This window comes from Rattus norvegicus, chromosome 17 (assembly GCF_021556685.1).
Source record: "Rattus norvegicus strain SHRSP/BbbUtx chromosome 17, alternate assembly SHRSP_T2T, whole genome shotgun sequence".
NCBI classification, from domain to species: Eukaryota; Metazoa; Chordata; class Mammalia; order Rodentia; family Muridae; genus Rattus; species Rattus norvegicus.
This window is the reverse complement of record NC_141550.1, coordinates 82,059,992-82,348,349: the sequence shown is the minus strand read 5'-3', so window position 1 is coordinate 82,348,349 and position 288,358 is coordinate 82,059,992. Positions and strand designations below refer to the sequence as shown.

The 288,358-nt window shown below is 42.1% G+C and overlaps 3 protein-coding genes, 2 long non-coding RNA genes and 1 other non-coding gene across 34 annotated transcripts in view; 3 read left to right on the top strand and 3 right to left on the bottom strand.

The window, feature by feature from the left end:
* Positions 1 to 8,457, top strand: part of Mindy3 (MINDY lysine 48 deubiquitinase 3) — a 78,662-nt gene extending 70,205 nt beyond the window's left edge. For 11 of the 24 annotated variants that reach the window (XR_015640733.1, XR_015640730.1, XM_087590268.1 and 8 more), the window contains 3 exons: positions 291 to 378; positions 4,701 to 4,772; positions 7,508 to 8,457. Coding sequence is in view for 14 of the 24 variants with exons in the window: in XM_087590268.1 (XP_087446394.1) it covers positions 291 to 378; positions 4,701 to 4,772; positions 7,508 to 7,657 (310 nt within the window). In the remaining 10 variants the exon portion in view is untranslated. 24 annotated transcript variants of the gene reach the window in all.
* LOC103694135 (uncharacterized) overlaps positions 1 to 27,297 on the bottom strand; it is a 43,231-nt gene extending 15,934 nt beyond the window's left edge. For 4 of the 6 annotated variants that reach the window (XR_015641892.1, XR_015641889.1, XR_015641890.1 and 1 more), the window contains exons 1-3: positions 27,049 to 27,287; positions 25,743 to 25,803; positions 2,737 to 2,868 (exon numbers count right to left, since the gene is read on the bottom strand). Coding sequence is in view for 1 of the 6 variants with exons in the window: in XM_087591892.1 (XP_087448018.1) it covers positions 2,775 to 2,868; positions 5,766 to 5,825; positions 25,743 to 25,803; positions 27,049 to 27,295 (462 nt within the window). In the remaining 5 variants the exon portion in view is untranslated. Of the gene's footprint in view, positions 2,592 to 2,736; positions 2,869 to 5,765; positions 5,826 to 25,742; positions 25,804 to 27,048 lie in introns of all 6 variants that reach the window. The other 2 variants (XM_087591892.1, XR_015641891.1) reach the window with 2 other exon arrangements.
* A 6,725-nt stretch (positions 27,298 to 34,022) lies between these two features.
* On the top strand, positions 34,023 to 34,087 carry LOC120097971 (U7 small nuclear RNA). The gene has a single exon (XR_015642053.1). It is a non-coding gene; the product is annotated as a U7 small nuclear RNA (small nuclear RNA).
* Positions 34,088 to 52,289: 18,202 nt separating this feature from the next.
* Positions 52,290 to 248,739, top strand: Itga8 (integrin subunit alpha 8). The gene is given in 30 exon segments (NM_001173972.1): positions 52,290 to 52,643; positions 53,227 to 53,360; positions 83,069 to 83,169; positions 86,096 to 86,219; positions 92,441 to 92,502; positions 94,296 to 94,341; positions 96,337 to 96,462; positions 97,416 to 97,460; positions 100,176 to 100,219; positions 101,761 to 101,817; positions 104,557 to 104,609; positions 115,590 to 115,795; positions 117,940 to 118,131; positions 152,477 to 152,522; positions 155,027 to 155,134; positions 161,687 to 161,742; positions 162,503 to 162,657; positions 164,104 to 164,241; positions 164,749 to 164,816; positions 166,775 to 166,922; positions 173,132 to 173,224; positions 178,151 to 178,230; positions 186,928 to 187,008; positions 196,711 to 196,816; positions 201,965 to 202,123; positions 217,628 to 217,756; positions 224,230 to 224,343; positions 234,969 to 235,070; positions 244,251 to 244,373; positions 246,129 to 248,739. Coding segments are annotated over 30 exon segments (3,189 nt in total). The 5' UTR covers positions 52,290 to 52,437; the 3' UTR covers positions 246,216 to 248,739.
* LOC148000295 (uncharacterized) lies at positions 71,885 to 75,881 on the bottom strand. Its single transcript, XR_015641888.1, has 2 exons — positions 75,601 to 75,881; positions 71,885 to 72,890 (listed from the first exon to the last, which is right to left on the bottom strand). It is a non-coding gene; the product is annotated as an uncharacterized LOC148000295 (long non-coding RNA).
* On the bottom strand, positions 157,013 to 161,348 carry LOC120097958 (uncharacterized). Its single transcript, XR_015641887.1, has 2 exons — positions 161,045 to 161,348; positions 157,013 to 158,291 (listed from the first exon to the last, which is right to left on the bottom strand). It is a non-coding gene; the product is annotated as an uncharacterized LOC120097958 (long non-coding RNA).
* Positions 248,740 to 288,358: the final 39,619 nt, after the last annotated feature.

The following is a 288,358-nucleotide window of genomic DNA, read 5'->3' as shown; positions in this document are numbered from 1 at the left end:
TTTAAATTACTTTACCTAATAAGGAACAATATTCTAAAGTCATCGTCATAATTTAAATTTTAAATAGTAACAGATTACTCTGATTTAAAAATAGCCAAGTTTTGGCAAATTAAGTGTCATTCCTGCGTATTTGTCATTAAAGTTCTAAAAAGAATAGCTCTTAGGATTTTGGCATCCAAACGTGTGGTTCCAGAAATTTAATCATGAAAGAACAAAATAGTTTTATGGGGTTTTGTCTCCTATGGTGTTCAGTGTTTTTCTTTTCCTTTCTCTTTTTCTTCTCCCTATAGTATAAATCTCATGAAGAACAAATTGGATCCAGAAGGATTAGGAATCATATTGTTGGGTCCATTTCTTCAAGAATTTTTTCCTGACCAGGTAACATATTCAGCAGAGTATATTGACTCATTGTTCTGTTGAGATGACCATCTGTGAACAGGATTTTTCCTTAAAGTGTAAAGGACAAAACTATTACATAAAGGCCTTTCTGTGCAGAGGTCAGGAAGACATGTATGAGCCCATGTAGGACTCAGAAAGCCCATGTGTGTCAGTACACTGCTATCGTGCCTGGGGTGGGTGTCTGTATAGCCATGCACTGCTCTGACAGCATATGTGCCAGCACAGTGACACCATGCCCAGAGGGTATGTTTGTATTCCGAGACAGTGTTGCCGTGCTCTGACGTGGCACGTGCCAGTATGGTGATGAGTGTGTCGGCACAGTGGTACAATGCACAGAGAGAGAGAGAGAGAGAGAGAGAGAGAGAGAGAGAGAGAGAGAGAGAGTGTGTTGTTGATTTATCTACATACCCCTCTCATCGGGCGTATGCTGTACAGTGGGTCTGTGTCCTGGCACAACTGTGTGTCCTCAGAGTATGCATGTCGGTACAGTGATACATGTGTGGTTCGTGTGTTCATGGAGCCATGCGCTTCTTTAATTTAGGGCTTTATGCCACTACAGTGATAGAATTCTCTGAGGGTATCAATACGTTATACAGTACTCGGAGTTCTGATGGGTAGCAGAGAGCAGTATTAGATTAAAGAAGAAGGGCAGACCAGAAATGTATATAAGAGAGAGACATCACCCTGCTTCCTCCCACGCCTGTGCTCACACGCTCACACGCTCACACGCTCACACGCTCACACTCTCGGGACCTGCGTTCATCTTAGGACACTGCCAAAGAAGAGAGGGGCAGGGGCTCCTAGGAATGAGCCTGAGTTCCAGAAGAAAGGGGAGAGCAGAATGGCTTTGTTTGTAATGGCCCAGCACTGACTCCTCTTAGGATGACAGGTCTTCCACTGGCTTTGTTGCCTCAGTTAACCGGGCTCTGCTCTCACACCCTTGGTTGTGCCTGCGTTGGTGGCGAACCACTTTCACCACTTTCACGGCCTTTTTCTTTGGTCTGTGTGAAATTTGTTTTGCCACCGATTTTGCATAATAATCATGGTCATATCATATCAGCAATTCAAATTGTTCCAATAGAAATGCCAATTGTGTCCAACTATGTAGTTATTTAATTTTGATGAGCTTGCTAATTTGATATCTTGAGTACAAATCTGACTTGAACAGAGTAATCGGCGTTAGTGGCATTCAGTCTTACTTAGCAGTTAGTTCAGACTTGGAGACTTGGAGTTCCTGTTGGTTTATTATGAATAATGCAAGTGAGTGGTAAAATTCAGAAAGCAACCAGTATTCTAACCACATAGGAAATTGAACTTTTCAAACTTTGGCAAATTATTTAGGAACAAGACCAAACAAACTTTTTTATTCTGACACTGAACACGCACTGCTGGATTATAATATCCGTATATTAGCATTGGGCTTCCCTGAAAGTTCCTTTTTAGACTCTGACGTACTTTAGATGTATCAGTGGATGGTCAGTTAAGCATCGTAAAGGTTCTGAAGCAATATTTGAAGCTATGGATTTAATCCAAGAAAGCTGCTGACAGGAAGGACAATATTGGAAATATTGATTGTTAGTTTTAAATATGAAACATGTTTGTGTTAGGTTGAAAACTGCTTGTGCAGTGTAAGGCAGTTACGAGTTCTGTCGGCCATATGTGTGTGCTAATTACAAGTTGATGATTATATTAGTATGACTTATTAGCTCACGGAATTGGTAGTTTTATATTTTGTTAATTCTTTGAGGATTCACACAATGTGTGTGATCATATCCACCCCAGGGCTTCACCATAACTCCTCCCACATCACCCAATGGTGTGTCCCTTTTCGTTTTATTTAGTAACCCATGGACTCCAAAAAGGGTTACTGTCTTTGTGGCAATGTTCCTTGAGGTGGTAGAAGAATGTTCTAGATCCCTCTAGTCCACAGGAAATGGACTTTCCTTTCTGGTTGGTTGTGCTGTGTCCTGAGTCCATCTTACTACTTGCTTACTTCCCTGTTATTCTGAGCAGAGTCTCCATCAGAGCCTGGATTTTCTCATTGCCCCTGTGGAACCCATTTTCTCTCCTTGGACAACACATGTGATCTTGCTGTCTTTTTCCTTTGGAGCAGCATGGTCTCAAATGTCGTGTGTAAGACAGAGTTAGAAATGCAGAACCCTCACGTCTCTCCATGCACAGTGAATCGAGAGCTGCAGAGACAGCCCAGCAAGTTGTAACACCTCGAGATGACTCTGATGGAGCTCCACCTTAGCACAGCTGCCTCCCTCTCAGGAGACTTACCCATTGCTCCCTGTTCCCACCCTGTGGGAACTCAGACCCCTGTGTCACACCTACCTTCCACATGAGCCACACCACTGCTGGCCGATCTGTACTCAGTGCACTCCAGCACTGTTCCTCACGATGGCTGCTGCCGTCCTCAGCCGGCCTCCTACTTGACAGAGCAGCTCAGCAAATGTGTTCAGGTAGCTACGAGTAAGTGGAGTCAATTACAAAGACAGGTTAGAATGGAAACAAGGAAAACACTTAAGTCAGTCAGCTTTACTCATGCTTAGCTAACTACAGTGGAAGGGCATTGCAGTGTTAGGAGAGAGAAGCCACGCAGGGCAGCTGGTTTACAGTGAGAACAGCAGAAGCAGCTCTCTTCATTAAGCATATCCTAAATGCCTTATAAATAGAGTGCAGTTATCCCCTCACTTTTGATAATGAAGATCAGAAAATTTGTGAAATGGTTTGATGTCACTCAACTGGTACCTGGCTGACCCAAGAGCCCATGATAGATCTAACTACCCCAGAGGGAAAGTGCTTCCTGCAGTTGCATTGCCTTTGTGCTGTGTCCACAGGTCCCCAACTAAGAGTTATTCCCTAGAGAACAGAAATAGTATTCAAGGAAGGAAAATGTTTAATTGTTAAGTTAAAATAAACTGTCAAAATCAAGAATCCCATCACTGTCATCTAAGTAATCACAGTGATCATGTGAACGATTAAGAAAACAGTCACCTAATTGAGAGCTTAGATTTTAGTTAGGAAGTGTTACAAGCGAAAATGAAATGTAAAATGTTGTGGTCTGCATTGTTTGGAGGTCCTTCCTTGCTCTTAGCATGAGAGAGAGAGAGAGAGAGAGAGAGAGAGAGAGAGAGAGAGAGAGAGAGAGAGAGAGAGGAAGAAGAAGAAGGAGGAGGAGGAGGGGGAAGAGAAGGAGGAGGAGAGAGAAAGGGAGGAGGAGGAGGAAGAGGAGGGGGAAAGAGAAGGAGGGGGAAGAGAAGGAGGAGGAGGAAAAAGACAGAGAGAGAGAGAAGGAGGAGGAGGAAGAGAAGGAGAAGGAGGGTGAAGAGAAGGAGGAGGGGGAAGAGAAGGAGGAGGGGGGAAGAGGAGGAGGAGGAAAAAGACAGAGAGAGAGAGAAGAAGAAGAAGAAGAACAAGAAGAAGGAGGAGGAGGAGGAAGAGAAGGAGGGGGAAGAGAAGGAGAAGGAGGGGGAAGAGAAGAAGAAGGAGGGGGAAGAGGAGGAGGAGGAGGAGGAGGAGAGAGAGAGAGAGAGAGAGAGAGAGAGAGAGAGAGAGAGAGAGAGAGAGAGAACGAACATCCCCCAAAGGGAAGGCATAGCTCACAGGTACTGAAAAGTTGAGCTTGGGGAGGGGAGCTGCCCCCAGAGCCTCAAGCCTGAGTTTCCAGCAGCTCACCTCCCACCAAGTAGGAAAGAAGCATGGAGGGATTCTGGCCCTGCTTGGTCCACACCCACCCTTCCTTATGTCAGGAGTGGCCAGGAAAATGAGTCGCACAGCAGGAAATGGTCTACAGGCAATCAACCAGGAGCAGGACACTTGAGTGGGAATGAAGTCTTGTTAGGCATGATTCGTTTTGATTCTGTGAAATGATATTTTTTAATGGAAGCTTCTGATTCAATACTATGGGCCAAATTGAAGGCATTGGTGAATGTGTATTTGTGGTTTAAATAGAGGTGGTGTCGCTTTGTTCTACATTGAGGAGCAAATGTTGTGCAGAGATGTATTATGGGTGATATTTGCTAGGCACTTGTCCTTTTTTTTAATGTAATACAGACATCTACTTAAGAGACTTGAGCAAGTGCAGAAGCTTATGCTGCTCAGGGCTTCCCTGCTTCCACAGGCAGCTGCTTCTTTTCTCAGCTTTTCTGGCAGCTAACTCTATACACGTTGTCCTTATCAACTGATTCCAATAACAATAAAGTAATAGATTTTCATCTTTATATCCATTGCTCATTAGAAATTGCTTTATAAAAAGATATAACTGAAAAGTTTTAATAGTCCTTTATTTATAATAGGGCTCCAGTGGTCCAGAATCTTTTACTGTCTACCACTACAATGGATTGAAGCAGTCAAATTATAATGAAAAGGTATGAGAATTCACATAGTAATTTGTCTTCAGCTGGGTTGGTGAACTGTATGCAGGGGTGACTGTCTCTGAGTCCCCTGCATTTGCTACTTCAAGACGCTGTTCCAGGAGTCTCCCTGAGGTGACACGTGTCTAAGACCTGGCTGTATTCAATTCTACCAAGATGTAACCTGCCTGCAAGCTCTATGTGGGTCTATGGAGTATTCATTTCACTGTGACAAAATAGCTGTTTACTCTGTATACAATGTTACTCTGGACTGTGCATTTATTTCCAAGTCAGCAGTTCTGCATAATCCATAGAAGGTTGTTATTCATCCATTTAAATGCAGAAGTAGATAACACTGACTTGTTTTGTTTTGTTTTTGTTTATTTATCAAAATGGCGGTATTGAGTATTTACCCTCTGAGGTCAGTGTTGTCTATATGGCTGCTTTGCAGAGGGCCCTCAGCCCAGGTAAGCAGCTTGTCCAGGGCCAGAAAATGGCAGAGCTGGGACTGAAACTTGTGGAATGGAGGCCAGAGCCTGTGCTTTTAGCCACTTCTCTTTGTACCTCTCCTTGCTAAGTCAAAGACAAGGCACACAGATGCCTTGTGTCTGACTATACAAGCCTCATTCAAGGCAAAAATTTTGTCTGAGCACTTCACTCTTTTGAATGAAATGTCAGTTTTTGTGTTCTTGTGGCAAGTCTCTTGTCTTTACATTTATTCTGGGAAAAGCCATGGTCGGAATAGCCAATATTGGAAGAGTTTCATCTTGCCAATTTGATCTCATGTTGTTTGGAGGATGGCTACAGAAACTAGATCATGATAGATACATTACTTTAGTAAAACCAAACTAAAAGGCTAAATTTTACTTTTATTTTCATAACAATATATAAATCAAAACCTTTCATATTCCCAAAAATCTTTTCATGAGTTTATTGCTATCTATAATAGAGTGTAATCAGTACAAGCCCCCGGGTGCTGTTTCTTATCGTGTATTAATGAGTGCTCACCTGGTTGTTGAAGTTTGCCTAGCTTCGTCATCACGAAATAGTAATTCACTGCCACAGTCCCTGCAAGGTAGTCAAATATTATCCATATTTTACAGATGAGGCCTCTGAGACAGGGAGATTAAGTGACTCACCCAGAGTCACCCAGCAAGTCATTGACAGAGCAGGGATTGGAACTGAGTTCCTGATTCCCAATCCTGTCCTTGGTCTGCTTGGCCACGCTACCTCTATATAGTAAGTCTTCAAATCATGCTTGTGACAAGCGTCTGACATACTAACACAAGATCAGAAATCAAGACATATGGAGTATTAACATGACATACTATGTAACAACCGTAAAAGCAACGCATGCATGTCATTTATACAACAGTGTAAGGTCCTGAAGTTATGCAAGGGCTAGAAGCAGGGCTGAGAGCTCAGTCAAGTACCATTCAAGATACCAGACTTAAAAACCAGGAGAATGCTAGTCGAGGCTGCAGCCGGTAGGCAAGGCAGCACACACTGTGGAGACCACAGAGTAGATCACACTGCTCTGCAGAGGGCTCCCTGCTCTGATGCTGTGAGCAGCTGGAGAAACAGGTCCTGCCCTGACTTACATTCCTTTTAGACAACAATTTAGAGAGTAGCACTTTTGTTCTGTGGTTGGAAAATGTGAGTTATAATTTTAATATAAAAATGTATTTTACCTTAATGCCTTTAGACTTCCCTAAAAATGTAAAATTTATAAACCAAATTATATGACCTAGTAATAAAACCTTTACCTATGTCAGCTGTGTTCTTGAGGGAACTCTTGCTGAAGGCCGAGAAGCTTGTTTCTTTTGGCTCCTTGGTCACATAGCTCATGGCTATTATGTTAGAGCGTAATTGCAATCATGTGTATCAAACACTGAGTGAATAACTACACTTCCTCTGGAAGAAGGCAGTCCTATAGCCACCCCTTTTAATCACATAGTTAATACAAAGTTAACATGAAGTTATGTGTTTCATATACACATTGTGTCCTTCATAGTGAGTTAGGGTTCTACTGCTATGTCAAATAATTTCAAGTATTTTCTTAAAAAAAAAAATAAGCAAAATAATGCTTTCTGGTGTCTTCCCGACAAATTATATCAAATATGATTATTGCCACAGGTAGTTTACCCTGTCACCCTTCCATGACTCCTGTATCTGTCCTCACATCTTTTGTGATTTTTTTTTTCTCCATGATTTTCATACGGTGTAAAATATACTCAAGAACTGCATTTCAAAAACCATTCCGTCCAGAGACAGCGGATCCCATTAACATGCGTGTACGTCCTCTTCACCCAAGTGCACCTCAGAGTGCAGAGCTCTGCTCTGTTGAGTAGCAGGAGCAACCGATTGCCTTGGTAGCCCAGCCAGAGGAGCTAGAGCATGCTGTGTGGACAGTGGGGGGAGACACATCCTGTGGTTCATCATCTAAAGAACTATCTTTCATCGTAAAGTGTGCTTATGATTCACCTGGTTTCTTTGTATTTTTTTTTTGTCTTGATCTGGAATTCTCAAGTTTACCAGCTAACTAATGCTTAAAATTTGTGCCACCATCTCATTCACAAATTTACTTTGCAGATGCTATAGTTGGGCATAATTCTTATCAAAACAGTTAGATGTAAAGCTCCACATAACTTTCCGAGGCCTTAGGAACAGACTTGCCTGGGAAGCTGTCTGTACCCACGCGAGAATTTGCCAGGGACATTAACTGACCTTCTGGCTTTTCCTCTCAACAGGTAATGTATGTGGAAGGGACTGCAGTGGTTATGGGTTTTGAAGACCCCATGCTACAGACAGACGACACTCCTATTAAACGCTGTCTGCAAACCAAATGGCCGTACATTGAGTTACTGTGGACCACAGACCGCTCTCCTTCACTCAACTGAGTTGCCCGAGTATTAGTAAGGAAGATTGTCAAACCCGGTGTTGAAAGGGGGATTCATGACTGGCTACATGAAGCTAAACGCTGGTATTGTTGATTAACTGTAAATAACAATTAAAAACACATTTTCAGTGTTTAAGATATGTTTAAATTATTTGTTCTAAAGCTTTATGTTAAAGGTTATCCTATTTTAATCCTTTCTGTGAAATTTACTAACAAAATTAAGCTTTAATTAAAGTTCATCTCTTCTGCAGTCAGGTAATTGGTCGTTACCAGATTATAAACACAATATTATAGCATTTTTATAATGACATCAGTCACAAAAACCTGCCTGGAGTATCATTCCATTCATTTCATTTTACTGTAGTATTTTTAGCAGCCTCCATACCAAAATGCAAAGGTTAATTTTTGTTAATTTTGTTTTTCATTGCTTAAATCTGTTTTTCCATCACAAATACTAATAAATCACAAATTATTGGCCCTGATCCTTTGGTAACAAATTTGACACTAGCATGTTTACAAACAAATAAGAAAGGATAATATGTGGGAGCTTCTTTGTGTTCACAGGTGCACAGGGATGTGGTTTTACAGTGATGGGGGAAGAATGTGTTGGCTGGGTGGTCTTACACTGTCGCTGTGACTGTACCGCTCAATACACTTCTCCACCTTCATTCCTACAAGCCAGCTCTCTTGTATGTTTATAAGCGTGGTAATGCATGAAAACATCTGCTGTTACATTAGCATATTGCATTATTTATTATGGCCCCAGTTAATACCATAAATAAAGACTTTTCTTTAACTACATCCTTACACTTTTACATTAGTGGCTCATGACCAGCACATGCTTGTAATGACCTCTGCCTTCAACTCTGCAAACACTGTGTTCCTCCTGGGTCTTACTGCTGCTGCATGAAATGGTACAGCATAATACTCCAGATGACTTTTACCGTTGGTACTCAACACTTTAAATGAGGGCTGAGGGTGTAGCTCAGTAGGTAAGGTGCCTGTCACACATGAGGCCCTGTGTTCCTATAAAACAGTATAGCTATAAAATCATAACATCAGGCATGGGATTGCACACCTGTAACCTCAGCACTTCAGACATGGAAGGAAAGATCAGGAGCTCTGGGTGAGATCGGCCGGCCTCGGGATACATGAAACCCGAGCTTTAGAAAGAAACCACATAGTGCAGAGAGGCGGCTCCATCTGGAAGCTCGGCTGAGGTGCTTCAGAGCCCTGGCTGGAAGCGTCTGGAGGGTAGAGGTGCTGGTGCAGTGACAGCTGGGTCTGCGCCCTCAGGAGGAAATCGCAGTTTTCAATAAATACAGACAAGAAGAACGTTTGTAATTGGAAACCGAAAGGGACTATCAGAAAGTAAAGCAATAAAATGGGCAAGGATTGAATCTGAACCCTATTGCACACCCCACATGAAAGTTAACCTTATGTAACCACAAGTCTACTTCTCCAAACTAAAGCTCTTAAAGAAAGTCACAGAAGAAGTCATAGGGATAAACCTTAGTGACCCTGGATTTGGTAAAAATGAAAAGGTTTAACAGTCATTAAAATTTAAAATGTATCCAGAACCACCATCAAGCCAGTTAAAAGGTGGTCCATAGAGTGAGGGAAGTCTGTAAATCATAACTCAATTTTTATAGCATCCATAGAGAACTTGTAACTTGGGTGTTTTCAAATGGGTAGATGATTTGAAGAGATATTCTGTCAAAGATGGTGTTCAGATGGCCGATAAACATGTAACAATCTCACCTAAAGTAGGTATTGAAGGAATACATATCAAAACCAAGATACACTCAAAACTCACTTAGTAAGCTAAATCAGAAACCCGGACAACAGCAACACTTGACAAAGATGCAAAGACAGAAACCCCCATAGACTCCTAGGGATAGAAATCTCAAAGCCACCTTAGAGAATGAACAGTTTTTGTCATTTCTCAAAAGTCTAAATGCTGAGACAGCATATGACCCAGGAACCCCCTCGGTATGTCCCCAAAAGAAATAATGAAAATGTATTCACCAGGATTGGGGACTGGATGACTGCTAATTGATATAGGGCTGATTTAGATGGTGACAAGATGTCCTAAAATTAGATTGTGGCCAGCCATAAAACACTGAGCTATGAGGCTAAGCAGAAAAGGCAATGAAATCAGATAGATATTGCAGAAGAGGGCAAATCCATCGGCTTTCCTTAAAAAAATAGAATTATAAAAGTTGACTGATTTTTTTTAAAAAATGAGAAACACACAATAAAAGAGGGAACATAAATGCTATGTTCTATTACTCATTAAAGGGAAATTACAAGTTATCCTCTGCAAAAAATTTCTTTAAATTAAATGCTTAACTGTTTAAAAATGCAAAATAACAGAATTGACAGCAGAAACCCTATGTTGGCTATAGAAGGTTAATAAGTAATTAAGCACATTTGTTATATATATTCACATGTGAATATATACATATATGTAAACACTTTATCTAGTGCAAATAAAGAATACATGCTGATCAAAAGAAAGGGGCAGCCAAGTTAAAAAGTTATGCAGAGATGTTAGTCAGCCTTGAACTAAATTCCGTTGAACTATGGAAGTCGAAGCCTTGAGAACAGTTAACATTACCCATGCTGACTACTGGCTAGTTTTATGTCAATTTGGCACAAGCTAGAGGCATCAGAGAGGAGGGAGCCTCCCAAGATACAATCCACATGAAGCTCAAGAAGGACAACCAAAGTGTGATGCTTCAGTCCTTCTTAAAAAGGGGAATAAAAATATTCATAGGAGGAGATATGGAGACAAAGTTTGGAGCAGAGACGGAAGGAAATGCTATCCAGAGACTGCTCAACCTGGGGATCCAGCCCGTATACATACAGCCACCAAACCTAGACAATATTGATGAAGCCAAGAAGTGCATGCTGACAGGAACCTGATATAGCTGTCTCCTGAGAGGCTTTGCCAGAGCCTGACAAATTCAGAGGCCAATGGTTGCAGCCAACCATTGAACTAAGAACAGGGTCCCCATTGGAGAAGTTAAAGAAAGGATTGAAGGAGCCGAAGGTGTTTGCAACCCCATAAGAACAATAATACCAACCAACCAGAGCTCCAGGGACTAAGCCACCACCCAAAGAGTACACATGGACAGACCCATGGCTCCAGCTGCATATGTAGCAGAGGATGGCCTTGTTGAGCACCAATGGAAGGAGAAGCCCTTGGTCCTGCCAAGGCTGGACCCCTTAGTGTAGGGGAATGTTATGGTAGAGAGGCAAGGAGAGCTAGGTGGGTTGGTGGGTAAACACCCTCATAGAAGAGGGAGAGGGGATGGGATGGGGGTTATGGATGGGAAACCAGGAAAGGGGATAACATTTGAAATGTATATAAAAAATATCCAATTAAAAATTATTTTAAAAAAAAGAAAATGTCTCTATAAGATCATGCTGTAGACAAACCTGTAGGTCATTTTCTTAGTGATTGATGTAGGAGGGCCCAGTCTGTTTGGGTAATGCCTCCTGTGCTTGTGGTTGGTCCTGGGTTCGATAAAACAGCAAGCTGAGCAAGCCACAAGGAGCAAGCCAGTAAGCAGTACCCCTCCATGTCCTCTGCATCAATGCCTGCCTTCGGTTTCTGCCGTCACTGCTTTTGTTGATGAACTGATATATGGACCTGTGAGTATATAAACCCTTCCCTCCCAAAGTTGCTTCTGGGCATGGTATTTTATCACAGCAATAGTAACCTGAACTAAGACACTGTCCAAAACACAAGGACTCCACAGTTGAGTACAATAAAGACAGGACTTGTCTCACCTCTGACTGCTTGATCCCCATGAGCAATCGACTTACCATAAGCCTCCTTTATATGTAAAGTGGTTGAAAATAGCATCCCACCCAGGCCCAAGAATTGATGGAACTTGCTGTACAGACTAGGTAAGTACCAAAAGAAGCCTTCTAGTGCTCATTAGAGGATGTCTGTCCCCTGCTTGCTCCTCCTCATGGGCAAGCATGGAGCTCCATATGTATGCATCCAGCCACACACCAGTCACATCAGCTCAGAGTCCAGTAAGTAATGTAAAGTTTTATTTGAATAGATAGATAGATGATAGATAGATAGATAGGTAGGTAGATAGATAGATAGTTAGATGATACATAGATAGATGATAGATAGATAGATAGATAGATAGATAGATAGATGATTGATAGATAGATGATAGATAGATAGATAGATAGATAGATAGATAGATAGATAGACAGACAGACAGACAGATAGATAGAGATAGAGATAGATATAGAAATTTGCCTCAGTATAAGATAAATGGGGTTTTCCCTACACTTAAAATTCCCACTGAAGAATCTCGCCCTGTCAGGGCGGGTTTGCACCCTGCAGTAGTGTTTTCCTTCCTGCCAATGCCCTTCTTGTCTTGGTTACACTAAACTGATGTTACAAATTTAAACTACTGATTAAGGCTAAACATATTTTGAGTGGCAAAGCAAATATGAGTGATTTCCAGCCACCTCGTGAAATTAATTTTCCCTATAAATACACATACAGTTTTAATGAGGGAAACACACTGTGTGAAAACCACTGCGCTCTGGGGAATCTACCGCTTCTTACACGGTCCCGTTCACATTGTGTTGTCCCACATAACTGAGTCCCCAGATTGTCACCATCGCATGGCTTAGAGTCAGGCTCTGAATCCACTGAGAGGGTAGGACCCTCAAGGAGGCCACCATTCATCACCCACATATCCTGGGACTATACACTTGTTTTCTGACCTGTTCTCTCCACCTGTAAAGATGAATTATTCAGGCTCAAAGTAAATACTCAGTTAAGAATCACCTTGCCTGGCAATCAATAACAATATTCTCACCAAACAAAGTATTTCTCACTGAAACTGTGACATGGTGGGGAGGGTGACTTTTGTAAGAGGTCATATGCATATGTACTATGAAGGTAGACAACAATGTAATATTGACAATAGTCAAGTCTAGAAGTGGGCTTTGACCTCACTGACTTAATCACTGGTCAGTTTGGAGCTCATCAGAGGCGAAGCCAGATCTTACTTGCATCTATAGTTCGGGTAGTTTATGGGACAGAACTGGGGGTGTGTTGAACTGAACACACACACACACACACACACACACACACACACACACTACAGCAGAGTTATATCTGACAAATAACCCATTTGTCGGCCATCATAATCATCAACCTCTTCTCAAGGTAAATTATGTAAGTCGGGTTTTCTTTTAAATGCTAGGGTTCTGAGAGTCTCCTTTGTCTACAAGGAAGGTAGTACCTAGTGTAACCCCTGAATAAGCTGAATGTGAGAAGAGGTGTCACAATGAGTCTCAGCTGATTAGCATCTCGTGTTGAGTGTGACAAAGAGACATTGGTGACATATAAGGCAAGGCTGGTTGCAAGATCCAAGAAGAGCTAGGAAAGAAGGCTCTGAGTACAGGGCTAGCATCTCACTCCTAACCCTGCATCCAGCTACCAGAGACCGCAGCTTTAGGGATGGGGTAAAGTTTTGTACTGTAGCAGCCATGCGTGCATAGTGCAGGAGGGTAGGTAATGGCAGTAGGGAGCTTGAATAGCATAAGCCTGTCTGCCTCCACTAAACTATTTAAAACAGGCATCACAACCAAGACAAGAATAGCATTATTTGGGGGGCAGGGTATGTGGACAAAACCAGACATCACCAAAGAGAGAGAATAAAATGGGAGCCTTCCAATCAGCCAGCAGGAGAATAGGATAATCCAGGAAGAGATGGGTGGCACTTAGATGACCTGTGCTTTTGCTATACAGGGGAGAAAGCACCTGCTACCAAGGCCAATGTGTCATATGTTTGCGTGCAAGTGCATGTGTGCGTGCACACATATACACACATCCCACAGCAGAGATTCTGATACCAGCCTAGCCTTAAAGGGATCCTTGACTAGACCAACCAACAGCTCATGATATTCAAGGACAGGACAGGAGGGTACCACCCTTCCTACATTCAGGACCCTGCTACCTGTCTGCAAATATTCCAGCAAGTTCAGCTCTGCTTCGCAAGCTATTGTCCCACCATCTCATGTCTCTTCTGCTTGTATAGGAAGATCATAAGAGCAGGCTGTAGATATACCTAAATCATGGTGCTTGCCTGGCAAACATAGGCCCTGGAATTTACACACCAGAATCTGAAGTCACATATTTCTGACCTAGGATTGGTAACAAACCCCAAAGCACTCAAAATTTCCCGCTGCAGCTAGCCTCCTTGAAGTTCTTCTGAAGGTCACTGTGGGATTTTGAACCTCAGGCCCTTTGTATCTGCTTTGCCAGATAGTCTATCTCACTCCCTGCTACGATTTGGATGTGGCTTTTCCTTGTACATTGAAAGCTTGTTTCTAAGCATGGTGATTGGGGGATGGAGGGGCCCTTAAAAACATGTGACCTAGGTTGGGGATTTAGCTCAGTGGTAGAGCGCTTGCCTAGGAAGCGCAAGGCCCTGGGTTTGGTCCCCAGCTCCGGAAAAAAAAAAAAAAAAAAAACATGTGACCTAGTAGAAGGTGATGGACATCTTGGGTCTGTCACTCTCGAAAGAACTTAAGGTAGTGCTTACGACATCTTGGTGACTTTGGTGTTATCCTACAGCAAGCCTGGCCCTCTACACCCTGGTTCTCTGCCATGCTATTGTGGTGCCTGATGCCTGAAGCCACATTGTCTGGACCAGGTACAAGCTATTAATAGTTCCATGCTTTCAAACTCCCAGAACTGTGAATCATTTCATTCACATTCAAGAGTCCCTTCAGAAAGTTCCAGTTAACCCCACTCGTATAGCTAGTAGTGGATCCTGGCTGCTGTTTGGACATCCAGCTGAGGTACAATTATCGATTCTTCTCGGTGTGGCCCAAAGGATAAGAGTTAGGTAGCCTCCACCTGTATGTCATGGTGGCATGGACTCATTTGCTGATGTTAGACATGTTGGCCAAGCTCTGAGTTGACACCAAAAGTTGAGCACCAAGAAGCGCAGACCCCTGGGCCAGCCAAGGTTATAACCACCTCATGAAGTACTTGTACCACGTACAAACTTGGCATCCCAAACCGCAAACAAATCAACCTTTCTAAGTATGAATTAATCACTTCAACAGCCTGTGCAGAATGATTGATAAATGGAAATGACAATTTCTTAATTTTTTGTGAGAAATACAGTAGATCAGAACTCAGTACCGTAAGTGGGCATACCACATCATCATGAAAGCTGGAGTGGACATAGAAAGCCAAATGCAGGCTGCTCTATCAGCAAACAGAAAGCAGGAGGCTTCTCAGAACATTTACAGCAAAGCAATAAGACCTGATGTCATTCTCCATGTCAGAGAATACCCCCTTTCAGTCATGGAATAGCCCACTAGAGGCAATTTCATGAACCTAGCACAATACTAGATAGTTAAGACTAGATGGCGTCTTTTGATCAATTCATGGGTGTGATGCCAATGGGTATTAACAAATCAAGGGTCTTCCTTTATTGCTGTCCATTTTATTATTTTATTTTATTTTTGAGATAGACTCACTAAACAGGAAGCTCACCGATTCATGTACATTGATTGGCCAGTGACCTACAAGGATCTGCCTTTCTCTGCCTCCTAGAACTAGGATTAGAGACACACACTGCTATGCCTGGCTGGAGGACTGGGGATCTGAACCTGAGTCCCCATGCTTGCAGAACAAGCACTTTACTCAGTCATGCATGTCCCCAGGCCCCTAAATCTCTTCTTAAAGATACTTCATATGAACTGAGTGGGATGCACACTTAAAGAGACCAAACCGGGTCGACTGCAGAGAGTTCAGGGTAACCCAGCACTGGGGTGGGGTAGGAGTCTTCACAAAGGTCTGTGCAATTATTCTTTCAGAATTAAATACCACCAAGTTACCAAGGACATATTTTTCACTAGTTTAAATTTGTGGCTTCAAGGATACTGGGTTTTAGCAGCAAAATATTTACATAATACATGTTAATTACCCAAAATAACTAATGACATGTCCCTCTTGATGCCTCCTAGAATATGCTATAGAGAGTGATGCTTTTGTTTTTCTTTTTGTATGTCTCTAAATCTTAGAAGAAGTGTGGCCTAAGTAGGGGAAAATACAATACAAACTGATGCCTGTTACCATATGACATAATATTAAGAAATGAGGAAGCCATAACTAGAGAAGGAGGAAAGGAATGGCTGAAGCACATGGAGGAGAGCTTCTAAGGACTTGGCTGGATGCGGTGTTAGACACGCACAAAGGAAGTGAGACGGTCCCAACGTTTTACTTCAGAGGGCTGGAAAAGGAGCTCGAGAAAGACAATAATCTAGAATGAAAAGGGAGGAATGATCTAGAATGAAATGGAAGGACATGCACAGTTCTAAAATATATAACTAACCAGAGTATTTAAGTTCTTCTTAGGTGGCAGGCACTGCACTGAGCCTTGTGGACCCCATGGCAAATAAGGCCTCGAGGACGTTATACTCTGTTCAGAAGAGAGAAGTGCAGTCATAGAGACAATGACAGGCAAATACTATTTCAGAAGAAAATTAAGACACTGGTACAGAATGAATGGAGCCAACAGGGTGGCTGATCAACATATTACCTTGATGAGGGTAAGTATCAAAGAAGCCCCTGAGACCAGAGCAATAAGAATGAGGTATCTTAGGGCTCAGCAATTAAGGATACTTGCTGATAAGCATGAAAACCTGAGGTCAAGCCCCAGTGCTCCTTAGTAGGAAGAGAGAACTGACTCCCACAAGTCATTCTATGACCTCCACATACTCATTGTGGCATGGGCATCCCCCCTTAGGCACACACACACACACACACACACACACGCAAATAAATACATGAAAATTTACAAAGAAAATTATTAAGACTGAGCTAGCTTAGATGGTATCTTGTGAGAAGGTATTGCAGGTGTTAAAAAAACAAGTGGAAAGGCCCTGAGGTGAGATTTAATAGGTTTGAAAGCTAGAATGAAATACATGGGGACAGGGGTTCATTTGGGGGATTATGGGGAGATCAGTTTACAACCGTGATGGCAAGTCCGTGCTTTATTCTTATACAGATAGCATGCCATCAGAGGATGTTCTGTAAGAATTTGTTAGGGTCTGATGATGAAAAACCACAGTAATTTCTCCATGGGATCTGAACCGTTAAATAGCAGAGAGGCAGTGAAAGAAAATCAGGGGGTTCTCTTTGCAAGTTGTGAATGAGGAGTGGATACCAGCAGCAGAGGCATCGAGAACCATCCATCTCATGGGTTTGCTTCAGTGGAAAAGACCACAGCACCAATTTATAGATTCAAGTAGTAATCTTAGGAAGAGAATAACCATGAGGACGGGAACCTGGCAAGTCCAAAGAGAAAATTAAGAGATACTGAGAGAAGTGAACCTGACACACCCAAGAAACAGCTAGCCTTTCTTTTTTTTTTTTTTTTTTTCCGGAGCTGGGGACCGAACCCAGGGCCTTGCGCTTCCTAGGTAAGCGCTCTACCACTGAGCTAAATCCCCAGCCCCCAGCTAGCCTTTCAAGATAGGAATCCTCCCTAATCAACCGAAGGGTTAAGGGTTCATTGCGGTGCTTGGTTTGAATAAGAAATTCTACTATGGCCTCAGGTATTTGAACACGTGGTCCCCATCTGGTGGCCCTGTTTGAGGAAGTAGTATGGTCCTCTTAGAGGGAAAACATCACTAGAGACATGTTTTGAGAATATCCCGAGCCCACTTCCGATCACTTTCTCCTTTTCCTGTTTCGACCCCACTTCCGGTTTACTCTCCCCTTCCGGTTTCTCATGAAATGTGATCTCCAGACTTGAGCAGCCTGCCATCATGCCCACTACACCATCGTGGACTTTCCCTCTGGAACTTTAAGCCCACACAACCCCTTCCTGCTATAAATTGCCCGGATCGTGTGTTTTATCACAGCCACAGAAACCTAACGATATACAAACATTCTAAGTTCGAGATTATTTTTTTTTCCATGCTAAAATGGTGGTCAGAATATTCACGCACTCTTTTGAAAAGCTAACCATGGAACGGAAATAGCAGGTTGTTTAGCAATTAGCAAGCCGAAGCAGAGCCAGAGGGACTTTTCAGAGAGAAACAGTTGGCATGGGAGAGACTCTGTATACAGACAGACACCATGTGTCAGAGAGCTTCTAACAACAAACTTTGTGGGTTTATCTAAGCTGAGGCCCAAGAGAGTTTCTAAAAACTAAGAGGGCATCCCAAGGACCTCTGGGATAAGGATGGGGAAAATTAACTTCTAGAAATTCCTGGAAAACACTGAAAACTGAACCAATTAACAAGGAGAGAATACTCTTTAGCATTTAGCACCGAAGCCTGCAGACCCGCCTCCGTGAGTTCATCCTCTGCCTCCTTGCTCTACATTCTTCACACTTGGAGTTTTGTTTGTTGTTGCTGCTGTTGTTGTTTTTTGTTGTTTTTTTCATGAGGTTCCACCAAACACTATTAGAGTGGATGAAATCCAGACCTCTGACACCACCAATTGCACCAGGGTGTGGAGCACAGAAGCCCATAGTTAACACTGATAGAACCGCAAATGTCACAACCATTTCAGAGGACAGAATCTTCCTTTTCAAGCTAAATCTGGAATGACCACATGATCCAGTAATCACAACTCTTAGCACTACTATGTGTCTTCAGATAACCCACAGAGGATGGTTTTAAGCAGGTTCACTTGTGATTATCAAAACCTGAATGCAACCATGATGCCTTCAAGAGACAAGTGCATGAACCGATATGTCCAGACAGTGACTATTCCGCTGTTTAAAAAATCAGTTAAGGGGCTGGAGAAATGGCTCTGCAGTCAAAGGGCTGTAGCCTCAGCTCTCAGGGGGCGGGCAGAGCAGTGTTGCTGAGATTTGCTGGCCTCCGGCTGAATAAGAGTGAATCTCCCATACAGGGAAAGATCCTGGCTCAAAGTAACAAATAAAACAGTTATAGAGCAGGACTTCCAATGCCTTTTGGGGGCCTCCGTGTATACATAGGCACATTACATCCCCAAACACACACACACATACTTACATACTCTACACACATAGACATGCACACACACATGTGCAAACTGAAAGGAAATAAGTAAAATGAATTAGCGATCAAGCCATGAAAAGGTAAGGCGGAAACCTCAGTGAATGTCATCAAGAGAAAGAAGCCAGACAATGTGATTCCAAGTACACGACAGTTTCGAAAAGACAAAAACTGTGGAGACAGAAAATATCAGTGGCTGTCAGGGTTGGGAGACAGGAGTGCTGAATGAGTTGACAGGAGATATTTGAGGCACGGTGAAAATTATTCTGTATGAGACTACTATGGTTCACAGGTACGCACATTCATATAAAGTCTGTGCCACCACGAATGTGTGTCCAAATGTAACATGGCCTCTGGTGAGCAGGCATCACACAGACTCTTTAGTCATAATGTATGTGCTGTAGTGTCCAGGAGCGTCTTCAGTTGGAGAGGCTGCTTTAATCTCACACTCTCCAGCAATCATCATTGTCTCAGAAACAAACCAGCGGCCCCATCCTCACTGGTCCATCCCCTATCTTATCAGCTCCACTTTAGTCCCCTGGGGTTTATTCTTAATATAGAGGTTAAAGATTCTATTCAAACATAGGTCACTCATTATCCTCACAAAGCTCTCTATCTCTCAGTCAGGGTAAAAGAACACCCTTACTTGGTCAAAATGACCCCACACCATACCTGTGTCACCCACTCCTTGCCCCCTCTTGTCAGTTTCGGTCATTGACTCACACAGAAAGTTAAAAAAAAAATACCAATCACCCTCAATGATCAGGCTATCACCTACAAAGTCCTTCAGGGTTTCCACGCAGATTTTCTGTGTAATGGCCACCTCTCTCTTCTAGAAGGTGGGCCTCACGAGACAGGGCATATTACTGTGAGTTCTCAATACCTGTTATCTGCCGCTGAAGCATTTGAAGTTTAGCCAACAAGTTAGAAATGCACTCATAGCCTCCTGAATGTGAAGGTGATGGTGGAAAAGAAGGGGGAATTTGAGACAAAGAGGCTGCTGGCATTTTTCCTAGTCCCCTTTTGCCACAAAGCAAATGGCACCTGCCACCGTTTTACTGATTAAGGAAGTTCCTGGCCCTTCTGATTACTGTGCGCTGCGTGACCAACCTGACGTGGACTCCGTATCTTTGATTTATATTTGACTTTTTAAGCTCACTTGTTTAATGCAATCTTTATGAACCAAATTAAGTTGTAGCATGCACGGAGCTGATTATAAAACCCAGCACAGCCTGAGTCGAGCAAGGCTTTGTCTTTCAGTGGGCTATTTTGGGTGCCGCTGCTTGCTTGTTCATGGAGACCCAGCATCTGAAAGGAGAAACATAAACCCTGCGCTTTCAAGTACTTGGTGGCAAAACTATAGCCGTGTCTATCAGAGCTCCATAAACTCTTCAGACGACAGTCACCAGCTTACATCCAAAGCAAGCTGCAAACAGACTTTTAGTAAGACATCAGATTGCTACCACGAAGATGTGAGCAGCAAAACGAGAGCCCATTTGTCTTTCATCACGGTGCTTTAGTAAAAATAAGAAATGGTTTAAGCTACATTTCCTGAGAAGATTAACCACCTAAAGGCTTTTGTGCAGTATCACTAAACAAGATAAAAATAGGTACTATTGCGGTAAAGCGGTACCACTGATATATTTTCATCTTTAACTACTAGACATAATTTCAAAAAATTCATGGAATATTCCATTAAATGGTGCCAGCAGAATCCCAGATTTTAAGATGCCTTTCGAATGGCAGTGATCTCATTTCTATAATCTTGCCATCTTCCTTCAAACTTCAGCATTTATCCAGGAAACAGAAAGAGCTGCTGGGGGTGGGGGTGGGGGTGGGGTGGGGCTGGGGGGCGTGCTCAGGCCCTACAACATAAAAAACAACGAAGGTTTGGCTTCTGTGTTGGGTGTAACAACAGGCAGAAGGGTGAAGGCTAAAGCAGTCTGCTACTGCTATTAAAAGCATCACAGGGTTGAATCCCATTGTAGTTTCACATGTGTTGCTATGGGAACGGGAAAACAATAACACAGACACCTCGCTCCACACTGAAGCTCACCAGTCATGTGGAGGAAGCCACGTCTGCCTACACCAGTATCTATAGGACCACCTTGGCTCTTCCATTACCTAAATGGGTACTAAAATTAATTAGCACTCCGTCTGTCCATCCTGTCCACATTCTACATCCCAACAATGAGTGTTGTGTGGTACAGTTCCAGAAACAGAAAGCAAAAGGAAAGGATGGGGTCTAGGTACGGGACCACACACAAGTTTACGCATGTGTATACAGTTGTGTCTATTCTCATGGATTCCACAAGTAAAGTAGAAGGATGATTTGCTTTTCCATTGTATCCATAGGAAAAAATATATCATTAGGTCCCTACCTTACACCCCGTACCAAAATGGATGCCAAGTGGACACACACACAATAAGGGTACTGCTAAAAGTTCCAAGATACTTTTCATATGGCCTTAGGAGGGGGAGTGGATTTCCAAACGTTACATAAGTAGGGAAATTATGGAACTGCTGTATAAAAACTTTCATAATTACTTATATATAAAAAAAATCACAAAAATTTAAAAGGAAATGACAAACTAGGAAAAAATACATGACAGTGTTCTACATCTTGATCCAAAGCCAGCCAGAAAGATACTGGCTTCCAGGCAGCTAGGAGGAGGATCTCAATGCCCACCCCCAGTGACACACTTCCTCCAACAAGGCCACAACTACTTTAACAAGACCACACTTAACGTTGTCACTCCCTGGGCCTAGCATATTCAAACCACCACAGGTGGCTAGTGAAGATTTTACATCTGGACTCAGACTGGAAAATAGAGTTTAGCATAACTCGGAATTCATTATTCCAAGACCCACTATAAGCCTAGCCTTCCTCTTGAAAGAAAAGGGTCAATGATAGTGGATGTAAAGAGGTGTCAGCCCTCACTTTCAGCCCTTAGTAGGAGTGATTATATTGACTGCTGTTGGGGACATGATAACTCACTAGGTAAGGAAGCTGTTCTCTAAGCACGAAGACCTGAATCCCACTCCTCACCCCGGTGTGACTGCATGTGCCTATAACCCCAGCATTGATAAATAGACAGGCAGACCCTGAGAACTTGCTGACCAACTGGCCAGCCTAACCAAAAGGCTGAGGTTTCAATGAGAGTCCCTGTCTCAAGGCAACACAGTGGAGAGTGACTGAAGAAGACAGCTGTCTTGCTCTAGGCTCCTTGTGTGTATGAATAGGCATGCACGTATGTGTAGATCATGCACACAAAAGCCACACATGCAAAAACATGAAAATATGGGGGGTGGATGACTGAAAGTATTCCTATGCAGGTACACAGGGGTCCATTTATGCAAACCAACACTCAGTTTACTCAGGACTGTCCAATGTGCAAGTAAAGCTCAGTATCTCAGGAAACGTCCTTGTTGAGGTCTTGTCTTTTACTGTGCATTGTAAAGCTCAGGACGGCCCCCAAGACCTGGAGTGTGAGTGTAGACTTATGACCCTGCCCCCATGTCGTTAAAGACGCCAACATCCAATAGCTGGGCAGTAGAGACACAGGTGAAGTTCGAATACATAAAAAATAACTCAGAATTATCGATAGAAAAACAGATTCTAACAACATAGAAAATAGTATCTGCCCTTCTTGTGCTGCTCTTTAAGGCTTATTATAAATAGAGAGCCGGGCTGGAGAGATGGCTCAGTGGTTAAGAGCACTGACTGCTCTTCCAGAGGTCCTGAGTTCAAATCCCAGCAACCACATGGTGGCTCACAACCATCTGTAAAATGAGATCCGATGCCCTCTTCTAGTGTATCTGAAGACAGCTATAGTGTACTTATATATAATAAATGAATAAATAAATCTTTTAAAAAATAAAATAAATAGAGAGCCTCTGTGTGTCTTTTATCCAGGAAGCAAATGGTCAAAGGCAGGGTAGGAACCCTGGGTCGGGATTAAAAATTACTACAACATGCCCTAACCTAGGAAGGCTGGAACATTTATTTTGTCAGTTGAATGCACACATCCATAGTAACAAATTTGCAGTAATGAGTTCTGGAAAGGAAAATTCTAGATTCCCATATTTTCTTTCTTTATTCTTGTTTGTCTATTCTAAATATTCCACAAATAGACACATCCCTTTCATGAGAACACATTTACTCCACTTCAAATTCCTTAAATACATATAGGTCTAGAATATTGTTCTATATGGAAGATTTCCCAAAATACAGACAGAGTCAACTATACAATGAGGAAATCTTCTGGCTCTCGGACACGGTGGTAAAAGTTGCCATATGTTTAAAAATGCTCTCTGGGTTTGTTCTCTAGGATTTGACTGTCATTCTGGGAAATTCAGGTGGTTTAATAAAAGGTACATTATACAGTTATATTGTCGTGTGAAATTTTTAGTGCTCTCAAGAAAAACCGAAGGCTGTCTGTGTATCTGGTTCACTTAGTAACTACATTCACGGTGTCATGGTATCAAGCTGTGACTTAGGCCTTTAGACTTTGTCCACTGGTTGTCAAGACCATGTGCTAAAGTCGGCAACAAAATGTGAATTTATTGAACTAAGTCTTTCTTTTTCCATCTGTTAGGGAAGCATTCAAGTTCTGTAACGTCTATCCAATCACTTCAGCAGTGGGGAATTACTCCTTAATCGTGTTTATTTTTTTTCCTTCTAATGATTTTTTTAAAGTCTTTTTTTCATACTTGTATATAATGAATTTTGGTTATGGTCACTCTCTGTCAAATTTTAACTTTAATTTACTTACTATTTGAGTAGTCCTAACTTAAACGTATACATAGAAGGAGTGAGTGGGGTGTGTGTGTGTGTGTGTGTGTGTGTGTGTGTGAGAGAGAGAGAGAGAGAGAGAAAATATGTGTGTATGTCTCTGTGTGTGTGTGTGTGAGAGAGAGAGAGACAGAGAGACAGAGAGAGAGACAGAGAGAAAGACAGAAAACAAAATGAATTATTTTATGGTTCTTTCAATATCCAGGTCTCACGGGGGCTGCCAGCTGCATGGATCACAGATGTGACAGAAGAGAACAAATGCTGAGGGCAGCCTCCCTTGTGACTAGGAAAAGCTTTTCCATCCGTACAAAGGTCCGCCAGTGCCAGCCGGATCCTCCCCAAGTCTGTTTTCTGGGCTGGCAAGCTGTTAACCGCTTCACTGAGGTCTTCCCCATTATTGGATTTTTGAATGCTTCCACACGGGGCTGAGTTGTACAGAGGAAAACATACTTTTTCCAGATACCCAAAGACTGTGGCAGCTTCTCAAATCCTGCATCTTAGAGCCCCTCTCCCACCCCACCAATAAACACACAAAGAATCTCTTGCCCACAGAGAGAGGAGAGAGAAGAGAGAGGGGGGAGGAGGAGAGAGGAGGAGGGAAGGAGGGAGGAGGAGGGGAGGGGGAGGGGGAGAGGGAGAGGAAAGTGGGAGAAAGCACAGGGCCTCATGAGAACTCAGATGTTCAGTGCTACCCTGAAATGCAGACGTTCTGATTTAAAGAGCTCACCTATACTGGAACAAAACAGTGTTGTAGCTACTTTCAAAGGCATCTTAATGGAGGATCCTGTTCTGCACTTTATACATTATCGCCCCAGCCTTAGAGGATCGCCTGCCTTTATCACTGTTAGGGTTTCATTAGGGAGCCCAACTCACACACTAGGGATTGCTTTATTGCTGTAAAACCTCCTTGGTGCCTTTGCCAGAGACAAAGGGCTTCTTCAGCAATTGCAGCAAATCAAAAGCAAATTGAGCTTAGGGCTTGGCTGCTTTCAAAAACAAAACAAAAGCCAGCGGCACCCCCAGAGAATACCCTCTCCCCTTTCCTCTAGAGTGTCTCTCAGGTTGCCCTCCCTCCTCACTCCTTATTCAATGTCCCCGTTCCTCCACCCTACCCTCACATCTGCAAACTGAAAGACAATGCCATACGTAGGTACACCGTAGGTACACGTTTCAAAGAATTCAAGGTAAGCTTACTTTCCATCTCTTTGCCCGATTCTAGAATCGAGTTGAAATGTTTATGGAATATCGCCATACAGAAGATACAATCTCATAGCCCCAGGGCTGTACCAGAAAGAACACCATGTGCATTCTTGAAGCTACTCAGAGACAAAGTTGTTCTACCATATAGTGGTGCTGAGGGCGGTGGGGTTGCGGGGTAGAGGGGTGATGGGTGGTGGTGGGTGGGGAGTGAGAGCTGGCGGCGGGGGTGGGGGGCATCTGAAAGGAAATCACCAGACACTACAGTCAGGCTAACTTAGAAACCCAAGGTTAGGTCACTCTTAAGCCAGTGAACATGGGTAGCTGACCTGCTGTTAAAAGGACATTATCAACACTGAAATTTCGTTAACTCAGAACTAGCTTCTACACGCCTAGACCTCCCCGAGGGTCCAAAGTGACATGGATGGATATTCTTTGGAGGCTTCGAGTTACTTCATCTTTCTTCCCTCCTTCTTTTCAGTCTGTGATGTAAGCCTAGGAGTTTACTTTCCACCAAGTCTTGCCGCTATTAGACCTTAGGGCCTCCTGCCATGAGCTCTTTCTTACCTTTCTGACACCTCCTATGTCACTTTACTCTGATGTTATTCACACCCCACACTCACCCTTCACATGCAATCACAGGCCCTAACGTTAGATGTATTCATTGTTTTCATCAAATCAGGGAATCCTGTTTATTTAAGATAGGGTCTCATACATCCTAAGGTAGTTTGGAAAGCACTGTGTAACTGAGGATATTCTTCAATTTCTAATCCTCCTGCCTCTACCTTCCTAGTGATGGGATCATGTGTATGCATGCAACCCTGTCACTCTGTGGATATGCGGCTGGGGACTGAACCTGGGCTTCATGCATGCTAGGCAAGTGCTTAACAAACTGAGCTGCACCACCCCCCCCCAGTACCAAAACAGAGATCTGCACATCAAATGGCCTTCACTTCCAGCTACAGGAGCAGCAGAAACCCCGCCCCCTTCTCCCTGCCCTCCCACTAACCACGCCTCCCTCATGTCTGTCACTTACCTTGAAGTGAGTGGATGGTGATACTGCCTGCTTTCATTCTGTGCCACATGGAGGGTTATGGCTGCACAAAAGGAGAGCTACTTTTAGCTCAAACTACAGCAGGAAGTGATGGCTTCCACCAAACAACTGTGCAGAATTAGCAAGCTGCCTAAGAGATCCTCACTGCCTGTCAGAAAATAAAACCTGCAGAGAACATTGAAATACAGCTAAAATGAACACTGATTGACAGCAGCTAACTAGATCGTGCAAAACATTCTGAGAGAAGGAAAGTCTTTGCTAGAAATCTCCTGAAAAAAGATTCATCCCTTAAAGAAAGGACTGGAGACAATCACATAAGCAAAGACTGTAGTGGACTTTTGGGCTGAGCTATTCAGGGAAAACCCATCAGATGAGGCAAAATGAAACCCAGGACCTGGAAAATGAAGGTTCTAGACAAGTGTCCCACTTACTTTGGTAAAAATATGAGAGCGCACGGATACTCTGAGGAAATAAAGTACATACTCGACAATATTAACTTCTAGGCAAAAATGTCATAAATTAAGTAATAATAGGACAGTTAAGAAAGAACTCAGAGCAAGTGCTCATAGCTTAGAGGAACCAACGGGAGAAATCCCAGCAACAGTAATTATCATTCTGTAGATTCTTTTCATACATGACAAAATCCAAAAACAAAAAACAAACAAACAAAAAAAGCAACCAAGTTTTGAGTCAGGTTTTCCAACAGAATTTTGCTGAATATTTGGAACCTAATCCTTTACCAAAATGATCGATGGGGACTTGGGTGTTCGGTCTGAGTTATGATGCTCTACAAATAAAGTTGGAAAGATATTCTGGGATGTTACTTGATCACTAGAGACCCACAAGTCATCACCACTAGGAGAAATTTCAATCAGATCCCTATAGAATGGTCAGTTAGAAATCCACTCAATATTCATGGCTAGGACCAGAGAAAGGGGGAAAAGAAATGGACAGAAGATATTTTGAAAAGAGGTCACTCGTCAAAAGAACCCAAAGAAATGAAAGGCTTAGTAGGGGGTCAGGCATATAACCCTGGTAATTAAAGCAGCTTCTACTGGAAGGAATTTTACTCTTGGGTGCAAGGGTATGGATTATAAAAGGGGCTCCCTGAACTCAGACACCACCTCCTACCAGGTCAGACTGTTTTCCCCCCCAGGGACGGAAGGTTGGCAACTTCTAGACTTATTCGAGCCAGATCCTAATATTCCCTAGAACATTTTCTAACCACGTACTTCCTAGTGGCTAACATTGATGCCATGGGGTTCTCAGAACCTTTTGCAAAACATACTCAGGGGTGGAGAAGGAGGAGAAGAGTCTTGAAGTTTTCGAAGGAGCATTCGTAAGATATTGGGCTGTGAAGACTTGGAAGGTAGCCTCTCTTGTATCCTTGCGATGTCTGAAGCTGTAACCTTCTGGCAGCCGGCATGAGTGAACAGCACATCAGGTCTGGAGGCAAGCCCAGACTCACAACTGTATTCCTTCCCGGACCATGTCTGCAGCCTGGTAGGGCCCAACGCTAAGTTACTGAACTCCATATATGTATACGGTGACAACCTCCTTAATCCCAGCCAGCTGTTATGGTAACAGCGGTGCCAGGGATGGCAGAGGACCAGCAGAAACAGAACACTGATTAATACCAAAGGGAGGGTTCTGGCCAGGAAATGACGGTGACTCACCACAACTGAATTCTGGTGAATACATAGAGCATTTGCCATGGTTTTTTTTTTTTTTCTTTTCTTTTCTTTTTTTTTTCAAGAGGTGTTACTCTGAAGTTACCATCTGAGTGTGAACGGATGCAGCCCACATGGCTAACAGTGAGTTCAGTAGGCAGGGAACATGTGGGAACAGACTTGGAAGGTTAAGAGCAGCCTATTTGCTCTGACATCAGTCATCTGGGAAGTTGGAACTACCGCCTCCTGTGTCTGCTGAGCTAGAAGACCCAGGGGTGGAAGGGTTGCTGCAAAAGAACTTTTAACATGCTGAAAGTGGAAAGTGACCCATGTTGAAAATGACAAAGGCATTGTCAATGGTGTAAACCTCTGTCCCAGAACAGTTTTCCAGCACTGAGATGCAAAATGGAGGTTGAATTCTAATATGCTATAATTGGTTCCAGAGTAGAAGCATTGCGCGACAAATGGTGGTTTTCTAGAGCTAGGGCATCTGGAGGTGGGGTCTAGTTAATATTTAGGGTATTGATGAAAGCAGAAGACAGTGAAGCCGTTCCTTACACAGGCATTAGCAGGAAATGAATGTACCCTTCCCCACGATGCAAATATGCAAAGGCCTCAAACTATGTTTAAGGTTCTGTTCTTTAGGAAGTGCACGGAAGAGCTGAGAAGATAGCTTGGTGGGTAAGAGTACTTCTTCTCTAAACACAAAGACCTGGGTTTGAATCTCCAGCACCTATGTAAAAAGCCATGCATGTCTATAAATGACTATAATCCTAAACCTGGAGGATGGACAGCCAGCTTAGCCAAACCCATGAGCATCTCATTCAGTGAGACAGCCAGTCTCTAGGCAACCAAGCAAGGAGAAATTGAAAAAGATACAAGCCGTCATGCTCTGGCCTCTAAATGCTTATAAATGGGCACCCATATCCATACCTTCACACTCATGTACCACACACACACACATGTGCTGCACACCTACCACTGCCGCCCCCACATACAAATGGGAAATAAATAGATACAAGGGCAAATTTAGTCTGTGATCAAATATTTTCCAAAGAATTTGAACGAGACTTTGGGATGAGAATTCATAGCCAGAGTGAGATGTTTACAGTTGCAGACTGATTGCCATGCAAGTCTGATGACCTGAATTCAACCCCCAGTGCCCAAAAGTTGTCCTCTGCACTCCACAAGCAAGGCTGAGACATGAGCATGCCATACACATGTTCATGTGCATCATGAATGCACATACAATGATACTAATACATCAAATGTAAAATGTATAACAGTGATCCCCTGTTCTGGTCAGATAATATGCGCATTCTGGAGCATCCGTTCCAAGCTCACGTTCTGATGATCATTACTGCTCTTTTGAAGGTTCTGGGGGCATTAGGAGGTGAGGCTCCTACAAGCCAAGGGACGAGACAGAGGTTGGTAGAGCAAGACATTCAACATCCTCCTCTGTCCTCTGCACACATGTACAGAAGCAGGCACACCTGTACACACATGTGCACTCATACACTACACACAAACGCCCATAAAAAGTCTCTTTAAAAAAAAACTCACTCTGATGCCATATTTACTTTGAAGTGGAAGGACTTTTGCAATGGAAAGATTCCTATTTGTTTTCCCCCAAAATAACATGAAATAGCTTCTGGAAAAACCCTCAGTCAGAACGTGGATCTCATCCACCTTTATGACTTTCACAGACGCAGACACGGAGGGGAGACAGTCTGTCTTGTGGGAGAATTTGGCAAAAGATCTCATCGTGACTTAATCTGGTGTAGCTCAGGTTACAACTGCTGTAGGAAACTGATTCCACACAGTTAATAAAGCCTGCCTTGGTTGCAACCAACCAACATTGATGCTACCACTGAATGGGCTCCTTTAAGGGGCCCTTCCACATCCTGAAGACTCTGAAGTCAGGAATCTCACATGTCTTTCACTGAACAGACCATCTTTTTCCAGAACTTGAAGACTTGAGGCAATTAGACCAGATGTAGGTGTAACCATTAGACCCCACACATGCCCCGTTCAGCACCTTACAAGATCTGGAGGGCAGGGAATTCAGCTTGTCCTCTGCTGAGTCCTCAGTGCTCATTGTTTATCCACTTAAACTCAGTAAACACTTAATGACCAACTAAAGAAAAGCCACTGCAATCTTCCCCAAACATTCATACATCCTCATAGTGATTGAAAAAAATAGGAACCGTGGGCAGCTATAGAAAAAGTAGAATATTGGATTTGTATGTATGTGATCCACAGAATATAATAACTATGATTGGTTGCAAAGACCTAAGAAGAGAGGGGGAGGGTATGGAGAAGAAAAGAATTACGAGCTGTAGAAACAAAGAATATTGGATTGGTTTTTGGAGTGAGTTTATTTATAAAATGGTCAGCGTCTTTGTAAGTCTGATTGTCCATCCATCAAATGGGTCTGGAGAATCCTATAAATACCTAGCACCCACGTAAGGCAGGCAGATGTGGCAGAATACTCATTCCACCAGACCCTTTGCTTCTTAGCCAAGTGAGAGAGGGCCTGGGAGGGGAGGGGGCCACAGGACTAGATTTTAACTATTTGAGGATAAACATTGTGTTGGCACATTACTGGATATCATCAGAGCATGCTTAGAGGATGCCTACAAGTGCCGATGTTCTCCATTTGTTGTGGCTTGAATGTGACCTGTCCCTTATAGACTCACATATTTGAGCACTTCATCCTCAGGGATTAGCACTGTTTAGAAAGGTGCTTGAGCCTTTGAACATAATAGTTCTCACAACAACACAAAGTCACTACAACGCCATTCTCTCTTGCTGAGTAGAGACAGACGGGTGGGGGGAACTGGAGTTTTCTAGAATGAGAGAGTAGCAAGAAGGCAAGGAGTACAATGGGGTATCAGAGAGAGTTAAAGGGGGATTCCAAGGAGTGCTGGGGATACTGACAAAGGGGGACACATCTGGAAAGAACCTCGAGAACAGCATCCTCAACCTGAGTCATGACCCTTTGGGGTTGACTGACCCTTACACAGGGGTCATCTAAGACCGTGGGAAAACAGAGTCATTTACTTTACAATCCATTAACAGTAGCAAACTTACAGTCAGGAAGTAGCAATGAGAACAAGTTCAGGCTTAGGGTCACCACAACATGAAGTAACACGTCAAAGCATGGCAGCAAGAAGTTGAGAACCGCTGCTCTCAGGTAGGTGGAGGACGTGCAGGCACTGTACATGAAGCTAGGGCTAGCGGCACACCTGCAGTCAGGAGGCCTAAGGCAGGGTGATCTTGTATTTCAGAGCAGCATGCATTCCGTAGTAAGAACTTGTCTCAAGAAGCGGGGAGGCGCAGAACACAACTAGACTAACACTGTGTGTTTATCTTGCTGCGTGTAACAGATTGCCCACCCCTAATTGATAAATCTATAACATAATCCCTATCCCCAAGGCTCAGGAAAAATCATGTTGCCAGGGGACAGATAGTATCTTCTATATATGACAAGAAAACTGAATCCATAAAACCTCAAAAATATGGCCCCCTAAATAAATCCTGAACACCACCACCACCAGTTGCCATGCCAATCTGAGTGAAAGAATCCCTCAAGCCCCACCATACATAAGGAACTATAGGTAATTAATGGCTGCTACAACAGCATGGGTCAACATTCTTCATGGACAAGGCAAATGAAATGTTATTTAATCCAAAGTGAAGTCATCCCCAAAACAAATAAACATAGGAGCAAAAAGACTTAATAGGCTGTAATGTATATACACACATATATGCACATATGTGTATATATAAATAAATAGCATTTTATATTCAATATAAATTTATAAATGTACACACACATATATAAAACAATAATTAAAGAAGAAGAGGTTATTAGTTGGAGAGGGATTAGAAGAAACAAGGGAGTTATAGATAGAACACTGGAAATGTTATAAATACAGTACTAACATATAAAATTCCCAAAAACTTTTAACTAAAAGAAATCTCTACCTCTTCTAAAAAAACCACCTGTCACTCCATAAGTATAATATATATTAATATATTATAACATTAATATGTGACTAGTGATATGTACAGTAGAGCAGTGAATCATGGGCTCTTTAAAATATCTTTTATTACATTTATTTATTGAGTGTGTACCATGGTGCACATGTGGACAACTTGTGGGACAGTTCTTTCCTTCCACCAACTGAGGGAGCTAGGGTCCTCAGGCTTGGCAGCGAGTGCCTCTCCTGCTGAGCCATCTCCCTGGATCTTGAGCCTTACAGAGCCATGAAAGCTCCGAGTGGGTGATAAAAGCTACAGCCCTTCTCTGAAGAAACATGTATTTTTACTCTTTCATTTTAAAATTTGGGTTTTGTTCATAAACATAAAATATGTTAAAAAGTACTTTCTGAAATATGAACTTAATTAAAAGTCACAATAAATAAAAATTATTTCTTATCAAATGTCAAGAAAAAGTCAAATTTCCTTTGGCTCAACTGAGAAAATGAAATTATAGCTGTGATTTGTCTGTCTGAGTGATACAATTATATGACATTTCAAACCTACTCCTTTAGATATAATTCTTTGGTTTTGTTTTTTAGGGGTGGGGATTGAACCCAGGGCCTCACACACAGCCAACCTCTTCTCCATTTTGACTTTCCTTTTTACATAACCATGACTGTACACAATTCTATCGGGATTCTAGGGCTCGCAGCAGCAGGAGCTCCCTGTGCTTTGAGATGAAATTAATGTAGTCTCAGGTAAAGTGTGCATCTTTGAAGTTGTCCTTAACAATGACAAGAATTACCTAAACAAACATGATCAGAAGCCAGTCCTTTAGACATTGCGTACACAGGAAAATGAACCTTCTTTCAACTCACCAGTGTTCTGTTCCCCTCTTTTCTAGTATCTTCCATACCCACGTTCTTCTTTTTCCCCATCTTTATTAAATTGGGTATTTCTTATTTACATCATACCCACATTCTTATCTCTCCCCAGCCATCAAAGACCTCTGCCACCCAATCCTACTGCTGCCATGCCATAGGGCAGCAAATAAAGTCAAACCATTTCCATCAAAGAACCTGCATGCATGACCATTGGCTCCATGCCGTTCTCCATCACCACAGCAGTTGCATTGGATCCTGTCATAAATGTGAACCACATACCCTGTACACATAACTTCTCCTGTGCCTGTGATGCTATACACACAGAAAGCCCTCAATTCACTGTCACTTTCTAAAATAACAGAATCCAGATCCTGCCGATTCTGGCATGGCCTTGGTAGAGACAGAATGACAATGCTCCTGCTCTGGGGCAGGGCCAAGAGACATGGGCCTCCATAAGTGTTGATGGCTGCTGTGGACGTAAGACTTGTCTGTATAATAATGTACATATTTTTACATTCCTCCCTTGGAGGAATGTCCTCCCTGTTAACATTAATGACTCCATGATAGTCAGAGATAGCATGAATCCAAGGAGTGAAGGTGTGGTAATGTGGGCAGAATGGTAAATGCTGGGACCTTCAAGACAGCCCCTGAGGCTGTAGGAAAGAACTCTAAAAACATGAGCACAAAATATATTCACAGGACCAACAGGCTGACTCTGTGACAGGCTTCAAATTATCAATTCAGGAGACTAGGCCTAGATCTCTGTTTCCCAGAACTGGGCAAATCCAGGCAAGTCGGTTATTGTAAACCACCCGTACCCCCACCCCATTGGGGGCACAGCCAATCAGAAGCTGCCCTGCCACCTGGCCTTAGGCAAGGACAACGAGTCTGCAACAGTCTGGAATTTCACAGAGCCTAGCCAATCCCAAGACCCACACACCTATGAAGATTGAGCCAACCAATTAAGATAAAGGTCACCTACCCCTCCCTGGAACGTGCTTTTAATTGGGCCTTTGAGTTCACCTGGGTATCTCCTTCTTGGTATATGGTAGACCCCTGTATGCTGAACTTCTGCAGGATAAACACTCTTTGCTCTTGCATACTCTATGAGTCTAGGATATCATTCTTTAGCAAATCATGGACCCTTACAATATAATTTCTGAACTATGCAAAAAATATAAGGATACCATATGAATTGCATGAGGGGCTTCACAAATCTAAATGAACAAAGGCATTAATGAGCCAGATATAAAGACAGGCAGATTCCTGCGCTCAAGGTCAGCCTGGGACAGGTAGCAGTTAGGTACAGGCCTGGTTGGAATGGTTCCAGGGTTGGGAACCATTCAGCTATCTTATTGTCTGTACTTAGGCTTGCCGTGTTTTCCTTAAAGTTCAGGGACTGCTGATTTGTGGGATAGTCAAGAAGGAACCTGGAATAAATAACCGGATTGGTATGTAAATAAAAAGATAGGATTTTTTTGGTCTATATGAGATGAGTTAGCTGAAAGCTATAGCAGTTGTTTTTAATTTTTTTGCTAGAGAGCTAAGCTGTCTGGATATCTCTGGAGAGTGAACACAAGTTCTTCAAGAGTTTTTCCTAAGAAGATTTCTGCAGAAAATCCATAGAGATTGAACACAGCTTTTTTTTTTTTTAAGAATTGTTCATAATTCTTTTAGACTCTTTTCTAAAAGGATGTCAAAAATCCCAACAATTATTTAGAGAGTGAACACAGCTCTTTTAGAATTTTTTTTTTCTGGCTTTCTAATTTTGATTGAGAAAACCCAAGAATTACTTGTTACAATTTTTTCCAACAAGATTCCTGATTTGGTTGGAAGAAACAAAAAATTTTTTACAGCAGCTTTTCTGACTTTGGTCAGAAAACCCATGAGCTATCCAGAGAACTTTTAGAATTTTTATTAGCATAGAGGACTGTCTCAACCAGAGAGAGCTGCCTGGAGCAGAAAGCTAGCTCTCTCAACCAGAGTTTTCAGAGTAGCAAGAAAAAGCTATCTAGAACAGAGCAGAGTACACACACACACACACACACACACACACACACACACACACACACACACACACAGAGAGAGAGAGAGAGAGAGAGAGAGAGAGAGAGAGAGAGAGAGCAGTCTGAAGAGCTGTCTCAACCAGACTATAGAGCCAAGAGCTATAGCCGTCTAGGGAGCTCAAGTAGAGCATAAGTCACCATCTTGGACCCAGGATTTGCCATTTGTTTTTCCTGCTCTCAAATGCTCCTTCTCTCAGCAACCCTCTCCAAACTGAGGCTGGTCCTTGGCAAGATCCGGATATCATTCATCCTGAAGAGGACACTGTATGGCTTATGCCAACCCACATTTCAACAGTCACAGACAGTGGTTAATGTTAGAAGAAACAGAAATGGGTAGCAAAGGCTCTGTTTCAACTGTTGCCAAGCCAACCTTGATTTCCTTAATTATTTTTTCCTAATAGCAGAGCAGAAAGCTGGCCTGTTAACTATGTCCTCGGGGCCTTGGTGGGTCCACAAAGTTACAGGAAAGCTAAAAACATAATACTCTAGATTAGATTAGAAAGCTGTTCCTGATCAGATCATTTGGTCAAACTTAGCTGGTGACATACCAACTTCTTCTTGATTGCCATTGGCCTTCTAACCTACAGAGAACATTAGACAAGACTTGGAAAGAATGTCCTGGCTATGCACACAGCCATTGAGGGCAACTTCCCACACATTTTCAAGCCCTAAGCCATCACCATCATCCTCCCTCTTAACTACTGGCCATGAGGAGTGAAGCTGTGCTTTTAAAACTATGGAGGAGGGCGCATTAAGTCTAGTGCACTCACCCCAAAGTCTTCCCACTCATATTATGATAATCTAATAGTCTCCCTTGGTCCTGCTAAAAGCACAAATCTCCACCACAGTGAGCTGTCCACATTCGCCACAGCAAGCCTCCACAGCATGGTTATTTGGCAAAAACAGGAGTGTTTTTAGCAACAAAATCCAAGACAATTGTGAGCTACGGTCTGAAACCAGCATAGCATAGGGCAATTAAGTGCACATCTGTTGTATCTGGCTCCCAGCTACACACACTCCACCGCCTTCACACAGAAGCAGTGCATCACTACTTTTTTTTTTCTCCATAAATTAGAGGCCCAAATTTGTTTGTGAATAACCCCTGGTTATCTGTTTAAACCTCTAGATTTAAAAAAATGTTCAGAGGATCTGACTACGTATCTCAGGTTAGCCACAAGCTCCCAATCTTCCTGACTTAGCTCCCTGAATGCCGGGACCAAGGGTGCATGCCAGAGCACTGAGTCTAAAATGGTTTTTAAACTTTCTTGTGAACTTTATTTTTAAAACTACATCTAAACACTTAGTGTTTCTATGCCTAAAAATAACAAATTATTTGAAACAGACTTAAATGAAACTCCAACTCAAAGGGACGTATACAAGGTAGTGTAACTCTTCTATCAGAAATGCCTAGAGGGGAGTGACACTGGTTGCTCTCCATTTTATGAAAACCCTGATGCCACCTCTCTGTGATGTCACCTCTCTGTGGAGCCATCTCTCTGAGGTTTGCTCATGTCACCTCTCTGGTGGCTGCTGCCAGCAGCTGGTCCAACATCCTTCCTCTTTCCCAGCCAGGAAGAGAGAAAGCTTCACTTTCCACCGTGGTTAGCTGAGCCTGGACCAATCAGGTGACTGATTGTCAGGCATTGACTGGTTATGCCTGAGATGCAAACTATATCCCTGTTGATTATTGTTCCTGGAAGGGTGGGCAGCACAAACTGGCTTATGCCAGTCAGAGCCTGTCCATGGTGAGTCTATTCCACTGGACAGTACTAAAGGAATGAGTATCAGGAGATGAGCTTCTCTACAAACTAGGAAAGACTGTTGAATGCTGGAAGGCAAACACCTGGTAAATATCAACTACGCCTTCTCCCTCTACAAACAGCCATCCCTCTTAGAACTATAATGACCCATTATAAATGTCTTTAAAGCATCACATGGTTTCTAGAGACCAACTGCAAAGATAGAAATGAGATGGTATTTCTCCAAAGAGCAATCCGATTGCTGTTACAGTAACTAGAAGCTGATATTGTGAGAGCTGAGTTCTTGAATTCCTGCTCTCTCTCTCTACCACTGAACACTTTCCTGGCCCTGGGTGTCAGTACAGGAAGAAAACAAGAGTATCTACGTCATAGGGACTGTGTTAAATCATACAAGGGAAGAGCTCTTGCAAATCAATAAGTACCTATCATTGTTACCCCACCACTGGGAGACCTCTCCATGATGGACAGAGGAACTTTTTCTGTTTCTGAGACCTCAGTGCCTCTCCTGTCCTCCTAGACAGCTAGTGAACTCTTGCGAGGAGTGAGTGCATCTGCTTCCCTATCACTGCCTCACTCCAGAACCAGCTTCAAGGGAAGGAAAGAGTTAAGGAGCCAGGGGCCAGCACAGCTGAAGCAAGGGCCTTGGTCCAGAGCCCTTGCTGAAGATCTAGGAATGGGGTTTGGGCAATTACTCTGAGTGCTACTGGAAGAGTACAGCTGACAGGGACTGAGGAAAGAGAGGTAGAAGCGTTACTTAAAGACCACATCAGGGCACTTGGCTTCCTTTGTTCTGTTTTTTGTTTTGTGTTTGAGCCTGACAGGCAAAGGGCCAAGATGGGTCATCTGGTTTAGTCCCATCATCTTAAAATAAAAAACCTGGAAATTTCCCCGTGGGAAAAGAAAACAGAGAACTCAAAGGAAAAAAGACAATAGAGGGTTTAATCCAAAACATCTACAAGCAGATGTGTTGGTGGATTTTTCAGATTCTCTATGAAGGGTTCAGTTTCTACTGACTACTGATGGAGAGGCAGGTACTAGTTCCTGTGGAAAGACTTCAACTCGGGACTATGTGTGCATGTGTGTAGGGCAGAGCATAGACCCTCCTGCTCCGTACGGATGAGCAGGCCCTCCCAAAGATTTCTTTGACCTCTAGGCTTCTGCCTGCATATGACAGAATACTGGTCACAAGAATGCATCCTGCTGGATGATGAGGAGTAGGGGCAAAGCAAACCAACAATTAAAAAAGCAACCACACAAAATCCCAAACACTGTTTCAGTCTAAGGTTATCAAAATTCTTATTGGACTCTGCAGAAGATAAGGTAAAAAGGAGTGATAAAAAATGTTTTACATTTTGTTGTAAACATTTCTCATGAGTACAGCTTCAGATTTATAGAAAATTTCCAACATACACATACACACACACACACACATGCATGCACACGCACATACACATACACACACACACATGCATGCACACGCACCTACACATACACACACATGCACCTTCTGTATCCTTGGGTTCTATATCTATAATTTCATTAAACTGTGGACAAAAAAATATTCTAAAAATTAAACTTGTGTTAGGTGTGGTGGCACACATATGCAATCTATTCTAACACTTGGGGAATTGAGGCAGGAAGATTGTGGTATTCACATTGTTTTTAGTTAAGCATCATGGATAATCTACAGAGTATTTGAAGTACACAGGAATAGGTCATATGCAAATGCAATGGCAATTTATATGAGGAACTTGAGCATCCACAGATTTTGGTACCTGCAGTAGGATATTCTGCAACCAATTTTCCACAGATAATGAGAAAAAATTGTCTACGTAACATGTACATATACTTTGCAACTAGTATGACCTGTTAAAACCTTATACTACTATGCCAGGTGGGGTGGTGGTACATGCCTTTAATCCCAGCGTTCAGGAGCCGATGGCAGGTAAATCTTTGAGTTCAAGACCAATGTGGTCTACAGAGTGAGTTCCAGGACAGCCAGAGCTACATGGAAAAACCTGTCTCAGAAAACCTTACCCTACTATGATGTGCTTGTTATCATTGTTAATATTGGCTAACATTGTTAACTCAGTGTTATGATTCCCAAAATTGATGCCTTACTAAAATGTCTTCAGTTCTTTTTCTGTCTGAGGATCCCATCTAGGTACTGACTAAAGGAGATGATGTTGAGTCACTATGTCTCCTCTGCCTCTACTAGGCTGTGACAGCTTTCAGACTTGGTAAGGACACTTCTGAAAAAAAAAATGCACTTTTCAGGACGTCTCTTATTAATTTGTGTCCCTGATGTTCCTTTCCATTAGACTAGGGCTATATGTTTGTGGAGGAAAACTATAGAAAGATAAAGGGTCCACCCTCATTATGTCACACCAAGGGACAATAGCCACACAACCAAACATGGATGACTTAAGCTTCATCATGTTTACCTGTTTATATGCCTCACACGAAGTTACATTGGGGGATTCAGCCATTAAGCCTACTTTTAGCTATGCTTGTCCTCTGACCTACATACAGTGCTGTTGCACATGTACATCCTCTCCCACACACATCCCCCCCCACACAAACACACACATACATACACACATACACACACAGCAAGTAAAGTAAACACAAGCTTTTGAAAGTCACTTGGATATTCTTTATTTGAAAGGTGAAGAGTTGGGGTTGGGGATTTAGCTCAGTGGTAGAGCGCTTGCCTAGCAAGCACAAGGCCCTGGGTTTGGTCCCCAGCTCCAAAAAAAACAAAAAAAAAACCCAAAAAAACAAAAACAAACAAACAAAAAACAAAAAAAAAAAAAAGAAGGGGGAAGAGTTAACTCCATCTCCTCTGTGGGAACTGTTTGATGTTACCATGCTTGCTTCAAAAGAGAGCACAACACGATAGCTCCACAATTCTAAAGACCCTTTTCTGTGGTGTGGGAATCAGTTTCTTCTCTCCACTCACCTGTTTGTTCAATATTCATCTACTGACTGGGTGGTACTGGGATTGAGCCCAGAATCTCATGCTCGCTAGACAAGTGGACTACCACTAAGCTACATCTTAATGGCTCAGTGACCCTGGATCATAAGACACTTTATTTTATGTTTTGAGTTATACTTCACTATGCAAAAACTATCCAGTAGATTAGCAAAACTAGAAAAAGGACAGCAAGCTGACCACTCTCTAAATAAAACAGCCCTATGTCTTAGAGAGATGATAGATAAAATCTTAGAACTTGGTGGTCCAATATGGTAGCAGGTTACTCACACTCAGAGAGGTCATCAGTTGGGAGATCAGTTGGAAGATATTGATCTAAGTCACGTACTATTAAAAAGATGGAATGAGCTTGTGCTAGCCTTCCAATGCTGTGACAAAACGTCTGAGAAGAGAGAAGGAGTCATTTGAGCTCACGGCTTCAGTCCATGCTCTACTGGCTCCGTTGTGATTAGACCATGGCGTGCCAGAAGCAACCACAGCCAAAAACATGGTGGTGGGAAGCTGCTCCCCTCACAGAGACTATGAGGTAGAGTACCAGAAGGCTCCAGAGACAAGATGTATCCCCTCAAAGGCGTGCCCCAATGACCAGCATCTTCCAGACCAAGCTGATTACTGGCTGAGTCATCCATGAGCTCCATTGATGAAATCAGCATGGTTGTGATCCAATTCCCTCCAGAACATTACTAGTTGAGAATCAAGTCTTCAATTTGTTTTCCCAAATAATTAGGAAAACATTATATTATAATCCAGTCTTAGTAGATGAGAATTCATTTTAAACCATGAAAGGTACTAAGCCATAGATTCAGAAAGTTCCTTATATCACAAAGTATAAGTTAAATCACAACGATAGCCATCATATTAAAGCCACCAGAAACCAAAGGCGAAGAGAAACGTGAGAAGCAGACATGTTTGAAAATGGCTTATCACGTTTAGAAGAGTAGTAAGGAAACCGAGTGGGGATTTTGGGGCAGAAGCCAATGAAAATTCAAAGGCACTAAATGGTCTTCAGATGAAAACATAAATTAGATTAAGTCAGTCAACCCTAAATTTGATATATAATGAAAAACATCTTCCATAAATAACAGTAAAATAAGGTTGTTTTCAGACAAATCAAGTATCAACTGTGAAAAATGCCACTAGCAGGTCCTAATGAGTGAACTTCCGACAGAGTGGAAATAATTGCAAAGAGATAAACGGACATCTTGTAAATTGTGACGGTCAACAAAACGGTAAGTGGTCAGTGATATTAAGTAGGTATTGTTTGCATAAGGAATAATAACAATGTCTATGGCTAATTTTTTTAGAAGTAAAATATGATAACAGCATAAAAGTCAGAAGGGGAAAAATCATATGCTACAAATAGGGTTTATAGTTTTCTAAGGGCTCTAAAATTTCCTAGGAAGGGGCAATTAATTAATAGAAGATGTTAATATGAAGAGGGGGTAGAGGTAAATGAATTTGTAATAAATCATGAAATTATAATAAATGAATTATGAATAATGAATGAACATTAAATAAAAATACTGTGTAAGTTTAAAGGAAGATAAGATATCAGAGCAAGAGGAATATGGAATGAGTAGGGGAAATATGAGAGAATCTTCAAACTCCAATCTACAACATTAAATGTGAATTCATTAAATGCTCAAATTAAAAGACTCAGACTACAACACATAAAGCATCACAACCCGCCTGTGTGCTAGCTCGAGTAGTCACGCCCAAGGGGAAAGGACTGAAGAGCAACAGCAAACCAGCAATAGCCTACGTTCTGGGGATTCCCTGCCTAGGAATATGCCCAACCAAATGCCTCCAGAACAATACAAAGAGACATGGGCGTAAGTGATCACAGAAATATATGTATAAAAATTCAAATGTATCAACAAGGGAATGAACAAATAAACCAGATTCTACTTATACAATGGAGTACCACACGCCAATGCAAATATTGAATACATTTTATACAAATAACAACAGAGACGGGCTACAAGCATGTTAGTCAAAATAAGCTGGTACAAACAATATCACATATCACATATGAATGCACTGCTATACACTTTAAAACAATACAATAATAAGCTATGCTTTTTAAAGGAATATACATATATATACACATACATATACATATGCATACACACACATAGATAGATGATATAGATATAGATATAGATATAGATATAGATATAGATATAGATATAGATATAGATATAGATATAGATATAGATATAGATATAGATATAGATGATATAGATATAGATGATATAGATATAGATATAGATATAGATATAGATATAGATATAGATATAGATATAGATATAGATATAGATATAGATATAGATATAGATATAGATATAGATATAGATATAGATATAGATATAGATATAGATATAGATATAGATATAGATATAGATATAGATATAGATCTGATGCCGCAGAGGCCAGAAAAGGGCATCAGATATACATATCTGATATGGTTATTGTGAGCAGAATCTGTCTGGGTCCTTTGCAGGAGCAGCTAATGCTCTTAACTGCTAATCCATCTCTTCAGAACCCTAAGATATGCTTTTTAAATTTGCATTACAGTTTTGAGGACAGAGGCAGTGATTGGAAGCGACCGGAGGAGCTCTGGAGGATCTGGTATTATTTTCTTCCCTTCAGTGGTAATGCTGTTCTGCTTTGTGATTATTACACATTGTAATTACATTTTATGAATTTTTGTTATATTTCCAATTTTAACTTCAATAAATCTTCAAGTCAGGCATGCTGGTAAGAGCCTGTAATCACAATGTTTGCAGGAGTGGAGGTAGCAGGATCATTATTTGCAATAATGAGATTCTATCTCAAAAGTCAATGCTGGGGATGTTGCCCAGTGCTAGAACACTTGCCCGACATATGCAGAGCTCCGGCTTTTATCCCCAGAACTGGAGGTAACTCCTCCTGGCCATGTTTCCCTATGTACCTGCCAGTCAGTCACATAGTCCTCTTGGCGTTTGCTTTGTGTCTATCATGTCTCCCTGTCCCTGATTCGAGTCATCATTCCAACTCTGTTGTTTTACATTTCCCACAGAGACTAATCTAAATATGCAGTAACTGCTACCCAGCTGTCCTTCATTCACCAGATAGACTAACGTTTCTGAAACATCTTTGTGCCATGTTGTAAGCGAAGGTGTCTGAGGGTACCTGGAAGAGAATGGGGGACACCAAGACAAGAGTCTGATCAAGGCGACAACTTTATTTTTCCCCAAGGCTGAATTTATACCATAACATGGGTAACAGAGGGAGGGGGGAAGTAAGAAACATTTACACAGGCCAAGGACACAATATTCGTGTGGTCAGGGAGTAGGCTGATGTTGACAGGTTGTCAGAAAGGTCACAGGTTTGTCATATCTATTAGTCAGCAGGATGTCTTTATCATATTATTATTTTTCTTGACCACCAGATTTGTATTAGTCTTCTGCAGCTGACTGGGGATTTTCCATGAACCTAGTCATACTTAATTTAAACATCAACAATGGAGGGCTTCAAGGGCATCCTCCCAACACCATGTCCTTGTCCTTGCAGGGCTCCAAGAACAGACCTGACAGGGGCAGCAAGGGGATGAAGAAAAGACAATATGTAGACACACAGAAAAGCTTGGATTGAATGTTTTTGTTTTTTTGTTTTTTTTTTTCTCATCCCAATGGCGAATCCTCAGCACCCTAGGATCTTAGTGAAGGGAGAGTTGGGATTATGGTGTACAGCTCAACAAGGAGACAAGGCTACTGCATATGAAATAAACAGGAGGCAAGGTTATCTGATCTTGGTAGAAGCAACCTCTTGGGAGGCAGGGGGAGCTTCCAATATCCAGGAGGAGAAAGCTGTTGTGGACATTTTTTCGTATACGTTATCAGTATATGCACAGGGACCAGAGGGAGGCTTTGCCATTCACCTGTTTGTCACCTTGTAGGTGGAGGGGAGACTTGGCCACTTCCTATGGGTCTGAGGCTGTGGTTCTCGACATGGCCTTGCCCATGTCAAACAATATATGTTTACCCAGGACTTCATTTACCCACGGCTTCCTTCACTTCCCTCACCATTTATCAAGGTCTCAACATAATTCTTTAAGGACCCTATACCCTTCCTTTATTGCTTTTATGAGAGAGTTTAACCAATGAGACTCAACGAAGACAGCAGAACACAGTTTTGCTCAAGAAGGGAACAATTTATAGGGTAATTTCAACTAACTCGGGGTTCTCAGTGACGCATATGAGAATGAAACACAAAGCTAATGTTGTTACATACACAGTCCACAATCAGCTAGAGGTGTAAGCAACTGATGAATGACGTTGTTTTCCATGGAGTTCGGATGTAAGTTTAGACGTTTAGTTCATACCGTCTTCGCTAGTTCACGTGATTTACCATTAACGTGGTCATTTTGCAAGTAGGGAAACTGGGGAAAGGAGAAGCAATTACTTAGGCTCCTACAGGTGGGGACACGGGGCTCTAGATTCCCAAGTCTAGATTCAGAACTGTAGAGAAAATCTTTTGTACTAAGTAGAAGCATCACCTGTCAATAAAAAGCCCATGGCCAATGAGCCGGGGCAGGATTAGAAGGTGGGACATCCGGCAAAGAGAGGTTGGACACTAGAAACTTTTCAGTCATGAAAGATTCACCCAGAATGCTGATGGAGATAGACCCATGAACCTGAGGAGGGCTAACTAAGCATGACTTAGACTAGTTCAAATGGGATAACTGAGTTATGACCTGGTGGAAATGAGCCAAAGTTATTGGCCTAGACATTTATGCATATGGTTTTTAAACCAGTGATGAGACTGACTGTAAGATTAGGGACTGACGAGAGACATTTACTAACTATGCTCCAATTTTTCATTACATGGGTTTGTGTATTGCCTGTGGGTTAAGGAGTTCATACACATGCCACAGTACTCATGTTAGAGGGCAGTGTGTGAGATGCACCTCTCTCCTTCCTTCTGCAAGGGACCCTTTACCACTCATTGACCCATCTTGATATTTTAGGAGTCTATCATTTCTCAAGAGTGTGAGGAAAACGAGAAAGAATACACAGTGGTTGGGCCCTTACCACATGATTGATAAAAAGAATTAGCCTTTGGAACTCCCAGGATTGCCACTGGTCCCTTGGCTTGGCCCAAGAGCATAAACAGATCAGTTTTCAGGGATTTTAACGAGAGTCACTCCAACATCTACTCTGAACAAATCTTTCTTGCAAGCCAGTTAAAAATCAGGTTAACTTTAATCCATTTGACACAATTCTTTTCCTTCCAGGAATATTATCTTGATTCCTTTATGTTGGGATTTTGACTTTCATCTGCTGGTTTTAATTTAACTTGTATTTCTAGTCTTCTGTGCATGTACCCAGAGGCCTTTGGGGGGGGGACACATAATTTTAAATAAGTTAGAACATTAAAACCGGAGAGATCATTTTAAGTCAATTTGTCCCATGTTAGGAAAGATAAGTAGAAGGCAAGAAACTCACTTCCAACATGTTCAAGCCGTTCTTTCAAAGACCGCTAATGCTGAAAGCCAGGCCCTCCCCACATAAAGGACTGTATCTCATCTCGAGCCATGATTCACAATAAATTCATTCTTCCTTAAGTTGCTTTGCCCAGCATTTTGTCACAGCAGTGGGAAGAGTAACTAGAGCAGCCTACATGTCTGTAGTCTTCCCTAATGAAAAGTATCTCAGGAATGCTCTCCTCAACGGAGGAGAACATGTGTCTCCAGTCAGAGCATTTTCAGATACCACCCATCAGCTTTTCTCCTGGCACCCATCCATTTAATTATATTCTCCTCTTCACTCTTCCTTCTTTTCATCTATGTCTTAAATAGATCCCAAGTTCTATATGAACTGTCATTATCTCTTGATATCTGTGGGTTAGGTCCAGAGCCCTTGTGTATACAGAAATCCAGGAATGCTCAAACCTCTTATAAAATGACGTAAGACATATATAATCTACGCTCCTCCTCCTGCGTACCTAAATCACTTCTAGATCACTTAGAATAATAACACAACACAATGTCAGGCTGGTAAACAGCTGTTTACTCCAAGGGGAGTATTAGGACAAAAGAAAGAAAAAATCTGTTAATGTTTAGCTCAGGCTCCACTTTGGATATTTTCCTCCATGGGTAGTTTAAGGCCACGAGAGTAAGACCTGTAGACATGGTGGATAGCTGTGTTTCTCTTCAATTACAGCTCCACACTGGCACAGTGCCCGGGATGGAATTAAGGAGCTCGAGAGGGGCCTAGATGCTGAATGCTTGGCAGGAAATCTGACTTAAATTAGCCATTATTACAAAAATACTAATCAATTGTTTTACATTCACGTCCTTCCCAGACTTCCTGCCTGCCTCTATCCCGTCTTCTTATTTTTTTTAACCCTAATTATGAACACTAATGGTGAACAAGCTGCAGCAAGGAGATAAAACTCCTAATGCGTACAGGAGGGATCACCGGGATTATTTTGAAACTTAAATTATTAACACCTCATGTCTATTTTCAAGGGTTATTGAAACTGTGAGATCTCACAAGAAAGACTTACTCTTCGTGGAAAAACCCAAACACCTCAATGGGTTCACAGAGGACACCAGAGACCAGGCCAGGACACCCCTGAGATCGAAACACAGCATTCCTCCCTGAGGTCCCAGCACAGTCAGAGCAGCATACCAGACACTTCAGGCTCCAATTCGCCTTGCGATTGGAAGGCTTTCTTGCCTATTTGTAGGAGGTTTTCGGTGTCCTACTGACATAAACCTCCCAAGGCTGGGACAGCATCTTTGTTACATCCATGGTTGTTGCTGTTGACTATTCTGCACCTCGTGTTCGATAGGCAAGCCCTCTAGTACTGTCCTAAACCACCAGCCTCATTTTATTATATATGTTGAGTCTGGTGACTGAAGAGTTTAATTCCCCCACTCCACTCCCCAGGGCTCCTATTTAAGTCCAGAGCAAAGGGGAAATGCAGGAATATATTCAAGGGTCCCTCTAACAGTCTCTCAATGTCCTTAATGTGCTAGGGTTTGGAACCGCACTTAAAAATGAAAGGTCTGTTGTTTTCCCAAATCCTGCACACCAGGATTAGAAAGTAGATACCCAAGTTGTGCCTGAGGGGCTGGGGGGCTGGGGGGCTGGGGGTGCAGGCCTTAATCACTGCCTCTGTGTGTGTGTGTGTGTGTGTGTGTGTGTGCCCGTGTGCACACACACAATTTCCATTTGGTTCATTGAGCAGATAGTAAAAGGCATACCCCACCCACCAGACCTGTGGAGTTAATTCAGAATTCTGGAGCAAACAGGGTTTTCTTTGAAATCTGTCGGTCACCATTCAAGAACCCAGTTGTAGGTTGGAATTCCCTCAGGGGCTAGGATCTCAGGAAGATTTGTGACAAATCTGAAAGCTCAGAGAAATACATCTTTTCCTCAACTACTGAGCCAGTCGAGGAAGAATTGCCTTGGGAATCTTTGTTCTTGAAGCGCAGCTGTTTGGAAAGGCATGTTCTGAAAGGATCTCGTTGACTAGTGGAAATTTTCCTCAGATGAACCCAGCTCTTGGCTGTGCTTGGGCTTCTGCCAACCTGAGGCCACTGCTCCAGCACTTGTAACTTAGAGGTGGTTAATAAAAGCACGAAGGAAAATCATAAAAGGGAATGACAAACAAAGTCATCAAAAGCAGGGGGGAATGATTTGACTAAGATGAAATTCACTCTTCAGAGACCAGAATAGAAAATTTGCAGACATAAACTGATGTCAGCCAGAGACACTAGGATTTAACTTAAGTTTAATCAACCAGTTCCTATTAGTAATTTCCTTTACTGTTGTGGGAAAACTGAAAAAAAAATAAAGAAGTTGAGCAAAAGTAAAGTCTGTAATTGCTGTAACTGCCCAGACTAAAAGAAAGGTCAGAAAACCAAATTTCCTCCATGCCATTTACCTTTAAAGTCCATCGTGGGCCTGAAAAGGTATTTCAGTTGGGAAGGCATGTACTGACAAGGCTTATCTCCTGAGTTCAATCCCTAGAACCCACTTGGGGAAAGGAGAGACTGAGTCCCACAGGCTGCTCTCCAATTTACACACACACACACACACACACACACACACACACACACACACACCACACACGCTCACTGGGTAAATAACTTTAACAGTTTAAAAGTTTAAAAGCTGAAGGGTCACTTAAGAGCACACTGTTTTCACACTGGCTTGTTTCATAAATGGTTTAGTGAATGAATGTAATAGTGTCAGAACTCCCAGGCATCTTGATGTTAACACTTGACTACATTCCATCATATAAAGAAACAGACTCAAACGCAATCAGACATCATAATTGATCCTTAAGTTACATACATATTTATATATTTGGCTATAAAGTTGGCACTCGCTGGATAAATGTTACAGCCTCTCTATTTTTAAGCATTTTGTACACGGCTGCACATCCAAGGTCATTTTCCTTTCTGGCACTGTTGTTTATTTTTGGAACATTTGAGCCAAATCTGTTCTGTCTTTGACCTTTTGGTTCTTTTCTTTTTAGGGAAACAACTATGTATACCTTTCTTGGTATTAAACATACACATACACTCACATGCTTGATAAACAGTTCCCAGACTTGCTTTTCGGACCAATAACTCGGTGCCCCGAGAGCTTTAAAATGTCAAACTTCTCACTGAGCACAAGACCTGTCACTGTCCATGAGTGCCTTTGACGGGACCCAAGACTTTCCTGATTGCTGTGGTTCCCAAGTGCCAGAAGGGTACAATGTTCAATACAATCTTCAAGATCCCCCCCCCCCTTTCTGAGGGGGGAAGGGCCTCAGAAAGGTCAAAGAGCCCTCATCCCCCTCTGTTACAGATAATGAGGTACCATCAAGCTTACCTGGAAAAGAGCATGGTTGTCTTTTGCCCCACAAACAGCTCTCATCGCTTTGCTCAAAAGGTCAGTCGCAAACAGCTTATGCCCGGAGGAAGGCAATTTCTCATGCTTATCATAGCTGTAAGAGTGTTATTTTTCTTTTGTGTTTTCTTTTGGCTTTGAGATAATTAATTGAGATAATTACATCGTCGCCCCCTTCTCTTTCCTGCCTCTAAACCCTCCCATGTCTCCCTCCCCAATCTTTCCAATTCACAGCATTTCCCCAGTGATTGTTGCTGCATGCATTTGTGTGCATGTACACATACACATTTTGATTTACACATACATTTGCACACACCCACATATGTAGGAATCTAAATGTAACCTTTTCAGTTAACATAATGCTGCCTATATATACGTTTTCAGGGCTGATCGTTTGGTATCAGCCAACTGATTGCTGTGCTCTTCCCTGAGAGAAATTTTCCCTTCCACTCTCAGCTCTCCTTGGCTGCCTGTAGCTTTCTCGGTAGGACTGAAGCCTCGTGGTCTTTCTCTCACTCACTGCGGAATGTCTGCGGCTGATCTTGTTCTGTTCATGTTCGCCTGTCCCATTAGTGAGACTTCAAGGACATAGCTTCTGCCGTAACTCACAAGCACAGCCCCATAGCTAGAACCTCAGGCTCTTACAACCTTTCAGTCCCCTCTTCTGAAATGATCCTTGAACCTTAGGTGTAGACGTTGTTTTGCGGATGGATCCATCAGGACTGCTTCACGACTCTGCATTGTTTTCTGTAATGGTCTCCATCCGCTGCAGAGAAGTTTCCTTGCTAAGGAGTGAGGACTACATTTATCTGTGGATATGAGGACAAATATTTAGAGTGTCATTGTGGATTATGCTGGTATAGTAAAGAGGTGGTTCTCCTCCGAGATCCATGACTTGACCAGCCCTGGGTCATTGGCTAGGTTCCCAGTACCAGGCATGATTCTCCTCTTACTGAGTAGGTCTCAGGTCTAATTAGAAAGCTGTTGGTTACTGCCAAGGTCTGGGTGCTACCATTGCACTTTGGGGTTAGGGGGTCATGTTAGTCACTGTTGTGGTTCATAGGCGTCATAGCTGGGTAGTGCTGTTGGTTGGTTCCCTCCTTTTTAAACTTGCATGGTGTCTTCTGGTCCATGAAAGCTGGTTCTTAGGGAGGAGGTTTCAGATTGGTTTCAGATCAGGGTCCTGTGGGCCCTGCGTCTGAAGCACACAGTGTCCTCAATAATAGAAACTCATCGTCAACCTCTAGAAGTCAAACAAGGGCAGTACCAATAGTCTGTCATGAGGAGATCTCTTAGACAACCCTGACCAATGACTTCTTTCATACCTGGTGTTGGGGTTTTTATTAGGTCAAATCACATTATTCTCTTGTTTGTGAGCAAATATTGTGCTTTCGGGAACCTTAATTGGGGTTCTCAGCTGTTATGTGGGGATGATAGTACTAAGAATATAACTTATATAAGCAAGAGGCAAGTCTATTTTAAAAGAGAGGAGCAAAACTTCATCTGTGTATGTAGCAACAGGAAATGAGACTGGGGAGATGGCTCGCCTGGTGGGCACCGTGCCAGCCGTGGATGAATGAAGACATGAGCTTGAGTTCTTAGGACCCATGTGAAACCTGGATGTGGCAAGACATGCCTGTAATCCCATCACTGAGGAAGCAGAGACGGGAATATCCCTGGGGTTTGTTGGCCATGCAGTCCAGCCAGGCTGAATTCGTGAGCTTCCGGTTCAGTGATCTCCTATCTGAAAACATAAGGAGAGTGATTGAGGAAGAAGGAAGAAACCAACAGCTACTTCTGGACCACACACACACACACACACACACACACACACACACACACACACACACCACACACACACAGACACAATACACACACATGCACCCACACATACATATACACATACCTGCATATACACAAGTTTATATGCACAAACAAACAAACAAACAAACACACACACACACACACACACACACACACACACACAAATGTTTTCAGTACCTAGGTATGTTGAACAAGAAGAAAAGCTGAGATATATTCCAGAGAAATAAGCAAGTGGGTACATTAGGGATGCCCTGGCAATGAGTTGGTCACCATATAACAGCGTTTATCATGCTACTTCTGTGCAGAAAATCTGTCCTTAACCAAGTACACACCTAGGGCCATGCTGTCACTTTCTATCCTCTTAGACATTCAACATAAAACTAAGACTTCCCTGCAGTATAGCATTCAAAATTGCAGTACCCTGGTGTCAGGAAATTCATACCTTGTAGTTAATCCCCAGCCTTAGTGACCATGAGAGCTCTGAGGAGTTCCATGTGTGTACTGTGTGTGAATTGCTCTTGTGAGCTCATGTGGGGAGTCTTTACTCTTAGGAATATCTCAACCAAAGGAGCAAGCTTGGTGTCCAACATAAATTGACTTTAGGATAGAGAAGGAAAAACAGTCAACTGGTCTACCATTTACTCATAAGCTCTTATGTCTAGGATTGGGCAATACAATTAGGAAATGATGATGTGGTGATTTGACAGGAAGCTTTGTGACAACTTGCTTATTTTGATTTTTTAAAATAGGGACAAGTAGAAACACAAAATTTAAATTATTTGACAAAGTGGGTTATGAAGGAAAACAGATGAGAAAAAAATTTTTCCCCAGTAGGCTGAGATTTTTGTCTAGTCTACCCACGTTTGAATCAACCTACTGATGACTCCTCCAGTTGTAGGGAATGGTACTAATTTATCTTATTCATCCACTCCCCACATTCTTTTCTCCCAAGTAGGTAACTTAAGACTCAGCTTGAACCCTTCCTGTCTTGCACCCTCCCCTAATCTTGGCCTTTCCCTTAAATTTTATGGCTTTTCTCTCCTTCTGCTCTGTTAACCAGGTTGGGGCTTCTTCCTCATCCATCTCTGTTTTCTTTCCATTCAAATAACTGCCCATGGAACATCTGAATCTCTGTTGCCTACCATATTTCTGCTCTGGTTCTTTTTGCCTGGTCTCAGGATCCATCCAACCCTATTTCAGACTACTCCCTAGTTACTCCTTTTCGCCACGATCTTGTGCATGGTCGTCTAATACTAGGTGGTTAGTGTCTTCAGTGTTTCCCTCGTCTGCACCCAGGGCGTCCACATCTAAGTCTCTTATTCAAAGTCTCACCCACATCTGCATTTGTTTCCAACTCTCCTGAAATTACCCAGAAATTGCTTGCCTGCCCCCTCCATATATATATATATGTATATATATACATATATATATATATGATTTGTTTGATTGATTTTCTGTTCTGTTTGTTTAAGAAAGTATTCTCAGGCTAGCCCTGAACTTATTAGGTTAGCCCAGGCTGTCCTCAAACACAAGATCCTCTTACTAAAGCCCTACCACCACCACCACCCACCCCCAAATAAAACAAAACAGTGTTGGAATTTCAGGCATGTGTCACTGCATCCCACACTTCTTTCCCTATCCTTAAACTCTGGGCGACCTCAACATCATGCTGTTTTATCACCAACCTATGTCCTGAAAGTTTTTATGAACTCTATGAAAAGTTCATTTATGTTTATGAATATATATATTTTGAAAAGCCATTTATATGCATTTCTTGTCTACTCCCTTCACCTTCTGGTTCCTCGAAAAATCAACAATTAGTACTCATGGGGTGGAGTGCCTGATATTTCATACTCCTCCACCCCCTCCCCCAAACCCTGCTTTTGGAAACTGTGAAGTTCTTTGTCACAACCTCACAAGACAGAGATTTACTACCAAGTCATACAACGGGCCCTCCGGAGATGCCTTTGAGAAAGTCTGGAGAAAACCTACAGGATTTCTTTATTAGTATGTCAGCGGAATAGGAGAGGAAGAGGGTTGTTACATTTCAATCTCAAATCCCATTCAGAGAGGAAGAAACTCATTGACCCTACAAACCCCTCAAGGGTAGAGGTGACACCCAGATAATCACTCTTTTCTGGAGATGGGTTCCTCTTTTGCCTCCTGGTATCCGAGCGGCGCAATTGTGAGAAAGCAGTAAATTCCCGTCCCCTATGGAACACCGCCTCTCCAAAATAATGGCTTGAGGTGACACCCATGAAATTTAGATAGTTCTTAAACTTGCTGTGGAAATCCAGCAGGCGTCATGCCCCTGCCTGGTCCTGGACCGCAAGCTCCAGCCTGCAGCCTGAGAATTAGCCGCTAGAGGGCGCCAAGAGCGCGCCGGCCCCGGCCGGGAGCTGGAGAGGGTCGAGCGCGGGATCCACTGTTCCAAGTCCAGAGCGGTGGGGTTGGCGGGCCGCACAGGAGAGGACTGTCACTGTGGACTCACCGAGCTCACTGACCCGGGACACCGGCCTCTGGGGAACATCAGGGCTCCTCCTCCTCTGGCTCCACGGCTCCCGATCCTGGGTGAGCAGCGTTTGGGGCAGAGGACGATGTCTGCGAGAACCCACCGGGGTCCCCCGGAGAACTGGGCACCTCCGTTCGCTTGTCTCTGTTGCGTCTCGGCCGTGCTGGGGATGCTGTGGTCCCCCGTGTCTCTGGCGTTCAACTTGGACGTAGACAAGCTCACGGTGTACAGTGGCCCCGAGGGCAGCTACTTCGGCTACTCGCTGGACTTCTACATACCTGATGCGCGCACGTAAGTGGTTGGGTTGGGTTGGTGGCGCGCTCTGGGGTCCTGTCTCTGTCCCTCAGTGGTTTCCGCAACCAGGAGGAAAGGATGTCTAGATTTCAGCCAACTGCCCACTCCCGATCAGATTCTGATCTCTGCCTGCCATCAGCATCTTTACTCCTGGCTTACGCTAGATAGATGTGCCGGGTGAACCCGGACTAGGAGATTCTCCGTTGGTGTATAGTAAGTTCGGATTCATTATACAAAGAAGAGAGAGTGGGGCGGAACAGACTTGGGTCAGTTTTAAAAAGAAGGACCACAACGCAGTCTGTTCTTATCGAATCTCATAGTGCCTTAGGTTGCAGGCAGTTGGGAATCTGTCTTTCCCACCACTGTCTCCACCTAGATAGGCAGAACCATTAGCAGCCTTTTCCAAAACCAGGTTTCTGGTGATCACAGGCTTCCAAAGAGGAAATCAAGTTTGGCAGTCTTTCCATAGTAAATCTGTTTGCGCCTGCCGCTCCTGCAGCAGACCGGTGGGCATGCTTCTACAGACTGGGCGCGCAGGTAGACGACCCATGAGGAGTGACTTTCTCCAATCTCTTTGCAGAGCCAGTGTCTTGGTGGGGGCGCCCAAAGCCAACACTAGCCAGCCGGATATCGTAGAAGGGGGAGCTGTCTACTACTGTCCCTGGCCTGCAGAGAGGTCTGCACAGTGCAAGCAGATACCCTTTGACACCACCAGTAAGTGATGTTATTTTGTAATATGGTCCCTGGTTAAGAACCAGAGCCATTCCCCATGGCAACACTGCTTTTGTCCTCCGAATGTAAATTTGAATGTTTGGATGCATCTGGTAACTTCCGTTTCCCTACTGTTTCCCACTAGGGGGAGTGGGTGCTTGGGACCAGAAGAAAGTTACAACCTGCGGGGCAAGGGGGCACACTCTTTTAATCCTACTTGGTTGGCCGAGGCAGGCTGATCTCTTTGAGTTCAAGGCCGGCCAGAGTTACAACTTTACCTTCACCGTAGAGAATCGGGTTGTTTCCCAAGCGCAGACCTGGAAAAAACACTCGCTTTGGCGTATTTGTCATTCTCTAGTTCCCAAATCCGGAGGTGAGACTTGTCCTGCAGACTGTAACCTGGGTGCCTGCCATTCTAATTCTTTACAGAAAGAATTTTCTTTCAAAATATTGGACATTAGATGCAAAATACTATAGGCAGAGTGTGGATGGATTGCATTCATTTCCAAAATCCCCAGACAGATGTTTCTTATTTAATTAAAGGGAAAATACATTTTAAACAATTCAGTCTGGTTGTGTTTCGTCTGCTATTTTTTCTTTGGATCCTGAGAAAATAATTTAAAAGCGGTGTTTTGAAAACATCATCACTCGGTGTTTTAGCTTGTACCACCCAAATGTTAGTATTCAAATAATATATATTATCAGAGAATAAATACCTTCCTTTCAAAGATGCAAATATGTTAGGTCAAATGACAGGGTGTGATGGGCAGTGGATTAAAATACCTTGTACATGGCATAACTACTTTATGACATCATTCTTGCTTTCCCTGTGGTCCTGTGGTTATCTAGATGTTCTGCATCTAGAATTTATATAAATGTTCATTTTCACAGAATTTTTTAAAAAAATTATTGGGTGATATGTACTCATGACTTTAACCTTTATCATTTCTGTTGAGGGGGAAGATAATTTCAGGACTGTCAATATGGAAATTATTTTAAAGAAAAAATATGCAATCTTTACTTTGAATTATGACCCAATTAGAAAAATGTTTCATACGAGCATTTTTGAAATTATATTTCCATGTGCATCTGTGGTTACAATATCTTGTTTAAGATTTCAGTAAACAGTTCAGTTATTTGAAAACAGATTTATAAGCCTTTATCTTTTTTTTACATTCAAATTTAGCAGCTGGAAATTTAACATCTTTTGTGAACAAAATCGTGCAGTTTTAGATCCTTACTGACTTCTAGTTTCAGAATAAAGTTCTGGGGCTGGGGAGATGGCTCAGTTGGTAAAGTGCTTGCTGGACAAACATGAGGGCCTGAGCTCCAATCCACAGCTCTGTCAAAGCTAGAAATACTGGGGTGTGCCTGTGACCTCAGCACTTGGGTGAGTGGTGGACAAGAGTATTTAAGGCACTTTCTAGTCAGCTGATCTTGGCTAAAACACGGTGATCACCAGGTTCTGTGAGAGGCCTTGCTTCAAACAATAAGGCAAGAGTGAATGGAGAGAATATAGCCTCAAACTCTGGCTTCCACACAAGCTACTTGGGCAAGAACATCTGCACACACGTGTGCACACATGCATATGCCATACACATAGGTACACACAAAGACTTTATCTAAGGTTTAATCATATAAGCACAAATCATTACCATTTTAATTACCTGAGCCAAATAATTCTTGTAAGATTTATTTGTATTTATCTCTGTGTGCACCCGCCTGTGTTTGTTACATGTGTATGGTGCCCATGGAGGCAGAAGAATGTGTTGGATCACATGATGTAGGGGCTGGGAACTGAACTACTATCCTCTGGAAGAATAGCATGCTCTCCTAAGTACTTAGCCATCTCTTCAGCCACTAATCTGTATTTTTAAAAAGTAATTTAAACCCAACCCTTGAAACAGAAAGATACAATGTATTATACTATTTGAATTTGTATGCAAGAGGGGAAGCATTAAATGTTAGGATAGTTTTTTTTCCGTGAAGTAGCAATGACTAGTGATACAAATGAATTTAAGAAGTTTATAGCACATTTTAGAGTGCATGAAATCGGGATGCAGTTAGCATTTTCTTTTCATTTGCTAAAAGGAGAACTGGTACAAGTCCAGATCTTCATCTTTTTGCCCAGATGAATGTCTTTTTAAGTGATATTTTCAGTTGATGTCATGATTCAATAGATAAAAGTCATAGAATCTAGATATCAAACTGACTTTTAAATTGGCTTCTCCAGCCAAAACTTTCCATTTAAATTACAGTAGTTAAATTACAGTAGTTAATATTTTCCAACATTTGTTCTAAAGCAATTGTTTGGGGCTTTGAATTCACTTTCCTTTAGCAAACTAATGCTGAAAGATTGGGTTCAGATTTCCAGAATGGTCCACAGGAATGCACTTAACCCATATTGTAGTTGAACTCATATTTGCAACAGAACAGAAAGGGACAAGCTAGGGCAATTTTGGCAATTACCTAAGTAGAAAAATACTATCAAGAAAAGACCTTTTTTTTTTACTTAGATGGTGAAGAGAACTGGCTTCTTTGCAGAACATAACAGGGTGCCTCAGCACTCAGGCATGGGAGTTATGTTTTATAAATGTATACAGGATTTCTGATTTGTGTGTGTGTGTGTGTGTGTGTGTGTGTGTGTCTGTCTGTCTCTCTCTCTCTCTGTGTCTGTGTGTGTCTGTGTGTCTGTGTCTGTGTGTGTGTGTGTGTGTGTACTTGTACAAGTGCATATGCACGTGCGTTTGTATATGTCTGGAGACCAGAAGCTGACTCTGGGTGACTTCTTCAATCTCTCCCCACCTCCACATATTTGAGTTATTATCTTTCACTGAACCCTGAGCCCCAAGATTTGACTCTCCTCCCTGGCCAGGGAGCCTCGAGGAGCCTCCTCTCAGGCCTCCATACTCATGCAGGAAGCACTTTCTTGACCAAGCCATCGATCAGCCTCAGCTCTAAGAACACTGTGGTTTTTCTTTCAAAGGCAGTGAGGTACGAAAAGGCTGCACAGAGTTCCAGAGACACGAAGGGTTCAGGCTGGAATTAATACTTCAGTCAGAGACGTGAAGGGTCCAGGCTGGAATGAATACTTCAATGACCTAGAAAAGTGCAATCTCACTGAAAAAGAAGATAGAAATCTCTGGGAGAGAAAACAATCCCCATGTCAGCCGAGAAGGGGTACTGTGAGTTCAGAAACAGTTTTTCCCCCTATAGAAAATATGGGGGAGAAGGGGGTGTGAACCAGAGAAGCCTGGAGCCCCGGTGTAGGCTCCTGAGTAGACGCTGATGCTCACACCTAATCTGTCCAGTTGTTTTGTTCACGTGGCCCAGGAGAGAATAAACAGTAGCTGTAACTTGAGGCAAAGCGACGAAGGCAAAGCTGGGACGGCAGGAGCGGACGGGGCTGCTTCCTACTTGAGCCTTGTCTTTGTGACACGCTCGACATTGGCAATGAGCATCGCCAACTCTGGGTCTCGTGGTCTGCATTGTAGACGCATAAATGTGGCCGATCACTACGGCAGAGTAGCTCCTCTGTGTTCATGCTCGTCATTCCTAATCTCTCACACAAAATGACTATGTAAACACATATTCCGCGAGTCAAGAAACCAACCCTAAAGGTATGGCCAAGACCATACGATGCAGACACGGGCTGCTTTCTGAATTCCTCCCAGAAAAGGGAGAGAGCTGGTCTTCTTGGAGTAGCAGTTCAGGATCTGGACTGGGTCTATAGAGCCAGAGAGTCGCTGGGCACCTTCTCTCTGTTTACTCTGCCCCGGCCGCCATCACCTGCTCACCACAGTCGGATCTGCAAATTCCAATGTCAAGGGGCTAAACTAAGAAGCGATTTTGGCAAGAGGCTTGGAGAAACCAGATGCGGCTTGTTTTTGGTGGAAATTATGGGTTGTAATGGCCCTAGTTTATTTAAGTTCCTACCGACTCTGTGTTTAAGGTCCCCAATGTGTTACTGCCCGAGTTTTCCTAGAAAAAGGGAGACAATGGCTTTTCTTGAGAAAGTAGGGGCTATGACTTAGGGACAGATGGCGTTCATGGAACAGTGAATAGTGTCAGGCCTGTGTGTATACTATGTTATATACTTTCTGGTATTCCTCTGTAACACTAACCACCATCTATGTCTTTCACTGTGGGCTTTTCTCGTTGAATCTCAAGGCAAGATATTGAGAAAACCTGAGTTTGTTTTTTTTTTTTCCCCCTCAAGGACGTTGTTTCAATAGGTCCCAGCCCTGGGGTGTCTACCATTCAGTGTTTTCCTGGTGTAACCCACTAACTGTCCTTGGTTAGATACTGAAGGAACCCACGAAACTTAGTTTCAGAACCTACCTTAAAGACTAACCGCCCTCTTTTACAAGTTACCTGCTTAACTCTTTTTGTGAGCTGATCATCGTCTCATTTTTACTTTATCAATCAACTTGGATTTCATTTCTTACTATACGGTGCAATAAATACAAAACTAGAGGAAATTTCCAACAGCCCAGGACTTCAAACGCACGAATACCATCGAATTCTGGTCCTTTCAAGTCCAGAAAGAGGGGGTTTTAAAAGAAGCATATGGCTGTGGGGGAGGTGCAAAGAGGAGATAATTTCCCTGCTCTGTACAAAATCAAGTCATTCCAAAGAAGGACTCCTCTCCCCCCCCCCCCGTTCTACCTCCCCCATTTCAATGGGATGGAATCCCTCTATTTGCTGAATCGATTTCTCCCCCCTTTCTCTCTGCACCGTGCCCCTGTCACACACAACTCAAAACCTCACATCTGCCTCGTGCATGTGAAGCTACTCGTCCCATTTCTTCCTTTTTCCTCCACTTTCTCCAGCGATGCGTGGATGCCATCAAGGTCGGTAGACTAGAATCCTTCTGGTCAAGGATGGGTGAATGTGATCGATGTTTTCAGCTATGGCTCACAAGACGGTAAATGGTGGAGTGCTGCACCCAAAAACCATCCAGGAAATATTTGACGGTTTCGGATTCCCGAGGGACAAACTTGGAGAGGAAAACGAATGGCATGTGCTGGTAACAATAGGATGATCACTACAGCAGTTAAGACACAGGAAGTCGAACGGGGTCCACTCATAGTTAGAGACCCATGTGAACCGGAAACAGGAAGAGGTGGGAGGTGCTGCCCGGAGAAGCCAACTGAGAAAGACTGCTAGAGTGTGCCTTACTGTAGTATCTTTGTGGGAAGGAAAGAGGGTGGGGCAGAAAATGTTAAGTAATCTGGCTAGGGCCTTTCAAAATCCCAGAATGACGAGATTTTTGCTGGGAGTGAGTTGGAAAATGGAATGCCTTGTTTTGGGGCAGCTGGCTCCCTTCCTGTGGCCTTAACCTACAGAGTGAGCAGTTCTCAGCATCTGGCTGCCTTATACCAGGACTGGCTTGTTTTGTGATAGTGTGGGCTGTGCCAGTTTCCTTATGTGGGACGTAGGAAACTTGTCAGTGACAGAGCCTTGCTTTTCCTGCCTCCCCCCCCCCCACTTCCACCTCCCCAGTGGTGAGGAGATCATGTTTTGTTCAGGAACAAAGAGAAAGGAAGATACAAGTCAGAACTACTCAAGCAAATGATGGAAGGAAGACCTTGAATGTGACAAGGCTCCGGAGGAGTGGAAGGCTGTACTCCAGGGAGCTCAGTTGAAAGGAAGAAGACGGAGGAGACACCCAGGAATGCCCTTCTCCTTTGAAGGGTCCACCATGGAGCCAAGAGCCCTGGAGCACATGTAATCTGGGCCCGGTGGAAGGCTGAGGTCAGAATGTGGACAATTTAAGGCCTCTGTGGGCTATACAGAGTAAGTCCAATTCCAGCTTGGACATCTGAGTGAGACCCAGCTTCAAAATGAAAAGACAAGGGAGGTGGATAGGACTTAGTGACAGAATGATCGCCCAGCGTGTAGAAAGCCCTAGGATCAATCACCAATCCCTAGCTCAGCAAATGGATAAGGATAAGGATGAAGAGGATGGGGATTTGGAATGTATGTGATTGGCAGAGGGATTTCTTAACATGGATGAGGCCCTGAGTTTGATTTCTATAGCCGAATGAAAGATAAATAATAACGTTTTACTACTCATAAATAAATACAATATATAGAAATATTCATATATGTATGTATATATATATGTATGTGTACACACATGTGGAAAGCACTATGTATACAAATGCATATGCACAAATAGCACTAGCCATATGCTAATTTTGTCTGACCCAGGATCATTCAGTTCACCCTCTACTTTTCCCATGAAAATTCCCTGATGGCTGGCCTCACAGAGACACCAGCCCAGCATTCCTAAAGGAATCTCCATTGGCTCAGACTTCCCCACAACAAAACAACTAGGCCCTGATAGGAGAAAGGAGGAGGCATCGGACCCCACAGTGCTTAGCAACCAAGGGAGAGGGAGGAAGCAATTAGAAAGAGGAAGCCCTTGAAACTCCAACTAGAAATAGGAAACAGACCCGCTCCACGGCTAGTTGGGTAGCATGAACGCCAGGCGCCTGCTGCTTAATCTGCAAAATTCTTTCAAGAAGCTGGAAGTCTGTGTGAGGGGACAGGCTTCCAGGTTCTTGGCAAGAATACTCCAGGCAACAGACGCAGTGTTCTGTGAGAAAAATTGGAAATAGTCTTGAAATTCTCCCGAAAGAAGAAAATCACACTTTGACATTTAAGCAGACTGGCTGAGGTGTGCACTTGTGACAGCCCTGGGTATCGAGTCCTGCATCCATGATGAGGACAAGAGAAACATGGCTGATACAACAAACAGGTTTAGTACATTTAGTGAAAACGCCTAATCTTTCAAAATTCAATTTCAGCAGCGTGCTTACCAAAAACATGTGTAGTTGCACACAAGGTATATCTGCACAAGGAGTCCTAAAATAGATTAGAAGTGACGTCAGTCGTAGGCCATGTTATAAGGAGATTTGAGATAGCCCAGCAAATGGCGATTCACTGATAAGTGGTTTATACTCAAAACAGTCTACGTCCTACACCAGTTCTGCGCTGTTATGGAATGCAGATGGGTAGAGCTTGGGTGAATGTCACAGACAGTCCGGGGGGAGTGCAGCTCAATCTTGGCCATGTGGAAAGGCCAGAACTGGGATCTCAGAATCAAGTAGCAGCACCCCAGAGGTCTGTCAAGATGAGAAACATTTCAAGATCCACAAACATTGCCCAAAGTGATCCCTGGCCCTTTGGATTATTTTTGTAATGCATTTTTGCAAAACTGGGCCTCTCTCGAAATGCCCATTGAGCACTCCGAAGGGGCTGAGTCAAGCTTACGGAGACAGCAGGGGGCGATTGGGGCAACCTGGTGGGACTTTCTGCATCCTGGTTATTGTGGTGCATATTTGACTAAATGTAATTGCCCCAATCCATAGAAGAACACAAGAGTAAACTCTCCTGTGATTTGTATAACAGCAAGATCTTTAAGTGAAAAGAAAAAAAGAGCCTGTTTGGAGAATACAAGAAAGCTATATATTCAATACCATCGAATTTGTTTCTATAACCGTTGCTTTGAACACACGGGCATTAAGATTCTTTAGGCTATGGCAACTTCTGATCTAATAAAACCAGAATCCGTGAGAACACAGATTTTGGATGATGGGTGCACACCATTTCTCCTGCCTGAGACTGAGGATGTAGAACCATCTTTAATGGTAAAGAGCCATCATTGAGTAAGGTTGAGTACGAATTCATCCGTTCAACAAGATGTCCTAACCTGCAATCGCAGGGCTTGTGGAACCTGAGTCCCAGTGGCACCTCCCAGATGGCACCATTATAAACCAGGCTCTTGCCACGCTGCTTAACTAACACCTTCCCCCTGCAGTGCACTGCCGCTTTTTCCTCTGCACGCAAGCACGCAAGCACGCACGCACGCACGCATGCACGCACTCTCCAATTCACTTTGGGCTGTTCTGTGGCCTCTTCCTTAACCACCTAGAATAACTTGTTTTTCAGAAATGATTTTCTTTTGTTGTTGTTGTTTGGTTTGTTTGTTTTTGTCTTGTTTTGTTTTTGTTGTGGTGGTGGTTGTTTTATTCTTTAATCCTTTGGTACAGTCCAGTTATCCCCATCTCGGTCTACTCTCTGTTCTCTTCCCATTCCTCCCTGCCTCCCCGCTCCCCGCTCCCCGCCCGCCCCTGCCCCATCCCTACCCCTGTCTCCAAGAGGATGTCCCCACCCCACACCCCACACCCCAACCCCGCCACACCTGCCCACTCTCTGAGGCCTCAAGTCTCTCCAGGGTTAGGTGCATCATTTCTCCGTGAGGCCAGATCAGGCAGTCCTCTGCTGTTATGTGTCAGGGACCTCGTGCCAGCTAGTATATGCTGCCTGGTTGGTGGTTCAGTGTCTGGGAGCTCTAGGGAGAGGGGACAGAGAGAGGAAAGGGGGAACATGATTGAGTATTGGGGGCAGACAGGAGAGAAGCCCCGAGGGCCAGCAGAAAGAATGGAAACAGGCAACATCGGGAGGTAGGAGGTGGGGGGACTCTCCGGAATGTATCAGAGACCTGGGAGCTGAGGGACTCTCAGGACTCAAAGGGAGAGACCTTAGATGAATGTCCTACAGTGGGGAGAGGGAACTTGTAGAGTCCACCTCCGGGGGGGGGTGGGGGTGGGACAAAAAACAGGGCATCAAGTGGAGGGATGGGGTCGCCATCCCACAGTCAAAAACTCTGACTCTGAATTGTTCCTGTCTAAAAGAACTGCAGGGACAAAAGTGGAGAAGAGACTGAGGGAAAGGAGGTCCAGAGACAGGGCCAAATTGTGATCCAGCTCACGGGGAGACTCACAGGCCTGGCACTATTACTGACGCTATGTGTGCTTACAGACAGGAGCCTAGCATGGCTGTCCTCCCAGAAATTATTTTCTGATCAAAAAGTTACTTCCTTCATCTCCTGCTGACACTTCCCAACAGAATTTGTTTCTAGAATTCTAAGATCACCACACATCCTTTTAAGGAAGAAAGATAATAACAACAATAATAATCTCAACCGCCTAAATACGATAGTAAACCAAGTCAATGCCGTAAATCACATAAATATGATAAATTCACAAAATTGAAGTCTAAAAGGAGCAACATGAACATGGGAAGTTACCTTTGTCTTTAACGTTAACTTTAAACATTCAAACCCGGGTATATAACTTTTGAAGAGTACCGGAAGGAGAGGGCAGCGGATGGCTGCCTGCTAAATACGGTTCTGGGTTCAAGAGAGATCTCAGTTGGTAAAAAGCTTGCCGGCTTGCAGACCCAAGTTTGAGCCCTGTGACCCTCGTCCTAAGTTTAGTTCAGTGAAGAATAGTTGTAGTACGGTGCTGGGGAAGCCAGAGGAGGTCAATACCACGTGTTATTTCGCAAATGCCCCTCCCACTTTTTTGAGACAGGGATTCTCATTGGACCGTAACTCACCCAGCCTGCTAAGATGGCTGGCTAGCAAGCCCCATGATCCTCTTGTTTCTGTTTTGCCAGTACTGAGACAACAAGTGCATACCATCTTGCCCGGCTTTTTAAAACATAGATCCCAGGGCTAGACCTCAGGTTCTTGTTCTATACCATCTCTCCAACCCTGTCATAATATCGTTTTCCTTAAAATCATCTTTTATTTCCAACAGATATTTACTTATTATGGCATCATCTAAAGGGAAAATAGAGTTTTAAATAAAACTTAGTGACATTATACAGGCAGACCTTCTAGACTCTAGCATATGGTCTCAAGGAGAGCGTTGGCCTTGCCTCCGTAGGGAGTGCAAGGGAAAGCAGGGACAAGGCGAGAGGCAGAGAGAGAAGTGTATGAGAATGTGCACGAGCATTTACTTCAAATGGAGTCAATCCTCGGCGTTCTATCACTACCACGGAAGAGCATACTCCAGGGGCTTTAAACAGCTCACACTGATTGCCATAGAGCTCTGAAAGTCCGAAAGTCCAAGTCTAAAATTGGTCTCCCTGAGCTAAAGTCAAGATCTTGGCAGAGCCACGTTCTTTCTGGAAGCGCTTGGGAAAAGCTGTTTCCTTGACTTTCCCAGGCTGTAGCCTGCCTCTGTGCTCTGGCTGGTGGCCCTGCCCATTTTTAAAGCTCCTGGTGTTGGCCACATGCTTCTGTATGGCTCTCCTCTGGGCTTCCTTTTCTGCTTTGCAGAACTCATGATGTTACATTGGGCTACGTTCATCAGCAGGAGACCCTGCCCGTCTAAAGGTCAGGTGACTAGCATCTGTATTATACTTCAGACACAGTTCTCCTTTATTATTATTTACTTATCACTCAGTTATAAGTTTGTAGACATGTGATGGTTTTTATTTTTGCCTAAGAAATTTTATTTTTTGCTTAAGAAAGGGCCTAAGTTCTGTGAAGCTTATGAAGAAGAAGTATTTTAGAGTGTTGTCCAGGTTAAAATCCGGAGGCGAATGAATGAGGGCAACAAAAAAGGCTTGTGCCTAGAGAATAGGGGAAGAGTAGAAAGTTAGACCAGAGAGGCTTTGGAAGCGAGGTTGGGTCATGATCTTGAAGGCCTATGGCCTCTGATTGTATTTATGCATATATACACACACGCATGCTCTCAGGAGCCTGTGTGCAGACACAGGTACACAATTTTTAAAAAGAAATAGGTCTAAAAAAGAAATGAATAAACGCATCTTACAAAGGTTGGTAATTGGGTGCAATCAGCCTTTTAACTATGGCCATTGGAGACACTGTGATGGAAGGCAAAGGTCAAAGGTTTCATGAGAGCCATTGAAACATCATGGGAAACATGGCTTCCCAGAGACCTCCACACCCTCTGGTTCATACCATTCCTACTCCCTCTTCCACAGTCACTCCTGAGCCAATCACTGGGTTAAACAAACAGTATGTGGAGTTGGGAGGAAGATTTGGTGGGCAGGAGATCTGGGAGGAGGTGCACAGGAGTGGATTTGAACAGAGTACATCGTATACATGTCTGAACTTAAATCCTCAGACTTAAAAACAATACCTCATGGGTAACCACCCAGTTACCCAAGGAGCTGAGATCTGTAGACATTTTAGGTTTCACAAATACAAAAAGGTCCAAAGGACATCTCATCATCTCCTGAGGAAATGTGGATGTTTTTAAGTACACGCACAATGCACACAAACCAAGTCAACATTGCGCTAACCCAATTTCATGGAGTCAAACGAACAATGCATACAGTGAAACCTTCTAAAGTCTTTCTAAAAGCCTGGGGCCATTTAGATACAGTCCTCACCCCTGGAAAGACACCCAAAACAATGCCTCAGCAGGTCTGCATGCATTGGTTCTGCCGGACATGACGCAGCCATCCCGTGTGCAGTCAACCATTCTAATGTCTTTTCTAGAGCTTGACTCTCCTTCCTGCTTCTTCCACTTCAGAGGGAATTGTGGTTTGGAGAGATTGGGGGTTTCGACATTTGGTGTTGTAATCTTTCAGGATTATGGTTTCAGAAATTTTTATATTCAAGGCACTACAAACCTTACAGACTTTTGTCTTTCAGAATCTAAACACTTAACATTATCTCATGGGATTGTGCCTGTTAAGATTCTGAGCAGCACTAAATTATATGGTACTTTAATAGCCAGGGCTGAGATTTGGCTTTTTATAATAAAAGAAATGCACAAGCAACAGGGGACTTTTTGAGTAGGAAGTAAGATCGTTTGAATTATGATTTTTTTTTAAGGATACATTGAGCTTTTGGATGAAGAATATGTTATCCAGAACGGAACAGAATGCAAGCCAAAACAGAAGCCAGGGGGACAAGGCAAGGGCAGCTCACAGCCGTCCAGGGGTAGAAATACAGCTTGACGTGAATAGGAATGGGGAGGGGGGCAGCGAGAGATGGATGGAACCGGATTTCACATCTAAGTTGAAAGGATCTCGTTCTGGATCAGATGAACAGTGTGAAAAAGGAGGAAGAGTTTGACCTTAGTTCCCAGAGTAAACTGACTTGAGAGTGGACACTGGGAAAGGAGCATGCCTTGGAGGAAATAGCAGGAGTTGAATCCAGATATGTGAAATTTGAGATGCTTATTAGACCTCCAAATGGATGTCAAATGGGCTGTTGGATAAATAGACCCAGGCCTTGTGCAAGATGCCAGGGATTTTAAATTTGGAAGTGGTGTGGAGATGATATTTAAGACAATGGCTGACTTAGGGGGGCATGTGTGGACCAAGCGTAGAGCGGCGAAGTGAGTAAATAGAAAAGAGGGGACCTCGAGGTTGAAACTGAGACCCAGAGCAAATCAACCTCTAGAGAAGGATGGGGGGCAAAGGGGAGTATGTAAAGTACAGGAAGCCCCGTGAGTCAAGATGTCAGCAAAATGTGGTGAGGAATGAAAGGATTTGTTTTGGTAACTGAAGGTTGCGCGTTTGGTTTTAAAAAGCAGTTTCAAGGGAATATGTCAAAACAGACTGGAAACAGATGATGAGAGAGAGCAAATGTGCAAAGCTATATGTGGAACCCAGAAATTTTAATAATCCAGTAGCTACCATAGTGTGGCTGCAATATGACGGAAATTAACCAGAGGGGATGGAAGGAAGCAATGTTGACAGAAGGAGAGAGTGATGAGCATAAGTGGGAATGGATGGGGCTCTAAAATAAACAGGGGGTCTAGCCTTGGAGAATCATGAAGGGAAGAGTGTTCATCATTAGTCCTGGGTGGAACAGTGGGAGAGGCAAAGAGCTGTGAGTAGCTGATGCCTTATGGGATGCAGAAAGGAAGTGACCTTTTTTACCTCACATTGTCTTCAGATTTTATCAGTGAATCAAAAAGCAAAGCCATCAGATGAGAATGAGGAGGCAGAGAAGACTTGGAGGAGAGGGAAAGGTAGATACCATGAACACAGAACATACCGAGTATTGAAGTAACAGAGTGCCCATGAACCATTCTCAACCATTTTTGTATGCATTTCTTGAGTGAATGTACCTTTGTCTCCACTCACCTCATAGCATGGCTGTACCTGGAGGGGTAGAATTTAAAAAAAATCTCCCAGAAGATAACTCCATCTTGGAGGTTAATCTTCCAAAGTATAAACTGCAGACAAAGAAGTCCTGGATTCTGTGGTGCCTGTTTGAACAACGTCAGGAAGAATTATTTTTTTTAAAACTCATACGAGGTGGGGGAAGGTGCCTTCTACGCAACTCTGGCAACCTGAGGTGAAGTGAACCCCTGGAACCCATAAAAAAGTGGAAGGAGAGAATCAACTCCAGAAAACTGTCCTCTGGTCTCTGGTTAACAGGGTTGCCTCATACCCATGTGCACAGGCACACGCAAGCGAGATCTATGTAAAACCATGTAATTGAATGAGCTCTTTCCTTAGACAAATGGTTGGGGTCATTTTTAGTTCATCATCTTCTATCAACTAAGATAGAATTCTGAATAATATTCAACCAAGCAACAGGATGGTAGCTAAAATATACTCTCATATGCTACCAAGAGAAACTAGTTTACACAGCCCTTTTTCTGAAAACCAGTCAGATACTGTATTTAAAGCATACCTTTGAGGTCATATTGAAGACCTTTTCGTCACCTAGTGGTCTTCCTGAGATCCCTTTTCATTAATTATGCAAATAAATGATCAGGTACTAAATAAAAACATGCTGTGCCTTTGAGAAATAGTACTGATATTTGAAGTTCTTAGGGTTTTAAAGCTGGACCTACACCTGAGGCACATGATCAAGAATTCCATGAGAGGAAGAGAATTCTAGAAGAAAGGGAAAAATCTAGAAGAGGGGTTTGATAAAGAATGAATATTTAAAAATCAAGGAGCTAAACTAAAGTCACACTGGTTGGAAATAACAGAATGATCCTTGGCAAGATGGCAGGCTCTTCATGGCTAGATTTCAGTGGAGAAACACCTCTGCCACTGAGGGGAAAGAATGGATTTGTAGGGGGCAAGCTGGAGCAAGAGCAGCCATGTTAGCAACAGAAGCTGAAGAGTACAGCAGCTGCCATGAGGGATGGTGCCTGAGGTAGAAAGAGAGGCAAGAGATTAAGAAAACCAACCAGCAGAAAGTGATGGTGGAATGGACTATGAGGTTGATGATTGTCCATGATGTAGTCTGGGCTCCTGACTTGGTTAACAGGGTTGCCTCATATTACAGAAAATTAATGGATAAAACAGATATGACAGTCTGTCCGTGCAATGTTTAAGTCCTAAGAAAACCAGTGCATTGAAGTTTTGTAAGTCAAGGAAAGCTTACATCATAGGAAAGGACATAGAGAGACAGCTGAAGGGTAGTGTGTGTGTGTGTGTGTGTGTGTGTGTGTGTGTGTGTGTGTGTGTGAGAGAGAGAGTGCAAGTGTGTGTGTGTGAGTGTGTGAGTGTGTGAGCGTGTGTGTGTGAATGTGTGAGTGTGTGTGAATGTGCATGACTGTGTATGTGAGTGTGTGTATGAGTATGTGTGAGTGTGTGAGTGTGTGGGTGTGTTGTGAGTGTGTGAGTGTGTATGAGTGTGCATGTGAGTGTGTGTGTGTCTCTGTGAGTATGTTTGAGTGTGTGAGTGTGTGTGTTCATATACATGTGCATAGGTAAGAGAGAAAACCGACCTAGTCAATGTGACTATAGCAGAGTGATTTGTAGAAGTCAAGGTTAAATTGATGTTTTTTTTTCACTGCAGACCGACCACAGACAAGTCTGCCTCTCAGCCTATGCGCCACACTTGGGAGTTGCTTTTGTCCTTGTTTCTAAGACGACCTACAGGTGGCTTATGATTTCTCCTGGGGAGCTCATGGCTTTGCTTCTTTATTTCTAATTTCTTGCTTCCCTAGCTGTACCATATAAGTCAGCAGAATCCCCGCCCTCCAAAATTTGCTCACACTGTCTCAACAAAAGTCCATATGTATTTGCAGAACAAACTTTACATAAAATTTGAGTTAAGTCACATATGAAAAACATTTCAAATATTATTATATAATGTAGAAAACTCATTCATTTTTATTGCTAAACAAAACTCTAAATAGCGCTGTTTGGCTACTATAGTTATTCAAAACAAGAAGCTGGGAATGTGTTCTCTATTCTTTGGGAGATGACTTAGATATGGAAATAATTATAGAAAAATTATGTTCTTATCCAGGGCAGGAAAATATATAATAGGAATTATTGTAATATAATCTTTACTATTGCTTTCCCAAACCCATACATATGAAAATTATTATTTAAACTCTAAAAGCACAAATTTGTCTCATTTCAGCATCTTAATATTTGGTTATGTACGGAGGAGAACACTGAAATTGTGGTTTTTGACAGATGAATTTAAAAGTTTCATAATTTTCAGAATGGAATAATTTATTTTTCTGTTCTTAAATTGTGAATGGCTGAATGAGTTTACCATGTGGAGCAGAAAGTACATCCAGAAAACGGGAGTGCAATGCCCTTTCAGCTGCTTGACATTAAGTAACTTACTTTCAGCTTTTTAAGTTAACACTTTATTATTTGTTAAATTCACATCATGCACCTATCCCACTCATTTCCCCATCCCTTCATACCCACCCTCCACCCTTGCAATCTCTTCCCCCAAAGAAAAAAAATCTCACTGCAGAAGCAGTAATCTGTCATGGTCTGTCCCTCAGTGTACCCTTTGTTCCCACACCTCTTTGCTTTCAAGTGTTCATTGCAATGAGTTGTTGGTCTGGTTTGCAGCCTCTGGCTCCTACTGCATTATCAATACTGGATCCTCACTGGGACTCCTCTCAGATATCCTGTCATTACCCTGTGTCTTGGAGACCCTGCAGCTTGGGATGTATAGGACTGGCCCCTTCACAAATTCCAGCAGTTCATAGATAGGGTAGATGTTGGGGTGGACCAACTTAAAGGCCTGGATCTAGGCCTCAGTGGCAGCTGAACTGGCCATGCCACCAGCTCTCCCACACCTATACTACCAGGGTGAGGCTCACCAGCTCTGCCCAGGCTAGCTTACCCAATGAGGCAGCCAGCAGGGGACAGGGGCAGCTCTCCTGCTCTCAAGCCTTCAGGCAGCTCATCCAAGCCCACTCCGGCAGGGCCAGCTCTATTGTGCTGGCAAGGTACAGGGCTCACTCTCCTGAGTGCTGCAGCTGGTGAGGGGCAGGGCTAGCTCTCCAGCTTTCATGACCTCAAGGCCAGCTCTCCTGCCTGCGGTAGGTGGCAAGGTGTAAGGAAGGGATATGAAGTTACTAAGAAAGAAAGAAAGGAAGAAAGAAAGATGGAGAAGAGGAGAGAGGAAGGAAGGAAGGAAGGAAGGAAGGAAGGAAGGAAGGAAGGAAGGAAGGAAGGAAGGAAGGAAACAAAACAAACCTCATGGTCCATCCTTGTCACAAAAGAACCAAGAAAGTATCTCTCTTGTCATTGCTATATCTTTAAGATGACAAACTGTCTTTTAACCAGGTATAAAGCATTTCCCCAGGTCTTGTATTATCCCCAGAATACGGGATAATCCCATCAGCAAATAACAGAGAAAATACTTCAAGCTGTTGTTAACAACATTGCTTAGTCCCTATTATTAAGATCCACAGAGAAGGAAGCTTCTTGCAAAACACTTCATTGTCTCAAGTTTTTAAAATAACCTACAAACTTTCAACCTAAAAAGAGAATTTACAACCTTGTATATTCATTGGCATAGAACTCAGAGGCTTGTGCATACCTGGAAAGCACTCTAACGAGGAAATCCATAACCAGCCCTTTTGTTGTTTGTCGTTTTGGGACAGGGTCTCACTAATTACCCCAGGTTAGCCTCAAACCTGTAATGTGCCTGCCTTTGTCACCCAAATGTGAGGACTGCAGGCATGAGCCATCCTATCGTCCACTTACAAACAGGTTTTAAGAAAATTACTTAGAGAAGTTGGAAATAAGAAAGGAGTGTGTGTGTGTGTGTGTGTGTGTGTGTGTGTCTGTGTGTCTGTGTATATGTGTGTGTGTGCATGTGTGTGTGAGTGTGTCTGTGTGTGTCTGTGTATATGTGCGTGTGTGCGTGTGTGCATGTGTGTGTATGTGTGTGTATGTGTGTATATGTGTGTGTGTCTGTGTATATGTGTGTGCATGTGTGTGTGCGTGTGTGTGTCTGTGTATATGTGTGTGTGCGTGTGTGTGTGTCTGTGCCTGTGTGTGCATGTGTGTGTGTCTGTGTCTGTGTATATGAGCGTGTGTGCGTGTGTATGTGTGTGTCTGTGTGTGTGTCTGTGTATATGTGTGTGTGCATGTGTGTGTGTGTGTGTGTGTGTGTGTGTGTGTGTGTGTACTTCAGTGGGGAACAGGAGAGAGCTACCAGACTAGAAAGGAAGCCTCACACGTGGAGATCAGACAGAACCTGTGTCCTCTGATGTCAAGAACAGGGCGAGGGGACTCAATCTGTTAGGCAAAAGTAAACATTTCATTCACACTCCATGTGCATTTGCACATTCATGTACATATCTCCTGACATACGGTATACATATATGAGGTAAGTCACCAATTTCAGTTAGCAAATTACCCGGTCAGAATAAAACATCTCTTGAACATCTGAGGCAGAAAGGAGCCAGTGAAATTTATTTAAACACTGGATCTCTCAACAGCCAAGAATGGAGCCCCAGGGAGTTCTTCAACATGGGGAAATTGAGAGTAATTCATTTGGAACTTTAATTTTCTTTGACATAAAACCCAACCCATACTCTTTTCTTGAGTTTGTTTCTTTTAGATAAGGGATCATCGGACACCCTCATTTTATCTTGAGCTTTGCGTATGACTCTTCTTTATTCTCACAAGCATAGCTTCAACCTAAAGGCAACTTTTACAGCACATTTGATGATGACCAAGATTTAAACGTTTAAAGATTTCTTTCCCTCTTTTCTTGATCAAAACTGTCTGGACAGCTCCCACAACAGCTTGAAGAAAGTCCCTGAGGCGACAGGCTTGGAAGTGATGGCCGAAGGCTAGAGCCAGATTTACTGTTTCTTCCAGAATGAGGTCGAGAGTTTTATAAATAGTTTTCCAAAATTGTTCCGTCTGCCAATGCGTTTGGTCACACCTGTGTGGTCTTAGCCTTTCCTGCCCTCCTCTGGTGATCTAGCCTCATATCGTCAATTCTTCTCATTTTACTAAACAAGTTAGAGAACTCTGCTCTTACTCATGTGTGCGCCACCTTCTACAGCACCACATCCCACACCTGCTCTGAAACACGCATTCCCCCAAATAAAAAGACCTAAAGCTGGCCGGCTTGCCACCCACTGGATCTGTACCCGGACTGCCCAGATATACCAGCTTAAAGGGGATCACGCACAGCCCGGAAAGCAGAGTGGGCCAAACACTGCTGCTTGCTGACAGAAATCTGTATTTCTCAGGTTGGCTCTGTGTCTTTTTGGGGTATCTTCAGGTTTGTCTACACCCCCAGATTATAGAAAATATTAAAAGGAAATGTAAAGTGTGAATCTCCCTCCCTCCCTCCCTCCCCCCTCCCTCCCTCCCTCCTTCCCTCCTTCCTTCCTTTCCTTTCTGACACGCATGGACTTACTTTTTCAACAACAATAAAATCATGTTGAAGAATTTATCCTTGTAAACTTCTGAATAAATGCATCAAAACTGGACCATTCATTCAATGAACATTTATGGACAACTTACAGGGTGCTGTGAATTATTTAAGAAGTGGAAACAGTAGAGAAGAGACAGGCTGTCTTTATGCGTAGAATTAATGTATATTATGAAGGGAAAGCCAACACGTGTGAAGAATATCATACTGTTATCTCAGACAAGGGTCGGTAATATTAAAAAAGTTACAAAGGATGACAAGATAGTCAGAGTTGGGTGACTTAAGGACAGTGTGTCTTGGGGAGGTGGGTGTTTTAACTTCCACCGAGCAACGAAGAGGAGAGTGCTCTCAGGCTGGGATAGTACAATGGGTAGAACATTGTAGACAACAGGAAGAGCAATGGCAGTAGGGAATTCTTGAAGGCTGGGTATGTTCACAGGGCAGATCATCACTGTGTCTACCTCTTAACAAAATCCACAAACTGATGGTGTTTGAGGCCTCAGGGAATCTATGTTGCCCCCTAGGATATGTAATAAGTGTTTTGTTTGTTTGTTTTCTCCTCGTCCTCGTCGTCGTCGTCCTCCTCCTCCTTCTCCTCCTCCTTTTCTTCTTCCAGAGATAAAATAACCATCATTGAGCAAATCGAGATTAAATGTTCAATAAGTGGTCGTCATGGTTTAAATGTGCAGTGTGTCCCACGGACTCTTGTGTCTAACACTGCTTCCCGGTAGGACACAGATAAGGAAGGTTGTAGAAGTTTTAGGGCACAGGGGTCGCAGGCAGAGGTTGGCTGCTGGGGGGGGGTAGGCTCTCAAAGTATAACCCAGCCCTAGTCCAGTCTCATGCAATCTGCTTCTTCACTGATTGGATGGGACTAGCCAGGCCACATGACAAGCCAAGTCACGTGACTTGGGCCAGGGCCCCTCCTGTTGACATGGCTTCTTCACTGGACACTGAACGGAAATCGGTGTCTCTTCCATTCGGTGGCTTCTGTCAGTTATTTGGTCACAGTTGAACGCAAAGGACGTAATCCAACGGTGTTGGGTCACATGGCTCTACCTGCTGAACTAAGTACACAGTGTGTAAGGGCGTGAGGAGCAACGAATTCTGCATGGACAGTAAGCGCCATAAAATCAAATGACAGAAAAAAAAAGAGAGGAGATATTCACAACATATAAAACGAAAGAGTCAATACTCCAAGCGAATGATTGATCATACAATAAGTAGAGTCAACATGCAAACAAGAAGATAAGCAAAGGATATAAATGAGAAATTAATAGGGAGGAAGGAATGGTCTACAAACATAAAAAGGTGACCAAAGATACTATTATTGAAGGAGCGTAACAACACACAGCAACAGCTACAGCAGCAGCTACAACAACAACAGCAACAACAATGGCAAACGGAGATGCCGTTTCCCAGCCAAGTGGCTGGGAAAACCTTAACTGTCCTGAATAATAGATTCCCCATCCTGCCCCCGGCTCTGCTGGTATAGCTGGAAATTACAGCTAACTTTAATATCTGATGAACTGGATTTTATAAGAATGCTCAGATCCCACATATTTGGTAATATCAAAACAAAAAAAATTAAATATTCGTGTGCATGTGAGATGGATACCTAAAACATACGTGACTATCTAATGGGATATATAATACTACATAAGGATTATGTGGGAATGAATTAGATTTATCTGTTGGCCAGTCTATCCACCTGTCCAACAATGCACCCATCTATGTGTCTATATACCTGTGCGTCTGTCTATCCAGCTAGCCCTTCAAGCTGTCTCTTGCAGACTTGTTAAATGTGAAACCTAAAGATTACAGAATGCTGTTTATCGAATTAAAAATATTCTATCGAATGTTAGCAAACTACAACTAGACTGTTGTTGTTGTTGTTGTTGTTATTCTTAAACAACCTGTAAGCTATGTGTACTTTTAAATTTTAACTGGCTAACAATTTAATGAATAGTTCATTACACATAAAAATTCTATGGAATTTCAGTTTCTGTGCCCATACATAAAATTCTTTGAGACTCAGCCGAGCCCAGGTTCCTATGTACTAGCTGTGGTTTGATTTCACTATACGTGTAGGCCTGGGCAGTTGTAACAGACTGTGGAAGACAGCAGAACCTGAAACACTTGTTATCTGACCCTTGACAGACGCTGAGCCTGAGTATATATTGTTCATGAAATTATTTGTGTGCTCATGTGCATGCCTGCATGTGTGAGTGCACACAGAGGCCAGAGCTCAGTGTCAGCTGTCTCCTTTGTTTGTTCTTTGTCTTACGTTTTTGAGAGAGGATCTCATGGAACTTGGAGCGCACCAGTGTGGCTAAACTAGCTAGCTCAAGGATGCTCCTATTTCTCTCTCCTCAGTTCTTGGGATTACACAGGCGTGTGCCACCTCATATGGCTTTTGTGTGGGTAATGGGGACCAAATTCAGTTCATTATACCTGCAGGCTAGCATTTTGACTGAGCTCTATTCTTAGCTCCAGTACTATTTTACACACACACACACACACACACACACACACACACACACGCACCCTTCATGATTCAGCCAACACACCTAGAGGAGGAAGATAGGATGGTAGAAAATGAACTGTAATGTTTATGAATGTGAGAAATCTGGGATACTTTCAATTCTGCCCTGTGTGAACACCAGTGTCTCTGTGCTTTTCTATATTAACTTTGTCCTTCTCTAGAACTGAAAAATCCCTTCAGGTACATATCTACATTTTATCTAAATCCTTCTATTGGTGAACAGTTAGTTAGGTTAGTTCTGTAACTTAGCTGTTGTGAATCACGCTGCAGAAATGTACACATATTTTTGTGATGTGTTGGCCTGTAGTCCTTTGGGTGAATACCCAAGAGTGGTACAAACTTGGTCATACCAGTTTATCGATATGTTCTGTACAATACTGTTGTATTCTCCCTTCTTGGAGGACCCCCCCAATACTGTTTTAATGGTGACTGAATTAGTTTATATGCAGTGTATAAGAATTCCATTTGCATAGGGGTTTCTATTGAATTTCTGTCTTTTGTATCTTGGTTTCGGAGTTCTGTATATTTTAATTGTATCGTTGCTTCTCTGGAGAAAAAGGTCATATGGAATTTTACTTGTTTATTAACCTTGTGAAGGTCTCCTGTCACTTGGGAAACTTTAAATTGCATACGGTTACTTCATAAGTGTTTCCCAAGTTCGGACATTGTTTCACCTGTCTTTTGTAACCTGTTAGAGGGTTATTAAGATAGAGTGGTCTTTTTCCGGTCTGTGCAGTGCAGAATGCTCTGGGTTCCTGTCATTAACACAGTTAGGGTTTGGGTTTGGATCTGGGCAGGAAAATAGAGTGCCCTTTGCCGGTGGTCATCAGGGAAGAACTTACTACAGCATCTGAGAGCCTGTGAACCCCGGGAAGAAAGCAGCATCCATGGATCAAGGCAGCCAGGAGTGTGCCAACCACAGACATGGCTGTCAGGAGGACCTATAGGAGCTGCTAAACCGGCCAAGCATCATCTGCCCCTCCTGAATCCCACGAGTCTGCCTCCAGCTGCACCAGACAGTGACAGGCTCCCCGGCTTCCTCCTGGCCAAATCTCCTGTGAGTTGCTTGTTCATCCTGAATTTTGCTCATAAGAAAATCCTAGAAATGTGTCTTTTCACTAGGGTGTGCTGGTCTCCAGCTCCATCCATTTCCCTTCAAAGGACACGATTTCACTCTCCAAGTAATAAAACTCTCATCGTGTAAAAGGGCCACCTTATGTCTATCCACTCACCAGCTGGTGGTCATTCAGCCTTCCTTATCTTGGCTACTGTGAATGACACAGTTATAGACAGGGGTGTCTAAGGATCTCTGTGAAACGCTGACTTAGAATCCTTTGGGTAAATAGCCGGGAGTGGTGTTGTATCGCTGGATCCTGAGGCAGCTGATTTCCACCGTGGTCGCATCCTTTCATACGCCCACCAAGAACGTAAGTGGGCTTCTGAGTTCTTCTCGGCATTTGCCACTTGTTCTCACGGCAGCCATGCTGGCTGGTGTGACGTGAAATTTCAGCGCAGTTTTACTTTGCCTTTCCCACCCAGTTAAAGACATAGAGTTATTTTTCAAATGCTCACCGTTCACCTTGTCTTTTGAGAGCCGTCTGTTTATTGATCAACTTCATTTTTTCCTCGTGAAACAGAATTTCTATTTGTTTGCTTTTATGTTATTTGTTTAACTGTATTCTTATTGTACATGTGCGTGATGTGCATGTACGGGCACACGAGTGGACGGAAGACGACAACTTTATGCAGGAAGTTCTCTCGTTCTACCTTCACGTGGATCTAATGGGCTCAACCCGATGTGACCTGTACCCTTCCCACTGAGCCACCTGACCAGCCCCAAACAGAACCTTAAAAATAAAATATAAAATGTAAGATCAAATGAAATATCAAAGTTGGACAAGCCAAGCCAACAGAAAAAGAGAACTGTAAGAGAAGGCACAAGAAACAGAGACCTGCTTGTTAACGGATTTGGGAGCCCCATAAAAGTACTAAACTGAAACCTGTAATAGGTATGCAGAGGACCTGGTGTTGACCTGTGTAGACCCTGAGGTTGCCGCTTCAGTCTTTGTGAGTTCACATGAGCTTGGCTAAGTTGTTTCAGAAGGCCCTGTTCTCCTAGTGTTCTCTGTCTCTTCTGTCTCCCCGACTCCTTCTGCAGGTTTTCCTGAACTTTGAGGGAAGGGATTTGATGGAGAAATCTCCATTAGAGCTGTGTTCCAATCCAAGATCTCTTTGTCTGCATAATGTCTGGCCATTAGGTATCTTTATTTGTTCCCATCTGCTGAGGAGAAAACTTCTCTGATGTTGGCTGAGCAAGGCACTGATCTATGAGTATAGCAGAATGTCATTAGGAGTCATTTAATCATTACTTTTTAAAAAAATCAACAGCATCTGCTTTTATTCTAGGTCTTGGACTCGCTTGACTCTGGTTCTCTGTCACCCCAGCAGTGTCAGGCATGGGTCACATCTCTCGGAGTGGGCCTTAAGTCAAATCTGACCTCCATCGATTACGCTCACAAGATTCATGCCGCCATTGCCCTAGTGTATTTTGCAGGCTGGACTGATTGGAGATCAAAGGTTTTGTGGTTTGGTTGGTGTTTAATTTTCTCTTTAGGCAGCCTGTGGAGTACCATGCCGTGTCATAGACACTGGAAGACGGGATGAAGGGTCTATGTGAGCAGCATCTCTACCTCCCCATGATAAATGAGTCGTGTGGGTGTTGTCTTCTGCAATGGGGCCTTACCGCCAGTTTGTAGACCCAAACAGAACTTTACGAAGATGACTTGTGTACATTCAGAGTCCATGAAAGAATAACACACCCACATCCTAACAGATGATCAGAGGGAACTGAGACCGATGTAAATGGAATCTTCTCTGTTACACGACTTGGGTTGGAAATGGAATCAACAAAACTCATTCATTGGCATTTTTCAACCAGAAAAAGATGGTTTCCCCCAAATAACCATACTTTCCTCTCTGGGTAAAGTTATCATCCAGCTCAACCTATAGTAGCAAAAAACCAAAACCAAACCAAATCAAAACAAAACAAAACAATAATAAAAAAACACAAACAAATAACTTAGTAGCCACCCAGACAGACTTAGGCCACTCCGTCTCACAAAACCAAGTAATTTTCCTCATAATTTACTTCTTTCCTTACAGAAGCCTGTGTTTCTTAAGCCCTGTGAGGATCTCTTTTAACTATGGATGTTCCTGACCCTTTTACTAGTTAGAAGTTTCAAAGCCACTCCAGTACTTTCTCCCCGGGCTTAATCAAAGCCACACTGACAACCTGGTGAGGTGTCACGCATTTTCTCCCCAAGCCCCACAAATCACTAACATAGCCTCGTATGCGTCGGTGTCCAGGAGGCCCTTTCCAATTCCCAGATGTAGGTTGGACTTTCTGAGTTTCTAATTAGATGCTTTAAAAAAAAAGGTTATGAACATTTGATCAGATTGCTAGAAGATTCTGCTTCACGTGACTTCCCATTTATAAATATCCTCCATGCCATCTCTTTGGTGTGACTGTGGTGACTTTGACCACCTGAAAAGCAGCCTCAAACAGAAGGACTCACACCAGTTGGGCGGATCAGCTAACATCACCCAGTTGGTGGAAGCAAGATCCCTCGGCTGTGAGTTTTTGGTCGCCCATGCTGCCTAGACATAAATGGCGTGTTTATAAATTCCATTCCAGCCTTTCAGCTGCAAGATGACCTAATTCTTTGCCAGTTGTGTGCATTTGGGGTGAAAACTTCCAGAACTCGTCTTTTAAAACACACTCCGGAAACATCAAAGTGAAGATTTTTGAAAAGGAAATTCATGATTGGCCACTAACATGTCGAGGTGTAAATTTTAGATTCAGATCGAATATATTATTTTTTTTTAAAAAGTGTCCATAGTCACAAGTAAACTCAGCCAGAGTCTTAATTAGGTGTTTATTTTGGCCTTACCTAGTAGGGCTTAGAGTTTCATTTTATAATGTATTTATTTGAGAGATGAGGAAGAAAAATAAAATCTGTACGAGAGGAAACACATGCAGGTAAGATGGCTCAGGTCAAATCTCCTTAAGAAAACCTCAGCCTTTACTCAACCTTTAGAGCACCTTGTTGGGGCGGGGCAGGTGAAATCATGTGGCAAGCTGGTCTATGAACCGGGAGAAGGGAAGATCTCTGTGTGTGATTGGGACCTAAAGTGCGTTATACTTGGGCTAAGTTTCTCCCTATCTTACCTCCATCTGGTGGAGATATGCACAAGGGAGTGGAAAGCCTTACTGACAGGTTCTCCTCAGTACTACTACGGACACACCTTACCCAGCTCTAAGCCAACCTCTGAGCATCCTTCATGCTGGCTTCTGATGCACTCTGAGAAACTTGCTGTTCATCTGGCCAGAGAGAAGATGTTTTTTCTTTTCTAAAGGTTTCTTTTTATTATGCAATGTATGTGTGTTTCTCTGTGTGTATAGATACCTCCCATGTGCACGGGGGTCCTGAAGATAACCTCGGATTCCTTGAAACTGAAGTTATAGGCAGTTGGTTATGAGTGGCCCAAGTGCGTGCTGGGAAGTGGTGTCTTGTCCTCTGAATGGGTAGCACTCTTTATGGCTGGGCAATCGCTATAGTCTTTAGGGAGAACTGTGCATGTTTTACAACAGAAAATGACTCAGCTTTCTTCAAAGCAATGACAGTGATCTGGTGGTCAGGAATTACTGATATGTACATTCAGGTTGCCCAGAGCCCACAGAATATAGAAGATGGAGTTCTCTCTGCAATACGAAATATAAGGGAAACTTTCCTTTAAGTTGGGAGAGAGCATCTACACATTTTCATTTTGTACACATACAATGAAGGCCACTCCCATGAAAGCTATTTTTCTTTTCAGAGCAGGGGATCATGCATGCTAGGCAAGCACTCTACAACTGAGCCATATTCCCAGCCTGAAAACCGTAGCTTAGACTTAAAGAGATGTTCCCACAGTGTATTAAAATTAGGTTTCAAATATATTTAAATCGGCAAGTAAATATATATATATATATATATGCTATAGAGTATCTAAGTCAAACTATTTAATGTATCTATCACTGTATTAGTTTTCTGTTCGTTACTGTGATAAAATACTATAACCATGAACAACTTTGAGAAAAAAAAGGACTTTGGCTCATGCTTTCAGATGACCAGAGCCTATCATGATGGGGTATGTGTGAGAACAGAAGCTGTAAGTTGATGGGCTGGGTTGCATCTACACATAGGGAACAGATGGAAAGAAATAGGGTGAAGCTATACATCTTCAAAGCCTTCCCTCAGTGACTTTCCTTCTCTAGCAAGGCTGTGCCTCCTACAGATCCTATAACTACCCCAAACAGCGCCACCAACTGGACTGCGTGCTCAAATACAGGAGCCTAGGAGGGACATTTCTCATTCAAAACCACAACAATCAACTATAATCGTTAACATTTTTTCCTGTCCAAATAGCATTCAAAATCTATTCTCTTAGAGTTTTCTTTATATAATAAATTATTAAAAAACCATTGGCTACATACTGAATGATGAATCTTCAGAATTCACCCATATTGTTGCAAAGGATAGAATTCCCTTACTTTATCAGGTCAAATAATCTATCATGTTTTTTGAATTATTCTTTAATCTCCCTTTACAGTCCAACTGCTACCCACTCCCTGTCCTTCCCCCAACTGCTCCCCATTCCATACCTCCTTCCCCATCTCCAAGAAGATGACCCCACCCTCTCACTCCCACCCTACCAGATCTCCCCACACCCTCATATCAGCTCATGTATGCTGCCTGGTTGGTGGCTCAGTGTTTGAGAGATCTGGGTGGGGGGTCCAGGCTAGCTGAGACTACTGGTCTTCTTATGGGGTTGCCCTCCTCCTCAGCTTCTTCCAGCTTTTCCCTAATTCAACCGCAGGGATCCTCAGTTTCTGTCCATTGCTTGGTTGTGTGTAAGTATCTGCACCTGTCTCTTTCAGCTGCTTGTTGGGCTCTCAGAGGGTTTTTGACCCACATTTTTTTAACTCATTCATCTGATGGAGCACACTAAGGAAGACTCCATATCTTGGCTGTTGTGAGCAATTCCACATTGAGCAGAGTATGAATATCTGGTCAATATACTGACCCCATTTTCTTCTATATAGACACTGGAGGGGTGCAGATGAATCAGTTCTACTTTCAATCTTTGAAAGAACTTACCTATTGATTTCCAGGGCAGGTGAACCTATACCCAGCTGCTGTAAAGGTTCCTTTCTCACATTCACACCAGAAGTTGCTTTAGTCTTTTTAGTAATAATGTCTTTCCTCTTCCTGAGCTGAGTCAATATCTCACCATGGTTCGAGTTCTCATTCCCCTGATGATTAGTGTACTGAACACATTTTTGTTTACCTGTTTGCTACCTTTATGATGTCTTTGTCTGAGAAATGCTTGTTCGAGTCCTTTGTTCAGTTTTTAACTGGCATTATCACTGTCTTGCTGTCGGGTTGTTTGAGATATTAACTTATCAGATGTGTGGTTTGCAAATACTTTCTTCCACACCATAGGTCATGTCTTCATTCCATGTTGACACAATCCCATGGTCTATTTTTGCTTTGTTGCTTGGACTTGCAGAGATCATGTTCAAAAAAAAAAAATCTTTGCTGAGACCAATGCCATAAAGTTCTCTCTTAACATTCTTTTAGTAGTTTCCAGGTATAATTCATTTCGAGTGGGTTCTGTATGTGAGTGTGTAGGAGATAAGGGTCCAATTTTGTTCTTCTGCCTGTGGTCACCTAATGGTCCCAACCATTTATTGAAACACTATTATCTATTCTCTGTCGTATAGGCTTAACATTTTTGTTGAAGATCAGCTAGATAAACTGAAAATGTGTGAGTTTGTCTCTGTGTTCTCTACCTGGGCCCATTGGCCCATGCGTCCATCTTTAAAGCCAGTGTGATGGTATTTTGATTTTTATACTTATGCCAACGTATTATATGTTAAAGTCAAGTAGCTCCAATGTTTCCAGGTTTGTTCATTTTGTTTATGGTTGTTTTGGCTATGTGGGGTCTTTTCAACTCAGTATGAAATTTTCTTTCTGTAAAGAATATCATTTGGATTTTTAGAGGGATTGTATTAAGTCTGCAATTACATTATCATGGACACCGAACAACAGGATTTCTTCCAACCCAGGAACATGGGCTATTTTTTCCCCCTGATTTGTGTCTTTGTCAGTTTCTTTTGTGGGTTTGAGGTACTAATGTACTAAACAAATTTGGTAAAAACTTATTATAAAATTGTTGATACTATGTTTAACTGTGTTCTTTAATTTATCCACAGCTCATTGTTAATATATAATAATCCTACTGATGTTTTGGGGGATGTCAAAAGTATCCTATATAGTCTAAGCTAGTTTTGACCATTATATGCAGCATAAGCTGCCTCAAATTCACAATCCTAATGCTTCAGCTGATTTGGGGACTGGATGTGCCACCATAGTTAGTTCTGGTTTCCTTCCTTCCTTCCTTCCTTCCTTCCTTCCTTCCTTCCTTCCTCCCTTCCTTCCTTCCTTCCTTCCCTCCTTCCCTACTTCCTCCCTCCCTTTTTTTCATGTGTGCATGTGTGTGCGTGTGCGTGTGCATGTGTTTCTGATAATGTGTGTGTGTTTCTGGTACCATAACCCAGGCCTTTACATATTCAGAACAAGCACTCCATCGTTTAGCTATGTCTCTAGCTCTCTCATTTGTGTTTATTAATTTTGTATCCTGAAACTTCATCAAAAATTTATTTCTCATGTTTTGGGCTTTGGGAAGTTTGTTTTGTTTTGGAGCATTTAGGGTTTTCCACATATAAAAGCACATTACCTGCACAGAGAATTCTTTTCCTTCCTTTCTGGTTTCAATGCTGATTCTTTCTTTTTCTTGTCTTGTGTAACTCTGCCCATTTCTAACTTTATGTTGCAGATATGTGGACAGGGCAGGGGTTTTGGGGATGGACCAGCGGTTAAAAGCACTTGCTGCTTTTCAGAAGATCCAGGTTCAGTTTCCAGCACCCATGGGGAAGCTCATCACTGCCCATAACTCCAGTTCTAGGGGCTTTGTGGACACTGTTCCCATGTGTACATACTCACATGTGTATACTCTTCACATGTGTACATGCTCACATGTGTACACTCTTCACATGTGTACATGCTCACAAGCAAGCAGACACACAGACACATAAATAGATGAAAGAAGAGGGTATTCTTTCTCATTTCTGATCCTAGATGTAAGATTTTAACTTTTCACCCAGGAGTATGATACTAACTACAGGTGTGTGATATGTGGCCTCTCTGGGTTCTTCCTGCCATCCCTAATTTACTGAGGATTTTTAGCATGAAGGAATGCTGAACATTGGCAATGCTTTGTCTACACCTCTGAAATGATGGCATGGGTTTCTTTCTTGTGGGGTCTGTGTTTGGCTTTAAAATCAGGGTAATTCTGACCCTTGGAAATATTTTCTCCTCAACTTTTTAGAAAAGTTGAAGACAGATTGGCATTCATTTTTCTGATGTATATTTTTATTGCTGTGTATTTTATTATTCTGTATTTATTGTATTTATTAATATATCTATGTATTTTTACATGTTTACTACTATACTTTTATTAATATATATTTATTAGTCTATATTTTAATTGGCCACCATACTTCATAAACTGTTCATAATTTATCATTCTTGTCAGACAACAGGAAAATCAGAGTTAATGGAACCAAAGAGCCTATAGAATTTAAATCAAACCAATGGTTTGGAGCCACAGTGAGAGCTCACAAAGGAAAAGTTGTGGTGAGTATGAATGGGTCAGGGAACTGCTTGCCTTGTGCTTCACACAGTTTAGTGCCTGGTTGACACAAATGCCTCTTGTATTTGGGTACATTGGTAGACTTACTGGCAGCTCAAAGCAATGTGGTACGTAAAACCAGAGACTCAGTGATGGAAAGTTAAGACTATTTTTTTTTTGGTTCTTTTTTTCGGAGCTGGGGACTGAACCCAGGGCCTTGCGCTTCCTAGGTAAGCGCTCTACCACTGAGCTAAATCCCCAGCCCCAAGACTATTTTTAAAATGCTCTCAAAGGTATAGGAAATGAAACCTTTCCCCCTCTAAAATTTCAGATATTTTCAAACACTTTAAAAATTACTAGGAAAGATGGAAAATTAAAAGCTACATTTTACAGGGGTAGACACTTTATTGCTTAAGACCAATTTAAAAGGCTATTTGAAATTGAACCAGAGAAAAACCAGAAAGTCAAGGGAAAACACTCTAGGGTTGTTTAAATGTTTGTGCGTGGTGGTAACTAGTTTAGAACAGTGGAAAAGTTTCTCTTTATAGGAAGAGCTTTAAAAACTACCAGATGATCGCTACTTCTGAATTCGTTAATGATTTTCAAAGTAAGCAATCCCACTTTTTTGTTTTGTTTTGTTTTGTTGGTTTTTGAGATACGCTTTCTTTGTGTAGCCTCGGCTGTCCTGGTACGAGCTCTGTAGACAAGGCTAGCTTTGAACTCACAGAGATCGACCTGGCTCTGCCTCTGCCTCGGCCTCTGCTGGGATTAAAGGCTTGAACCACCACTGCCCAGCAAGCGACCCTGCTTTTAGGCTTGGATCACTCCGCTTGCAAAGGCTCTAACTTTGCTCTCATTCTCTTACTGCTGTAAATGATTATCTGTGCCCCATCTATGGAGAAATGAATGATTTTAATAGATCTGGAGGGTTGGGTTTTTTTTTTGTTTTGGCTTGTTTTTAGTTTGTAGAAGGACTCAATGCATGTATTAAACATGAGCCATGAAAGAGGAGATAAAGCCGATTGTTTTTCTAGTCCTAATTCTGCCACAGGTTCTTCATGGTAGTTACGTGGCTAAAAATGCATTTAGTAGCCAAAGTGTGAAACCCAGTGTGACGCTCCACAGGTCTAACCATTCACCGAGATGCATACTGGGTCAGATAAAGTTTTGCGTGTAGTGTTTATTTTGTTTGCAAGATTTTTTTTAATAATGAAGTATATAAAATAGATCAACTGAAAAGATGAAGAAACCAGAGTGTGCCGTGAGTGAAGCATACTTTTCTTATTATAGTTGAAATTAACTTTTGCTGGTAAAACTCCTGATATTAAGGAAGCTAATTTGAAGGAAGTTCTCTCATTTCACCAATGTATTCCCTGAACTGGCATCACAAGGCACAGTGTAACAAGCTATGTTTTTGATTTCACCAAAGTCCTAAAACTAGAACTGTAAGCCATCTAATAAGTATCCAATATGACAAATTGCATAACATTAAATCCTAGATGCAAGAGCTCAGTCATAATAACCTGTTTTCTGTTCTCTAGATGCCACGCATATGATTTCATTCATTTATTAATGAGATTTCTCATGGAAAGCTCCATGTTTAGTATGGCTAGCCCTTAAATGAATTCTAAGCAAGGCTTTAATGTGACCAAATGTTTGTGTAGTGTGCATAGTTCTCAAAGTTACTGCTCTACAGTTTACCTGGAAATAATCATGGGATGTTTTGCTTATAGCCTGCAGGGTATATTGCCAATTTAAAATTGAGCATGTATCTATGGGATGACTAGAGGAGTCCATCTCCATCATGAAGCTTATCTGGAGTTGGTCAGGATGAATTTCTCTAAAGCAAGCAGTCAGAGAATCGGGCTGTTTCCCCTTGGGTCACAATACCTTAGAAATGTGTGTCTGTCATTAGCATTTGTCCTTCGAATCCTTGCTGGTCCTCAATGCTTTTGGACCTCCCGTTTTGTTTTGTTTTGTTTTGTTTTTTTAAATGAACAAAAACCAATACATTAAAACTAGTTAAAAATATGATAATGAGGTAGCCTGCCTACATAGCAGATATTGATTAAAAGTTCATAAGATAAAACTTTAGTAATAAGCTAAGTCAGTCTACAGAGCAGAGATTTATAAACCCGCATGAGTCCATTGATTCGAAAGCCATTTTGGAAAATTAACAAGGAGACAAAAGAAGATGGGCTCCAACCTCATAGGTAGCAACGAATAGCCTAGTAAGAGCACCAGTGGAAGGGGAAGCCCTTGGTCCTGCCAAGACTGAACCCCCAGTGAACGTGATTGTTGGGGGAGGGCAGTAATGGGGGAAGGATGGGGAGGGGAAGCCCATATACAAGGGGAGGGGAAGGGCTAGGGGGATGTTGGCCCGGAAACCGGGAAGGAGACTAACAATCGAAATGTAAATAAGAAATACTCAAGTTAATAGAGATTAAAAACAAAAGAAGAGATGAGTTATTTGAAGACAGCATTAATGCATCCACTGCTTGAATGTTATTTGCTGTTAGATAGTCCCCTTTTAAAAAAAGAAATTAATAGAAAATGTGAGTTCTTGACTTTTTAAAAAATAATTTTCTTTTGCCAGTTCTCGTTTTATTTAATTCAAAACTGTACTGTGAGATCAGATCATCTCTTATATATAGTTTTTTTTTTTTACAACTTTTAAAATGAGTCTATATTAAAAATTGGCTTTGGAAGTTTGTCTCTGGCTGCCGTGACGCTCACAAGCATGCTGAAGGTCCATTAGTTCATGCATCATTTAACATAATTACCTATAACTTTAGGTATACTTGTCAAATTCAGACAAGATTGGGAATATTCAGAGTGGTGTGGCCATAGACTACTAGTCAAAAATTCAAATCAAGCTGTTGTCTGAGAAACCTAAATCAAAACTGTATTTCTTGCCTTTGGTATCCACAGGCTTGTGCCCCTTTATATCACTGGAGAACTCTGAAGCCTAATCCAGCAAAGGACCCGGTTGGCACATGCTATGTAGCAATTCAGAACTTCAGTGCTTACGCTGAGCACTCACCCTGTCGGAACAGTAAGTTGTTTAGATTCCTTCAAAGTCAAGTTGAGCTTGAAAGCCTTGAAGCTTAAAAGCTGCGACAGAAGATACTCAAGATCAGAATTCTATAGATCTATTCATTTGTTTGTTTGTTTGTTATTTTTATAAGCAACTAAGACACTATGGCTAAAGCGACTTACAGAAGAAAAGATTTTATTGGGGCTTACAGTTTCAGAGGGTGAGTCCACGAGCATCATGATGGGGAACATGGCAGCAGTCAGGAAGGCATGGTGCTGGTACAGTAGCTGAGAGCTTACAACTGATCCTCAAGTAGGAGGCAGAAAGAATAAGAACTCTAACTAGAATGCTTTTGTTTTGAAACTTCAAAGCCCAGCACCATGACACATTTTCCCAATAAGGACACACCTCCTAATCCTTCCCAAACAGTTTCATTAACCGGGGACCAAGCACTCAAATATATAAGCCTATAGAAACCATTCTCATTCAAGCCACCACGATTTTCTTTTAAAAGTTTTTATTTTGCATGTATATATACACATACATGCCACAGCATAGTGCAGAAGTCAGACAATAAAGAGTTGGTTCTCTCCTTCACACCCACTATGAGTCTTAGGGATGAAGCTTGGGTCATCAGCTGTGTCAACAAGTACCCATATGTGAGCTATGTTGCTGGTTCTTCTGTATATAAAAGTCAGTTTTTAGATAGCCTTTGGTAGAATTAATCTTTTGGATCCTTGAGTTTGGCTCTCAACTAACAGTTTCTGTTGAAAATCCATACTCTGTCCCACAAGATGTTGTCTGGCCACCCTACTTATTTATGGAAGCAAGGGTGATTGGACTGAACATATTTCTAATACCAACATTGCGTTATCAATTGTTGCTTTGTTTGGAAGACGTGTCCTTGCTGTCTGCAAGCCGCACTTTCTGATTAAAATGTTGACTCCCCTTCATTCTCAAATATCATCTAGCAGTCCTGGGTTCTCCCAGAACAGCATTCTTTCTGTGCCTCTTATTCTGGGTTTGAACTAGCTGTGTAGACCAAGCTGACTTTAAATTGTTGATCTTCCTGCATCAGCCTCCGAATTGTTGAGTGCAAGCATACTCCACCACACAAAGTAGCCTTTAAAGCAAATGAGTGTAGTCCTATGAGTGCTGACATCCAATTTGGGAAATTCAATTACTAATTAATTATCCCCTGTAAATTCCTTTGTAAACCTATCCATTTTTCTACGTTTTTGGTAGATCACTGGGAGATGTACATAAACAACAAAAGAACTTTACATCCTTCTTCTTCCTCTTCTTCTTCCTCTTCTTCTTCTTCTTCCTCTTCCCCTTCCCCTTCCCCTTCCCCTTCCCCTTCCCCTTCCCCTTCTTCCTCTTCCTCTTCCTCTTCCTCTTCCTCTTCCTCTTCCTCTTCCTCTTCCTCTTCTTCTTCTTCTTCTTCTTCTTCTTCTTCTTCTTCTTCTTCTTCTTCTTCTTCTTCTTCCTCCTCCTCCTAATGGGAATACAATGTGGATAGATGTCACTACAGGGAAAATTAGAGTAACTTATTTTAGATATTAACTTTTTTTAAAAAAAGACTCCACCTGAAGCTATTACAGATTGTCCACAAAACTAAAAATAAAATTTCCCTCTTCTATACACTTATTTCTTTTTAGATTCTAGATTAAATTGGGGGGAAGATAGTAAGTAAGCAGATATCAGGATAAAACAGTGAAGATAAAGAGCAGATCAGGGACTTTAAAGGGACAATAATAAAGAAGCCACTGGGATATACAGCTCCAAACCAAACTTGGACTTTTTAAACCCAAGTGGTTTAAAATCATGAGGATTTTGGCAGGAAACAAAGTTTGATTTCCTAGGTGGGAGCTAGAGAAATAGTCCTGAGGTTAAGGACTTTATTTAACATCTTTAAAACTTAAGAATTTACGCTGAGGAGAATGGGACTCAGTTATTCAGTCAACACACGTGTTTACTGAACACATTGACACCAACTGAGGTGGAAACTTCTAGGTCTTTGGGAAGTTATGTCAGACGATGGTTTGCTGGGGCACACAGGTGATAGGGTGTCTTGCTGAGGTAAACACGTGAAAGGCTGTTTTCCTGGAGAAGACACAGGTGAAAGGATGTTTGGAGATAGCAAACATGTGAAAGGACCAGTGATGAGGGGGTATAAATGTGAACCACAGACGGCGGGGAGGAGCACCGAGGGTTGGTTTGGTTTGCTCCACCTTGCTCTTCTTCCCTAAAGACATGCATGTAATTGGTTTGACTCACATAGCATTGTTGAGCACAACTTGTGGTAAAGCTGCCGTCTTAGTTAAGGTTTTACTGCTGTGAGCAGACACCGAGACCAAGGCTAGTCTTATAAAGGGCAACATTTCATTGGGGCTGGCTTACAGGTTCAGAGTTTCAGTCCATTATCATCAAGGTGGGAGCATGGCAGCATCCAGACAGGCATGGTGCAGGCTGAGCTGAGAGTTCTACATCTTCATCCGAAGGCTGCAAGTGGAAGACTGTGGTTTCCAGGCAGCCAAGACTAGGGTATTAAAGACCATACCCACGGTAACAGACCTACTCCATCAAGACCATACCTACTCCAACAAGGCCACACCCACTCCGACAAGGCCACGCCCACTCCAACAAGGCCACACCTACTCCAGTTAGTGCCTCTCCCTGGGACAATCAGATACAAACCATCACAGCTGACACGGAGAGAAACTCACCCAAGAACTGCTCTTGGGGTTCCTGTGGCAGCTTGCTGCTTCCACAGCCTCCCCTCAGGCCAGTTGGCGAGCCTGGCAGTTTCGCTAGGATTGAACTACAGCTGCCTGCTGAAAGGATTGGACTGTGGCTGTTGGTTCATGCTTGGTTTGTGCCTGGTGTCTGCCTGCCTAGAGGACCGGTCTTCAGCTGCTGAATCGTATTTGGTGTTTGCTACAGGACTGAACTTCTGACAAAGAAGATTCAGCTCACCTTTAAGAGGACTTAAGGAACTTAAGGAACTTAAGGAACTATTGCTGAACAGATCCTCTTTCCCTGTACCCTGATAACTTTTCTCTTCCACCACCTCGGCTGGATGGTGGGCTAGAGAGTTTGAACCCTTATTTAAAAGTAGGTTGCAAAACATGCATGCCTACAACGAAGTAGGGAGTGAGTGTGCCAAGAGACTACAGAAAGCAAACTGTCCAAAGGGTGGACATTCTTGTGGAAGAGAGGGGGAGCAAACCAAAAATAAACTCACAACACAATGTCAAGTAGTAAAATGTTACATAAATAAATAATCGTGTATATATTCAATGGCGTTACCCAAATCTGGAGGGACGGAAAAAACGGAAAATTTTCAGGAAGGGTGAGGGGAAGAGTTTGCTAGCAGGTGACATTTGCAGTGGGAAACAAAGGAATTTCCAACAGTAGCACCTGGGAAGAGTCCATAAGTCACACATGCCCATTGACTCTGAAACCTTAGAATCTTCTGGCAGCTGTAACGTTCGCTTATGAAGCCTGTCACCACACCTTATCACGCCTTCATGTGTTATATCCTTGTGACCTGAATGCCTGGGTAAGACGCTGACCCCAGACTCTCAACCTACGAGGTGCCTGTTTCAGCATGAGCTTGGACCATTTTTTAAACACTATAAATTATAGTGGCTAAGAATTTTGAGCTCTGTGGGCACATTATCATGCCTGTTTTGGTTTTTTTTTTTTTTTTAACTCTCCATTTTCCCAGGTAGAAATGTGTGGCGCCAGTGTGCAATGGAGCTATGTGGAACAGAGGAGTAGTTCTCTAGGAGCTGTTTGGCTGCGGAACGTACCTACCCTTTTCATCTACTCAGTTAGTTCCTACTTCCTCCTCTTCAAGCCACCCAAAGAGCTGGCTTCCTGTCAGGGCTGAGAAGCCACTAGCACAAAGCCTGCTTGTTCCCGAGCATATGGTCAATACCGTGGAACAGGAACAGCAGCAATATCGTTTTCAAACGAGATCCGAAAGAAGCGTCTTGTGTTACTTGTATGGCACAGTCGTGGAGGCACCACGGACAATGTGGGCGGTAGCCTGCTCATTCCTCTGAATGACACGCCTTCTGTTCCTACTGCCATTCAAGATTCAGGCGAGGGCAGTTCTCACAGCCCTTCAGTTACCTTAGCAGTTAACCGTTGGCAATGAATGGAGATGAGCGGTGCACATCCCTAGATCCCTAAGTTTACAGTGGGAAATAACGTTAGAGACCCTGCGAGGAAGAAAACCTCCTTAGGGACTCATAAATTATATTTCAACGAGAAAAAGAGAAGCGGACTTGCAGAGCAAAGAACCCATACTCTTCTCTAACTGCCGCTCAAAACAAACATTGGAACTTGATTATTTTCTCAATGACTTTGTTTTCAGTTAGAGGTCCCTGCCCCCCAGTGTCCTGTTTTAAAGTAAAGAATTGTCAGGTTTCTTCCCTTCTGCATAATGTGCAATATTAAAAATAAAGAACCTATTTCAAAAGTGCATCTTTGAGAAGGTTTGTGTGCTTACACATCATTTCTTAAATGTAATCAAACGCAATCCACCCACGTGGGTTCAAATAGACTACATCATACATTCATGTACAGAACTGAATGTGCATACATTCTACACCACTGGATTTCTAGAAAATTAGGACCCCCATAAACTGAGGTTGTATAGATGAGATTGAAAAACATGAGTTTTTCATGAACTGTATAAAACTGGTAATCAGTCCTGACTTACAGTTGTAAATGAAAGAACGAATTTGGTGGGAGACATTGTTTGTGGTTGGTAAAGAATCTTTAACATAAGAGGAGTAAGATCTGGTGTAGTGATGTACATCTGTAATCCCAAGACCGGGAGGTAGAGGCAGGAAGATTGGGAGTTCAAGGCCACTGTTGGCTACATGGTGGGGACAATCTGGGCTGCACAACATCCCCTCTCAGCCAGCAAACACAAGCAAACGGGGACCAAGGGGATGCTGGCACAGAATTGATAAGGAGAAGCGAAAACTAGGAACTGGATGGAAGAAAGGAAAGGGTCACGGTTTTGTAAAGTTAGAAGGACCAGATCCACTTTAGAGCTGTTCTGAAACAGAAGTGTGCCTAGCCTATCAGAATTTCCTGCAGCGATGTTTGCTCCTTTCCCGCCATTTCACTGAGGCATTGCTAGAATGATATCCTCAGTGAGAGAAATGTAATTGTTAACATGTTCTCATCTAACTACGTAATAACTGAGACCCCCACACACACTTAACTACATTTTGACTATAATCCAAGTATGTTGGAAGGCGTAGGGCCTCTTTGAAAGTACAGGTTATAGTGGGTAAATGTGTGATCTTGATGTCCTAAAGACTTCAATACCGATATCCTTGGAGTCTCTATGCTCACTACAAAGCCTATAGTTTATATAAATGTGTGAAAGACCTTGCTGGCTCTCCAGTTAGTAGAGCAAGTGGAATACAAAATGAACTACTCCTGGCGGGTTTGACTTCTGCCGACATTAGTATTGCAATGTCTCTGCGAGATCACTAGAATCAGAAATACAATTTTCAAATGAACATAATCTAAGATTATGTTCCTATTAAAGAGCTGGAGATTTGCTCAGGTGGCAGAGTACTTACCCAGCAGTCATGAAGCCCTGGGTTTGGTCCCAGCGCTGCAGCCACTGGCTGAAGTAGTTGACATTTGTCATTCCGGCACTCTGGAGGTAGAGGTGGGAGATTCAGAAGTACAAGCTCATCTTCGGCAACATAAAGAGTTGGAGGCTAGCCTGGGCTACATGAAAACTGAAAAAGAGGTCTTTACCAGTCTTGTCTGCAGAAAGCATGCACTGGGTTATCCTTTCAAGTTGTCACTGTAGAAATGGCAGAGTAGACACTGCTGTCACGTGAGCATTTGGGGACATCATCAGAAAATGGAGGTTTTTATCTTGGGGGTTGAATAGGAGTATACACCCCAACATAAACCCATCCTTTGCTGTGTTCCCCAACTGTAGAATGGCTTGTGTAGTCTGTGTTCAATACACCTAATATCATAAACTTCGAAAGGTCATCTATGCGGTATTCGGGATGTGAAACTATACGAAACTGTACTCAATGTTGCCTGGGATTCGTTTTAGAAAATAAAACACCAATTGCTCTGTTTAATTCAGTGTTATATGGGGAGACAATGGAATAGTCACCTGTATTGCTTATTAAAATATTTCTCAGAAATGGCATAGCAAGTATATGCTTTGATCTTTCCAGGCAACGTTGATCCTGAAGGCCAAGGTTACTGCCAAGCCGGCTTCAGTCTAGACTTCTATAAGGTGAGTCTATGGCTTCAGTCTAGACTTCTATAAAGTGAGTCTTATGGTTTCAGTCTAGACTTCTATAAGGTGAGTCTTATGGCTTTAGTCCAGACTTCTATAAGGTGAGTCTTATGGCTTTAGTCTAGACTTCTATAAGGTGAGTCTTACAGCTTCAGTCTAGACTTCTATAAGGTGAGTCTTATGGCTTTAGTCTAGACTTCTATAAGGTGAGTCTTACAGCTTCAGTCTAGACTTCTATAAGGTGAGTCTTATGGCTTTAGTCTAGACTTCTATAAGGTGAGTCTATGGCTTTAGTCTAGACTTCTATAAGGTGAGTCTTACAGCTTTAGTCTAGACTTCTATAAGGTGAGTCTATGGCTTTAGTCTAGACTTCTATAAGGTGAGTCTTATGGCTTTAGTCCAGACTTCTATAAGGTGAGTCTTATGGCTTTAGTCCAGACTTCTATAAGGTGAGTCTTACAGCTTTAGTCTAGACTTCTATAAGATGAGTCTTATGGCTTTAGTCTAGACTTCTATAAGGTGATTCTTATGGTCTCAGCATCTGGTATGGGACCAGTTTTTGTGTCATGGTTGCCACTGTTTTACCCTCTGTCTTTCATCCCAATCCCCAATCCCTAAACAACAATAACCAGAGAAGCTTTGGGATCATACATGTCTGGCAACTATTCTTTGAGATTTTTTTGTTTTTGTTTGCCTGTTCACTGTTTCTATTTAAATGTATGCACACAGTAATAGCATGGAGAAACACAGGAGATTGTGACACTCCTTCCCACCCAGCATTAACCGTTCTCGAATACAAATCGCAAAAGGTCATTCATAAGGATCACAAGAGTCTGTCACTATATCTCCCCTTATCGCTCAGCCCTAATTGGTGGCTTTGATCTAATTTTCATATTCTAATGTATATGGCCCCCCAGAAAACAAAGAGCATTAACACACTTATGAGGGGAAAGGATTCTTCTATGCCTTTGAAATTAGTGTGGGGAAACTTTTTAAGCCTGTGTTCTGTTTTACTATTGGTTCACTGCAGTTCACTAGATCACTTACGTTGATATTTTCCCTGCAAGTTACTGGTTGAAGCCAGAGACTAGGGCTGCTTGCATTCGCTAAGCTAGAATTTTTGCTTTCCTTTTTGAAAGAGAAGGATTACATTTTTTTAAAAAATGATTTTCTACCTCTTTATTTGCTCATTGGAGAGAAGTGTCTTTTATAGTGTGGGGAGGCTGAGAAGACAGCTTTGGGGACTCAGTTCTCTCCTACCTCTTGAGTTGCAAGAATCAAATTCAGCTTGTTAGGCATGATGGCAAACGCCTTTACCCACTGAGCCATTTGGCTGGCAATAGATATATTTTTAAAGGCGACACTATTGTTGCCTTGAAAATAATTGAAGTGAACTTATTTTTTTTTTTTTGTTGCCAAGATTTTCAAAGGATCATGCCTGTTAAGCTGCAAACTTGGTGCCTTACTCAGTTTCAGCATGCCCCCTTCCTTGAATTTATATGTTCTTAAGGGACCAGGTCAGCCCTTACCCTGAATTTATATGTTCTCAAGGGAGCCAGGTCAAAGTGCTAGAGTCAAATTAAAATTGTTTAACATAACACACTGAGTAACTAGAAGGGAATAAAAAGGAAAGAAAACGACCTTCAGGCCTCTGATATAAGGACCTCCTTAAGGAAGTGTAGTTTTATGAGAAACCAGTTGTTGGAGCAAGGCTCGTTAGCAGTGACTCAGCAGCCTTTAAAACAATTGGCTTCTTGTCCACATGTTCCCTTGATGCTTCTGTTTTGCAGAATGGAGACCTTATAGTGGGAGGACCTGGAAGCTTTTACTGGCAAGGTATGTTCCATATAAGAGGAAAGATGGGTTTGTTGTTACTAACACAGACAAGCAGACACAGCACTAACCTCCCTTACCTCCTGCTCCCCCCATCCCGTAGCTCACACTTTCTTGGCTGAAGCATTGTGGTGATTTGCACTTTGTTGTGCAAAGGGTGTGTCTAAAGCATTCTTTTGTCTTCTACTCATGCCTCTATCAAGAACTTATTGAAGTTATATGAGCCTTTGTATGAGATGCAGAAGACACTGTACTGAGCACACAGACTTGTTGGGTCTGAGAACAGAGGCCTGTTGGGGCTATGCTAACACTTGCTGGCTTAGTCCCTTGAGTTAGGGTCTTTCATTGAACTGATCTAGCAAGTCACCTGACCCAGTCTCCATTCATGGGGCATACATGCATACATGTAGATATGCAGTACTACCCAATATGTATATATAAATATTTCTTTTTAAAAAGCCATTGGGAAAGATCCAGAAAGATGGATATATGACTGATTTGTAAATGAAATTCCTATTGAAGTTTACCGACATAGGTAACTAAAGACATTAAATAATAATATTTCCTTCTCTTAAAATTAGTTCACAAACTGAAAAAATATGTCTCATGCCAGAGATAAATGTACACTCAACATTATTTTTATGTATATAAGTATTTTCTTCTAATCTTGTAATTAATTCCTTCATTTAAAGTAGAAAAATATCTTAAGAGATTAATAATCATTTAAGCACAAAGAAAAATTTACCTGATGCAGAATTTAAAATCTTACAGAGGCTCAATATCTCCATAAACCCAGCTAATGGGAACTAGCAACAGTCAGGACATGGGAGAAAGGGAGGGGGAACACTTAGCTAAAAGTCAGAGAAAACTGGCAAATTCTACAGATTTTCTTCATAGAGCATCTCTTTCTCTCTCATTGACCTGATCTAGCAGGTCTTGCTCTCTTCTTCTTCTTCTTCTTCTTCTTCTTCTTCTTCTTCTTCTTCTTCTTCTTCTTCTTCTTCTTCTTCTTCTTCTTCTTCTTCTTCTTCTTCTCCTTCTCCTCCTCCTCCTCCTCCTCCTCCTCCTCCTCCTCCTTCTTCTTCTTCTTCTTCTTCTTCTTCTTCTTCTTCTCTCTCTCTCTCTCTCTCTCTCTCTCTCTCTCTCTCTCTCTCTCTCTCTCTCTCTCAGTTTAGATCTCATTGGCATAACTGCCTCCTACTGTCATATTTCCATGGTTTCTCTAAATAGTTTTTCAATAAATATAAAAAGACTCAAAGATTTATTAGATCCTTCCCTCAACTGGGCTGTGAACTTTAAAATCTGTCAAGTAAGCAAGTTCCACATATATTTGCAAAAGCAATAGAACCCCTCACTGGAACGCAAAGGAAATCTTGGTCATGTAGCAAAACAATGTGACCTTTAGGAATACCATTAACTTCTTTAAGTGTGTGTGTGTGTGTGTGTGTGTGTGTGTGTGTGTGTGTGTGTGTGTTACTGTTTGATGTTACAGCTCCTTATGACTGAAACATTATACTTTTGTTGTTGTTCTTTGTTTGTTTTGGAGACAAACTCTGAATCACTGGAATTAGAGGCTCGTGTCTCCTTGCTCCCTGCTCAGTTTCATGTTGAGATCTGGATTGAACCTGGAACTTCATGAATGCTATGTAGGCAGTCTATGAAATGAAGACCATTCCCAATGTAGACTACAAATTTAAACATAAATTTCACTTGCAGCCATCTTTAGTTCTTCCTATTTTTATCACTTGAAGGCAGAGAAGGGACATAACATTGACAGTCCAGAAGGAATGGATAAAACACTGCCATTCATCCTTGGCCTTCTACTGGAATGGAAAGTTCTAGCCAGTTCTAACTAACCTCTGTCATTCTGGGGGGGGGGGCAGGTAGGGAGCGAGTCTTTGAGAGCATTCAAGAGTGTGTGGTGTGGTGCCAGGTTTGCTGAGCAAGAGCCTGACCCTTGCGTTCACTCAGTTGGTCTATTCATTTGTTCCATGGCAGGTCAGGTGATCACGGTCAGTGTAGCAGACATCATTGCAAATTACTCATTCAAAGACATTCTTCGAAAACTGGCAGCAGAAAAGCAGACAGATGTGGCTCCAGCTTCCTATGATGATAGCTACCTTGGTAAGAACCATCGCTCCAGTATAGGTAGTTTCTCAGAAGGCAAGCAAATTAAATGTACATGCAGTATTTTGTTGTTGTTGTTGTTGTTGTCCTGATTTATTTGGTGTTATCTGACATCTTTTGGAAGCTTTCTTTCTTATTATTTTGAGTAGACCCTTACATTGTCTTTCTTACCACAACTTGCTTTTTCATGCATAACATATATGATTCTAGCTGCTATGTATAGGCTCTTTGACATTCTCCTATGGTGCATCACTGGTAGAAGACATTTGTATCAGCAGGGCTCATGCTATGGGGCAACATGACAGCAGACACGCCTGGTTTCAACAATGAAGAATAATCTCTTTAAATGCAAGATAGTTCTCGAATACTATCGTGTGCAAACCATACATCATCATTTTAATATTAATGTCTCCCACACTTGGGTGTCCAAGTGATATTTCATTGCTTTATGCATTGAAAAATTAAATTATGGTTATGTTTCGTCATTGAAGATGGAACTTTGTGTTGGAGCTCAATGACGTCCGTGAGCCATTATCCTGAAAGGAATTAAGAGTAGCTCATCGTGATAATCAATAGCAAATCCAGAACACAAAAGATGACTTCTAGAAATCATGCTTCATGGTGAAGAGTTTGCAGCTTTTAAAATGCAACAGCCACCACCTCCACCTATAGGAGCTATGAATTGGTACTCTGAAGGCTGCTCTGAAAATCTGACCTCTTTGGGCCATATGTCTATTGAACATCAGTGTGGAAGGTCTTTAATTTTGGGAATTTGTCTGAAACTGTTTACACTGGTGTGGTTATTTTTCCTCTCAGAGAACCTTTAACTTTTAAAAATGTTAGTAAAGTTTCCTGAACAACATTGTATCATGATGGCACTATCACTTTTTCTAGATACAATTCATTTCTTACAAAATGCAATTTGTTCTTTTCTTTCCTCTTTAATATAGGATATTCAGTTGCTGCTGGAGAATTCACTGGGGACTCTCTGCAAGGTCAGAGACATCTTTGAACTTAAGTCATTTTAAAAGCTTAGGGAATGATGAATGACATATAAGTCTTATTATAAATTATTGATTTTTGCTACACTAAGATTTATGGAGATGAAATGCGCATATCTATGTGAATATATTTTATAGGAAATATATACACATTCACACAGCATTTTATTTCAAAGAATTTCATAAGAATCAGTTTCACAGCCTGGTCTACATTGTGGATTCTTGGGTAGCCAAGGCTACACAGAGAAACCCTGTCTCAAACAAACAACAAAAAATAACAAACTAACCAACCCCCCCAAAAAAGAATCAATTCCTATCCCTACAAAAATCTAATTAAGCAATTAAAAATGAGGAAAGTCTCATTGTAAATGAAAACCACAGAGATGATTAAATGGCTTAGACAATAGCTACACTTGCATAATAGGTCAGAGTGAAAAATCAAGATTTTCTACTCTAATTTATAGCATTGCCTATCACAGGTGTCCTCCTCCACCTAATGTGACCCCAACATGTCAACATTGTTCCCCTTTCTTCATTAGACATGCCCAATTCAAAAGAACAGAATAAACTACTCTCATAGACAGTTTTCTTCATTGTTTATCCTGTTTCTAAACCTCTAGTCCTGAATCTGTCTTCCCACATACTTATTTTTTAATATTATTTATTTAATAAATATGACTACACTGTAGCTGTCTTCGGACACACCAGAAGAGGGCAACAGATTCTATTACAGATGGTTGTGAGCTACCATGTAGTTACTGGGAATTGAACTCAGAACCTCTGGAAGGGCAGTCAGTGCTCTTAACCAGTGAGCCATTTCTCCAGTCCAGTACTTAACTTTTTAGGCCAGTTTTTAACTGCCATGTCCTCAACTCCTTATTTAGCATTATCCTTCTATAAATGCCTGCACCATCTCATTTTCCTGCTCTTCTAAGGTTGTTGCCACCCATTCATTGATTTGTTATAGACTTTTTATGTACCTACTCTGTGCCAGGATCTGTTAAGTACTGTGAATACAGAAGTAAACAAATTTTTCCTTAATCTCAGAGTGCACTATATCCACTCTGACAAACACAAAGCATCTGCTGTCGTTTAGGGTTCTATTGCTGTGAAGAGATACCATGACCACAGCAACTCTTAAAAGGAAAATACTTCATGGAGGCTGGCTTACAGTTCAGAGGTTTAATCCATTATCACCAGGGGTAACATGACAGCGTGCAGGCATACCAGAAACTTTCACTGGACTTCAAAAATATCTAGAATAGGCATTCAGACTTTGTATGAGTTGAGGATTTGTAAAATATAGGCACTGTCAAACAGTTCATTAGAACATCGAGAAAATATGGCCACCCATGTTCATTATTAATAGTACACGTTGGGAGCTGTGTGAAAGAGAACGTGAGGACCTAGAGATGATTCAGTGAGCAAAAACCTACTACACAAGAGTAAAGACCTGAGTTCTGGTCCTCAGCACCTATGTAAAACCGTGGTGCAGCAGCAAGGACCTGGAGGCAGAAATAGGACTCCTTGAGGCTCAATAGCTAAAGTCTAAGTTGAATGGTAAGCTCTGAGATCAGTAAGATCAAAAACTAAGTGGAAAAGGATACACACATAAATAAATAAATAAATAAATAAATAAATAAATAAATAAATAAATAAATACAAACAAGACAAGACAAAAAAGAATGAGGAGGAGAAAAATAATTTTATGAACTCTAGATGTGGATTCTTAATATGGAAACCTTGGCCTGTGCTGATTGGTCCACAGATGACCCTCATAACTGAACCTCCAAGGAGTACCTTTGTGGTGGTATAAAAGATGTGTCCAGAGCAGACGTTAGCGAAGCATCAGTGAAAGGTTTATCTTTAAATCACATGCAGACCTGCAAAGACAGGAGGATGCTCCAAGGGCAGAGGTGATGCTGTCTAGTATGCAAATTGCAACAGCTCAGAGTGTGACTTTTGCTTGTTCGTTTTCTATCATCTGCAAAGAATCATCAGGCAGAATGCAACTGCAAACCCTGATTTCCAGCTTGTAACACTCTGCATCGCCTTTTACAAGGTGCCATCTTTAACCTCTGCATCGCCTTTTACAAGGCGCCATCTTTAACCTCTGCATCGCTATTTGCAAGGCGCCATCTTTAACCTCTGCATCGCCTTTTACAAGGCGCCATCTTTAACCTCTGCATCGCCATTTTCAAGGTGCCATCTTTAACCTCTGCATCGCCTTTTACAAGGCGCCATCTTTAACCTCTGCATCGCCGTTTGCAAGGCGCCATCCTTACCCTCTGCGTTATTCTTTTACAAGGCACCATCATCTTTAGCTCTTGGTTGCTAAATAACTTTAAATATACTGGAAACTGAAGAGATGGCTCAGTTGGTAAAGTACAACTCATGGAAGTGTGAGGACCTGAGTTCTATCCTCAGGACCTATCTTAAATAGACACTGTGGTGGCATGCACTTGTAATTCCAGGGCTGGGAAGGCAGAAGCAGGCAGATCTTTGTGGCTCACTGGCCAACCAAGAGAGCTGAGATAATTTCATAAGCACTAAATCCCAGTGAGACTGCCTCAAAAGTCCAAGGTGAACGTCTCCTGACGAAAAAACACGTACTCCAAGCACATGAGCACACACACACACACACACACACGCACACGCACACGCACACGCACACGTTGCCTCCATCTAAATGAATCTTCTTATCCCTAGAATTGGTTGCTGGAATTCCAAGAGGAGCACAGAACTTTGGATATGTGAGTATCAAGATACATTCTAGACATCACTGTTCTATGTTCTATGTGCACTGTGCTCTATGTCTCCCATGTAACTTTAGGCCATTTTAAATGTCCTTTACTAATTATTTCCTGCTACGGTAGTGGGCTGTTTTCCTACTCAACCCGAAAGAGAACAAATGCAAGCCTGTTAATGGCATGGCTTCTGGGAGTCCATGGGAATCGAAACTGTGAGGTTAGCAAATTGCTTTTGCAAAGTCTTAATTATTAAACACACATTCAAAGTTCTATCAAGACTTGTATTTCCTCCTTCCCAAAGGCACATGCCACTGGATTTAGAGGATACCTAAAAGATAAGCTTATCTCCAGGCCCCTGATTCATTTCTCTGCTAAGGTACTTTACAACAAGTTCTCATTCCAAAATGTCAGGTTAAGGCAGATACTATTTAATCCCACTATAACTCGTTACTAAGTTAAAAAAAGACATTCACAAAGAGATGACACGAAAGGGCTTACAGGTGGAGGGAGAGAGCTCAGTCAGTTAAGTGCTTACTGTGCAAGTACAAGAACATAAATTTGGCTCTCAGACTTTGTGTGGAAAAAGTCAGACATGGGGTTCCAAATATTAAGGAGGGAGAGACAGATTGACCCCTAAAACTTGCTGCCTAGTCTGCTTAGCTCAACTGGCAAGCCTCCAGCCAAAGAAAGACCTGGTCTTAAAGAAGTAGGTAGAGGGGGGTTGGGGATTTAGCTCAGTGGTAGAGTGCTTGCCTAGCAAGCGCAAGGCCCTAGGTTCGGTCCCCAGCTCCAAAAGAAAGAAAAGAAAAGAAAAGAAAAGAAAAGAAAAGAAAAGAAAAGAAAAGAAAAGAAAAGAAAAGAAAAAAGAAGTAGGTAGAGGTTTCCTGAGGAATGACAGGTGATGTTGACCTCTGGCTTCCATATGAGCATGGACACATGTCCAACTGCACCCTCACGAGCATATCCATGTAGCCACATGCGTATTTAAGATGTGCATGATGTTGATACTTTCCTACCACTCAAGAGGCTGGAGTTCAGAAGAATCCAGAGTGTGAAGTCAACCCATACTACACAGGAAGTTCCAGGTCAACTTAAGATGTATGAATCCCTGTCTGAAAAAGTAAAGTAAAATAAAATATAATCTAGACAATGTATACAATTTCAGGTTTGTATTTGGCTAAAGAGAGTTAAAGGAGACTTTTTTCTACATGGATAGGATTTTAAAAGCTTATTTTCCAATAAGCCATTTATCAGCCTCCCAATAGCATAAGCACACAGTTCTGTTTATAACAACAATCATGATCAGACAAAATAACTGGCCAACATGCCAACTGCTCTCCGTATCTTTGGATTTAATTATTCCCCTTCTAGGGCCATCAGCATGTTCTTTGTTTAAAACGTTTAACTGCCTCTTTCTAAGATCATGCTTGGGGGCTAACCAACTATTATATGTTGTAAGACTCTTAAACGATTTTTAATTGCTATCATTTAACATTGTCTGATTCTGTTGAATGATACATTGTCTCTCACTTCTGCAATTTCAGGTCTCCATCATTAACTCCACAGATATGACCTTCATTCAGAATTTTACTGGTGAGCAGGTAAAGACTTTTCCGTTGTTGTTATCTTGATACAGTCTCAGTCAAACTCTCCTGGAACTCACTGTGTAGTCCAGGTTGGTCTTGAACTCATGACAGTCTTCCTGCCTCACTCTCCCCGGTACTGAGATTACAGATTTGCACTGTTATACTCAGCCTAAGGGACAGACATTTAAATACAAAACAACCAATGTTCATATCATGCATTGATCCCTTTGTTCAGGAAGTAATGAACACTGGGTACAATGGCATACTTAATCAATCCCAGCCCACAAGCTGCTGTGTGTGGAAGAAGCAGAATGAGACAGTTAATTCTACTTCAGATGGCGATCAATGATTCGAAGAAAATACAGCAGAAGTATATAATATGGGGGAGGTCATGCAAAGGCTGACAGCCTCCCAGCAGAAGTGTGTAACACAAAGCCAGTGGCAGAGGAAGTATAGGTTTTCACACCGGAACTAGCTGGACAAGTCGGAGGCTCCTGAAGGCTGCCACACCTACAAGCGAGCAAGGAATAGTTCAGAATTGAGGGTAAATGTGTAGCACCTCCTGTGAGTGCTAGTCTAGAACTCTCTGGTTTTAAGGGTTTTCTTTTTGCCACACTCATGTGTAAAATCAAGTGCACACCATGAAGCTGACACTAACAACCTTCATTAAGTCCCCTCCCCCCATTTGTGGTGCTGAGGATGAAATGCAGGCCCTTGCACACATTAGCTATGTGCTCTACCCTGAGCTAACCCCTAGCCCTTATTGGTTTTGATAGTCTCTCACTATGGTATTTTGACCTGGTGAAATTTTTCACTTTTTTTTTCAAGCAATGAAAGTAATCCTGCCCTCCAGGAAAACAATGTCCAGAGAACCAGTTAGCAAGATTTTTGAAGGAACAGAAAGAACCTTTCATATCTTGTGCAAAAACTTGAGTTTGAGCCCAGGTACCCATTTGCTGTGAAATTTTCAACAAGGAATTTCGTACCTCTCTGGGTACTTGGTTGCGTGGTAGGGATAAATGAGGCTGGGGTGACAGAGAAGGTAGATGAGTTGGGAAGGTTTGACTAGCTCTCCGGAGGGATTTTGTGTCATAATGGAGTCTACCCTGACCCATACATTGTTCAGGAATTGCAAGAAGGAGAGTGTAGCTTATCTTAGCTACTTTGTGGGTTCTTCTTTTTCCCATCCATTACACACCCCCAATATCAGCCCCTATCACTAAATAGGTGAGAAAGAAGAGAGAGAAATCTGAATCTAATTTCATTCTTCTTGTTCTCTGATCATAAGTACTAATAATCTGCAACCAGCCTGAATAACCAACAACCACTCAACTTACCTATAGGGCTCTAGCATGTACACATCCTCTGTAAAGTTCTAGAATTCCAGGCATCAAACAATTGCAGAAACTATCTGCAGCTGGCAAAACCGTGTCTCCAGCAAATCACAGTCGATTGCTACAAAGCGACTCCATATCCCCACACCCAGGGTTAAAATGAAAGCACATTCTTACAATGTATCTGAGTTTTCTAAAGAAACCAACATTCCGAAAGTGTTGGAAAGAGCTCAAAATAGACTGGAGTTTGCTTTCCGAGGAACACAGTTTCTACTGGACTATACTTTGATTGAATCAGTGGATGATTGGAGGTTAAGTCAGCTAAAATGTCAGACTGAAGACTTAAGAAACAAAGGTGGAGCTAGGGTCTTTGGGAAGGTGCGTGAGATGCAGACTGGAGTACCTGATTTGCAGTACCTATTGGGGAGGAGCAGGTACAATGGTTAATGCCTGAACCCCAGAGCTTTGGGAGCCAGAGAAAAGGAAATGTTGCCAAGAATTACTTCCTGAATTTATCCAAGATTAGTAAAATCCAGATTCAGTAAGAGTCTCATCTCAAAAATTTATGGTAAGGAAAAAGTGAGGAAGATGCTGATCTTTGGCCTCATACACATGTACACATGCATGTGTCTGTACATACCTGTGAACATGTAAACACAGAGAGAGAGGGGGGGGGAGGGAGGGAGGGAGGGAGGGAGGGAGGGAGGGAAAGAGAGAACAACATGGTTAAGACAAAATGATGACCCAAACTGAAACAAATTATGGACCTATTTTAAAACAGTTCTGAGGGAAAACTGTGGGAGATTATTGTATAGTATTTACACTCACTGAAAAGACTCAGAAGTCTTATTAAATATGATCTCACTGTAATTTGATGAGTTGTGGATCTCCCTAAAATTAAAATCATATTGTGATTTAATAACACAGAAACCAAACTAGATAGCACAAGTCCTACTTTACTTTTCTGTCACTGTGCTAATGAGTGCCATCTGTTCTTTGAGGATACCATGTGGAATCTCAGAGTGCAACAGTGTAGCATCTGAAAACGCCCTGAATGTCCTCCACATGTGGTGGATCTGAGTTGATTCTGTGGGGTTTCAAGATGGCTGAACTGAGTATGCTAAAGCACTAGATGTCACAGAGAGACTACAAGTAGCAAAGAGCCTCTTAATAGTTTTGTCCACCAACTGAATGGACCTAATGTATTCAGAGGATATAGCAGCAGATGTCAGGATTATTATGGAAGGAATTATTCATTATGTCAGAGGTTAGACTAAATGACTTGAACACTTGGAACTAGGTCTTGGGTCTGTGAATTCAAATGCAAAAATGTACCACAGTGAGAGTCATTTCTCATGAATAATTAAGAGGTGACTATAAACTTGGCTTCCTGAACACAAAATCTATTATTGTATTGCAGATGGCATCTTATTTCGGATATACTGTTGTGGTATCAGATGTTAACAATGATGGGTAAGTTTATAAGAACTTCCTCCCTTGTCGAATGTTATGTCCATCCATAAAAGATGTTATATATTTCCTTCAGAGACCACATCCTTTTGTACTTCCTGAACAAGATAGAGGCTCTCTTGTTTTAACTTTTGGTTCAGGACAAGAGGATGCATGTAATAAAGAATTCTGTCATCTTATTTTATGTCTTGCTGAGAGTTTCCACATCTGCCACTTCTAAAAAGAGGACAATTTTGTTTGGTTTTGCTCTGATATTATTCAAGAAATAGTCATTTGCCATTCAAACACCACAGCCAATGAGGAGCTTGCTAATCTAATTTCTCTTTGTGTCTAGAGGTCCTCCCTCTGTGTGATACAATTATAAAATGTTTTAAACATTTATAATTTTTTCCTTCTTCCATTGCTTTAGCCAACCTATCTGTAGAATCCATAAAGAACATGAAAAATTAAATTATTTCAAATCCTGGCAGTAAATTACAGTTGAGTTTGAACTAAACTCCACTACTGAATTGTGGTTGTATGGAAGTTATTGTATCCAAAGTAAATGATTATACACAACCTTTGTTTTATCAAGACACTTGAGAGATAGTTTGGTAAAAAGAAAACATTAGCCAAGTGTGGTGGTGAGTGTGTGTCTGAAACAAGCCTTTCTGAGACTGCAATGGGGCATTTTCCAAGTATATAGTAGAGCGTATAGGACAGAGCAGAGTGTATAGCAAGAGAAGGAAGGGGGTTGGGGATTTAGCTCAGTGGTAGAGCGCTTGCCTAGCAAGTGCAAGGCCCTGGGTTCGGTCCTCAGCTCAAAGAGAAAGAGAGAGAGAGAGAGAGAGAGAGAGAGAGAGAGAGAGAGAGAGAAGAGAAGAGAAGAGAAGAGAAGAGAAGAGAAGAGAAGAGAAGAGAAGAGAAGAGAAGAGAAGAGAGAAGGAAGGGCCAAAGGAGAAGGAGGAGGAGGTTGAGAAGGAGGGAGAGAAGGATAAGGATGTGGAGAAGGAGAATGTGGAAGAGGAGGAGGAAGTGGAGGAGGAGGAGGAGGAAGTGGAAGAGGAGAGGAAGTGGAAGAGGAGGAAGTTGAGGAGAAGAGGAAGAAGTTGAGGAGGAAGAGGAGGAGGAAGTTGAGTAGGAGGAGGAAGTTAAGGAGGAGGAAGTTGAGGAAGAGGAGGAGGAAGAAGAGGAGGAAGAAGAGGAGGAAGTTGAGGAAGAGGAGGAAGTTGAGGAAGAGGAGGAAGTTGAGGAGGAGGAGGAAGTTGAGGAGGAGGAGAAGGAGAGAAAAGTCTGTAAGTTGAGATGCACTGGTCATGCATTTAACAAATGCCGTTGGAGGATCTCCTATGGAAGGTATTATTCTCAGGCACCTACAGCACTATATAATGTGAGTAAGGCAGATGGGGCTCTGCCCTCACAGAGATTACATGATTTTGTACAAAGCAAGTATCTGAAGTCCTTACTATATTTTATGGTCAAAGCCAATCATCTTCCATAGATCATCAATAGGTTATTTCTCTCTCACACTTACAAAACTGGAAGTATATTTATCATGGTGTGGCATACAAATAGAAATAAATTACTTCTTTGTGTCCATTCTGGAAAATGCTTTTACTATTCTTTTGTTGAATGTACGTTTTTGTTTTGTTTTTTGTCTACTGTGGATTGGTTGAGTGCTGTACTACTGCGTAATTTATGTTAGAGCTTGGAGGTGGGAGTTATCGCCCCAAATTAATAAGTCAATGAAGAGGATATCAGATGGTGGTAAGTTCTATGAGGAAAAAAAGCTGGGAAGAAAGAAGATTTATTCAGTAGAAAAGTGAATAAATAAACTATGGTAAATCTAGAGAGTAAGAATTTACTCAGCATTAAAATATGTGAGCTGTCCAAAAAAAAAAAAAAAAAGCACACACACACGTGTAAACCCTAAATGCCTATTACTACATTACTAAGGAGGAGGAGGAAGAGGAGGAGGAGGAAGAGGAGGGAAAAAGAAGAGGAGGAAGAGGAGGAAGAGGGAGGGAGGGAGAGAGAGAAGGGGAAGGAGAGGAAGGAGAGGGAGAAAGGGAAGAATAAAATCTGTGTCTATGGAAAATTCTGGAAAAGATATATACTATATATTTCAATGGCTATTTGAGAAAACTGTGCAAATGGGAAAAGCATCAGTACTTGCCCAAGATTCTAGGAGGGAGGGATGAATGGGTAGGGCTCAGAGGATTTATCAGCCAACATAACCATTGTGAGAAACAGTCTTTGCATATTTGCTAAATCTCATAAAGCAGCAGGAGTGAGATCCAGGTAAACGAGGCACTGGGAAAATCATTTCTGAATACTGGTTTAATGTTTAATAAATGCTCTTCTGTGATAGGAGATATGACAGTAGGAGAAACTACCCGTGAGAGGGCAACACAGGCCTCTCTGTATTTTGTCCAAATTTACTTTGAATCTAAAAACCGATCTCTAAAATGAATTCTGCTGACTAATTTGTAGAGAAAAACAGAGATGTATCGGGAGAGATGCTATTTTAAAATGAGAAAGGTCTGTGTGAGAAAATAACAGCAAAATAGGGCCATAGCTGTAAGCAGAAGGGAGTTCCTCACCAACCAGCAAGAGAACAAATTCCCAGAGGTGGGAGGTTTCTGGAATATTCTAGAAACAGCAATGGCGTTTAAAGAGTGATGAGAACTTGGACTGCAAAATGTGTAGACTCCACTGCATTTAATAGACATGGCCCTACAACATTGCAGGGAGGCTAAAAGGAATCTGCCTCCCAGGCAGGCATTATCCTATGGACTACAGGGGATTCAGAAGGAGACCATTCTCTCTGGTGCACTGTCTGCCTGGTTATTCCCCAGAGGAGGCGGGACAATGGCGTGCAGGCTGAAGCACGTGAATACTGGATATTGTTTGAAGGACTTGCTGAGTGCTGACTTCATCCTGCAAGCTGCTCATTTTGAATGAAATAATGGCATTCAGCTCCAATTGTCTTAGCTGCAGAGAGAAAGATAACTTTAGGACCACTGGTGACGATTCCCAATCTGATGGACTATAATTATTATGGTGCCCTCTTAGAACTTCAGGAAGAAGGTAAGCTAAAGAAAAACACAAAGCCCAGACATGGCATGGCATCCAGATTCGATGAACCCACTCTATGGTGAAATCAATGCCACAGAGAGCGGTCAGATGTGCAGAACCGTATTTCTTTCTGGGACAGGCATCTGACCTCCACCGAACTTGAGTACTGAGTGACACTCCATTAGGCCCGCCCTTTCTCCAAGAGCCTTCCTTTAGGCCACTCCCATTTCTAATCCTGTGACTTTTCCCAGAGTTCAAGACTTGCTTCGAAAGACTCTCTTTCCTGGCAACATCCTCATTTACATGACAGAAATATTTAGGGTATACATTTTGCCCTGCAAAACAGAAAATGCTGTGAGAAAAGGCTTCTTTGGTTTCTTGCTGATCAAAATAACTTGTTAACAACAAACTGTTCGACTAGAAGATCTGCCCTTTGCTGCGGTTTTCAAATTTGCTGTGTGTAGTAGTTCTTTTTAAACTTAATTATTTTTTGAAATTAATAATTTTTTCTATGAAATAATGGATTCATGAACCCCCTACTTTCTTCCAGATAAATAGCCCACAGATTTTCAGTGTCCTGATAATATTAAATTACTTGACTATGATGATATTCAATGTCCTATAATAAATAAAATGTATTCTGGAAGCAAAGGGGATTGATCGAAGGCAGATCCATGATAGAGCTGGACAACTCATGTGAAATCAAGATCATGGTGGTAGTTTATAGTGTATTCAGAGAGCTAAGAAAATCACTTAGCTCTCTAAGTGATGATGGCTCGTGTTTAGAAGGGCTTCACCCATCTAACACACACACACACACACACACACACACACAAACACACACACACACACTGTCTTTGTCTCTCTGCATGTGTCTTTATTTGTGTGTGTCTCTCTCTGTATCTCTGTCTTCTGTCTCTGTCTTTGTCTATCTCTCTGTCTTTGTCTCTCTGTCCTCTGTGTCTGTTTCTCTATCTTGATCTCTCTATCTTTCTGTCTCTCTGTCTTTCTCTCTCTCTCTTTCTGTCCCTGTCTCTGTCTTTCTCTCTCTTTGGGATGATCAAGACTTTTTCCACACCAAAAGATTATTAAGTGCTGTGTGTGAGACAGCGAATGAAGATTATTTGACAGTGTGCATGTTTATCTGGTGTGTAACAGAATCGAGGTCCTTACCAAAATCCAAACACCAAGAAAGAAAACATGGTGATATTAAGCAAAATGACAAAATAAGGTGATGGTTGCTGTTGATTTTACATAAGCATTTATACATGTATGTATTTATTTATATATGTATGTATATATTTTTTGAGACAGATTTTGCCATCTAACGTTCCTTGGCTAACCTTGAAATCATGATCTTCCTATCTCAGGCTCCCTATTTTGGGCTTACAAACACCACATCTTAATATTTTTATTTGGAAAAAAAATCTACCGGTATTACAAATGGATTCCAAACATTTGGACCACGCAATTGTGCACACGCTGGTTCGTATGGGATATGATCAAGTCTGTCACGGTTTTGAAACGATGGTATATACAGACTGAGAGTAAAACAGAATTAACCTCGGTGTTTGTTTCCTGATGCAGTTTTTGCTAGGGACTTATCTATGTAAACTTCTCAGGGGTTTTTGAAACAGCAAATGGAAACAGTAATTTTTGTCATATTTCTAGACAAGAGACTCTGTTTTAATTTTTCATCATAGTGCTTGAACCACGTAGCATTGTTTAGAGAAGCTTTTCGAAAGAAGTAGCTTTCAGCAGCTAAAATTTAAGCTAGATTCAGGCCAGATATTTTTATTCATGTAGGAGACGTTGTTATAAATAAATTAGGTAGAAAGTCAGGAAAAATAAAACATAGCCTGGTTATGAGTTGGATTTGGTTCACTAATGAAGCTGGCTAAATCACCTTGGCTAGTATGTGTCATAAACCAGTCAGGTTGCCTAGCTGTCGCCTCTGCAGCCCACTGTTCTGGAGTACGTCAGCAAGTGAAACCATTAGCATGCAAATTTTACTCCCGGATAAAATGATGGAGCTCCTCTATTAAATTAATTTATTAATATTACCATGCTTCTCCAGGAGTTATGCTCTAATCCTTTACGTTTGCTGTTCTCATTGGCGGGTCCCCTCCCACGATCACAGGTAGCAACTGTTTTCCTGTTCCGCGTGTCCTGTGAAGGGTGAGGCACTGGCCATTATATCAGGTCATCAGAGCAGATTTATGCATAAATTGGAGAGAGAAATGAAACCTATATGAGATGTTTGGATCATACTTAAGCGTATGGCCTTCCAGGCAAAATGAAGTTGATGTGTGCATCCTACTCCATGAAACGCCTTTCCAGGAAAAGTTAAATCTCACCCCCATCCCCACCAAAGGAAATAGGTTTAGTGAAAACTCATCTTGAACATGCTTTCTTCATCGTTGCCTTATAAATTAAACCATTTGAACATATGTAAACATCTTTATATACATAGTCTTCAGCCTATCATACACCATTACTGATCAAACTGTCAACAGAAGTTACCCGTGCTAATAAATACTTTTCAAATTTAAACTTGAATTGGGCACTCACACAGAAAAGGGATTTATTCAGCTATGATGATATACTTCTCTAATTACAACATTTTGGAGTCTGGGGCAGGAGGATCCCAAGTTCAAGGTCAGTGTTGGCTATCTGGCAAGACCCTGCCTTTAAAAGCACACATAGTTTACTGCAAATAGTCCTGATGACCAAAGGCGTTTGCCAGTTGGGGATGTATCTCAGCTGATAGAGAGTCGGGCTAGTGCGCAGGAAGCTCTGGGTTGGAGTGCCACATAAAACCAGGTTTGATGGCATATCCCTATAATAGCACTTGGGAAGTGGAAGTAGAAAGATTAGACGTTCAAGGTCATCTTGGCTATATAGCAAAATCAAGGCCACTCTAGACTCTCAGAAAGAAATACAATTGCATCATACCCAGTGTATACACACACACACACACACACACACAGACACTCTCACACACACACAGACACACACACACACACACACACACACACCATAAACTTTTCCCTCCTTGGTATATATAATATATTTTCTTGGTTTTCTATATTATATTCTATTTTATTTAATTGACTTCATAATCCTCTAAAAGATTTTAAAGTACCAGCCTAAACAATCATATGAATTGTAGGTATAAGATAATATTTAGAGCAACCAAAAACTAGTCTGTGAAGCACGTCGTGACAACCGAATCTGAGCTGTTTTTTGTCTCTTAATTCTATGAGGGCATAAGTATAAATATTTAAGGTATTTAGGAGACTTATGACTTAAACATCTAAGGAAATATATCTCCAAGAAGATAAATCAAGGCTGCCACATTACTTTGGAGTTCAAACATTCCGTGAGTGTTCTGGTCTCTCACCGTCATAGGGCAAATAATTTCCCACTCCTAGGATCCTTTCTTGTGTGCTAGGAGAAAACATATTGAGCCAATTGTGTCAGCCCTTGTTATAGTCACTCCTTCATGAACCAGTCAGATGGTTTCCTTCCTTCTCTGTGGGACGAGAAGTTGTTCTGGTTAGTCTCTGCAATGGAGAACTGGTGACTTCGTGTGACTTACTTTGAGGCTGCTAGGCAGCCTCACTCACAGACAGTTAATAAATGCTCCTTTATGTTTGACGGGACAGTAGCAGAAATAAAGCCAGCCAGGGCACTCTGGTACAAGACCAAGGGCTTGAAATATGGATCCCTGCTCTCCTCTCCATATGGGGCACAAGAAGGCAAAAAGTAGGGTGTTTTTTATTTATTTTTGACATGTATTTTGGAGCATTTTAAGTTGGGTGTGGGTCTGTAATTCCAGCACTCGGGAGGCTAAGCCAGAAGATTGTTGTGTTTCAGGTCAACTTAGGCTACATAGTTAGACCCTGCCGAAAAGAAGAAAGAATGAAAGAGGTAAAGGAGAGAGGTGGGAAGATGGAAGGAAGTAAGTTGGGAGGGAGAGAGAGAAAAAAATCACACTTAGAAATACTTCTTAGGCTTTGAAATCTAAAACAAAAGTAAAAGTCCATCCTAAACTCCGTCCCTCAGCCCCTACAACCTCCCCACACTGCAAGCAGCTGCAAGGGCCTCCTGGTCGTTTTCAGATGTTGCGTCTACTACTGTGCGTGACCTGCTCTAAAAGTATTTCTAGACTCCAACCATTCCCTTCTACTTGTCTGTGGCCCCTGCAGAGTGAGGAAGAAGGAAACATGAACTTTGCTCATTGGACATGAATTTTTTTCTATTTACAATGGTATAATGTTAAAATATTGGGTATTCTCACACACAGCCCAAGCCCTTTTTAATACTTCTACCATGTGTTAAATGCTACTACTGTATGGGGAGTGTCAGCGCAGGCGAGAGGGAACACGGAGAGATGTTTTCAATGGTATTCGGTGACCTGGTCAATTATCGCCCACATGTAACAAATGCAGCTATTCCCCATGCTGTACCTGCTTACGGCGGTGTTCGGTCTACATCACTATTATTCCAAGATTCCCACCCTTCTCATTCCACCTGGATTCACCTTACTTCTTCAAGGACCTTTCTTTGCCACTAGTTTTAATCTATGTCCTTCTTAGGTTTATAGGAGAGATGATCAGGAAGTGCAACATTGCCACGCTCTTCCTGGACCCTCCTCCTCCCCCTGCCCTTAAAGTCTTGCATCAGTGTGGTGCAGGTTTTACATAGGAGGGAGCTATTGACAGCAAGAGTCCACTCTGTCTTAATAAGGCTCTGTGGTTCTTGCCATGTGGTGTCTATATGTATCCATCAACACAGTGTCACCAGCAGACTGCAGTACAGTGTCTTACAAATTCTAGGTATCTTCCTCCTTACCCTCTCCTCTCCCCTTCCCTATCCCTGACATCCCATTCTTCCGGGTTCCCACCGGTTTGCCTTTTCCTGTATGTCATCACGTAGTTGGAATTATGCAGCATCTGCCTTTTCAGATTGGTTTTTTTTTTTTCAGTCATTAATGTGTGCCATTTCCTCTGTGTCTTCCCATGCCTTTGTGCTGATTTCTATTCACTATTGAAGAACAAACAGTCCACTGAGGACACGGTTTTTAAAGGCCCCTTGGAAGTCTCCAAGTTTTAGCAGTTATACTGCAAATGTCTCCATGCAGCTTTTCATGGGAGCTTCAGTTCCAACCCCACTTGGGACACTAAAGGGTGTACACGTGTGAGTTCACACATGTGTTAGCGTATGTGCAGCTTCGTAAGGACATGATAGGCTGCTCTAGAGTGGCTGTGTTGATGTCCACATTGCTTCATCCACACCAATGTAATGGCATTTGGAGTTTAGCTGATTTACAGTAGGACCTCAGTATTTAATTTTTCAGTTCCAATGACGTGTGATGTTGGATGTCTTCCCAAATGTTTGCATCTTCAAAAGTATCTAATTCAGATCTTTTGCCTGATTTTAGTTGATTGTGGCTTAGAGTGCTTATTATATATTACATAAATATGATGTAATTATAAAATAATCTATGGTATTCTAAACATTACATATAATAATACAACAATATATGACATTGATATATATGATTATTGTTCAAGTTTTAAGTTCTAAGAATTACTTCTCTTTCCAATTAAATGTGCTACAATGCTCAGATCATAGAGTTCTCCAGACCACTCAGTGCTCTCTGACTCCCTACTCTTAGGTACCTGCCTTGGCTCACAGAACAGTGAGCTTACTTCTAGATCCACCAGCAGATTCCCACATGTGATCAGTGCTATCCCTACATCCCTTCCAAGCTCCGGTCTTCCTCTGTCTGCAATCTCAGCACTGATATAGATCCTAATTTTATTTCTTCAAGCTGCCTTGTTTGCATTTACATGAGTGATAAGCTGAAATTATACTGTTTCCAAGTTTTGACTTGACCCACAATCCAAAACTGGATTCTTTAGATTAATAACATCACTCTTAAACCTAGCAGGTATATACAATATATTTTTCTTTTTTTATTATATCTTTATTATTCAAAACAAATTTAAATTTAAATATATTTTGATTATATCTCTCCCCTCTGCCAAGTCCTTCCAGATTTTCTGCCCTTCCCTACCCACCCAATTTTAAGTTCTTTCTTAGAGAAAACAAAATCTAATACAATAAAACCCTCCAAAATAAAAAGCAAAAGAAAAAAAGAACACTAAACTTTAACCAAATAAAAGCATACACACACTCAAACACACACACACACACACACACACACACACACACACACACACACACAGCTCTTTATATGTTAATGAACTATCTGAGGCCTGTTTTGGAGTGCTTATACCCAGGGTCAGTCTATTGGAGAAAACTGATTTTTCCTCTGCCAGCAAGTATAAGCAATTCTGTTGTTAACCTTTACCCTAGTAGCTAGCTTTTCATTTATTTGGTCATTCATTCAAAAAATACAACAAAGAATAAAATATAATAAGATGCCACAAAAACTATCACATCAAAGTTGGACAAAACAGACCATCTGAAGAAAAAGAGCCCCAAGTAGAATGTAAATTCCAAAATCAGGAATAGCTTGGAACAATGGAATCAGTTTAGTGTGTCATTCCTACTACTTAGAGCTTCTGGAAACATGTTGCCTGTACAGCTGAGCATGGTGGCACACATCCATAACTTCAGCATTTTGGGAGGCTGAGATTAACAGATCATGAGTTAAAGGCCAGCTTGGGCTACATAGGAGATCCTGACAGAAAAGAAAATATAAAAGGAAAGGAGAGAGAACAAGGTGGGGTAAGGAAGAGAGAGATAAAGTGGAAATGGAAGGGAACAGTAAAGAGAAGGGAGTAGAGAGAAAGAATAAAGTACCTGGCTCCTTACTTTATAAAAGTATATTATAAATATGTCATATATTAATGTATTGTGTGTATCAATAATAACATCAAAGCATTGATTTTATAACACAATTAATATACAGTATTAATGTTCTTGCTGTATTAATAGTCCAGTGTTAGTAGTAGCATCATGGCAATGTATAATTAAAATATAGGATCGAAAGCACCTGGGAATTAGAGAACTTGGCAAGCTTCAGCATTAGTGTGCATAGAGTAAGAGTCAAAGGTGACCGTGAACTCGCACACTACTGTGTCTGCCAACAGACGCTCATCTCCAGACAGACTTGAGCACTGGCTGTTAGTAGAGGTCAGTAGAGGTCAAAGTATGTATTTTTGTTACTAGGAACTTTCTTAAAACTTCGGAAAATTAAAATCAAATACTTTAGAAGTCTCCTGACAAAACAGAAAATTTCCTATCCTGTCCACTCTGTGGTATCTACTTCTGTGATGAGGACACCTCCAGTGACTTTGGGTTTTTATCCTTATGGTAGTCACAGCTCATCTCTAAATCTAAGTCTTAAAAATATGTTATTAGACTCTTGCTATGACGTACACAGGATGACTGCATACTTCATCAGGAATAAGAATTTGCTTTCCAGCCAGCATTAATTACTTCTCTGGCCTCTCTTATTTAAACAGAGGACAGACAGGACAAAAATTATTTGAAATCTTATTATTGCAAGAAGTCGGGGTCAGCTCAATAAATTACGCACAAACTCTCAAGTCCTCAATGAAACAGAACGTGCTCAGGTTTGATGTGTTTTCCACGTGTGACTCAAGTTTCTGGAAATGCATTAAAAAGACAGAAAGGACAAAATGTCTGTGGTTTCTTAGACATTTCTTGCATAGTTGGAAAGTTCAACATGGTGACTTAACAAGTTTTATTTTCTTCAGCATTCTGCTTTGTAGACACAATAAAGCTATGAAAGAAATCTGATGATTGTAAAATGACCCTCAGAAAAGGAAACAGAGCAACGGAAACATCCTCATCTGGTGGATTACAAATACTCCAGAGAACCTTGAATGCCAGTTCTTGACTGTCCCCTCTCTCCGTTCCCTGCAGCATGGATGACATATTGGTCGGGGCACCTCTCTTTATGGAGCGAGAATTTGAAAGTAACCCTAGAGAAGTGGGGCAGGTCTACCTGTACCTACAAGTGAGTGCCCTCCTCTTCCAAGACCCACAGGTCCTTACGGGCACAGAGACTTTTGGAAGATTCGGTAGTTCTGTGGCCCACTTGGGGGACCTGAACCAAGATGGATACAATGGTGAGTTAGAGCAGTGTGTGGGACTCGCTTGCCCCTCAGTGCCATGCTACCATTGCAAGAAGGAAGCTATGACATTTAAAAGGTTCTTAGTAGTGGGGGCCCAGTTATTATTGTTGACTCAATAAATTCTGAAAAATCTCAAGGCAAATTTAAGTTTGTAAGTTTTGATTAATTAAGATACTGCATGGAGATTTTCTCCTGCAATCTCTCATTGGTGACGTGAGAGCTGTAAAAATTTTCATATGAATAGATTGGAGATGTTTACATGTTGCTATGGTAGCAAGCACGTAGTTTTGCATGTTTATACTGGCCCATTCTTGGTCCATAAATGTCATTTTAAAGGTCCTTTCCATGTTTGCAAGATGATCCTTATTTGGGGCATGTGGTTCTTTAAGTAAGCAATCCATACATGCTTCCTAGACACGGACTCAGAGAATACTGCATGCTCACATCGAAATTCGCATACATCTTGGGGACGTGTGAGTGACGAACCAAAGCACAATGTGTTTGTCATTCGAAGAGGAAGCTGTAAGAGGGATTTTGCTGGATTTAACTAGCATAGGGAGGATTCCCATCAGATGGATATTCACACGCACCAGTACCAAGTGTTTCAGACTCAAAATTTCTTTTGAAATAAAAGTCTCAGCAGCTAGTCGTTGTTAGAGTCCTATAAACCGCTATACACGCTTGGTTCAAGAACACGAGTCAGCAGTGGGCCGTCTGCCTAGCGTGAGCGAGGCTCTTGACGCAAGCCCTAGAATAGAAGAAGAGAACCAAGCTCGTGTTAGAGGCTATGTTCTGAGAGAATGAAAAACACAGTCCCCGAGAAATAACCTGACTTGTTGCTGTCTAAAACAATCATCCCAGAGAATTCATATTGTCAAGTTATGCATTACCTTTCTCGTCCTATTTTCTGGTTGTTTTCCCCCTTGAACCAGTTCTGACATTATTTAAAGCTAAGAGAAGAATCTCTGGGCTTTGGTGTTTGGGAGTACAAGAAAAATGTCGCCAAGCTAACTGGGCTTAAACTTGGGGGCAGCTGGAAAGTCAAGGACTTAGAGTGAAGAAAGCGCTCCTTGCTACCACTACTGAACTCATTTTCTTCTGAGTTGCTAGATTATATATCTTGGGCAAGCCAGTAGACATGAATTCATAATTTTCCTCACTATCGTATAATTCTCAAAGACAAACGACTCCCGATTCATTCAGTATTGTCCGAATAGCAACCTGCCGTGAGACATTTCACCAGCAAAAGAGACTCCCCCTCCTTTGGTAAACTCCTATGTTGCCATTGGTGACTTTTCAAACTACAAAAGTCTCTATTTAGTATTCAGGACAATCCTGATAATTCATGTGACAGAAGATAGTTGTTTTATTGGAGGGAAAGCTGGCTCTCTCTGGGTTTCCTAATACTTTTAATTATAAAATGGGCTTTCTCTTGCTGATTAGATTAGGAAACAATTAAATAAGCAGTTCATAGGGATGGAGCTTTGGATTGTATTTTTTGAAAGAAGGAACTCTTACAACAGTACGTTTCTTGGCCCACCAGCCTCCATATGTTAATATGGCAGGGCCTAGCTATGCCTCTCATCATTGAGGTCCCATGTAGATAGTCCTCTGACTTCTCTGGCTCCCAACTTGGCTATGCTGCTTCCACCTCTGGATCTTTATAAGTCAGCTACTTCTCCTGAAAGGGGAGCAGAGCTCTTCCTTTAAGTTGCCTCATGCTTGATTCCTTTGTGACCTCAGATTTCAGTTTCAAGTGACAACTTGTCTGACTACCTAGTCTAAAATGATGTTCCATTGTGCCAGTATTTAAAAAAAAAACATTTAGTACACCATTTCTTGCTTTCAATATTTCCTTAATTGTGTCTCTATTCAAAGTCCCCCCCAACCACAAACTTTCCAAACACCAGGGTCTTCGAGTGTCTCATTGGCTTTGCCAGTGAGTACCTTGTACACTCACAGCACACACTCATCGCGACCACAAACACATGACATTCTTCTGTGTTGCTACTGCACTCTAGAAACCTCTGGGATATAGAACGAGCCATTTGGGCCTTGTGGCATTGCCTTTAGATTGTACTAAATCTTTCTTAAAATTTCCCTCTTTCTTTTCAAATCTGATTTTGTGTCCTCTGTAGATATTGCCATCGGTGTGCCCTTTGCAGGCAAGGATCAAAGAGGTAAAGTCCTCATTTACAACGGAAACGCCAGAGGCTTGCACAGCAAGCCTTCCCAAGTTCTGCAAGGAATATGGGGGTCACAGACCATCCCTTCTGGATTCGGCTTTTCTCTAAGAGGAGACGCAGACATAGACAAGAATGATTACCCAGGTAAGGTTCTCTGTCTTTTCCCACATGAGTACTTGTTTCCTGGCAATGGTCCCTTCTCTGGAAAACACATTATGCAAAGGCATTTCTCTCATAAAAGATGAAGGTCAAATTTAACATGGCACAGGCTTTCTTTGGTATGATTCCAGAGTGACTTTCACAAGTATTTAAGGCAAAACAAACAGTTCCTTTATAGTCAAGAGACATGGTTAGAAAGGCAAGATGGCTTTCAAAGCTGCCTTGGACATAAAGCTTATCAACTATGCAACCCAAGTTTTCATTGAAAACCCAAAGTCATGTGGTCTCCACTGACATTCAGCTGGCTTTAGACACTTGTCTAAAGTAATTTAGTTTAACCTGTTATTCCTTTTTAAGCTCAGAGTTACTATTAGAGTATAACCTCAATTTTTTTGTTGTAAGTTGTATGTTTTCAGACTGTATTTTCCAACCATATTCCTGGCCGTTCCAAAGACAGTGTGACTATTTTAAAGTAGAAAAAGAAAGAAATGGTTCATGATCGGAAACATGAGCTCTTCTTGATTGGCATTTTCATAGTGAGAGTGTGTGGTGACCTACACAGCTTAAATAGATACTTTACATTTTGCAGATGCCATGTAAAAGTATGGGTTCGTCCTAAATGATTAACTTGGTAATCAGAACATTTAGTGGAGAGCATTGGACTTTTTGGTTTCGTGATTCATTGGTCACTTTTATGCTGGTTTTTTAAAAGATGGCTTTAATAAATCTTAGAAACCATGAATACTTGAATACTGGATGGACAACTGTATTTATTAAAGCCTGACACTTTCACCATTCTTTCCCCGAATTGGGAATTTTCCATCTAGAGGTGGATCTCCGGTTTGGGGGAGTGGTTCAGTAGGCTGATGCACAAGACTACATCCGTAATTTCCCTCGTCTGGCTTTTGTTTTCTCTTCTGTAATTAGGCAAAACAAGATAACACAACATATTATCATAAATTTCCCAGAAACTTTCCACAGCAGGACTATGCCGTGTGTTAATTGCTGTAGCAATGCCCAAAAGCCTTTGTTAAGTCTGTACTCTTAAGCTATACAATACTAATGCATGATGGTCAATACTTTGATGGGGAGAAGGGTCTACTACATAACGTGTTCTAGTTTTGATTAATTAAAAATTCTACATCCTTCATGTTGTTACTGTTCCAAGTATGTCAAGGTGATTAATGAAATCCAACTCATGTGTTGGGATTTCAGTTTGTTTAGAGAGTTATGGTCATTCATTATGTCTGTCATAAAACATCCTTTCCCCACTGGTAATGACAGGGAACTCGACGGTCAGAATGGCTGTGCTTTCTACAGGGCAGAGAAGCAGAGGATGTGTCAATCTAACAGCCACTGCACCACTTCCTGTGAAGGCTGAACAAGGGCCAAATGAGGATAAAACAGAAACAACTGTCCATCAGATTGTGTTCCTTCCCAATGAGCAGGACATGGAAGGAGAATTAGAATAAGCAGGGGGTCTTCCCTGTGTCTCTTCACAAGTTCTCAAAGTGCAGTATGGCTGGTCTTCACGTTCTACCTGGGACGAGTTGTTAGGTAATAGGATTTAGACTCAGGTTTTGAAACTTAGCAGACATGCCAGGTACTTACTGGGCCTGCTCATAAAAGCTGAAGAGATGGCGTCCCTTGGACACTTTGATTTGTCAATGCTGGAAGATGCTAAGGGATTTGAGTTTTGAACCTAGCACTCTATTTTCCAAACCACGCTTCAGAGTCTTTGTTGGCAAAAATGTTTTATCTAAGCCCCTGTATTTCCTTTCTCCTGACAAGGATATCAAGTTAAGCAGCGGCTCTTTTCTTACAGATCATTTTTGTGTTGTTGCTACCAATGTAAGGTATGAATGTTCTGCAGGCTACAGGCTCATCGGAAGAACTGAGAGAGGAAGGCTCATCAGTTTAAAGGCACTGGCCTACAATTATTGGAAATTATCTGAGTAGTCAAAATGACATTTTTACAAAGTTTCATTTCATTTAAAATGCACTCTCACAGTATAAAGTGTGTTGTAAACTTTGTAAGTATTTGTAAGAGGTTAAAGGATTATCTCAAGTTACCTCCTGACCTCTATATGTATGCTGTCCCACACACACATGGGCATACAGGTGCGCACGCACGCACACACACAAATAAATAAATTATTTTTAAATGAAAGCAATCTCAAGACAACACAAAGGAGGAGCTCACCAGACCCTGGAACTATTGCCATCTTCCCTCCCTTCACTCTCCTCTGCTTTCTCTTCTTCCTTCTCTGCTTGGTCCTGTCCTCTTTCCTCCCCTCTCTTCCCTTCTGTCCTCTCCTCCACTTTCTTCCTTTCATCTCCCCTCCCCCATAGCCTCTTTCCCTCCTCTCATTCCCCTAACTTCCCTCTTCTCTCCTCCCCTTTATTCACCTCTCCCTCCCCCTCTAGTTTCTCCTCCCCTCTCCTGTCCATTCTCCCCCTCTTTTTCACCTCATGCTCATTCTCCCTCCTCTTACTCTATATTCCTTCCCATCTTCTTCCCTTCTCACCACCTCCTCTCTCCTACCCTTCTCACCCAGCCTTTTCTCCTCCCCCTTTTCCTTGTTCCCCTCTCTCTCTCCAGACCAGATTTCTCTGTACACAGGATGAGCTGTTTCTGCTCCCAACCCCACAGATGACATTTCACTTGAATCCACTTGAGGTCTGAGACTCATCTTAGTCTAAAGTCCCCTGGAAAGAACTTGGATAGACTCTGACACAAAGGGTGGCATTGCCCAAAACAGACAAGAGTTGACTTGTAGACTATGCAGGCATCCGGGAAACACTCAGTATGGCAACCCTATCAAGCCAACAAAACAAAAATGACTGCAAAGAATAAGAATGGCAATAAGAAATGAGAACCACAATCTAAAGGAAAATAGTACTTGAAATGAAATATTGGTTTTAAATGTCTCAGCCGTCTTATTGTGTTGGCTGTTTTAGTTTAGAGGCTTAGAAGAAAGATAAGATGCTTCATTCTGTCAAATGGTAATGCTCTGCTCTGTTATGGACTACACACTGCACTGTGGCCAGACAAGTCGCTGCCTTTTCCAATTTTAAAGTTATAGGCAAAGCTTACAGCAAAGGACAGGGATGATGTCATAGGTGAAGTAAAGCTCATTGTCACGTGGTGGCTGCTTCTCACTGTCTATAAAGGACCTCTAAGTTGACCCATATGAAGGCTGAGTATCAGACAACCATGCAGGGGAGGCAGGGAGGAAAGCTATGTTGAGATCATACGACCTCCTGTAACAACTCAGAGGCATCCAGAGTCAGTGACAAACCACAGGGCAACAGGCAGACAGAAAAGCTGGAGGCAGACTGAGAAGCCATTTTGCATATCCTCTGTTGTGATAGGAAAAGGACACACTGTGTGTTTCTCACTAGCTTCAGCGTGGGAACTGGATAGATGGGGAGCTGTATGCTATAGTTCAGTGGAAGATGAGAGTGATCGTGACCTTGGTTGTGATGGGATGGTCATGAGGATGTAGAGAGATGAAGAACATCTTTGTAGGTGAGTAACTGTTGTATGCACAGCGAAGGAGGGGGTGGGTTTTTAAATGACACCCATTTTACAGACTTTTTACAGACTTTTTTTTTTACTCCCATTTTACATCTAGCTACATGGTGGGGCCACTCCAAATTCATTCAAACAGAAAACAGTGAGGAGGAGTTCCAGACCTATGGCGGAGGTGATGATTTGTAAACATTGTAAACTTGGCCTTCTGGTGACAATGTGGAGTAGGGGTAGGGTGCAGTGTGTTTAGAGCATGGGGCTTCTCCAGGGTGCAGCAGACCCAGAGGACATGGGTACTGAAGCAGTGCCTGTGTAAAGTGCCAGTCTGAGGGATGATGCAAACACAGTAGGATTCCACAACCTGTAAATTACCATCTGGAGCCCCTGCTGAAGACTGTGAGAACCTTCTTAGCCTATGAGCATCTACTGCTCAGGTCCACCACATAAGATGTTCAAGAAATGATAGCCTTTATGCTGGACTGATATCCATTTTGTATTTTGACAGTCTCTCTCTGTCTCTGTCTCTGTCTGTCTCTGTCTGTCTCTATCTGTCTCTGTCTCTCTCTCTCTCTCTCTGTCTCTCTCTCTCTTTCTATCTCTCTGTCTCTCTTTGTTTTCTTCCCCTCCCCCCATATTGTGGCGATGGTAGCAGTGGATGTGACGTGTGTGTGTGTGTGTGTGTTTGTGTGTGTGTGTGTGTGTGTGTGTGTGTGTGTGTCTGTGTGTGTCTGCTCACATGGAGGCCAGAATAAGATACCAGGAATCTCCTGTATCACTCTCTACCTTATTGTCTTGAGACAGGATCTTTCAGTGAATGAGAAGCTCCCTGCTTTCCCTAGGGTGTAGCTCTCAGGATCCATCTCACCCCACCCCACAGTGCTGAGGTTATGGGTGTATACACAGACATGCCCAGCTTTTTTCTAATGTTTCATATAGGTGTTGGGAATTTGAACTCATATCTTCATGCTGGCAAAGCAAACACTTCTACCTACTAAGCCATCTCCCCAGCTTCCTTATCTTGACTTTCTTTAGGAAAGCCATCAAATGGAAAAGTAGCCAAATTCACAAAATACTTACATATCTTGAAAATGCAGCTTTTTAAAATAGAAGAGAATAAAATATACTCACAAAAAATTTAAAGTGTTGTTGAACAATACACTTGTGAACTTAAAAAGTATATAGTTTATGAGAGAAACAGCATTAGTCTTTAGACATTTTATAATCATTTGGTCTTAATTATGTGCATTGCCAGAAGAGAATGCCCAGGCTCTGTCGTTTCATAAACAGGCACCTCCAATTCCCTGATTACTTCCAGAACATGAGCTGGTTCCAAAGTCAAAACTGATAGACATGACACACATACCGGTTTCACCCCGTCGAGGAGGAAGTGAGGGCAGACTCATCTAGCAGGGAATTCCTCCACTCGGTAAGGCCAAAGGCACACTTGAGTATTCACACACAGACACCTTCTTCATGGTTCCAATCTAAGCCAGTCAGAAACAAGACCTCAAGCCTCTATTTCCTCAACCCAGTTACCTACAGAATTTATGAAGCCAAAAAAATACAAAGACAGATTTAAAAGTCTAGGTTTGGACCAGACTAAGTCCTAGAAGTTGTTACCTATAGGAAAACAAAACTGGCGTTTACTAACACTGATAGCAACTGAAATTACAGAATGGGTTGTAATGGGTTTAATTTTCTGCTTATTAAAATGCACACTGCCTCTCATTGCAAGATCAATAGGTTTATCTCTATAACTCTGTTGGCTTCAATCTTCCTTACTGCCTGCTACACAACCTTTCCTTCTGGTCAGTCTATTATTAACCTCCCTGTGGCGTGTTGTGTCAATTCATAAGTAGCAACAAGAATTCTAATTTTCTTAATACAACCTGGCTGCTGTCGACAGAGAAAGGGTAGGGTCAATTGCCCCAAATGTGCTCAAATTCACCAAGTTCAATATGTCATGTATTTGAGCAGGGACACTTTGTCTCCCCATCTTTGGAAGGAGAGAGGTCGGCATTGAGCAAACATGGGGTCGATTGCATTATTAATATTTTGCAATTATAAGCATGAGTGTACATACATGCACGTGTTGGGGGAACAGGGGCATGTGTGTGCCAGTGCAAGTGACCATATATTCATAGAAGCCAGAGGAGACCATTGAGTGACCGTCTCTATCACTCTCTGCCCTATTCCCTTGAGGCAGGGTCTTTTACTGAATCAGGAGTTAGATTGGCAGCCAACATGAATGGATAATCCTGTCTCTCTACCCTTCCCACCTAGCACTGAGATTCCAAGGCCGCAGAGCCATTCCCATTTTGCAACTGTATCTACTGATTCTTAAGAGTCCCAAGCATGCTAGACACTGCCGAAGATAAATATAGACTATATTCATTTGGATATTATTCTTGAATTCTTCTTATAGAGCTACATAAGCATATATATGAAGGTCTACTTTTATTCGCTCATGTCTATGTAGAGCAGAAGTATGTACAGTAAGACTGGATGACATTACCACCGACGGCCTGACGCTCAAGGAGCCATTTGACTTCTGTGAGCTTCTGCTTTCTTGGAGCATTTGCGTTGTTGTGTGTATTTGGACTTCTAAGTTGGAAAAAGATACTTACAACATAGTGTGGATATCTTAAGATAGGAATTGAATCCGCTTGTTATGGTGAGAGTCAAAACTGCTTTATCAAGCTGTTTGGTGATAGAAGGTCCCGAGAAATGGCATTCTACTAGGCTGAAGACAGGCTGCCCAGGTTTGAAAACTTGACCTCCCTAATTTCTAGCGTGTTAAGAGTGAGAAAATGTCTCAACCTTAGTTTCCTCGCCTGTAAAATTGGACAAGAATGTGTAGACGTGGGGTTGGGGATTTAGCTCAGTGGTAGAGCACTTGCCTAGCAAGCACAAGGCCCTGGGTTCGGTCCCCAGCTCTGAAAAAAAGAAAAGAAAAAAAAAAGAATGTGTAGACATAAAAATTAAAGGAAGTAGGATGGGGACGATGCTTCAGTGTCAGGAGAGCTCACTGTACACGTGTGAGGAGCTGAGTTCAAGTCGTCTACACCAGGGCTGGGTGTGTCCCCTCATGCACATGTAGCTCTGTGGCTAGAGGGGTGACAGAATTGGAGGGCGGGTTAGCTGCCAGCATAGCTGTGGGTTCAGTGAGAGACTGGATCTCAAGAGTCTAAGTTGCAGAATGGTGGATACCCACTGTCCTTGTCTGGTCTGTGAGCACACTTCTTTGTATGTGCATCCAACACACAAACAGGCAAAGTTGTATGTTACAAACTGAGATCACATGAAATCAAATCAACTGAGATCATACATACCACTTAAGGGATGGCAACTCTCCACTTTACTTTTCAAAGTGTATGTTTTTGAGGTCCATTTTTTTTCCTTGCGTGCTAACATACATTCTCTTCTTTTGCTTGAAGAAACAAACTTCCCCAGCATAACCTATAGAGGTACGTCTGCTGCCTTTATCCCCAATAGGGTACGAGTTAGGTTGTAGTCACTGTGAGCCCTCTGCTTAGGAAGATCTCAGCAGAAAGTTTACCTATAGCCTGTGGATTGTTGTCACCTGAGATGATACATTCCACTCCTCAGTGCCACTGCTGGCTGGCAGATGAGGTATTGGGGACTCCCCCCACGGGTGTCTGTGCTTTGCTGGCTTCCAGAGACGGGCAATGCACATATTTCCCAGTCCCTTAGTCATTCGAATATGAAATTATAATCCAAAGAGACCTCAATTTCTACAGGAGGACAATAGAAATTGAAAGAAACTTCTAAATTGTGTAAATGAAAGGCAGACTGATCTGTGGGGAGATGAGAAGGTCTGATGTAACACAGAGGAGTGGGAGAGGGTAAGAAAACGTGAGCATGAAAGATAACTCAGATATTCATACAGGATAGCGGAGACTTCATTTCAAAACTATAGACGCTAATTTATAAAGATAATGTGAAAGGTTTTCACTCTCCCATTTATGGTATCCAAATCACATGTCTTAGATGTCGTATGTGTAAAACATGTTGTCACTGGCACACATAAATAGGAGCCGCAGACATTTTCGTTTGAGAGCCAAAATGGAGAAGTGTTTAACTTTCTCCATGAGTCCTCACTGGAAGCTGAAGGCTGACCGGAGGATTCTGTGTACATTAATTGAGTGAAAACATGCCAGAGAAGAAACAGCTGTGATAGCCGGGAATCCTAAAATCCAATGATCTTGTCTAATCCTGTTAACCAGGACTGCATAGCAACTCAGCCTGCCAAACACACAGCCCAGGCACCGGAGCATGGAGGAGGAGGAGAGGGCGGGCTCTGCTGAGGAACACAAATCTCACAAGCAATGAAAACCGGAGAAAACGTGGGCTGAGGGCCAAGGCTATCATTGTCTTGTTCAGGCTCCTAATATACAGTGATTATATCATGAAGCCATTTCAGACAATTACACTCAATGAAATAAAATGACCCATCTGTTTTAGTGAGTGCTAGGGGAGAGCAGGAGAGGGAGGGGAGGAAGGAGAGAGAGAGAGAGAGAGAGAGAGAGAGAGAGAGAGAGAGACAGAGAGAGACAGAGAGAGACAGAGAGAGACAGAGAGAGACAGAGAGAGACAGAGAGAGACAGAGAGAGAGACAGAGAGAGACAGAGAGAGACAGAGAGAGACAGAGAAAGACAGAGAGAAAACCAGAAAGATAGAGACAGAGACAGAGAGAGAAACAGAGAGATAGAGACAGAGACAGAGAGAGAAACAGAGAGACAGAGAGAGAAAGAGACAGAGGCAGAGAGAGAGAAAGAGACAGAGACAGACACACAGAGAGAGAAACAGAGACAGACAGGCAGGCAGACAGACAGACAGAGGAAAAACAGAGAGACAGCAACAGAGAGAGAAAGAGACTGAGTCAGAGAGTCAGACAGACACAGAGAGACAGATAGAGAGAGACAGAGACAGACAGACAGACAGAGACACAGAGAGAAAAACAGAGAGACAGAGAGAAAGACACACACACACACACACACACACACACACACAGAGAGAGAGAGAGAGAGAGAGAGAGAGAGAGAGAGCACAATGCAGTAAGCTAGGCCAATCTCTACTTGAGGGGAAATAAAAGGGAGATTTGATCCAAAGGGAATAATGTGTTTCCTCTAAGCTTGAAGCCATTGATTTGAAGTTTATTTGAACTGCATTCAGATCTTGTAGTGGAAGTTTTGTTCACTTCTCATAGTGCGTCCAAAAGATAGAAGCAAAGCAAATAGGACATTCTTCCTGAGGCAGCTACTCATGAAGTCATTGTAACACATTAGAAATTACAATGTCGCTCTACTCATGAAGTCATTGTAACACATTAGAAATTACAATGTCGCTCGCTGTTCTTGGAAACATGCCCATGAGTTTAACTAGAATTGATTTAGTTCAACTGAACAAGATCTTGAGTTTGAGTCAAGCCAAAAGGGATACAGAGGTAACAGCCTTCAGTTTCTAAGCTCTGTTACCCACTGGGGCTTAGCAGCTGGGCACCTCCGAGCTATGCGTTCACTGTCTAGAAGTAAAAGGGATGCGAGTTGCTACTCCAAAGGTCTGACCCACAGCATCTTTGCCTATAACTCAGAACTAGACACACCACCCCCAGATTCTTCCATAACATTCTGCAGACCCCTAAGGATTTGTCTTAATAATAAAAAGATTTGGCAAAATTATAAAATAAAACAGTTTGGGGAATTTTAGATTCCCAGGAAAGTTATGAAGATACTCACCGTCATGGTACTTTTACTTGGAGTCCCCTACGAGCAGCATCCTGTGTAACTGTAGTTCAACAGCCATCAACATGTACATCTGTTAGAGACTTAACAGCACTGAAGTGTTTTAGTTCTTACCTCCTATTGTCCCACTCCGCATCCATCAAGGATCCAGCACTGACTTTTGTCACGTTCTCTTACCTCAACTGCTGACGCTCCCTTGGCCTTTCATTTACTGTCACAACCTGGACGAATTGAAGAGCGTTGACCAGGCATTTTTGAAGAGCATCAAACTTAGCTTTGTCTCGGTGTTTAATGAGAATTAGACTGAGCTCATGTATTTGACAAGAGTAGCACCCAGTGGTCCTAGACCCTTCTGGGTGCATCTGATCCAGGGAGTGTGGTCTGCTGTCTTCTCAAACTTACTGTACTTGCATGAGGGGCTGTCTTCAGGTTTCCCAACTAGAAACTTGTTTGTTTTCTCTTGCAGTATTTGAAAAAAAAATACTATTACACTATGGAAATTTCTGTCTCCTAGGTTTTTTTCACTAATCTTAGCATCCATAAGTGAGCCTTGCCTACAGATGATTACTGACAAACTGTGATATATCTAAATTCATTCTATATCTAAATCTATTCACTATAACTCTAATATAGGAAATATACAATCATTTATTTATATATATTTATTTACTTATTAATACTAATATGGAATCATAGACAATTAGTTAATTTTGTGTCATATCCCATCCTATCTCACTAATGTTGTTGAATATGTCCCACATTAAGTGACTGGGAAAATCTTCTCATAGGTTTTACTGACATTTAGTTATTGATAATCTTTTTATAAGTATTTCCATACCCTAAAACATCTCACAACACTCCAGGATTCTGTGGGGTTTTTGCTGTTGTAGTTGTTGTTTGGTTTTGTTTGTTTTGTTTTATTTTTGCAGACCTCAAGGTCAGTCTTTCTTTAGGAAGCCGTGATTCTTTCCTTTTATTTTTCCTTAGAAGTGATATTTGGCACTCAAGATCTGGACACCAAGTGTTCACACAGCTACTAGAATGCCAAAGATAAACCTGGTAATGTGCTGACTTAAATAGGCTGCCTCACGTATATCATCTGTCTACTATGATCCCTTCCCACATACTCTGTGTCTACTCCAGACCATCAACATTAAAATCAGCGAATTTCATATTTTATCACATAGCTAAACTTGAAATATATATTTACCTTATTCACTATTCACAGATACTTAGGCAAAATAAGCACTGCTCAGTTAATTTCTTGAACAGCCACTAATTTTCTTTATTCTTTTTTTCTCTCTCTCTTTAAAATTTTTTACTATATAGTTCTTCACTTATATTTCAAAGGTTATTCCCCTTCCCAGTTTTCTGTCCATAAGCCGCCATTCCCTTCCCCCGTCCCCCATATGGGTATTCCCCCTATACATCCCCCTTATTGCCCTCCCCCATATTCCCCTGCACTGGGGGTCCAACCTTGGCAAGACCAAGGGCTTTCCCTTCCACTGGTGCCCAACAAGGCTATTCTCTGCTACATATGCAGTTGGGTCAGTCCAGGTATAGTCTTTCGGTAGTGGTTTAGTCCCTGGAAGCTCTGGTTGGTTGGCATTGTTGTTCATATGGGATTGCAAGCTCCTTCAACTCTTTCAATCCTTCCTCTAATTCCCCCCAAGGGGGTCCTGTTCTCAGTTCGGTGGTTTGCTGCTAGCATTGACCTCTGTATTGGACATGCTCTGGATGTGTCTCTCAGGAGCGTCCCTTTGTGCATGCATTTTCTTAGCTTCATAAATCTTCTCTAGTTTTGGTGGCTGTACATATATGGGCCATATGTGTGTCAGGCTTTCTCCACCTCCTCACCAGCACCTGCTTTCAACTGAGTTTTTGATCTTAGCCATTCTGACTGGTGTGAGGTGGAATCTCAGGGTTGTTTTGATTTGCATTTACCTGATGACTAAGGATGTTGAACATTTCCTTAGGTGCTTTTTGGCCATTCGATAGTCCTCAGCTGAGAATGTTTTGTTTAGCTCAGCTCTGTACCCCATTTTTTAATAGGGTGATTTGGCTCTCTGGAGTCTAACTTCTTGAGTTCTTTGTATATTTTGAATATTAGCCCTCTATCAGATATAGGATTGGTAAAGATCTTTTCCCAATCTGTTGGTTGCCGTTTTGTCCTGATGACAGTGTCTTTTGCTTTACAAAAGCTTTGCAGTTTTATGAGGTCCCATTTGTCGATTCTTGATCTTAGAGCATAAGAGATTGATGTTTTGTTCAGGAAATTTTCCCCAGTGCCCATATGTTCAAGACTCTTTCCCACTTTTTCTTCTATTAGTTTGAGTGTATCTGGTTTGTTGTGGAGGTCCTTGATCTACTTGGACTTAAGCTTTGTACATGGTGATAAGAATGGATCAATTTGCATTCTTCTACATGCTGACCTCCAGTTGAACCAGCACCATTTGTTGAAAATGCTACCTTTCTTCCATTGGATGGTTTTAGCTCCTTTGTCAAAGATCAAGTGACCATAGGTGTGTGGGTTCATTTCTGGGTCTTTAATTCTGTTCCACTGATCTACCTGCCTGTCTCTGTACCAATACTATACAGTTTTATGACTATTAATCTGTAATACTGCTTGAGGTCAGGAATGGTGATTCCCCCAGAAGTTCTTTTACTGTTGAGTATAGTTTTTGCTATCCTGGATTTTTTGTTATTCCAAATGAATTTGCAAATTGCTCTTTCTACCTCTATAAAGAATTGAGTAGGAATTTTGATGGGGATTGCATTGAATCTGTAGATTGCTTCTGGCAAATGGCCATCTTTACTATATTAATCCTGCCAATCCATGAGCATGGAAGATCTTTCCATCTTCTGAGATCTTCCTCAATTTCTTTCTTCAGAGAATTGAAGTTCTTGTCATACAGATCTTTCACTTGCTTGGTTAAAGTCACACCAAGGTACTTTATATTATTTGGGTCTATTATGAAGGGTGTCGTTTCCCTAATTTCTTTCTCGGCTTGTTTCTCTTTTGTGTAGAGGAAGGCTACTGATTTATTTGAGTTAATTTTATACCCAGCCACTTTGCTGAAGTTGTTTATCAGCTTTAGTAGTTCTCTGGTGGAACTTTTTGGATCACTTAAATATACTATCATATCATCTGCAAATAGTGATATTTTGATTTCTTCCCTTCCAATTTGTATCCCTTTGACCTCCTTTCATTGTCTGATTGCTCTGGCTAGGATTTCAAGTAGTATATTGAATAAGTAAAGAGAGAGTGGGCAACCTTGTCTAGTTTCTGATTTTAGTGGGATTGCTTCAAGTTTCTCTCCATTTAGTTTGGTGTTAGCTACTGGTTTGCTGTATATGGCTTTTACTATGTTTAGATATGGGCCTTGAATTCCTGGTCTTTCCAGGACTTTTATCATAAAGGGGTGTTGAATCTTGTCAAATGCTTTCTCAGCATCTAAGGAAATGACCATGTGGTTCTTATCTTTGAGTTTGTTTATATAGTGGATTATATTGATGGATTTTTGTATATTAAACCATCCATGCATTCCTGGGATGAAACCTATCTGATCATGATGGATGATCGTTTGATGTGTTCTTGGATTCCGTTTGCAAGAAATTTATTATTTTTGCATCAATATTCATAAGGGAAATTGGTCTGAAGTTCTCTTTCTTTGTTGGGTCTTTGTGTGGTTTTGGTATAAGAGTAATTGTGGCTTCATAGAAGGAATTTGGTAGATATCCATCTGTTTTAATTTTGTGGAATAGTTTGGACAGTATGAGGTCTTCTGTGAAGGTCTGATAGAATTCTGCACTGAACCCATCTGGACCTGGGCTCTTTTTGGTTGAGAGACTTTTAATAACTGCTTCTATTTCTTTAGGAGTTATGGGTTGTTTAGATGATTTATTTGTTCCTGATTTAACTTTGGTACCTGGTATCTGTCTAGAACATTGTCTATTTCCTCCAGATTTTCCAGTTTTGAAGAATATAGGCTTTTGTGGTAGGATATGATGATTTTTTTTTAATTTCTTCAGATTCTGTTGTTATGTCTCCCTTTTCATTTCTGATTTTGTTAATTTGGACACACTCTCTGTGTCCTCTGGTTAGTCTGGCTAAGGGTTTATCTATCTTGTTGATTTCCTCAAAGAACCAGCTTTTGGTTCTGTTGATTCTTTCTATGGTCCTTTTTGTTTCTACTTGGTTGATTTCAGCTCTGAGTTTGATTATTTCCTGCCTTCTACTCCTCCTGGGTGTATTTGCTTCTTTTTGTTCTAGAGCTTTTAGGTGTGCTGTCAAGCTGCTGACATATGCTCTCTCCTGTTTCTTTCTGCAGGCACTCAGAGCTATGAGTTTTCCTCTTAGTACCGCTTTCATAGTGTCCCATAAGTTTGCGAATGTTGTATCTTCATTTTCATTTAATTCTAAGAAGTCTTTAATTTCTTTCTTTATTTCTTCCTTGACCAAGTTGTCATTAGTAGGGCTTTGTTCAACTTCCATGTATATGTGGGCTTTCTGTCATGATTGTTGTTATTGAAGACCAGTCTTAATGCATGGTGATCTGATAGGATGCATGGGATTATTTCTATCTCCTGTATCTGAGGAGGCCTGTTTTGTGAGCAATTATATGGTCAATTTTGGTGAAGGTTCCATGAGGTGCTGAGAAGAAGGTATATCCTTTTGTTTTAGTATGGAATGTTCTATAAATATCTGTTAAATCCAATTGGTTCATAACTTCTGTTAGTCTGCCTATGTCTCTACTTAATTTCTGTTTCCATGATCTGTCCTGTGATGAGAGTGGGGTGTTGAAATCTCCTAATATTATCATGTGAGGTGCAATGTGTGCTTTGAGCTTTAGTAAGGTTTCTTTTATGAATGTAGGTGCCCTTGCATTTGGAGCATAGATATTTAGGATTGAGAGTTCATCTTGGTGGATTTTTCCTTTGATGAATATGAAGTGTCCTTCCTTACCTTTTTTAATGACTCTTGGTTGAAAGTCAATTTTATTTGATATTAGAATGGCAACTCCAGCTTGTTTCTTCAGGCCATTTGCTTGGAAAATTTTTTCCAGCCTTTCACTCTGAGGTAGTGTCTTTGTCTCTGAGTTGTGTTTCCTGCATGTAGCAAAATGCTGGGTCCTCTTTATGTATCCAGTCTGTTAGTCTATGTCTTTTTATTGGGGAATTGAGTCCATTGATGACAGAATGATATTGATCATGTGACATTGAAGAGATCATGTTTTAAGGAGTACAATTATTCAATTATTCAGCAAATGTATACAAAGTGCCTTCCACAGCCTAGCACTGTTCTACCTGAAGAGGATACAGCACTGAATTAAATAATGATTCAGCTCTTTGGGCCTCAGTTCCAATCCTGAAGGTGACAATGGCTGCAATGGGACTTTGACAATTGATATTACTAAGGTCCTCAGTTTCTTCATTAGTGAAGGAGACATAGTACCCAATCTGGGGTTAAGTTAGGTAATATGCATAAAGTAGCTACATCTTTACTAATATCAGTCCTAAATGAAATAGTGTCAGTGTGTAAATATAATCTGTGCCTTTAGGGAATACTGCAATCACAGAGCCAATGCGTCTAATAGTTGGCTTCGCTACAAGGCAGAATAGTGGACAACTTTTAAGAAGGTTGAATATGGGGGGATTTTATGGAGGGCATCAGGGTAGAAAGCTCAGTCATGAGAACTTGTTATATAGCCATAAGGACCTAAATTCGATTTTCTAGAGCACTCATCAAAAGGGCCTGCATGGTGGCATTTGTCTGCAATCTCAGCAGTGGTGATGTGAAAAAAGATAGATGCCTGGGACTCCATATCAACCAGCTTAGCCTCATTGACTAGACCCAAGCCATGAGAGACAAACTAAGGTGGACAACTGCTAAAGGATACTGAGATTGCATAGTCATCTGTCTCCACATGCGAGAACACACACACACACACACACACACACACACACACACACACACACACTCAAACCACTGCTAAGATGATCAAAAACTCTCTGGGAGAATTAAGTTGAACCAGGTCCCAAGATGTAGGTGATCACCAACAGTTATATGAAGAAGCAGCCCCAAAGAACCCAGCGGTGCATGCCAAGGGTTCTAACCATGACAACAACAATGAAGATGACCCTCTGGTGTGGACAGATTAAAAGAGTAAACAGAAGGAGAAGACTCAGTTGACACTCCAACAGAGGGTCATATGCCTTCAATATGTTATGACCACCATGTGACAAACACAATTTCCTACTTCTGAGAAGCCTTCATTATATCAAGGTTAGAGTGTTTGAAAACTAATTCTCTGACTGAGTGATATTCTAGTGAGGATGAAGAACCCACACATTTCTAGGTCTGAAAGGCACAGATTTTTTTAAAGGCTCTTGGCATACATAATGAACGTTAACTGTTTCTTTTAACCTAATAAAAACATTAGCTAATTTGTCATTGTTAGCGTACATAGGAAAAAAATGTAAAGACATACCATTCTGTGTTGTCAAATCGTGCTAAGAAAGAAACTTGATAAAAGCAAAAGGAAGTACTCTCTTCTTTTTACTTTTAGAGCAGTTTAGCCCAAATTGATCGGAGCATGGATGGAGGGAAGGAAAGTTTAGAGAGATTGGGGATATATGTTTCAAAGGCCTTGAATAATGTGTTAAATATTTGATACTGTGTTAGGAAAGTAATGAGAAATACTTGATACTTGAAAATAGCCTCAGTCTTTATAGTAAACAGAATAAAATGTTTATATATCTGGGTTCCATAACTTCAACCTTCAAGTACACTCTTACATTTGCAGGTGTGTTTGCAAATGTTTTGCAACTATTTTCCAAGAGCAAAATAAATAGATAAACAAACAAGCAAGCAAGCCCATATTTGTAACACGTACCAATTTCCACCCTGTAAATTTTTTCTACCATGATTGATTTCGAACTTTAGCAACTCTCAGGCGACAAGAATTATACAATTGCCCTAGATACAGCTGAAATGAACCCTACATAACTTACTTCTCTGGTCCAGCCACTTATAAATATTCTAACTTCCCATTTTTGTGACATCTTGTTAAGACTATCTAGGCTCTCCTTTTTCAGGAGGTAGTGTAGAAGCCACTGTGTGTATTTCTCAATAGATATCACAGTTATATTCTTATTAAGATGTGCGTATATCAAGCCTGGAATAGTGACTCAGTCCAAAAGGTGTTTGCTCTGCAAGCATGAGGACCTGAGTTTGATTTCCCCAGAACCCATATAAAACAAAACCAAACAAAAAACAGGCACAGTGGTACACATCTCTAATTCCAGCACTGGGTAGGCAGAAACAGGATGACTCCTGGGACTTACTGGTTTAACTCCAGATTGCAGTGAGAGGCTCCTTCCCAACAACCAAGGAGGAGGCTCCTTGGAACAGGAGCTGTGGTTGTCTTTATCTACACTGCCTCTTGTTTGCCCCTGAGCCACACTGAAATAGTGTGCCTTCCATCCAAAGCTAACTAATCATACTAATCATAGAACTAACCATAACTTCCTCACACCCGAGTCTGCCACTAAGTTAAAAATATCATAACTACTTTGTAAGCAATTTAATCCAAAGTCTATTTTAAAATGTATTTAAATAACACCCAACTTGGAAATAGTAAAACTGTGGCATTTGCCATGTCCAGTGAAAGAAATCAAGTTGTATGGCTATTACGCTTCTGCATAAGGTGGCGTCTAGCCCTTTAAATTTGAACTAATTTCCTTCTAAGGATCATAGTGCATAGTGGCTTTTTCTCTGAAAGCCATGGTATCATTAGGCACAATGTGATGTGATTTACAGCTGATCTTGCTTGTAAAGACATAAATTCCTCATGCCATGCCACAGCTTTCTTGAAGCAGGTCAGGGGCAAGAGTGGCATGCACAAAAGCTAGAATAACCGTAAGCATGACCATGCCTAGGGTCACATGCTATTTCTGTCCTCTTGTTCTCTATTCTTTCTATAAGTAATTAAAGTTATTTATATGCAAGTGAATACTACCATAGTGCCTTTATTTTTATGTACCCTTTCTGTTTCAAAATCTTTGCACACCCTGGTCATTTTCCCATATTTGCACTCTCCACTTAGAAACTCGGGCCAAATGTCACTTCCTCAGGAAGCTGTCCTTAACTGTTGAAATGCCCTGGAAACACACATCTCAGATGAAAGCTATATCAGCATACTAGTATTTGATAAATATCCTTCTTAAAACCAAGGGATGAATAATGTTTTGGTTACTTTGGAGTCTGGGTGCTCAAACCATTGGCAGATACAAAAGAAACCAGGTAGAGACTAGGTGAATGCGTGACTCACTGTCAGAATGAATTCTCTGAATGCGTGAACTAAGGCACCAATAACTTACAGACACACATCTCTCTACCTATGATCCCCTGGCCCCATCGCTCTTTAACTCACCACTGGTTTCTACCTCTGCTGGAACATAGGAAGCCATTTTATCTCTGTGTAGAATGAGCATGGGAATATAAGCAAACATGAAGATGAACTTTGGTACTTCTCTCCTGGGGGGTTCCTCTTAAAACGGAAGTTCATTTTCAGCAGCTTTGGCCTTTCCTCCTAGCTTTAGCCCAACCAGACATGTTGGTATTTGTTATTCAAGCTACTGTAGCAGCTGTGTTAAGTTTTTAGCATCTATGATAAAATACAAAATAACTTAAAGTAAAATACAGTTGTTTGGCGCGCTCTCTCCCCCCCCTCCCTCCCTCCCCCTCTCTCTCTCTCTCTCTCTCTCTCTCTCTCTCTCTCTCTCTCTCTCTCTCTCTCTCGGAATTTTTTGTCCGTCATGGTGGGAGAGAGGGAAGAGTGGCTCACATCATACCAGATTAGGCAAGAAGCAGAGCAGGACAGTGGCAGGTAGGGCCCTGGGAAGATGTAGCCCCCAAGGACACTTGGGGAATGCTTGGAATTTAAAGCCACAGGGGATCTACTCCTCCCACCCAGCCCCTCCTTCCACAGTGCCACTTCCTCTCAATCTCTGTTCCAATTTTGAATCCATCAGTTAATCAAATGCTGATAAAGTCAGAGTCCAGTCATCTCTGGGAGTGATCTCACAGACATACACAGAAGTGTGCTTTACAGGAGACCAGCGCTTCTCACCCCATTCAAGGTCAGGACTGACCCATCACATTGGTGATATGAAGAGTAGCACGCATGAAGCCAGGAGCCCACCATCATGAAACTGACACCGTCTTGGAATATGTTAACCTCAGCTTAGCTAACCTTAAAAAAACATTATCTAGACCAATCCTCACCGTTCAAGATTGTTCCGAAGACAGTTTGAAAACTCTAATAAGATTCTTATGACTAGTCATTTCTCAACTCCTCCAGTCAAGTGAAGTGACAAGACAACGGTCCTCAGTTTCAAGGCAAAGGTTTGAGCTCTTGGCTTCAGATTCAGTCCTGTGTTCTAGAATGATGCCTCAGATAATCACAGTATAGAGCTTCTTACCAGAGGGTCCGTGTGTGTGTGTGTGTGTGTGTGTGTGTGTGTGTGTGTGTGTGTGTGTGTGTCTGTGTGTTTCTATGAGAATGTGTGCATGTTTGCATGAGAATGTGTTTGTATGTGTGTGTGTTAATGTGTGAGTGTGTGTATATGAGTGTGTGAGTGTGTGTATGTGAGTATATGTTCATAAGAGAATTGTGTGAGTGTATATGTGTGTGTGTTTGTATGAGAATGTGTGTTTGTATGTGTATGTTAGTGTATGAGTGTGTAAGTGTATGAGTGTGAGGAGTGTGTATGTGTGTGCATGTGAATGTGTGACTGTGTGTGAGTGTATGTAAATGTTTATATGAGAATGTTTGTGTGCTTATATGTGTGTGAGAGTGTAAGTATCTGAGTGTGTATGTGAGAGTGTGTATATAAGTGTGTGTTTGTATGAGAATGTATGTGTGTTTGTATGAGAATGTTTGTGTGCTTGTATGTGAGTGTGTGAGTGAGTACATATAAGTATGTGAGTGTGTGTATGTGAGTGTATGTGTATATATTTGTATGAGAATATATGTGTGCTTATATATATGTGTATGAGTACTTGTATGTAAGTGTGTGTGTATGTGTATGTAAGTGTGTGTGTGTATGTGAGTGTATGTGTGTATGTTTGTATGAAAATATGTGTGTGCTTGTATGTAAGCGTGTGAGTATGTGAGTATATGTGAATGTGTGTATGTATGTGTGTTTGTATAAGAATGTGTATGTGCCTGTGTGTAAGTGTGTGAGTGTGTGTATGTGAGTGTGTGTGTGTGCTTATACATACATGTGGAGGCTAGAGTTTGACACTGATATATTGTTTCTTCATTCTCATTTATTTTTAAGACCGAGCGATGCAGCTGGGCTGCTCTGTACATGTTACCCGCTTGGGTTTTCACACTGGTGCTGGGGATTTGAACTCAGGTCCTCATAGTTGTGTAGCAAGCAATTTGCTGAGCTCACCCTCACCTTGAAATGGCCCATTTGAAAAATAAAAAACTAGTAAAGTCTTCTTGAGCCCTTTCTATTTGGAGTGTTAATGGGATGTTTTTCCGTGTGATATTAATATTTTATTGATAGTTTCTTATGATGTTAGGGATCATTATCTAAAGCTATTACTTAGCCTAAGAGGTTTTTACAAGAGAGCAAATGAACAGAAAGGCTGTGATCTGGCCAGGCCTTAGATGGAATCAGGAAGCGGGTGGAGCTCTTTGGGGATGCTCAGAGCCTCTCTGCATCCTCTTTTGTCTATTCATGGAAGCTGCAGGATGTCCACTGTTTGCCTTCCCGCAAACCTGTTAAAGAAGGATGGGCAAATATCATTGCTATCGGGTTAGGGGCGATTAGGAGAGCCAAGATCCATCTAGAAATTTTACTGCCATGGGTCCTGGTCTATGCGGTTTATTGTCTCCCTTTTGCTGGGGACGGAAGCAAGGCCATATGTGTACTGAGCAAGCACTCCACTCTGTGCCTTGTCAGCGCTTGACCTCAGTGTTCACCAAGCCCCTTCCTGCGTGGAGACTGGCCTAGTGCCTGAAGCCTAGCAGCACCTGTGTGCGACAAAGCATGGCTTGTGCTCCATGTTCAGGAAGATGCTGAGGAATGAGATGGTGTGTGGAGCACAGAGCCGCTGGTATAAACGCCCGTCTCCTCTACTCCTCTTCAATCTGTGATTCAGATCTTTACAACAGCCCTCCCAGACCTGGAAAACAGAACAACAAAACAAGAACAAAACCCATGCATTTCCTCCTACTCTTGTGAACAAGAAGTCCAAAACCAAGATGGTTGTGGGGTTGGCTCCTTCCACAGCTCTAGTCTCCGTTTGTGCTGAATTCAAGTGCTCTCATGGTGGAGGGTGCATATCCTGTCCTCTCTCACAATATGAGGCCTATGGGATTAGAAGCCACCACATGATAGCATTTTAAATTAACACTCCTAAGGAAGAATTTTTACATCATGAGATCTGTTTATATTTTAATGAAAGATTTAGATATGTATAGAATGTATTAGCATTTTATTCTCCCCATCACCCATTTCTACCACCCTCCCACTCCTTCTGAACCCCTTCTCCTCCACCCAGAGCACCCATCTACTTTCACGTCTTTTGAAAAAGTACACACTTCAGCGCATGATACGTAGAAAGCATATAAAACCACATCATGTTTTAATCATAGGAGATTTGCCTCTGGTAGGATATGAGAGGACTGGGAGCTTGTGGTTTTTCTGGGGACTGTGAACACATTTCCTATAAACTGACAAAGGACCCTAGTCCTGAAGAAGAAGACTTTTCCCCAGAATGTTTGCAGCTGCTGGACAGCGTGCATGTACACACACACACACGCAGGCAGGCGCGCGCACACACACACACACACACACACACACACACACACACACAGAGCATGGTCCCTGACAAGGATCCAGTGAGATGACTTGAACAGTGACACCGAAAGCAGGAGGTGGGGGAGGGGTGGTCCTTGCAACCACAGGATGCTAATAATGTGTAGAAAACTATTTTCATAAGGCACACTCATTGTTTGATATTCTTTTTTTTGTGGGATTTTTTTTTAAAAAAAAAAGGGAAAATAAACCCTTTGTAAATCCCAATGCTGAAACCTAATACTATGTTCAGGCTCATAAAGTTTTTCTTCAGAGTTCATTTGGAAGCATTTCAGACAGATTGCTAGCATTATTGCCTTCTGGGATAAAATCGTGCATCACCCCCCCCAAACATTTCTTCCTCAACTCATAACCTTTTTCTCAGTAATATTTTGCATGTTGTGATAAAATAGCAAGAGAGGCAGACTCCATCTATTTTTAGATTAACACAGTTGCCAAACTTAAGGAGACTCCCCTAATGCCGGCTTCCCACAGGCATGAGCTGTGTTTTTGCTGTCCCCCAAATGACAATTTCTCTATTGCCAGGTTGTACACACTGCCACTTTTAACCCCAGCACTCCCTAACAGGTGTCTAGTCTTAGAATCTCTCTTAGTGTCCTCACTATGTAGAGGAACAGATCATAATGGGCCCCCAGAAATGAAGTTTACTTGACTGCTTATTTTGGTCTTTACATACTTTAGGAAGAGGCCTAGAGGAAGTGGATCCTGGGACAGTGATAGGCAGGCCCTAGAAGAAAGTCTATGCTGTATAGGCCACAGCACTCTCCAAACAGGGATCAAGACTTAGTAGGTTGAGTCACAAAGGTGTGGATACATGTACTGGTTGGAAAAGCCAGGCTGAATCGCATGCAAACGTGCACACACACACACACACACACACACACACACACACATCTACTTCTGAAGGAAAAAGGGTACAGTATAAGGCTAGGAGGGGCTTGGGTTAAATAACACTTATCCGACCCCAACAAATTCTACTCCTCGGGTTTCTTTCTTATTTCGGGCCCTTCCAAAGCTCCATCAGATATGAGTGAATGGAGATTTGTCCAAGGGCATGAAGAAGTCAGCGGCAAGGTAAAACAGGATTTGGAATACCTAGTTCTTCACCTTCCAAATCCAGCAATGTGCCACCCGACAGACAGCACTGCATTTAAAACAGGGCTCCAAAGGTTTTAGAGGGAACTCAAGGAGAGACCGCGTGCAAGTCAAAATTGCCCTAAATGTAAATGACCAATCGTATACCTGTGTAACCACGGATATACACCTATTTCCTGTGATTCTCCAAAGTCTGGAAACATCTCTGCAGTCTCACAGTCAGACCCGACCATCTTGCTGTGGGCTGTGTGACATTAACTGGGCAACTTGAGAGTTGGAGGTAAGAGGATCTGGAATTCAAGGTCATCCTTGGCTACATGGGAAGTTCAAGGTTAGCCTCGGCTATATGGACCCATCTGGAAAACAAACAGCAGCGACCTTCCAAGAAAAATATAAGTTTATGCTCTCATAAACCAGGCACGGGAACTCATGGAGCTCCCTTACCCTGCTCCCCGCCCCATCTCTCGTCCTTCTAAAGGAAAAGGCTAAAAACAGTGTCTCATTCTTCCCCTCCTTGGCAGTCCTTGGATGACTAGCGAAGTCATCTGCCTTCCCGTGTATTTGTTGACCATAAATGTTTTATGTGAATTCTCCCCTTATAGTTTTTCATGAGTTTGTTCATGGTTGTATCAACCCATATGAGTATTTCTTTTAACAGATCAGGCATAAATAATAACTAGCAGTTCTCTTTTTACTAGGTGTCAAACACTCTGGTACCCATTGAAAAATGCTAACCTTTGATCAGGCCAACATGGTAGCCATGATTCCCTGCTGCTTCTGTTCTTTCAAACACACTCGGGTATATTTGCTTAATATTATAATTGGAGAATTCCAACATGATTTCTTTATGTTTCTCTATATTTAAGATGCCCCCTCTTGAGTTGTGTTAATCTTTTCTGACAACTACTACCTACTATCTTAGGGTATATGTTTGTTTTTTTAATTTATTGTATGGGAGATGAGTGTGTCTATTCAGAGGCCAGCATGGGATGTTGGGAATACTGTTATTGATCTCTGGCTTATTGCCTTCAGACAATGTTTCTCACTGTATCAGAAACTCACTGTTTCTGCTAGGCTAGGCGCCTGCTTTTGCCCCCAAATACTGGAGCTAAAGGCACAAGCAAGTCATAATTGGCTTTTTAGATGGGTGCTTGGATTTGAACCCATGTCCCCATGCTCTTACTCACTGAACTCCCTCTCTCCAGGTTTCTTTGGATGGTCTTATAACAACTCTCATTCTCCAGAAGAACTCTAAATTAGTAAATCTTGTACATGTATGTGTGCAAGTGTGATATACACAGGCATGCACACATATGCTCACCTGTGTGTGCACATCTGGCAGCCAGAGATGGACAATGTGTGTTTCCCTGTATCACTGTCCACCTTAGTTTTACTACAGAGTCTCTCACTGAACTTAGAGCACAGGCATACAGCTAGCCCACCTGCATCAGCCACCCTCAGGAATGTCCTCCCCAGCCCTGACACTATAGACACATCCCACAGCTGGATTTTACACGGGTGCTGAGAATCTGACTCTCAAGCTTGCACAACAAACACTTCGCCTACTGAGCCATTCCCCAGCCCAGAAAATCTTATGGAGTTCCAAATAAAAAGGAACCGTCAAAAGGCCTTTGTTGTAGTGCTCTTCAGATTAGGGTGTTTCTCAGGACAATGAGACAAGGAGAAGCTTCCAGAAGTGGGGTTATTCACAGGCAAGAAAGGCTGCCTGAGCTTAGAGGGTAGAGATACATGGGTGACAGAGATTGCTCCAGGAAATGACCCTGAGTGAAGTTGCGGTTTTGTTGTTCTTGTAGTCTTGATTTTTTTGTTTGCCAATATCATGCGGTTTTCATTATGATAGTTCCACAGTCCAGCTTGAAATCAGAGATGGTGATGCCTCTATAAATTCTTTTTATTTATATTATTTTGTTTATTTATTCACTTTACGTCCTGATCGCAGCCTCCCCTGCCTCCTCTCCTCCCAGTCCCATCCCCTCCTACCCTTTCCTCTTCTCCTCAGAGAAGGGGAAGCCCCTCTTTGGTACCACCCTACCCTGGGACATCCAGGTGCAGCAGGACTAAACACACTGATGAAGAATTAGTGGAGCACTGTCACCTCTCTGTTGATTCTGAGCCCTCCTTCTCGGAAGTCTCCCCTCCTCACTGCCCACTCCCCACCTGACCAACCTTAAGCACACCCTCCAAAGGAAGTCAGCCTTTGGAACAAACTTTCAGCTCTAAGATTTCCTTCCTTGTGAAGGCAGACTGTGTAGCCCAGGTGCTCTCTTGACAACTTGGGTGTTTTTCTTCCTCCTTATTAAAGTTAAACCAAAAACCTATTTAAATTATTATAAAAATATTTTAAATTTAAAATGGGGGGAGATGGATGGCTAATCTCTGAGGTCAAGGACAGCCCGCTCTACAGAGTGAGTGACAGGACAGCTGGGCCTGCACAGAGAAACCCTGTCTTGAAAAATCACAAACCAACAAGGTAGTTAATATGCTCAATTCGGCCGCACATATACTGAAAATGACAGTTAGGGGACTGTAGTGTAGAACACGATAAATGTTGCTCATCCCTAGTGACCTCACCTATTACTGGGTTACTTTTTCTGGACAACTGACCCTGCCTTTATGCTAATGTCTCCTTTCTGTTTCCTTAAGAAAACCCATCCTGCCTCAAAAGGAAAACAGATTCTGCATTTCAGGCCAGCGGGGTCTTGACAAAAGCCTGAAGCATTTGGAGAGCGTTTTCTGATTGCACGGAAAGAAGGATCTTAGTTTCCAGTAACTTCTTCCAGAAAAACAAGACAAAACAAAGACAGCTAATGTGTATACGCAGAGGAGGGCAACGCTTTTCACTTGGTTTCGGATTTGATTTTGAGGCATTTCTTACAAAACCGAGAGCTCACCTCGCAGTGTATAGGACCTGTTATCTATAAGGGGGTTGTGTAGAAGGTTCACACGGTTATGGAGGCACAGAACAGCAGCAAAATTATGCTGTGTCCAGATTACCAGCCTACACAGAGTGGCTGACAAGATGGTTCAGAGGGCAGAGGAGGTTGCAAACAAGCTCAGTGGTAGCAGTCAGACCCCTGAGGGCAAACTTCCAACTCAGAATTGTTTAGTAAGCATGGCTTCTGGATGTGCATAGATATTTGCGCATGCACATATACAATACATATATATTGTATATATATATACAAGAATATATTAATATGTGTATAAAGGATATATAGATATGTAAATGGATACACAAACATCCATCCTACATTGTGCAACACATTGCGAGGCAGAGGGATAAAGAGAGAAGCCGTGTGCTACTCATCAAAACCAGTCCTATCTTTTAGAAAGACAGATTACTTAGAACCGAGACCAGTGAACCAATTCTCCTCCCTTCGAGAGATCTAGCCAACGTGACATCTTTTCCAGCAGGCGTAAAACCAGGTGGGGGTCTCAAAAGACAAGCACACTTGTGTGGTAGGTAACTGTTGGACTCCGAATAACTGGCCACACTCTCACGAAGGAAAAAAAAATGTGGCCTATTTTCCTGTTAATTTAATTTTTCCAGAACTGGAAAAACTCCCTCCATGAAACACAGGAATTACAGAGTTGAGAAGGAAGGCTCTCATCTTTGTCGTCGGTAGGAGTCTGTCTCTGGGATTATTGACTCTAATGACAGTCTGGTGGGATGGAGCCTCCACATCGCTGTCTAGGCTCTGGACGCGGTGTGCACATGTGTACACTTCTTCCAGTGCCTCTAAGGTGCAAATACATGGCAGGACCCCCACTCTGGCTCCTACTAACCTGTTGGGATAAGCATGGTAATTCTTCATGCTGCTCGCCCTGAGAATATGGTCTTGGCCATATTTACTCTTTTATTTAGCAGGAAGTTGTAGGCCTCAATTTTGTATCTGGCCCCATGCCCAGTACCACAGATGTGAAGATTTGTTTCCTTTTCCATTTATTTTAACCCACACTGTTGCATGAAGTCTTTGCCTAGGCAAACACAAAGACTTCTGCCTTCTGAGGGCTTATAATTTCATGTTCTTTCACTTTTCTTTTAAAATCACTTAATCTCTCCCTCTCTCTTTGGTGTGTGTGTGTGTGTGTGTGTGTGTGTGTGTGTGTGTGTGTTATAATGGTACATACATGGCACAAGTGTATAGTATACATGGCACAAGTTCATACATGATGATGAAAAGGCTAGGAAAGGACATTGGGTAAATTTCTCTGCTTGTCTTAGTCAGGGTTTCTATTTTTGCACAAAACATCATGACCAAGAAGCAAGTTGGGGAGGAAAGGGTTTATTCAGCTCACACTTCCACATTGCTGTTCATCACCAAAGGAAGTCAAGACTGGAACTCAAGCAGGTCAGGAAACAGGAGCTGATGCAGAGGCCGTGGAGGGATGTTACTTACTGGCTTGCTCCCCCTGGCTTGCTCAGTTTGCTTTCTTATAGAACCCAAGACCACCAGCCCAGGAATGGCACCACCCACAATGGGCTGGGCCCTCCCACCCTTTATCACTGGTTGAGAAAATGCCTTACAGCTGGGTCTCATGGAGGCGTCTCCTCAAGGGAGGCTTCTTTCTCTGTGGTAACTCCAACTCGTGTCAAGTTGACACACAAAACCAACCAGTACAACTGACCCCTTGTCAACTTGACACACAAACACATCCACCCTTACTTTAAGCCTCAACCCTTACTTTCTTTTTCATCCCCAAATCTAAATAATTTTAAAAGTCTCACAGTCTTTACAAATTCTTACATATTAAAATTTCAATCCCTTCAAATATCTAATCTCTTCGAAAGTCTTTTTACAATTCAAAGTCTCTTAACTATGGGCTCCACTAAAATTTTTACTTCAAGAGGGAAAAATAATCAGGGCAAAGTCACAATCAAAAATAAAATCAAACTCTAACTGTCCAATGTCTGGGATCCGCTCACCATCTTCTGGGCTCCTCCAAGGGCTTGGGTCACTTCTCCAGCTTTGTAGCACACACCTTGTCTTCTAGGCTCTGGCTGCCTATACTCCACTGCTGGTGCTGTTCTTGGTGGTCATCTTATAGTACAGTGTCTCCACTGGACTGCACTTTCACAAATAGCCTTGCATAGGCTCCTGTCGTGGTGCTAAGCCTCAACTTCTCTGTATGATTCCTCCAGTCCTGGCCTTTCAACTGCCATTGAGGCTGCACCTTCACCAATGGCCTCTCCTGGCCTCTCACTGTGCCAAACATCAGCTGCTACCCCTTCACGTTTCAAAACCAGTACCCACATAGGTGACTTATACATTACCAAGTCTGGCTGCCAACAGGAAGTACAATTGTGACGGCCTCTGGAACACAGCTTCTCTGTGCTCTTGAAAAACTCTTCCCAGAAGATTTCACTTCAATGATGCTGGTCTCTTCTTAATCATCACTAATTTATTAGCTCCAGCTGACCAGCATCAGTAGTCCCAGTAATGCAAAGGTTTCACATTAGTAGTTCTGATATCTTGTTAATCACAGCTGAGTGGTCAGCCCCAGCTAACCAAAATCACAGAATCTCCATAATCAAAATAGCAATGGCCCTGATAAGTCTTTAATCTTCCCTTTGAAAATTCACAAGAAAAGCCTCATCTTCTGCACTGTTCTCAACATTATCTTCCAAGCTCCCACAGAACATCCCACAGAGATCATAACATCCCAATGGCTCTTCTAGCTCAAAGTTTCAAAGTCCTTCCACAGTCCTCCCAAAAAGATGGTCAGGCTGTCACAGGAATACCCTTTTGCTATCAATTTGTCTTAGTCAGGGTTTCTATTCCTGCACAAAACATCATGACCAAGAAGCAAATTAGGCAGGAAAGGGTTTACTCGGCTTACACTTCTACATTGCTGTTCAATACCAAGGGAAGTAAGGACAGAAGCTCACACTGGGCAGGAGCTTGGGGACAGGAGCTAATGCAGAGGACATGGAGGGGTACTGCGTACTGGCTTGCTTCCCCTGGCTTGCTCAGCTTGCTTTCTTATGGAACCCAGGACCACCAGCCCAGGGATGGCACCACCCACAAGGGGCCCTCCCACCCTTGATCACTAATTGAGAAAATGCCTTACAGCTGGATCTCATGGAGGCATTTCCTCAAGGGAAGCTCCTTTCTCTGTGATAACTCTAGCTTGTGTCAAGTTGACACACAAAACCAGCCAGTACACTGCTGCTCTCCACCTTATGGCCTTGGAAGAAGGTCTCACACGAAGTCGAAAGCTCATAATTTGTGCTAGGGTAGCAGGCACTGAGCTCTTGGGATTCTCCTGTCTCTGTCCCCCAGTGCAGGGGTTACAGGTATGCACAGCAATGTGTGCTGTTTACCTGGGTGCTGGGAGTCAACATCAGGTCTCCGTGCTTGAGGAGCAAGCACTCTTACCCATTGAAACCCTTCAAATGAACGTTAAGATTTAATCTCTTTTTAGCTAAAGGTACGATATTTGGATACAAATGTTTTACTTTACCCAGTCCTAAGAACAAAGCCCATGGTCCTCTTGAGACTGTAACAGAGCTGTCCATCCCATCATGTCAACAGATAACATTCAAGTGAGGCTACCCATGTTATACCCATCTCTGGTTTGGGGGCCTGTGAGTACACAGAAGAGTTCATATTCTGGGGACAATAAAAAATAAAATGCACAAGTATCCCCAAGGACAAACATGTAACAAAGAATACACGTGAAAACAATCAGAGAAACTAAAATTCTGATACAAGTCATTAAGCAGAGTTTTTGAACTGCAAGATTTAGGAACATAGACATCTGGCTGCAAGGACTTAAGGCAGAAACTGGGTAAACTGCAGCCCTCTTCTCTGGGTTCTCTAATTCCATAAACACAACTCTCTTTAGATGCCTTGTGCTTGATTTACTCAAACAATCGAGTGTACACTGCCTCCTCTGAGTCAAGTCCCGAGTCTCCTATTCCAGACTCCACATTAACAAAACAGAAAGGGTTTGTCTGAGGTTTTGCTCTAGATGTTTGAGCCCACTACGGAAGAAAAAATATTCAATGAGAATTATTGTATCTTAGGTTGAATGGTGGTCCCCAAACAGACAATAACCCAGGGACTAGGAAACACATTGTGTATTGGAGATATGGATAGAGAACAGACGAAGGGAGACTCAGAAAGGAGGGATGTGATGAGGATCTTCACAAATCTGGATGCCACTGTGGGCAGATATGGCTTCTTCCGGCTGGGGACATGAGCAGACAGGGAGAGACACCCCTCCAAGTGACTCAACTCAGACACACTGTTGCCTAGTTCTAGCTCCCAGCCCTAAATGGTTGATGTTATTCCCAGGAGTCACCCTGGTGGTGGAGGGGAAGCCAGGTAGAAAAAGAACTGACCAGACACCATGGTGCTCCGTTGTGCTGAGTCGTTTAGCTCTGACTCAGCAAATGGCCGAGCTTCCCCTTTTTCCTCCGTAAACTTACTTATCCTTCTCTTTCACCAGACTCAACCACAATGTGCTTCATTCTGGAGCCCTTACTCCCCACAAGGCCACGCTCTGTACACTCTGTAGATTTAGCCAGTGTCGTTTGTCGTTTCTAATGTATTTCCACCAAGAGTTGCTGTAAATTAGATAGAGACAAACAGGCTGGGAGCAAATCACTGAGACAGTGGCTGCCCCTGGAAGAGTCCAGGGTTTCCCTATTGCTGGCACTCAGACCCACCCTGACCTGCTTGTGTGACATCAGTGCGTTATAATCTAGTCCTCCTAACATTCAGTTTATTGCTGATAAACTTTTGAGTTTCCTCTCTGAAAAGAATCACTGGAAAGAATTTTTTGATAGAACATTGGGTTTGTGTGCTATTATTACTATAGTTACTGAAGAACACAAGGATAATATTTCAGTTATTTAACAGGTTTTGAACTACTTTACTGAAGGGGAACCCATTAAGCGTACTCTGGGAAGAGGGAGGGTGCTATCTGACTGATACTCAGAATGTCACATTTGCAGACAAAGATCCTTGCTCCCTGGGTTGTACTCTGTAAGAGAGATAAGGCAGTGTATGTAATGGGCCAGACTTTCCGTCCCTCTGCAGCTTGTAATTTTTTTTTCCCCTTTGCCTTTTCTTGGGTCATCTGTCTTGAATCTAGAGGATGGCAAAAGAATGCCATGGTGAATTCTCAAGCATGTCTGACACACTGTCCTATGGGCGGAAGGCATTTGGAAGCCACCTTTTCAGATGTCATACTGTCATTACAATGAGGTGCCACTGCCTTTGCAAGTGTCCATGAGCAGTCTGAGCTCCTCCCATGTTTATACGGCTGTCACTCTGCAGTGGGCACTCGGGAACATTCCATCTGCTGCTTCAGACTTTTAGCTGTGTGCAGATAAAGCTGAGCCAGGTCTCTCGAGAAATGCTCCGGGACCAGAAGTGTTTAGGATTCCGTTCATTTTCTTTGCTGCTTGGGACACATTTGCATACACATTTGCATACGTAGTCAGAGATCTCAGAGATGGGAGCCAAGCATAAAGGCAAAACCTGTTTACATTTTACACATACCCTATGCACGCAGCCTGGAGGTAATTTTATACAAAATTTTTTTTATTATTAACTTGAGTATTTCTTATATACATTTCGAGTGTTATTCCCTTTCCCGGTTTCCGGGCAAACATCCCTCTCCCCCCTCCCCTTCTTTATGGGTGTTCCCCTCCCCATCCTCCCCCCATTGCCGCCCTCCCCCCATAGTCTAGTTCACTGGGGGTTCAGTCTTAGCAGGACCCGGGGCTTCCCCTTCCACTGGTGCTCTTACTAGGATATTCATTGCTAACTATGGGGTCAGAGTCCAGGGTCAGTCCATGCATAGTCTTTAGGTAGTGGCTTAGTCCCTGGAAGCTCTGGTTGCTTGGCATTGTTGTACATATGGGGTCTCGAGCCCCTTCAAGCTCTTCCAGTTCTTTCTCTGATTCCTTCAACGGGGGTCCTATTCTCAGTTCAGTGGTTTGCTGCTGGCATTCGCCTCTGTATTTGCTGTATTCTGGCTGTGTCTCTCAGGAGTGATCTACATCCGGCTCCTGTCGGTCTGCACTTCTTTGCTTCATCCATCTTGTCTAATTGGGTGGCTGTATATGTATGGGCCACATGTGGGGCAGGCTCTGAATGGGTGTTCCTTCAGTCTCTGTTTTAATCTTTGCCTCTCTCTTCCCTGCCAAGGGTATTCTTGTTCCCCTTTTAGAGAAGGAGTGAAGCATTCACATTTTGATCATCCGTCTTGAGTTTCATTTGTTCTAGGCATCTAGGGTAATTCAAGCATTTGGGCTAATAGCCACTTATCAATGAGTGCATACCATGTGTGTTTTTCTGTGATTGGGTTACCTCACTCAGGATGATATTTTCCAGTTCCAACCATTTGCCTACGAATTTCATAAAGTCATTGTTTTTGATAGCTGAGTAATATTCCATTGTGTAGATGTACCACATTTTCTGTATCCATTCCTCTGTTGAAGGGCATCTGGGTTCTTTCCAGCTTCTGGCTATTATAAATAAGGCTGCGACGAACATAGTGGAGCACGTGTCTTTTTTATATGTTGGGGCATCTTTTGGGTATATGCCCAAGAGAGGTATAGCTGGATCCTCAGGCAGTTCAATGTCCAATTTTCTGGGGAACCTCCAGACTGATTTCCAGAATGATTGTACCAGTCTGCAATCCCACCAACAATGGAGGAGTGTTCCTCTTTCTCCGCATCCTCGCCAGCATCTGCTGTCACCTGAGTTTTTGATCTTAGCCATTCTCACTGGTGTGAGGTGAAATCTCAGGGTTGTTTTGATTTGCATTTCCCTTATGACTAAAGATGTTGAACATTTCTTTAGGTGTTTCTCAGCCATTCAGCATTCCTCAGCTGTGAATTCTTTGTTTAGCTCTGAACCCCATTTTTTAATAGGGTTATTTGTCTCCCTGCGGTCTAACTTCTTGAGTTCTTTGTATATTTTGGATATAAGGCCTCTATCTGTTGTAGGATTGGTAAAGATCTTTTCCCAATCTGTTGGTTGCTGTTTTGTCCTAACCACAGTGTCCTTTGCCTTACAGAAGCTTTGCAGTTTTATGAGATCCCATTTGTCGAGTCTTGATCTTAGAGCATAAGCCATTGGTGTTTTGTTCAGGAAATTTTTTCCAGTGCCCATGTGTTCGAGATGCTGCCCTAGTTTTTCTTCTATTAGTTTGAGTGTATCTGGTTTGGTGTGGAGGTCCTTGATCCACTTGGACTTAAGCTTTGTACAGGGTGATAAGCATGGATCGATCTGCATTCTTCTACATGTTGACCTCCAGTTGAACCAGCACCATTTGCTGAAAATGCTATCTTTTTTCCATTGGATGGTTTTGGCTCCTTTGTCAAAAATCAAGTGCCCATAGGTGTGTGGGTTCATTTCTGGGTCTTCAATTCTATTCCATTGGTCTATCTGTCTGTCTCTGTACCAATACCATGCAGTTTTTATCACTATTGCTCTGTAATACTGCTTGAGTTCAGGGATAGTGATTCCCCCTGAAGTCCTTTTATTGTTGAAGATAGTTTTAGCTATCCTGGGTTTTTTGTTATTCAAGATGAATTTGCAAATTGTTCTGTCTAACTCTTTGAAGAATTGGATTGGTATTTTGATGGGGATTGCATTGAATCTGTAGATCGCTTTTGGTAAAATGGCCATTTTTACTATATTAATCCTGCCAATCCATGAGCATGGGAGATCTTTCCATCTTCTGAGGTTGTCTTCAATTTCTTTCTTCAGAGTCTTGAAGTTCTTATTGTACAAATCTTTTACTTGCTTGGTTAAAGTCACACCAAGGTACTTTATATTATTTGGGTCTATTATGAAGGGTGTCGTTTCCCTAATTTCTTTCTCTTTTGTGTAGAGGAAGGCTACTGATTTATTTGAGTTAATTTTATACCCAGCCACTTTGCTGAAGTTGTTTATCAGCTTTAGTAGTTCTCTGGTGGAACTTTTTGGATCACTTAAATATACTATCATATCATCTGCAAATAGTGATATTTTGACTTCTTCTTTTCTCATCTGTATCCCCTTGACCTCCTTTTGTTGTCTGATTGCTCTGGCTAGAACTTCCAGAACTATATTGAATAAGTAGGGAGAGAGTGGGCAGCCTTGTCTAGTCCCTGATTTTAGTGGGATTGCTTCAAGTTTCTCTCCATTTAGTTTAATGTTAGCAACTGGTTTGCTGTATATGGCTTTTACTATGTTTAGGTATGGGCCTTGAATTCCTATTCTTTCCAGGACTTTTATCATGAAGGGGTTATACAAAATTTTTAATAATTTTGTGTGTGAAACAAGGTTTTCTGGTATGGAATTTTCCACTTGTAGCCTAATTCCTTGCTAAAAGCTTCAGATTGGGAGGGCATTTCTTTTTTTTTTTTTTTTTTGATGTTCCCTTCTTTTTTTTTTTTTTTTTTTATTAACTTGAGTATTTCTTATATACATTTCGAGTGTTATTCCCTTTCCCGGTTTCCGGGCAAACATCCCCCTCCCCCCTCCCCTTCCTTATGGGTGTTCCCCTCCCAACCCTCCCCCCATTGCCGCCCTCCCCCCATAGACTAGTTCACTGTGGGTTCAGTCTTAGCAGGACCCAGGGCTTCCCCTTCCACTGGTGCTCTTACTAGGATATTCATTGCTACCTATGGGGTCAGAGTCCAGGGTCAGTCCATGTATAGTCTTTAGGTAGTGGCTTAGTCCCTGGAAGCTCTGGTTGCTTGGCATTGTTGTACTTTTGGGGTCTCGAGCCCCTTCAAGCTCTTCCAGTTCTTTCTCTGATTCCTTCAATAGGGGACCTATTCTCAGTTCAGTGGTTTGCTGCTGGCATTCGCCTCTATATTTGCTGTATTCTGGCTGTGTCTCTCAGGAGCGATCTACATCCGGCTCCTGTCGGTCTGCACTTCTTTGCTTCATCCATCTTGTCTAATTGGGTGGCTGGGAGGGCATTTCTGATCCGGGCTTTCAGGTTCATTGATTACTTCTGTAAAACTTATGCATGGATTTTGATTTTGCTTTTTTTTTTTCAGATTTACTTGTCGGGGCATTTGGAGAAGGGAAAGTGGCCGTGTACAGGTACGTGACTGCCGGTCCGTAAATGTTCTGCATTACCTGTGTTTCCCTTACACTAAAGATGTTGCCCTAAAGATGTTAAAGACCCATCCCATCTGTTTATTCTGGAGATGGGACCCATGCCCCTTTAAAACTCTGTGTGCAGTTTTCCCTCTCTTTTTAACCTTTCTCTCATTTCTATATACGTTTATCCTCATACTTTTTGTGTGAAACTCTAGCCCCTATCAATATAACTGACATTAAGTAAGGCATTAAGCTCACCCAAACAGAAAATGACCCATGTTTTAGGTGGATCCGAAGTCGGACACTCTATGGTTTGGGGATCATTGATGTCCACAATTGTAGGACAGAATCACGACAGGCGGAATGTGACTGCTCACACTCACTCCTACACCTGAGTGTGGACAAGAAGTAGGGGAAAAGAACACACCAGGAGTCAGTCATCCCCTCCCAAGCAAGACCTGCTGCAGGACCAATGCAACAGCACCCATGCAGCCGTACCACTAATGCAACACCAATGCAGCAAACCTGGATTCAGAATGTGACCCTTCCACATACTGTTTGATTTCGGGGAAAGCTCCTATAGCCTTCGGAGCCTCTGGTTCTCATCTGTAAGCTGGACTATCAAATCAATATTTATCTCATGAGATTACTTCTGTCAAAAGACTCAGTGAGGATCTGAATGTAAATTATACTAAGTAATAACTGGTTAGGTAGTTGGGGTTTCTTAAAAGATTTACTATGAGCCCAAGAAACTAGGTTAGGATTTCAAGGCAAGGTCGTGCATGTATGCATGGACACAGACCTGCGTGTGCAGGTGTTTTAGGCATAGGATGCTAATGTAGTAAATTTCCAGAGAGATCCTAAGGTTAGCTCTCCTCAAATCAGTAAGCTTCTGCTCCTCAACCCCAGTATAAAAACGCATCATGGATGGATTTGGGCCAGCCATTCTCACTAAGGTTATGGAGAACCAGAGAGCTGAAACCCCTAGCAGCTCTCAGTAGGAGGCTCAGCTTTTTTATGGCCATGAACTGACTTCACCAGAACCCTGGCTCTGTCTGCACTCCCAATCAACCACGGCTCTGGACCAATCCTACATTTCCAATGGTCTGCTCCAGCCTGTTGCTGGCACAAGGACTTCAGTGCCTGTGGATCCTTGCAGAAATAGAAATCCTGTCACAGGCAACTCTGCTCACAAACACCCCAACGCCCACACCAGAATGTTCTCCATCCTGTCCCTCACTGTTCTTGAAAGGATTATCACCCCTACCTTCCTCCACTCACTCAGAGGTGACTGCCATTGCAAACCTTGAGCATGCCTGACACCATTTTATCATCTTATGTTTACAGATGATACAAATTTGAAAATAATACTCCACAGATAACATCTAGACGCTTTTTAAAAAAACAATTCCGGTAGTCTCCATGTTATCATCACAAAAATGCATGAATTAGTGGCTTGTACAGCACTTTGCCCTTAAACATGGCCATCCCTTCTGTCTGTCAGAGGAAACCTATTCACCATGCCACCAAGTATATACTAAACTCTGGAAACTTTGGCTCTTGGCTAGTATCTCTTATACTTAAGCTTCAAAGCTGCTTCACTCTCCTGCTCTCTGATTGACTTTCTTGTCTTGTTACCCTCTCCTCAGATCTATTAGAATTACCTGGAGAATGTGTGTAAGATTCCAGCCTTGGCCCTTACCCATGGAGGTTCGAGTTCCACTGACCCACGATATTGTCTGGGCATAGTGTTTGCTAGAAAGTTCCTGAGTAATTACACTGTGCAGACAGGATTGAGAACCACTGCTCTGGGAAAAGAACAGAACGGTTCTATAATCCTACTTTCATGTGTTCAGCTAAATCTGCAAAGCCTAGCTATAAAATTACCGATCAATTTGAAAAATTATCTATGAGCCAACAATTTTAAAAACCCCCAAGTACTTTTTATGAGTCACTGTGCCTTGGGGTTAGACAGCTGGCTCAGTGGTGAAGAGAGCTTACGGTCTCACAGAAGACCTGAGTTTGGGTTCCATCTCCCACATGGTGTGGCTCACAATTACCAGTAACTCCATCTCTGGGACTCTTGATGCTCTCTTTGGCTTCCCAAGTAACCATCATGTGTGCACACACAATACATATAAATAAAAGGAAAACAGATCTTTGAAGAAAATAGATGTCTCCCAGGTCATGAACTTCAAGAAAACAGTAGTATAGTTTAGTAGCATATGCATGTCATATTATCACAAGATAGTGAGTCTGCTGGATAAAGAAAGGAAGCCAATGAATGTGTGCTTGTTAGGCCTCCAGCACTCTTTTCAAGACTTCTCTACTCTCAGGTAGTTTAGAGATCAGTGGTTGGGTGCCCATTTGTTCATGACATGAGCAGGATTCATTGGTCAAGGCTGGGTATGTTGACGGTGGCTTCTAGAGGAAGAGTTCCTTTCATCAGAAAGGATCCCTCTGTGACTTGTGACTTCCATTCATCCCTGGCTTTCTCCCTACAGAGCAAGGCCAGTTGTAACAGTGGATGCCCAGCTTCTGCTGCACCCAATGATTATCAACCTTGAAAATAAAACTTGCCAGATTCCAGAATTCCCGACTCCTGTGGCCTGGTAAGTTAGCTCATTGCTACTCACATTCTAACATGGGTTCAAATTGCCTAGGGTCTTATTTTTAAAAAAATACAGATATGGGTGCAGAAAGTCTGAGGTAGGGCCTGAGATCATGCACACTGTGGATCTAGAAAAATCTTCGAGAGGATGTTGAGATTTCTGAACTACAGACCAAGACTGAGTGACAAAGAGTCAGTGTTGCCAGAGGAACATCATGTGCTGCTAAGCTCTGACTTACACAGGGCCAGCGCTCTAACCTACAGGCTCTGAGGTTAAAAAAAAAAAAAAAGACCCAAACATTTTGGAAAAAAGTCAAACTTTTCCATGGCACTCTGAATGTTCTCTAAACCCAGAACACATCAAAATACCTTGACTCTTACTTTTGCATGCTAAATCTGTTGTGTCTCTCTTTAAAAAAAAAAGAAAAATAAACTAGTCGAGATTACTTAGTTTCAGCACAACTAGATAGAAGTTCAGCGTTATAAAAAAGGAGATTTTTATACCCTGAGATGTTCTTGTGGCCATATTACGAAGGACAGTAGGAAAACATGGTGGACCCAGCTTTTGATCCAGCTTGTCACTTGAAATGACAGAACGGAACTGGGTTATAGCCCATCCCGTGAAAAAAATACCAGCTTGTTTGTTAATGTGGGGTTCTCCAGGCCTCAGAAGACGATATACCATGGAACCAGGGCATTTCCTCTGGAAAATCAGCAGAGATTTTGAGATTTTTGAGATTGACCCTCATTTGCCCTGTGAATGTTCAGAAAGCATCTTCAGTTCTTGAAAATATTAGAATACAGAAGAAGCCAGTGCTGACGAGGAGAAGCTATTTTCGGCCCACCCTAGCATGTTGCTGAAGGCCTTAGGACAGGAGTTCCTATGGGAGTCAAAGCTGTGGGAGATGAAGGATTAAAAGTTCCAGGATCCTGAGGAATTCTTTGGAAAACATCCTGTCATGGGGAACCCCTGGTGTGGGAAGGCAGGGCCTCTTCTTTAACTGCCTATGAAAGTGGTTGGGAAATGCCCCGAGCACATTTTAAAACGGTTTTAAACCATAAAGTAGTATAATGAAACCCGATCTGAGAAAACACAGGAGAAAGCCAGCATTTCCCTAACGCCTGGCATGATTAAATGAACACCACATAGACTCAGAGTGCTACTTGGCTGGAAACATCAAGACTAACGTTCTCCAAGGAGCTCTTGTTCACACCTCCAAAACCCTGGGTTTCCACACTGCGTTCTTTTAAGAATAATGGCAACACTCCAGTATAGAACGTGTTTATTTTGAAATAAAGGACCTTTTTCCCTAAGAGTTTTAGTTTTATTGATTAAAGAAAATGAGGGGAGAGAGGGGGGGGATTGGAGTCTCTTTCAAAAGATATAGGACTATTCACTTCTGTTCAGGAAAAAAAATACATTTTTTTCAGTCTTTGAAATTTTTCATATGTATATAAAATGCATCATGGTCACCCCACCCCTCACTCCACCCTACCGCCCCTCCCAGGACCCTCAGCACGTCTCCCTCACAACTTCTTGTACTTTTCTTGTAGTTGTTTGTTTATTCACTTAGCACACTCACTCCTGCATGTGTGTTGATACATGCAGGAACACAGATGGTCACTTAGTAGGGCACTGGGAACCCAGCAGTGTTAACAGTACTGAGGACCAGCCACCCTCATCTTCAGCAGCTGTCAGCTGCCAGTAGCCTCTGCCAATGCCTTTCCTTTGGCAGCTATTTTCTTGTTCCCTGAAGTCACAGCACTACGATAAAATGGAACTTGTTCTGCGAACAAATTATACTGCTGTTATTTAATTCTATCACACTACTTCTATTTAATTTGATTGTATCCTCTTCTGAAAAACACTTAATTTTCCTTTTTTGTTTGTTTGTTTTTAATTGGATATTTATTGGGTATTTTATTTATTTACATTTCAAATGTTATCCCCTTTTCTGGTTTCCTCTCTGGAAACTCCTGGTCTCCTCCCTCCCCCTGCTTCTATGAGGGTGCTCCCCAGCCACCCACCTACTTCCACCTTACTGCACTAGCATTCCCCTATACTGGGACATCGACCTTCACAGGACCAAGGGCCTCTCCTCTCGTTGATGTTCAACAAGGCCATCTGCTATATATGCAGCTCGAGCCATGTGCCCCTCCATATGTACTCTGGTTGGTAGTTTAATCCCTGGGGGCTCTGGGGGATCGGGTTGGTTGATATTGTTGTTCTTTGTGAGTTGCAAACTCCTTCAGCTCCTTCAGTAATTTCTATAACTCCTCCATTGGGGACCCCATGCTCAGTCCAATGGTTGGCTGCAAGCTTCTGCCTCTGTATTTGCCAGACTCTGGTTGAGCCTTTCAGAAGACAGCTATATCTGGTTCCTGTTAGCAAGCACTTCTTGGCATCTGCAATCTTGTCTGGGCTTGGTGTCTGCATATGGTATAGATCCCCAGGTGGGGCAGTCGTGGGATGGCCTTTCCTTCAGCCTCTTCTCCACACTTTGTCTCTGTATTCCCTCCCTTGAGTATTTTGTTCCCTCTTCTAAGAAGGACTGAAGCAAACACACTTTGGTCTTCCTTCTTCTTGAGCTTCATATAGTCTGTGGGTTGTATCTCGTTATTCTGAGCTTTTAGGCTAATATCCACTTATCAGTGACTGGATATCATGTGTCTTCTTTTTTAACTGGGTTACCTCACTCAGGATGGTATTTCCTAATTCCATCCATTTGCGTTCATGAAGTCATTGTTTTTAATAGCAAGTGCATGCCTTTCCTTGTGTTTTGGAATAGTCAGACATAAAGTTAGGGGTTGAGGGAGTATCTCAGTGGTAGACTATACTCAGAACCCAAAACCAACCAACCAGACAGAAGCTAGGAGGCAAACAGCTGCCGTGTGTAGCATGCTTTGAGGATATAGAATGTTTCATGGATCGTTTACCCAAAGTGTTTCAAAGGCATCTTTGCTGTGACACTGGCCTGATCAAACATCAGCGTATACTGTAGTGAACTCTTTTGCAAACTCCAGTCACAAATCATTCCTCACTTCCTTCCATGTGTCTTCCTGTGTCATTCAGTCAGCTGTCTGGGTTTGGGCTTTGTTGTTCTTATTGTTGGGTTTCTTTTGTTGTTGTTGTTTTTTAATATCTGCTGTTGATGTTACTTAGAAAAAAGGAAATGAAATTCAGCATAATAAATATTAAGATAATTGGTTGCAAATGAGAAAACTACTAATATTTTTCTATTTTGCAAACATAAAACAAACTAGCTACTTCTCCAATCTGAAAAAGAAAAGAGAGACTTTTTTCAGATATAAATGACATCACGTAAAATCTTTCATCATTAGAGTTGGATTGGTAATAATTGGGCCAGTGAGACGGTTCACCTTGTAAAGGCTCTTGCCACACGTGCCTTGGGACATGAGTTCAGTCCCCAGGACCCTGGCAAAGGTGAAAGGAAAACCAGCTCTACGGAACTGTCCTCTGACCGCCACAGGATCTCCATAGCATGTGTGCTCCCCAACACACATGTCAAGGACATATATGCATGATAATAAATACATAATTTAAAATTAGTGATTGCTCGCCTTGTGATTTCATTGTTCTATTGTCCATGCATGTGGTGTTTGTACGGTGTATGTATTGATATATGCGTGCACATGGGCATGTGGGTGTGAGAGCCACAAATTGACATCAGCTGTCTTCCTTAACCCACCTCCATCTTGGTTTTGAGACAGGGTTTCCAGCTGAGCCTCCGTCTCATGGATTAGGCTACCCTGGCCAGCCGTGAGCTCTAGAGCAGTGGTTCTCAACCTTCCTAATGCTGTGACCTGACCCTTTAATATGTTAAGCCCTTCATGTTTAATACGTTTACCCTTCATGTATGACCTTAGCCATAAAATTATTTTCATTGCTACTTTGTAACTGTAATTTTACTGTTGTTATCCTCATAATGTAAATAGCTAATATGTGCAACATCTGATGCAACCCCTGAGAAAGGGCCATTCACAAGGTGTCTCCATCCACATGTGGAAATCCACTGCCCTGGAGTCTCCTGCCTCTGCACCTCTTCCTCACTGCCCACCCCAGCACTGGATGGCTACTGTTGGCCCAGATGCTGATGATGTAAATACAGACCCTTATGTTTCTACAGCAAGCACTGGGCCAACAGAGCATCTCCACCATCTGGCTTTGTGTTTTGAAGCCCCATTTTGCATTTATCCCGTTTTCCTTACTGTATAGAACCACAAACAGACTTACACCACCGGCGCATTTTCCACCGGTTCCTGGCAGACGAATAGCGTGGGGATCACGTTGTGGACTTCCTGCCTTCCGTGTACACCAGCACGACTGCAGATAACTTTATTTACATAGACTCAGTGAGAATGCTCAGTTGATTCCATGTGGGAATTCGGGGCTTTGTTTTATTTTATTTTTCAATTAAAAATAATCAGACTACTGGGCTTGGCTGAATTTAAACATGAAATCATAGCTTAAAATTACATTTTGAATTAAGTCACATGTCACACATTTGCCTGGCACAAGTCACAATTATCTATGGACCTGATTCTTTGGGATCAAACTCATGATAAGTCTTTAGACATTGATAATAAATATTTCTCTATATTTGGAATGAATCTGCTCATCCACCAATATAGAATTTTGAAATTAGAGTTTAGAACAGAATTGTGGAAAAACTGCCACTCAGGAAAGATATGTCAGTTAAAGCCATGTTTAACCTTCTGGGTTCAGCTTGGAATGCTACTGTAAATAATTCAGCAGGCTGTCGCAGTTATAGTAAATTTGGATGAAAAGAGTTAAAGTCATCCAATCGTTAATGAGATTGACTGACAGGAGGATGAAGAAAGAAATATCGGTGTGCTTGACATAATTCATAAACTGAGAATAAAGCCTTCAGTTGACAGCATTTACCAAATCCCTCCTTACCAAAGCAACATCCATATTTATAGTTCTAACTTACTCCTTTGTGAAAGCTATATTGCTTCACCTTGTATAAAACAATTAACGTCTCTAAACCTGTTTTAATTTTATATATCGATAAGTTCATCATAAATGTGACATTTCTTAGGCAAAGCTTTGTCTATTTTGAGGACTAGTGCATCAGTCAGATATTGGTCAGTGCACCATGGTAACACATGCCAAGTGCTTATGGAAAAACTGAATATTGGAAGGCCAATATTCAGAAAATTTAAAGATACATCTACCCACCGACCTTCCTTGAATAATTCTAATTGAACAAGAAATGGGTCGGAGTCTGTGATTTCTCTGGGGAAGTGGTATAAACACTTGTAATAGCACAAACATCTCAGGAAACTTTTGACTAAATAGTGTGTGGCAAATTACTTACCCTGAAGGGAGGCATTGACTCAGGTCACAGAGATAGATGAATCCCAGATGTGACACATTTCTCTTACGTTTGATACAGGAAGCTCACATCCAACTAAAGTGTGATTGGAGAGTCTTTGCTGTTTTGAATCCCATAGAAATACTCAAATCACACTAGAATTTTTAGTAAAACCTTTTAGGGCTGCCATTCAATCATCCGTCTCTTACACCTTTACTCTCTTGGCAATGTGCACAGGCCCTGTCTGCAGCCATGACTGTTAGGCTATTATTAGACTCTTAGACTAGGAAGGAGGTGAGGATATTTGGTAAACTCAGGCAGAGACAAGTAGAGGTTTCTCATTCAGTCTATGGCCACAGACCAGGGCAAGTTCCGGTCATGGGACAATCACGCCTACCACAAACATTTCTTGTGTGGAAGGAAGCGCATGCTGAAGGTAAATTACAAAACGCCTTCCAGGCAGTTGTCACTGTCTTTTTACCCACATCGCTGTGCGCAGCTAGCTGGAATCAGCTGTTTTAACTTTTTCCCCCTCTCTCCTTTCCTCTCACCTTCATTATTATCTCACTTCTTGCACGGTACCGAGTTCTAGTCTCCTCCCAGCAGAGGGATGGATTGATGTGAAAACAAGCATGCTGCTCCATGTTTAAGATTAAATGCACACACCTCGCCATGACTTCAAAGCTCCATCATGCACTCATCAAACAAACCAGCCAACTGCCCATCTTTCTGGGGGCTGACTACATTGAAAATCTCCCAGTGCTCAAGCGGAGCCATGCTTTTCCACAGCCTTTCCACCAGGGTGTTGCCCATTTCTTTATTCCATGGCACAAAGAGTATATTCGCACGTAGTCACTGCATAAAGACATCGGGGGTATCAATTAATCAATTGATTCAATCTCTAGTAATATTTTCAAGTATTTGCCTTCCTAAGCAAAGCTACCTGTGTCAATTGTATTAGTATTTGCACTGAGCTGGTGTGTGTGTGTGTGTGTGTGTGTGTGTGTGTGTGTGTGTACTCACTCGTGTACTCACACATGCATATGTGTGTACATGTATGCACATGTGTAGGTGTATGTAATTAAGAGTATGAAGGGAAGCCATGTGTTCATTCTATCTGGAAGGATGGGAAGGAAGTTCTCAAATTCAAAACTTTACTAACCAATGAATTACTGACTACTGTCTTCCCACAGCTTTTCTTTAAGAGTCTGTGCATCTATAGCAGGCCAGAGCATTTCAAATACAGTAGGTGAGAATATTTTCATTTTATGCTATCCTATGCAAAGTAAACATGACACAGACAATAGAACACTAAAGAGCCCTTTATGAAAGCTCAGGTTTTTATTGTATATTTAAAAGCTATTGAATTGATACTGTTATAATAATGGGCATCCGCTATCAAAAACATAATTGTTGGAAAAGTGGCATGCTGTAGTCTTTGCATAAGTGGAGAGAGACCGGTTGTGCATTCTTTCTGAACAAGCACGAGGGCCAGAATTGAGGTCTTCAGTGCTGTATAAAAGCCAAGTGTGACAGATGCCTCTATGATTCCAGTACTGGAGAGGTAGAGACAGGCCCTTCCCAGATCTCCCTGGCTAGGTACCCTAGCCAAACTGGTAAGCCTCAATGAAAGACCCTGTCTCAAAAAATAAGTGGGTGGAGGAAGCAAGTAAGACAGCCAGTGTCACCCTCTGGCTTCCACGTGCACCATACTCACAAACAACACACACACACACACACACACACACACACACACACACACACACACCTGCATGCATAAACACATGACCAAGTGCTCTCACATACACCACACATGCATGCAAAGTCACAAAATATTAGATACTGGGATGATTTTTTAATACATCAGCTTATGTGTGGTCCAACTAGGAAAAGAAATAGTTTTCCTCAATAACCATCTTGAAATGACCCCCTTCCCCCCGTCAGTACAGCATTTACTCAATGCTTCTCCCAACACGGTTTTGTTCACTCTCTGTCTGTCTGTCCTTTAGCCCTGATGGCCGAGGTGCAGTTAGATTTCCTGAAGCAAAAAGGAGCCATCAAACGGACCCTCTTCCTCCACAACCACCAGTCCCACCTCATCTTCCCCTTCGTGATGAGGCAGCAAAAATCCCTCCACTGCCAGGATTTTATGGTTTACCTTCGAGTAAGTTCTCTGAAAATCCCCTCTGGTATTTATCTCGTTCAAGTTCCAACCGTTTCTATCTGGTTAGCCGTCATGCTTGCCGTAGACACCCACATCCGGCTGTTCTCACTTTTGTGGGAGGAGACGCTAGCTTACAGCAGGATGTGTTCTGACTGACCCTGGCTTCAAACAGCCCAGTGATTTGTTACTCATAATTTCTAAGGCTTCTCATTTGTTTTGGACAAAATGCTGCTCATAACATCTGACTCAGGTGGTCTTCACTTTTAACTGCCTCCCCTCCCTCATACATAAAAGTTCAACACAATTTATTTCATTTTTTTTGTCCTATGTGGGTACATCCTGTTAGGTTTTTATCAGGATACACTTAGAGCTGGCTTGGGGAAACATTTAGACAACCAAGATTTCATTACAAATAACATGTGAGTGTGCTTATAATGGTGATAAGGTTTTACAAATCCCCATGAAATTTAAAAATCAAATTATCTGGAACCCAATTGTCATCCACCATCCCGCTGCCAGCTGTTAGAAACTAGTCAATAGCCCCATTTATTCTCTTCTCCTCAAGGCTTAGTTAACAAGGAGAATCCTAGTGAGGACTAAAGGTTCACAACTACACTTTAGAATAACAACCCAGGTCCATGGTACCCCTCCCCCAACCTAGTAGGACCTTGGTTAGCACAACTGAAAGCCAGGATACTGGTTGCACCCTTAATGCTTAGTACTTAGTGCTTAGTGCTTGGTCCTCTGTTCAAGGAAACTTCAAATGCGCTGAAGGTATCTTGATCGTGAAACAACTTAAAGAAATAGCAAAGGGGGAGAGAAAAGTAAGATATTTTCTTCCTCTGAGCCCAAGAGAACCTTTTGGCAGGTTCATCAAAACAAAAACTCCTAGGTGATGATGTTCTCTGGCACTCATGGTATGAGAGTATAGTGTTTTACTCAGCGACTTGATGGATTCTGTGCCAGGTGTTACAGGTCTGGGGTGCCTGAAGATCCCCTCTAGACCAGTGGTTCTCGACCAGGGTCCTAATGTTGCGACCCTTTGATACAGTTCCTCATGTAACCCTAGACCATAAAATTACTTTGTTTGCTACTTCTTAACTGTAATTTTGCTACTGTCATGAACCATAATGTAAATGTCTAATATGCTGGATATCTGATAGGCAACCCCTGTGAAATGGTCGTCCCACCCGCTCAAGTTATTGCAGCCCACGGGCTGAGGCTGCTCTAGAGTATCCCAGGGTAGCCATGGCTCTAGGTGATTTCCTCACGGGACTTGTGTATGCCGGCTACTGCAAACCACATACATGAGTGCCCAATTCATCCTGTTGTGCTGAACATTGTCATTCACTAACACTGACAGGAGTCCAGGGTGGCCTCCTGCTTGACATAGACTAACACCCGGCAGTCATTTCACGGGCCCGAGTTGGTGATTATTTTTCCTAGGATGAAACTGAATTCCGAGATAAACTGTCTCCAATCAACGTTAGCCTGAACTACAGTTTGGATGATTCCACCTTTGAAGATGGCCTGGAAGTGAAGCCGATTTTGAACCACTACAGGGAGAATGTCGTTACTGAGCAGGTTAGTCTCTGAGGCAAGAGACTGAAGGCTTTTTTCATTGCCATTCTCTGGAGAGAGTTGTTTCAATGATCTGAAGATGAAAGTCAGACCCTTCTATTTCCTTCTGTACACCAAGGTATATAGCATTAGGGACACCTAATGTATATAGCATTAGGGACATGATGCTAACATGTTTCCTTATGGTGCTCTTGGAAACCTTTCTCCCCTTAGCAGTTAAGATTTACTTTGTTCAAATGTAGTAGTACTGGAAACAATATAACCAACAGTCCTCACAGTAGAGTCAGTTAGCAACATCTAAAGACATTTCAGAACAAACTGGAAATGGGTTACAAAATATAAGCTCTGTCAACATGTCCCTTCATGTCCCAGCAGAGGGGGTTGTATAGACTTACGTGAAGTGGCACAAAAGCTTAAGTTTAGTTGAGGGAATCCTTCACGATCTTCATGAGGAAGGATATAAGTTGAACTTTCTCAGCTGTTTTCTGATGCTTCCCTCGCTCAACACAGGCTCACATCCTGGTGGACTGTGGAGAAGACAACCTCTGTGTTCCTGACTTGAGGCTGTCAGCTAGACCGTAAGTTTAAATAAATAAATGTGTGCACCGCACCTGGTGGTCTCTGGGCGTTTACTCAAAGCTTCTTTTGAGAACGTATATGCTTCTAAGAAATAGAGGAGGGAAAGTGGTTCATGAAATTCTTTAGCGTGGCCACACTTGGGATTTGCCTCTGATCTGGTCAGTTCTCTGTCACTGGTGTCAAGTGACACACAGCCTGAGATCTTGCCTGGGCCATTTCATCTTTCAGCAAGCATCAGAGGGGGAAAAGTGTTTTTGTTGAAAGTAGACTCCTGTGTGGTGTGGCTCTGGTTCTGTTTACTTACCTCAGTCAAGTGAGAAAGGGTTCAGTCCACACCTTAACCAAACGTGTTTTTGTAGCACCCCATGACTCAAAGGCCTCCTTAAAACTGTCAAAACAAAATTAATTTCAATTTACTGGTGGTGGGGAGACTTAAAAGACACACCAGGAGGTCAAGCAGAAGGTGTCAGAAAGTCAAATGAGAATCAAAGGGCTCCACAGGCACCAGTAAAGGCGAGCCTTGACTGGCGCTGGTAACTGCACTGCTGTGTGTGGAGAGAAATGAGTTGGGGCTGAGACATCACTGGGTGGAAAAGCAGGGCGGTGCTCCTCTCACCCAGGAACTCCTGAACTGCCAGTGTTTGGGATCTGCTTGCTAATCTCTCAAGGGGACTTGCCCCAGCGTTCATAATTTAATAAGTGTCAAAAGCAGTAGCTTTGAGGTGGGGTAAAAGCAAAAGAGACATTTCTAAACACTGGTTTCATTGGGAGTTCAAAGTGAACTAAATTTCCTTAAAATACTTCAAAACCCCTCCCTCGGCCACTTGAGATCCTGTTTCGCCTGCCTGTTTCTCCCTCTTAGCATCTGTGTTGCCTGGTGTCCTCCCTCTGTCACTGTCTAAAGGGGTTCTCTTTCTCTCCCTACAGCTTGCTCTCCTGCTAATGTGTGTTCTCAGTGATATGAAGGAGCTGGGGACCCTTTATTCTGGTTCCGAAGTCAAATGTTAAGTTTGCAGGAGTTTGGGTAGCCTACCATTCTGTGCGTTGATGGCTTCATATTGGTCATGGTGGGGGGGAAGAGCACGACACTGGAACCCAAAATTGATATGTATCCATTTTATTTATCTTTCTTTTTTAGAACAAAATGTTAAATGGCTGTTTACACACCATGGGACATTATCCCACCTTCCCTATTCAGAAATTGTTCTCCTAAATCTCCCAATAGGCTTTTCAGGACCTTCCTTTTCAGTCCTAGCCTTACATTTACCAGTTTCTCTCTCTTTCTCTCTTTTTTTCCTGCTAAATCATTTCTTTTCTTGGTTGGTTAGTTGATTGGTTGGTTGGTTAGTTGGTTGGTTGGTTGGTTAGTTGGTTGGTTGGTTGGTTGGTTGGTTGGTTGGTTGGTTAGTTGGTTGGTTAGTTGGTTGCTTGGTTGGTTGGTTGGTTGCTTGCTTGCTTGCTTGCTTGGATGGTTGGTTAGTTGGTTGGTTGGTTGGTTGGTTGGTTGGTTGGTTAGTTGGTTGGTTGGTTGGTTGATTAGTTGTTTGGTTGGTTGGTTGCTTGATTGGTTGGTTGGTTAGTTGATTAGTTGGTTGGTTGCTTGGTTGCTTGGTTTTGAGACAGACTCTTGCTATGTAGTTCAGTAGTCCAGGATGGTCTCAAACTTCTAATTCTCCCACCCAGTCTCCTGAGTGCCTAGATTTTCAGGTTTTTCTCTCTCTCTCTCTTTTCTGCTAAATCATTATTTTTCTTGGTTTGTTTGTTTGTTTGTTATGAGACAGACCCCCCTACTGGGTAACTCAATAGTCCAGTCTCGAACTTCCAGTTCTCCTCACCTGGTCTCCTGAGTGCCTAGCTTTACAGGCACACATTATCTACCTTTCTTGAATAGAGTATTCGTGAAGGCAGTGATGTAGAGCTTGCACACTCATTCTTTATTTTAAACTGTCTCCTTTAGAGATAAGCAGGAGATAATTATTGGGGATGAAAATCACCTAATGCTCATAATCAATGCAAGGAATGAAGGAGAAGGAGCTTACGAAGCTGAACTCTTCGTCATGATTCCCGAAGAAGCAGATTACGTTGGGATCGAGCGCAACAACAAGGTAAGGCTAGAAGCCAAGTAAATATTAAGTCCGATGATCAAGGCTGAGCCTTTCTTCCCCAAAGAGATCAGAATGGTGTCTTCCTTTGTCAGCTCATAATAGCAATGAGACAGGGAGGAGATGGGCTACGAAATAGTAAAGTCTCTCTCTGCCACAGCACAGAGATAAGTTGGCCAAAGACTGGGAGCTGAAGCAAAGACCAGCCAAAGAGGCAGATGACTCATTTCTCAGGCTAACCCCCCTCTCCTCATGGCTTTTGCAAACCCTGGTTTGAGTTCCTCTAAGTTCCAAGCCGATCGAAGTAGGTCTGGTTTTTATTACCGGTGATAGAAGAAGAGCCAACCAGTCCTGCTGAGCACTGATAACAGCCCGGACGGGAACTGCACAGGAAACAAACTCATCTGTCTTTCTTCTTAGTCCGCATTTTTGGAACTGAGACTAGAGGAGGGCCTGTGTCTTCCTAGTGTACCAGTCTTCAATGTTGCTGTTTATTGACAAGGTATCAGTGCTATTTATTCATGACCTTCTGGATCGTTACCAGAACATGATTCTTCCCACTCAGTGTGTTTCATTTTGTCTGAAAAAAAAAACATTCTAAATAGGCCAGTAATCCTAGCAGATAGGAAGCTTGGGCAAATGGATTCATGAGTCAAAGACCTGCCCGTGCCACAAATCGAACTCAATAAATGGACTGAAACAAATAAGCAATCAGACAAAAGCATCATTATAAATGCTTGATAGACTGGCAGTTTCTCCACTTCTGAGTACTTGAGAGATTCAATGAAGGGCAGAAACTAAGGTTCACGTTCCTTCACAGGCATAAAAATAACACAGGCCCTCAATAAACGCCTGCTGATGGATTTATTTAGCTAAAATTTATTATATGTCTACTACTTTCTCAAGACCACATCTTAGAAGGGACTTTCAGAGTCTAAGGACTGAACTGTGTTGTGGAAAGTGACCTGTCTGATGCGATGTTGTCACTGTCTGAGCCTTTAAAAAATGTGCAGACAGAGCCTGGTGTGGAGACGTGCCCCTACAATCCTAGCACCAGAGAGGGAGAGGCGGAATGACCACAAGTTCAAGGCCAGCCTGTACATAGAGTACCCTGAGGGTGGGTGGGTGTGTGGGTGGGGGAGGAGGGGGAGAGAGAGAGAGAGAGAGAGAGAAAGAGAGAGAGAGAGAGAGAGAGAGAGAGAGAGAGAGAGAGAGAGATTGGGTGAGGAAGAAACAAACAGGGGAGAAAGACAGGAAATGGGTAAATGAAAGAAGAAAGGAAAAAGGAAAAAGTTAGGGGACAAAAATTCTCTATTTCCATTTCTAGAATCATGGATTCTTGTATTTGTTGAATTATTTTCTCAATTAAAAATAAAAAAAATTTTGAACCAAACATCAATCAAGTGTCTTTGACACTTGTGCATTCTATGATTTAAAAGTATCTATACTCATCAGGTTATGTCCCAAGACTTTTCCTGCCAATTACACCTTAATAAAAGAATTTAAAAGGATCATGCAGAAGTGTTTGACCCAGCCTCACTGGCAGGGACAACAATGAAAGTCTCCTGGCTCTGTCTCTTTCTCGATTGCGCTGGCACTGGCACTGCTCTCCTCCACTGCAAGCCTTAGCATCCATTGGTATTCTAATTTCTCCAAGGAATAACGTAAAATCCTCTCTCTTCTCCTTCCTCTAGTCATGGGATTTGACACTTGTTCCTCTGTTGAAGTTATTTCAGTGTATAAAACCCAGAGGGAAGTGCGACACATCCCACACATCCATAGCAGACTTTTCCACTGAAAATGCCATCTCGAGAGAAACCCTCTTCAAGCAAGAGGAACGGAAGAGAAGGAGGGCTGAAGAGATGGCTTAGGTGCTAAGAGCACTAACTGCTCTTCCAGAAAATCCTGTCAGATGCTACCATGCCCACAAGCAGCTCACAGTCACTGCAACTTCAGCTCCTGGTGATCTGACAGCCTCTTCCGGCCTCCACACACGTCTATAGGCTCACCTCCAAACACACACACACACACACACACACACACACACACACACACATACACACACACACACACCTAAAAATAAGTCTATTAAAAGAGAGAGAGAAAAAATGTCACCTACAAATGCTTACATGCAAACGATACATAAACAAATATAAATATATAACTTAAGTGTGTTATTTAAAAAAAAAAATTTCTGGGCTCCTCTACTATTTTCATTTTCGTCCAGTTTGCTGCAACAGAAAACAGCACAGAAGCTAATCACTCTATTGATACACACATTGTGAGAGACATCATCCACAATCTCAACTTAGCGCTAAAGTACCCTTTTTAAAAACCCTTTGACAGTGTCCCTTGGGTAGACTTTACTGGATTTTTACATCTTTCAGGAGTAAACTGCATTTGTGTTGTAAGTAGTTTAAAGTTTCTGAACCTCTACTTCTAAACTTAGTATAAGAACTTTGATCATACGAAAGGTTTGTCTCATTCTCTCATGGGAAACTTTCATCTCCTGGAAAACTGAAATTCAAATGCCTACATTGTTATTGTTTCACACATACTATCCAATCTACCACTTTAACCAGTGTGTGTATGCGCGTGTGTGCACATGAGCATGCATGTGTGAAGATGTACACGCACTCACACATATAGGGATGCATGGTGCATGTGTCGGGTGTATTTTATGTTTATATGCTGCTGAGTCCGGAGTTGAGAGGTTGATATCAGGATACCCTTCCTTACTACTTAATTGTTTTAGGCAGGTTCTGTCATGAAACCTGCATCTAGCTCTATTAACCAGACTAACTAGCCTGTGTGTCAGCCTCTGAGTCCACCTGTCTTCACCACTCCCCACCCAGTGCGGGGATTTGCCGCCACTCCATGCTTTTATGCAGATGCTGAGAATCCAAATTCAGTTCATCTTAGCTGTGCAGCAAGCACCGTGATGCACTAAGCCGTCTCCCTGGCCCAGTTTAACTGTGAGCACAAGCGTGCACACACACACACACACCACACACACACACCACACACACACCACACACATACACCACACACACACACACACAAACCAAACACACACACACCACACACACACCACACACACATACACACACCACACACACACCACACACACATACACACATACCACACACACACACCACACACACACGTACACACTTACACACACACACACCACACACACACAGACACACACAGACACACACATACCACACACACACAGCACACATACACGCCACACACACAGACACACACACACCACACACACACCACACACACACCACACACACACCACACACACACAGACACACACACACCACACACATAACACACACACACCACACACACAGACACACAACACACCATACACATACCACACACACACCACACACACACAGACACATACCACACAGACACACACCACACACACCACACACACACAGACACACACACCACACACACATAACACACACACACACCACACACACAGACACACAACACACCATACACATACCACACACACACCACACACACACAGACACATACCACACAGACACACACCACACACACCACACACACACACCACACACATATATACACACACACCACACACACCACACATACACACACACCACACACACACCACACACACACCACACACACACAGACACACACACATCACACACCTTTGCCATCTCCATAGCTAGACTTCTCTCTCCTACATCCACACGGCTCTCGCCCGCATTTCCTGTCTCAGATAGTGGTACCTACATCCACCTGCTGTCTACAGCTTCAAACCAACCTGAAATCAGCCTGGTCCTTAGCCTTCTCTCCAAGCACTAAGAGTACTTAGTACCTTCCCTCAGGCTGACTTGACTTAGAGCAGAATATTACCCATCTTCCCTTCCATCTCCCCACTTCCCCTCTAGCCCCTTTGATGCACGAGGGCCATCTATCTTTCTAGCAAGCAAGTCTGACTCTGCTAGCATCAGTCTTAAAGCCTTCACTGGTTCTCCACTGCTTTCTGGGTCAGACAGAAATCCTTCAGAGGGTTAATCCTTCAAGCTCTTTCTTCTCCATATGTCCTCAGTCTCTCTCTCTCTCTCTCTCTCTCTCTCTCTCTCTCTCTCTCTCTCTCTCTCTCTCTCACCTCAAATTCCAGCTGGCGTGAACTTCTGTTCTATCTTCCATCACACTCTTCCCCCAGACTGACTAGCTCTAAAACTTCTCCTTCTTCAGAGACCTGACTCCTTTCTACTTATCCTTCAGGTCTTCGTAATAATTAAGAGCCACTAACAACCGCAGTGGCTAATAAAGAAGGTCAGCCCTTCCTGTGCAGGTGTGACGGACTGGGTACTGCTCTGAGTTCTTGTGTGCATTAAATTTACATGATTATGATTACAGAGAAGCAGCAAATCTGTTCTAGGTTTCATAGACAAGGAGACAGCAGTGTGCTCCAATTACATGTTGCATTGCAAAACCAAGAATCAGGTCTCGGCTGTTTTGAACTACCGATAAGCCCTGTCCCCATAAGCTCAGATGCTACTTTCTCCAGGAAGTCCTCTCTGATTGCATAAAGATGCATGCATCTTCCTTAAATCCTACTTTCTAATTAACAAAACAAAACAACACGGAACTCTTCTGTAACTGTGTTTCCATTGCTTGCTACGAGTCACCTGTTAGAATTGTTACAATGGTTGGAAATTCAGACTTGGGAGTCTTGTTTACCTGGTGATTGCAGGCCCAAGATAAATATTTTCAGTGAGTGAATAATATTCCAAAAGCTATAAATGGATTAGTACAAAAATGTCCCTGGAACCACTGAGAAAAATAATCCGGAAATGTCTAGAAAAACAATTGCTCTCTTCTTTCATCAGAGAGAGGAAAGAAAGACTAAACAGAGAAAGGAGGTGGAGGTGATGTAGGAGGGAAAATGTTTCCATTGATATCAGTTGTTGGTTCAAAGCTGGCAAAATATACACGTGGGGGGCTGGCAAGATGACTCAGAGGTTAAGTGCATTGACTGCTCTTGCTGGGGACCTGGGTTCGGTTCCTATCACAGAGGAACAAAGTGTCTGGAAAGTGAAGGGTGGATTTCCAGGCCACTGGCTTTAGCGCAAAGATGTAGGTGGGTCTGGGAGGGGCAGAAAGCTGCAAAGAGAAGACTGAAGAGTTAGCCAGCGAAGAACTAGAACCTCTACAAACTGGAGTTTTTGCAAATTCTAAACCAGTTAGGAAGTTACAGGAGGGACATAGATAAGACTGAAGACTTAGCCAGCGAAGAACTAGAACCTCTACAAGCTGGAGTTTTCACAGATTCTAAACCAGTTAGGAAGTTACAGGAGGGACATAGATAAGAAGAACCAGTGGAACATAAATCTAAAACATTAGTCAGAGGACACGGTTGGGTACAGTACAGGTGGGACTAGGAAATCACTGTGTACAGCACATAGATATGGAAATGCCCCGCTGAGACCTTAGAGGCTTTGGTCTTATCAGGACTGAAACTCCAAACAGAGATCCAACACCCTCTTCTGGCCTTTAAACTCACTCAAACATTTCTGTACTTACACACACAAACACACACACACACACACACACACACACACCACCACCACCAAAAAAAAAAAAAAAAAAACCCACCCAACTATTGTTCAAGAAAGAAAATACCATAATAATGAATCTATTCTTTTGTATGCTAACCTAAGGAGTTTTTTTTAAACACATCTTAAATATTTGAAAGATTGAACACATTTGATAAAATCTTCTTAAAATTCCTGTGCAGAAATTTGGTTCCACAGAAGTTCCCCTACAAATGGTCACGGCGACATAACGACAGCATGCACCCCTGTTGCTTCACTCCTGTGGTATGAGCGTAAGGACGAACTCTGTTTGCTCACATTTGATTGCTTTCTGATCTTAATGCTCTGAGTTTAACATTAAGGTTCGGTGAAAGTACAAAATGTTCACGTAAATCCCATTTGAGCCTCTTATCCTGCAACAAAACATGGCTTTTCCTCAAGTTTAACTGGTCCTGGTTTGAGCCAATGGTAGCGGATTAACTTGGTGCAGCGTGACCCACGCAGGTGTTTAAAATCAAGGGCAGCGCTCGGGCCTCCCACGCTGGAGGCCACAGGATGTAACTCCTCCTGCCCCTGCACTCCAAGATGGTTGATGGTGTTCTTTTCCCCCTGCAGGGACTGAGGCTCCTGAGTTGTGAGTACAAGATGGAAAACGTAACCAGGATGGTGGTGTGTGACCTTGGGAACCCGATGGTGACTGGAACGAATGTAAGAGAGTAGCAGCAGCCCTTAGCGATCTCGGGCTAACTGAGTCTCACAGAGGACTAGTGGGAACCTCCTCATTAGCAGGCGGCGAACAGCAGCTACAGCACATAGGGCAGGACGTTGCCAGCATGGACGGGTTGAGCATTTTAACCTACATGGGTGATAACGGCAGGTCAGATACACAAAATTGTCTTGGCTTTCACACACTTTCTCTGTAGACGGCATGTTATGTCTTACAGTCACAGCAAGGCAATGGGGACATTCGCACCTCGGGAGTTTGCCTTTTATTTTCTTTTAATTCTAGTATAGATTTTAAACGGTAATGCCAAGTTTAAAAGCTCTAGACTAAGCTATTCGGGAGGGACAAGGACGTAGCGCACTTGGTAGAATACTGGCACACACATAGCCCGGGGGTTGGATCCCGGGTACTGAGAAAGTCAACCAACCAGGAGTGGGGTCACGTGCCTGGAATGCCGAAACTCAAGAGTGGGCAGAAAGAGGAGAATTTATTCAGGAGCATTCCCAAGCTATAGTGAGTTCAAGACCAGCCTGTGCTGTATGACTCTCCGTCCAAAGTGGGGGATGGGGTGATTTTAAAATATATTATTAGCAAAGAAGACTCTTTTCCAGTATGGCTTCCATATGGATAGGACAGTGTTTTCACATTTAAAATAGTCATAGTCTGGTTTGTGAATGATCTTTATGAGGTCTAGATTTGAAAAAGAGCCATAAAGAGGAGCTTCAGCAGTGTGAGTGCTCGATGCCTTCCTCCCCAGGATTAGAGTTCAGTTTCCAGTACCCATGTCCGGTAGCCACAACCAACCTTTAATTCTAGCTCCAGAGGGTCCAACCCCCTCTTCTGGTCTCCATGGCCTCCTTAGTCATCCGCACACATGGGACCTGCACACACACACACACACACACACACACACACACACACACACACACACACAAAGAAATCAATCAATCAGCCACATTTTAAGTAAAATACATTTGAAAAATAACACAAAGGGATCACAGCAATGAAAGAAAAGCCAGCTGAGTAATGATCTCCTGAAAACAGGAGTTGACCCACGAAAACTCAGAGGAAAGAAAGTTGCTTTATCCATCTACAGTTTGAGTAGAAAGAGCAACACCCCCGTAATAAATACAGCAGTAGCCATTTTGAGGCCAGGGAACAGATTCTGAAATCTGAAAAAGGCTACACAATTAAGCCACAATAAAGAGGACTTCACGCTACCCTCTGCTTAAAATTAGGTGTCCTGTCGCCAACGAGATTGCCTGTTTGAAAAGAACCTTGCGAGAATTTACGATTGCATAGGTCTGAGTGAGAACACTTCTCTGCCCAACTCTGCCCTTTGACCATCCTGTAAAGGGAGCTCTGTGGTCATTGTAACTTATCTTGGGCATCCCTAAGGGAGCTCCAGGGTCTTACATTTCAAAGATGCTGATAAGTCTTCTAGCAAATAAATCTTTCATCTCAGTGTTTCACAAACTTAACTGAGTTTCTGCAACGCTCTCTCAAATAATCTCTTCTCAACTGATACTTCAGAACAGTACGTACATCGGAGAATAGTTTTCCCTCTCTATATTATTGCATTGCGGCAATCTTGGGTATTTAAAAAGTGTGGCTAGCTGGAATACTATAAACTTACTTCTTGTAAAAACTATTAATTAACCTTATAAAACCATTTAAATGCGAGTCAAATTCCCATAACGGATTCCCATTAGTTCCATGGATTGAATGCCTTCCGTGCTCCAAGCCCAGCACCAGAGAATAACTACTTTAATGTTACCTTACTGCATTTCACCTACTTTTCCAGACAAGGACACTCTGGCCTGGAAAAGTCAAACACATTGCCCGAAGTCACATCGATGATGAAAGGCAGAAACAGGATTCCAAGCAGGCCTGACCGCAAAGTCCATGTTCTATGCGGTCTGCGATGCTGTGGAAAGAACTTGAGTGAAACTAATGAACAGCAGATGGGATGTTTACAAAGAAGATATGAAAGATAGGCTTGGCATCCCCCCCCATTAGCATCCTCTTAGTCAGAAACCAGCAGCCCATCTTGCTCTTGTTCAAGGAAATAAATCCAACCCCTTGATATGATATAATGATATTTACCTAAAAGACAAGAAGAAACCAGATTCGACATGAGAGTATCTGTGTCAGCATCCGTATTGTAATTGTTTGGTATTGACAATATTAAATCTAGACTGCTGATGGTCTACAATCTCCAATAACTATGACGAAAGATGGACTAAAAGCCGCCCACAGTGCTATACTGAGGGAAGGGTGAAATAGCAGAACAGTCTGAGCTGTGGAGGTGTTTATGTGAGAGGCCATCAATCCATCTTACCAGCAAATAATCTGGAGAAGGCAGGGAAGTAAATTGTTTAGATTCATTTATCTCTGGGTCTCTAGGAGAGGAAACCTAATAGGTTTCTTATCTTGCCCTTTAATGCCCTCAGACGCACCTCATTTTATTGCTTTCTGTTTTGTTATTAAACATGTTGGTGCACTCGCGTCTTCATTTTGTACCTCAAAAGCAATCTCTGGCCATAGAGTGGGACAAATTACAGATGGAAAGGCAGTCCTGGTATTTTAAAAAGTACAAATAAATAAATCGCCAGGAATATTTATCCTGGGCCTAATAGTCTTTTAAAAAGTTTTCAAAAGTAAAAAAAAAAAAAAAAAAAAGATGATTTTCATTTAGTCTTCTCAACTGAGCAATCACAAGTTTGACTTCTAATTTTTTTTTCCGGAGCTGGGGACTGAACCCAGGGCCTTGTGCTTGCTAGGCAAGTGCTCTACCACTGAGCTAAATCCCCAACCCCGACTTCTAATTTTTAAAGGGAAAAGTTGCTTACATGTAACTGTCATGGTGATATAAAATAGTTACTGTCTGCTAATAGGGTTCATAACTTGCAAATTTCTCTAAAAAAGTCAGCAAGACAGGTGGGTCCAAGCACTTTAGTTCACATATGTGATTTTAAAAAATATTTATTCGATTTTATTTGCATGCGTGTATATGAGAGAGTGTATGCCCACATCTGTGGAACTGCCCATGGAGGCCAGATGAGAAGGAGCAGCAAGGGCTCTCAAACACTGAGCTCTCATCGCTCTGTCCCTGCTGGGACTATTACAGACAGCAACTTGTCACATTTCACTTTGTCATCACCTTGCATGCATTGTTCTGTAACCAGGACCATCTTCAGGTAGCCTTCATCACGTGATACAGAGGGACTTCCATGACTGCACCTATAAACAAGGTCACACTCTTATTCCTTATACAATATTTAATCACAGCATTCTTGATGTACCACCATAGGCCTGCAACTTAGAGACTGTACCTGGTGAGAGAATATGAAAATACACTGTTCCCAGCCACAAGACATTTGATATTAGCAACATTTTAATAATTATGGAGACCGAGAATGAGGAAGGAAAAACCTGTCTCAGGTCATAGCATCAGACAATTCATTACCCTTCTTACCTGGGGGAGTTTCTAGAAACTTTCCAAGTAGAAAAAGCAAAAGTAAAAAATCTTCCAAAGAAGAGAGAAGAGCACATTCAGAGGTCTAACAGAGAATGGACATTTTTGGAAAAGTAATTCCTCACTGAAGCATAAACTATTACACATGCGTTATAATCAAGACTCCTGTGCTCTCTCCAGCCACGCACTTTCGGATAAGCCTGAAACCAAGTGCTGGGGAGGCGGACAGAAAGATCCCTGGGGCGCTCGTTCTGTTAGAGATCCTGTCAAAGTAAAACAGAAATAAAGAGGTCGTGGAGAACTACAGAAAGAGACGCCCAATATCAACCTCTGGGATTTACACACACACACACACACACACACACACACACACACACACTCACAAGATGTTAGTGCACATAGCCTAAACACACCAGGAAAAGACCATGGGAAGGAGGATTTATAATAAATTCTTGTAGGTCATTGCTGCTCATTCTCAGTAACATTGCTTTGTTGCTGGCTTGACTCTCACAGTGCAGTAGCTGTGGTGACTCTTCCTGGAATCTGTCCCACAGGGATTGAAATCCCAGCTCTGTCACTTATTTGTTCTGTACCAGGAGCAGGGTCTCTCTAATCCTCAGTTAGCTATTGGATTGGAGGATGTCAACATAACCATCCCTACCTGGAGACTGTGATTTCATGAGATAAGGCAAACAGGGCTCAGAACAATCCTTGGATGACCAGGTAGCATGTAGCATCATCATGTATACACATGGTATCATTGTATACATGTTAGTTTCCTCATCCGGATTCCCGATGGGCTCCCTTCTCCATTTAAAACTCCATTTTTGGGATACAAATATACTAAGAGCACTTTTTACACCTTGGAAAATAAAGGAGAATAAAGAAATCCATACAACCATTCTCCCAATCTGACTATAGCATATTTTCCTGGAATATTTCCCTAAAGTTCATTCCCATTGTTCTCAAACATATAGTAATTTTGCTTGTGTGGACTTTCCAAACCGTAACTAACATGCATGACACACAGAAGGCTGTACGTTTCATTCTTCATAGAGCATCACTGTATGAGAAGAACCACCCAGCTTACTGCACTGCTGCCACAGCTGTGATCTCTATGACCAGCTCCTATCAAACATAGGCTTTGTGGCTCTCTAAAACTTACATTACTTGTATTGTTAGAATTTTTACATCAGGGAGGAAACAGAAGATAGGTTATAAACATGGGAGTGGAGGGGTAATGTATTAAACTGAATCTTCTATGCCCTGTGGTCTCACTGCAGACTTCTTATCTCCCAGACATCCAGAATAGGTGATAAAGGCTGTGGTGGAGGTTGGAATAGAGGTTGCTAAGGAGAAACTGTCATCCTGTGTATGGGGTCCTCCTTGAATACCTTTGTGTCCCATGTGTGCTGTTTTGTTTTCCTTCTAGTTTTCTCTGGGCCTCCGATTTGCTGTTCCTCGTCTTGAGAAAACAAACATGAGTATTAACTTCGATCTCCAAATCAGAAGGTTAGACTTCTACACGCCTACTTTGCTGACATCACTTCCTCTCAAATGAAGAAATGCATGGTGGCCAAGGGCCTGTACGTTAAAATTTCCCTTCAAAGGAGAATCTAGACTGTCACAGCCCCATTCTTCTTCATTCAGTTATTTCAGCCTGTTTGTTGGTATTGTGCATTTTGAAAGAGATTAAATAATGTAGGTCAGGGTATAAAATAGTCAGCTTTTTGTCTTGAACTGCTTCAAGTACTGCTGATTCATCTCCAGTTTTCTTCCTTCCAGGCACAGGCTGCTGTGCTGCACTGTACAGGACTGTACTATACGATGCTAATAGAATAAAGCACTGAACCCACTCTTACCGTATGCATTCAGCAGCCACTCAGTAACTAATCCGTGAGGCAAAATCTGAAAAACAAAATATGTCTCTCAAGTGAAATTTATAACTTCTTAAACTTTCAAAGAGGACTGAATCTGAGGAAGTTTTAGTGGTTGTTCTGTGGTAGGTCAAGGTGACATAGGACAGTTTGAGAGCCATGCAAATAGCTGCCCCTGGGTGACCTGTTCAAATATCTGGCTATGATTTTGCACTTTTGTTGACTATTCTGTTTATTTTGTAGCCAGAGATATTTCAGGAACAGAAAGACCTACAGAGAAATAAATCGTGCAGGCCTGGATTTCCCAGATAGGGACTTCAGTGCAATTAATTTAATGGTCCTCGACTCATTAAAAGGAAAGGAAATAAAATATATATATAATATATATAATATGGTGTAATTGTCTTATATATGAGCCATTGCTCATTGAAAAACATAAGTCTAATGAACCTTTTTACGTTTTTTAGTCACGCATTTAAAAAGCTTTAAGAACATTTATAGATGTCATATGGTACTTTCCATCATAATTTATATCTTGTCTAGTATATGGAGGCCTTGCTGTAACCATATGAATAGCTGTGAGCTTGGTGTCTATTACTTGGCTCTCAAATACTATGTAATTTACTTTAATGGCTTATAAGACGAGGGGATATTAGAATGTGATAGATTTTATAATAATTAATCTTTGTGGCAGATTACTTTTTTACATCAATGAAAGCTACATCCATATTAAGCTTAGAGAAACCTTAGGATAAGAATGTAATTGATTAGATCTAAAGGTATTAGTACTTCCTTTCCCTGATCCAACTTTCTAGGGAAAGAATTCTTCTAGCTGGTTCAGATGTTCATTTCTCACCATAATTGGCTCCTTCTTGGATGTAAGTGGTTTTCTGGTGACTCCTAGAACTTTAAATCTTACCCATATTAATGATGGGGTCTGATTCTCTTGTAGTAATTCTTCATTCTATCCAAAGATTATTAAACCAATTCTTCACATCCACCAAAATATATTGCCCCCAAAGGTTCACGTGGTTCCCAATTCTTCCATTTTGAAAATCCCATGAGTGTGTATCACCAAGCTTAAAGAGAGGAAGTCTTAAAGTGGAGGCTTTGATGTCACCTTAGACAGAAGCCTGAAACTTCTGTTTCTCCCCATCACTGATCCTTCATGGACATAAGGCCTGTATCACCTGGGGAAAGACACTTCTCTTATACAGACACCTGCCTCTCATCTGGGAGGACCATCCAGGACTGAGAAACAAAACAAACCCATTGCTTCCCTCTTGGTTTTTAGAAAATTGATGCAAAGTGTTGCTTACCAAAGGGACAAGGGGCCCTATATCATGTCCTAAGTGGGCATCCCCAGAACCCACCGGGCAGGCCATAGTCTAAACAATGAATTTATAAATGAAGGATTGAATCTGTTGGAATCAGAAATGACCAAACGATCAACCTTCATGTTCTTCTAAAAACAAATCCATTTCTTTTTTTTTTTTAATTGGATATTTTTATTTACATTTCAAATGTTATTCCCTTTCCCAGATTCCCGGCTCTAAGCCCCCTATCCCATCCTCCTCCCCTTCTTCTACAAGGTATTCCCTCTCCCCAACCACCCCCTCCTTCCTGCCTCCCCACCCTGACATTCCCCTACACTGAGGGCATCCAGCTTTGGCAGGACCAAGGGCTTCTCCTCCCATTGGTACCCAAGATGGCCATCCTCTGCTACATATTCAGGTGGAGCCATGGGTCTTTCCATGTATATTTTTGGGTAGTGGTTTAGTCCCTGGGAGCTCTGATTGGTTGCTATTGTTGTTCTTATGGGGTTGGAAGCCCCTTCAGCTCCTTCACTCCTTTCTCTAATTCCTCCAATGGGGACCCTGTTCTCAATTCAGTGGTTTGCTGTTAGCATTTGCCTCTGTATTTGTCATGCTCTGGCTGTGCCTCTCAGGAGACAGCTTTATCAGGCTCCTGCCAGCATGCACTTCTTGGCTACAACAATATTGTCTAGTTTTGGTGCCTGTGTGTGTGTATGTACACACACACACACACACATATGGGCTGGATCCTCAGATGGGGCAGGCTCTGAATTGTTATTCCTTCAGTCTCTGCTCCAAACTTTGTCTCCATATTCCCTCCTATGAATATTTTTGTTCCACCTTTTAAGAAGGACTGAAGAAAGCACACTTTGTTTGTCCTTCTTCTTGAACTTCATGTGGTCTGTGGATTGTATCTTGGGTAATTCAAGCATTTGGGCTAATATTCGCTTTTCAGTGAGTGCATACCATGTGAGTTTTTGTTTTTCTTTTTGTTTTTTGTTTGTTTTGTGATTGCATTACCTCACTCAGGATGTTATTTTCTAGTTCCATCCATCTGCTTATGGACTTCATGATGTCATTGTTTGTAATAGCTGAGTAGTAGTTCTATGTTGGGGCATCTCTTGGGTGTGTGCCTAGGAGAGCTATAGCTGGGTCCTCAGGTAGTGCAATGTCCAATTTTCCGAGGAACCTCCAGACTGGTTTCCAGAGTGGTTATACCAGCAATCCCACCAACAATGGAGGAGTGTTCCTCTTTCTCCACGTCCTCGCCAGCATCTGCTGTCACCTGGGTTTTTGATCTTAGCCATTCTGACTGGTGTGAGGTGAGATCTCAGGGTTGTTTTGATTTGCATTTCTGCGATGACTAAAGATGTTGAACATTTCTTTAGGTACTTCTCAGCCATTCGATATTCCTCAGTTGAGAATACTTTGCTTAGCTCTGTACCCCATTTTTAATAGGGTTATTTGGTTCTCTGGAGTCTAACTTCTTGAGTTCTTTTATATATTGGATATTAGCCCTCTATTGGTGTAGAATTGGTAAAGATCTTTTCCCAATCTGTTGGTTGCCATTTTGTCCTAATGACAGTGTCCTTTATCTTACAGAAGCTTTGCAGTTTTATGAGATCCCATTTGTCAATTCTTGATCTTAGAGCATAATCCATTGGTGTTTTGTTCCAGAAATTTCCCCCAGTGCCCATGTGTTCAAGGATCATCCCTACTTTTTCTTCTGTTAGTGTGAGTGCATCTGGTTTGATGTCCTTGATCCACTTGGACCATGGATGTGTGGGTTCATTTCTGGGTCTTCAATTCTATTCCAGTGATCTACCTGCCTGTCTCTGTACCAGTACCACACAGTTTTTATCACTATTGCTCTGTAGTACTGCTTGAGATCAGGGATGGTGATTCCCCCAGAAGCTGTTTTATTGTTGAGGATAGTTTTCTCTATCCTGGGTTTTTTGTTATTCCAAATGAATTTGCAAGTTGCTCTTTCTAACTCTATAGAGAATTGAGTTGGAATTTATTTTGATGAGAAATCTGTAGTTGCTTTTGGCAAAATGGCCATTTTTACTATATTGATCCTACCAATTCATGAGCATGGGAAGTCTTTCCATCCTCTGAGATCTTCTTCAATTTCTTTCTTCAGAGACGTGAAGTTCTTGTCATACAGATCTTTCACTTGCTTGGGTAGAGTCACACCAAGATATTTTATGTCATTTGTGACTATTGTGATGGGTGTCATGTCCCCTAATTTCTTTCTCAGCCTGTTTATCCTTTGAGTAGAGGAAGGCTACTGATTTGAGTTAATTTTATACCCAGCCACTTTGCTGAAGTTGTTTATCAGGCTTAGTAGTTCTCTGGTGGAACTTTTGGTGTTACTGTATTATCTGAAAGTAGTGATATTTCGACATCTTCCTTTCTAATTTGTATTCCTTTGACCTCTTTTTGTTGTCTGATTGCTCTGGCAAGGACTTCAGGTACTATATTGAATAAGTAGGGAGAGAGTGGACAGTCTTGTCTAGTCCCTGATTTTAGTGGGATTGCTTCAAGTTTCCCTCTATTTAGTTTGATGTTGGCTATTGGTTTGCTGTATATTGCTTTTACTATGTTTAGGTATGGGCCTTGAATTCCTGATCTTTCCTAGACTTTAACATGAAGGGGTGTTGAATTTTGTCAAATGCTTTCTCAGCATCTAATGAGATGATAATGTGGTCTTTTCCTTTGGGTTTGTTTACATAGTGGATTATGTTTATGGATTTTCATATATTGAACCATCCCTGCATACCTGGGATGAAGCCTACTTGATGTGTTCTTGGATTCAGTTTGCAAGAATTTTATTGAACATTTTGTGTTGTTATTCATAAGGGAAACTGGTCTGAAGTTCTCTTTCTTTGTTGGGTCTTTGAGTAGTTTAGATATAAGAGTAATTGTGGCTTCATAGAAGGAATTGGATAGTGCTCCTTCTTTTCTATTTTGTGGAATAGTTTGGATAGTATTGATATGAGGTTTTCTATGAAGATCTGATAGAATTTTGTACTAAATCCTCCTACTCCTGGGCTTTTTTTTGGTTGGGAGACTTTTAATAACAGCCTCTATTTCTTTAGGAGTTACGGTACTATTTAGATGGCTTATCTGATGCTGATTTAACTTTGGTACCTGATATCTGTCTAGAAAATTATCCATTTCATCAAGATTTTCCAGTTTTGTTGAATATAGGCTTTTGTAGTAGGATCTGTTGATTTTTTTAATTATGTGATGGGAGGAATTTCTTTTTTCTGGTCCAGTCTATTTGGTGTTCTGTAGGCTTCTTGTATGTTTATGCACATTTCTTTCTTTAGGTTAGAGAAGTTTTCTTCTATAATTTTGTTTAAGATATTTACTGCCCCTATAAGTTGGGAGTCTTTGCGGTCTTTTATATCTATTATCCTTAAGTTTGGTGTTCTCATTGTGTCCTGGGTTTCCCAGATGTTTTGATTTAGGAGCTTTTTGTGTTTTACATTATCTTTGACAGTTGTGCTCCTGTTTTCTATGGTATCTTCTGCCCCTGAGAGTCTCTCTTCTATCTCTTGTATTCTGTTGGTGATGCTTGAGTCTATGACTCCTGATCGCTTTCCTAGGTTTTCTATCTCCAGGGTTGTCTCCCTTTGTGCTTTCTTTATTGTTTCTATTTCCATTTTTAAATCCTGGATGGTTTTGTTCAATTCCTTCACCTCTTTGGTTGTGTTTTCCTGTAATTCTATAAGAGATTTTTGTGTTTCCTCTTTAAAGTCTTCTACTTGTTTTCCTGTATTTCTTTAAGGGAGTTATTTATGTCCTTCTTAAAATCCTCTATCATCATCATGGAATGTGATTTTTAAATCTGAATCTTGCTTTTCTGTCTTTTTGGGATATCTAGTATTTGCTTTGGTGGGAGAACTGGCTTCTGATGATGCCAAGTAGCCTTCGTTTCTGTGGCTTAGATTCTTCCGCTTGCTTCTTGCCATCAGGTTGTCTCTGGTGTTAGCTTGTCCTGCTGTCTCTGACAGTGGCTTGACCTTCCTATAGACCTGTGTGTCAGCACTCCTGTAGACCTGTTTTCTTTCAGCTGGATCTGGAAACAGAGAGCTGCTCTTGGGTTTGTGTGTCCTAAAGCCTCCAGGCAGGTCGCTTGGAGCAGAAAAGTTGGTCTTACCTCTGCTCTCAGGTGTGTCAGCGCTCCAGGCAACTGGCTTTCAGCTCTGGGCACAGGCAGAAACTGGAAGGGTCCTGCCCCTGACTGCTCATAGCTTCCTGTATCCAGAGGGCACTAGGCAGGTTTCTTTTGGGCCAGGAATGTGAGCAGAAGTTGCAGTCTCCCCTGGGCTTTCAGGATTGTCTGCACTTCTGAAAGTCCAGCTATCTCCCCATGGGATTTGGGTACAGAAAGCTGTGGGAGCAGTGATCTGTCCCAGATGACTTCTGCCTTTGTGTGTCCTGAGGCCACCAGGCAAGTCTCTTGGAGCAGAAGAGTTGGTCTTACCTCTGCTCTCAAGTGTGTTGTCACTCCTGTGACTAATAAGTCCATTTCTGTTCAAGACAATTGCAACTGGTTTTAAAATTTTGAAAATGAAGAAAAAAAACACCCTTGGGCATACATCATGGAGCAAATTCCCAAAAGTATTTGAGAAATAAAAGAATTTGAGGACACCTGCACAGGAAGATACTAAAGCACTTGAAAGGTGTATATCTGTAAGCTTGGCTGGCTCACTACAAATAGGTTAGAACTCACAGAGGTGGCTTTGTATTCAAGTTAAATGTGTTCAAATAAAAAATAAATTAAGTCAAATGCTCTACAGCCTATGCTCTAACATGTATTGGTTAACACACTCCATGACAAAGGCCTGTTTCTCCATATTAAAGTTAGGAGTAAGTTGGCTTCATATATTAATACACAAAAAATATTTCCCATTGCCAAATAAGGGCATTAAATGGTCTCTATAAGCTGTGGATTTCTATGGGGGACTTCCTCTCCACCCTGAACAACAGGACACAGTCACACACACACACACACACACACACACACACACACACACACGCACACTGTGTGTACTCGCACCTTTGTAAACATCCTCAAAGGTGCTTTCCCAGCCAAAGTTAAATGACATGTTTGCATGTCGCTACGGTGTTAATGAAGGAAGTTTCCTTCCAGGAAAGAAGTCCAGGAAGCATCTGAGTTATGTATCAAGCCAGAGCCTTCCTTACCAGAAGACTTCATCCACTGTGAGGATACAAACACTGCTATACTGTGAAGGAAGCAGGCTCATTAAGCATCAAGGAGTGCACTGTGTCAGACATTGCTCTTACTGAATTTCAGAGGAGACGTCTCAACAGACCATTACCTGTTGCCAAGCCTGATGGTCCTGCTCAATTCCCCAGGACCTACCATAGTTTTACAGGAGAGAACCAGCTCCTACAGGGGTTCCCTGACCGCCCCCTGCAGGCTGTGACACATGTACACAGATACACCCATACAAACAAAAGATACATAGATGTAATTAAAAATCAAAAGTCTCTCACAGCCCAGTGTTTAGCCCAAGTTCAGAGACAATTTTCAGTAGCTGAACTTTTTGAATGCTTTCTTTTAAAAGGGAAAAATAATCACACCCCTCCCCCAAGATATGGTAGTAATGAAATTAGATGGTCAGAACTGGGCTTTAAGCTTTGGTATGGAAGTCTCTGTAGACTCCATTGCAAGCTTAGTAGGGGTAAGTCCCCTGCAGTAAATGAGCCTGGGATTGGCCATTTACACCTCTTACTAATGTTTTCAGACTTTAAGTTGCCTTATCAGTAAATACAAGTGATCAGGACTTTCAAAGGCCCTCCTGGTTGAAAAGCAGAATTTTATCCAACCCCGAGCGAGAAAGCATTAGAAGATTGACGTGAATCTATCCACCCTGTTACCATCTTCGCACTGAGAGCTTGTCCAGTGAATCTAAGTGGTCCTCATGAGGACCACAGGGCAGGCTTTCTATTCTTACAAACCAGATTACAACCACCACCCAAGGTGGCTGTTCCATCACCAGGCGGCCTTAATAAAAGCACAAATGGGGCGTGATGTGTAGGTGGTGGCTACGTCCAAGGCTGAGGCACTGCTCGAGCCTCTTGGGAGTTCTATTTCATTTTCCTTACAACCTCGAGTGCTTAGCATGTATACTTTTTACTAAATTCAATTTCATAATTGATGAATTAATTATGTTTGCTTGAGAGGAAAACAGCAAACTTAAATTTTTCTGCCACATTCAAAGAGGAATTATGAAACCCACATCCTCTGTCTTAAGACTCTTGATGCATTTCACAAGCACCCACGTCCTCTGAACTGTGCTTATGCAATACCAGCTTTCTTGTGCCTTTCCATGCCATAGCTAGGCTTCTAATACCCTCCCTTTCCATGGACAGCCCATAAGTATATAATGACTGTAAACACTTATTTAATATATTAATATTAACTTATATACAATAAGACACATTTCAAAGTAATATTAACTTATGAAAGAAACCATAAGAAAGATAAAATTCTGATAAAACAACATATGGTGTGATGACTTTTAGAGCCAAACCCAAATGTTTTCTTGATTATATGCTGCCCTAAATCACAAATGCCAGGTCTCTATTTTATTAGCATGAAAAATCTGGAGTTGGCTGTGCTGTCGTTTCCTATCTGAAGAGCACTGAGCATGATATGCCAAGAAACAGAAGATTTTGTCTTGGGTAGAAGTTGGAACACAAACTCAATTCAGTGCCCTTTGGTTTACTCTAGCTAAAGTGTCAGCTTCTTTCTGTCTCTGCTGTGCTTCCAAATGAAGTACCTCCCTTCCAGGGGACAGTTGATTGGTTTCTATAGATCCTAAGAGCTCTTCATCTCCCTGGACAAATGCTTATGATTCTGTAGAATAAATCCCATTGTTTTGTCCAATTGGAAATGTGGTTTTGCTCTTGATATACAGAATGCTTCTCGTGGTTGTGAGAATATATAGTGAAATCATGTCATCGCTGTGTTTTAGCTCCAACAAGGACAATCCTGACAGCAATTTCGTGAGCGTGCAAATCAACGTCACTGCCGTGGCTCAGGTGGAAATCAGAGGGTAAGTGATACATTGTGAGGTTCAGTGTTTGTATGTAAGACTCGGGGTGAAGTACAAGGCAAAGATTCATGTTTAGTGAAGTGACTGCTTTTCACCCTTTACTAATGAGCCCATCATCAAGCTAAATAAACCTTGTATTAAATCTAAGGATATCAAGAGGTCATTTAATTATCCAGACCAAGATTTTAGTAACCAAACTAGAAATATACTAATGAGAAGATAGATAGATGATAGATAGATAGATAGATAGATAGATAGATAGATAGATAATAGATAGATAGATAGATACATAAATACATACATATATACTTAGATACATAGATACATACCTATATACATAGATACAGGGATAGACACATAGATACATAGACATACATACATACATACATACATACATACATACATACATACGATAGTCTGGAAGAAAACCTCTCACTTTTCCTATAATTATTTTAACAGTATGACCATTTAGCTTCACCCCATGTTCCTGTGAGTTTAATAAGCTGCTAGCATAGATGTGAGGGCCCATGGGTCTGCTTTCTATATCTTGGTCTTTCCATCCATCCTATGCCGTGAAGAAGGGGCCGATAAGGGAAGAGAGGAGGAAGGTCAAGAGAAGTCTGAATAACTCTCAGCTGGGAAACCTCGCCTGCCAAAGAAGGAAATTGGACTCGATACGTTGTCATTGTATACAAATGCATGTTTTATTGGTTTTGTTATTGTAATTCTGCTTTCTTCAGATCAATCACTTAGCTAAAAGCGTCAAGTAGTATTTTAAACCAAAGTATCCTTGGGCTCCAGAGTCCTGCCTGTCTTCCTTCCCACAGGTCTGGACTGGCACTCACTCCTTCAGGGTGTAATTGTAGATCTCAGCATGCAGAAGCCACGCTGTGCTGGCACCCTCAATGCTCAAGTCAGGGGGTTGTGGCCTTGGAGTTAAAGGCCACACACCTAGAAAACACGGAAAGCTCAAATGTAAACCCAGGCAATCTGTCTCCAGAGCTCACTCCTAGAAATGGTGATCATACCCCTCCTGTGGGTGATCTTTTGTACCTTGTTCTGTGACCTTATCGGTAAATATTCCTGTGGCTTTTGATCCACACAGATACTTTTGAGGTTTGCCCACCTTCAGCAGCCATGCTTATAGTTTTCCCTCTTACTGACACAGGAGTGGTATGTTCAAAGAGTCTGCCATGATCCATCCAATTCTGTGAACATTCGGAGTTTGTGCCACTTCCAATTTTAAGAACTTTTTCATGCACCTCTTCTAGTACAATGTGCAAGGATTATAGCAAGGCGTATGTGAAGAAGTGTGATTTCCAGGTCAGACAGAGGAAGTGTGTGTGTGTCTACTTACTTTAGTGACTGACACCCAATTATTTTTCCAAAAAAAAAAAAAAACCCAAAATCTTTATCAGCTGTAGAAGTTCTCTGGTAGAGTTTTTGGGGTCGATCATGCATACTATTAGTATTTTTACCAAATCCCACTCCAGAACTGAGTGGAAATTTACACTGTGCTATGTTATAACTAGTTCTTAGAGTGGTCCAGTTTTAAATTCTAAGGCTGCTGGCTGGGATGAGTGGAAGTGTGTAACTGAAGACTTAACTTATTGTTTCCTAATTGGTAAGTGAAATTGAGGCACTTTTTATATTTTTGACTTTATTCTTCCATCAAAGGAAATTTCATATATATATGTATATATATATGTATGTATATATGTATATATATGTATATATATGTGTGTGTATATATGTGTGTGTGTGTATATATATATATATATATATATGAAACAATTCAAACAATTGACTTTTCTTACTAACATGGAATTTTTAATACTTACCTTCTGTGGGGTGCTACAGAGCACTGATTACAATTTTAAAACTCAGTTCTCTCCAGCACGTGGGACAAAAGTCAGATCATTAGGTACTTTGACCTACTCGCTGCTTCATTTATAACTATGAATGTAGACATTAGGTTATCAGTCAGATGTGTACAGATCTTTTCATAGTTTACTGGGTGTCCGTGTTGTTTTGAAAGTCAGGTTTGAGATATAAATTACGTGCTGTAGAATTCACGCTTTGGAGAGCCCAGTGTGTAAGTTTAGAATACTGTGAGACCATTGGAAATAATGATTTATTCGGGCTCCTTTGTAGTCTGCCCTTACGCCATACTCTGGCGTCTTGGTCTATTTTCTGTTATGTTATTTTTCCCTTTCCCGGAATGTCACAAAGGGAACTCATTCAGAATGAGGACTGCTTCTTCTAATTAGCATAAGGAACACGAGAAAAAGCCATGCTCTTGCATTTATATCAGTAGTCTGTTTCCTGCTACAGCTGAGAAGTATTTCATTGTACGGTCACCCAGTGAGTGATTCATCTACCATTTGGTGACCATATAGGTTGTCTCCATTTTGTACCAATAAGAAAAAAAAGTTGCTATGGGTATTCACATGCCAATCTTTTTGGGTACATTTGTTTTCCTACATGAAGCTACTGAGTTATATGGTAACTCCTCACTTATAAGAACTTGCCCGAGTGTCTTACAGAAGGACTAGAGGGCTGGGCCTAACCATTCCTGTGTTCCCATTAGCAATGCAAGAGTCTCATATGTCCCATCCCTGACAGCGTTCTCTCTCTCTCTCTCTCTCTCTCTCTCTCTCTCTCTCTCTCTCTCTCTCTCATATATTAAGTGTGGCTTAATGACTGGTTATATTGCCTCTCTTCCTGGAAACTGACCACCAGTCTTGTCTTTTTTCATGAACTATCTATTTTAGTCTTTCATCCATTCATTAAGGAATTGTTTGTCTTGATACTGAGTTATAAAATTCCCCTACATGTTCTGGTAGAAAATCACAAAATTCCTTACCTGGACTTGAAATAGTTTCCGGAAGTGTGAGGCATGGGGCTCTATGTTTTCTTCACAACATTGTTTGAAGAATGAAAACCTAGTAACACATTTTTTTAACGGTTTGTGTTCTTTTTGCCTTGTCTGAGTGACATTTGTCTCTCTAATGGCAGAGCGAGTTTCGTCCCTTTTGCTCTCCCACATTAGGTTTCATGTTTAGGTCCTGTGGTTTCTTTTACGTCAGCTTCTGTGGCTGCCGTGAGGTAAGGCCCGAGATGCGTTTCCCTCACGAATATCCATGTCTTCTTGACCTGTTTGTGGACAAGCCTGTCTCCTTGCCCCTTCCATTACTTTGGAATACTTTGGGACTTTTAAACAAATCATTTATTCAAATGTGAGGGTCTAGTCTGCCATATCCCATGCAGATTAATGTTTAAAATGAATGAGTATATCCCCATGTTTTGGCAAGCATGTAAGTCATAGTGACGTGTGTGTGTGTGTGTGTGTGTGTTGCCTATGAACAAAAATAGTTTTCCCCCTTACTCTCCAAACTGTATATGCATAAATTTAGCCATCTAAAAAGTTAAGGATTCCAAAACAGAACAGTGTCCTAGGGTTTTTGGTTGGTTGGTTGGTTGGTTGGTTGGTTGGTTGAGGGTTTTTTTTTTTTATTGTTCTGTTTTTTGTTTTGTCAAATTGACACAACCTCGCCACCTGGGAAGAGGCTCCCTTTCCTGAAGAATTGCCACAATAAGATTAGCCTGTGGCCATGTCTGGAATGGTTAACTGATGACTGATGTGGGAGGACCCAGCCTCCCTAGGTGGCCCTAGATGTCAGTCAGCACCATCCCTGGACCGGTGGACTGAGCAGAGCCCTGTGAACTAGCCAGTAATACCATCCCTCTGTGGTTTCTGCTTCAGTTTCTGCTGGAGTTCCTATCCTGAGTTCTCTCGGTGATACATTGTTACCTAAAACTGTAGGCCGAAATAAACCCATTCCTTCCCAAAGGTATTTTTGGTTGAAAGATTTTATTACAGGGACAGGGACCAAGCTAGAACAAGAGCCATCATTTCTCACACCAGCTGCTTACAGATCTCATTGAGATCTGTAATTGCTCACAGCCATTTCAGATTAAGGTCCTCAAAGTAAAAAGGCAAGAAGAAAGAAACCGGACAAAAGCCGAACACTGGCTTCTCCTTGTCCTGGTCTGGAGAGTAGGTCCTATTACTTCCCAATATTGATGGATAACAATGTGCAGAGTACCACAAGCCATGCCCCAAGCCTCAGGGACAGTTTCATTGGTCCTTCATAGAGGAGCAGTAATTGATTAATTGATTAATGGTTGATTGCCTGCCCACCTAAGTGATTTTCATCTCCAAGTTAACTACAATGACATGACCAATACTACCATCTAATCATAACGTTGATCTTTCTGGCTTGGACAACTCACAGGAAGACGTCTTATTGGAATTTCTAGTGTGTCACAAAGGCTCAGACAAACCTTGTCGCTTTGGGCATCAATAAAATTATATCTTCAAAATTATCCTGCAGAAAATGAGGACTTCTTCTTGGACAAAGTTGAATGTCCATGTCTTCTTCTCTTATAGCAAAGACTACGCTCACTAGTTCAAGACTGAATAGACACAGATCAAGGACATCATGCAATCTTTCACGTTTAGTCTGATGTTGCCTTTATGGTTTTCATAACTGTTTTCTCTCAAGTTCTGTCTGTTCCCTTTTAAATTTTGTTTGTCTTCATTTTGCTTGAGAACTGCTGGGATGAATGAATATGTGTTGAGCTCTATCAGACACTTCTCTATGCTTATGAAGATGATTACAAGGTTATGTCTGCCTCTCCACAGATCCATGAAAACTGTAAACTGATTTGTTCTTGTTTTGAAAGTTTAAACTAAATTTGATTTCTGGAGATACTCTATGGTTGAACTTGGTAAGAATGTGCTGGTGACTTTCACACTTATGCTCATGAGAAGTATTAGTCTATAGTTTCCTTAGAGTATCTTTTTTCTTTCTTAAGTCTTAGGTTACTAGATTCATTAAACATATTAGAACCATCCCTCCCCCCAAGTGTTCCTAACTACCGAGCATCTCTCTAGCCTCAGCACCTGCACATGCATTTTTCATCCCAACAGGATTCATCCAGACCCTTAATTCTACTTCTCCAGCCCTGGCCTTCAGAAGGTGCAATGTGCTGCTGACGTGTACCTGACTGTCATCCCCTATCTTCCCTTCCTCCCTCCTGCTGATGGCAAGTTCTCTAGCTTAGGTTTCTTGTTCTTGGCTCCCTCTTGGATTCCTCTGCCCCACCAGCAAGTCCTAATTTCAGGGGAGCTTGGGTGGCTCTCATGCCCCTCTCTTGATTAAGACTTATGCTCAGCCTCTGACTTCTTGCTGCTGTGCCTCTTAGGGCCAAAGCCATCCTCTTCCATTGCCACCTCATTCTGAGGAACGAAGAGGAGGGTGGCTGCTCTACCAGCACTTGTCCACATTTCCCTCCCTGTTTCTTTCTTGTGTGTTCGGTTTTCTCTCACTCCCTCTCTCTCTCTCTTTCCTAGTTCTATCTAGAACCTCTATCTCTGGTGATTTTTTTCCATATATTTTTCTTTACTAATGACTTATTAAGGGCTAGGGAGATGGCTCAGTCACTAAAGTGTTTGTAGGGTGAGCATGATGACCTAAAATCCAATCCCTAGCTCCTACTCTAGAAATCAAATATGGCGCCCGTCTATCACTGTAATCTTAGCACTGTGGAGGTAGGAGCAGGAGGGTCACTGGGGCTAGTGGGCAGACAGTCTTTTACAATAGGCAAACTCTGATGTCACTCAGAGTCATGTCTCAAAAACTACACTGGAGGAAAACATTGACATTCTCACTGGGGTCCACATGTGCACACACAGGAACACACGCACACACGCACACACACACACACGCACACACACGCACACACACGCACACACACACGCACACACGCACGCGCACACACACGCACACACACACGCACACACACGCACACACACACACACACTCACACACACACTAAACTGTTGCTATGTTGGGTTTCGTTGTGATTTTTCTTTATATTTATCTCACTCAAGGGAAGTGACTCATTTGCAGTCCAGGGATGTGAACTTAGTTATTTTTGAGTTTTAACTTCATTCCAAGCTGCTTTAAGAGCTCAGGGAAGGGAATATGGCGTTAGTCTTCACTGTCTTCCTCTCTGTATTGTCAGCATCTAGCATTCATGCCTCTCATCTCACACCACTGCTTATCTTACAGCTGTGTGTTTCTTTAGCTGAGCTGGGTTTGATGTGCTTGAATTGGTTTTTCTCGGGGCTAGGGATTGAACCTAGGACCTCAGGCTTGCTAAGTAATGCTCTGCCATACAGCGAAGTTTCCCAGGTGGGCCTTGACCTCACTCTATAACCAGTATCAAACTCACTCTGCAGCTTTTGGACTTCCAATCCTGACACCTCACTCTCTTGATTAGCAAGTTACAAGTCTGTGCAAAGCTGGCACTACAGATCTGTGCCGACAATGCCCTGTAGTTTATTTTAGTTTTGCTAACAAGAAATTATAGGAACCAAGCCGAGCATAGTAATACATTCTTTAATTCCAGCACGCAGAAGGCAGGGCAGATGGATCTCTGAGTGCATGAGCAGTCTGATCTGCTGAGCGTACTCCAGGACAGCCAGGGCCTTGTCTCATAAAACCAATAATAATTAATAGTAATATATAATAACAAATGACAACACCACGCACAACACACACATATGAGCTGTGTTATAATTCTAAATTTAAATTGTTCTGTAAGTGAATATGAATCAGGGGAAAGGTTTTTTGTATTCAATAATGTATAAGTGATTCAAGGCAGTTGAAGGGGCTGATGGCGACTGCCTTCTTTCTCTCACATTCATTTTATGGGAGTGATGTTTCCACATGTATTTCTGCCATCGGCTGCAGTGAATGGGGAAATTTCTTCATTGTTGCCGACAATCCAAACAACCAATTAAAACTGGGTTTGTCCTGTGGATGCAGTTGTTTTTGGTTGCTACGTTAATGTCCAATACTTGACCACAGTTTATCCTCTGACAGTTTAAAAGTTCTTTCTGGCCATATCACGTAGTAAACTTCTTTCCTCTGGTTATTCTTTTAAAATTTTGGTTCCAATGTTTAATTCTTCAAGGAACAAATAATTGCTGTGTTGAAGACCTTCTGGGTCCGGCCTTTAGGAAAACCCAACTTTCTTTTGGCCAATGGCGTTTATTCTTAGCTACTTGATCATGCACTATGTTAAGCCCATTTTTATTTCTTGTTGTTTTTATAGTTTAAAAATAATCTTAAGCAGAGTTTCTTGAGTAGGAAAAGTACTTAGAAGTGTTCCGTTGGAGTCAGTATTACACGCATCAACATTGTCTTTGAGCCAATTGGTACACGATTCATTAGGATAAGGAATTGGTTTAACCCAGATCTGCATTAGGTAAACATAGCCATCAGTGGAAATACCACATATATTGAGTTCATGAAGAATTACTGAAATACCCAACCTTTAAAAAAATAATCCAGTAGAATAGGCTGTATTAAGAGACGAAGCAGCTCACAAGACAGCTCGCCAAGTAATGTTCTTCCTGCCAAGTCTGAGAACCCAAGTATTAGACTCAGAACCAAAACCAAATATGGTAGAAAGAAAGTGCTGACTCACAGAAGATGCCATGGTAAACACACACACACACACACACACACACACACACACACACACTCTCTTAAGGTTTCTATTACTATAGACACCATGACCACAATGACTATTATAAAGGGAAACATCTGATTGGAACCGACTTGCAGTCTAGAGGTTGAGTTCATCATCATCACAGTTGGAAGAAGCATGGCAGCATCCAGGCAGACACGGTGCTGGAGAAATAGCTGAGAATTCTACATCCGGACTGTCAGGCAGCAGGCAGAGAGAATGACACTGGGCCTGGCTTGAGCATCTGAAACCTCGAAGTCCACCCCCAGTGACACACTTCCTCCAACAAGGCCACCAGCAAAGCCACACCTACCCCATTGAAGCCATGCCTCCTAATAGGGTTTCTCCCTATGAGCCTATGAGGGCCATTTTTATTCAAACTAACACACACACACACACACACACACACACACACACACACACAAAGAAAAAGAATTTAAAAAGAGAAAAAGATCACGAATAACCAAGGCCTATGTAGCTAGCAAAATCAACATTACTTAAAACAATAAATGGCGCTCTTTGCTATGTGGGATTAATAGAAATTAAAAACAAGGCCTCTTATTTAAAAAAAAAAAAAAACGGAGCTCACATCATATAACCAAATCTTTAGTTTTGGAGTTCCTGACAGCAAACACACCTCAACTTATCGAAACTCTTTTACTTTATCTCAAAAAAATTTTTTTTTCTTCCCAGAGAATGAAAACTTAAGTTTACACAGAAACTTGTATATAAATGTTTATAGAAATTCATTTGTAATAACCCCAAACTGTAAACAACCCAAATGCTTTCCAATGAGTCAACAGTAAACAACCCATACGTAGAAGAGTATTTAACAATGAAGACAAACGAACCCTTAATAGATGGAAGAGTCTGGAAAGGGGGAAACGGGGCTGCTACAAGCTGTAGCGGTTACTGAACATCCCTAACGCAGCCTTTTAGACCCACAGAAGGATACATTCTGTTGAAATTAATCTTAGCGAAATATTGAGGGGTTCCTTTAGGATAATAAACCTCTAGAACGCCGTAGGGAAACTTTTAGTGTTCTACTGTGGGGGTTGGGGACGGCTCGGAGTAAATGCTCAGCAAGAATGAGGACCCACGCTTGGATCCTCACAACCCATGGCAAAAGCTGTGTGTGGCTGTGCAAGCCCCTGTAACCCCGGCACAGAACGGCAGAGACGGGGACTCCAGCGGCTCGCTGCAGGGCCAGCTCAGTGCAACCAATGCGGTGAATGAGAGTTCGGTGAGCTGTCCTGTCTCAAATCTAAGGCGCAGAGCGACTGAAGAGCACATCTCAGCGTCAAGCTCTGGCCTCCACTTCCTCCAGGGGAGAGGAGTAGCTATGAGAACGTGTGCGCACATGCACATGCCACACACACACGTGCACACGTGGTGCCACAAACTAAAGTATGTCTGTGTGCTCACTGCCAATGTCAACTCCGTACTTCGGTGATGGCAGCACTTAGCGCCACCTCTCTTGCCCCTTGGACTTTCTATAAATAACTCTGTGCCTCGGTCATGCTTGACCCTGTCCAGCTCCGAGTCTGGCTCTGCTCCCTGCAGTAACATGTTGGAAGCAAAGGAATCTAGAAAGAAGGAACACATTCAGAGTGGTGTAGACGTTGCTCGATGCAGACAGCTTTAAGCAGAAACTATTCCTCCCCAACCGGATATTGAATAGAACTCACAGGATCCTAGATGTATTTATACACCAACGAGCAACACAGACGTGCATACACATGTTTGCAAAGAATAAGTAGCAGGCTTTATGAATGTACATAGGTGTATGTGTATTCCGTTGTTCGTGTCTGTTCAAGAATACTCTCTACTCTGCCCCCTAGTGTCCAAAATATGCAAGACTGTAAAACAGTGGCTGTGAAATCGACCAGTAACCAAAAATGGGCAGTGCTTCTGAGTCTCCACTACTGAATCATCGTTTCACCCAGCCTCATTGTCAGTATCTTACCACGTACTGTGTATGTCTTCAGATAACTGCCGCTTGCTTCCTCTGACACCAGTGTAACTATATAGTAATATGCAGCAAAGACATCCTTAGCGGGCCCTCATCACTAATTAACCTAATATTCCATATTTCAGAGTGTCCCACCCTCCCCAAATTGTTCTGCCTATCCACAACTGGGAGCCAGCAGAGGAGCCCCACAAAGAGGAGGAAGTCGGTCCTCTGGTTGAACATATTTATGAGGTATCTATTTCGTCTTTAATTGTTATTTGATTAATTTATGTTTGAGAGTTTTACCTGCATGTATGTCTGTGCACCTTACATGTGTACCTGTGAAGGCTAGAAGTGGGTGACTGATCCCTGGAACTGGAGTTACAGACGGTCGTAAACTGATCCATGGGTGCTGGGAACTGAACTCAGAGCGTCTGGGAGAGCATCCAGTGCTCTTAACTGCTGAGCCATCTTTTCAGCCCAAGGTAGTATATCCTATGTTACATTTTTGAGGTTTTATTCATATGCCATTTACTAGTAAGTACTTCATAGGGCCTCAGGCCTAATCTTTGTAACTTATGCTATTATGGTACCATTTTGCAATGGCTGCCAACGGTTACCCTGCTCAATAACCACAGTCATGGACACTCAGTCCTCAGGGGTAAGAGTGACAGTGCCAGGTAGTAATACCTGGCAAGAAACATCTTCTCTTACTAAGCGACATTTTAAAATCGATTTGTCTGTTCTCCATTTAATATTTGGACAACCTATTTATTTAAATAACCTAGCTCCTTTGGTTGTGTCTGTTCCTTTTCTTCTTACATGTTTAGATTCCCTAAACGCACGCATTGGTAAAGTGAAATATTATGTATACGGTACTATTCAACTACTAGATGAATGAATTACTCATTACTGCATCAATATATAGAAGTAATTTATGAGGAAGAACATGATAGCATAACTTTAATTTTTACTTGGGTAAGTGAAATAGGAAATGTAAAATGTATCCCGAGATCTGAAATGTTCCATGGGTTGGTAAACCATCCTCAGGGGCAAACAGCAAGCGACGGAAAGAGCCCAGCGTTCTCCTTCCACACAGAGTGTAAACTGTTAACAGTGGGATATTTATTGATATGTTACCTAAAACATTTAAGCTTTTAATGGAAAAAATAAATATATAAATCAAGGCTTAATTTAGTGGTTATTTAGGTTTTTCTTTAAAATCAATACCACCAGCCCTATAGTAATTTATTTTCAGAGAACCCAGCATGGAAATTAAAAAAAATAAAGTTCCAAGTGACTTTCTGATTGAGATCCTTCTCCATTCATTCTCTGTTAACTCATGGTTTGGAGTAGGACTTCCTCTTTCTTTCCTTCTTTCCTTCTTTCTTTCTTTCTTCCTTTTTTCTTTCTTCCTTTTCTTTCTTTTTTCTGAAAATAAATTTTATATATAATATATTTTGATTATGGTCCCCCACCTCCTCCCAGTTCCTCTTCTCTTCCCTACACACCAATGTCCACACCCTTTTCTCTTTTTCTTTCATTAGGATACAAACAGCCATTTTAAAATGATAAGTTAGGGGTTGGGGATTTAGCTCAGTGGTAGAGCGCTTGACTAGCGAGCGCAAGGCCCTGGGTTCGGTCCCCAGCTCCGGAAAAAAAAAAAAAAAAGACCAAACAATGATAAGTTAGGTTAAGAAATCAAACAAGTAAACAGAGGAGCCAAAGGAAAAGCTCAAGAAAACACATACACAGCAGCAGGGACCTGTATACATTTGGGCATGCAGAAAACCCATAAAAACACAAACCCAGAAACCATAATATACACACAAAGGACTTTTAAGAGGAGCAAGCAGAAGCCTGACAAAGCATTGTAAGACAAACCTCAAAATCCCATTGAGCTACTTTGTGTTACATCTACTGCTGGGCTTGGGATCTGACCCTAGGAGTGGCTTCTATACCCAGTGAGGCTCCACTGGAAAAAAAAAACATGCTTTTATTTAAAAGTGGTTATCTATTGGAGATCGCTTCTGGGTTAGGGATGGGGGCTTGTGTCCACTTCCTCTCTCAGCACTGGGATTCCACCTGGCAAAGGCCCATGCAGGGCTGTGCACGCTGGCCACAGTCTGTGAGCTAGCATGTGTGTCGACCCTGCTGTGTCCGTCTCCTTGGTGTCCTCCATTCCTTCTGTGTCTTTTAACTCCGCCCCCTCTTTTGCAGAGCTCCCTGAGTCGTGAGGGAGAGGGAATTGATGGGAAGAAACATCCCATTCAGGAGCGAGTGTTCCAAGGTGTCTCACTCTCTGCACATTGTCTTGCTGGGGGTCTCTGTGTGTGTCTCCATCAGGAGGAAGCTTCTGATGATGGCCAAGCAAGCCACTGATCTATGAGTGTAGCAGAATGCCATTTGAAGTCATTTTACCTCATGGGACAAGGATGCCTCAGTTACTTTTTTTTTTCTGTAATAAAATGCACTAACAGCAGTAAGTACAGAGTACAGGGAAGATGCTTTGTTTTAGTTTATAGTTACAGGAATACAGTTCATCACAGCAGGGAAGACACTATGGCAAGCAGGGAGATCGGAGCAGGAACAGAAGGCTAGCTGGTCACACTGCCTCTGCGCTCAGGAGTCAGAGAGAGATGCATGCATGCGTGAGTGGTCAGCCCACCTGCTCCCTCTCTTTTAGCCCAGGGTGAATAGTACCACCTACAATTAAGAAGGAGCCTTCCCGCATCAATACAAGACCAAGATAATCCCTGCAGGCCCAGAGGCCCATGTCTCAGGTGAATCTAGCTTCTGTCAGGTTTACAGTTAACCCTGGCCGTCACAAAGGGCCATGAAGAGCTCCTTCTGGATTAGCAGTAAAGACATTCCCAAACTGGAGCTATCCATCTATAGGGAAGAAGTGTTAACTCTTGAGTTGTATTGGCACAGAGAGTCCCTTCATCTGTCTGTCCAGAAGCTCAGACCTTAGCTTGAGCTCTTTCAATAACAAAAGGACAGCTTAGCCCAAGCATAACTCTGGTCAAGAACCTCACAGGGAAACAGGAAACTGCCCAGTCACTCATTAAACCATGTGAGCCTAAGAATGGTCAAACTTCAGAGTTTCGGAAACATTGTTCAGACTTAATCATTTATGTGCAGCTTTACTTCTAGGATTAGCATAAACGTTAGTAGTCACCAGGATGCCTAAATAAATAAATAAATAAATAAATAAATAAATAAAAACAAAAAACTAAAACACCTAATATTACTTACATCCTGATCGCTAATCTCATAATATGCTGTCAGTGGGTGCCATACTCCTTTAATGATGTGAATTAAACAGGCCATCAAGTAGGAAAAACAGAAAACACATTGCTTTATAGATCATGGTGATAATTGTCAGAACTGAGGGGGGACAAAGATCTCTACTACTCTTGAAATGAATTCGTAACTCACAATATCTTCCACTGTGCTCAGTGTTTGGGGGATGTGGTCTGAGTAGAACTCACATGTTTAAAACTCTCATCTTCGTGAGGTGTGGACTTCCTTTCCCTAGGATTTGCTAATGTAACTAGTCAGCTTACTCCAGGAATTGCAGCTTTGAAACACGCACTCGCAGAGAACTGTAGGGCACACAGACTGTCTTTGGCGCTTGATGGATGGCCATTTTCCCGGCGGGTGAAAGAGAGTGCCTCGCAGATGGTTGCAATTGACAATCCAGTAGTCGGGCGGGAGGCAAATCCCAATGTAAAGAAAGGATGGCTACATTTTGGAAGCATATAATTAAAATAGCATCTCTAGTGCTGCCATTAGATTTATGTAAGTTCGAGGTAAGCACAGCTACGATTGTAGGCAGCGAGTATGGATTGAGCCTCTCCAATCTGCAAACAACATGTACTTTAAAGTCCAGTTGCTCTGAGCATTCCCATGATGCCTACTGCAAGCAGAAAATACCACACCTGACCTCCTGGGACAGACTCGAGGCAAAGCACAAGCAAGTTAAAAAAATATTTATAACAGGCTGGGCAGTTGGTTCAGCAGGCATGTAGGAGTGGCAACCTGCACGTCATCCAATGTTTAGAAAGCAGAGACAAGAGATCCCTGGAGGACGCTGACATGAGTCCCATATTACCTCAATGTATAAGAAGTCCAGGAAGACAGTTGATGTCAACATCTGGCCTCTACAGGCACATAAATGCACAGGCACTTCCGTATGCACACAGATACTTTAGATAGATAGATAGACAGACAGACAGACAGACAGACAGACAGAAAGACAGAAAGACAGAAAGACAGAAAGACAGATAGATGATGGATGGAGAGGTGGATAGATAGATAGATAGATAGACAGACAGATAATAGATAGATGGATGGATGGATGGAGAGATGGATAGATAGATAGATAGATAGATAGATAGATGATAGATGGATAGATAGATAGATAGATAGATAGACAGACAGACAGACAGAAAGACAGATAGATGATGGATGGAGAGGTGGATAGATAGATAGATAGATAGATAGATAGACAGACAGATAATAGATAGATGGATGGATGGAGAGATGGATAGATAGATAGATAGATAGATAGATAGATAATAGATGGATGGATGAATGGAGAGATGGATGGATGGAGAGATGGATAGATAGATAGATAGATAGATAGATGATAGATGGATGGATGAATGGAGAGATGGATGGATGGATAGATAGATGATAGATGGATGGATGAATGGAGAGATGGATGGATGGATAGATAGATAGATAGACAGACAGATAATAGATAGATGGATGGATGGATGGAGAGATGGATAGATAGATAGATAGATAGATAGATAGATAGATGATAGATGGATGGATGAATGGAGAGATGGATGGATAGATAGATAGATAGATAGATAGATAGATAGATGATAGATAGATGATAGATGGATGGATGAATGGAGAGATGGATGGATGGATAGATAGATAGATAGATAGATAGATAGGTGGATGGATGAACAGACGGATGGATGGACGACAGACACAGAGAGATCTTTAAAAGGTTGTCTTCAAGCTATGCATAATAAAGTGTGAAGGAAACATCAGTAGATTTGTGATCACAGTAGATTCTCATCCCTAAGATTCTGCATTCTGTGTATGCAGTATTCTGAAATTTAAAGTACTTCTGGTCCCAAGTATCTCCAATATGAATTGCTCCACCTGGATAATCCTTGAGTAACCCATGCCAAGAGCTTTGCAGCCCGAGTCTTCCCTGAACATGTACACCCCGATTTCAGAACTCCCTGTGCCTAGTTAGATTCTGGGTTCCATTTCCTATGCCATAGTTAAAGCTAATAACATATGCTTTTCAAAACAGACACGTGATAGACAGAGTCGGACTGTGTCACTCCCTAATGTACCACCTTCTTGCAGCTGCACAATATTGGACCCAGCACCATCAGTGACAGCATTCTCGAAGTGGGCTGGCCATTCTCTGCACGGGAGGAGTTCCTCCTCTATGTCTTTCATCTTCAAACTCTGGGACCTCTACAATGTCAAACAAATCCTGAGATCAACCCGCAGGATATAAAGGTAGGACTTGTGGTCTAACCGGTGGCTTGACCTAAGTTGCTTTGGTAATCACCGGGCAGAACATTTCTCTATTTTAAAGGCCTAAGCCAGTGTAGTCTTGGCCTGAGCAAATGGTTACTGTTCATAGCAACTGTCGGTTATCGAGCTCCCGTGGGCCCCTTCTATAGATTGTTTGATCAATAACGCAACCAAACCAAAACCATACTGAGGCCTGTCCCATTTGGGAGAGTTAGTATAAAATGCTACTTTAAAAAGTAAAAAAAAAAAAATTTTGGTATATTGCCCAAAGACATGAGGATCTTTGCCAAAATGGAGTCTCACAGATGTTGTCAATAGCAAGTGGTAAAATGTGAAAATTTGCCAAAGGCTGTCTCAATGCCCTGAGGACCCTCAGATTGGAATGTTCATGGTAGCGAAAGCTTGTAGAGAAGCTCAGAGCATCTTGGTGCAGACTTTAAGTGCCTCTGGAGGTCTAGTAACAGGTATGGTCAGGAAGTGGCCTAGGGCATGACCTCAGGCCTATTAGAAAGCAGAATCAGGGCAGGGCAGCCTATTAGAAGCAGGGTCAGAAACAGTTCTTGGAGATGTCTTAGAAGGCAGGGTCATAGAAGAGCCTCGGGGATGAGGAAAAGTATAACAGGCCCTGATGTAAGGGTCTGCAACCAGGCTGGGTCAGGGCAGAGCCCGGGGCTTCATTGGAAGATGCCTGGGAGTCAATTGAGAACAGGTTCTGGGCTGGCTCTGAGCTTCTCCTTCCTGTCAAGCAGCTTGTCTGCTGGCCACTTGTTCATCACCCAAGAAGCCAAGTGTCTCAAAGGCAGATCCCATGCAGGGTAAGGTCCAAACTGAGCTTTGGCTCCTTCTGGAAAGTAAAGAAAGGAAGTAACATAAGCCCTTGAAAATGTCACATTTGCATGAAAACAGAAAGAAAACTGTGAATCCGACATTGTCCTCAGAAGACAACTTCTCTCAAGAACATTCTCCTAGAGGCTACAAGGGCCCAGTGTCTCTGTGTAAGGACAAACTTCCTGAACCACAGACTGAGTCATCCAGGACCCAGGCCCAGGCCCAGGGTCACTGCCATCGTGAATGGCTCCCCTTCTCACCCCCAAATGCTCTGTATATAGAGGGGAGAGGACTGTCCTAATGGGAAGCTCAACAGTAAAGGACACAAGAGGTGATCGATCTCCCTCTTAATGCAGAAATGATAAATGCTGCCATTATGCGTCATGAAATTATTTCAAATACTTCCTGGAACTTTTTTTCCTCATTTCCTCTTTCCCTACCCTTCATTGAGATGATTCTTGACTTCAGGGACAACAGCTAATTAAAGAATAATGTGTTCTTCAAATGTTAGTGTATACTGTTCAAGTAACCCAGGTCTTCGCAGAGGCACCCTTGTTTAATGCATCTCTCACACAGACTCTTGAATCACACGCTCTAGCAGAAGGCCCCTAACTCTCTTAGAGTGCAATGTTTGCCTTATGTCTGACACTGTTTATATATGTTTGTATATATTATGTAACTTGTTTAATGTGCACTATGCTGGCTGTATGGGGCTTTTCCCTGCTCTGTGGCAATTTAACAATCCGTTTCAGTGACAGGGACAGCACTAACAGATAACGTGCATTAAACCCTGACAGATCCATGCAAACCGAGTGGTAGTGTATACCAAGCACCTGGCATCTTCGTTTACTCTGCAGGAGTGTTCATAGACTTACATTAAAAAAAAAATCAGCCCAAGGCTAGGAAATTCTTTTAATGCAACTTAAGTATGCTTCTTTTAAAAAAGAAGAAAATGGCTTTCAGTCCATGAAAACTGAAGGTAAGATTTTATGAATATGAAGCAATAGCTCCCTAAAATATCTTAATTAGAATAATGTAGGAGTTCTTAAAGGCTGGGAAAGCTGAATGTCAGGACATTAACACGTGTTATAAAGATTTACCGTAATCTATGTGCGTGAGTGTTTTGTCTGCATATATGTGTAAATTCCACAAGTATGCTGGGTTTAGGAAAGGGCATTGGGTCCACTGGAACTGGAGTTAGAGATGGTTATGAGTCACCAGACAGGTGCTGGGAACCGGACCCGATTTGTCTGGAAGAGCGGCCAGTGCTCCTAACCCCTGAGCTGTTTTCCCAGCCTCCATAATACACTTTAACAACATTTACTATGCTCCCCAGGGAAATTTCAAAACAACTCTTAGTAATAAATAGACATCAGGGGCTGGAGAGATGGCTCATTGGTTAGGATCACTGGCTGCTCTTCCAGAGGTCCTGAGTTCAATTCCCAGCACCCACCTGGTGGCTCACGACCATCTATAAAGGGATCTGATGCCCTCTGCTGGCATGCAGGTGTACATGCAGCAGAGCACTCACATATTGAATAAAAAAAAACTTTAAAAATAAGATTGCAAGAGGTTAAAAAAGATTTAAAAAATAACTAGATACTAGGATAATATTTTTACATCAGTGGCACTTATAATTGAGAGTACTTGATATTATTTTTCTCTTAAGATATCAAATCGATTAATGACATCGCTATTAACTCACTCAGCAAGTTTCTTCCTCCCTAGACAACACCAAGATAAACAACTTGTTCTATGTTAAATATGAGTAGACATTAATGTAAAATGGATTACAAAATGTTTTCCCAAACATAGGTTTAAAATTTTCTAAACGACAATATGATTATATATATATATATATATATATATATATATATATATATATATATTGTTTCAGGTATGCTAGTTTGCATGTGTATGTATGCTTCTGTGTATCTATGCTTGTGTGTGTGAGTATAAGTATGTACGTGCTTGAGTGTATGGTATGTATGTATAGTGTGTGTGTATGCTGTGTTTATGTCTGTATGTGTCTTTGTGTGTGAATATGTGTATATGCTTCTGTGTATATGCTTGTGCATGTGTCTGCATGTGTGAGCATGTCTGCATGTGTGCATGTGTGTATATGCCCATGAGGTTGGGAGTTGTGTATGCTTGGGTGTGTGTATGCTCGGTATTGGTGGTGTGTGTGTGTGTGTGTGTGTGTGTGTGTGTGTGTGTGTGTGTACAGAGGCTTGTAGTTGATTGAGGTTGGAGATTTTCACTAACCCTGGAGCTGACCTATCCAGTTATCCTGGCTAGCCAGTGAATTCAGGGAACCCTCGTTCTCTGCCTCCCCAGGGCTGCTGGTGTGACAGACATGGTCCTGGTGTTTGATGTATGTGGGCCCTGGGGATTCGAACTCAGATCCTCATGCTTACATAGCAGGCATTTCACCAGCTGAGCCATCTCCACAGACATAATCACTGGGTTTTAAAAAATACAGAAGAAAGCTTTACATTTAATAATATTCAACGGAGAAAGCAGGTTTAGCAAAAGGAAGATGGAAGGAAAGATAAATGTTTTAGAGGCAAGAATTAAATTCCAATATGCTGTCGTACTTCACTTAGCAGGCAGAAGGCTCCAGTTGGGACATGTTGAAATGTGTCACCAGTGTAAGTGTTGAGGGATGGTAGGTCCTTTAAGAAGTGCTTGAGACATGGGGCTCCTGCCCTCACGGTGAGTTAACACCATTCTCACAAGGGCTAATTCTCAGGAAGTCAGTAACTGGGTGCAGAGAGTTAAGCCACTGAGATAGCTTCCCCAACTCCTCTTTACTTTTGCTTCTTCCCTTTCTGTGTGGCTCCTCTCCTAACCAGGAGCCAAGAAAGCAGGGGAATAGCAGCCCTCTGCTGCTGGGCAAATACAATGTCCATGCTATTGACCCTTGAACTTGTCTGGGCACACCACCCACCCTCAAGGACTCTGTCCTAACAACTGGGGCAGCTTTCCTGTCCTCTTTTTGTAACTTTACCACCTTGAAGAATATATTTTTTGTTCCTTGACAATGTCATTGATGTATACAATGTACTTTGATCATGTCCACTTCCAATGTCTCTCATCCCAATTTCACCTGGAAATGTCAAAACACATCTCCCTCCTGCCTCACACTCCTCTCTCTCTCTGTCTCTCTCTGTCTCTCTCCCTCTCCCTCTCTGTCTCTCTCTGTCACTATCTCTCTCTGTCTCTCTCCCTCTCCCTCTCTGTCTCTCTCTCTCTGCCTCTCTCTCTCTGTCTCTCTCTCTCTGTCTCTGTCTGTCTCTCTAACTTCCATTTTTCATTATACATGCTTTTCTCTGTTTTAAGAGAATATATCTTACATTTATCTTAAAATATATTTTGATCACATTCATTCCCCTCCCCTAACTTCCCTTCTAACCTCCCTACTCACCCAACTTCATGTTATTTCTCCCGCTCAAAATATAAAATCAAAACAAAAAAAATAGACCAAAAAAATCAAACAAAACAAACAGCACACATAAAAAAACCATGGGGTCTATTTTATGTTGGCCAACTACTCCCTCCTGAGCATGGGGCTTGTTGGATGATAAACCCCATGTTCCTTAGAGAAAAGCCAGTTTTCTCTAATGGACTGATTCTCTCAGCAGGTATCAGTTGCAAGAGAGCTTCTTAGTATGGGATGGGACTTTGTGTTCATTTCCCCTTCAACATGCTGAGATTTTTTTTTCTAGCTTTTTTTCTAGCTTTTTTTCTAGCTTTTTTTCTGCATGTCTTATACATGTTATCACAGTCTCTGTGAATTTATATGTTATGTTTAAAAGATACCATTTCCTTAGAGCTATCTACCACCTCTCCGTTTTATAATCTTCCAGCCTGCTCATCTACAGTCTTGAGGGAAGGGATTTGATAAAGATATCACATTTGGGACGCAGTGCTCCAAAATGTCTCCCTCTGCACATCCTCCAGTTGTGTAGTCTCTGTGTTAATTACCATCGAAGGCCAGAAGAAGCTTCCCTCTGTCACATGACCTTTCAAACATCCTTTTAAATAGGAACCCTGCAAGATCTAATTGGTGCTTCCCTCTTGCGCATGCGTACGAGGTCATCTATCAGGACATGGGCAGTCTACTAGTGGCCACGCCTCCAAAGATAAATGATACCCCATCCGAAAGTCATCAACTGCCAATCTTCGTCATCTCGGGATGGAGCTTTGTGACTGCCTCCTCTAACCATGCTGGAGTTTTAAATAGGTTGACCCTGTGTCATTTTCGGGCAGGCGACCATAGCTACCTTGAGTCCATGAGAGCAACTGCCTGGTCCTATCAAGAGCACAGCCTTTCAAACACCCCTCCTTGTCCTGCAACTCCACTCCGTCTTCTACAACGGTCCGTGAGCCCTAGGACCTGGAGGTGCTAGAAGTGGGCCGGCTGATGAGATAGTTCTCCCATTTAGGACTGAGCACTCACTTGATAGTCATTCTTTTCTTGTCAACACTCTGACCAGCTCAGAGTCTCTGCATTAACTGTGGCCTACTCTGCTGTGCCTTAGTGATGCAGGGTGGTGAGCGCCTCTTGAAACATCTGTGTCATGAGCTGCCCATCTTCTGCCACCTTTCCTGAGATTTACTCTTAGGCACCTCCCTCGACGACTGTGCTCAGATATTCTAGTCAACTTGGTCTCTCTCCTGTGAATTCTTGGCTGTGTTCACTTCTGACTGAAAACGTTTTCTGTCTCTGATATCTCAGCAAAACTCTGTTAACAAGCTTTTCTTCTCCCTTTTATGATTTTCTTTTGCTCTGCTGGGTTTTTTATTAATTGTGTTATTTATTTACATTCTCGACATTGCCACCACTTCTAGCCCCTCCCACAGTTCCTCATCCCATTCCCTGTTCCCCTTGCCTCCAATAGGGTGCTCCACCTCCCCCCTTTCCTGGGGCCTCAAGTCTTTATAGGATTAGGCACATTCGCTCCCACTGAGGCCAGACAAGGCAGCCCTCTGCTACATATGTGCTAGGGCCATGAACCAGCCCATAAATGCTCTTTGGTGCTTCAGTCTCTGGGAGCCCCCAGGGGTCTGGCTTCGTTGAGACTGCTGGTCTTCCTATCAGGTTGCCACCATCCCCTTCAGCTCCTTCAATCCTTCCCCTAATTCCTCCATGGGGTCCCCAACTTCAGTCCAATGGTTGGTTGTAAATATCTGCATCTGTCTCAGTCAGCTGCTGGTAGAGCCTCTCAGAGGACAGCCATGCCAGGCTCCTGTCTGGCATGTATGTAAACATATCATAGCATCCATAATAGTGTCAGGCTTTGGTGTCCTCCTCATGAGAAGGATACAAAGTTGGGCTGGTCACTGGACAGCCTTTCCCTCAGTCTCTTCTCCGTTTTTTGTCCCAATGGTTTTTTTAGACAGGAACAATTCTGGGTCAGATAATTTGATGGTGGTTTGGTTACCCTGACCCTTCACTTGGGGCTCTGTCTATCTACTGGAGATGGTCCCTTCACGTTCCCTCTACCCACTGTTGGGTATTTCAGCTAAGGTCATCCCCATTGAGTCCTGGGAGTCTCTCAAATCCCAGGTCTCTGGAACTTTCTAGAATGTCACTGCCCACCCCCAGAACCTGTGTCTCCCTTGATTATTTTATCCCCCATTCTAAGTGGGACTAAAGCATCCTCACTTGGCCCTTCCTTCTTGTTACAGTCTGTGGGTTGTATCCTGGGCATTCTGCTCTTCATGGCTGCTATCCACTTATCAGGGAGTGCACACCATGCACGTCCTTTTCGGTCTGAATTACCTCACTCAGGATGATAGTTTCCAGTTCCATCTGCCTGCCAAATTCATCATGTCCTCATTTTTTAATAGTTCTGCTCTGTTTTGATGCAAATTCTCACTATGCAGGCTAACTTTCCGTTCTCCAACCTCAGGCTCCTGGCATTTGGATTATGGGGTGCACCAATGTGCCTGTTTCTATCATACTAATGAAAAGAAGCCATTCAGATTTCCCGAGAAGCATTTCCTAGGCCACCCACTACAGGAAACCAGAGCCACCTGATAGAAAGGCTTTGAAATGATCAAGATACTCTCCTGCAGCCTACCAAATGTTGGCACACTTTCCAGATCCCCTCTATAAAACCTACCCCTACCCAAATGCTCAACATCACAGAGCAAACAAATAATTTTTCTACTTTTTTATAATCACTTATATGACCATTTTCTTGGATAGTATTATTTTTATTACAAATACACATTTTATGACATCAAAACCATATTGAAATTTAAATAGGGTTCCCCCTAGAGATGTGTGTGTGTGTGTGTGTGTGTGTGTGTGTGTGTGTGTGTGTGTGTGTGTACTGGCTTGAGTATTGAGTTGCCATTTAAAACATGACTTTTTAAGGAGAAATGCTGCTTTAATGCCAAATATCTCCCCAAACCCTCTGAAATCTGACCTGTGCACAAACAAAGAGGTGTTCCAAATTCAACATAAGCCTTAATGTCTTCTTACATGTACGCAAGGGTCCAGTCAGTCTGACCTCAGCAGGCCTCAGGTTTCACAATAGAAGCTGGCTATTCTATCAAGCTACTTCAATGTCTCCCAAGTTTCAGGAAGGGACACTGAGTGCCTTTATAAGGCACCAGCATAATAATCCTAACCCATGGACACTGTCGGCAACAATCAGCCATCATCTCGCCCACATCCACCTTACTTGTTGCCCAAACACAGAACATCATCAGCCAAGAGGAGCCAGGGTGACCACACAGACACGGCAAGACAGCAGTGCATTCTTTAATCTCACTGTAGATGTCTTCCTAACCAAGCTAGATTCACTTAGCTTCGTCTGTCAAGGCTCAGAGTCTGAGGAGAAGTATAAATGGGAAGAGAAGAAGCAGTTACACAGCTCCAATTTTTCTCACTTAAGGAACACTGATGCCCAGCTGAGGTCAACACAGAGCGATGGACTCCTTCCCACAACTTGCACATTGACAGTCCAATCTGAAGGTTGGGGTTCTATAATGCAGGGGTTCTCTTTGCCTCCTGGGATAGGTTACCGGTCTTCTATAAGCTCCTGAGAAGGAGCAGATACCCATGAAGGTTCTGCCTACATGAATCATGGTCTAGGTCAGAAAGAAAAGATTTTAATGTGGCAGTGTCTCTCCATTCCGACATCTAAAACATTTTGAAGCATTCAACCATCTGTAGCATTCAGACCAACCCATTAAATCTAATTTGTTCCAGATCCTTCTTGGAATAAGATTTTAGAGTTGAGAAAAGTTTGTTTCTCAACTATACTAAAGATGGTAAAATAATTGTTTTTTTTTTTCAAACTGCCAATTTTGTTATTTTGGTGGACTTTATCCTGGGGGTTGGATAGCCTTTCAAACATGCTATGATCTTTAGATAAGATGAGGTTGAAAGAGGAAACCCAGCCAAGGAACCACAAGTTTCATGAAGAATAAAGGTTTTTAAGTTTTTCGATGGGCAAGATTGTGCAATAAACAGTCGAAGTATGAGCTGACCAGGGTCAGGAACATGGCTGAAGAATGTGACTCTGTGCTTGGGGAGACAGGCAAAGATTCTGAGAGCCAGCCCGCATTAGAACCCCAGAATGCTTCCCAGGAATAAGTTCACAAAAAAGGAGAGCCCCCAGGTATAAAGGGGCTTGCAGAGATGAGAGTAGGAAGCCGTCATCCTAAGCACAGCCCTTGGAGGTATGGAAAGAGGTGGCCTCTGAGTCTCTCCTTGCAAGACTGAGCCCACAGGAAGTCCAAATTACAAGCAGATCATACATATCATACAAACAGGGATGGCGGAAACCCAGAACCCGTGCGTCTGCCAAGGATTAGAGGCCTCAGATAGTTTTCTAGACTCAAGTGGCCAGCAGACAGTGGTTTGGCAAATTTGCATAGTTTGTCTTATCCTTAAGAGTACTTTCTTTTCGTTAACCGCCCCCGTGTACTGGTTCCCATCAACTCAAAACTGGGAGACATTTGTTAGTTCAAAAAAAAAAAAACACCAAGCCCTGGCCCAGTCCCACCCAACCCCCTCCACCCTCTGCCCAACCTTTAAAATGAAGACATAGAGAAAAAGAAAAGAGCTTGGAGCTGGCCTTTGTCATTACCTATCCACTTCTTTTTGTGCCTTTTGGAGCCATTTTAAAGGGCTTGAATATTTGCAGCCACGGTTTGTTTCACGGCAGCAGCACTGGTGGATGGCTGTGATTTACCCCTGTAATCGTCAGGTGTGGGCTGCAAGCACCACCTCCTCCTTTGAGGCCAGCAATGGCTTCAGTTTGGGAGAGATAGCCCTCTTGGCTCTGGTTCTCTTATCCAGTTAGGATGCTGAAGGTGCCTTCTGTGCTTACTACTGAACTTATCTCTCTCATGCTAGTCTAATGCTACCACCCCTCAGTAATTACTCCCTCCAGCTCTTAACAATACCTTTTTTTTTTTAAAAAAAAATCTATTTAGTATATATAAGTACACTGTCGCTGTCTTCAGACACACCAGAAGAGGGCATCTGATCTTATTACAGATGGTTGTGAGCCACCACGTGGTTGCTGGGAATGGAAATGGGGAAGAGCGCAGTCAGAGCTCTTAACCACTGAGGATCCAACTCTTAACCACCAAACAGAGCTGATTCTCTAAACAATGCCTTCAGTTTTGCTCGTTGAGAATGTCTTCAGCCTTGTCTACATGTGCATGCATGCTTATGCATGTGAGCCTGTAAGTGCATATCCATGTGGGTAGATGCATGCGTGTGTGCATGTGTGCGTGTGTGCATTGACAAAGATTCTCATTATATAGTCCAGGTTGGTTTCAACCTTAAAATCCTCCTTCTTAGTTCTAAAAAATGTTGGTATTATTATAGGCATAGACCACCAATCCTGGGCATTGATGCATATTTGAAAAAAGCAATAACAATGATTAACAGCAATAACAATGGCAGAAAGGACAAGCACCTGAGCACAGACCCACTAAGATCTGGATGCATTTGCTGATGAGGGGGAGAAGAAGAAATAGTCAGAACCCTGGAGCTTCCTGGCCAGCTACCCTAGCCTACTGACCGCGTTCCAGGCCGATGAGTGACCTCTCTCAACCAACATGTATGTGGAAGGTGCCTGAGGAATGACACCTGAGGCTGTTCATTGACTGCCACTCGCATGCACACACAGGTGCCACCGAGCACCCACATGCATGCACATGTAACACATATAACATATATGTGAACACACATCATATGCATGTACATCCCATAGAAATAATACAACGGGGAAAAAACACATCCAAAGACTAAGGAAACATCAACACCATTGGTGGAGTGCAATGGCTCTTCTAGGTAGCCTGTGAGTAACTCTCTCAGGAAGAAAAAAGGTGCGTTTCCCTCTGCACACAAATCCTTAACATGTATGACTTAATTGTAGGGTGCACTGGCCCTCTAGGCTGTTCTGCAGATTTAATTATAGTCCATGAGTATAGTCTGTTCTTTCATGCATGCTAGGAATACCTAAAGTCCAAAGGCACATCACAAACAAGAGAAGCGAGGGATAGTGTTTAAGTCTGGCTTCACAGGTCAATCGGTCTCATTTAGTGCTGACCTCCTTCTTCAAATTCCATTTTTCTAACTGCACTGCACATTCTGACCACATATTGTTCCTCTTAATCTGCAAACTTAAGCGGAAACCAGAATAAGGAGTCTGGGGGGCGGGGGTATTGTGAAAACACAAAGGTCTTGTTGGGGTCAAATTCTGACGAGCAGCTGGAGAAAGATGCATATTTACTAACAGTTATTTCCTTGTTGCAGAAAGCTGTTTGCATTTTCTTAGGCAGTCACTGTGATGTTTACTTGGAGATTCTCACAGCACTGAACCAATTCAGTCTCGACTTGTGTGCTTGCCTCACCCGGATGCTCAGAGAGCAGCCTCCCTCACCTCTAACGATCTCAGGCCAAGGAAATGCATGGTCTGTGAGACCATGGCCAGCTCAAAAAGAGACTCCACTATCCATCTAGAAAATGAATTTTAATTGTTGTTTGCATTCCTTAGATAACTTCTCCCTTCTTAAGTTTTATTTTGTGAAATATTTTCTGGAATGCTATTTGAGAAAACTGCCTTTGTAAGCTGCTTGAAGACCTTCTGTCTGCAAAACAGTGGCATGAGAAGAAGGGGGCAAGTCCCACCGCCCCCTGTCTTGCAGGAGCGTTGTTTTCTAGCTCACAGGAAGACCTGTACTTCCTCCAGAGACCATGTATTAATATTGCCAAATTATAATATACTGCAGTACATGTGTTTTCTTTAATCTCCACATAAGTCACATCAGATGAAACCACACAAAGAATAGTTGGCTCAGGGCCATTGGTTTATTAATACTGATAACAATCATAGGTTAAAAAATGGGAATAAAGAATCACAACTAGAGACTAGGAAGATGGCGTAGCCAGTATAATGCCTGCATGCAAACACAAGGCTGTGAGCTTAATGCCAAGAACCTATGTAAAGAAGGCAGATATATGTGGTGGTACATACTGGTCATCTCCAGTGGGAAAGAGTCAAAGACAAGCACATCCCTGGAGTTTGCTGCTATGCCTACCTAGCCTACTGGAAAAGCTCTGGGCCAAGACTAGGTCTCAAACAAACAAACAAACAAACAAACAAACAAACGAAGAAACAAAGCAAAACAACCCCAGGAAACCCCATGGTGGACAATATCTGAGAAACCATAGCCAGCAGTGGCTGTGGCCTCAATGTGCATGTGCACAGTCATACGTGCCTGCTCATGTGGGTGTGTATGTGCACACAGATAATCATGACCCAGTTTTTCCAGTAGTTCCACTCTGTGTTTTAGCTTCTAGAGGCTGGGGTAGGAGACTGCAAGTTTAAAGTTTGTCTGAGCTACAACATGAGGCCCTGTCTCAAATAAAGAAAAAGAAAAGAAAGAGAAGTTACACCTAATAAATCTGAAAGCCATGACAGGAGACACATACAGAAAGTATAATAGGAAACATATGAGGAATTAGGGATTTACATGATTCTTAATTGTCTGTTGAGCTCAGTTTTTCTAATCTTGAGCTGTAAATACATTTCTATCAGATCCTCCATTTCTGTGCATCTGTAAACAACCTCCTCCTGGCAGGAGGTTCATCCTCTTGGCAGGCCCAGGCTCTGTCATTGTCTTAGGAGACTCCAACATTCCTGGAGCTGACACTTCTGGGTTCTCACCTCACTCTATCCATTCAGTGCACCATCCCAAAGCTTGGCAAAGCCATTGGTCTTGAACATATGCGATGGTTTGCATATGCTCAGCCCGGAGTGGCACTAGTAGGAGCTGTGGCCTTGTTGGAGTAGGTGTGTCACCATGGGTGTGGGCTTTAAGACCTATTCTTCTACCTATTCTGCTAGCAGCCTTCAGATGAAGATGTAGGACTCTCAGCTCCTCTTGCATAATGCCTCCCTGGATGCTGCTATGTTCTTGCCTTGGTGATAATGGACTGAACCTCTGAACCTGTAAGCCAGCCCCAATTAAATGTTGTCCTTATAAGACTTGCCTTGGTCATGGTGTCTGTTCATAGCAGTAAAATCTTAACTAAGACAACATGTTCTCTAGATAGCTTACCTTGCTGTACTCAACATCCCCTTTGTTATCCATTCTCCTAACCTTGTATTGGCCTTACTTCCTCTCTCTAGCAAACCTATTCTGTCTTACTTTGAAGCAGTTTAGCCCAGCCCAGCCCACCTTTGAGGCTACCATTTGGCCAAATTTTCTTTCCAGTTATGCTGAGAAGGCGAGATGACTTACCTGGACATTTTTTTTTTAGAAGTAACCATGATCTTTCTTCTGTAGTCTCTAAACCCCTGCCCTGAAACCCTTGCCAGACATAGTTCACAGTCCAGCTTCTTCACTCTTTAGCTGGTGGTCCCATGTTTGCCCACTGGCTGAAGCATCTATGTGGCCATTCTTCTCACAAGGAAGCTCTATCCTTGTCACTGTTCAAGTTGGCGTCTCCAATCCATTGCACTCTTTGTCCTCCCTTTCATTTTCCTTCACGTTATTATTGATAGTGCCCTGAAGACAAGTATGTCTTCAAAAGTTCAATTCCCACATCACCGAATCCAGCTCACGATCTGGACCTTCTGATATCCTCTTTCTCATCTTCAGCTTCTCTCTGCAGCACTTTTACAGAAAAGCCATTCCTTCTGGCAGCTCCAGGACTAATTTTTTCTACATCAAATGTCCCATTTCCTTTTCCTGTGTTTTCGATCTCTTCTCTACCATCTCTTCCTCCATCATCAAAATAAAAAGTAAGCCAAATAATTTGACCTATGTTTTTTTCAAGAATGGACTCCTTGCCCTCCCACTTAAGGTTCATTTCAACTTGAAAATTAGTTTTTGTTTGCTTGTCTGCTTGGTTGGTAGCTGCTTCTCTTCTGTTTCTGATTTCTCCTCCTCCTCCTCCTCCCTCTCCTCCTCTTCTTCCTCCTCCTCCTCTTCTTCTTCTTCACAGGACTTCACAATGCAGCCCTGGTTACCAGAAATTATCTCTGTAGACTCTGACATGGAAAGAAACTTCTTTAACATGGCCAAGGGACATCATCTGATACCTTTCCAAATAATTGTTCCTTTATCCAAATCTTCTTGAGTGATTATAATTCAATTTTCACCTGCAGACTCTCCCACTCAGGAAAGGACATGCACAAATTCTTAGCAGACAACATTCAGTCAATACTTAAAATGTTCCTCACCAAGTTTTCCTCTTCTTCTAGATCTATGTGACCTAGAGGCCCGTTTTTTGCAAATTTTCTTTACTTTCCTGCTGGACTTTCCCATCCGATATCCCTGTGTGAGTTTTTCTTGTTAGATATCCTTTCTCTGCCTGTTTCTGGTGTTTCCTAGGAGCATGCCTGTAACTCTGCTTCTCACTTTATCTTTCCTCATGGAGACCAGCTAGTGGCCATTGTGAATAGTCCTGATGGTTACTTACAGGCCATGGAAGTCATGTGTGATATGAGATGGAGGCCCAGGGCTTCACGGTAGTGCAGCTCAGGAGTGGAAACCAGCTATGACTCTATAGAGCAGAAATCAAAGTGATCTTGGTGAAATGAATCTGGAGAAGCCAACAGATGCAAAATTCAGCATGTCATGACATAAAGAGTTTGGATTTCATTGCTCTGTCTGGGAAAGTCTTCTAGACCACTGACTCTCTCAACCTGTGGGTCACACACCCTTTGGGATCACATATCACATATCCTTCATATCAGATATTTATATTACAATTCATAACAGTAGGAAAAGTATAGTTAGAAAGTAGCAATGATGTAATTTTACGGCTGGGGGTCACCACAACATGAGGAATGTTATTAAAGGGTTGCAGTGTTAGGAAAGATGAGATCCACTGCTCTAGAACATTATCTACACTGAGCATCATTGTTTTATCTTTTGTGGTACATTGCACATCTGTAATGCCAGAATTTCTTCTTTCATTCCAGACATGACTGTATTAGTGTTATTCCCATCACATACAGACAAACCGATAAAAGAAAGGCTTAGTATTCAGGGTGGAAGAAGGGGCAGGTTTCTATATTCAGTTGGTCATAGGTGTTTCCAATCTTTTGTCATTGGGAGACAACACTGTGATCTACCAAGTTAAGTTTACACTTGAGAACTGCATAAACAAATTATTGAAGAAACTAATCTTATAATGTTTTAAGAATATTTACTACTTGATGCCAGACTTCATAGTTTTTCATGCAGCTTATGTCCCATGAGCTGTAGGTTGGCCACACCTACAAGCAAATAATGTCACTAGGATGTTGTCTATGATCAGGCAGAAGCTGTGCTTAGCAGGGACGTTGAGATGAAAGTTACCAGTTCTAGAATACTAACTAAGGGTAGAAAGCAAGCCATCCTACAGCAGTGTGTGCATTGGAAAACTCTTGCCCTTGGGGCACAGCTCTCCTCAGAAACACTTCACATGATCATGGGAGCATGGTCAAAATCATGAAGACAACAGTCTGAAGACCACATCAAGCTATTCCCCACCTCAGGGTTTATCTTTCCTCACAGAAGCTGCCTCCATGTAGCCAGTCCCCCTTCATCATGAGGGGAAAGCGATAAGAGTAACTCAAGTCTACAAAGTCAGAATCTTGGTTTTTACCCTTATGGAGAAATTAGTTTTCCTGAAAAATCTCATTCTCACAAGATAAATTTTCCAAGAATGTGCTCTCCCACTCTTCACAGATTCCTGGAACAGAAAAGTGGACTGGCTTAGGATTTGTCAGCCTGAGTCATTTTGGTGTTGAATGTGCCAATGGTAAAGCCCAACCTTTGTGAGCACTCATGTGAACCTAGTTCAGTCACCCAGCAAGAATTTCATCTTTTTCTTTTCATATATGAAATAAAGAATATAAACATAAAAAAGCTCACCAGAAATATCATCATCATCTTAGCAAGCCAGCAAACACCCAGAGACTTGGGTGATACACACTTACAATACCAACACTTGGGAGAGAGAGGCAGAGAGATAGGAGTTCTAGGTTATCTTTGGCTATGTAACAAGTACAAGGCCAACCTAGGCTATGTGAGGACCTGAAGTTTGATTAGGAGTTGAGGTGAAGAGAAAGGTGAAATCTGTGAATGTAGTTATGTGTGATGATTCCTGCTTTCCCTCTGCAGCCTGCTGCCTCCCCAGAGGATACCCCTGAGCTCAGCGCCTTCTTAAGAAATGCTACAATTCCCCATCTTGTCAGGAAGAGGGATGTGCCAGTGGTCCAGCCCCACAGACAGAGCCCGGCAAAAATACTGGTAAGTTGTTGTCACATACACAGGACTGAAGGGAAACTCTGGATTAGGTAGAATTTCTGGGTATAAAGGTTTTTAACTTCAAGCTTGCTTTTAGTCTCCTTCAGTGCTCAGATATTCCTGACAGTTTGGAGCAGCATGTATTGTAAAAGATTTAAGGACTGTTTATAATATAAACTTTATATTTATCTAAATCTACCATGAAGGCCACTTCAGAGAAGACAGGAGGAAGGGCAGGAATAATAATATTCATATATGGCATTATGATTGTCTTAGGTTTTGCTGCTGTGATCAGACACCATGACTAATGCAAGTCTTATAAAGGACAGCATTTAATTGGGGCTGGTTTACAGGTTCAGAGGTTCAGTCCATTATCATTAAGGCAGGAACATGGCAGCATCCAGGCAGGCATGGTGCAGGAGGAGCTGAAAGTTCTACATCTTCATCTGAAGGCTTCTAGAAGAATACTGACTTCCAGGCAGCTAGGATGAGGGTCTTAAAGCCCACACCCACAGTGATATACCTACTTCAACGAGCCCACACCTACTGCAAAGGGGCCACACTTTCTAATAGTGCAACTCCCTGGGCTGAACATATACAAACCATGACAATAGTGAATTCCATTGTTTTGTAGATTAATTTTAAAAGTCAATTTTAAGTCATACAGGTTCAGTTGTTAGCCTACCCAGAGGCGCTGATCTATGCAGATGGAGTGAGTACCGAGGGCCCCATCTGCCCAGTGTGTCTTTATAATGTCACACTTATCCCCGAATCTCAAGAGGCTTGTTCAAAAGAGGCAAGAACTGTGTGCTCAAGGAAACTAACTCAGCTCGCAGTCCTATGCACCTCCATGTTTGTTGAGGCACCACTTACAAGAACCCAGCTACAGAATCAGCCTAGGTACTTGTCAACACATGAATGGATAAAGGTGTAAACAATGGAGCCCTGTAGTTCCCTGAAGAAGAATGAAATCAAGTCATTTGCAGGAAAATCAATGGAACTAAAGGACATTTTATTGAGCAAAATAACCTCCACAGAAAGCAAGAATTTCATCCTTTTCATTCCTTATGTGATATATAGAATGTAAAAATTAAAAGCTCACCAGGAATCCCATCATCATCTTAGCAAGCCAGCCAACACCCAGGGACTTGGATGATGCACACTTATAAGCCCAACACTTGGGAGAGAGAGGCAGAGAGTTCAATTCTAGGTTATCTTTGGCTACATAGCAAGTTCAAGGCCAACCTAGGCTATGTGAAGACCTGAGATTCAAGTAGTAAAGGAACTGCTGAACAGTGTGATGGACTAAGGAGTGGGATGGCAAAAGAGGAGGGGAGCTGGTAGGCAGATGAGACTAAAGCATGATATCTGCATTGTATGAGGAGTCACAGTGAGCGCCAATAGCGAATATGCATCAACTTAAAAAGACCGAGTAGCAAAAGGATGTGAAGAGAAACCAGCATCGTTTTTATGAGGAAATCTGTTGCTTTGTATTTGTATGTATTAGTCAACACACAATAAAATCTCCCTCTAGAAAAAGAAATAGTGAATTCAGGTTTTCTGGGATGAAACATGAGGTACAGAAGGGCTCTGGGATTAGCCTGACCTTAGTCAGGACTTTGCAGAACTGTGAGCCAGTGTCAGCATTTTTTTTTTATGCAAGGCCCTTATGTACCCCAGTGTGAGTTGTCATCTTATCCCCTCACAAGAATGTTCATCCTCTTTCCTGACCATGTAGCAAAGGCTCAAATCAACCTTTAGTTCATCCATGGGTGTTTCACAGATTGGATGGACCAGTCAGCTACGGGTGCATTCTTGAATTCTGCAGAAGTCAGAGACCACCAGAAATCTCTTTCAAGCATACCCAGGGACTTAGAGTAGGGACAGGCTGGGAACCTTGTGCCTTGATAAAACAGAGGCTTCGTTCCCAACAGCTGCACCGAAGAAGCCCAACCCGGATGTTCATTAACGTATGCTGATTCCAACTGAAGCTACAACCTCAGGCTAAGAGTTTCCTATCCAAAGTCACAAACAGAAAGGAGAGAGAAAAAGAGGGGTGTTGGAGGGGAGATCTTCATCGGGAAGCTTCAGGACCAAGGAAAATATGGGGAAAGGATGGTAAAGATAGAAACCTGAGCCAAAGAGAGTTCTACAGCTGTTTCCACAGGGGCAGCAGTCACCACACTGACCAGGCAAGGAGCCAGGAAAACCCTAAACTGATTCTGTTGTCCTTTACTCAGAAATGCAGAATGAGTACAAGACTCCCCTGGACACACCAGTGTGCTGATTCCCATAGCTCTTTCCCTACCTCTCTACCTGTCCAAAACCCACAGAATATGTGTGCTTTTCCCTGCGTTGCCTCCCCCGAAGGTCAGCACCTGACTCAGTGACCCTGTGAGCAAATGCCTCAGGGATGAATTCACAGAACCACTAGTGTTACTTTTGAAGTCGGATTCAAATGCCCTCAGAATGCCATTCTCTTGGCTCCTACTCCTTCTCTTTGGCCCTCGATCCTCCTAACTCTCAACCCAATTATAAAAAAATATCTACTGCACAGATTAAAAGATAGCTTGAACACTGACCAAACTCATTAGCCACCACATTCACTGAATTGAAAATATGATGTCCATCCAGTGAACACCATTGTTCTAGCCAGTCATAAAACTGACATCATTCAAGGTAGCTAAAGGGAGTGAATCTGTGTCCAAGGATCTGAGTCTAGGGGCACAAGCTAGGGTCTGGAAAACCAACCAAACCCTTTTATTCACCTCAGACCAGAGGATGGTGTCGTCCCCCTTTGTGGGTGATCTTCCCATCTGGATGCTCCACAGGCACACCCACAGGTCTTGCCAAATCTCCTAGGGGATTGCAAATTTAGTCAGGAATGAGTAACCTTCACAAATCTTGGTTTACAGAATTGAAAAGTTAAACGTAATACTTCGCAACTGGTAAAGGAGAGAATAGTGGTATCAATGAATGCCGATGATTGTTTGCTCCCTGTTGCAGGATATTTGGTCACACTGTGAATTCCAAGATTGTATTATTTACTGAAAATCCTGTTTCTAGTTGTGGTGTGGCTCAGGCCTCAGTGCACACCTTTAGCCCCTCTGGCTGGAATACAGACACACCCTTACTACACACCTTTAATCCAAACAATGAAGATACAGTTAGTTTGTAGAAAGCACCATATTTAAAAGTGAAGTCAAATTGAGTGGCAGACAAAATGACCAACCAGAGAAAGATTTGATAGAATAGGATATACTCAATGCTCATAAGAAAAGTGATAAAAATCAGCTGAGGGTAGGGGATGGAGAAAGGGAGGCAGTTTTACCTGGAGAGTTTTACAGAGACAGGTTGAGTAAAAAACAGGCTACACATGGGAGACAAATGAAGCAGAGGCTAGGAAGGAGCTAAAAGTTTAGAACAGATTGCCAAAGTTAGTATGAGGTCAAGCAGAGCAATTCAGGAAAGGCCAAGAGAGAGAAGCCAGAATGAATCAGTCAGCTTGGAGAGGAGTTTTAAGCAGAACCTCTAAGTTGAACCAGCCAGCCAGATATTAGAAAGAACAAGAAAGAGTGAGATTATTCAGCAGTAAATCTCAAGAGACTGGAAGCGTTCTAGGCCTAGATAAGATTGTGCTGAGGCTAGAAGCTTCCAGAACTAGGCCTAGGTTGGCAGGCAAGAGGTAGTAAGCCTCTGACACAACAATTACATCAGGAGATTAAAAGATACATTTACAGCTTCTAACCAAAGTGGAGGATTCACTGAATCTGAAGAGCATCTTGTCCCCTCAAGCAAATTAGTTCAATTGTGGGATGGGTGGAGTATTAGAGAGACAAGAGAGGGAGAGGGAAAGGGAGGGGGGAGGGCCTGGACTCCTAAAATGACTAGGGAGTCTTATGTAATTATGTCTTGGAGCTGGAGAGATGGTTCACCCTGAAAAGTGGTTTCTTATCAAGTGTGAGGCCCTAATTTTGATCCTCAGATCCCATGTAAAATAATCAAGTATGGCGATGTGTGTTGATCCCAGTACTGAGGAGACAGGCAAATGAGATGCCCAAAGCTCACTGCCAAGCCTAGCATCTTGGTAAGCTTCAGGTCAGTGAGAGACATTATTTAGAAGGTGGGCAGTACCTGAAGAATAACACCTGAGGTGACCTCTGGTCTACACATGCATATGCACACATGTACACACACACACACACACACACAGGGAGAGAGAGAGAGAGAGAGAGAGAGAGAGAGAGAGAGAGAGAGAGTTATGTGATATCCATCTATTTCTTCTTAAAGAAAAAAATACAGGAGAAAAGCTTACAGCAGATTATTATTTAAAGGCCTGAACATTTGTAAGCCTATACAATGACTTTTAACATGTTAGAGAAGACAATCCATATATTGTCCTTCTTAGACTAAATTAATAAAGTGGTGTGCTGTCATTAATGAAGGCTCACATCTATAGAATGCTATTAAGTACAGCAGAGATGAGAGGAGCCCATTGGGAAACCAATATCTAGACTTTTACAGAGGTAAACGTTTGTAAAAACAAGACTCAATTCCTCTTGTAAATATTACTTTGTGCATGAATCTTCAGTACAAGGGTGGTAGAGATACATAAATGGAATTCTCTTAAAATTGCATGCATTTATATTGTGGGTCCAATTTCTTCCCTTCTGCTATTTCTCATTAAATATTTTACCATAAATTTCAACTTCTAAATATCATAGGAGCATTTTACTTGCAAATGATTGCCAAGACAGTATTAGTATCTGATTTCAAGCTCATGTTCCGTTCTCCTTTCCTCTTATTGGTTCAAAAGCTACCAACCTTGCAACACCCACCCAGGTCCTTGAATCAGGACAACTCTGGGGAGAGGGTGATTATGCAAAGTTTATTCTAAAATCAAAAGCTAAAGAAGACCTCCTACAGTCTTTGTTTGGTTAAAACAAAGCACTTAATCCCATTCCTGATTAGGAATTTGTAAGTGCAAAATGCCAACATCCTGTGTTGGGATCATAATTTCCAGTTTGCATTTTTTTAAAAAAACAAACCTGTGTATCTCCAACATGGAGACTTAAATATTCTCCCATCTCCAGCCATCTTTGCCTCCCTCTCCTTCAGGCTCCTGCTGCTTCTGTCATGGCTGCCTCCCTCTCCTCCTCTCCAAACTTCTCTCTGTTTCCCTTAGTTACTCAGCTTGCAACAGACATGGATTTCTTTTCTGCATTTGATTCTATTAAGCACCTCCTGAAAACTACCACAGCCCCTCCCTTGCTTTCTCTGCACGTCTTTTCCCTGGTGTCTTCCTACCTCTTGGTTAACCCACCTTAGGTGCTCTTTGGACCTCTTCACTCTCTGTACCTGGAAATTCCACCTCCAGCCTCCTGCTCTCCTCTGTAATAGACTCCACTCTTCTAGGGGGTCCTTCTTTGATTCTACGATCAGATTTCCAGTGCAATCAGGGAGGCATCCTTCTGCACATGACCCGTGGAAAACCAACCGTGCATACCCCTGTATTCACACACCGGGCATATTAATCATCTTTGCCAACACTGGGACCAAAACGCCTTACAGAGCAATTTAAAGGAGGACAGGTTTACTTGCGTGCAGTTTCACAGGGGCTTCAGCGTGTCACAGTGGGGGAGGCAGAGTACCAGGAGACACTCTTTCTGGGTTGTCCAGGAAGTACATAGAAGTCCACATACATAAACAGTCATAACGTAGACAATGCAGTTTGAAACCAAAGGCATCCTTGAAAATACTCCACTAGTGATCACCTCCCAACCAAGTCCTACAAGCGAAAGGTTCTCCAGCCTCCCCAGACAGTGCCACCTGCTGGGAAAGAAGTGTTCAAACCCACGAGCCCGTGGAAACCAGGATCCAATAAGATAGATTTGATAGAATGTCCTCATCTTGAAAACTTTCCACACTGTGTGTCTTGTATTTAAAAGGGGATCCCTGGTAAGATGGGTCAGTGGCTGGTTCAGCAACAGTTGGAACTTGTGAGAGTCTGCTCTATGATTGAGAAATGGATCGGACAGAAGAGAGAGTGTTGGGAAACAATTGCTTGTCAATGAGACAGAAACCGAATCTTTGGGGAGACATGGACTCAAGAGCTCCTTCTGCAGTCTTCCAAGTTTTCCCAGTGCCTCTGTAGTCCTGAGAAATGTCTTCCCAAGTTCCGGGATATGGTTCACTGGCTGCTACAGAAAGATGGGCCCTTAGAGAGGAGCATGTATTTAACTGTATTTATGATCCATGTTTGCCTTTCTGTTAGCAGGGAATTCATTGTTGTACCGTTTCTCATTGTTCTCTGTCTCCGTTATTTCAATGAATTTGTTCTTTCCCTAGATTTCATGGAGCAAATCAGAGTTGCAGGCAAAGCAGCTTGCCTTCTGAGGAAAAAAAGTAATGTCCCCATTGACTCCTTACAGCCATTCAAGGCGCTAATGTCCTGCCTCTGCCTTTGTGCTTTGCAGAACTGTACCAACATTGACTGCTTGCAAATCTCGTGTGCAGTGGGTCGCCTGGGAGGAGGAGAAAGTGCAGTTCTGAAGGTCAGATCGAGATTGTGGGCGCACACATTCCTCCAGGTAATAATGTCACTGACCCACTAACCCGTACCTCACGCACCACTCACCCAGAACCGCTCCACAAGAGCTCACCACCAAGACCCTGTGTAAGAACTTTTCATTTGCACATGTGTATGTGTGCACATGTGCTATTGACGTTGTTGTGCACATATTTCCGGGAGGCCAGAGGTCAATGTCGGTGTCTCCTTCTGTCATCCTCTGTACTTTCTGAGAGAGTCTGTCACCGAACGTGGAGTTTACTAACCCGGCTAAGCTGGCTGGCCACCTCTCCCCAGGGCCCCTCACCACTGCCACCAGCATTGGCATGACAGACATGCACCACTATAAATGGCTTTTTACGTGCATGCTGGGATCCAGACTCAGGTCCTCATGCTTGTTCAGCAAGCAGCCATCTTGACTGAGCCATTTCCCTAACCCTAGTTTTTCATTTTTTTATTTTGGATTTTTTTTTCATTTTTAATTTAAAGATTTTCATTTTTAAAATTTAAGACTTCAAATACTTTCAAAGGGAATGTCTGTAGAAGAGACAGGCCAAGAGCAATTGGTAAAGACATTCAAGCTAAGTGCAAACACAGATACATTCTCTCTCTCTCTCTCTCTCTCTCTCTCTCTCTCTCTCTCTCTCTCTCTCTCTCTCTCTCTCTCCACAACAAAGCTCAACAGACTTCCCTGCTACAGATAGACAAAGCAGCTAGCAATCTTCAAATTCAAAAGATCCAAATTATGCCTGGTTAGAGCCTGTGGTGTACTGCTGCCATCTAAGAGAAACTTTCTAGAACAATCTTCCGGCTTTACTTCCTGGTTGCCTCTTCCAGCAAGAGGGGAATAAAAGCTTAACTCTCCCGAGTTCCTGAGAGTAAGAGGCAAGACTTGGCTCCCTGCTGGATGGCAGGGCCGGGGGCACAGTAGGACCAGTGTGAAGAGTGGAGATGCGGTCCCACATCCAGAAAGCTGAACAAACAGTAGCAAATAAAAAGAAATAACAAGATTATAATAAAAGTTTCTCTTAGACCGCAGGCGTACAACACGGGTCTAGCTAGGCAACCATCGAACTGGAGTTTGGAGCTTTTGAACTTGAAGACTGCCCACTGCTTTGCCTGCCGGTGCAGCGGTGCAGCGGGAAAGTTCATTGAGTTTTGAGACGGAGTGCTGAGTGCACGTGTATCTGTGTGAGCATGTATAAATTAAGGTGGAGTGTCTTGCCCAGTTGAGCTCCCCGTTAATTGTTGAGGCAAGATCTGTTGCTGAACCCAGAGCTCTTGAATCCCAGCTAAACTTAGCTACTCAGCCAGTGGTTCTGGGATCCCCTGTCTCTGGCCCTCAGGTCCTGGGATCACAAATAACTACCGAACCTGCCTGGCTTTTATGTGTAGAGTGAATGTGGAGTTTTAGACTTGCCCAGCAAGCGCTGTGTCCTCTGAGACGGCTTCCCAGCCTGACTATGATTCCATTAAAGATTTAAGTCTCCTTACAGCAAGAAAATGAAATTCAATTAAATGATACTGCTGTGTTATGACCTTGCTGTTTGGGGAAGTTGTAAATAAGTCTAATCTCGCTCATATTTTACCTCCTAAACTAGGCAGATTTATCTGCCTCATATGACGAAGAAAATCCTTTTGTCTACCTATTAATATAGAATTTGCGGTCTCTGAATTTTGCCTTTTCCAATATTGAAGAGACTTTGATAATCACACTAATCTCTAATTTTTATTATAAAATAAACAAGAAGAGGGAAAATATTTTCTACTTTCAATGCATCTTATTTAACCCTCGAAGCTTTATATACTCACATACACAGGTACCACACATCACACACATATATACACACACACTGACACAGACTTCACATACACTGCACACACAATATGCACACAGCACATACCATACACTCACATACACCACACATACCACACACACCACACACACCACCACATCGCATACTGTACACCCACACCATACACATACATACTACACATACAGACACACCACACCACATGTCCCACATACATTCCACACACCACACACACATACACACATACACAAACCACACACATTTACATACATCACCACTACCTCATACCATACACTACCCCCACCCCCAACCCTCCCCCACATACCACCAATACCAACACCATTACTAACACCATCACCACCACCACATACCATATACACAACACACATACACACACATACCACCACACTACTTAATACACACTACACACTACATACCATGCACACCACACACATATATGCATATACACGCATACCATCACCAACACCACATTTCATACATACACCACACACACACACACACACACACACACACACACACACACACACACACACACACACCACTAGAAGTCATAAGTCAATGTAGTGAAGATGTAGGTCCTTCTTGGCCGTCACTGGTTTGTGAGCATCACTCCAGCCTCAGCTGCTATATTACCTCATCCGTGCCTTGTGTCTTCTTTCTCTGTCTTTTGTATAAGGGTCTGTCTGTATACATGCATGTGCATGTGCATATGTGTGCACACGCAGGTCAGAGGGAGAGGTCAGGAGTCTTCCATTATGCCTCCCCTCCTTACCTTTTGAGATAGGGCTTCCTGCTGTACCCAGCACTCATGACGGGCTAGCCTGCAGACCATGAACCCAGAACTCACTGATGGGCTAGCCTGCAGACCAACAAACTCAGTGAATCTACCTGATTCTACCCCAGCCTACCCCGCAGGGCTAGGACATGCACAACCTCAGCCGCCTTTTTAACACAGATGCTGGGCATCTGAACTCAGGTCCTCAAGGTTAACAAGGCAGGCACTGAGCCCCTCAGCCCTGTCTTCGTCTCTTTAAGGACACTGTCCTTTGATTTATAGCCCACCTGGATATAATGTCAGTATAATGTCATCTCAGTCTTGACCTAGAGTCCACGGAAATCTTTATGTCACAAGAGTCCATGTGGCCACGGACTCGGAGGAAGGATGCCCAGTTCACTACGATCTGCACTGCTGCATCCCCCCTAGCAACCGTTGCTATCCCATCTTGCTACCGTGTAATGATCTAGCTAATGTGCTTCTTAAGACACTTCCTAAGCTTAGTGCTAGGGAGAATTAATTAATTAATTAGGGTTTAAGACTTTTATTCTGATATTTTTTCTCTTTTTCTTCTGCTCATTTGATCCTTTCCCATCAGCTCTCAGATACATAATTACTATTCTTGGGCAAAGCTTGTAATTAGAGGCAAGCCGATGGAGAATTCTTCTTTCATTCTTGGTAAACATCGGCCAAAGTATCTACGAGAATATGTGGGGAAGCATGTTTATGGATTTCATAGACAGATTCATATCTGAAAACTACTCAGGAGCCAAACGCTCTGTAAAAGTCTAAATGCACACATTCAAAATAAAAATTAAAATCCAGGATTGATGTTCCCGATTCTCTGTATTCACTGTCTTCAGCGCTATGGGGTCAGGAGGCCCTAGCTCAATTCCGTGCTGAGCTGGCTGTGTTCAAGTGAGCTTTCTGGGGTCTGAATTCCCTCCTTCGTGAGATGAAAGGGTTCGATGAAAGTCTCCTTTCTTTCCTGAAAACTCGGTGATATATGGCCAGCTCATATGGAACCTCTTCTCATAAGTTATTTATGGTGTTTGTTCTATTTAGCCGAAGTCAGCAATAACGCGGCGTGCTTTATTAATGGCCTCCTTTTGTATTGTGTTGATACTTTGGTTGACTCAGAGCAGACTATGTCAGAACAGCCCTCTCTAAACATTAAGGAACAACCAGCCTTTCCAGAGAGGCCTGCCTGTCCACGAAGAGCCAGGCTCCTGTTGAATGATGACCATGCAGCTAGGCACGAGGATAAATGTTCATGTGTGAATTACTTAATCCTTAAAGCAAACCTGTGGGAGACACATGGTTATTATCAACTATGGGTTAGTGGGGAGCAAACAGAGACACAGAGGTTAAGTAGCCTTCCAGGGACACATAGCTGGTAAGAGGAGGAGACTGGGAACTCTAGCCCTGTATGCATCACTAGATTAGAGTGCTAAACCAGTGATCACCACATGATACTCACCCACTAGAGATTTCAGGTCATGATCACATGGCACAGACAGCTAACCTGCACCCCCAGTAATGTAGGTGATTCTGTGGTAACCCCAATTTAGACATTTTTTTCCCTAAGACGTATAGGGCCTTTCTACTGTGTTAAAGGATCTAGATGGTGCATATTATTTAAGAATCCAGGAAGGAAGATATTGGCTAGCTTGAGACAAGAGCCCAGGCTGGCCTCCAACTCACGGTCCTTCTGCCCCTGCCCCCTGATACTGGGATTACCGGCATACCATCCCCATACCCCTGAAAAATAAAAGATAATTCTTGGGTTGGAGTGCTTAACAGAACGGTAATAGTAATAAACTTTGGATTCAAAACCAGGAAGCATTAAGTTCTCTTCCATTTCCTCTGCCAAAACAGACAGTGAGGGCACCACATGGCATGGTCAAACCTCGTTTGAGGCAGGTAACTCTGGTCAAAGACAAGCACATGTTTTCTATTGCCTTAAGGACATCGGGCAAATTCCTTTCTACTTTATAGTTGGAGTCCACAAGCAAGCATGTACATCAAAGGACTTTGCAAGATATTTTACACGTGTACAGCTTATCTCAGAGAATGCCACACACAGATCTTTGCATAGTTAACTAAGTCTATTCATTCCCCTGCTTGGAAGGGAATCTTCAAAAATAAAATTTTACATTAAAATGCCCGATGGTTTCTTGAAAAGTCTTTCAAAAATTTAGAACTTTAGATAAGAGGGAAACATGACAAAAAACTCAAAAAGGGAATTTCAATAAAAATTTTATTTTCCCTGTTTAACTTAGAAAATGTGATTATCAGTCTCTTCATGATAAATTGCCACCCTGACTTTTATCATTTAATTACTTTTCTGACATGCATATGTGAATACTAATTTCCTCAAAGGCTGAGTCACAACAAAAACGGCCATTAAAAAAAAATATTTTCGAATGGCACAAATTTGGAAATGATCACTGGTCTTTTGCTAGATAACACTGGTGCTCCTGGAGTCACTTTCCCACGTGACTACACAGTGTTTGAGAACCCAGAAGATGACCCTGCATCTTGCACAGCATAGGACAGCGGGAGTTACTCTGCCTGTTTGCTATTGCTTCTTATCTGAGGGTTGGAAGAGAAGTGCCTTGGGGAATTCCCAGATGAAAAGTCTAGACTCTGCCTGTTGTTCTGAGCACCGCATCCTCCTGAAGCAAGAGAGAAGGGCTCCTGGATGAAGCAGGACCTGTCATCACACCATTGCAACTGGGGAGGGGGTGAGGATGTTAAAGTACCTGCTTCAGCCTGGTGCATAGAGTTCTAGCCCAGCGTGAGGACCACAGAGAGGAGATCACAGCTTCCTCCTCCTATGGAGAAGACCCAACTGCAGAAATGGCCCAGTGATCAGGAGCAGTGGCTACTCTCATAGAGGATCTGGTCAGTTCCCAGCACTCACATAGTGGCTCCTGATGGCATATGACTCTAGTCCAGGGGATCCAAGCGAGTGTATGTCTGAAGGAAATCTCTAGTGACTGAGGGACTGTCTAAACAATAGTTAACAGAGGAGTCAGACTAAAACCCATACCAACACTCTGAATTCCTTCCAGAAGGAGGTCATTGTAAAGCTAATAACTTAGAGCAGGTCACTGCGTGCATACCCCACATGCACCCATGCCTGTAGCCACAATGGTTGTATTTCCTACAGTCTCTGCTTATTAGCCCCTTAGAATCCTGATGCCAAAGAGGAGTGCGTTATCAGAAACTTCCTGTCGCTTATATAAACATGTAGCTATATATATATATGTATATATATGCATATATATATACATATGTATGTATATATATGTAGACATTTATATAATTATATATATAATTATATACACATTTATATAATTATATTTAAGTATATACATATGCCTCTGTGCGTGTACATGTTTATATATTCATTTTTAAAAGTAGTTTCGTCATACAATCTATGAAGAACTAATGCTTTCTGCTCCTGTTACACAGGCTAGAAATTTAAATTTAACAGGCAGTCAGGACTTGCTGCATTATGTGCTTCTCTCTCTCTCTCTCTCTCTCTCTCTCTCTCTCTCTCTCTCTCTCTCTCTCTCTGCCCCACTGTGGTAGACATGCAAACTGGTCAGAAAAAGATTCTACTTATTATAAATGACACCTTATTCCATGAGCATTGCTTAGAGTGAAACCTTCTTTAACTGTTGAAAGTTTCACCAGGAGTTGCTCAGAAACCTCAGAAGCTTGGGATCTGTAAACTAGTGAGTATTTAAATCTAAAATGAGTGTGTGCTTAAAAATAATAATTGAGCTGAAATGGAAGCAGAAATCTTGAATTCTAACATGCGGGCAATTGAAGCAGGAAGATGGTAACTTCAATAGCAGCTTGACCCACATTGAGAGTTCAAGACCAGTTTGAGCTACCTTGAGAGTTCTTTCTCAAATAAAATCATTATGATTAGTCTTGAGAAGGAATTAAGCAGTTCAAAGACAAGGCAGAGAAAGCTCTTGATATTGGCAAATGCTTAGATATTTATCAAGCTCAGAAGCCTCCTCTCCCCATGTATCGCCAGCACTGAAGTTGTCCTTAGTACCATAAGGAAACCCTAACGAGGATGTGCCCACTAGCTGGCTAGGAAGACAGCTTAGTCTGGAGAGTGTCTGCAGCAGTAGTATTGGGGCCTAATCTTGATCCCTCCAGAACCCAAGTCAAAACCAGGGCATGGTGCTATCTCAAATAATTCCACCAGTGAGATTCAGGTATGTCCCCGAGTCACAATGGCTAGCCATCCTATCCTATGAACGAGCCCCAGGTCCCAGGAGACCCTACCTCCAAAAACAAGGTAGACAGACCCTAAAGGGGAAAAAACACCAAGATTTTTGTCACATACATACATACATGCACACACACGCACAACACACGCGCGCGCGCGCACACACACACACACACACACACACACACACACACAAACACAAACATGCACTACACACTAGAGACAGCCAGTGAATTGCAAACCGTAAACAATGTGGTAATGGCAGAGGAACAGTCATTGTTGAGGACTATTAGCAATCTGAGACAGGGTGGAGTTTTTCCATCCTCAACTGCTAATGCATGGCAATGTGTGCAGGAGTTTGCTTTATTTTGTCTTGTTTTGTTTCGTTTTGAGACAATGCCTCTCATGTAGTAAGGCAGAGCTCAAACTCCCTACAGAGCAGAAAATAACACTGAACCACCGTCTGCACACCCCCGACTCGCCAGTGTTGGAATCGCAGTCACGAGTTTACATGATGAACCTGATATGACTGCCCTCAGTGATGGACTGGCGCCTATAAGTGTGAGCCAACTTAACCCTTTCCTTCCTGAAGTCACTTACAGTGTCTTCTCGGTACAACAGAGAGGGTACTAACTAGCACAGTTTCCAGGATACAGAATGAAAAGTATCATCCTTTCTTTGTCAGAGGACAGCAAATGGGTCATAGGAAGAGCCCAAGGTCATCCAACAGATAACTCATCCATCGTTACATGTAGTAAGTCCAAAGACTGCATAGTTTGTGGTTCACTATATATCCATGGAGTAGTCCTTCCATTCTGTATCATCAGGTTGGAGGGAAAAGAGCGGTCACATATCACTGAACATCAGTTAACGTCTGGTACCGTGAATAGACAGGTTTACAACAGGCATCATCCCCATGGAATTCTGGAGAAGAGCCAACATACCCAACTGAAACTATTCCCTGTGGGAGGTTTGGGAGTGGTGGTGGTAATAATGGTAGTGGGATGTTTGTTTTGTTTTTGTTTGGAGTTTTGGTTTGGTTTGATTGTTCCAGTGCCAGGGATTGAACCCAGAGCTTTGCTTTGCTGTCTTGAAACAAGGTCCTATGCAGCCCAGGCTGGTATACCAGCCTTAGGCTCTCAAGGCCAAGACTGGCCTTGAATTCCATATCCTCCCAAGTGCTAGGACCAAAGGCATGCACCATCACCCAGCCCCTCCCCCAGCTCATCTTTTTTGAAAGCTGTCCTGGTTGTGTTTTTGCCAACATGAAAACTGCTAGCGTTACCTAGGAGGAAGAACCGCCATTGAGAAGAACATCTCTTTCAGATTGCCTGTAGTAGGGGAGTCTGTGGAGCCATCTTCTTAATTAGTGATCCACGTTGGTGGGCCTGGCTTACTGTGGGTGGTAGAAAGCAGGCTGAATAAGAGATGGGGTGTGAGCAGTAAGCGGTGTTTTTCTAAGGCTTTTGCTTCAGTTCTGACTTCAAGGTCCCTGCCTTGAGTTTTTGCCCTGACTGCACCACACACGATGGAGTGTGACCTTCGAGTTTGAAGATGAAATAAACCCTTATCTTTCCTGAGCTGCTTTCGGTGATGATGTCACCATGGTGATAGAAACCCTGACTGAAACAAAGGTTCAGGGGCAAGGACACCACTGCATATGAGGTGACGATTCTTCCCCATAGAATCTTATTAATAACCTGTGTGGTAGCTCATGCCTGAGGCTGAATGAGTGGGATTACCATCAGTTTGAGGCTAACCTGGGCTACTTCAAGAGTTCCTGGCAAGCCTTAGCAGCAGAGTGAGATTCAGTCTCAAGCCAAAACAAGGTCACAGAATCTCATTGCTGGAGCACTTCTTCTGTAAGTGAGATTGAAATCATCAAGTACTAGCAAATATTCCCACATTTTATAGACAGTATCAACCTATACATAAAAATCCAGCTTTGGGGTTGGGGATTTAGCTCAGTGGTAGAGCGCTTGCCTAGCAAGCACAAAGCCCTGGGTTCGGTCCCCAGCTCTGAAAAAAAGAAAAGAAAAAAAAATCCAGCTTTCAGTTAAAGTGGAAATGATAGCCAAGGACAGGTCATTAAAGAATGCTACCCTGAACATATGTTTTTTTCCCAGATGGATAGAGTTATTTACCCTTGGACAATTAGAAAGAAAAAGGCAGAGTTACTTTAAATACATAAAAGGTACATTTTATGATCTGTGCTTATCAGGCACAAAAAGTAAGGTTTACTAGGGGCAGAAAAATTCAGTCACAGGGAAAACTTAACTCATAAAAAAAAGTTTGAACAAAATTTTTATTATCCAAATGTTAGACTGGTTCCAAAAGGCCCAACGCTGGATTATGGGAGAAGATGCACTAGTAACTGTGTGAGGTATGAACATTTATGTGTGGGAGGACGCAAAGGGCTCTGTGGTTCTGCCATTCTCCACAGTATAAATGTCCCTAGTGGCTAGCTTTAGTGTGTCAGCACCACGTTAGAAGTATGAACTCTGGGAAGAGATGCCCAAGTGCACGTCACGGTATGGTGCGTTCCTTGACAGGTTAAGTAGATATAAGTAATGGAACACTGGTAATAGTAAAATATGAAGACGAAGTAGATACAAGTAGTAATAGGAGCATTGGTAATAATAAAATATAGTTTACAGGCTTCAGTCTTGACTGTTACATTTTATAAATTTAAACTATTTTGTATAGTTTAATTTTAGTAACATTTTATTTGTTTTAAACATTTTTGCACATGCGTACCATGTACCTTCCCTCCAACTCCCCCAGAAACCTTCGCAGCACAAGTCCTTCCCACCTCATGTCTTATTTCATTGATTTGTTTATTGATTGGTTGGTTGGTTGGTTGGTTGGTGGGTTGGCTGGTGGGTTGGTTGATTGGTTAGATGGTTGGTTAGTTCATTGGTTAGTTGCTTGGTTGGTTGGTTGGTTGGTTGGTTGGTGGGTTGGTTTATTATGCTGTGATTTAACAGCTGACCTCAAGGGTTCTGAATTAGCCATTAGCTCTCAGGAGGACCACAATCCCTACAGCTGGCATATGTAGAAGGGAGATGGCAGAGACTGCTGAACACCTTCAAGTGCGCAGGAAGGCCTCCAGGCACCTCCAGCCTCAGGAGCTCCAAGGCTGAGCAGCCCTTCTCTGGGTTATCATCTGTATGAATAAAATGTGAAACCTTCCTTTGTAAGCTGTCACCAGGGTCTTCTCTAAAACACCTTCCTCTTTTTGATAGCATGTGTCTGTAATCTCGGGGATTCCTTCTCCCCTTCACCAGCAATAACTCCAGGGAATCCTTGAGTTTATTTCTTTTTGGAGCCTAAATTTCCTGGAGCAGGATTTCTCTTAAACTTAGGCACAAATATTTCACCAACAATATATATATGTATATGTATATGTATATGTATATGTATATGTATATGTATATGTATATATATATATATATATATATATATATATATCCTAACTGGGCATGGTGGCACATGCCTTAAATCTCTTTTATATACATATGTGTATGTGTGTGTGTGTGTGTGTAATATACATATATATGTAATATATTACATAAAAATTATACAATAAGTTTATTATATTTGGGTGGACAGGTGGATGGGTGGATGGAAGGATAGATGGATGGATAATATAAAAGAAAAACAGAATAAAGGAGAGAATGTTGCACTGGCCATAGAAAATACCAAAAATAACTGAGTGTATAGCCACAGGAAATTTAATTTTCGAGGACATACATTTAAGTAAATAATTTTCCTTTCAGAGAAAGAACGACCCTTATGCTCTTGCATCCCTGGTGTCCTTTGAAGTCAAGAAGATACCTTATAAAGAGCAGCCAGCAAAACTGCCAGCCGGGAGCACAGCGGTGAGTGCCTGCCTCTTTAAGAGTTACAGATACAAAGAATAGAACTAAAGTTATTTCTACAGCACTGCCAGCTTGGGTTTGGTTGGACATTTACATGGATTGGAGAACACTGTTCTTCTTTATCACACCATTTCCTCTCTCATTCTAGAAACTGCGCAGTGCCCTTTGATCCAGTTATTAAATTTTCATATAAATGTCTACCTTAAAAAGCTACAGGTGTAGGACTCACACGACATAGCACTTTTTAAAGTCAGCTGTTCTGTTTCAGAGAAACACATTCCAATAGAAACAGTGGTCGTGACAAAACCATACTGGTTCTTTAATTTTGGTAGCAGCATGGTCAGTCTGGTAGGGAGAAACTTCCCCAGACAGCCTGCAAACTTAGAACCCTCCAGCCTGTACATGTCAAGAACAATTCTGAGCTGAGGGGTGGAGGAAACGTGAGCCTTTTAAGAATCAAGGCTGTTAAATATCACTGAACTTCACAGCTGCCACAGAACAGCTTTTGGCATCTTCAAGAGGGCGGTAAACCCAGGCAAAGAGAAGGGCATAGCTGGGAGATTGGTAGGCTAGCTAACAGAACTCCGCCTTTCCAGTCACTTACAAAGACGATCTAAACCTGAAAGACTCACCTCTCTTTAAGACAATATTAAACCCTGGCATGGTGGGACACACCTTTAATCCCAGCACTTGGGAGACAGGCAGACAAGTCTCTGAGTTAGAAGCTATTGTCTACATAGGGAATTTGAGGACAGCAAGACATACAGTGCAAGATCCTTTCTCAAGAAAGCAAACATGAACAGCAAAGCAAAAAGTAGTATTGAAGTTCCAAGCCCCACCATTTAGTTATCAGTGGATATTTTCAACACCCAACTTGAACTCTGGGTCCCTAGACCTTTATTATTCAAAATGTGGTTTGTAAACAAACAGCCTGGATCCTGGCCTCTCCTGGGAGCTTCAGGCTTCACTCCAAAGCTATCCAGTTATCAGGACATCCACACAGTCAGGTTTGTGGAGCGCTCCTTTAGAACGTATGAGGTTGACCCTCTTTGGTTTGCATTTCCAGCCCAGGTTTTCCTGTAGTGGGTCATCTTTGTCACCTAACTGGCCTTTGGTAATTGAAAGTGTGCAATGAAGAAATAGTTCAGTCAGTAAATCGCTTCCCTTGCAAGCATGAGTCCAGTATCTGAAACCCATAATTTGTTTGTTTGTTTGTTTGTTTGTTTGTTTGTGTTGTTTGTTATTTTTAAAGAAGGGGACTGGAGACATGACTCAGCAGTTATGAGAGCTGGATGTTTTTCCAGAGGACCTGAGTTTGATTCTCAGCACCTACATGATTACAGATACACATCTATCTATCTATCCCCAAATCCAGGGAATCTGATGCCCTCTTCTGGTCTCTGTGGGCACCAGGCATGCATGCATGCAGTGCACAGCCATACAAGCAGGCTAAGCATCCATACACAGGAAGTACAAAATAAAATAAAATAAAATGAAATAAAATAAAATAAGGGGCTGGAGAGATAGCTCAGCGGTTAAGAGCACTGGCTGCTCTTCCAGAGGTCCTGAGTTCTATTCCCAGCAACCACATGGTGGCTCACAACCATCTGTAATGGAATCCGATGCCCTCTCCCAGTGTGTCTGAAGACAGTGACATTGTACTCATATACATAAAAATAAAGGTCTTTAAATAAAATAAGGTACAGGGCTTGATGACACCCCCTGTACTCCCAGCACTAGGAAGAGAGAGACAAGCTCACTAGGCCTCAGGCTCCCTACCTGGCTGCCTCGCCTACTTTACCAGTTCTAAGCCAGTGAGTAACCCGATCTCAAAACAAAAATAGATGCACACATAAGCTGTGTCCAAAGAACAACACCTGATGTTGCTCTTTACTTCTACATACATGCACATGCATGTGTGTATGTGCACTGATAGCCACACACATGCCTAGGCACATATACACACCAAAAATTAAACACATTATTTATTGATTATTCAGTCAGTCTCAACTTGGAGTATATGCTTAGAATTATTATTTCATGCTATGTTAAATACGTAAATGTGCATGAAGCTTCACCTCATGCGACTGGACTAAATAAATAGATCTAGGGTGGAGCCCCGGACTATGCTTTAAAATTCATATAAGAGGAAATTCCTCGGGGTGGGGGGAGGGGGAGCCAAATTTGAGAAATTCAACACCACAGATCACTTAGAAGAAAAACTAAGGTTTTGGGGCCCTTCCTCAATCTAGTTAGAAACTGTGCCTATCATATGGAACTGTTAAGATAATTAATAAAGTTACATACCCCAAGTTTTGGGGGTTTATCTGGGCTTATCTTGAATCTCAAACATTAATAAACATCCCCAAATGTTTTATCTCCTCTGGCTAGGTCTAGTAAGCCCACGTTGAAATGACAATGAAGATTTGAGCAATGTATTTTAAAACCAGCATGGCCACATCTTTCTTCGTTTAGGTCGTCTCCCTCTCTCACGAGTTGTCTGCCATAGCCTGGATTTATGTTCAACCCAGAAAACAGAGGCTTAGGATTTTAATACGAAATGCTCATCCAAAGAGGTTCAAAGACTCGCAGCTCTCGGGGAGATAAATCCAGACCCCTTTTGTTTTCTTGGAGCATGTGTTTCATAACAGAAACATATGTTCCAGTGGATTCCGTCAACACGACTGGATTGCATCTTTCAGGAATGACTACAGGTGACAGCCCTGCTGTTCTCAAGTCCTGTCAGAAACCCAATGAAAAGATCAAATGCATGCTTCCTCTCATTACCATCTTAAAGATGAAAAAATCCGTTATCTGATGACCATGATTTACCGCATCATTTCGATAGAGGTCGGGGAAAGGAAATGCCTTCAAGTCTCCTAATATCTGACTTACAGGAGAAGATCACACTAGTACAAAGTTGGCTATTCAGTGTAGGAAATCTGTCTTTCTGTGGCTTGGAGAGAACTCTGGCTGGAGGGGGCAGACATCTTGTTGACAAACTTCTCAAAGGTCACATTGGTTTTTTTTTTCTTTTTCCTCAAAAAGAATCCAGCCAAAGGGAAATGTTAATGTGGTAGAGTCAGTTAAAGGAGTCACTTGAGAATTGATCAAGATCCATCTGGACACTGGGGAAGACTTTGAAGGGGGACAAACTCATATAAGGTTGTTTTCCTAGACTCTTGCATGGGGTGACTTGGTTGGTATTTCCTTTACCATATGGTCACAATTCAGCTATATCTTGAGACTTGAATGCCTCCCCCGCTCCTCTCTCTCTCTCTCTCTCTCTCTCTCTCTCTCTCTCTCTCTCTCTCTCTCTCTCTCTCTCTCTCTCTCTTTTCCTGACCAGTGAGACCTAGCCATTCGCTTGTCATTCAACACACACCCAATTCCACCACTTATACACCACTTATACTAATTATAATCATAAAATATTCATGAAAATCCCTATGTAAAATCTCATTTCAAATACGTTTTAGAAACAGAATTCCTGAATAACATGGCTTTTTGGGGTACAGACTTCTGATGGAGTGACACGTCACATATGGCTGGTTAAACGTGTGCTCAGCTGAGCCCCTTTGCATCTCTACTTTCTTCTAAAGGGCATTGCAGGTACAGCGTCTTGGTACATTTATTAAAACATTCACCTGACCCCATTGCAGTGTGTTTGTCTAAGCCTTTGTGATACGTAAACACATATGCCGATGCTAATTACAGTTGCAAACACAAGGGAGCTGTTTCCTCCTACCTTGGCAGGTTTTTTTAATCAAAATACTCAAAAATATATCATAAATGCCCGTGATGGAGTGTACACACATTGGAGTTTATTTATAGTCTTCCCACTGTAATAAAGAACAGCAAGATTTACGATATGATGAAGGTAAGATTAAATGTTCCCTGCTTAGGATCACTTTGAGAAAACCCAACTGCTTATAATTTATAGACTCCACTTCCTAAAGCCGCAGATAATGATAATAAGTGAGTTGCTAAGTTTTTATACCATTTCTTTAAATAGCTTCAAGTCCCCGATAAGCAAGAATGCATGAAAGTAGATATCTGATTTGTTGGCAAGCAGTTGGACTCCCCACAGCATTTTAAACTCCCCAGTTACTCAATATTAACCTTTGTTAGGAAGTTCAAGTGCCCAGTCACAAGCCTGTGTTCTGAAAATAGGACTGTAAGGTTTTCTTTTTTTTCCCTTAAGAGCATGCACACTTAGACCTAGTGGAGGTCAGAGGACAATGCAGGAGTTGGTTCTCTCCTGCCATCTTGTGAAATCTGCTCAGGTCATTAGTCCTGGGCCCAGGGCTTCTATCCACGCTGACCTTGAAGAACGCTCTGGACGCTATTACACAGCAGACGAAGCTCACAACGAGGAGTCAGGATGTCGCCAATCGCCAGTGTGTCCCATGGACACACTGCCAGGCACACACGTAGAACCTGAGCTCCCGTAACCTGGAACGACAGAACACACTCATAGCTTGATTCCATTTTGATTCTGTATAATATAAACTATAAGGCCTGACACTGTACAAATATTTCTTCCATTTAGCACGGTCTGTTAGTTTTGTAGGGTGTACTTCACTTCGGAGATTGAAAACTTTGCAGCTGTTATGTGCCGCCAGCGTGGACTTTGGAGATAAAATAATTTTTTTAAAAAAAATGTAAGAGATATTTATTTTTAAAATATTAATTACATGTCTACATAGCAATAGGTTTATATTAACAAATAATAGTTGATATTTTGGTTTTAAGAGCGTAATTAACAGTTAAAGTTAATGTCTCCTGGTCTCGTTATATTTTAACGTGGCTTACATCTCACAGATGGCTTACTTCTCTGTTGGGCAGCACTGAGAAAGACCAAGCTTACAGCTGGTGATTCCTACAGAGATTCAGAAACCATGGGGTGTTTCATCTCACTTGACATGAGCACAAAGTTCTTAGAGAAAATCCAAAGTTGGTCATACGAACTCTCACATTTTATGGTTCCTTTTTCTTTAGTTATAAACCTTTGGAAACTAAGCTTTGTGTGGGCTTGTCAAGATGAATATGACAACGTTTTGGTATTTATCAGCATTTTATCTTCATTCAAACATCTCCAAAGTAGCCTTCAATTCCCCACCTCCACATATTTAAATAAACTTAGGTCGGAACAAAATGACCAGCTAAATCATTTCCTTTTAAGCTATGTGCAGTTCAAGCCTCTCATTTATCCATATGGAGCAGCGAGTCTTGGGGAAAGCAATGTTTTTTTGGTGGCCCACCGTTAAGGCAGATTCAGACCTGAATGTCACCTGACTTCCTAATACCTTGTGGAGAAACCTCTCCTTCCAAGGCATACAGTCTCTGCAATGGTTCTCACTGTCCAGCTCTTTGCAGTCATTCTATCAACTCTGCACTGCAAGCCAGGCAGTGATCTGAGTCACTGTTGCCTTCTGTGGTGTTGAGACTTTCGAATTGTGCAACAGTAATACAGGATCATCTTGGGGAGACATCAGGATAAAGAGAGGTCTGCAGTTACACACATCATAGACTGTGTCCCATGTGGATCTAAAAGGCAGAGGGAAACATTCAGAATCCTTCACGACCTTCTATTCCTCTCCCTTAGTGAACTGCATGGGATGACATACAAGGAATATATACAGCATGGCTATCCCTAACACTTCAGGGGACTCAGAGGGACAGAAGGCAGTGGTAGCATTAAAGTAAGTCCTATGTTACTGGAAGCAGGATTCTAAAACTAAAGGAGGATTTCAGAAATTTTTGGATCACCACAGTGAACATCCTCCCACAGGCTGCCCTAAGGCAGAGCCGTCAGAATCTCTGGAGACAAATATAAACCAAGAGCCATGGAGGAGTTGTTCCCTGCTTCAGAAGCACCTGTCAAGTGCTTTAATTGTGCTCTGTCATGACTGTCGTGAGGAGAAAAGTCCTTCAAGTGTCTTTCTTCTGTGTTTGGAATGCACTTTCATGCCTATTTCAACGGTCCTGCAAAGTTTGCAATGTCCAAGTAGGGAGGACACCTGGTGCTGGACCTATCATCCGTTAGTATGTCTGATAAATAGGGGCGTGGATTAAAATGGGCTTAGGACTAACTGAACAGAGAATTGGCATGGTGTGTCCAAGTCTAGTTAAGAAGTCAGAAATTTAGACAGACAGATGGGTGGACAGATGGACAGAGAGATAGATGATAGATACAAAGATAATTGATAGATCATTCATACATACATACATACATACATACATACATACATAGATGATAGATAATAGATGATAGATGGCTAATAGATACATAATACATGCATACATACATACATACATACATACATACATACATACATGGATAACAGATGTGGCTAGGACCCAATATTAGCTTCCAGTGAAGAAAATGTCCAGTCATTCCTGCCAGACCAGTTCACGGTTACCAACTAGTCATGATTCCATCTCCTCCTGGAGGGAAAGTTATAAGATTGTGATCTAGAGTTCTTGTGTCATTTCAATGAACATATTTAAAATGAAGACCATGCAGACCAGTTTCGAGGAAACAATGCTAGACGTACCGTTGACAATACCGTTAAAGCCAGACATAGTATATGTGGTAGATAATATTCAGATCTGAGAATATTTTTTTATTTTTATTTTCTCTAATCAAAGGTTTCAGCAGCCTGGATGGGTCTCTCTACTTTATGTAGAGTCTGTAACCTCCTTGCATAGATTCCCAGCTCTTGTGCAAGGGAAGTTCTTTTTCTGCCCATATAGGAAGGCAGTGTTCATAGGTTCTGAATCTTACTGGGGAGGCATCTTTTATTCTGATTCTTTTCAACAGTGGGGAATGGCTAGGCTCCTATTGTCTCTGGGTACTAACTCCAGCTCTACCCACGAAAATTGGACTTAGGCTGGAAGGCAGTCCAAACACGTGTGTGTTAACCCCACATCACTCACAGCACAGTACAACATTAACTTGAACAGTAATCAATATCTCCTATTAATGATCCATATTAGGAAGTAGAACATCATTGCAATGAGAATTCATTTGCTATAGTAAACTGAGTGTACTTAGAAAAGGTGAGCAAAGGAAAATCGTGTGTGTGTGTGTGTGTGTGTGTGTGTGTGTGTGTGTGTGTGTGTACCCATGTATGTGAACACAAGAGAAATACACCAATACTAGGTCCTTGTCTTCCCTCGTTTTTGTTGTTCATTGCTCGTTCATTAGGCTAGTTGTCCCAAGAGCTTCAGGGAGTCCCATTTCCACCTCCCGTCACTGGTAACCACGCAGGAATTACAGATGCTCAGACTACAATCTAACTCACACTTAGATTCCAATGGGGGTTCTAATCCAGGCCTTCTTGATTGCACAGCAAGTAATTTATCCAATGTAGCATCTTCTCAGACAGTGCAAAAAAGTGAGGAGGGAGAAATGAGATATTTGACAGAATAATCATTAACCTGGGGATTAATAACAAGAGTAACTAACGTTATTCTAAGTTAATCAGATAGTTTCTGGGCAGATAACTTTACAGACCTAGAGTGTGTGTGTGTGTGTGTGTGTGTGTGTGTGTGTGTGTGTACCCATGTATGTGAACACAAGAGAAATACACCAATACTAGGTCCTTGTCTTCCCTCGTTTTTGTTGTTCATTGCTCGTTCATTAGGCTAGTTGTCCCAAGAGCTTCAGGGAGTCCCATTTCCACCTCCCGTCACTGGTAACCACGCAGGAATTACAGATGCTCAGACTACAATCTAACTCACACTTAGATTCCAATGGGGGTTCTAATCCAGGCCTTCTTGATTGCACAGCAAGTAATTTATCCAATGTAGCATCTTCTCAGACAGTGCAAAAAAGTGAGGAGGGAGAAATGAGATATTTGACAGAATAATCATTAACCTGGGGATTAATAACAAGAGTAACTAACGTTATTCTAAGTTAATCAGATAGTTTCTGGGCAGATAACTTTACAGACCTAGAGTGTGTGTGTGTGTGTGTGTGTGTGTGTGTGTGTGTGTGCGCGCGTGCGCGCGCGCGCGCGCGCACGCGTGCACATGTGCATGTGTGTTGAAAAAAACATTTTAATTTTGGCAGATTCTTCTTTTTCAGATTTTATTTGTATTTATGTGGAGAGATGAGTGTGAACATTTGTGTGCAGGTGCAGGGAGTCAAACTCCAGTCCTGTGCAAGAGCACTTTCTAGTGCTCCTGACCACTGAACCATCTATCCAGCCACTCCTAGCAGAATCTTTGTTACTGGTTACTACCAAGCAAGCATTCATGAGATCCCTCCTTTATTTTATTCCTGCCTTTATTTATTCCTGTTCATTCGGGCTGATACACATGGCTTCACTCCCATTCTGACAATTTTTACATCAAGTAATTCCATTACAATGCATGATAGGGACTCACAAGATGGCTTAGTGGATAAGGGCACATGCTTCCAGTCCTGACAACCTGAGTTCTTCTCATGGTGCAAGGAAAGAACTGACACTTGCAAGTTGTTTTCTAAACTATACATACTGAGACATACATGCATGCTTACATACGCACACACACACACACACACACACACACAAACACATGAGAGACAGACAGACAGACAGACAGACAGACAGACAGACAGACAGGGAGAAGGAGAGAGGAAAAAGGAGAGAGGATAAAAACAAATAGAGGATGGCTAGCTTCAAGGTCTCAGCTGTTATTAATTACTCCATCACAAGGTCTACAGATGAAGAGACACAGTACTGACATTAACTCTTACATGTCTAATATTTCATGGCTGCTCACAAATCTACCTTTTAGTGAGATGAGCTGAGCTTCATGAAGAGATGTGTAGATACTCTTGACACTCACAGGCGTCTCCTGATTTGTTGTTTCCATAACAGGTCACTCCAACACAAAGTCCATCCTATTGGCTTCCCATTTACCTCAATTTTAGTCTAGGGTTCTATGGCTACAGGTAACCCACTCAACAAGTGTCTGTTATTAGATTCTCACTCAACCTGCGATACATGGGTGTGCACTTGCTTTAGAGAGGTCAAGATCAATTGCTGTGGCCTCCTCATTTCCCCTGGAATCCCATTATCTAATGAGAATCCTTTCAGAATGATCAGCTGTGGGAAATCTGAAGGTCCTGCTATATCTTGCCAGACAGTTTCAAGTTAATACTCATTCGCTTCACTTTCTTTACAGATTAAGACATCGGTTATTTGGGCCACTCCAAATGTCTCCTTCTCAATTCCACTGTGGGTCATAATACTAGCGATCCTTCTTGGCTTGCTGGTTCTGGCCATCTTAACTTTAGCTTTATGGAAGGTAAGCTAACTCCCTTTACTTTTTTTGGGGGGCGGGGCTTCAGAGGCCATTGGGAGTTATTAAATATAATGATAAAATTTTAACTTGCTAATTTTGATAAATCCTCAAGGATAGGAGAATAGTGTGCCTATTTTGCATTGGACCTTGTGAGGTTGATAGTGTAGAGGATGTTCATAAACTATTTCCACATTGAAGGGTTTTTGGTTTTATTTGTTTGGTTGTTTGGTTGCGTGGTTGGTTGGATCAGGCTGTTGATTTCTATCTGAGTGTTAAGACTTGAACCCAGGGCTATGAACAGGCTAGGCAAACCTTTATCTCCTGAGTAGTATTCACAAAGCCATTATCTTGAAATTTTGTTTATAAAGAAATATATTGAATAATTTTCTTGGGACATGTGATCTCCTTCTCAATGTGCTTGGAGTAATGGTACCGCTATTGAGACTTCTACTTTTCTGTTAACCAGCAAGTTGTGTGTTTTATTGGCACGTTCCTATTATCAGCCCTTTGAATTTCTCTTTAAAAGTAGTAGACCCATGAAGCTAATATAGGTCAGTTCTAATTTTCCCATGGCAAATATTAGGCCAAATAGGCTATGCATAATGTGTGTGGACTTTGTCTTCAAGCTTGCCAGCTAGTCTGTCTCTAACAGGAAACCTTAGCAAATTGTTAGATGTGTCCTACTGGCACTTGTTTGAAAAGTCTCTAAGAGCATCAGATTTATAGCCCAGTGACTTGTCCACCTGCCAAGTTAGACAGAGCCTTCCACTCAAAATGAAAAACAGTGTCACAACGACTAGAAAAAGAATGATCCCCATCGCAGCTTGGTCAACCACTATTGTGTAGATCTCCAAGAACATGGCATTCATAAATGTTGAAACAATAGCATCTGTATGCTTTACAAGACTGTAAACTTAGAAAACTTTGTTTGAATTAAAGAATAGCTTTTCTAATCATTATCAGCTGCCTGAGCTGTCCTGAGCCCATATCGCCTCTGGCTCATGTGTAGAGATAACTTTAGCTGTCTGCTATTTATGGTAACTGGATACAATTCTATGTTCTAGTCTTATAAAAGAACTCATGTTGTGTTTCCCACATGAGAAACAATAAATAACAACTTAAGGTCCAGGAAAATATGCATCCTCTAGGGTTAAACGTTAATTTGAAATACAATAGAAAGAAGATTCTGGAATCATCTTAATCAGAGTACTGGTAAACCCGTAGAAAGTCACAAGCTTGTCCCTTCCTGCCTGGTGCTATCATTGATATAAAGGACAAATTGGATTTTCCTCTAAAAACTGTGTGCGTGCGTGCATGTGCGTGCGTGTGTGTCCCACCAAGAACAGAAGGACAGACAACAATGTCACTTCTTCCTAAGTGTCCTAAGGACACCATAGGAAACAACAGTTGTCATGTCAGTAAGTGCCATGAGGAAAGCATGCAGACAAGTAGAGAGGGATTCTTAGAACACTAACTATAATATAGGAAAACATCCAAGGTCTGCAAGTGTCACTCTACCAGTGTGTAGCAGGAGAAAGACACAGCAGCTCTGCCTTCTGCCAACCTTGTCTGAGCAATGAACTCTCTCCACAGATAACTAACACTGATTTCCCCTCTTAATTTGGAGAACTAGACAGATAGCACTCACATCTCCCAAGGTTTCCTTAAAAACATGTACAGGGTGGAAATGCTCTAAATAAGGTATTTTGCAATTTCCCCCAGATGACTTGATTTTTAGCTTGTTTTTCTCTCTACTAGTGTGGATTCTTTGATAGAGCAAGACCTCCTCAGGATGAAATGACAGACAGGGAACAACTGACCAGTGACAAGACCCCGGAGGCTTGACTTGGAACCATGAACACCTAAAATTCAAGCACTGGTCCTGTTCAAAGAAAGAAAGAAAGAACACAAGGGTTGAATGATCATAGCCTTCCACACCTGCCAATGACCCAGGGAATGGAAGAGTCCCTAATCTGTGTCACGCATTGGCAGGGACTACAGAGAACCCCACCGGAAAAGAAACACAGCCACCAATACTGTAGGAACAATCCACAGCCATGAAGATTTCCTTTGCTCTCACCCTTTCACATCTGGCCAATATTCTGGAACAGCTGTAGGAACTCAAACAACTGTCCAGATCAGCCCAATGTGACTCACAAAAACACAGTTCCTACAGAGACGAGATGGACCAAGATCGAACACTACTGTAATCCGATGGCGTCTCGGACACCCCCCTATGGAAGAGAACCCTTTCTAAGGATGTGATGGCTCAGGGAGAAAAGCAGATACAACGTTGGGACTGTGAAAGTGCTTGCAGAACTACAAAGATGATTTCACTAAGGAAGGACCAAAAATGTATTTATTTATGTTTCGTTTCTCTAGGTAGAAAATTGGGCCATCTAGAGGATTTGGAGAGGACGATTTGGTTAGCTAGATTTCATCAGCACTCAACTTACTCCCTCTTAAGATAACTGTTCTGTGCAGATAGCGTGTTTAATTGGGCTTCTTCAGGTGTTAGATGATGTTACACATGGTTTGGCATTAGGGCTCTTTTGTGCTTAATTTCCTGCTGCCTGGAGTGACTTTCCTTCATGTTCTCCGGGAACTCATGTCTGCATAATTCAACTTTACAAAATCTTATATTTATAGTTCATTTTATATGTGTGAAAAATCTATTTCCACTGACTTCTTTAAAGCATTCATTTCAAGGTACTCACTACCCTGATGCTGTTGAAAACTACTAGCACAATTTGTAGAGTCCATATAAAAAAACAATTTAACTATATGGGTGAATATTATCTTGATAGCTATTGTAAACACCAACATTTACCTTGAAATTTACACACTTGTTTTCATTGTAATACCTCACATTCATGTAAAAGAGAAAAGTGTGTTGAGCATAAATAAGATAGAAATATATAAAGTCATACAAGTATGAGCCAGGCAGACACACACTCTTAAGGACCTAACAATGTTTATTACAGCTTTATTAGCCACTCTTTATGGTTAATCTGTCCTAGCAAGTAATCTTGGAGAATAATCTTTTATATTTAAGCTATTTTACCATCATCTTTACTTAAACGTTGCTTAAAGCGCTTGTAAATAATTCATAGTAATTCGTAATGTTATCATTTTGAAGTACTATTGAACAGCCAAATTCATAAGATTACCTGCACACTTTTATATCCTTTTTATAATAATGAAAAATGCTACGGAGAAATGCTGAACAAAATGTTATGTGCAATATTTTATAGAACTATGTATCTGAGGCATGTTTACACTGGCATTAGTTTCTTTTTTTTTAATTAATATCCTGAATACTAAGTCTGATATAACAAGCTGACCAAACGTTTACAAAGCAGTTGGGAAAATCTGTGTCTCAGTTTCACCAATGACACTCTATTTGAAAGACGATCCAAACTCACAGACAGTAAATCTGATGTGGTGCCTTAACCTGGAAAGGAGCCATTTGGCTTCAGTTGCCTGGAAAGCAAATGAAATGCAGAGTCGAACATCACTGCTGTTCACCTTGCCCTGCTTGTCAGTTAACCTGTCCTGATAGCTGCTTTATGTCTATCAGGAAATCAAATATGGTTCCCCGTCGATATGGCTAGTGCCTAGGGAACACTACACTGGCCTCAGAGAGTCACACACCAGCCTCTGGGGTTGTCTTTACTGTTAGTCTTTTCTGTAAGACATTTCATAAGCAGAACGCTATCTATATGCTATCATTTGAGGGATGACAAACAGCTCACTCTACACTTTTAACGCTTGTGATTTCTGAGGTGAGACCAATACAAACTCTTCAGAAGTTTAGAATGCATCTCTGATCTTAAAAGAACTCAGAGAACTCTTAGGGCAAAGCACAGGAACTGTGGGAGACAGCCATGTGGGAAAAACTAAAGATGTCAGGGACCAACACAGAAGGTATGGGGATATCAAATCCAACTATGGCTTCCCATGGTCTCAACTGTGGAAGCGCAGGGGGCCGCCATACACATGCACACAGAAAACCAAGGTCAGGTGACCTCTCCTGGGACATGTTCCTCACAGAGAACACTGAGAATACAGCAGTGCTCATGGCGTCGCTGACTCTTGTGACCCATTCTGTATTGGTATTCACGGGGATTCTATCTATATTTCTCTTCAACAAGTTCTATCCTAATTCTCACAGCTGTTTTTATAAGACACAGGGAAATGAGCAGATTTTATAATCTTGGAGATTTTTATACACTAAAGCGTTCTAGTTGTCACTGAAATCCAAATCTTAGAATTCTTGTCTTATTTAAATACTTGTATAGAGACAGCGTAGATTTTCATATACCTATTTACATTGTCACCAATAAAATTAAAAATTAAAGATGGAAAATCATGTTTATAGCTCATTTAATGTACAGCATGAAGCTTTCCCATTCATAGCAGGCTAACAGTATAACAGTCCCATCTTTCTACCTTGATTCCTTTATTAGAAGAATATTTGACACTGGAAGAAGTTACCTTTGTGAAGTAAAACTTCTCTATATTTGGCTTGTGGTGATGGTTGTTCAACTCTGAATAACTGTGTCCTTTACATGGGTACATTTATAGTTAGGGGTGGTGTTTGAAAAGGGGTTCAAATGTTTGCATGATCCCTAATAGTTCCATAATCATGCAACCGATTGGTCTGATGTGTTTTAATGTGTACCTCTGTGACTCTCTTCCCTCGCATCATCAGCTAACTTCAAGGTTCTTCTGTCCACCTGCCCTCCATTTGACTCACTTCCCACCTGTGCTTGTGACTGCCTCTCAACTTGATTGTCACTCAATGAAAACAGTCACCACGTCTTTTCAGCCGTGTGCTTCCTACACTTAGTCACAATGCCTTGTATATAGCAGACGCTCAAAACACTGAGGAGTAAATGGATATGTATTTGCATATTAATTATTCATAACGAGCACATGCTTTTGTGGACCACCTTAAATACTAAATACCAGAGCACACATAAATGTGGGGCCCCACTTCTATTCCTAATACAGTGTTATTAGAAGTTGAATATTCTGATCTAAAAATCTGAAATTCAGGTTCCAAATTTTGAATGTCAGCATGATTCCATAAGCCAAAAGTTCCATGTATGGGTTGTCTGCCCCAATTAAAACACAGGCACTGGGACTGGAAGTATGGCTCCCTGGTTAAGAGCACTGTGCTGGTTAGTCTGTGTCAACTTGACACAAGCTAGAGATATTGGAAAGGAGGGAACCTCAATTGAGAAAATGCCTCCATAAGATCCAGCTGTAAGACATTTCCTAGTTAGTGATTGATGGGAGAGAGCCCAACTCATACTGGGCTGGCGGTCCTGGGTTCTATATGAAATCAGTCTAAGCAAGCCAGGAGAAGCAAACCAGTGAACAGCACCCCTCCATGGCCTCTGTATCAGCTCCTACTTCCGGGATCCTGCCCTGTTGAGTTCCTGCCCTTACTTCTTAGATGCGGAACAGTGATATAGAAATGTAAGTTGAATAAGCCCTTTCCTCTTCAACTTGATTTTAGGTCACAGCTTTCATCACAGCGATAGAAACCACAACTAAAACAAGGAGCTACTGCTTTTACAGAGGACTGAAGTCCAGTTCCCGGCACTCATATCAGAGGGCCTTGTAACCACCTGTGATTCTGGTTTCAAGACAGAACTCTCTTCTGACTTCCTAGAGTACACACACACACACACACACACACACACACACACACACACACACACAAAACTAAAACAAATACATAAATAAACACATGAGCAATATTTTGAGAAATATCTCCAGGTTATATGTGCAAGGTGTATGTGCAACAGAAATTCATTTTGTGTCTAGACATGGAATTAATCCCAATTAGCTCACTACAAACATGAAATGTCCTCGATAGATTCATGCACTTGAACACATGGGGGTCCAGTTGGATACATTGCCTGGGGAGAAAACCTTCTGTAGAGCCTTCCTGGAGGAAATGGTCACGGACATAGGAGAATAGGCATTGATATTTTATAACCAGGCCCCACTTCCTATCTACTCTCTTTCCTTGTTCTTTGCAATATGGAGATTCTCAGTCACACACTCAGATGCCATGAATACCAACATGAATTACCCCCCCCCACCCTAATGGACAGAGCCATCACTAACCATGAACCAAAACAAATGTTTCCTCCTTCGAGAAGCTTCTTGTCAGGTACTTGGTCACCACATGTAGAAAGCAACTAAAACTCTCAACACACATCTTCAATAAGGATAACAACTCACCCTATAACAGGTACCCAATGTTCTACTCAGTCAGAGAATGTCACTCACTACTGTCTCCTTCTTGTTGGAAACAGCTGTTTCAGATATTCAGAATAACATTAAATCCAACACATTTGTCAGAGTTTCTTCCCTTTTCTTCACTAAATGAATTTTGTAACCCTGGAGATTGCTCACTCAAAGGAAATGAAATTATTTCTAGCTCTCCATAAACAACATGTTGCAAATTATGAAAATTAGATGAACTTATAACGACCTAAACATACTACTTCCTTCACAATTTGGTCATCAATATTAAACAGTTCCATGATAAAAATCAAATCTAATTGATTTTAACTTGTAGTTCATTTTTTAAATTAAATAAATTTAATGGATACATTTAGTTTCGAGTTCTAATCCTTAATCATACACTCAACACACACTGATTTTTTTCTTTTTTGCTAATGCCCCATAAGATGTTTAAAGTCTCACTACTTTTCTCAGTGGTGAATTCCATGAATCACAATGATGAGAAGAACCTACATCCATCTGTTTACTTCCCCTGAAGCTGGGAGCAAGCCATGGAATGAACCCTCTGCTTTAAATCATTTGTCACTCACAGTTTCAAACCATATCTAATGGCATACGACCTAGCCAAGGAATTCAAACAAAACCATTGCAAGGATTCAAAATTCGTGGTGTTGGAGGTATGACAGAACCCACACCCCAACAGAAACCTATGTACGTGGGGCTGGACTTGTTTGACCCATAAAGATAATTATCCCCTGGGCTAGCACCATTGGAGAAAACCTGTGTATCCTACTAGTGAGGAATAAGGAAGATTCCTACTGGCCTTTGCTTGTGGAAATTGCTTTATAGCTACAAGTAGGAGATGGGGATTGGTCTGCTAAGCAATCTTTTGATATTTGGAATACCTCCAACCATTCTGTTTGTGGGTAACCCAACTGTACCAATACTCTCTAAACACTGACCTGACTTCTGGGTTGCTACATTGGATAAAATGAATTAAGGAGCAATCCTGGCAGAGTCTTCTGATGAAGTAAAAGTTTTTTGTGGATGCCCCACTTATGCTGTAAAATTTGTACCATTCCCCACAAAAGAACTCCATAGAACGATCCTTCTGGTGTCCTCAGGAAGGGCTAAGACTTGAAAACCTTTATCTTATAGCCACAAATGCAAATATTGTACCTCCAGGGTATCTAGTGGGGTTTCTCCCCTCCAATACAAAAGATTTTTCTTCCACATAAAGAAAATCCAGATGGAAATTTAGCCTTATACAAGACCATAAAAGGTCTCAGATTTTACATCCATTGGTGCCATGATACAACACAGTAGGAATGGTAGTGGCATCTAATTATTATAAAATGCTGATTTCTTGCACATGAGAATTTTAAAGCATCACGTCATCAGACTTGAGACTCATTTGGAATCTGAGTAAAAAGCATAATTGACCCAGTGATATTTCACTCAATGATGAGTTAGCATGATCTGTGTGCAGAAGGTAAGACTCACTTGCCATTTTAGACTCTTCCCATCCCACCTTCAGAATACCATCCGTCTGACTCACCACCTTCAGATTCTTTATGAGCAAGCTCACAGTTATTTATGAGTTTTGGTCAAAAAAAAATCCATATGGAAATGTAGCCTTATACCAGACTGTAAAAGGTCTCAGATTTTACATCCATTGGTGCCATGATACATCACATTAGGAATGGTAGTGGCATCTGTGGTATTACTTATTTTGACAGTTCACTGTGCTGCAGAAACACCCTTGTCATCATCACATTGTGTTACTATCCAACTGTGAGATGGGCTTTCTCTAAAAGGTAGTCATAACCCAGATGCCCTTCAACAGAGGAATGGATACAGAAAATGTGGTACATCTACACAATGGAATATTACTCAGCTATCAAAAACAACGAGTTTATGAAATTCGTAGGCAAATGGTTGGAACTGGAAAATATCATCCTGAGTGAGCTAACCCAATCACAGAAAGACATACATGGTATGCACTCATTGATAAGTGGCTATTAGCCCAAATGCTTGGATTACCCTAGATCCCTAGAACAAACGAAACTCAAGACGGATGATCAAAATGTGAATGCTTCACTCCTTCTTTAAATGAGGAAAAAGAATACCCTTGGCAGGGAAGGGAGAGGCAAAGATTAAAACAGAGACTGAAGGAACACCCATTCAGAGCCTGCCCCACATGTGGCCCATACATATACAGCCACCCAATTAGACAAGATGGATGAAGCAAAGAAGTGCAGACCGACAGGAGCCGGATGTAGATCGCTCCTGAGAGACACAGCCAGAATACAGCAAATATAGAGGCGAATGCCAGCAGCAAAGCACTGAACTGAGAATAGGTCCCCTATTGAAGGAATCAGAGAAAGAACTGGAAGAGCTTGAAGGGGCTCGAGACCCCAAAAGTACAACAATGCCAAGCAACCAGAGCTTCCAGGGACTAAGCCACTACCTAAAGACTATACATGGACTGACCCTGGACTCTGACCCCATAGGTAGCAATGAATATCCTAGTAAGAGCACCAGTGGAAGGGGAAGCCCTGGGTCCTGCTAAGACTGAACCCCCAGTGAACTAGTCTATGGGGGGAGGGCGGCAATGGGGGGAGGGTTGGGAGGGGAACACCCATAAGGAAGGGGAGGGGGGAGGGGGATGTTTGCCCGGAAACCGGGAAAGGGAATAACACTCGAAATGTATATAAGAAATACTCAAGTTAATAAAAAAAAAAAAAAAAAAAACAAAGGAGCAGATAATAAAAAAAAAAATAAAAAAAAAAAAAATAAAAGGTAGTCATAGTGGACACCTGCAGGGTTGATCTCTTAGCTTTCAACTTCCATTCACTTTGTGGACTGTAAGGTTCATATAGATCTAAATTTTTATTCCTCTAATGAACTCTCTGTTTATTTTTGAAAACACAATATCTGCCCTATGCTTTAATCTTCCAAAGCCATCATAAGTTGGAGCATTTAAAACAACACTAATGTGTAAGCTGATGTCTATACACAGGTGAGGGATGGCATAAGTTAGGTCAAGGACAGTAAAAAGTAAGGTGGGGACAACATTTTTGTAAGACAGGGGAGAAGGGAAAAGAGAGGAAGAATCGAGATGGAGACAGAGAAGGACGACTCAGATCCAGGTGGTCTTAAATGACTGTAGGTAGTTATGAATATTTCTTAAGGGATGGATTTCTATAGGTCAGTTTATCTTATCTAGGTGGGTGGTTTATAGCTTTATCGATTGGTTGTGAGTTTATTGTGTGAAAGTATTGTGGATTGAGAATTTAACATATAAATCTGATTGCTAAATTACAGTTTATTGAGTCTCGATTTTAACAGGTTGTCGTGAGTTTTTACTATAACTGCCAGGGATCGGTTGCTTGGAGTGTGGGCAGAATCCGAGACAGGAAGCCTCGATAGGTCAGCTGCTGCTGGACTTCTGGAGTCTTGATTTTGCCAGGTAGCTGGGTAGTTTTCAGCTAACCAGCCAGGAGAGGGTGACTAACAATGGGAGCAGAGAGACTGCCGGGGCAAGATAGCCAGAGGTAACGTGGCTTGGTGCCACACTAGAACCAGCTGCCGCTGAGATGAAGGTATCCCACAGATGCCTGTGGCCCTACAGTGCTGGTACTAGCGTGGGATGAAAGGTTACATTTTTAAAAAAAATAATTACTGCAACACTCATGTATTGTCTCAGAGTCTAAAAGATTAGGAATCCAAGACCAGATGGTGTGTTCTGCCATGCTCCATCATACCAGGAAAGCACCTGTTTCCATACCATTCTCCCAGCTTCTGTTCATCTCGGGTACTCCTGGCCTTGAAGATGTATTATACTGGCTTTACCTCTTTACCTGCTACACTGAGGGCAATCCCTCACAGCACCTTCCCTCTGTGTGTATGACAACATTCCCCATCTAAGGACATCAACATCTCTCCTACTGCTGTCATTTAGATTTGCTTACCTCTGTAAAGTGCTCTTTCCAAACAGGATTGCATTCTGAGATTCTGGGTACTAAGACATCAACACACTCCTTAGTTCTTGTGAGGAACAATTCAACTCACTACCTCCTCCTTCCATAGTGTCTACTGCACAATATCTTGACAAAGTAAATATAAATTAAGTATAAGCTGGAGTCTAAAGACAACTATATTACTCAGTTTCTACTGATCCAAACAATAATATACTGTGCACGAGTATTTATAAATATTTCTTCCATTGCTAGCTCCATGTACTAAAACTGTGCTTTGAGATGATTTACCTACTGGACACTTCAGTTTCTCCCCCACAAACACCCACATTCTTCATCTCCATTTTAATTACCCTGGAAATATTCTTTGCTTGTGGACAATATGGAGAGTTGTAAATATTTTTGATTGTTAGAGTTTTTATGTTGAATGTTGTCTGTACTAAAGGTGTAGACCCCAAAACACTACTGAGAGATGATAACCCATTAGGGGATGAGGCCAAAAATGGGCGGACTTTGGGTCATGGAGCATGCCCTGGAAGGGTTGTGGGACCCTGCTCACTTCCTTTCTTTCCACTGCTGCCTGCTGCTTGAGTTAGAAGTGGATCTGTTCTACCATTTGGCCATCCAACATCGTCAGCAGAGGCTTGCAGCAATGGGACCACTCAGCCATGGACTTGAACTTACAACAATGGACTAACTGCAATTTTCCTTGCCAAGTTTATTCATCTCAAACACCAGAGAACAATGTGGAAAGCTTTCCCTTGCAGTGGGGTAAGTAGACTCCTCACTGCAATACTCTGCTCCCTGCATTAGCAAGGAGCCACTGTTGAACTGGAGGCTTGGTTCCTTTACCCTCTCACTGGTCAAGGATCCTAAGAATGTATTGTTCAAACTCAGAGTGACGCAATGCTGAGAAAATAGATACCAAAAATATCTACCAACATAGATGGTGGATGCAAGATTATAAATCAAAAGTAAGTAGACTTTTTTGGGCACATATGGTGTATTACACTGAGCCACATACCTGTTATAGAAAAGGGAACTAGCCAGACAACACCAAAAGGCAGACAGAGCAGTGCCACAGATGGGGGGAGACACCTGTCAGTGGATATCATTCTGATCTTACAAACTGGGGGAGAAGGTCTTGCAATTTTGTCATCTCTTGCTTCCCCTCTATCTGTCTACTTTCCCCCCTCCCATCTTCCATTCCACTGGTTATGAGATAGGCAGTCCCAGCTCTACTTGGACAGCAAGTAACATCTCCTTCTGGCCAGGAGGTTCCCAGCACACACTCAAGTGTAGGAGTTTGTGAGAGAACAAGAATTCCAGCATCGGCTGCTCCTGGTACCTCTCTGAAGGGTGAGGCAACAAAAAGAGGAGATGCTTACACACATTATACAAAAAGGAGTTAAGGGATACAATGCCTTGTGGGAAAATATTGACCATGATCATCCAAAGGAAGAGGAAGGCAAAGTACCAAGGAAATGATAATAGAATCATAAAAGGAGCACTTGTCACAATCAAGAAAGCATTCCACACTCTCCCTGTACCAACTCTCCCCTAAGTGCTTTTCCTGCATTTCCATTCAGTCCTCACCACAATCATCTAAGAAAGAGACTGAGAAAAAAATTATGTTCACTCTTTTGAAAAGGCAAAGCAGAGTATTCAAGACCTCTGCACTGGGTAGAGGAAGCACTGTGGTGGGTTTAGCTAGAGAGGAGAAAGATACTGGCTCAACTTCAAACACCAAAATGGAAGAGGAGAGTTTGTCACCAGAGAATGGACATAGACAGAAGTTATGGGGGGAAGTTACTCACAGTGAATATAGGGATAAGGGGGATGGTGAGACCCGAGAAGGCCAATCAGATATGGAGAACAAAGAGTCTTCATTCAATGGTTTTTGACTCTTCATGGTCAGAGACTGAAGTACAAGCTCCACTGTTATGAATTACAGATCTCCAAGAAACTGGCCTCAGTCTGTCAAGCAGAGCAACTTTGTCTATACTATACTTATCCTTATTTGCAGGACAGCAGTTTACCAGCCATTACCATAATACATGGCAGAATGGACATTCAAGTCCACATCTGCCCAGTTCCAGAGTCTGGGGTTTTATGGTGTTATTGACAACAAATACTGAGCATTGCCACTGCATTCTCTGTTGGAAGAAAAGAAGCATCAAAACAATGGAGCTAGAAAGTTCTCAAAAGTCTTTTAAGTTCTCCCACTGTGATGGCTAGCTTTTATGTCAACTTGACACAACTTAGAGTCATATTGGAAGCAGAAACCTCAATTGGGAAAACTTCCTCACCAGATTGGTCTGTGGAGAAGCTCATGGTACATTTTTTTGATGGAGAATTGATGTGAGAGCCCCTGGTCACTCTGGGTGGGGCCACCCTTAGGGCTGCTGGTCCTGGGTTCTATAAGAAAGCAGGATGAGTAAGCCATGAGGAGCAACAAAGAAAGCAGCATTCCTCCACACCCTCTCTATTAGCTCCTGTCTCCACGTTTCTGCCCTGTGTGAGTTCCTGCCCTGACTTCCATCACCAAGTGTGGTGATGAAAGTATGGGTCCAAGAGTGTGACCTGAGAGTAGTAAACTGAAATAAAGCCTTTCCTTCTGAGGTTGTTTGTGGTCATAATGTTTTACCACATCAATAGAAACGCTACCTAAAGCACCTACTAAGAGAGCAGCATAATGTCCACAGTGTTTGAAGGTCGCTACGTATAAAGTATAAAGCTAAATCCCTCTACTTAGATTCACACACATCATTAAATATTTTCAACACCTTTTGATACCTAAAAAGTTTGGCAAATGGTGCTCTGATTTTCAAAATACCTGGTAAGAGAAATTCTCATGCTCCCTAACATTGATTAAAGTTGGTACTGACCACTAACTCTGCAGGGATTTGTGGGTTTAAGAATCATATATTTGGGTTGGGGATTTAGCTCAGTGGTAGAGCGCTTGCCTAGCAAGCGCAAGGCCCTGGGTTCGGTCCCCAGCTCCAAAAAAAAGAAAAAGAAAAAAAAAGGAATCATATATTTATCAATATTCCTGTTAGTGAAAAAAATTTACTTTTTTAGAAGTCTAAATGATATGATAAATTAAATTCATTAAGTAAAACATATCTAAACATTATTTATTTCATCTTGGAAAGTGATGACTTCACATAAATGTGTTGTCATGTCCTTAAAGTGTTGATGTCTAATGATAGACACCATTTCCTGAGAGATGATTATAATATTTCATTTTCATCTTTTGCAAATCAAAAACAGAGAAGGATTCACTCTAACAAATAGAACTCCAATGTAACCCTCAACCTAGGAAGTTCATCTGATTGTGCCAATATTAATCTTTGTTCAAAAGCAATTCAGGCAATATGATGTCAGGATGTCATACACTAGAATATTATATAAAAAATTTGAAAAAAAATCAAATTCTAACTCACCATGTATAACTGAGAAATGGAGAAGGCATCCTCTGGGTCAAAGTCATAATGTTTTGTCCCTGAATAATCTACTATTGAAGAAAAAAAAAGAAAAAGAGGAGGAGGGCAGGAGGAGGAGAGGGAGATGAGAAGAAAAGAAGAGGAGGAAGAGGAGGGGGAGAAGGAGGAGGAGGAGAAGGAGGAAGAGGAAGAAGGAGGAAAGAAAGAAAAGAAAGAAAGGAAGGAAGGAAGGAAGGAAGGAAGAAAGAAAGAAAGAAAGAAAGAAAGAAAGAAAGAAAGAAAGAAAGAAAGAGAGAAAGAAAGACAGACAGACTGTCTTACGGTTTCCACATGTGCCCAGAGCTGACCGGTCTCTCAGCTCTCTGTACCCAAATCCTGTGGGGGAGAGAGCTGGACTCTCAGAAGTGCAGACAATCCTGAGAGCTCAGGGGAGACCACCACTTCTGCTCACATTCCTGGTCCAAGAGGAGGAACCCACCTGGAGCCCTCTGGACACAAGGAGCAGTCAGGAAAAGGAAACTTCTCGTTTCTGCCTATGTCCAGAACTGAAAGCCAATCTCCAGGAGCTCTGACACAACTGAGAGCAGAGTAAGACCACCACTTCTGCTCCAAGAGACCCGCCTGGAACCCTCAGGACACAGGAACCCAGGAGCAATCTGAGACAGGATCCTTCCAGTTTTTGCCCGCCCCAAGAGCTGACCCTGAGACACACTCTGTACCCAGATACCACTGGAAAACAGCAGGTCTCCAGGAGTGCTGACACACAGGCTTACAGGAGGGCTAAACCACTGTCAGAGTCAGCAAGACCAGCTAACAACAGAGACAACCAGATGGCGAGAAGCAAGCATAGGAACCTAAATAACAGAAACAAAGACTACTTGGCATCATCAGAGCCCAATTCCCCCACCAAAGCAAATACTGAATACCCCAACACACCAGAAAAGCAAGATTTGGATTTAAAATCACATCTCTTGATGATGATAGAGGACTTTAAGGACATAAATCACTCCCTTAGAGAAATACAGGACAACACAGATAAACAAGTATAAGCCCTTAAAGAAGAAACAAAAAAATCCTTTAAAAAAAAACTACAGGAAAACACAACCAAACAGGTGAAGGAACTGAAGAAAACCATCCAGGATCTAAAACTGGAAATAGAAACAATAAAGAAATCACAAAGGGAGACAACCCTGGACATACAAAACCTTGGAAAGAGATCAGGAGTCATAGATGCAAGTATCACCAACAGAATACAAGAAATAGAAGAGAGAATTTCAGGGGCAGAAGACACAATAAAAAACATTAACACAACCTTCAAAGAAAACTTAAAATGAAAAAAGCTCCTTACTCAATCCAGGACACAATGAAAAGGTCAAACGTAAGGATAATATGTATAGAAGAAAGCAAAGATTCCCAACTTAAAGGGCCAATAAATATCTTCGACAAAATTATAGAAGAAAACTTCCCTAACCTAAAGAAAGAGATACCATAAACATACAAGAAGCCTACAGAATTCCAAACAGATTGGATCAGAAAAGAAATTCCTCCTCTCACACAATAGTCAAAACACCAAATGCACAAAACAAAGGAAGAACATGAAAAGCAGTAAGGGGAGAAGGTCAAGTAACATATAAAGGCAGAACTATCAGAATTACACCAGACTTCTTACCGAAACTAGGAAAGCTAGAAGATCCTAGGCAGATGTCATACAGATCCTAAGAGAAAATAAATGTCAGCCCAGGATACTACATCCAGCAAAACTCTCAATTAACATTGATGCAGAAACCAAGATATTAAATGACAAAAACCAAATTTATACAATATCGTTCCACAAATCCAGCCCTACTAGAATAATAGATGGAAAACTTCAACACGAGGAGTTAAACTACACTCAAGAAAAAGCAAGAAAAGAATCTTGAAACAAACCCAAAAGAAGAGAGCCCCACAAACATAATTCCACCTCTAACAACAAAACTAACAGAAGCAACAATCACTATTACTTTATATCTGTCAACATCAATGAACTCAATTCCCCAGTAAAAAGACATAGACTAAAAGACTGGATATGTAAAGAGGACCCAGCATTTTGCTGCATACAGTAAACACACCTCAGAGACAAAGACTGACACTACCTCAGAGTAAAAGGCTGGAAAACAACATTGCAAGCAAATGGTCCAAAGAAAAAAGCTGGAGTAGCCATTCTAATATCGAATAAAATCAACTTTCAACCAAAAGATATCAAAAATGATAAGGAAAGACACTTGATGCTTGTCAAAGGAGAATCAGCCAAGATGGAGACTCAATCCTGAATATCTATGCTCCATTTGCAAGGGCATCTACATTCACAAAAGAAACCTTACTAAAGCTCAAAACACACATTGCACCTCACACAGTAATAGTGGGAGACTTCAACACACCACTCTCAGAAATGAACAGAACATGGAAACAGAAACTAAACAGAGATACAGTAAAACTAACAGAAGTTATGAACCAAATGTATTTAACAGATATTTATAGAACATTTCATCCTAAAACAAAAGAATATATCTACTTCTCAGCACCTCATTGTACCTTCTCCAAAATTTACTGTATAGTCTGTTACAAAACAGCCTCAACAGATACAAGAAGATTGAAATAATGCCATTCATCCTATCAGAACACCACTACAGGGTACAAAGAGTGTATCCAAATTAACAAGTAGGGAGACATAACAACAGAAACAGAGGAAATTCAAAAAAAATCATCAGATCCTATTATTACAAAAACCCATATTCAACAAAACTGGAAAATCAGGATGAAAGGGACAAATTTCAAGACATATATCAGATGACAAAGTTAAAACAGGATCTGATAAACCATCTAAACAGTTCCATACATCCTAAAGAAATAGAAACAGTTATTAAAGTCTCCCAAACAAAGCCCAGGTCCAAGTGGGTTTATTGGAGAATTCTATCAGAGCTTCATAGGCGACCTCATACCAACACTCTCCAAACTATTCCACAAAAGAGAAACAGAAGGAACACTACCCAATTCCTTCTGTGAAGCCACAGTTATGCTTAGACCTAAACAACAAAAGGACCCAACAAAGAAAGAGAACTTCAGACCAATTCTCCTTATGAAAATCAACACAAAAATACTCAATAAAATTCTCACAAACGAAATCCAAGAACGCATCAAAACAATCATCCGGGTTGGGGATTTAGCTCAGTGGTAGAGCGCTTGCCTAGCAAGCACAAGGCCCTGGGTTCGGTCCCCAGCTCTGGAAAAAAAAGAAAAAAGGAGAAAAAAAAACAAAAACAAAACAATCATCCATCATGATCAGGTAGCTAGATCTTCATTACCTCTGACATGCCTACAAAATGGACATACCAGGGTAAGTTTACTCGTACCAGAAAGGGTAGAAACCCCAGGAACAGATTACCTCTTATAAAAACCAGAATAAAGCAGATGACCCCTGCCAACCCAAAGACTCCAAAAATTTTTATATACATACATACACATACATATATGTGTGGATATATACATATCATCTTGATCAGGAATTCTATTTCAAAGCCCATTCTATTATTGGATATTTTATGTATTTACATTTTAAATGTTTTCCCAGTTCCCCCCTCTCCCATGCTCCCTTCTGCTGCTTCTATGAGTTTGTTCTCCCTCCCACCCACCCACACCCACCTCAATACCCTGGTATTCCCCTACACTGGGGAAAAAAGCCTTCACAGGACCAAGGGCTTCTCCTCTTATTGATGTCCGACAAGGCCATCCTCTGCTACATATGCAGCTGGAGCCATGGGTCCCCCCATGTGTACTCTTTGGTTGGTGGTTTAGTCCCTGGGAGCTCTGGGCATCTGGTTGGTTGATATTGTTGTTCTTCCAACGGGGTTGCAAACCCTTTCACATCCTTCAGTATTTTCTCTAACTCCTCCATCGGGATCCCCTTGTCCAGTCGAATGGTTATCTGTAAGCAACCTCATCTGTATCAGTAGGGCTCTAGCAGAGCCTCTCAGGAGCCATTCATATCAGGCTCCTGTCAGCAAGCACTTCTTGGCATCAGCAATAGTTACTAGGTTTGGTGGCTGCATATGGGATGGATCCCCAGGAGGTAACCCAATCACAAAAGAACACACATGGTATACACTCACTGATAAGTGAATCTTAGCCCAAAAGCTTGGGATACCCAAGCAATTCACAGACCATATGAAGCTCAAGAAGAAGGTAGACCAAAGTGTGGATGCATCAGTCCTTCTTAGAAGAGGGAACAAATGGGAGGAAATAGAGGGACAAAGAGTGGAGCAGAGACTGAAGGAAAGGCCATCCAGAGACTGCCCCACCAGAGCCCATTCTTAACCATTGTTATCTATCTATCATCTCTCTACAGGGGAAACGTTCAGAACAGAGAAAGAGAAGTGTGACATACTTAAAATCTTAGCTTCTCTGTGGATCAGAAATCAGACGTTTATACTGCAATTCATAACGGTAAAAATTAGTTATGAAATAACAAAAAAATAATTTTGAGTTTGGAGGTCACCACAGCACGAGGAACTGTATTCAAGGGCTGCAGCATTAGGAAGGGTGAGGACCACTGCTTTAGAGCGACAGGCATCCTGCTGAGGATGTCGTGAGAACTACTCAGTGGCAGAACGAGCTTGTCATAACCTAGAAGCATGAAAGCTACGTCTACTCAGCCCCAGCTGCTCATTCATAATCACAGTCTCAAGATAATCACACGAAATTCTCGCTATGCTAGATGAGGGCTCCTTTAGAGAAAATGGAAAAGAGAATCCCTCCTGTTACACATGACGTCATTTAACTACAATAAAACCTCCACATGTATTTGCATATATGCCATACACATGTGTGTGTGTTTACAATATGTTTACTAAACATTCTTTCATGTGAGTCACTATACAGGGATGCAAGGATTCTCACATTTAATAATATATGTGCTGTTTGGCTTCTGTTTTGAAAGCCAGACAATTATTGCCACTGGAATGACGCCCTAACATATTATTATCTTATTCTGTTATCTCACCAGGCTGTCTGTCTGTCTCTCTTTCATTCTTAATATGAGCAGCCAGTGAGTCATTGCAAGAGAATTGTCCTTTTAAGGTTAGAATGAAGTATTTTTTTAAAAAAAATATTAGAATAATCTTAATTTTTAAAAGTCTACACCTTTGACCTATCTCTGCTAAGAATTCGACTTTCCCATCCCACTGGGCTTCAACTTAGATCCACAGAAGCACGAAGCACTGTCAGGCAAGCATTTACCACTGAAGCTGCAAATCCATGCCTCTCGCTTTTAAGTTCACATGAGAAAGCTTCGCTGGTAGTTTGATTCCAGACAAAAGTTATAGGGAGGGAGAAGGAGTGAAGACTTACATCTGGAGAGAGTTAAGGTTTGTGGCTGCGTCTCTCCTGCAGCCATCTTGCTTTGGCTTACAAATGCCTGTGTTTCTTAATGTTTTAAGTTTTATTAGGAAAGGAAAAAAATATAGTGTATTTTTATAGAGAAAATCTAATGGTTTATTTATGTTGTTAACCTGCTTTTGCCCTGGATATAGTGACCGGGAAGAAGCCATTAAGTAAAATTGAGAGGACTTGGGGAAACTTTAAATTTTGTTTAGCAATTAATTATTGGGCACAGTTAGAGTTCTTGATAGGAGTCACACACAGAGTATCCTGTGTGAGTGTGTATGTGCCTGTGTGTATACATGTGCATGCATGCATGTGTGCATGTGTGAGATGTGTGCAGGTATGCACATGTGTGCATGCACATACCTATTCCTCTATGTGAATGCAGTCACACATATGAAAGACATACTCGTGAAGGCCAGGGTACAATTTAAATGTAGTTTCTCATCTCTCACCTTATTTGACAAAGGCTTTGTTGTTGACTGGATACACCAGGCTAATTGCCATAAGCTTCTGGAGAGTCTCCTGTAGCCACCTCCCTCCTCACTGTAAGAACACTGGAGTTACTGCTGTGCTCACCATCACCCACAACCATCACACGAGTTCTCGAGATTCAGACTCATCTCTTCACCTTGTACAGCAAGCACTTTGCCTCCCAAGCTCCCTAAAGTACTTCTCTTAGATGGTTTGAAAACCTTAAAGTTTTCGTATGTCTGTTCCTGCTTTGCCTCTGCATTTGAAGTCACTGGGGACCAGAAGTTAAATGGGCTTAAGAACCCTGTTAATGATGTACACACACACACACACACTTGCTAGAGTCATCAGAGAGTGACCCGCCCTTGCTCTATCCTCTCTGTCTGCCGACGCTCACCATGAAGTTAGGGAAGGTTGACTCTGGCATTTAAGATCATTTTTACACGGAAAACTTTACACATGGGTATAAAATAATAGCTCACCTATGTTAAAATGTGAGCCACTTTGCATCTCACTGCCCCAAGTTGTTTAAGGAAGAAAAAAGTTACCAAAATGTTCAAAACCCTTCATTAAGTTCGATGAGAAAGAATACTTTTGAAAACTTCTGTTGCTTACAAATAAGTTAGGTTCCAAGAAGCCATTCACAAGTGGGTTCCTGAGTCAACTCAAAGGCAGCCTTGCCTGAGGCATTTCCTCTAAATGTGGCATGAGCAAGCCCTTTGAATTCTGAAAGCTGGGCAGAAAGTCCTCCCACTTGATGAGAGCTACGCTTTTCCCATGAGGTCCTTGGGGAGCTGGCTCCTTAGTACTGAAATCGGCAGATAGATGCACAGCTTCCTTATATAAAGGAGCACCATGTTTGCACATAACTTGTACCCAGGATGCCCTATGCTTTAAGTCATCTCTAGAAGACTTATAATACTCAAGATTATCAAGGGTGATGTAAATAGCTGTTATGTTATATTTTATAGGGGATGATGAAAAGGTTGTTAAACATATTCCTTTCAAATACTCTTGACCCATGTTTTATGGGATGCAGCTACATAGGACCCACAGATACAGTTAAATGTACTCCCTTCAGGGGTCCCCTCCATAGTGCTCTACATATATTTGAGATGTGTAAAAAGGCAAAGCAGGATCCTTCCTCTAAAAATGTTTAATTCCTCAGCTACTGAGCCCAAAGAAACTGAAAGAGGTAAAGTGCCCAATAAAGACTTCAGAGGTTTACCAGCAAAGACGAGTAAAGCCCGAAAGACTAAAACCTGCAGAGAATACGCAGCAGTATGGGGGACAAAGCTCGACAAAGTAACTCGACAAAACTCGACTTTTTTTGTTTGTCTTGTTTTTTGTTTTTTGGGGGTTTTTTTGTTTTGTTTTGAAAAATAGAAAGGTTGGAAATGATTCAAATAGAACACACAGTGGAAAGCATCACCAACAAACTGTCAAGCGACAGGATGAAGACCGTGAAATACTACAACCAAACAACGTTAGGGGGAAAAAATAAACAAATACGACCACAGAAGACAAGAATTCTGAGATCCAATCAAGAAGCTGAGCGTAAAATTCCATAGGCAGGAAGAGGAGCTGAGACAAACACAAAGGAATAGACAATCTGTTTGATGAAATGACAACAAACATTTTCCAAAAGTCTCCAGAAATGATTGTCCAAACATAAAGACATTTACAGTTCCAAACAGGGTTGACGAGAGCGGAACATACCCATGACCTACTACACTTGAGCGGCCAGATAAATACATAAATGTAAAAACAAAAACCAAAAAGTACTTGGAGGTATAAGGAGGAGATGCTAACTCAGAAACATGTCTAATCTCTCATCCATAACCATAAATCCAAAAATAATAATAGGTGTAAGAATGGTAGCCTGGGTAGCACAGTAGAGCTGACCCTGGTATCATGCAGGGTGGGGGTGGGTAAGGGTAAGTTATCCAAAGGTTTGAAAGCAGGCAGTCTGGCTTCACCCCTTGTCGGTTGTAGCATTGGGTGAGTTAGCTAAGGCTGTGCTGGAGAGCTCGGCCTAGTGGTGTGGATGCAGGAGAGCCAGCTAGATGACCAACTCAGCTACCCCAGAGACTCAGATCCAAGTATGTGAGTTGTAGCCCCCCACCCCCCGACACACACATCCTGCAGATCCAAAGCTGCAGGGTCTCCATGACACATGACTGCTACAAGATATCTGAAGGGAGTCCCATAGAGGACCCAGCACTGATAGTGTGGCAGCAGCCACAGGTCTCCAACCAGACTAATGACACATTGTAACAAACATTTGCAAGTAAAATGTATGGACAAAAGCATATTCTGTGACACATTACAGCTTCCATGACAAGATATTTTGTCTTGTTTTGTTTATTTGTTTTAGTTTTTTTTTTTTTTACTTTTTAAGTTTCCTTTGGGGGGGCTTATAAGAGAGATATAAAGGAATGGATAGACAAATGGGATTGGGGTAAATACTGTGAAATTCACAAAATTAAAAGTTTGTGAATTAAAAGTTTTAAAAAATAAAAGAATAATAACAATGTTTCAGCCCTAAAAATAAATAACTGCCAACAAGGTCACTGTGTTCAGCAATGTTATCTTTTAAAATAACAAAGAAAGGAGTGACAGTTCCTGACAAGAACAAACTAAGGTCATTGGTATCCACCCGGCGAACATCTCAGAAGATGCTTAAAGGAAATTATACATAGAAGAGGACGAGCGTCTCAAAGATGAGAACACAGCCAAGAATAAAATTCATGATGGGAACAGGTAATCAAGAAAGAGCGGGGAAGGATTCCATTGTGGCCAACGGTCAACCAGTAAACCCCTAATACTAATAAGGGAGGTATGATAAATTGCCCTGACCTTCGGGAGAGGGCGAAAGAATGAGGGACAGGAGACACAAAGAAGAGCAAGTCATTTGTCTGATCAAGCTCTCAAACTTTATTTCAGGGCAGTGGCTTATAAAGACAAGCAAGCAGGAAAGCCACACAGGGCCCAAGACCAATTCATCACCGTCACCACTCTCCCATTGTTCTTTCATTTCCTGTGACCGCAAATTGCAAGTGTACCGATAAGAACAGATAACTGGCTAGGTTTCCCAGAAACAGAGGCTTGGCTTCCAGCAATAAATCATAATTCAACCAGGAAAGAAAAACCACCAATAAAATGACAGGAATTAGTAATTATGTTCCAATAGTGACTTTAGATGTAACTGGACTCTATTCACTAATAAAGAATCCCAGACTGACTGTGTGTATTATATACTTCTGTCTCCAAGAAACACACCTCACTGTTAAAGACACTCGCAGTGTGAAGAACCAAAGGATAGAAGACAATCTGTTAAGCAAATTGAAACCCTGAACAAGCTGACCTAGCTATCGTGGAATCTGATAATGTTAATTTCAAACCGAAGTTGGCCAAAAGAAACATATAAAGCCACTACCTAGCAATAAAAGGTACAATTCACCACGAATATATAATTATAAATATATATGCATCAAATAATTGGGGATCCCCATCTCATAAAACAGCCATGGACATGAAAGGTTAGATACATCTTTATACAATGATGATGAATGGTCTCGACAGACCATCCTGATAATGAAAAATTAACAGAGAAACCCCAGAACAAAAACCATAGCATAGATCAAATGGACATAATGCTATCAGGTTAGTCCACCCAAGAGCTATCAATTATGCATTCTTCTTAGCGGAATACGGGGCCTTTTGTAAGACAGATAACATTCTAAGGTACGAGTCAAGTCTTGCCAAATGGTAAAGAATCATTACAATAACAATTTCTTCTACCTTATCAGTTCACAGTATGATAAATCCAATAACAAGCAAAACTGTGCTACGGCGACAGAAACACTGAACAATGCAGTCTTGAATGACAAGTGAATCCCTGAAGAAATCAGGGAGGAACCTTCTCAGTTCCGAGAGTCAGATGAAAATTAAAACACAACTTACCAGAAACTTAAGGGTATATAACTGCGTCACCAGGTGGCGGTGGCAAATACCTTTAATCCCAACGCTCAAGAGACAGAACTGGCTGGATCTCTGTGAGTCTGAGGCCACCATGATCTATAGAGCAAGCTTCAGGAAAACCATGGCTACACAGAGAAACCCTGAGAGAGAGAGAGAGAGAGAGAGAGAGAGAGAGAGAGAGAGAGAGAGAGAGATCAATAGATAGATGGTAGATAATAAATAAATGATAGGTAGGTAGGTAGATAGGTAGATAGATAATAGATAGATAGATGATAGTTAATAAGTAAATGATACATAGATAATAAATTTAAAAAGCAACAATAACAAAAAGAAAATAGCTACAGTATTTCGAAAATGAAAGTTTAAGGTTACAAATGTTTACATTTAAAAAAAAAAACTAAACCATCTCAAACAAATAGCCTAATAATGCAGGTCATGGTCTTAGGATAACAAGAACTGCCTACACTCTAAACTACCAGACAGAAAGGGCCAATGAAAATCAGTGAGTAAATTAATGAAATAGAAACTAAAAAGCACAATATGTGGGGAAAATCAAAGAGTTAATTCTCTGAAAGCATAAAAAACTGATAAATCTGTCGCTGAACTAAATAAAAGAGAAAAAAACCCAAAGTAATAAATTTAGCCATGAAGTAAAAGAGGTTACTCCATATTCCAATGAAATGTAGAGTATCGTTAGGGAATACTTTGAAAACATATACCAAAAAGGCTGGAAAACTATAAGGAATAGATAGATTCTTAGACATATAGAGCCTGCCAAGTTAAATCAAGAGTATAAACAACTTCATAGAGTATAAACAGTTCCATAACAGCCCATAACATTGAAGAAGTAATAAAGTTTCTCAACAAAGAGCAGCCTGGGATGGAAAGGACTCACTGCCAGGTTCTACTAAACTTTAAACTAGAGTGAGCTCTTTCTTAACACCCACGTTCCACAGACAGTCCTAAGGAGACAGTGGCCGGATGAACAACACCAAACCCATCCCCTGAAGCCAGAAACACCTTGACACCAAAACTACACACAAATACAATCTCTCCCCCCAAAGAAAAAAACTGGACCAGGTTCCTTGGTGAGCATAAAATAGTCAATAAAATGCTAACAAACTCGATACAAAGGGACACTGAGGTGAACTCACAAGAAAAACAAGTCAGCTTCCTGCCAGGCATGCAAGTTTGTCCTGTGTGCGAGTCAATAGCTATAAGACACTACATGAACAGGCTTAAAGACAAATCATGTCATCCTGTGAATACATCCAATATGGGCTTTGAGTGAGTTCAATGGTCCTTCCCGGTATAAATTCTGAATAAATTAATAGAAGGAATATATCTCAATGTAAAAGAGGCTGTACATTATGTAACTAATGTTATATTAAATGGAGAAAAACTGAGAACATGTCCCCTAAAATCTGGAATGAGACAAGGGTATCCACTCTACTCTTTTTTTTTCAATAATTTATTATTTTTGTAATAATTCATGTTACATCTCAATCACAGCCTCCCTCTTCTCTTCCCTGTCCCACCCTTACAAATTCCTCCTCCGGTTTCCTCCTTCCCTTCCCCTTAGAGAAGGAGGACCCACCCCTAGGAACCACCCCATCCTGAGACATTGAGTACCAGCAGGACTAGACACATCCTCTCCGACTGAGGCCCAACCAGGAAGTCCAAGTAGAGGGAAGGGGATCCAGTGGCAGGGAACAGAGACAGAGACTGCCTCTGCTCTATTCCTTAGGGAACCCACATGAAGACCACGCTGCACATTTACTACAAATCTAGCCCCTGCATTCTCCCTGGTCGGTGGGTCATCTTATTCAACATAATTCTTGAAATTTTAGCTATAGCAACAAGACAGAAAAAACAAATGCAAATGAGAAAGGAAGAAATAAAATAAGCCCTGTTTGCCAGCCACATAATGCTGGATTATATACTTCTAAGAGCCTAAAACTCCTCAAGAAAATTTTTAGTACTTTTGAGAAATATATCAGGGCACAAAATCAAAATATAAAATCAGTTTCTCTCCTACCTACCAATAGCGAACTCACCAAGGAAACAATCGGTTTTTTTAAAAATTCCAATTAAAAAAAATCTCATTCACAACAGCTTCAAAAATAATAAAATATCTAGAAATAACCTGGATTATGGAAGTGAGATATCTCAAGAATGAAAACTTTAAGATACCAAACAAGACACTGAAAGACAATGGAGTCACCCATTGCTCATGGGTTGGCAGAATTAATATTGTAAAAATGGCCATATTTCCGAAAGCAACCTATAAGTTCAACATAATTTCTCTCAAAATTCCAGTGACTTTTTCACAGCACTAAATAAAATAATTCTAAAATCTACACTAAAGCATTAAAAAAAAAAAAAAAAAAAGCCCTCGGATAGCCAAAGCAATCTTTAACAGGAAGAGCAATGCTTACGGTACCACAACATCTGTTTTAAAATTATATTACAAAACCATAGTAACAGAAACAGCCTGGAACAGACTAGCAAGCATGAGGAAAGACATTTAAAGCCACAGAACAGAACAGAGGAATGGGAAGTAAACCCACACCACACAGAGAAAAGACAGTCCCTTTAACACATTGCATGTCCTCATGTGGAGTAAAACTAGATCTATATTTCTCACCCTGAATAAAGATGGATTCAGAGTTGATCCAAGACTGTAAGTCTAAGATCTGAAGCTGCTAGAGGAAAATGGCAAAGACTTTCTGAAAGGACTAGAACAACACGGGAAATACTCTCAAGACTGACAGATGGGATTACATGAATTCTAAGTTTCTACACGGTAAAGGAAATAATCACTAAAGTGAAGAGGCCCCCCACAATCCCCACTGCTGCCACCACTTCAGAAAAACTCTTTGCCAACTACACACGGGACAAGGACCTAACATCTGGAGTCTATGACGAACTGAAAAGATTAGCAACAACAAAAATCATCAAATAAGTAAGTGGATGAATTAACTGAATAGATGGATCCTCCAAAACAGAGGTACAAATGACCTGCAAATGTTTGAAAAATTTTTTCCTGCACACTTTCAAATTAAACCCCCTTTTGGCTTCCATCTCAATCCAGTCAGGAAGGCTGGCATCCAGGAAAGAAGAGTCAACAAATAATGAGGAGGATGTAGAGGAGCAAGAAAGGAGACTCCTGCCGGATGCTGGTGGAGAGGAAAATATGCTCAACCACTGTGGAAACCAGAATAGCACTTTCTCAAAAAAAAAAAAAAAAAAGAAAGACAGAGCAACCCTGTGGTCCAGCTGTGTTGCTCAGGTGTATGTCTGAAAGCTTGGGTGGCACTGACGCATCTTCAAACCCCTGTGGATGCTGCACTGTTCACAACAGCCAGGAAACGGAACCAACCTAGATGTCCACTAGCAGCTGGAGGAACGAAGAAAATATGGTACCCATGCATGTGGAGTTTTATTCAACAAAAAATGATGTCATGACATGTGCATAAAAAAAGATAGAAGTGTAAATCATTAGGTTCAGTGAAATAACGCAGACTCAGACAAAAATTCACCTGCTTTCTTTCATAGGTGGAATGTACATTATAAGCGAGGGGGGGCAGTAGTCATGGGAGTAGAAACGGGATCTTAACTGGCAGGCAGAAAGAGAGTCATAGAATCAATTTGGTGTGAAAGCAGAGGGGTAAAGTATTTGGGTCAAGGAAGGAACCAGCTGGGGGAGGCAGGGAGTATGGAAGAGAGTTGGGGAGACAAACAAGTAGGACAAAGTATAACAGTACACGTGAACTAAAATGTTGCATCAATGGGAGGGGAAGCCCTTGGTCCTGTGGAGGCTTGGTGCTCCAGCACAGGGATGCTACTGAGGTGAGGCGAAACTAGATGGGTAGGTAAGGGAGTACCCTAATAGAAGCGGGGGGGGGGGGAGAAGCGACGGGATGGGAGTTCACAGAGAGGAAACTGGGGAGGAGAATCGCATTTGAAATGAAAATAAATAAAATAACCAAAAAAAAATGTTGTAATGAAACACAGTGTTTTGTGTGCTGAATTAAAACTTGATGAAAGCAATAATGTGGATCAGTCCAAAGAAGACATTGACTATGACAGGACGCATGTTGGAATCTAGTAACATTGTTTGAATTTTTCAAAGCAAGAGAAGCCACTCCTCATATCAGTTGACAGCTACACCTCTTCATTTATGACGTCTACACGTGTCGCAGCAAATTCATTAACAGCTGACTTTCTAAATTTCGCTCCTTCACCAGCCAGACTTTGACCCATTAGACATCACCATAACTTGTCACAGACATTACCTGAGCAGAGCAGACCGGGTGCTTCACCTTTAAATACTTTCAGCAAGTCCCTTAACCTCTCAGAAATTAACATTCCACCAATAGGCACCTCCTTTTTTATGATAGATTCTTCACCAAACATTTCACGATGTTTTATTTTACCAGCCACTTGCCTCGTCTCGCTCAACTTGTTGATGTCTTGGGCATGACCTTTTCATGTGCAACCTGATCACCTCTCTCTTTCAGAATCATGTTAACTACTGGATAGGTCACCCAGTATGCCGTAGGATTTCTAGCCCTGTCTCACCATTTTGAGGGTTTGAGGAGAAGTTACATCTGCTTGTTTGGGTATCTTTGTCCTCCCACATAGTTTCACTGTAAATGTGACCCTTTCCTCACTAGTGTTTTTAAGGGTTCGTTGCTTCTACACATATTGAGCATCCCTGTGTCAATAACATCCCAAAACACCCCAAAATGAAGCATATGCACAACTAAACTTAACCAAACTCAGAATCAAAGATGCTTTCTAGGTCTAGCTGTTCTAGCACAATGGTAGAGTACTTACTTAGCATGTGCAGGGTCTTAAATTCAGTACCTAATATTTCATATATAAAAGTTTATGTCTTAAGTGTTTTAAGTTCTTGATTCAGAAGTAAATTGATATATATTTGAACTCCACATGTGTGTTGTGCTGTATATGCTCAGTCTAGGGAGTGGCACTATTAAGTGTGGCCCTGTTGGGGGAATTCGCTTTAAGATCTTCATCCCAGCTACCTGGAAGTGAGTATTCTGCTAGCAGCCTTCAGATGAAGATGTAGAACCCTCAGTTCCTCCTGCACCATGCCTGCCTGGATGCTGCCATGTTCCTGCCTTGATGATAATGGACTGAACCTCTGAACCTGTAAGCCAGCCCCAGTTAAATGTTGTCCTCTATCAGACGTGCTTTGCTCATGGTATCTGTTCACAGCAGTAAAACCCTAACTAAGATAGCATGTAAGACTTTGGATCTGTGCATCAATATCTAGATGTCTGGCCTCTCAGAACCACTAGATTAGTAACAACACTCAAGTTCTCCTACAGCAACTGTCTCTTGTCCTGAGTGGCAGGGTCTCTTCAGACCCATATGGGCTTTCTGGTCAACCCCAGTTAATAAATAATCCTCACTGACCAAGGAAGACATCTGGAATTGGTAGACTCTGACCTTGAAAAGAAAGTTTTGAGTGTAAGAAACTCATACAATAGTTCCTTACACACAAAAATAAGGCCTGTTTTTGTTTCTTTTTAAGTTTACATGAGCTGATTTCGTTTCTATTATTCTTTGATGATTTCTTACATTATTAAATTCCAACTTCATACATGTGCATGTATTCAACTTCCAAAAGAAGCCCCTCCCACACTTGTTTATTTTCAGTTTTGTTTTGTGAACCACTGAGTTTAAATAGTTTTCTCCATGAAACACACACACACACACACACACACAGAGAGAGAGAGAGAGAGAGAGAGAGAGAGAGAGAGAGAGAGAGATTTACTCTTTGATACTGAAAAACCCATATGCCTCTCTGACTTAAAAACAAACAAACAAAGACAAAAGCAAAAACAAAAAACAAACCACTGAGGACTTTTAAAGAAACAAATTGGTAAAATATGGAGAAAACCAAATGAAATTATTTAATGATGACAAATCATTTTCTTATTATTACAATTGAGAAAGCAACCTCCTGGTAATGATTTACACTTTGGTCGAGCACAATAGCACATATTTACAGGCCCAACTGAAACACAAATGCCTTAAACCCAGCTGTCCCAGTCCTGCCTGAAGTGGAAACATCAAGGTTCTTTGGAGAGTCAGTTAGATGGTGTTCTGCTGGGGCAAACACGTGAAGAAATGTTTAGCTGAAGCAGACACAAATGAAAGGATGTTCTACAAGCACCTGAAAGGACACCTGATTAAGGATTCTTTGCTAACAACAAGCATGAATTGGTCTGCCTTACCTTGCCGTAGTTGAGCTGCATTTGTTGGGACTCCATAGAGAAAATCATGCCAAGAAATTTCTGGTTCCTTGACGCTTCCAAGACGGGATCAGATCGCATTTACAGATGGTTGTGGGAAGGGAGGAAACTGGGTGGGAGAGCAGATTGAGAGGGGACTGGGGTTTTCAGAATCAGGTGTGGGGAGAGATAAGAGAGAAGGCCAGAGGGCCAGGAGAGTGAATGGAAATCTACAGCTACAGGAGGTGAAGCTTTCTGGGAAATGCCAGAGACCTGGGATGGGGGAGGCTCCTAGGAATCAATGTGGGTGACCTTCCTTGAGATGCATAGCAGTGGTGATATAGAACCTGTAGAGGACACCTACTACAGCGAGGCAGGACCCCAGTGAAGGAATAAGGACACCAACCCACCTCTCAGAGGAGAAGGAGATGGGGAATCTGGGAAGGGACTCTGTGAGGGGAATACAGGGAAGGGGGACAGTGATTGGGATGTAAGAAATTAAAAAAAAATTAAATCTTAAAAAACCAAAGACCCTATCTCAAAGGAATAAGGCAGAGAGTTATATGTTCATAGGTGAGTACACCACACACACACACACACACACACACACGCACCACAAATATCAGTTACATAGAAAATTATTACTGCTATAACAAATTACCAGAAAGTGATTGGCTTACAACAACATTAATTTGTCTTCTTCTACAGATAGGAGGTCAGAAATTTGCCAAGATTTCCACAAGACTATGTTCTAGAAGTCCCTGGGAGAATCTGCCCCCTTGACTGTCTAGTACGCAGAGACTGCGTGCATCCCTTACCCCCCAGACCTTTCCTTCACCTTCAAAACCAACACAGTAGACTCTTCCAATGTCTTGCCCTCTTCTGTGTCTACTTTGAAGGGCTTCTGTGATTACACTGGGTCCATCAGGAGGCCCTCCTTACTTTACTTAACTAAGATCAGCAGTTCATCTGTTTGGTCCCATCTGGACCCATAACACAGTCACAGGTTCCCTGACTTCTATCATGGGTAACTTTGCAGACCTTACCTACCAAAGCGCAAACATAATTTTTATATATAATTTTGTGTACATGAAGGCCTGATGTGTGTGTGTGTGTGTGTGTGTCTGTGTCTGTGTGTGTGTGTGTGTGTGTGTGTGTCTGTGTGTGTCTGTGTGTAAAATTTTCTTATTTCTTAGAGGAGTGTTTTTCAACCTGTGGGTCATGATCCCTTTGGGAGTTGAATGACACTTTCACAGATGTCGCATATCAGATATTAGGCATATCAGATTTCACATTATGATTCTAACAGCAAAATTACAGTTAGGAAGAAGCAATAAAAATAATTTTATTGTTGGGGGGTCATCATAACATGAAGAACTGTGTTAAAGGCTCACAGCATTAGGAAGGTTGAGAATCATTGACCGAGAGGGGCTTTTGTATTTGTTTTGTTTATTTTGTTGCCAGTTCTAGCCCATTGTCTCATTCATTCAACCATTCAGTGGCCATTGAGGACATCGAACACAGTCTAGACACCAACTGGTTAGCAAAGTGTTCCCTTCTCTCACAAAACTTGGCAATCTCAGTGGTGATCTAAAATCAAATATGCATCAATCTATTCCTATGGCAATTTTATTGTTCTCCAGTTGGTGTGAAAAAATATTGATTGTGGGGCTGGAGAGATGGTTCAGAAAAATAGAGGTGTGTGTGTCTGGGCCTGATAATATGAGTTCCATCCATAGAGCCTACCAGGTTGGATGAGAGTACCCTGACCTCTTACACATGTGATATAACATGTATGTACTGATACACACATAGACACACACACATGCACGCATACACACACTCATGCACACACACATAGACACACACATACATGCACACACTAAATAAAATAAATCAATAAATAAAATTTTTAAAATTTTGATTGTGGGGCTGGGGAGGTGGCTCAATGGTTAAGAGTACTGACTGCCTGCTCTTCCAGAGATCCTGAGTTCAAATCCCAGAAAACACATGGTGGCTCTCAATCATCTGTAAGGAGATCTGATGCCCTCTTCTGGTGTGTCTGAAGACAGCTACAGCATACTCATATACATAAAATAAATAAATCTTAAAACGATATTGATTGTGCATAGGCGTTTCCTTGCCCTTTTCTTTAGTCCTCTTGCCTTTTTAGTCCTCTATCTACAGTGTGTGTGTATGGTTAGGACACTGTGGGAAAGTGTCCCATGTCACTAAAGCATGGCAGACAGAGGATGCCACAGCATGCCATCCATGTGGAAACATGACAGCACTTCTTACCTAGAGTTTCAGCTGAAACATATAACCATGGTATAAACGTAGGTGGCCTGAACTCTCCACACACAACACCTGCTCCTTCCTGTGAGCCTGTCCTCTGCTGGGCCAGCAATACATCACTTATATATAAGTCACTTTAACTTTACGTCATGATGGCTGAATTAGGGGGAGTGCGAAACTGCTCAGAATAAATTAGAGAGGGAGAGGGGGACATTGCAGTACATCACCCAAATAATTCCCACTGTAATTAGGACATATATCATTGAAGAAGAGTTCCATTTGCAATTTAACCTCTCAGCCATGAGTACTTCTATGCACTCGTCCTGACTGCATCTATGCCATGGTGCCTCTGTTTAGAGGAGGTGGGTAGAAAAGAATCCATCTTTCATCCAGCCATAGTGAGGCTATTTTTAAAGGCATTAGAGGCTTGGGACATGTCTTAGGGCACAGGTCAAAGGGTTTTGTATACAATCACTAAAATTCTTTCAATGCCTCTGGAGCTCAAACCACATGTTGTCCTTGCTATCTTACAAGGCTCACATGCCCCTGAAAGATGTGACCTCGGAAAAATCCTTTTAATGAGGTGCTGACAGGAGCACTGTCTACTCCCTCTCCCCAGCACAATCATCCCTCTTCAGAAATAACATTTATATTTATCCTGTAAAATAATGTTGTGCTACAACACATGACCATAAAATTTAAATTTCAACTAAGCCCTTCATCTTAATTGCGAAAATAACTAATTAACTTTCTCCTCCAAAGAAAGCACAAATACCAGTAACTTCAGACTTCATTCCGTATATTTCCTCATACCACACAGGTCTGGAATGCACTACTGACAAGATCTCCCATATGAGTCACCTAAGCATGTTTTTCTTATGTCTAAAAAGGAAAGATGTTCTCATCTATGAAGCAACATTGATAAAGCTTGAGACATGGTGGTGAGTGAACAAATTCATATGCATGAGGACAAATAATATATGGTACAAAATACAAATAATACAAAATCCAGTCTTCAATGGATGGAGAGTGGAATAGAGGTTTCTGGATGAAGAAGTGGGAGAAGAAAATAGCTCTAGGTCTATGCTTACACCTGAGCTACACGTACAAAGTTTTAAAGGAAATGATAAGGCTGAAGAGATATCCCAGCTTGCAAACATAACTAACTGTGTTGCGCTAAAAATAGAAAAAAGGGGCGGAACGGGTTCCAGCATGTACCCTTGCAGTCACACGCTCTCTCGGTAGTTCTGGCTCAGAGGCCATTGGAACTAAGGCTAATTTATCCCAGTGGCTTCACACTGCCCCATCTACTTTCTGACCCGTTGTCCATGAGCCACTCCAACATGGCACCCTGTCAGGCTGCCCCAACCTCACTCACAGCTCTCTTGGCTGTTTCCACCATGCTAGGCATACACATCCCAGTTCCTTGGCAGCCCAGTGCATCCTGCCACCATACACTCCCTTGAACTCGATTAAGTCGCCACATGAAAGAACACATCACACATTATCCTCTGATCCAATTGGTGAGATATAATCTGCCCATCCGGACAACACAAAATCCTGGATACACCCACCCCTTAAGAATCGTCATAACAGCCTACAATGTGTGTGAGAGGAATCTTAACATCGGCCGCCATGTTCTCTCAGCTCCCTCCTCACTCCAGCCTCCTCTTCCTCTCTAAAACTTTTCTCCTGCCCATCCTTCCTTCTTGTCCAATGACAGGCTTCATTCTATCCCGTACCTGCCTTCACCTGCATAATGACATCAACCTACAGAACTGTGTTTGATCCCCAGAAGCCATGGAAGCAAGGCAGCCGTGGGAGCATGTGCCTGTAACTCCAGCACTGGGGATGCTCACTGGTAGGCAGCCTTGGAGAGCTCCAGACCAGTGTCTTTTCTCAAAGACACAGCAATCCACTCCCGAGGAACAATATCTGAGGTAGACCAAAGAGTTCATATATACATACACACCACACACACACACAAAACACTCACACTCATGTACATATACACATTCATTTTCACACGCATAAAAACACACAGACACATCAGTGACACACATACATGTATACATTCACTCACACATCAACACACAGACACACACATGTAAACTCTCACACACACACTCATGTACACATACACATTCATTTTCACACACACAGTTACAAACACATAGATACATCAGTGGCACACACGTATATGTTTATGTTCACTCACACATGGACACACAGACACACACATGTAATCTCTCTCACACACATACATGTTTATGTTCACTCACACATGGACACACAGACACACACATGAAATCTCTCTCACACACATACATGTTTACATTCACACATGAGCACACAGACACACACACATGTAATCTTTCTCACACACATACATGTTTATGTTCACTCACACATGGACTCACAGACACACACATGTAATCTTTCTCACACACATACATGTTTATGTTCACTCACACATGGACACACAGACACACACATGTAATCTCTCTCACACACATACATGTTTACATTCACACATGAGCACACAGACACACACACATGTAATCTTTCTCACACACATACATGTTTATGTTCACTCACACATGGACACACAGACACACACACGTAATCTCTCTCACACACATACATGTTTACATTCACACATGAGCACACAGACACACACACGTAATGTTTCTCACACACATACATGTTTATGTTCACTCACACATGGACACACAGACACACAAATGTAATCTCTCTCACACAATACATGTTTACATTCACACTCGAGCACACAGACACACACACATGTAATCTCTCTCACACACATACATGTTTACATTCACACACGAGCACACAGACACACACACATGTAATCTCTCTCACACACATACATGTTTACATTCACACATGAGCACACAGACACACACACATGTAATCTCTCTCACACACATACATGTTTACATTCACACACGAGCACACAGACACACACACATGTAATCTCTCTCACACACATACATGTTTACATTCACACACGAGCACACAGACACACACACATGTAATCTCTCTCACACACATACATGTTTATGTTCACTCACACATGGACACACACATGGACACACACACACACACACACACACATTATTCTCACGCTCCACCCATCCAACTTGAGTACAGCCTAGCCTCTTTAATCATAGCCACCACAGCTCTGCCTCTCTCTATTCTCCATTTCTGCCTCCATTTCAGTCAGACATTCTGCCTTTGAAGATCTAGACACCCAAGTTTTTCTAGACTCTTCTCTGCAGCTTCACTACTAAAATGTCTGTTCAGCCAGGGGCATCTTCTCTGTGCCTGTGTTTCTGTGCTCCTTAAGGCCTGCTGTATTCCTTGGTTCAACACAACTTTGCCAACTGCTGCCACTAATGTTGGTGTCCTTCTGTTCTTTTTCATTGTTTTGACATTATCATTAAGGGATAAGTCCATTTGGGTGCCACTCACCCTCCACTCTACCTCCCGTACCCACATCTCAGAGGCTACATGTTGTCCTCGGGTTAATGCTGTTAGGTCCTTTATAACACCAGCACTGTCCAATCTCCTTCACATGCTCCCTGTCTACAGGCACCTTCTGTCTTCCCACCTTGGGATTCTTACTACATTTCTATGACTTTGCCAGTAACTTATCCCCTGCTGGGAGAACCTCTCTAAAACTCCTACTTTCTCTCTCTACTTCTCCTCTCCCCCAAGTCAGGGTGAAATCCCTACCCCCTGAAGGTGTCTAGTGTCTGCTCCCAGCCCAGCCCTCTCCCTGCTCTAGGTTGCTCAACCATTCTCTGTGTTCTCATAGCTTCCCGTTGCTCATTCTGGGTTATTTCTCCACCTTTCCCATTAACCACTGATAAGGCCCAGACTCTGTTTGCTTGTGTGTCCCTGGGCTCAGCACTTATCATAATGTGTCCAAGTAGTTCACCATTAAGAGAACATCCACCCTCCCTGGGATGCATAATAAGAACAAGCTTCCAGTCAAAAGAACAAATTGAAATAGAGAGCAATGGTTGATGCCTTCCTTGCGGGCTCGACCACATTCTGCTAAGGAAAAGACAGACCTGTTTCAGACTCTTCATGGTCAAGCCGACTGTGCTCCCACACAAGAAGAGTTAACCTGTGAGAGTCATGTTTTCCCTTCCCCAAGGACTGAGTGAATTCAAGAATGCAAGCCCAAAAAATAACACAATACAATTGGAAGCTAATGAAGTACTCATTGTGACTTGCCCTGGCTATGCCTCTCCATGCAAGTAATTCTGTTTACATCTCTACGAGAAAAATCTGGGATTCATTGTTGTAAACTCAGAGCAGAAATCAGCTGCCTGGAGACATCCTGACACTGTCACAGCATTTTAGGGAAATTCCACGTCGTGCACAGTTGCTGGTGAACACTGCCCCCTATACACACTCAAAAATGTGTCTTTGCCCATGCAGGAGAATCTGAGATGTCACCTATGAAGGCCAACCCAGGGTTGATTTGTTCCTAGTTCCCAGAAGAACACCGTCATGTGAATTCTATTTATAGGTTAAATTTGGTCACCACAAAAATGTTCAATAACAGAAAGATGGCTGTGCCCCAAGGGAATAACCTGCTCAAAGGAAATCCATTGATCACCGAGAACATGCAGGCTTTGGAAGATTTAGCCGCGTCTTCCCTGGTTGGAATTTGACCTGTGTAACCATACACCACCCTCCCTGCACAGATCAGTTGTGTAGCAGGGCTTCCTTAGAGCCTTAATCCAAACCTCATTTGCTGCTTTTTCCTCATCTGGCCCGGCAGATGGTATTTCGAGAAGCTGGCTTGAGTTAAGATAACTAGACAGCCTCGGTGGGTAGAAATGTGAATGGCTGAATGAGGCCAGGGCGAACTCAAGTGGCCTCTCTTCCAGAAAGGGGAGGAATGGAACCCATATAAGGTCCTGGGGTAAAATCCTTCTCCTCCTGCCCCCCAAAATATTAGAAGAATGTTATAGTCCGACTAAACAGCCGCTTGCTCTGCACATGAATAGTTCACACAGTGTTCTCGTCACTAGTGTTTCTGTTTGCAATCTGTCATTCCACACATTCTCATTTGAAAGACTTAGGTATCAAAGTTCTATGAATGTGGAAACTTTCTCTCTCCAGGGGCCATGACACCAATCACGTGACAACAGAGATAAGATTTTTTTCTTCATCTTTTTATCATTCATTTTTTGCTTTGCCTTCATCTCTGTCCTTGGCCAGTCTTTAGAAATGCATGGCTAATCTCTAGAACCTTTAGCATTCCAAACTAATCCAAGTACACGTAAATACTGCAGCCCAAAGCTGCAGGCCAGCACCAAGACCCAGGAGCTCTGAGGTATTGTCAGATCTTAAGCAAATCCCCGTATAGAGGGTGTTTTGTTTTGTTTTTTCAAGAAGGCCCTAACATAGGTGATACTCCAGGCTACTCAAGTCACTAAACACCCCCTGAGTCAGAAGCATCTCCTGGGACCTTGGAGGGTTGTGAATTGTGTTCTCACTCCATATGACAAGGGCAAGGCTATAGGAAAATTACAGGGCACGAGGTTGAATGCAACAAAATGCCTTGTCTTTCTGTGTTAGCTAAAATAGTGTAGAAGTCACAGAACTGGAAAGACAGACCAGTGGAAAGCAGTGAAGATATCAGGAACTAACACACACACACATACACACACACACACACGCACACGGAGGGGCGAGAGAGAGAGAGATACACAACACATACTCCTGGATTTGGTGCATAATGCAAATATTTTGAATTGGTGTTTCCTGTTCAAATGATGAGACTACATATAAGCATAAACACGGGCAAGTAATCACAGGCACACACATGTACACAAACACACACATTTGCTGTATAGAGCATTTTTAAATTGACAGTTCATGGAAAAAATAAGGCTATCTAGCACCATTCAAACAATGGTGTACTACTCATTTAAGACAGTATGAAGATTTAGCCTTATTTCATATCCTATAAGCAAATAAACTATGAATAGAGGCTTAAATATAAGAAAATATAATAATCTCATAAAAAGATTGAAAGAGGATGAGAAATTTTAAAAATAATTCCACCATGGAGAGAGAAAGAGAGAGAGAGAGAGAGAGAGAGAAAGAGAGAGAGAGAGAGAGAGAGAGTTGTGTTGTGTGGTGTGGTGTGGTGTGGTGTGGTGTTCAGGGTTGTTTGTTCTAGTTTTGGGAACAATGTCTCACTTTTTAGCCCTGGCTGGTCATGAACCCATAATCCTCAATGTCAGCCCTCTCTGGGTACCTGGATGGCAGATGTATGCCACCATTCCCAGTGAGATCACTGGTTAAGTATAAACATCTGGGACTGGAGAGACAGCTCAGCCATTAAAAGCACTTGATGCACTTGCAGAGAAAGGGGGTTCAGTTCCCATCACCCAATTCAGGCAGCTCACAATCACCTGTATCTTCAGCTTCTGATGCCCTTTTCCTGCAAAACACACACACACACACACACACACACACACATACACACACACACACACACACACAGAGACAGAGACAGAGACAGAGAGACAGAGATATAAGTATGAAATCTTACTCAGATTCTGTGAAGGAAAAGGTGTGGATGTACTCAACACCATAAAGTAAAGGTATTTCACCTCTATGACAGAAACTGACATAAAACATACTTAATAGAGTTTGAAGGTCACTCACAAGTTAGAGAAAGAATTTGAAAATAGGCCTTTCTGGGGGCCAGTAGAGAAGGGCATCTTATAAAAATACATACATACATACATACATACATACATACATACATACATACATACATACATACACATACATAAGGGAAACCGAAAACCCCACTAGAAAATGGGCAAAAGACAAAGAGGCAATTCACAAGGGGAAAGGGAGACAGTAAAGCTATTAAAGATCAAAGAAACGCAAACTAAACAACAGTGCTATGTCCTATTCACCTATCTGATTGGCAACTAGGAAGAGTGATTCTGCCCACACATCGCAAGGTGGAGCAAAATAAGGGTCTTTGTCCACTTTTTGTGGGGATGAAACATGCTGCCCTGTCTCTAGAAGGGAAGATAACAGTAAGCTTCGGAATTTAAAATGTATGTGTCATCTAAGTAGCAATTCCGGTTCTGGAAATGTATACTAGGGGAAAAGCCAGATATGGAGCAGACAAAAACAACAATTACACAACAACAACAACAGCACCAAAACAAAAACAGGCAACATCATGGGCTTTGCACAAAGTGGGTTAGGAGCAGAGGCAGCCAATGAGCCCCAGGTACCAAACAGAACAGGGGATTCAGACAAACTTTCCAAGAGGAGAGGATGCTGTAAGTGAGTGTGGCTATACGGGTGGAAGGAAGAACAGAAAAGAATGTCCAAATGGATGTAAGGCCCAGAGAGAACAGTATTCAATTGCAAACTCGGGCTAGAGCAAACATCTCAAGAGAATAGGGCAGGGGGAGACCTAGAGAGGTAACAGTGGCAAGCATTGTAGAGACGACAACAATCGATGCCCACAACAATCAATACCCACTTCTGGGGTGAGACAACTGAGGTTTGACCACACGGGCCAACCCAGCTGCTCACATGACTTACATGGTGAGGTATATGGGTTTGATCCCAGTGGCCAGTGGCCACCACAGATGGTCTCCACATTGGTAAGTTCGCAGTGTGGAGAGTACCTCAGAGACTGCCTAGGCAGAACACAAGTCACAAATGACTGCAGGGCAGGCTGGGAAAGATGACATGGGAAGTGATCAGTGGTGGAATTAAAAGATACTTGAGAATTCAAAACCCATAGACTTGGGTGGCCTGTCACACAGTGATAGAAACAGAGGTTCTATCACTAATTTCTAATTGGTGGCATGAAGTAATGTTTACCAAGATTGCCTGCTGCCTAGCTCCTAGGGAGCATTCTTTTCACCTCCAACTTTGAGCTTATTTTCCCTCACCCCGTGAAACTTCATAGCCAACGTCTTCAGGATAAAGCACCTCTTACTCTCCAAGGCCCATCAACTGTGAGAAGCCAGTCTTCATTAGAAACTCTTACACATCGCTGTCATCTGAAATTTGCCCTTCTCTGTCTGATAGCTTATTAATCACACTTGCTTTCTCTCCCTTGTCAGTCTCCAGCAGCAAAGACCACATGCACTTCCATATTCCGCACTGCCCAACAGTATTGCTTGGGTGTGGTAAACATCTAAACAGTGGCAACAAAGAAAATATGTGTCTCTCCCCTCTCTTCCTCTTAGGGTTTTGGCCTTTCCGCTCTAAGAATAGAAACGCCATGTGTTTCTTGCCCAAGAAGAATCTAAGAGAACTGGAACAATGTTTTGGGATGGCCACAGAAGGTTTTCTTAATCCGTAACTAGCCAATAACAGCACGGGAAACTATCTTAAGGAAAACATGGTGATCAAACAGCGGGGTCTTATTACCACTTCCTTTTTATACTGCACAGAAGACTGTGAAAGTCATTTCCAGAGGAATGTTTTCCTAGTATATATAAATAGTCCGGTCAGCTTGGTGAAAGTGTGTTTCTAAGATGGACTGATAAACGAAGCAAGATAACGGGGGGTCAAATGGACAAGATGAATTGCCTGGCGCTCTTATAGATATAGCTTGCACATATCGTTGGAAGCAATTGCATGAGAGCTCAGGCATTCCATGGGTCTATGTCATGGTAATGACTCTAATGGATAACTTGAACCTAAAGTGAAAATTAGAAACATGGAATAGGTACTTGATGCACATGCCCAATGACCTAAACTCAATCTCCCTAGATCCATGAAAGTGTGGAAGGAGAAAAACAGTTTCACAAAGATAGCATATGACTTTCACATGCTCATGGTGGTGAGTACACACACGTGCATATGTGTGCACAAGCACACACTTATAATGATCATAATTTTAATTACTATTGTTCTTTATACATGGGTGTTTTGTCTCCATGTGCACCATGTGTGTGCATCTGGTGCCTAAGAAGAATAGAGGAGGGTGTTGGATACTCTGGTAATGGAGTTGTAAATTAATGTTAATATTAAAAATAATATTTTGATTAGCAAAATAATTCTAATGAGAAAAAGAATGCTTGAACAATTAAAATCATCTTAATGTTACTATAAGTCGGAGGTAAACACATTCATGAAAAACATAAGGCTGATAATTGATAAAAGTCACTCAACCTGACACAATGCTTCAGCCATGTAGTGACACAATGAAGCCCCTCCTTACTTTCAAGGTCATCACGGGCCAATCCTCAGTCTCTCAGTGCATCAACCCCCCCCCCAAATTTTCTTCCCCCATAAAGACTTCCATCATCAAGTTATTTAAGAAATACTATTTTAAGTTCCTGGTGAGTCACTATGGACATTGGCCTGATAGCAGCTCTAACAGTGCTGCTGTATGTAAACGTCCACTATTATTAAATGTGCTGTGTGAACAACGTCTTTGGACATGGGGTCTTTAAGAACTAGTGATACCAAATCAAAATAGTGCTTCCCTCAAGGCACTTAGAGAACCTCGAGATCTTTGCCTCAGTTTCTAGTCTTTCCTCCTTTGTCACCTTGTGACAGTCTAAGGACACATTACCTCAAAGCCCATTAAAGACTTTATTGATCTCCTTCGAGATTCCTAATGAGTGATCATATTGTTTTACCACTCACTGGGAACCTTTGGACATTTACTGAGGCTTTTGAAGTAAAGCCACTCAGTTAAAAACAACAGTGAAAAAGTCACGAACCTGCTGCCCACACAGGAAACTTACTCTCCTGTCCGTGACTACGGTCTCCACCAAAAGAATGAACGTTTCTCTCTCTCTCTGTGTGTGTGTCTATCTCTGACTCTCTCTGTCTCTCACTCTCTCTGGCTCAGACACTCTATAAAGTTTGTTGGGGGTTGCCCTTCCCGTGCTGTCCCTCTTCTCATTAGAAATCAAAACAAATGTTGCTTCCTCCCTGTGCCCCAGGCTAGAGTAAAACCTGACCTCTCTACCTCACAAAGCCCAGTGACTCTTTTCCCTCCTGCTGCAGCATTTATGACTCTGTACAAATGTCACTGTCTTCTTCTCAACCACAGATGAAGTTTGCAGAGTCAAAGAAGCTGTCCATCTTAACTCTTTCTGCATGCCCAGACTCTTAACTCAGAAGGGCCATGCGATAGGAAATGAGCAGTCTGAAAAACGGAAATGTAACGGTGTGTGTATATGTGTGTGCTCGTGTGTGTGTGCATTGCATGTGTGTTATATGTCTGTGTATCTGTGCTAAAAAACCTACGGAGCTGTTACCCTCACTTCAAGAATAAGGAATGACATGAAAATAGGTTAGTTGGTACAAGCCCAGTGACTCCATTCAGCCATTCACATCAACTGGGCATCATTACACATATATAAACTGTAGGAAAACAAGACATATGGGATTTAATTTCTGTCTTCAGTCACCGTCCTACTGACCTCAAATACGACTGACCAGTTTGGAGATCTGAGTATATGCTAAAGACTGAGTGGGCTGACCAATTCCTGCTCCATGAATTTTAACTGGGCGCCCCAATGTTTATTCAATGAAAAGTTTTCTTGGTCCCGCAGTGCCAATGGCTTAGAAGAGGCTATTTTTGCATTGCAAGGACGGTTGCCTGGAGGATATTGAATAAGTGTCCTTCAGTGCCTCCTCCCAGTGTAGGCATTAACACCAGGCCCAAGGTCAGGAGCTCAGGCATGAACGGGCTGAGGAAGTTGGGGGAGGGAGCTGTACAGCGCTGCTGGCGTGTGTGCTATCATCCGAATGAAGAACATCTGGGTCCCGTCAGTGCTTCCCAGAGATCTCCTTTGTCTGACTACAGTTCGAGCAAATTAAGATTGATAAATTGTCTAGCTGTTTCTGGCTTTAAAGATCCCAGATGCACTGTTAAATTAATGGCTGTTCTATCTCCCCTCCATCTGACACCAAAACAGAGCCTTAAAAACATCCCAGACCCCCAGCTCCCCCAGTCATCCAAGTACACGGGGGCAGTATGGCTTCTTTTGGATGGATTCCAGGACACAGGCTTGTCCATTTAGTAAGTGTTCCTGCGAGCATGTGCTCGTGTGTGCACATGTGCAAGCATAGTCATAGACATGGGTGTTCAGACCGGAAGCCCTCTTAGCCATGGGGAGTATGTATGCTCAGTCTGGACCAACATTTTGCTATACATCTGGAAACACAAATTGTTGAACTTACCCAATGTTCTTAAACACCCAACTGTCCGCTACAGAATAATGCCAACGAAAGATGAGATCATTTGTGTCATTTGGAAACTATGGCTTTACAAAAATATAACACATTACTAATAATACCTAAGATTGTTCTCTTCTTCCTCTTTGGCATTCAGTTCAATAACTCACTCTCTCCGTGGTGGACACACTGTTATGTTTATGTCAGTAGGAAACAATCAACCATAGCTTGAGGGAACAGTCCTACGCACTTTGCTAACATTTCTCTGAGCTTCTAGAAATCAAACACAGTAGAAAATGGCTTCCTGGTACTCAGAAACTACCTAAGTCTCCAAGTCTAAGAGAATCATCTCTCACAGTGGTGTTTACTTCGAGTGTAACTAACAAGAAGAAAGTATTTTAACTGAAGGCTGAGCCTTGTAAGAAGACAGCAAGACCAAAAATGAAACATCTACAGCAGAATACGAGAGCACATGCCTGGGAAGATGAGGCAGGAGGGTTATTAGTTTGAGGTTGGACTGACCTATAGAGAGCCTATCTTTAACAACCCCCATTGCAGAGTTCAACACCATGATAAAATTAGAGAATCATGTACCTATAATCCCAGCTAGTCAGGAGGCTGAGACA